General features: G+C 42.5%; 2 protein-coding genes across 11 annotated transcripts; one reads left to right on the top strand and one right to left on the bottom strand.

Moving 5' to 3' along the window:
- Positions 1–22,754: 22,754 nt before the first annotated feature.
- nfixb (nuclear factor I/Xb) lies at positions 22,755–187,141 on the top strand. Of its 10 annotated transcripts, XM_028600545.1 has the most exons (15): positions 22,755–23,195; positions 36,230–36,313; positions 46,667–46,702; positions 75,513–76,044; positions 158,284–158,349; positions 160,094–160,168; positions 161,481–161,601; positions 162,917–163,047; positions 167,974–168,048; positions 173,274–173,402; positions 178,102–178,277; positions 179,856–180,001; positions 180,228–180,232; positions 182,738–182,829; positions 186,739–187,141. In XM_028600545.1, exons 1-15 carry the CDS (start codon positions 23,190–23,192, stop codon positions 186,751–186,753), a joined length of 1,689 nt encoding a protein of 562 aa, XP_028456346.1. In that variant the 5' UTR covers positions 22,755–23,189; the 3' UTR covers positions 186,754–187,141. The 10 variants fall into 10 exon arrangements, with proteins under 10 accessions (XP_028456346.1, XP_028456337.1, XP_028456341.1 ...); XM_028600536.1 differs by lacking the exons at positions 179,856–180,001; positions 180,228–180,232 and having other exon boundaries at positions 22,761–23,195; XM_028600537.1 differs by lacking the exons at positions 22,755–23,195; positions 179,856–180,001; positions 180,228–180,232 and adding an exon at positions 25,622–26,760.
- A 12,300-nt stretch (positions 187,142–199,441) lies between these two features.
- Positions 199,442–208,455, bottom strand: rad23aa (RAD23 homolog A, nucleotide excision repair protein a). The gene is made up of 9 exons (XM_028599826.1): positions 208,165–208,455; positions 207,126–207,287; positions 206,472–206,674; positions 204,920–204,963; positions 203,811–203,938; positions 202,752–202,839; positions 201,457–201,587; positions 200,573–200,734; positions 199,442–199,732 (listed from the first exon to the last, which is right to left on the bottom strand). The coding sequence occupies exons 1-9, from the start codon at positions 208,228–208,230 to the stop codon at positions 199,619–199,621; spliced, it is 1,098 nt and encodes a 365-aa protein (XP_028455627.1). The 5' UTR covers positions 208,231–208,455; the 3' UTR covers positions 199,442–199,618.
- Between the last annotated feature and the right edge of the window lie 12,412 nt (positions 208,456–220,867).

The following is a 220,867-nucleotide window of genomic DNA, read 5'->3' on the forward strand; positions in this document are numbered from 1 at the left end:
AGGAAAGCAGAGAGGTATGAAAGGAGAGAGAGAGGGGGGTCCTGAAGCATGATAACCCAGGCTTAGAGCCACTTACTGGGGCTTGGAAGTAGGCTGAGGGCCCTGGAGGTCGACACCCAGGCCTGGAGGCACTTAGTTGGGGTTATGAAGGAGGCTGGGGGTCCTGGTACATGTTAACCCAGGCTAAGAGCCACCTACTAGGGCTTGGAGGTGAGGCGCTGCATATGTGCGCCCGCTCTACCAACTGAGCTAACCGTCCACAATCATCAAGTACATATTTATAGGGTTCTTGTTCTAGAAAGAGTTATGTTGAAACATTAAAAAGCCATCTGGAGACGGCATTTTTTAGCCTATCCATGGAGCTAGCGCTAGCTTTAGTAGGTAGCGTTAGGCAGCGTTAGCAGCTAACTGTTAACTGATAAAACCTGCCAGCAGTAGTTGTCATTTCAGCCTGCAAAATTGTACATTTTGTCTGAAATCAAGGATCCATTTTTTTTTCTTTAAATTACTAAGAATGTTTAGTAAATCTGCCTAAATGTGCTTTGTGAAAATGGAAATCTTCACTGATGAAGTGTCGCACCAGTAACTTAGTAAGGAGAGGGGACTTAGCGAATGGTCAATTTGACATAATAAACATTCTGTAAGAACATTGAGTTCCTGAACGCCTGAATGCTGCCTGATTGAACTTGGAACACCATGATCCAGACGCATGGGACACACAGTGAGTTGTAGCTGTGCTGTCCCTCAAGCCCTGACCCTAGGGTGCTGAGTCACTGCATGTGCACATTCACATTCAAATAGATATTCAGACACAGGAACAGACTCATGCTCACAGCTATACGCCTCTCATTTGTGAGATTTTGGGACAGGGGGACTCTGCAGTAGCTACAAGGAGAGAGGGGGGGGTTGCATGTGTCTGGCGCAGACATCGTTCCCATTGCTCCCTTAGCTACGCCGGCGCCATCTGTCATCTGCGTGAACATCTGCAAACCCAAGGTGCCCTTGTCACCCAATGTTAGAGCAGTATGTTTGGCTTTTCCATTAAGGAAACCTGGAGTGATTCACCAGAACAGAAACCGATTAGACTGGATGGTATAGTGGTGAATCAGCTGGGTTGCAGAGGCACATTAAATAGTTCCTCCAGTCCTCAGGCAACACCAGCCGTCTGGCTGGCATGTCTGGCTAGCACGACATCTCATCTACTAACTGACAATTTGGCTTGAGTCTGCCGTGTCTTTATTGGCCTCGGCTCCATGGACGCTGTAGTGGTGGTGAGGAGGCTGCAGCACCCCCCTAAAATAAAAAGCATAATAAAAACCATCAGTTGATTAAAAAGTTTGAACTTGTAATGTTTTTCACCCTTTTTTACCGGTAAAAATATGTGCAGTCCACTGGTATTTGTGCCAGAAAAAAGGTTTTACTTTGTTTTTCATCAGTTAGTTATCAATATGTGTTAGTCTGTTTATAGTACTGCAAAGTGATGTGACCCGCCGCAGGTCAGAGCGTGTTTATTCCCTGGGGAACACATTAAGGTCCAGATTTTTTCATTTTAATCACAAGTAACCAAATAGGTTAGGGCAGAGATCATCCATGTCAGGCAGACCCCTGGTGACAGATCAATCCAGTCAGCTTCAGCTGTGGGTTAACTCGAAGTACTGCCGCTGTACAGTCACACTTACAGGCCATTTGGACAATAAGATGTGCGATTTGGTTACAGTTCTTAATTATAAAGTAGATCTGGTAACTAATCTCCTTCTGTTTTCATGTTTGGCTTCAGTGTTGTTGCTGGTGTAGTAGATGTGGCTGCTTTGACACACAGTATGTTGCTGTTTATGTTTTCTGTGTGTTGTCCTGTAAAACGTTTCGTAAATTGGTGTGAAATGTTGTTAATAACTATCAGATATAAATGATCCTGTCCGTTGTAATAAACGCAAAGACCACGAGTGCCGCTTTAGCATTTAGCATGACGTGATTATATAGACTGACTTTCCCCCAGCACCCCCCTGGCTCTGACTGACTTCCAGCGTCCCTGCTTGGCTCGTCCAAATTTCCTCCTCTGTCTCTCTGACTCTACCGCAAAACAGATGGCTTCACCCCTTCCCCATTTTTAATCTATCTCCTCTCAGTGCACCCGAGGTTATGACCAAAATTGAAATCATATTCATATATTAAACTCCAGGAGACTTGAATGGCTGTACCAAGTTGCGGTCCATCATGAGCAACATTTGTATCTGCAATTTGGCATCATCCTGACTAAAAAATGAACAGAAACAGATTGAGAATAAACTGTAATATGCTGCCACAGAGTTGATTCTAGCGGAGATATTTTCAGACGCAGAGAGCCGGTGATAGATGGATCGCTGTGCTTAGACTGGACAGAGTGTTATTCACCATTGCAGCTCTCTAGAGAGCGCCGCTGTCCATTGCATATGGTGCTGAGCTGCATTACGGCAACAAGATCATAACAATATGTTCATTGTCCACCATGCAGGGATATAATCTCAAGGATTACTCTGTGATGAAACTGGGCCGTAGCCTCTCTGGATGATGCAGAGTGATATGGGGAGATTTGATACAGCCTTGGCTGGGACTGGGAGCATCCTTTTTATGAGATTCTCTGATCTTTCAGACTCCAGAGTTTCATTTCAATTGTCCTCCCTCTTTGCTGCCCGCACATGACGCTGGACGCCGCAGTGGGCAAAGCTTTGCCTCCCACAGCTGCCTATCCAAAAAGAAATGGGCAAACACATGCGCACGCGAAACAGCAAGCTCGCCACCATCTGCTGCGGTGAATGAGCGAGGATGTCGCTGTCAAGTTAGTTGTGAATTGGAAACAGCAGCTGAGAGGACACACTGTGCCCTGACCACACAGAGTGGCACCGCTGCTGCCCGGCTGCCTGGCACAACAGGCTCCATCTGACACACTGATGATTTCTCACACACACATGCACGCACACACACACACACACACACGCGGTGAAAGAGTGTGGGCCACAATCATCGACAGGAATTCAGATTCTATTTTTAATTGAGATCTTAACTCGCCAGGTTGCAGAGGAAACTATTATCCAGAGAATGAGATATGAAACAGTAATGTATAGATTTATAGCAGCACAGATTTATACATTCTGGGCGGCTACATGACTATATAAGGCTTGTGAACTCCTAACTAAGTCTCCTGTTGCTTCTTTTCTTTTTTCTTTTTTCGTGAATGGAAAAAGTGACCCACGCTCTTTTGTGAGCAGGTTATATGTTTTGGAAAGCCTTACAAGCGTTCCCTGAGAAAATGTGCACTTAAATAACAGAAGAAAAGAGGAATAGGTATCAAGCAGGCATAGACACTAAGCACACAAAAAAGAACCCAAACAAACACCCTGGGAGCCCCAACATTCAGCGGCGGCCAAGAAGTGCCTGGCGGAGAGGGCTGCCTTTGAAAAGAGCACCTGCATGCTATAAGAGTCCTAGAAACAACAACTCTAGCCTCAACAACTCTTTACAACGCTGACAGCCACTGGTTCTCTTGTGAGCGAGTTTGTGTTCGTGGACAGAATCTCCATCCTGGCCACTTGATGTTCGCCTATTTGCAATTTGTCACCTGGCTTGTTTACTTTCCTTTCCGCTCATTTCGAACTCACCTTTGTCCTAGCGGGCTCATTAGCAAGCGGCGGGCTCATTCCAGGAAGAAAACCACCAGGTTAAAGCCCCACATTTCTGAACCGAGCGCCACCGCTCAGGCGCCGCACTTTAAATGAGGCTTGGCCCCGTTTCTCATGGGGAAACTGCAGAGAGACGAGCCAACAATGTGTTTTCACTTTTATGTATTTTCATAAGTCATCTAGTTGGCCATTAAAGTTGATATTTTTCACAAGAAATTGCATCTTTTCCAAAAGAGAAACATGCTTGCGCTAAAATTACATTCCCTTGCTCTGGGAATAGGCTACTCTGTAGACTGTCACACAAAAGAGTTTTCCCGACTTGCTTACAGCACTTTTCATGCAGGAGCCGGTTTGTATGGAACATCACTTTAGCGTCGCAGAGGTTTCCACACCTGGCAACTGCCGTCTCTCCTCGGTCTAAGTTTGTTAATAGGCAGAAATAAAATACAGAGAAGGGACAGGGAACAGTACGTCTATGTAGTGTGTGCATGAATGGACTATGAGACAGTTGTCCCCTGCTCTCTCTCTCTCTCTCACTCTCTAACATTTTTGCACATTGCATGGTAAAAATATGTATTTTATGAAGTAAATTCTAGTCTCTGTCACAATGTTAGCTAATTTTCCAAGTCAAATCAAAGTTACACAACTTGTTTTGTTGTATTTTTGTGTTACAAATTCTATTTTATCTTCAGCTTTCCCATTTTACAAATTAAGAGAATAGAATAGAGTAACAGTGACAAAAACATGTACATAATTTTAAGGAAAAACTAAATAAAAATGTTGTGTCTCAGAGTCAAAGGGCACATAGCTGTAGCAATTTGAATGATTAAAAAGCATCTTGTTATGACATGAAAAATCGGATTATTACCAAGAGTATTTTTATTTTAACATTAATGCTTGTTGATGGTAATACGAGCAACTCTTTCTTATCTCCGAATAAACAAAGTTACCAAGAACAGATCCGGTTGGATCTGAATTCTTTGAACTAAATTCTTCAAAATAAACTGTAATTAGTCACTGAATGAGGGAAAGTCAGATTAAAAGTATTAATTTAAATATGTGTGTGTTATTGTCTTTTAAAAAAACTGATATCACACGCTCAGAGAATGAGAAAATATTTAGAAAAAAGAAAAAAACGCTCCCAAAAATGTTTGACTAACCTCCCTTCAACCAAAAGAAAAACAAGATAACCCTCCTCCTTTTCTAACCCCTCTTCCCTCCCTAATAATTTTCACGCAGTTCCTAATCCCATCCATCTGTGTTTACATACTTGTACATTTAATACCCAATATTTTCCAAAGATGTCATACCTGAAGTTAATGAATTTCCCTTTTGGTTTGATTTCTCCAGGCCAGCTAATGATGGAGAGGGTGTCAGACTGATGTGATTGGTGAGAGAGAGAGAGAGAGAGAGAGAGAGAGAGAGAGAGAGAGAGAGAGAGAGAGAGAGAGAGATGAATCGGGATTGTAGAGAGAGGAGGGGATCGTCTGAGAGCAGACAGAGAGGGAGGTAAAACTGAAAGCAGATGGCAGAGCTGGCACCTGTCTTACACTAAAATCTGTTTGGTGCCGTTTTCCACATGTCTTAAAAAAAGGAAAAAAAGAAGAAGCCAATTCTGCATATTACGCCAAAAAAAAAAAAAAAGACACTCAGGTTTTAACCCTTTGTGACCATGCCCTCCCTTAGCTTTTCACTCATAATAGGATGCCCCCCCCTCCCCCCCCCCTCCCACCCTCCCCTGAACAGGAGGAGATACAAAAACCCTCTCAAATCCTTCCACTCCGTCTCACCCGGGCCCTGTAAGCAAACAGAGGGGGCATTCAGAACAGGAGAGAGTCTCATTTAAAGCGTTAATCTTTGAGCCACATGCTGCACAACAGCAAAGGACCAAACCGAGTAGCACAGTAACAGACCTGAGACACACACACACACACACACACACACTCAGAGCAGCCAGGCTTAACATGGCATGTATTTGGCAAGTGGGGAAGTCTGTTCCAGGTGGCTGAATATATAAGTTGCGATCAGTTTGAACCCTCTTAGGTACCGTACTGGTACTTTTAACATGTTTGAGCCCCTTGACTGTCACTAATCTGAAGTACTTCACATTAGTGCCAAAAAGATGTGTGATCGTAACTGGGTTTCTGTCTAGGTTGCGTTGTATTACAATGCTGCTAAAGCAGAGCGTTAATCACATGAATGAATGAAAACCAGTGGTGGTCTGCAATACAGAAGAAAAACATTTCAACACCCAGAATTCACTAGCGTGTGAACACATTTGGTAAGTTGGTATAATAAGGGGTACAAGACAGGGTCGTTTACAAAAAGGAGCCTATGAATAAAAAAAGGAATAGCAGGTATTTTTTTCTTAAAGCAGGGCTTTTTCTGTCATCAAACATTGAATTTGCTTCATATTTTTACTGTAGGCTTGTATACACTCTGCAACTTCTTATAGAGGAGAAATTAAGGATTTTATTCATTTCGAGCAAACAACATACTCCAAAAGGAGAAACGATAAAACAGATATAATCACAAAGATAAAACACAACAGATGAATCAATCTGATTTCATCAAAGGAAAAAAAAGGAGTAGGCAGAAGCATAATGCTTCTATAGTCCTGCCTCTTAGGAAGAATATAATAAAAAATAAACCAGGATTTGCACATAGGCTACTTAATATTAAAGCATACATATCCTTTGCTCATTAGACCCATAGAATAAGGGACTGTACCAAAATGCTTTGGCTAGGGAGAGGGGCTGAATCTTGTATTCCTTTGCATTATTAATAATTTACTTTGGACCCTCTCCTTGACCTGGCAAAAAAAAAAAAAAAAAAAAAACTCACAATACCCTCCCCAAAACATGTTCTTAACTAATACATAACTAGCCTAATACATGAGTCAAGATGCATGAATTGATACAGGATAATATGAAACACACAACGGATAAATAGTGGCATGAACAACAGAACATAAAATCACTGTAACCATTGTATATATTCATATGGACTTTGCTAACTCTGAACGACAACAATAAGTGGGGTTTTGGGTGGGTTATGAGGACACAGTGGTGGGGTTTTGGGTGGGTTATGAAGACACAGTGGTGGGGTTTTGGGTGGGTTATGAGGACACAGTGGTGGGGTTTTGGGTGGGTTATGAAGACACAGTGGTGGGGTTTTGGGTGGGTTATGAAGACACAGTGGTGGGGTTTTGGGTGGGTTATGAGGACACAGTGGTGCTTGTGTTGGTAGGATGGTATGTTGTTGGCGGGAACTATGGGTTCAGGTCCAGGTTACTTTATTTGTACCCGTAGGCTGATTTGTTTTGCAGCAATAATATGGCATCCATTTTGACACACATCTATGAAAACATAAAAACTGATGAGAGAGAGAGAGAAATAAGTTAATTAACTTAGTAACTTAGTCTATGAGTGGTAGGGTGTGTGTGTGTATGTGTGTGGACTTCCTCTTTAACTGAAGCTAATTTGGTGGCATACATTTATTTGTATGCCACCAAATTAGCTTCAGTTAAAGAGGAAGTCCACGTAACTGTGAATCTGCACTGAGCGTTAACTAATCACATGCATTCATAGTGACGTGATAATTTGTTAATGGGCGGGCGAGCAACAGGAACTCGGGGTACATCCTGCATTCATTCCTGCATCGAATCGTCATGAGTCATTGGGTCATGCTTTGATTATACATTAGGTACGCATGTGTTTTAAAGGTGTTCCCACAAATGTTTCAGACCTTTTTCTCCAAAACGGCTGAGAGCTGCACGAGTTTGTAATTCTCCAAAGGCACCAGCAGAGTGTGCCAGAGGACCCCCGGCTCGCTTCACACTGCCTGCTCTTTATTCCATACTTATAGTCTGCAGCTCACAACGCGACACACACTGAGGCCTTAACTCCAACACAAAGGTTGCAATGAGCCAGAGAGCGTACACCTGTCAAAGATTGTTGTCACCCACGTCTTTCAACTCCCAACAAAACTTTTATAAACTGAAAATAGCTCCTTTGCTTCCCTCCTCTCACTTCTTCTTTTTTTCTTTTTTCTTTTTTTTTTTTTCCAAGGGAACCACAAATTGTGTCCAGATTTTCACACATAGTAACTTAGTGTTTGGGGCTATTTGGAACTGAAACAATTACAAACAAACCTTTATTATACCCTCTCTCAGTCTCCGCTAATGGACCTGACTAGAAAAGACAAGAAAATTAAACGTTTCTGTTTTCCCCCTCGGGTTATTTTAGATTGCAGGCTCATTTTCTAATTGTGGTGGCCATTCTTTAAGCATGCAGTGCATGTTTCTCAGTCATTTTCTAGCTTTAATGAAAATCTGCACTCATCGCTGCACAGGAAAAAAAAAAAAATACACTCCAGGTCTTTCCTGATTTGCTAACCTTTGACAACATGTTGCTTTTGTATTTGGGGATAATAAATCATGATGAGTAACAATTATGAAATCTCTCTTGCAGTTTTTCTGACAGACTTATAGCTTCGGTGGGAAAGTGTGTGTGTGTGTGTGTGTGTGTGTGTGTGTGTGTGTGTGTGTGTGTGTATATCAAAGTTCATGTTTATGTTGTATTTCAGGCTGGCACTGCCCCGTGCAAAATTTGAGCTTCTTGCTAGCGCTGGTTGTGCCCAGAGATTGTTGCCATGCAACTCAATGTGGCACACACACACACACACACACACACGCACACACATGCACACATGCGCACACACAAGCACCAACAATGGTCTGCTTTATGAGGTGCCCACTGATGCCATGGTAACCTCCTCGTTCTGGGCAAGACGGGCAGAGCGGTGTGCCAAAAAAATGCCATGGTTCCTTTTTTTCCCTTTCTCAAACCACGTTGCCCAGAAACCTTTTGAAACTTAATAAGTGAAACCAGTGGGCAGACAAATTACAACGGGAGAGTGTGTGTGTGTGTGTGTGTGTGTGTGTGTGTGTGTGTGTGTGTGTGTGTGTGTGTGTGTGTGTGTGTGTGTGTGTGTGTGTGTGTGTGTGTGTGTGTGTGTGTGTGGGTCAACTTTGGAGTTTTAGTGTATCCTATAACTCACAAACGTAAATGTAACCTTGAGTGGAAAAATGACGCTGGATGATCAGAAATGTAGAACATTACAACAAACACTTAATAATAACGTGCACCAGGTGGCCGGTTGGCTCATTTGGTAGTGCCGGCGCACGTATATAGAGGGTCGTTCCTTGATGCAAAGGAAGGTCCCGGGTTCGAGTCCGACCTGTGGCAGGTTTACCTGCGTGTCTTGCCCCCTTCTCTCTCACCTTTCATGTCTCAGCTGTCCTATCATTGTAATAATAACATGCACCAGCTCTGTTTCAGTGCAAATGTACGAGTGCATGTGCATGCGTGTTGGACCAGAGAAACTTTTCTGAGTTGTGCACTTCATTAGAAATGATCAGTGGCTGCTATTGAGCGACCCGCGGCGTGAGCATGGAGGGGATCTGCAGAGGTAGCCGGAGCAGAGGGGACAGAAGGCCTCCAAAGAGGGTTGAGTGTTGCTCAGTTGGCAGATATATTTCAGGTGAAGCAGCTCTGATGGAAAATGAAGTCGACTGTGTGCTAGAGTAAACACCTCAGTGTGTGTGTGTGTGTGTGTGTGTGAGTGGGTCCGTGAGGGATTGTGAGTGGGGGTTGCTCCATCCATTTCCATATTACCGGGGGTCATCTAGGCATTGCGCCCAGTCCCTGTGCTTTTAGGCCCCGCTGAGGCCTAAAAAAACAGGGTTGAATCATGACTGGAAGGTAGCGATGGATGGAGGAGGGGTAGGAGGCAGAGGGATGGGGTCACACAATAGAGCACCGTCTAGTGCTTTTAAAATCTCCTAAAATACGGATCCATGCCAAGCGCGGCCCGTCGAGCAGGCTATCTCACTATAACTGGCCCTGTAATTGCCACTCACCCCCCTCCCTTCACTACGGTCAACCACCACGCATGTAAAACACAGAGACGGAGCGCAGCACTCCCCGCAGGATCACCACTTGGGAATACATGCAATGTTAATGGCACTCTCCTTCACAAGCTGTCAATGGCTGTTAATGAACCCATACATAAACATACAGGTCTGGAAGCAGATACACAGAGAGACAGGCTATATGGCAGGTAGACAGACAGGCAGCGAGGACAGCTCACTGGACAGACAGACAGACAGAGAGGAGAAGAGACGGACAGAGAGGAGTAGGGCTGCACAATATATCGCAATATCAACTGGCGCAATAAGCTCAACGCGAAAGGCTGCGACATATCTCAAAAGACACTAATTTTTTGAGTTGGTTGAAAGGCATCAGTAAAAAAATAAAAAAAAATAAAAATCACTTTAAAATGTAACTGTCATTTTTTTGTTTGCTTGTTCTATTCAATTAGTTCAATAAAATAACATTGGGAATGGTTTTCTTTCATTTGATTTAAATTCAACAGGCAATTTGCTGTATTTTAGCAGAATACTGAAAGCAGCAGAAAGGCAGAACTGAGTACACTGTAATATCTGTTTATTTATCGCAAGTAATGTCGTTATCGCGATATTCGACAACGTTATCGCATAGTTTCCTCACATGGTGCAGCTCTAGCTCTGAGAGGCAAAGTGGACACGGAGAGAGAAATAAAAGCCGAGAGACAGATAAATAAAGACAGCATCATATGTTGGCGAGCCGACCGGCAAAGACAGGCGGACTGATCAAATAGATACAATGCATCAGATAAAATCTGCCGTTCCATTGGATTGAGCACAGAACTCAAACAAAAGGGCAAACCCAATTTTACTCTGACGTTTCTTTTTATTTTCTATAATAGGCATGACTAAATAAGATCCACAATAATGCTGTCCGCATGTGAAATGACTAACTGTTTATACCTCAGAAGAAAATGACTTTCGTTTGTTTTTATTATGTTCATCAGCAACAGATTTCCCTCTGGTTTGCATGCGCACCAGAGAGGAGAAGAGAAACGTTGTGTTTGGGGATGTGAACGGTCCTGAAAACTATTTGGTGGAGGGTTTTTTTCTTCTCGTTTTTTGTATAAACAGTCCATTTTTAGCACAGGTAGCCAGTAAAATATGACTTGTAGTCTACAACAACCCACAAAATTGGTTCAACACACATTCAATATATATACTATATAATATATATATAATATATCATATATAGAAGTGTGTATGGTAGCCCTGAGGGGTCATAACACATGTTTTTTTTAAAAAGTGTTTTCTGAAATGTTCTGTTTTGTCTCACAGGACCACCGTAAGTGTGAAACAGTAGTTTCTGCGAACTTAAAAAGGTGAAAAAGCAACATTACAAATCTTCCGTAATTCTTGTTCAGAAGTCAACTCATTATTTCTTTCCAAAGTAGGAAGAACACCATATATTTATTATTAGCAAAAACTGCTAATTCTAATTTAACATTTTGACCCACTTATGGAAGAGTGACACGCACCTAAGGGTTAATCAGACGTTATATTTCTGCAGTCTATAGAGTATAGTAACATTGAACTGATGTAACCCAGCGCTTTCAGTGAGAAAAATGAAAAATAAGACGGGTAGACATAACTAGCTTTGTTTTCACTTTGCCGTGTTGAGTGTGCGATGGAAGCCCTTCAGTAACCTGGCTCAGACATCTGAGCTTGGCCCGGGGCCTCCTGGAAAATGTATATCAGCACAGAGCACGGCCCACAGACGTTATTGCTTTTGACTGACAATGTGACTCAAAAAGTTGTTAGGAATACGCATACGGCGCCGATATGACCACACCACACACGTTCAAGTCGCTACATGTGTGCAAACACTCGTACCGGAGCGCGCGCCTCGGTGTTTGGTGGCTGGGTAAGTCTGCACATGGCAGCGGGAGCAGTTGGACTGGCGAGGCGAGAGGCACAGCTGCTTGGAGAGGGCTCCATGGCATTTCTGTGTCTGTGTCTGTGTCCCCTCTCCCTCCAAACACCCACACACAAACGCACACAAACACACACACACACACACACCAGAGCATACATACGGTATATACCAACACATACACACACCCTCTCCATCACTCACACCGCAGCAGCAGCATCCTGGTAACAGATAGCTCCTGATTGGTGACTCCATGCGTGATTTTCCCCCTTCATTGACTGTGTTTTATATATTTATATATTTATCAGCAGTCCCGGGAAGAGGATTCTGGCGTGGGAGAGGCAGCGTGGGCCGGCAGTGTGTGGAATGGCGTGGGAGAGGCAGAGTGACCCCGGGCTCAGGTGGCAGCTGTGTTATGACTTCTCTGCCAGGTCATGGTGGATGGTAGGATGGATGCTCCCTGTTTCGATCGATCCGTCTGTCTCTGTTCTGTTTGTTTTTTCCTCCTGCTCTCTTTTGCAACTCCGTTACAACCCATCTTGTGTTTGGATGAAATGTTCTCCTCTGCTGCAGAATGGGACAAAATGTTGACACGTTGTGTACGCTGCATGTTTCCACACTGTGCATCTGAAATGACGTGTTCAGTCACTTTGCTAAGTGTGTGTGTTGAAGGTGTTTGGTGCCCAAGGCCAAAGACGAGCCACTTTGGTGTCCGTCTACTTCTAGAAGTTGAGACATGTTAATTCTCCGTGTTGACATTATGATGCAATTCACTTTTTTTGAAATTTATGTAAACCTGAATGAAGTGATGATGGTGGTATAAATATTACAATATATTTGTGTTTGGCAAAAATGTTTAAGCTATACCAGGAATGGAGATACTTCCCCAAAAATGCACTTAGTTTTTCTTCCTTAATTCAAATCACAAGATAATTTGGGTGATTGACTCCATCAAAGATATCTAGGGCTTATCCCAAAGGATAGTTGTGTTTAATTAAAACCTGTTTTTGCCACTAGAGAAAATGATTTAGAATTTATTAAGGCCATGATACACTTTTGGGGCATGTGCTTTTTTTTAACCTTATGACAGCGCTATTTTAAACCTTACTTGATTTTTTCTTCTCCTATTAATCCTTACCTGTAGTGCATTGCTGCCTTCAGATTCAGACATTTTAATGAGCAATATATTACTTAAGGAGTTGAATTTACAGTACAACTGCAAATCAATGTATCTGAGTTCAACTGGCAGCCATGGCTTTGATTGCTGTAGCTGCTGTCTTCTGCATTTTTGACCTTTTTTTTTTTTTTTTTTTGCTTTTTTTGTGACACAAACATCCACAGTTTGGATCAGATCAGAGAGCTAATTTATTCCAGATTTCACATATTGACAACATCAATCATTCCAATCTCTTGGTAGCAGTTGCTTCACCACTTCCCCTCCTGTGGCGTTTGGTGTTGATCACAGAGGTGTCTCGAGGCCTGACACAGTTTGTAAACCCGAGGGTTCCTCTCACCGCCAGCCTGCTGCGCTCGCTGCTATGTAGGGCAGAGCTGGACCCTCTGCCTGGGTGGGAGTGGGGAGGGGAGGGGGAGCGAGAAAGTTATGGGTGAGGGAGAGGGGGAGTAGCATAGGGATGGCAGCCAGTGTTGGGGCCCCATGCAGGGATGCAGGAGATGGTGAGCGGGGGGGTTACAGGGTGCTACAGGGGGCAGAGAGAGGGGCACAGGCTGCCCATGGCTGGCAAAGGAGCATTCCCTCCGTCTGTGGACGTGCAGTGTCTCAGCTCCGTCATACTCAAAGTAGGTGTGTGTGTGTGTGTGTGTGTGTGTGTGTGGGGGGGGGTTAGTCGGGCTTTTTCTTTCTTTTTGTGATTTTGCTCCTGATAGAATTGCTGAATTTGTTCTGTGACATAGGTGAGCATGCAGTGGGAGGTTAAGCCATTTTATTCGTCTGTACAGTTAAGATCATTCACATTTTAAGGTTGCCATATAAAATAAACCTGATTTAAAGGGGTACTCCAGCAATTTAGCATTGCTATTGAGACATAAGAGACAGATTTTCTTTCTTTTTTTTTTAAAGAATGGTTAAAATCAAAGTCCCTAGTATGGGTCTATCTCCAAAAACACTGCATCCTCCAATTGCCATGATGCAACTGGACAGGGCTGTACTACTTGAGTCCGGACTCGAGACGCTTTTCCGTTGTCTTGGACTTGCGTGGACTCATAGGTATTTGGACTGGGACTTGCCATTGGACTCCCCAAATATTCTAGTTGGTCTCGACTGAGTTCGGCACTGTATTCTTTTATTCTAAAGTAACTTCCTCTTTCAAAACAACACCCTTGATGAAGTGTGCTTGTTCAGAAAACAGGTATTAGTTTAATGCAAAATCCATCTAGAACGGACATTGACATTGGTCCTTGCTATAGGCCTGGCTGCGTCATATACCTCAATCAACAGGCATCTATCAGTTTCATTTTGGCCACAGACAGTCAGCGAGCACTTTGTACTCTGGATTCTTCAGGACAAGTAATAAGTTCAAGACTGGGAACATGTCCGTTTTATATTTTAAGTAAATAATGTGGCCTAATTTGACCCTTTCTTTCTACGATCCTGACGGTCTCTCATTTGGACTCGGTCTTGACTTGGACTTGAACCTCTTTGGACTCGGTCTTGCCTTGGTCTCGACTAGTACTGGTCTTGGACTTGTCTTGGACTCGACAAAGGTGGACTTGACTACAGCCCTGCAACTGGATTGTGTCTTTTGTTGCAACCCTCACTGCCTCCTTAACGCTTCCTTCTTTTAAACCCCACACCTCTGGTTTGTAGTGTAGGCTTTCTGTTAAAAGAAAATCCAGCCCGAGCCGAGATAACCAGGATGACGTCACTATGACATCATCAGGGTCATTTTTCTTTAGAAAGTTCCCTCCATAGCCACCAAAGACATTGTACAACTGTTTTTACAGGCTAAGTAGTAGGGCTGAACCACTAATCGCATGAATCACATCATCGTCATGCGTAAAATTGGTAGAGTGCCCCTGACAGTTACAGGTCCTGATGAAAATGAATGTCAATCATTGCTTTTCTTAAAAATAGCTACTTTTTGTATTTGTTTTGGTGGGTGATTTCCAGTGGTGGAAGAAGTATTTAGATCCTTTACTTAAGTAAAAGTACTAATACCACAGTATAACATTCTGAAAATGTTACTTAGGTAAAAGTATGTAAGTATAATCAGGAAAATGTACTTAAAAGTATTGAAAGTAAATGTTCTCAGTGCAGAAATATCCTCACATTTTAGAGTTAAGTGTTTGGTGGTCTAATAATTTCAGCTGGACTTGTAGGCCTGCATATTGTTGGGTAGTTTAATTTATAATAAAACATCGTATTTTATGAACTACATGGGTTTTGTGTGCACAAATCTTAATTTGTAAAGTAGCTAGCTAAAGCTGTCAGATGAATGTAGTGGAGTAAAAAGTACAATATTTCTCTCTGAAATGTAGCAGAGTAGAAGTAGAAAGTGGCAGGAAAAGAAAAGACTCCAGTAAAGTACAGGTACCTCAAATTTGTAGTTAAGTACAGTACTCGAGTAAATGTACTTAGTTACATTGCGCCACTGGTGATCACCAGCAAACAGACAGTAACCCCGCCTTTGTTGATTTCCCTCCACATCACTGATCTTGCATCAGCTGCTGATACCTGCTTGTGATCGTAGGTCTTATAGAGAGGACACAGTGGGAGCAATTCCACCAAAGACTCCTTTCCATTCAATGAATAAATTCTCACGTTGTTTGGTTTGAAGCATTTTTTACTGGCCTGCAGAGATGCCAGTAGTCAGTATTTCACAAGAAAGAAGCAAACTAACTAAGATGTATTTTTTTCCCTGTAATCATCTTGTGACCAGGGCTGTCGCTACCACTGATGACAGCGTGCTCATGTCCTTGCTGGTGTTTCTGGGAATCTCGGCGGAGTTTGCCTGTTGTGATTACATACGCATTACACACTATTTTTTTTTTTTTTTTTTTTTGAAAGCTAATTTGTTAGGCAAAATATCTTAAAATGTAGCTGTTTTTAGGCAGAAACAAAAATACTTGTTAGTAGCTTGTCAAAAGTTTCTGGAATCCTGTTTGAGACTTTAGACTCATGATTTCTATTTCTAAATTCCTGGCTACGACGCTGCTTGTGACCCTTTTAGATGTATCTTTATCGGACCGAGAGAATCCCCTTTTTTTTTTTTTTTTACACAAGCATTAAAGTCAGGTGTGACATCCCTCCATCCTCTCGTCGCTCCTGCTGTCTCTTTACAGGTTTTTGTCTCTGATGTTCAGATGCCCCCTTCTGCCTCCCTCTCTCTCTCTCTACCTCCCTCCCTCCCTCTCTCTCTCTCTCTCTCCTGTCTTACTCTCAATCTTTTTTTCAATCTGTCTCCCTCTCCATCCCCAGACAGACCCTCCTATCAGTGCCCATTTCCCTCCGTCTGGCTCGTCCCCTTCCTTTTCACCCAGATGACCCTGCCACCGCCCCGTTCCTTCTGTCTGTCTGGCTCTCCTTTACCCATATGCAGCCCCCCCCAGCGCTGCCCATTCCATACCACCCTGACTCTAGCTCCACATATATCTGTCCCTCTCTTTCCCCTCTCTGTCTCTTTATCTCCAGCCTACTTTTATATTTTTCTAACAGTGTCTCTTGCTTGCTTTCTCCCTCGCTCTCTCTTTTCCTCGTATGCTCCCGCTGCACAGATGCCTGGCTTGGTTTGCAACAGCTGTCTCGCCATGTGCCACTACCAAGTGTTGCCTTCGACGGCAGGGCCGAGTTGGGTGGTGGCGGTGGCGGTTTGGGGGTGGAGGGCGCAGAGTGGATTAGTCATGAATATTCATGTTCCCTTGTATGTACTTCCAAACAGAAAATGGCACCACAGAGGAGACCCCACCCATCCAAAAAAATTTGGGGGGGAGGGTTTTGGGTAAGGACGGAGGGAGGGAGGAAAGGAAGGGAGAAGCAGGTAGGAGGAAGGATAGGAAGAGTCAGGGAAACGTGAATGGAAGAGTATGGGAAATGGAGGCAGACGGAGGGAGGGGAGGAGGACCAGACTGAATGGCAGGGATCCATAAATACCCCCCCCCCCTTCTCTCAGAGGTGTGAAACAGGGAATGCAATGAGAGGAAGTGGTAAAGGAAAAGGGGAGCAGGGATTGGAAATTTAGGGAACAAGATGGGAACATTTTGTACTTTGGGGGCTTTGCTTGAAATATCGTGCTGCAATCAAATATCTATGAAAACGTTGGAAAGAGGCTGGTGACCAACTTAGTCTTTCATTAGTTGTTTTGTTTTTTTGCTCAAAAATGTGGCGGCATATTACTGGTGGCAAAACATGCAACCAACGAAACAGATGAGGATGTTTCGAAGAAGAGTTAAAGAAGATGTTTTTAGGAGGACAGCAACAACAACAAGGCTGGTAAAAAGTCTGTGTGGCTAGTGGATTTTAAAATGCACCTGCCCCAGTGGCTGGTGACCTTGAGGCCCTGTTTAGGGATCACCAAAGTCAGTAGGATTCTTCCTCTGGGGACCATGAATGTCACAGATTTCATGGCAATCCATCCAGTAGTTGTTAAGCTGTATCAGTCTGGACCAAAGTAGTGGATGACCGAGCGACACACAGACAGACAGACAGACAGACAGACAGACAGACAGACAGACAGACGGACATTGTCATCATCCCCTGGAGCCACGGCGCTAGCGTGGCTAAAAATGACTGAAGACTGTGACACCAAAGAGAAGTGCCTCCACATACTGCAGATCTAAAAAGCAATAACTGGAGGTGTGAGAAATGTTACACACTGAGCAAAGTAAATGCATGAATGATGAAGTGTGACTACAGGGAGATCCTGGATGAGCAAGAGCAAAGCGGAGGATGAAGAGCAGGAACAAGAGAGGGACAGATAGGCAGAGAAAAAGAGGGGAATGGAGATAGAAGATTGACAGCAGGGGTGAGGGGCAGCAGATCTAAGCGGACCGAGGCTCTGGTGGCTCTTCCTCTCCCTTTCATGGAAAGCCAGGAAAAGAGATTATAGCAGCCCTGTTTTCTCCAATGGGGGAAGGGGGGTTGAGAGAAGGGGGGTGGTAGGGGGGCCTCCCACTCGTTTCCTGCCCCCCCCGCAGACGATGACACTCTCTTGTAGTAGCGGCTGGACCTAAACCAGAACAAATCATACCACTGAGCTCCACTCTGCTAGGGAGGAGGCTGCGCTTCAATCATCACGATGACAAACGGTGCCATTTGATATAGATTTTACAAAGAAGGGAGGTTGCTGGGTTTTTTCAAAGTTTGGAGCTTTGTAATGCATCACAACCAGTTTGCTTTTTAAAGGGCTCTGTGTGTGTGTGTGTGTGTGTGTGTTTTTATTTTTTTTACGCTAAACACTTGACCCCTTGCTCACGACGGGGCCTTTTCTTATGTTTCCTGGGTGCCTCTGAGCCTCTGAAGAGCTACAATTCTCTGAGGGAACACGAGGGTGTGTGTGTGTGTGTCATCCTGCGCCGTGTGCTTCACCGAGCGCTTACTGCACTTGAGCAAACATCTTTCTCACACTCGCATCCTCTCACCCAGCCACCACTGCATACTCAATAGCGCACACACACATTAGTCTACAGTGCACAATAATACACCCCAGCTCTCTCTTCTTTTCTCATATATACAACCCAAACAGTGAGTTAATCAGACCTATAAACCCTCCTTGCCAGTAGAAGATAAGCGCTGTGCTAGCTGCTAGCCCTGGCCTCCTGAGAGCAGCACTCCTCTAGCAGTGCCGTGGAGCTGCCTGATAAGGCAGGGGAGTGTGGGATACCCTAAGTGATCCAGGCACACGCACACACACACACACACACACACACACACACACACACACACACACATACTTAGCATCAGTTAGCCAGGTCTTCTGCTGAGCCAATCAGTGGTTTGCAGGGCCTGAGGCTCCACCAATCATCCTCCTCCATCAGGCGTTTTTAATCTCAGCACTCAGGCTGCAGGTGTGTGTGTGTGTGTGTGTGTGTGTGTGTGTGTGTGTGTGTGTGTGTGTGTGTGTGTGTGTGTGTGTGTGTGTGTGTGTGTGTGTGTGCGTGTGTGTTTAGCAACCACATTTTATGCTAAAGCGATCGAGTGTATGTGAGAAAACTTCATTTAGTTGCGCAGCAATAAAATAAAGTCTGGTTTCCCTGTGGATGGGATGAAATTGTTGTGCCACACCTATGAGATGTATTATCAAAAACCTCAATCAATAAAAAAAAAAAAACCTTTGTTCTCCAAAGAGTAAACACAGTGACTTTAAGTCTAATCCTGCTTAACAGCATTTTCCTACCTTGATGTACAAAGGGCCGGCCCACTTTCTTAAGTGGGGTTTTGGTCATGAAGTACCGCTTGTTTCAACCTGTATTTCAAAGACTCTTTGGGATTCAGTTACTTTCTCAGATGAATCGGTCGCTGTGAGATATGGAAATACTGCATTCCACAGCTATTTGAAAAGTTGTGTCAGTAAAGGTATTGGGTTGTAATTCATTTTTAATATCAAAGGCCCAACCAGTCTCCAGAGCTTTCTGAAACAGATTTAGAAAAAGTCAGATACATATATAATTAACTAAAGACTATACAATGATCCTGAAAACACAGAACCAGATAACTTGTACTGTATAATAAATTACACTCTAGTTAACGGAGCAGTCTTTAACTGTGATTACAAAACCATCATTTGCTCATATTGTTTTATAACATTTAGCTGTAAGCTTTCTTTATTCTTTCATCTTTTTCCTGTTCAAATGTGGTAGTCCTGTAGTTTCCAATCCCATTTTTTTTCTGTTTTTTTTTTTTTTTTTTTTTTTTTTTTAAGCTCTTTACACGTCCAGTGCAAGCATTTAAAGGTCCCATGACATGGTGCTCTTTGGATGCTTTTATATAGGCCTTAGTGGTCCCCTAATACTGTATCTGAAGTCTCTTTTATATAGGCCTTAGTGGTCCTCTAATACTGTATCTGAAGTCTCTTTTATATAGACCTTAGTGGTCCCTTAATACTGTATCTGAAGTCTCTTTTATATAGGCCTTAGTGGTCCTCTAATACTGTATCTGAAGTCTCTTTTATATAGACCTTAGTGGTCCCCTAATACTGTATCTGAAGTCTCTTTCCCGAAATTCAGCCTTGGTGCAGAAATACAGCCACTAGAGCCAGTCCCACAATGAGCTTTCCTTAGGATGTGCCATTTCTGTGTTTGTAGCTTTAAATGCTATTGAGGAGGAGAGAGGGGGGGGGCAAGGTGGAGGGTGGGGGTGTGGCCTTGACCAACTGCAACTTTGCTCGTTTGAAAGCCATGATGTCTCTCTCTCTCTCATGGGTGGGCCAAATTCTCTGGGCGGGTAAAGCAGAGAAAGGGGAGGTAACCTTTCCCCTTATGACATCATAAAGGGAAGATTCCAGATCGGCCCATCTGAGCTTTCATTTTCTCAAAGGCAGAGCAGGATACCCAGGGCTCGGGTTACACCTATCACCATTTCTAGCCACTGAGGGACCATAGGCAGGCTGGGGCAATGCATATTAATGTTAAAAAACCTCATAAAGTGAAATTTAAAAAAAATCTAACTTTTAAAGCATTTTCATCAGAGGAAATCTTGGTCTTTTGGTTGTGATGTTGTTTCCTCTGACGCCTCAGCATTTCATGGCGAGTGCAGTGATAGAGTGATGGAGCAACCCGTCAGCCCTGAAGCTAAAAATCCTGTAAGAGTGTAATGTACTTTGCTCTCCAAAAAGTGAGTCATTATCTTTTCTGTCTGAGTAGAGTTCTCCTGTAATATTGGCAACGTCATTTGACCACATGGATGCACAATATTGATTGATGAGTCACGATATTAGAGGGAATGATCATTTTTGTATCGTTATTCTCATTTTCATTAACAAATATTAAAAATAAAATGATTATAGTGTGATTTTCTGTGAGGACCAAACAAAGATGTTTTCTTTAGTCTGAAGGATATTATTCGAAGTTTGACACATATTTTGCCTTTAATAAATATTGGCCCCCCACCCCCTGCAATATGGATATTGCACTAGTCCATATTGCATTGCAATTCATTGCACACAGTCTACCATAGCACCTTTAACTCTTTAGATTTCTGAGTGATTTTTATAACTCTTTAATTTCTGTGAGTGATTTTTATGTATGTGAGATATATGTGTGTATGTGTGTTTGTTGTGTTATGGTTGTCTAAGCTACTGGATGCCTAAAATTTCCCTTGGGATGAATAAAGTATCTATCTGTCTATTTCTCTATCTATCTATCTATCTATCTATCTATCTATCTATCTATCTATCTATCTATCTATCTATCTATCAATCTATTGCTATTTCGCTCAAATTGCAATGAATTATGCAGCCCTAATATTCAGTGGTACTCTATTTACTTGTTTTTTTTCTTCATTTTAAGCTACTTTATACTTTTACTTCACATTTACTTTTTTATTTTTTTAAGAATATTTTTTGGGCTTTTTACTTTATTGGATAGTGAGAGTGGATAGACAGGAAGGTGGGGGGGGGGAGCAAAGGGCTGCAGGGCGGATTCAAACCCGGGGCGCTGCCGAGGACTCAGCCTACAATGGGGCACACGCTGTACTGAGTGAGAAGTCGCCCCTTACTTCACAACATTTTCAAGGGAAATATCGTACCTTTTGCTACATTAATCTGACTCTTGTACTTACTTTGAAGCTAAAGATGTGACATACAAAACCACCATAACCTAATGTATTGTTACAGATTAAACTCCCCATATAGTTGAAAACAGAACACTAAAAATAATTGAAATGCAATATTATTACGGATCCAATGATATTCATTCACTCGAGAGATCATCTTTGTCATTGAGTCAGATTACAAAGACAATAGAGAACAACACAGAACATACAGTCATTAAGAAATAAAGAGAGACAACAAAACATTATCAATTGGAATTTAATTTTAATTTAATAGGGATGCAAAAGAAAGTATAACTAAAGCTGTTACCAGTAGAAGTTTGCAGGTTTATAGGGGCCATTCTGCTGCCTATAATGAATACTTTTTTAAAAACCTTTATTTAACCAGGAAAAATCTCCTTTTCAAGAGTGTACTGGACATGTGGCTGCTAATGTTTTTGTATTTTTTACTGAAGTAAAATTATGAATAGGATTTTGACTTGTAATGGGGTATTTTTATTGTGTGGCCATATTTTAACATAAAGACCTCAACACTTCTTCCACCACTGCTTATTTGACCTTTTATCTCTATTTTCTAACCTGATTTTTATCCTCTTAATTATCACTATAATAGTCTTACAATACCAGGAGCATGCAGTGTCAGGTTTAGGGTTACCTTTTTAATGCACTAATGGTATATTTCTTGTTTGCTGTTGGTCATTATACTCTCCCAGAGAGATCGTGGTATTCTTTATATCGTGTTCCATAAAAAGTCTTCACTGCTCATTTTCTCTAACCTCCCGCACAGCAAATTCTATATATAAGAACTCTATAGGAGTCAAATTTAGAACACCCGTTTCGGTGAACATACACTGGACACCTGAGTTAAAAATAATAACACTAAATTAGTGTGAAATTCCCAAAACGAGTGTTAAAATACACTCTTTCACAGACACATAATTTGAGCCTGCTCTGAGATAACCCCAACACCTATCCTGTAGAAGCTGATGCAACTCTCAAAGAATACACATGACCACTGATACAGTGTCCTTTTGGCCCAGCACAGAGTTAAATGTACCACAATAAGGGACATATTTAACACCAAAATAGAGATAAATCAAATTTTAAGAGTCAAACGTTATCACTTGTTTAAATGAATATACTTGTACTCAGATATTATATAGGCTAGCCTATGTACTCCATATTGAGATACCGTGTAACACCAATGACTAAAATATGAACTCCCAATGTGAATTATTCCACACGCTTACATTCAAACCTGCTTTGTTTCAAACCTGCCAGGAGAACAGAGAGCACTGTTAGCGTCAAGAACAGCATTACAATGTATGGACAATGCTGTTGTGTGTTTTTCCCCCTGATGTATTAATGTTGCTGTAGCTGTCTACTCGTCCAAACGTCCCTGTGAGGACTGCACTCAGCCAACCAGCATCAGCCGCCTATAGCTCGGCCTACACGGCTCCAGCACGCCTCAACCACCGGCACCGTGGCACAGCCTCTTGGAAGTTGGCGCAGGTCAAATGCGTCTTAATTCAAAGCAAAAACAAATGAGAGAATGGCCGTGAGTTGGGCCGGTTCCACTGGCCGTGCCAAGGTCAGCATTCCTCGACAGGCCGTTGCCTAGTGGAACTTTTGTTTCCCAGTGTGTGTAAACCTCCAGGGAGAGACGGTATATGCATGTAGGAGCGGGAGAGGACACACCAAAGAAAGGATTTTGCAAATGAGCGCAGGCAGGCTGCTGTTTTGGGCGAATCCTACTTGCTGCATGTATGGAAAGGTATAGGCTAGACAGACACTGGCCACAATTCAGCCTGCAGGGGCCAATGTGCTTTTTTAGTTTAAGAGTGCAAAAATCTCGAGATATCCTAATGATATCAGTGACCAGTGACTGTTGTCCCCGTGAATCTGCGACCATAGCGAGGTTAAAGGTTTTGGAGATGCTATCAGACGCCATATGGCCCAGTTCCGGCTATGCAGGTAGTGTAAATGCGTCTGTGCAAACAGACAGTGTTGGTCTGTCAAGAACACATCAGCCACATGCACATGTAGTCTTTCCGCAAGAGTCATATGTTAAAATGAATTTATCCGTTAATTCACAATTCAAAATTATTATTATTTTTTTTTTAAGTAAACGGAAAGGAGGATTCCGATGATTTTAAACGTCTCTGACGCAATGATGTATTTAGGTCCTAACAGGCCGCATGTTCAAGGAAGTTCAAGTAGAGTAGAAGAAAGGCAGACGTGTTCAGGGTCAAACGGCAGGTCAAGTCACAAATGAAATGAGACGACTTTGTTTCAGAGTAATACGATGTGTGTGTGTGTCTCTTACACGCGATTTAATGTCGCCTACACGTGTTATAACGTTCGCGTTGCATTACACAACATTAAGCAGCCTCAGTGTTTCAACTGAAATAGCACGCAGGGCACTTAAATGATTGCGCAGGTTGACTAAATTAAGAAATAATAATTTGTGTTCATGGTGCACTGTAGGCTTCATGAGCTCCCTTCCAAAAAAAAATAAAAAATAATCCGACGCACTTTAACAAGTGATTGTGATCGTACAGGCCCAAAGACACTTGATGGAGAAGACAGTTAAAGACTGTGGCTGTGCTGCAGGCCGCTGACTGAAGAGGCCAACCGTTGACATGGAGGCCTGCTGCTGCTGCTGCTGCCATTATTTACCACACTTGTACAGCTATTAAAAAAAAATCGCTTTAGTTTGGACGTGGTTGAATGAAAATCTGACCAAATCTGGGCCTTAAATGTGTTCTAACTAAAAAAGTATTTAATAAATTAAACAGATTTGTCTTGATGCTTTTGTAGCCTTTAAAACAAAAATAACTAGCCTATTTCGGACATGTAGTCTCAAAAATGACATCATTTATCCCCTCTGTCACGCAGCCTAATTATGGTTCAGCCTATTTTTAAATACAAATAAAATACTTGAGGCCTAAGCTAATTATTTTTCATGTAATTGTTTTTTTTCTGTATTTTATTGTGCTCTGTAAACAGTTTAAAAACTATGGGAAGTTGCATATTTTTAAATGAACTTACAGAAACGAGATATCCTATTACATGTTATAAATATAAAGAGAGCCATGGTGTGCAAAATATAAAGACTGTGACAACTTTGATCAATGTGTTCAGGCATTCATTGACAACGGTTTCACTTAAAATAAGGGCCAAATGTAGCCTAGCTGCTTGTGGAAAATCACAGACGGAGATTGTAGTTTAGAAATGCAAAATGGAAAAAAATGGATATAGATCTGTATGTCGTTCTATTGACTAAATGAGTGGGCCATTAAACATTTACCTGTTTTCAATCAATTCGTCCAACATTTATTGTTATATTTCATTTCAATGTATAATTCATGTTTTGGATTTCAAAGTCCAAAAACAACATTTATATAGTTCAAAAATGCTTCAAGCTTATTTCTGTCATTGAAATATTTAGCTGCATGCCTCTTTAAGGAACAACTGTGAGTCCAGAAGCTTTTTATTTGTCTGTTTGTAAAGTGATAAAGTTGAACCAATACAGACTAAATTGTTGGCAGGTGGGATCCATTTTGACAGTGGTCATCATTTTATTGCATGACGTCTGCATTTGCGCACTTCCGTTGAAGTGCTCTGTTTCCCGTAAAAGGTCAAAACGCTACTTTGGTAATGTATTCATGGGCCATCTCTCTTGAAGGCGTGTCTGCATGTTGAAATTCCATCTGAATACCCGGGGCTATTTGGATATTTGTAGTGAATAAATATGATGTTTATATACGCCAGCCAGCATGTCATGCACCTGCTCTGTCCAAACCCACTGCTTTATTCATGACAGAATAAACAGAGGTGCATGTGAACTGGACGAAACAGAGACGTTTATTTTTATTTTTTTTATAGTTTATAGTAGAGGATGTGATTGTGAACTATAACACTGCAGTCCAGTAGTTTGGAGTGGCAATACAAAGGTGATACACATCTCTAAACAAGGCCAGACACGTGACAGTTAACGGCTGCGGAAACTTCTCATGTTATTCCCATCACAGGCATGACATAGGATAAAGGTCTGTCCCATCATTTGCTATGAGAATTAAATCAACATGGGTAGCAGTGCTTTAACCCACCTAGGCTCCGTTTTAAAATACAATAAAAAATGTAAAATAGGCCTACATAGGTAGGCTATGCTACAGATTTGCTTTGAATTTTTGTTGACCAGTTGAAGGTCATATTTTACAGAATGGCCACACTTGTCTACGCACGCCTCCCCTGCACTAAGGCTGAATATTAAGTTTGCAAAACGACGTTCACAGCCATCACAAAAGATTTGGGTTTATCATATAAGATAGCACCGCGGCTGCCTCCCCCACCGCCGCCGCAGCAGCCGCCGCTCCCTAACCTCCGCTCCCTCTCCCGTCCTCTCTCTCGGTACCGAGCTGCCCCTACACTTTTTTCCTGAGCGAGCTACTAATCCCCTGCGTCCATGGTTTACTCTGAGCCCGTATTTAATTCCTCTAAACCCCCAGCTGCCGCCCTGGTTACTCACTGAACACGACAGACTGTGAACCGCTCTGGTTATTAATAATTCACCAGCCGTCCGCTCCGCTCCGCTCCGTTTCTCCGGCCGCGGCCGCATGCTGGACCCCGCACGGCACGTCCTCACTGCGCCGGTGCCTCCGTGCAGCCACGCTGTGTTTTCAATTCGAGTTGTTTTTCTTACATTTTTTTTTTTGGGGGGGGATTTGCTCGATGTCTCACAGAGGCATACGCACATTTCACCTCCTTGTTAACGTGTTTAGCCTATAGGCAGTACCGGCTGGCAGTGCCCACCAAGCCCCGCTATAGTCTCATCAACTCTTTATTGTTGCGACATCCGCGCTGCCACATGGTGAGTTCGGTTGTAGACGCTGTTCTCTCCGCGACTTTGTCCGGACACTGAGGAACAGGTGGGGGGGAGGACCGAGCGAGGAGGAACGTTTTCATATCAGCAAAGCCGGGAGCATGCACAAGGGGGGAAAGCGCGCGGCGGCGTCCCATCTGCAGGAGCAACAGCTGATCTGGTGAGCGCGTAAACAGAGAGTGCAAAGCTACTTACTGTCGGTGCACGGCCACACTCCTGCTCTGTCACTCGGGCTCACACGGTGACTGTGTCGGTGTCGCAGAGCGCGGCGACTCGGTGGACATTACGGTACCGGGACAAACTGGACAGAGAAGAGGCAAGCACAGCCTTGGAGCCGACCATTTTCATGGAAATTTCACGAGTTGAAACCGAACATAAACACCTTGCATGAAGAAGTCGGGAAGCAGACGATTTGGATTACACAGCTCTGTCCTCCTTTGCCTTGATTGAGAGGAGTTGACTACAAATTACAAAAAAAAAATGTTTATCGGGCAACAGGCCGTGTATTAGGGCTCTTTTGCTTCCGGTATAAGGCCCAGCCGAACAAGAAACCGAGTTTTCTCTCTCCCACACACTTTTTTTTTTGGAAGCCGAACTTTTGAGAGTGGAAAATGGGTCTTTGAGAGTGTTGGCACATTTCCCTACACCACAATGGTACGTGCTATGTAAACCAATATCATTTGCTCATTTATGCAGTCAGCTTTCAGATTCATTTTAGTTGTTCATAGATTTAATGATACACAGAAATGATTTTAAAGTTTAGTGTGTGTGTGTGTGTGTGTGTGTGTGTGTGTGTGTGTGTGTGTGTGTGTGTGTGTGTGTGTGTGTGTGTGTTCGTGCGTGTGTATGTTACTGTTTATTTGTGTAGCTATTGGGTCGCCAAAGAGCGTGCCAAGTCCTTCCACCTACCTGTATATGTTTTCTGTCACAGTCAGACTTATTATGGTACTATAGTTTTTTTTTTTTTCAAATTAGGAGAGTTTGTCCTGCTAAAATGTTGCATGTATATTTAAAATGATGTTGCTGTTAGGAAAAAAACAAACATAATACGCCTTATTTTAATAGTTACACAACATGTTGCCAAAATGGGTTTCCATCCTTCTGGCCAAATCAGTGTCCAGCCCTCTCAGTTCAGCGCCCGATGCCCACTGCCTTCTGCCGTTTTCTCCACAAGGAGAACATGACTCCCCTCATTGCGGTGGTCTCTGATGTGGGCCTGCCTGTGGACTATTTATAGCCACAAATATGATACGCGCTATCGCATATCATACAAGCAGCTAATCAAGAGGCGTCATACACTTTATTATAAAGGTTACATGGTGACATGTGAACAGCGCCCAGAGCCTGAATCCCACCTAAAGGCAAAGTTAAACAGAGTTTGGAAACTTGGCTATAAGAGGATGGAACTTATTCTTTGCGCCAACATTCAATTATTTGCCTATTTCATTTGTGCGTAATTGCGCACAGCGGTTTAGACCAATTCCTTCATTACGCAGGTGATTTATTTGTGCAATTCAGAACAAATCCTGTGACATCACGAAGCAAATGATTGCTCTGGGAATCTGCTTGCGTTTAGCTTTCTCTTATTCAAAAACATTTGAGATTTTATATGTGGTTTTCTTATAACTTGAATTGGCCAAGTACTTTTTTTTATATATTTTTGTTTCCTATGTTATCCCCATTTGCCCCGGACACCATATTTGTTTAAATGTTGTTAAAATGCAAACATTTATTCCCTGTGAGGTTGTGAAAACAAGCATTTGAATGCAGCACTTGTAGGTTTCAAAATGAGTAATAAGTAGTCTGTTATATACAAAATTATGATATATAGCACATCCTTGACCCATAGATCTTTTTTTGGCATGAAATGAGTCAAGTCAGGCAATAGTTAGGGGAACCTCCCACATACAACCTTGAAGCAGCTTAGATACCAGAAAGGAATCTTATTTGCACATGAATATGGAAGATTATTAGTATGAATAATTATTTGTTTACAAGCATCCTAGCTGACATGGCAGATGCCCAAAAAGCTCATCAGTAAAAATGATACAGAATTCAGGACAGGCCTCACATGGGATTATCTCGACTTGTTATTCCCCTACTTATAGCAGCAACTCATCTTTTTATTTTTTATTTTTTTTTACAGGGAAGGCTATATTGTGAAATTGTGCAAAATATTTCAGTTGCATGTTAGTTTAGTCAGGACACACTGGAGGCATCTGTCAATCAGTGTCAGGATTGCGTTACCTCCCCCCACCCCCCACCCCACCTCAGAGGCGGATGCTCCATCTATGACACTCAAATAAACACTTAAACTCCACTTCTCTGTAGAGACGATCTTTATCTGCCGCATGACAGGTTATTGATTTTCCCAAATGTGTTGGAAAGCAAAAAGGAAATGTGACCCATCATCGTGAAACTGGAATCATGACACATGTTTGGTCCCAAATTATGGTTTAGATTTTCACGATAAGTAATAATAGTCATGTAAAGTCTACACTGCTCTCTCCTGCTCAGCATATGTGTGATGTACAGTATAGGAACATAAGAAACAAATACAGTAATCATGAAGTGCTGTGTAAATAGTTGGGGTAATTGTATCCGTGTGTGTGTGTGTGTGTGTGTGTGTGTGTGTGTGTGTGTGTGTGTGTGTGTGTGTGTGTGTGTGTGCGTGTCTTCCACACGATCAGAAAAGCGGTTTTCCAGTCTTGTGTGATCTCCCTCTTGGCTGTTTCTGCCAGTGATGTCATCCCTGACTGTATACAGAATATTATGCTATTATGTTTGTCCTGGCCTTGACATTTGGAAAAATAAATAAGGCTTCAAGCAGGCCATGATAGCTTATGTGGCGTGTAAGCATTTGCCGTAGTTTAAAGATGGAAACTCTGATCTACGTTACAACAGCGTAAATATTACAGTAGTGGGTTCAGATGGGTTTGTCAGGTTGATTGGTTGTTAAGTGGTTGTAGCTATTGTAGCATTGTTTAGCGGAGTGGCAATCAAGGACAAATCGTGATATGATTTTGATATGGCATCTATGCTGCATTAAATGAATCAAAAGAAAAAGTGTCACTTTTGACAATTAAAAGAGTCCCCTGAATTGTTTACATGTATCTTTTTTTAAAAGCCAAGCAACTGGTAAGGGCAGAAAAAGCTTCAAGGGGCACTCCAGTGATTTAGTTTTGCGCTAGTCTGAATCAACAACAGTTCATTTCCAGGATAATCGGCGCAACTTCCGGCCGCTCTCTGTGTTTCGCTGTTCTTAAATTTTGTTCACTTTGGGAAACAGCAACCAGAACCTTCGAGCTAGCAAGCTACACGCTGAAAATGGCAACTTTTGAAGAAAAATTGAATCGTGCAACTAGGCAGCCCTGCTTGGTTCTTTCTGGGAATGATTGTAAGGATTTACAAAGAATATTACGGCATTTACTCCATTGCTGTTATGGACAAAATACACACGGCGGAACACTGGTAAGAGCAAATGATGTTTAACCACGTATCTAGCTAATTTAAATAGCTCACGTTACTGTATTGTGTGAACAGTTAACTTAATCTAATATTGTATGTGGCGTTTTCTTTCGCGGGGTGCAAATGTTCCACCAAAACACGTTCCTTCCCGAGCTTAGCGCCGCCCATGACGGTTGTGATTGGAACAACCCAGAGCGTTCTTTTCTCCTATCCTGGAATGTATGTGTGGAGGAGCCAGACCTTACTGTGCAGCGCTGTGGAGATAGGTCTGGCTATACAAGACTAGTATTGTATTTGCGTAAAGTTGGGGGGGGGGACTTACGAGAGACAGACTGAAATAAGGATGGTCAAAATCGAAGCAGCAGAGATCGAGATACAATCCCTTTCTTTAACTCTGATGAGCCAAACTTCACCAAAGCTGGATCCTACAATTCCCACAATGCAACTCGAAAGCATCATTCTCAAAATCTTTCCTGCTTGTTGAATGTCCTCACCTTTCAGACTCCATGGCCCAAGTTTGTAACATGCAGCTTTCTGTCAAATATTCAAAGTCAAGCCTAATTTAAGATAACCCTGATGACATCAACATGACATCACCAGGGGGATTTTCTCAGGCTTTAGAAATACATTATACCACTGTGTTCACATGCAGAGTAGTACTCGCCATGATGAATAAACTGACCTTTTATGAGTGTAAGATAGTGTCTATAATTATTATTGTTTTAGTCATTATGAGCACAGCTGAAAACAAAGACAACCGCTTAATGATTTACAGGCCAACATAAACATAAATGGTTATCGGCAGCTTATTACTCGTATTGGTTTTATTTGCCAGCATTCCACGTCAGCCCTCTTCAGGGTCACGTTGTATTTTAGCAATTAAAACTCTCACATAGGCTCTCACACGAACAGAGAGCTGTTTTTCTGAGTGATGCCTCTTCTAATGGGTCTTCTACTCTTGAAAAGATGAATGGTAATATGAAAGCAACAGGCCAACATAAACATAAAAGGTTATCGGCAGCTTATTACTCGTATTGGTTTTATTTGCCAGCATTCCACGTCAGCCCTCTTCAGGGTCACGTTGTATTTTAGCAATTAAAACTCTCACATAGACTCTCACACAAACAAAGAGCTGTTTTTATGAGTGATGCCTCTTCTAATGGGTCTTCTACTCTTGAAAAGATGAATGGTAATATGAAAGCAATAGTACTGTGATGAACTTGCTGTTAGTGGAGAGTACTTTATGCCAGATGAAAGCAGCGGGGGACCTTGTGCAGTCTGTCTTTATGACTTGTTTGAGTAAAAAGAAAAACACTGGAGTGAGTAATCTCACCTGTTCCCAATGCAGTTTTAGAGTTTTCTTTGACTATATCTTGAAAGCAGACATATGAAGTATGAGGATAATTTGACTTCAGACCCCAAATCAGATTAGTTTGCCTTGGAAACAACACTGACAGATTTGTTGAACCCGTCTTAACGCAACTACAGCGCTCAGACTTTGGGGTGTATATTTTGTGCGGCGTCTTATCAAGCACAGGCTGATCACATTACACTCCTAACTCTTCCATCTCATTTCTAACCCTGCCTCAATTACTTTATCAAGACTTTAACCCTCACATTAATTGGTTTCACAAGACACCCCAGACTGCACACCAGCTGTGTAACCGAGTAATTTGAATCTCCTTAATTTGGGAAGGTGTTGGTATCTTCTGCCTTCGGAGAAGAAAAAAAAAAAACACAACAACAATACATGTATTTTCTCTCTTCGCTCTCGTCTTTAGGGCCTTAATGAGGATTTAGAGCCAATAGCATTATTCATTAAACAGAGCTTGCCAGCTATTTATCACTGTAACAATATTAGCATATTTGTTTAAATTTTCAACACTTTTATTTTTTAGCATTTGTAACCAGGTTCAGCATTTTTAATAATCTGGCATCGAATGCATCGTACCAAATTGAATGCTGAAAAAGAACCAGTGGCAAGCCCCAGAAACATACTAAAAATCCTTTATAAACACACACACGCACACACGCACGCACACACACACACACACGCGTGCACAACACACACACGCACACGCACTCTCCTCTAATTACCACCTCCCCTGCTCCCTGTCTCGTTCCTCACCTCCTGAGATGCAGGTGTAAAATATCACATTTTTCCAGCATTTCTCCCTGAGGTGGCTCTGGCTTGGACTCACAGAACGTAAATTTCCCCTTTCATATTCCCCCACACATTTTTTTCTACAAACAAGTTCCCCCTCCCACCTCTCCCTCTCTTTGATGTGCTTGCCACATCTGCACAGGTTTGTTAGCTTGTTACCAGGTGAAGAATGGGGATACAATTAAGACTGAATAAAGTGGGACTGGGTAGGATGTCAGTGTGTGTTTTGCAGTAGAAGATAAAAGTCTCTGATGCGCTAGAAAGTGTTTGAGCTCGCAGAGTCGACGCTGCGAGTGACTAGGAGGAGGCTGCCGTGGAATGATCAGAAGGTTGTTAATCAGTGGTTGGGAGGATACCTGCCTCTCCTGGATTGTTGTGTATCCAGAAACATGGAAACCCAGGTGGTTTCTGTGCTGCTGTGTGCCTGTGTAGGATCAAGAGAATTAGAGAGAAAGGGGAAGGTGGGCCATATGTATATGTGCTCTAATATATCCAATGCCTTGAGAACGCCCCCCCACCCCCCCTTTAGATCTGACTTATTGTATATACACCACATTACTGTAGTTACTGTAGACATTAAAATTCATGATGACACGCAATCAGTAGGCCTCTTCGCCTGCCTGTCAGAGTACATTGGGTCAGTGGACGGGTTTAACAACCTGCAACGCATTCTCATTAATGGGTTCATATGATATCCTACGAAAACGTATGCATAACAATGAGTATTATATATTACGTAATTATGGCGACCGCACGCGATCACGTGACGACCGGCCCCATGACAGTTAAGTTAAGTGGCCTTTACGGTTAAATTTAAATAAAGGTTACTGTGAGCAGGGTACATGTCACCGTAAGACCCTGGTCATTTCAGCGGCCGTTGCAGTTAAGTTTAGGCACCAAAACGACTAGTTAAGATTAGAAAAAAGTTTGTGGTTTGGGTTAAAACACCAGTCCCCTTAAGTTGTAGCCTACTCCAGGGAAACAAACACCCGTTTCTTGGTTGAAAGTCTTGTGTTTTCCCCTTAACTTCTTCCGGGTCATGAACTCCGCTCCGCTGCTTAAAAGCCCTGTGTTTTAAGACTTATCCATCCGACCTACTCCCTATGTAGATCTTTGCGGTTTTATACTGTCCGTGTGGTGCATACAGTAATAAATATGTGGACTACATATGAATTACAGTGCAGTACTTTTCATAGCTTTTTTTTTTAATTTATTTATTACAAATAGTGGAGAACAGCCTGCAGCCTGCAGTGCTTAGAACAGTTAACATATTGGACAATCCCCTCTTTTGCTTTTTTCCCCAGAGATTCAGCTTAACCTAGCATAGCATAAAGAATGGAGACGGAGGATCAAAACGCTCAATCCACAGAGAAATGCACACAGCCCGTATTTGGAAACTGTGCCTTTATGTACGGTTGTGATGTTACAACTATAATACAGTATATCTATGTCGAAAGTGACACTACAGTGCCGTTACAGTCATTCCCCAGCTGCAATGACGGTGCAGAGAGAGTACAGATGCAGAACACCCGGAAACACTGACCAATCAGAGCAGGCTGGGCTTTTTCAGGAGGGGGGCTTAAAGAGACAGGCGCTAAAACGGAGCGTTTCAGACAGAGAGTGAATATTCAGACAGACAGCATGAGAAAAATAATGTGTTTTTTGAACATGAAACCGTGTAAACATATTCAAGTAGAAAGGCAAAATACAAGTATGAACCTGAAAATGAGCATAATATATCCTCTTTAAATTACCTTTGAACCCGTGGCTGAACAACAGGTGAAAAAACATTGTTCTGATTCCCCCCCCCTCTCCCAAAGGTTTGTGTTGGGAACACTATGTGACCGGATCACAGAGTAACATACACAGTTCTGAGTTCGCTAATGGGGCCAGTTTGAACTCGCACACATGAGATTTATATCTTCTCAGCACACTCGCGGTAAGAAAGCACCATGGCGAATTTCCCAAATCACTGAACAATCTCTTTAATACATCACACACACATACATGACATAAAGACATGAACTGTGACATTGACCAAGAAAACAAATGTTCTTTGGCCTGGGCTCTGAAATTTCCTCATCCTCTTTTCCTCTTTTTTTGCAGTCATAAAGACATTGTCTGCGCTCTCCATTGATACAATCTGACAACCATTTCAGTGTTGTATTACACTCCGTCTCGGTCACCAAAACAGTCAACATCCCAGACATCAAATGACTCCTAGAGCTTTTTAAGTGTTAATTACAACGAGGCTCTATGCCATTTTTTTCTTGCTCTAGGCTGGCCATATGGATTGGGCATATGCTAAATATATATATATATATATATATATATATATATATATATATATATATATATAAACATATATATAATTGAGACCATGCTCTATAAAAACTCACAGAGAGGTGGTTGGGGGGGGGGGGGGGGGCCAGTGCTGTAGGGAGCTACATCAAACAATCAGTCTCAAACAAATGATAGAAAGATATGGACAGAGATATGCTTCATTCATTATAACAGACCCACATTTTTATCCTTTCATTATTATTGTAACAGCTTGATCTCTATTTTCTGTGCAGCGCAAAATCATTTTTCAACTTTAAATGACTCAAACCTGTCAGAAAAGAGGCAACTAGAACTACCAGCGTGCCTTGTTCTGTGCTACTCTGTGATTATCAACAGAGTAAAATATATCCTTCAGCTGGACTGGGCAGTTTAAGAGCTTAACAGAAAGCCCAGGAAGCTTGACAGGGGCACCATTTAGTGGGACAAATGGTTTTAAATGTTTTTCCTCCGGTGTTTCCCCACATATTAATGATGACAGGCCAGAGGTTGGATGCTGAGGCTGAACGCCATGACGAGTGTTTTCTTTGTCACTTGGATGACTTGAACACAAACTTTCTTTTTTTTTTTTTTTTTGCAGAGTGAACGCTTCAACGTGGCCTTCGCTGAACTTATTGCAAGGAAGAGAGGCAAAGCTAAACAAACTAATGTTAATCTTATGTTAATCAATCCATCTGCTTGACCTTTCGCGGCAGAGATGGAGTGAAATCACACACACAGATGCCTTTCCTGTGTTACAGTAAAAGGGAAAGGGAAAAGGCTCGGGCTGTAACCTCTCATTCTGAAGGATATGAATAGCCTGTGTCTCCAGCCGCAGCTTGGTTAGCCCAAGTCTGGGACTTATTATAGTGCTGTGATTTTATGCATGTGCCTGCGCATGTATTTCTCCAACCAAGTGCAATCCTGTGTCATCGTGTGTGTATTGGGGTGCATATGTAAATGCTTAAGTAGCCTAATGTCTGTTTGAATCCCCTGAAAGATTGTTTACCTCACATGCCAGTTTAAATAGTATAACTTTACATTTTGTAGCTGGCTACGAGCAATGTTTCTTCCTGTTTTGGGTCCGTGTTTGTTTCTGCTTAAGGTATGTTAAGAGACGAGAACTTAAAGTTCTGGAAAATAGGATTATTTCTTCTCCTCTCTCCAGCAACTTAAACTTAAAGCTCCTGGTCTTAAACTTTATTCCCCTAACTCAGAGTTATTTTCATTAACATACCAATTTTTAGCCCCCGTCTAACAGGTTTAGTTGATATCCAAAACAGACATTCAGATTTAGCCTGGCGAAAAAAAAACTATTTGTTTTGGACCAGTTTGGACTAAAAAGTATCCTCAGTCTGTGGTTCCCTCCCATCCATGTTGCCTGGCCTGGCTGCCTCAACTGACAGCCGAACTGCAATGGATGCTCATTCAGAGCCCAAGTCTCTGCTGGCGCGTCCCACGGCATACAAATGAACTGCGCTGAATAGAAACAAACACTTAGAATAAATAATTTAGCTGCATCTCTCAGGGAATGCAATGCGGGGCCAGTAGTGTGGCCAAGGGCTTGTGTTCGCATGTGTATATGTTGGCAGACGTATGGCCTCCGTATGTGCGAGTCTGTGCCGAACGTGTGTCGTATGTGACCGTGCGTATGACTGTGTGTATGTGTGTGTATGTATGTGTGAATGATTTGTGCTGAATCAGTGCGCGCAGACAGAAAAGTGACCATGCAGGTGAAATAGCAGGGACAGGAAATGCCATTGTGTTGGGAGTATTGTGTGCGTGCGGGTACGGCAGCTAAACACTTTGCTCCCCATTCAAGTGGTGGTGACTGGCAGGGCCGGGCCTCGGGCCTGCACAGCATATGGGTTCAGGCAGGCAGCACACACCGTGAACTCTGTGTGTGTGTGTGTGTGTGTGTGTGTGTGTGTGTGTGTGTGTGTGTGTGTGTGTGTGTGTGTGTGTGTGTATGTGTGTAATGTAAAGATGAAAGTTTCTCAAGCAGTTATCTGCTGGTGGGACTTGAGGATGATTAATAAATAGGTCATTATCAGAAGCAGCAGGTCAAACCTGCGTTTACAGCTTTGCACCCAGCTTTCCTGTGTTTTGAAATTCCCTGAACATAAAGACAGTGTCAACTAATGAATAAATGACTGTTGTGTTACATTTCAGGCAACCGAAACCTTTCTGTTGAACGAAGAACCCTCCAGAGGTCCTGGGATGCCTGAATGCTTTGTAGTATCAGATTCATACAGGGTATGCATCTCTTATTATTTTATTTTTAAATTTTTCATTTAAATTTTTTTTCATGTGTTGTGTTAAATGTGTTATTTGAGTCATTACTCATTACTATGACTGACAGTGTGTTTTCATGCTCTTGGTAATTGCACCACAATCATAATGTCATTCACAGCTCCCTCTACTCAGCTGCAAACCATTACAATCATTATTTCCACACGCACATTTAAGAAAAAAAAAAAAAGGGGGCCTTTGCAACTTCAACCGAAGCACCCTCGCCTCATGGGAGTGAAAATTATGACGATAATGTGCAGTCTGCCTCGTCGTATGAAAAGTGAAACAAAAGGAATACAAAGTTAAAGAAAGTGAGCAGCTTTTCTAAAAAAGAAAAGATGAATCCTCGCAGCGGGCGCAGTGGATTTACGCCAATTGATGTAGAGATATAGAATGGGATATGGGGGAGGGTTAGAGGACAGAGTGTGTGTGGGGGGATTGGATGACAAAAAAAAAAAATGATTGTTAATGAGGTGGGAGCCAGTTTTTCTAGGCTACAGTGTGTTTCCCAGAGTTAAGACTTACGCCAAGTCTCACACAGAATCTGGGTTGCTACAGTGTATCGTGTGTCTCGGGGTACAGAAATGAACCATTATGACTGTAATTGAGTAGCACGGCTGCTAGAAGAGAGAGTTTTGGAGAGGGGGAGGAGCGTCGCTGGGGCTGTATTGGATTCCAGGGGCAGCGAGTTCAAGAACATCCACAGGAGGGTGTCCACCTCCAACTTCTCAACAGGAGGTCTGCTGTTGGGGGCTTAGTTTTCTATATCACGGCTCTCCTTCTTTCTCTCTTTATTTCTGCGTGTGTGCTCTTGGCTTACACGTCAGGGTTCCTGAGGAAGAAAGTGCAATTGCTTTCAAAACAAAGGATATTAAAACTGAACGCAGATATGAATTTGACACCCTGTACTAGAAGTGGTAAAGAGTAAGATGTTGCAGTGCCTTTGTTTGGTTCTTTAAGCCCCGACCTGTTTGGATTGTGAAGCCTTACAATGAAGAGATGTCTGCTTGCATGTAGTTGTAGTGTGAATGTGAGTTATGAGCAGATTTCTTTGTCCGATTGTTTTAAAAAAATCTCCATTTTATCAAGCCATTTCTGTATTTAATTCGATTCTAAAAACCTCAACCGCAAAATCTGCAGGTACGATAGAAATCAACTCGTTTTAAAACTTAAGAGCTAGAAATGAGTGTCTGTGTCTCGAAACCAGGCGGGTTACTGCTTTTGAATGAAGAATAGCAATAGGTGATAGGGATTTTAGAAAAAGTCTTGAAATGGAAAGAAAACAAAGAATCCTGCACACTGTCCTGTATCACTTAACACTCCCTTTGTTGACGATGTTCTGGTCCTCACGCATTCATCAGAAAATGTTAATACAGTATAGACAAACAGCACATACATACTGTATATAGGCTATAGGAGCTCCAGGGAGAAAATCAGAGGACGCTAGCAACACTTTATTTTTATTTTATTTTTTTATTTATCCTTTATTTTACCAGGTGATGTCCCATTGAGATAATCAAATCTCTTTTACAAGGGAGCCCTGGATTTATGGTATGCATACAAATCAGGGCCAATGAGCTCTTCAGATATAAAAATGAATACTGAGCTCTTCCGTTTGCAAACAGACAGTAAAATCACAAACATTATAGAGAGTAGAACGATATCACACAAGGACCACAAGGGATTTTTTTATTTTTCTCAAATGAGTTCAATATCACACAATGTAGCCTATAGTGTTCCAAAGGTAGAAAAAAGACAAAAGTCAATTTAGAAATGGAAGCATTAGCCTAATAATTGCAAAATCATTCATTCGTAGGGATAATGCAAGAAATTGCGACCAGAAAATACTTGATTTTTACTTTAAAGAGTTAAGTTTCATGCAGAAATGACTTGGTAAAAAGGAGCCTTTTGTAGTGACCCAGTGACCCCTCTGATTTATCTTGTCTCACCCCACCCGTTTGGGAGCCACTTCTTTAAAGCTTTAGTGCGTAACTTTTTGATATTAATAAATGTCCGTTACATTCAAGCCATTGCCAAATGAGTTGCTACAAAGCTTATTAAGACTATCAGCTCCACACAACTCTCTCTGGATTTCTCAGTATGGCTATGTTCAGAAACTGGGGTCATCCAGCGGCTTTTGCGTGCAGAAACTTGAGTGAAGATAATGACCTCTTCTGAAGAGTCCATCACGTTATTTTAACCCTCCGTGTCCTCCTTGGCTGCTAGCAACTGTGGAGGAGGGGTTAAGCGCAATCACGGAAGGCTTGTATCATGTGGATGCACCGACATAATTGTTGTCATTACTTAGAATTCCTCATGGGGGAGACAGAAACTACACACTATAGCTTTAAAGGTCCCATATTGTAAAGGTGCTGTATTTATACTGTGAAAGTATCATAACCCTCAATTAAAGGTGTTGAAATTAATCAAATAATCGATGCATTGAATTGTGGACATGGACGATGCTGCATCGATAATCGGCCGGGCCATAATCGATGCCTTTAAACTAACCGTCAGGACTTCCGTACAGTTGCGATGTCACTATACTATATATAGGTAGAAAGGGCTGTTACAGTGCCATTACAGTCATTCCCCGGCTGCAATGACATTGCAGAGACTCCGATAGCGCAGATGCAGAAGACCTTGAAATGCTGACCAATCAGAGCAGACTGGGCTTTTTTTCAGGAGCGCAGCTTTTTAAAGAGGCATGCGCTAAAACGGAGCTATATTCAGACAGACGGTGTGATTAAAAAAATTTATGTTTTTTTTTTATATTAAAGCATGTTCAGTTAGAAACCCAAAATACAAGTATGAACCTGAAAATGAGCATGATATGGAACCTTTATGCAAAGCTTCCATATCTGCACGTGCACTGCATGTTAACTGTGGGCCACTAGAGCTGACATCTGCTCAGCCAAACAGCACAACCACACTTTTAGCTTATCTCCCATGTGCCGCGTCCGGTTTCCTTAGACAGACAGCCAGGTGTGGTATCATACGGAGTGTGATCATTTCAGGAAAATGGGTGCTCACTGTCATCCTTAAACAACCAGTTTTGGAGACCTAGAGCTTCCCTGAAGTAGTCAACAGTAAAAAATGACACATCAATTTCTCTGATCATTTATTAGCGAAAGCCTCAGTTTTTTCAACGCAACTGTACAACTGATGGGTGAAGTCATTACAGCGCTGGCCACTGTGCAGCAGTGGTAAATATGTATATTCCAAGTGTGTGAAAAAGCAGAGCCGCAGCAGACCCACCAACCGTAGCATATGGCTCTACCATGTGTTACTTAATGAGAGATTTACTCACACAGACCACTAAATGTGTGGCTCATTTAGGGAGCCACGGCAGAGGAGCGTTTGCGTGTGTTGCATGCAAGTCGACTCTATAAAGGAGGGGGGTTTGATCCCTGCCTAACCACTTGCTGTAACCTTTTGCACTCGCGGTACTTTTAATCACTTCGCTGCAAAATAGAGCTGAAAACAAAGAATATCCCTTAAATGTTGAAGGCAATGGTTATGAAGTCAATACAGCTGCCCAAAGAGAGACCAAAAGGGTGTGTGTGTGGGTGTGTGTGTGTGTGTGTGGGGGGGGGTAAAAATATGAAAGAGGTTAAAATATGAAAGACAACCCACTCCCCAAAAGAGGTAAAAAATAACCTTTCAGGGGGCTCAAAACTCGTATGGAAAAAAAGAACTGTGTCTTCTTTGCTTCTTTGGGTTAAAGAACACAACCGGAAGTGAAAAATAAAGAAAGATTTATGTGGATTTAAACTTTGGAGCTTCTGGCTTTAACAAGATCTCATCCTCTAATAGATTTGTTGTTGAGATGCACAGGATTCCTAAAAGAAATCATCCAGAAACACGTGGGATGTTTTAAATGTGCAGAAAGTTTTGAACAATACAGGAGAATAATAATTTCCTTTTACATAAATAAAGACATTTGCACCATAAATTGTTGCATTAAAAATGCACCAGAATGCAGGAAATGAAGTGTTTGACGCCCAAAATTCTATGGAGGACGACCCCCAGAACCCCCGTTTATAATGTGTCCCCCCAATGTTGATACAAAACCTACACCCTTATTATATATAAGACATTTATCATATTCACAGAGAGGAATGCTGGTATTCTAATCTTGTGTGATATAGGTTGTTTGTTAATACGACCTACGTGAGCGTTTCCTAAATAAGGCCCCCTAGCGGTGGCAGGAAATACAACCTTATTTCTAAACCGGAGAACGTAACGGTAGCCATTTGAAACACATCGTTAACGTTGTGAAATGCTTGCAGTTTGGATATGTTTAGGCACCCAAACTATTTAAAGTAGCTACGAGAAACATTTTGCAGTAATTTTCCAACTGATGGCAACTGAGACAGTGAACATATCGCTATTTTTATTTAGTTTTCATGAATGCCTTTCCCCTGGTCCGATTTGTTGGAGGCTAAGTTATCGTATGCGAAGCTCGAAATGCGATCGATGCATCAGTGACATATTAATTATTGTAAATGAATGATTGTCTGTCCGAGCAAAACATTCATCGCAACTACTGTATGTGACCTCCCGGTAACGCTAACTCTAAAAGATCTTTACGGCAGCAGGTGTGGTATTTTGTCCGGAGGGGGGCCGCTATAGAATCAACACAAACTGAAAGTTACAAATAGCCGCTTTAAGTTTAGGAAAAGATTGTGGTTTGGGTTCAAATCAGACGCTACTTCACTTCCGATTACGCCCGTGACATATTACCCATCCACCAACCCAACCTGCCTCTTTACGCAGAAGTTTGGCGCTTTTATACTTCTTTGCGTTACTTCCTGCTTTGCTCCCATCATAACTGCAACAACCACTTGAGTCATAATTGCTGCTCGAACAAACGACTTATGTGGGCGTTTTTCGTCTCTTGTGTGGCGGCGAGGCCAGGAGGTTACAGTTCTGTGGCGTACATACACTCCTGACCACACACTTTCTCCCTCCCCGCCTGCGTCTCTGGCTCGCCTATCTGACCGTGTGCAGTGATTGGCCACACAGCGGCCAGATCCCTTTGTTTCGCCTGCAGAGGCTTGCGCTAGACATACACAAGCAGTAGGCCTCATAAATCTGTGGGACTCCAATGTCAGGCCCAGAATTTCATTCTTCACAATGACTTCACTCCCACACAAATTGCCACAGTGCCACACATGTATCACTCACTGTTTGTTTGTGTAGGCCTGTGTGATGTGTGTGTGTGTGTGTGTGTGTGTGTGTGTGTGTGTGTGTGTGTGTGTGTGTGTGTGTGTGTGTGTGTGTGTGTTTCTGTTTCCTCACACACCCCAATTTAGACTAATTTAGTATTTTGATACTGCTCAGAGGCTGTGATGGCGAATGCCACAGTAACTGTTTGTAACTGTTTGGCTTGGACTCCCTTCACTGCTTTTGAAACGTACAGTTGCGGCTTCCAGACTGGGTCAAATACGGTTCAGTAAATAAATAGTCTTAACTTTACAGCCTGTGATGAGATAATGCGTTGATTTTCAAACGCCTGCAAATGAATTAAAGAGGCAATATACAGTAAGCCGGTGCAAACTTTAGCTTTTAATGCGCAACTTAAGAGCTGCAATCCTCCCATCAGGAGCTGTAATAGTTTGTCCATGCAACTGACTTGCACTTACATAACGCTGGCTTGTCCATTATATACATTATTAACAAAGTCAAATCAGAGACGTTCATGTGTCCGTGTGTCACATCATAACTACAAAAAAAGTGTCCACAGGTCTAACTATATAGGCCTGTATCCTATATTATATTATTTTTTTTCAGATCTATTCTGATAATGCGTTTATGTGTCCTTTAACCCTCATGTTGTCCCTCGGGTCAAATTTGACCCTTTTTCAAAGTTTTCTATCAAAAGTATGGTGTTTCTTTTAACCAAATTTCCCCCAAAATAACATGGATGGTTCCATACAATGGTAAAATAAAAATTAATGATCACTACTTTCATGGTCTACCCGGGTCAAAATCTGTTAATAATCCATAAACATGTATGTTCCTCTGATCTTAACTATTAGTCAAAATATAATTCACAATTTCTGCTTATTTTTTACTCCAAAAGTAGGCAAAATGTCATGTAGGATAAACGAATTACAAAAAGTGTAAAACTAGTGGTAAGAAGTGGTAAGAAGACGTAAGACAAAACGAGGGTTAAGTCCAAATGTAACAACAGTGTAACTACAGATACATGCAACACTACACCGAATGACTCGTCTGCCCTCTGATCCCTCTGTAAAAACTCAACCGAAGCATACCATTTACCATGGACAAGATGTAGGGGCGCAGCGCGTCAGACAGCCATCGAAGATTCACCAAAAGAAAGATTGGTCTCTTTTTATTTTTTTATTCAAAAGTTGTGCCAGGCAGCAACACCTTGACTAATCTTTGGTGTAAAAAAAAAAATAATAAGAAGAAAATATGCCGCCTTTCAGGAGAAATTCGTTCGAAATAGGAGAGCGATAAAAAAAAAAAAAAAAAAAAAAAAAAAAAAAAAAAAAAAGCAAGAGGAGAGAGGGGAGGGAGAGAAAGTTTTTTCCCTGAAAGTTTGTGCAAGCTTTCACTTTCTAGGCGGGGTTACTGTAAGCTGCAGCAGCATGGAGTGAGAGAAACAGGACGGCGAGCGATTGCAATGCAGCACTGTATACCGAGCTTCCATCCAACTTAAATAAGCTCTCCAATTCTCCTTTTTCTGAGAGAGAAAAAAAAACTAAAAAAAAAAAAAAACCTAACAACCATGTACTCCCCGTACTGCTTGACACAGGTAAATTGTCTTCTCTTCTTTCACTCTTTTGTAAGCTTGTAATAGCCGGGGACGCCGGGTGTTTTTGATCGCGCTGCCTCTGCCTGTTGTGTTACTGTGTGTTTAGTAGTTGTGTTTGAGCGTCTTTCTGAAACTTCACCTCAACTCTCCGACAGCCGTGCCGTCTCCGAGCGCGTTTTTTGCCCGCGGGGGAGGAGGGGAAGAAACTTCCTTGTGCGTTTCCATCGCACATGGGGTTTTTTGGAGAGAAAATGGCGCTTCTCCTGAAATGTATTTCATATAAAAAAAAAAAAAGAAGAAGAAGGAGGGGAGCCCACAGGAGGAGGGGAAAGCAGAGCGCAGGGACAGGCAGAATGTGGAACCGGAGGTTGATAGGAACTGTCGGACGGGTTTTCCCAAGTGTTTGTCCGTTGAGCAGGGCGCACACTGCCGCCTTTAGGGGCTGCTTTCATGTGGAGCTGAGACCGGGAGAGGAGAGACGATTGGTGTGTGTGTGTGTGTGTGTGTGTGTGTGTGTGTGTGTGTGTGTGTGTGTGTGTGTGTGTGTGTGTGTGTGTGTGTGTGTGTGTGTGTGTGTGTGTGTGTGTGTGTGTGTGTGTGTGCGTGCGTGCGTGCGTGCGTGCGTGCGCGATTATAAACTGTGAAGAACAGCTCAGGCACTGTGCATCTTTTGTGATAGTGTGTTTTATTTCTGGATTTCTTATTATTTTTTTGCTGTACTAGTTGACTATCTTACAAATTTTCCCACTTGACACGTGCTGACATGTTCCAGGCTAACAGGAACTACTTGATTTTATATTTATATTTATTTTTCAGCCTCTGTCTCTTCATGTTCCTGTTTCTCTCCCCCCCCCTCCCATCCCATCCTCATTAGTGTAGACAGCAGTTGTCTTTCCGATTACAGTCAATTTAAACAACCTTTACAAAATAAATGTCTGTGTTTTTCTTATTGCTTCCTCTAACATCTTGCTGTGGGTAATGCTGCACACTAGGCATGCCTTTTTTTTCTCCGAGCTGTTCATATTCAAAATATCTTTTTTAGAAATGATTGCTCCAACATCACATTTCACACATGCTATTTGTCACTTTGTTGCTGTTGTTGTGGGGTGGGGGGGGGGGGGGGGGGGAGGGGGAATAATCAGGAAATGATTATTGAGTAGCTGTTTTGAATTTGAAAATGTTTTTTTTTTTATAGTGGATACAATGTGGTGAAATGCGTCTCTTCAGATGTGAGGCATCTGTAATAAATGTCACCTCTTGACCGATTCGATTTGGCTTTTCAGTCACATTTTAACTCTTTATTTTCTCTGCTTTTATTAGTGATTCATCCTGTTAAAACCTGCATTTTCTTTTTATTTGAATTTTAAATCATTCACCCGAAGCAAAAAAAACACCACAGTGGGAGAGAGAGAGAGTGAACAGAGTAATACAGCGCTGCTCGTAGAACTTTTTCAGGGAGCTTTTTTGCAGCGTTGGTGCATGCAGCTGTATGCAATCCGCCACAGCCGTAAAAAGTCAGATGTTCAGAATGTCAAATCCAACAATCCCTCTCACGCTATTATTATCTTCATATACAGTAAACTGTCATTAGCCCTCTGAAATAAAAATCTCAAATTCTATTTTGTAAGTGTTTCCCTCCCGTACCTTGTTTTCCAGGCCTACTACACGCTTTTCAAGGTTTCATTTAAGCCAACCGGTGGCAGCGACACACACACACACACACACACACACACACACACACACACACACACACACACACACACACACACACAGCTGCTGGAATTCTTACTCTTATAAAGCGGACTTGTTTATCCCTCATTGGCTTGGTCTGACAGCGGACCGCCAGGGCCTGTTTCATGTGTAATTCAATCCTGATTTTACCGGTGGTTTTATTAAAAGAGTTTTCCAGCCAGCATCGTATGCTTCTCGCTGCTACCACAGGCTGAGAGGATGTTCCCGGCCCCTCTGGTGCCGCCACGAGTCTCTTCTGGTTTCCATTTCAAAACATTCGCATCTCGCATCGTAATGTCGTCGTCTCAATGACACCAGAGAGGGGAAGGAGATTTTTTTATTATTATTATTTCCCCTTAATAATTTATTTTATTGAGAAAATATCATAGGCTACTTAGTGTGTCGACTTAAGACTTTAGGGACTGAATCTAACTTAGAACTAGACAGAACGTAGAAACCGATTGGTAAGTTATGCTTACAGCATTACACATATTGCCTATAGATGAGGATATGTGTGTGTATAAGATACTCACTTGTACGTTTAAAAAAAGAAAGAAAAAAACAGCCCCTCAGCTGTGAGTTGTCCGGCATGCATTTCCAAACAGGCCTTTAGAGATGATGACTATATCTGTAATTGATAAAAAAAAAAAATAATAATAATAATTCTTTCACAGCCGATCATCTCCGAACAAAATGAGCAGATCATCTCTGAACAAAAGAAGCTTTTATTTAGCTATATAGATTTCCTGCAGTTAACTAATTGACACCATAAGCTCACAGAGTGTAATGCAGTACACATGTTGCACATGAGGCTAACTTACAGCGTGCCGTTGGCTGAGCCGAAAAAGCGTAATGTGTATCTTGTCACTTGGAAAATATTGTACCTTATGTGTGTTGTGCAGAGACCCAGCCCAACTTTCCTCTCCGTGCAAACGGCACCAGCTCTCTCTCACACACACACACACACACACACACACACACACACACACACACACACACAGCATTCTCTTACAGCTCCGTCTGCAGACAGGGAGGCACATTTTGTTTATTTAATTTCTGTTAATAATTAAGAATTTGAGCTTGGATCTCAGATATGGCACAAATTGTAAACAATCACTTGAATTATTAACTGTGATCAAATAAAAGCCTTGCTGGAGAGCAGCAGCGTGCTGGGATGTGGCGGACAGTGCGTAATGGAAGCAAATGACGCGGAGAGCCTTGAGAGTAAAGGAGTGTGTGTGTGTGTGTGTGTGTGACTACTGGTGTGTTTTTGATGTTGATCTAATTTAGGAATGAAATCCCATATATTAAGGCCGTTAATTCATGTTATATAGGTTTGTCAAGAGAAGTGGGAGCCAGTTCGTCTGCACTGCCTCCTATTTTTAATTTCCCATTCATTTTTTAAAATACATTTTGAAGCCTCTAACACACAATGTCCCGGCATCATTTTCTCTTGTAATTTTCAATTAATGAACCTATATTTATTTGATTCTCTTTTTTTCTTTTTTCCTTTTGTCCATTTTTGTTGCTTTCTCCAAACCTAAAGTGTCCGTTCCCTTGCAGGCCACAATGACGAAGCACACAAAAAATCTGCAGCCTTAAAACAAAACTTCATTGGTTTCATTGCATTTTTTTTCAAATGTGTTCTGTAGTTCTATGCAGCTCGTAATGTTTTTCATCTCAGACTGTTTTCACTTGGTGCGACATTTTAACTTATTCCTTCCCTCTGCCCCCCCCTCTGCCCGCCTGGACGCTGACCCCTGCTCTCCTCGCCTCTTAACACCCTCTCAACACTAAAGTATTACCCTACTCACCTTCTAAACAATGCCTTAGTGGTAAGTCCTATTTAGTCCCTATTTATTCCGCATTAGGTGTTTGTGTTTTTATATATTCCATCTTGAGAAAATGTTTCTTTTCTTGTGACGCTCACGCTGACCTGCAGCTGGAGTTATTACAGGCCCGTGCAGGAAAGAGCTAAATATTTGATTACTCCGATGAAAAGTTGCATCTTCTCTCTGTGTGTTTTTCTAGCCTGTTCCTGCCGATATGGTTTAACCAGACCACTTTTTTTGTTGTTGCAAATGCAGTCATGCTGCAGCGCAAATAGACCAAAAAAACTGGCTGCAGCTCCGGCCACGCTGTGTTTTAATGTGTGCAAAGGAAAATATCAGATCGTATATATATATATATATATATATATATACATGACATTACAGATATTGCTTCTAAGCTTCTTTTTTTTTCAATTTGAAATTTGTAATTTAAAAAAAAGTTACACACTCGTTTTAAAACACCAGCCTCCTTTTCCTTTTTTATTGCATCAGTGCAAACTCTTATTTGTGCTGCACTTTTTCCCCTTTGGGCTTTCCATCTTTCTCATGCAGCTGCAAGTTGCTTGTTTGCTTAGGTGTAGGCTAGCTATCGGACAGCTCATTTTCAATCGCTTGAAAGAACTCTCTACATGACAAATGTTTTTTTTTTTTTTTCTTTCTTCGTGCTCTGCTTTCTTTGTCCGTCAGAAGTCTCCTCTGCTTGGAGGTCAGCGTCTCGGCGCACATGACTTATTGCTTTGTCCTCCCAGTCTGAAGCGCCGCAGCTTTCTTTATCAGTGCTATGTGTCGCTCCGAGAGGATGTATTATATTTTTCTTACGTCACCACCAGTCGTTATCAGACAGCAGTGTTTTCAGTGAAAATAATCAGAGCATGAGCTGTGGCTTGTTTTATGTGAACAATCTGATGAAATGAATGTAATCAATATCTGGACTTTGAAGCATTAACTTTACATTTATGCGTATTTGATGAGGTGGCCCTTACACACCATATACACCCCCCTCCATCCCCCCTCTGCCCCCTCTCTGTCTCTTCCCAAGGCCTGCAAAATGAGTTGGAACAGCTGTTCGGAGGATTAAAATCTGATGGAACCGCAGTCTGAATAAACAGAAAATGTGGGATTTTTCAGAATTAAAGACACACACACGCACGCGCGCACACAGACACGCATTGCGTGTGCGCATGCGTGCACACGGACATGCAAGCATGCACCTAAAACCTTTGGCGTCTTCATGCCAATTAGGCCTGCGAGTGGTTATCGCGGGATTAGCCGGGATGCCAGCTCCCAAGCGACTGTTTCACCTTTATCCAAATCCTTTTTAAAAGCCAATCGCTGCAGTTTCATGTCCAAAGCAAGCGCCAAAGTCACACTGCAAAGGACTTAAGAATTGGTCTTATTGCCTGTATTACATTTCTCAGATAGGTATATTGAATTATGATATCACTGTGGGGTTTTGGTCTTAATTCTGTGTATACAGCCGCAGTGTAACTCACTGATGCCAGACAGCAAATAGAAGTTTGGTTTGTGTGGATGAAAGTGACCCCGGCAGCCAGTAGAGCACTCTGCTTTTGGACAGCAGACAGAAGAATGAACTCATAGTACGCTTGATTGACAGGTGGGGCTGATCTTTTGTGCTCTCTTGTAACTGAGTTGTGTGCGTGCACGTGTGAGGAAAGGAAGACAGGCGGTAATATCGGAGTCCCTGATTGGCTGTGCTGCAGTTTTGTGGCGTGCAGTACCAGGCAGCGGCGGATCCTTTCCCCTCGTCACGGGACACCAGGAGGTCAGGATGCCAGACGCTTGCCGGACCGGGGACACCGTGTTCCTTCTACTTATTCATTCATACCACGCAGCCAATTATAGGCCAATCCACCGCACAAACCGCCATCATTAAAAAACACTCAAGTATTTTACACATTGAACTCTGGCTTGGCTCATATAAGGTGGCATTTTTTTTGGTGTATTTTTGCCCTCCTTTCCATTGGCGCCAGCGGCCTAAAACAAAGAGGTAGACATCCCAGAGCTTCCAATGTGAGCTTTTTGTTATCTCTGCGGCTTCAAAATCGCTGGCATGTTGTGGATTATTTGCATTATGAGCATATAACGGAGAGAATTATGAAGGTTTCTGTGATTAATGTCTTTGTCAGTGTTATGAATGTTCTGTGTTTATTGTCAGCTGGTGACTGGGGGCCACCGTGCGTCAGCAGGAGTGAAAATTTACAGCGATTTCTTTTTTTTTTTTGCAAAGAAATTGGGCGCTCTCTTTGGTGGCGAAGACAAAGACGAGATGAGCTGGGCGCATTTTGGCAGCCGGCGACACAGATTCGAATTAAGTAGCATGTAGTTTTTATCTCGAGCTGCATGCAGAGAGAGGCATAACCAACTGTGTCTCATTCAATATCAGCACAGCTGTCCCAGTATCCGTGGAGAATGGATTCCTACTGCTATTGCCATGGGAGGCTCCAGCCAAGAAGAATGGGAGGATATCCAGTGTGTGCGCTTGTGTTTTAAAAGGAAGGAGTGAGAGGAGAGAGTAATACGCTGATGTGTGTATGTGTGTGTATGTGTGTGTGATGTGTGTGATGTGTGTGTCATGTTGTCTCCACCCGCCTCACTTTTCCTTCGCTCATGTCACCTCTGGCATGGATTAGTCTTTGGCACAACCCCGCCATTGCCGGCGGCCCCGGTGCGGTTCTGTGGTCGCCGATATGTTGCGCTGTTGTCATGGCTACTGAACACGAACACACACACACACACACACACAGACACACACACACACGAGTGCTAAATTACATAATTGAGCTAGAATATACAGAGGAACGCAAAATACTTAGTGTACAATATGGGAGCAGAGAGAACAAAAATGTATAACCACCGAGGAGAAAGTGTGCCTTTACCAGAACGGATCGTGAGCAGAAAACTGAAACGCGTTGAATATTTGAGAGCTTTGTCATAGCTGAGCTTTGGACATCAGTACACCATGTTCTTTCCTCTGATTTTGAGTCACAAACCTAAATAACAGCGCTGCCATTATGTGGGTATTTGGAATGTTGTGTAAACCAATCTGACAGGGCTATTAAGGGTAAGGTGTTTGCGGTGACACACAAGTTGTGTTTGTTTGTGTGAAAGAATGAGACAGAGAGACAGAGAGAGAGAGAGAGAGAGAGAGAGAAAGAGAGGGAGAGACAGAGATACAAAAATCGAGGGTGTGGCGACTTAGGTTTATAAAGATACTTCATGAGGCATACACATATTTCTTTCATCAGCCTCTTCCTCCTGGGCTTCAGTTTGTTTTGAATAGATCTTATATCTGTGAGAGTATCAGCGATATGTCACATTTCAGCCGCCATTTCTGTCTCAGTTGGCTTACACTGGAGCGGGCTTCAAATGCAAAACCTTTGAGCTGCAGAGTGGCGCATCATTTAGAATTGATGAGTGTGTTGTAGTAATTGAAAGACCCTCTCCACAATTGTTAGACATACAAAAAATGCTACTTGATAGTTTTTGTTTTTTTTTTCCAACAAAAAGTTCAACGACATTATTAAAAATTCTTAAAGTGACACCTACTCCCTCTCCGCCAAGTTGCATGTTAAACCCCGATTGGCTCCCAGACTAGCTGTGATGTCATACAAATCCTGCTCATGCCTTGAAATGAGATCTAAGGTGAGCACAGAGAAACTTACCAATAGGGCTGTGTCCTCGATTAAAGGAATTCTCAGTCGACACCTAACGCTCACACGATTTCATCGACTAATCGATTTGTTAAAACAACTGTAAAACTGAGTTTCTCCACAAAGATTTACGCAAAAGCGCCGTATTAAATCGTGGGTTTATCTGATATGTGCTCGTAAATTTCTTGGAAATAAGTCCTTCAGCATTAAAAATGACTAATTGACTAAAGAACTGCTAGTCGACTAAGACCAAAAACGGCTGGTTACACCGCACTCTAAAGCGCGGCGAATAGCCCTGAAGCATAGATTCGTGCCCGATCGCGCACCTGACGCGCAATTCTCCGCCGGTCACAAAGCAATCTTTCTCCTCTCCACTCTACAGAACATTTATCTATCTCTCTCTCTCTCTCTCTCTCTCTCAGTGTGTGTCACTCTGTCTGTTCGTCTCCCGCTCTCTCTCCGTGGGCCTATTCGCGTGTCTCGCTGTAGACACAGCTCACACTCAGAAATCACCATAAACCTGGGTGTTTTAGTTTGAAATTTGGTTTATTTTGTGAAGTATCCAGCTTCACCGTGGCCTTCCTAAACGTGATTACCTGCCTGGTTCGACACAATCGCTCCCGGACGGAAGAAATTGAGGTGACAGCGAAACGATCGCTGCAGCGCTCACTTGTTTCATGGTGTGTTTCTGGCCTTAGTCGACTAATCGTCTGAGAGGGGGCAGCCCTATACTTTCTACCTGCAGCAGATGAATGTGAAAACTCTATCTGCACATACTTCATTCGACACGGTGAAGCTCAAACATCCAGGAGAAGTGAATAAGCAGGCGCAAAAAAGAAACCCCGTGGAACTGTGTATAGTAGCGCAAAACTGCCATTGCTATAAAGGATTTCAGTCCATAAAGTCATGTTGCGGGTTGTAAAATGAATAATTGTCAGTTCGCAGTGTTTGGTCAGTTTTGTTCAGTCTCTAGTGCTGCAGAAGACAGACTGAGAAATGTATCTGAGTGTGCTTTGTTCTTGCATTGAATAGATTTGAACTAATGCCAGTATCAACACACGTCGCGAACGGTGACAGTAACTCATTCTCGGCTCATTCTTTTTCATCAACAAGTAACGTTTCCGTAAAGACAAGCTGTAAGATGTTGAATTTCCGATGGTTTTTTTGGTCTTCCACAAGGAGGAACGTGAAGGGCTCACACTTATGACTGAGCGAAACACGCAGCGTGAAAGCCATTGTATCAGTCTTTCACAGGTCACCTGAAAGAGATAGAGAGTTGTTGCTGTGGATCATTGACAGCCCACTCAAGGTTAATTTCAGCGTGGGCAATCTGGGCATGTTGTTTAGCCTGTCCTCCCTGCCTGTCTGACCTACATCTCACTGCACTGGCTAAATATATACAGTAGACCCGTCATTACAAAGCTCAGATTAATCTGGATGAAATCTGAGCACCGTTTCTCTCTCTCTCTCTCTCTCTCTCTCTCTCTCTCTCTCTCTCTCTCTCTTTGACTGCAGCCTTCTTTTCACAAACTTTCCCAGGCTGACTTTCCATCTCAGTCAACTCAACAATCCGAAAAAAAAGAAAAGAAAAGAGAGACAGATGCAGGCATTCACACAAACATGGCACACGCAAACACATTATCGTCTTGTGAATAAGACAGGAGCTGTAGCCACAATAGGGCTACCCCATTCAGAAACAAATCCTCTGTGCATTTGGAGAAGGTGTGTCTGTTTGAATTCAAGTCTAACTGTGTATATAAGCTATATTTTGTGGTGACTCATACATAACGCACCTGCACATATTTAATCACGAGGCACAGGTGTGCATTCTTTCAGATAAAAAAAACAACTGCATGACTGCGTTACAGCCAAGAGAGAGAGAGAGAGAGAGAGAGAGAGAGAGAGAGAGAGAGAGAGAGAGAGAGAGAGAGAGAGAGAGAGTGTGTGTGTGTGTGTGTGTGTGTGTGTGTGTGTGTGTGTGTAATATAGGACAGTGGTTCCCAAGCTTTTTTGTCTAATGTACCCCCAGGACCCTGTCAGATGAACTCAATGGAATATTATTAAAATTTTATTTTATTAATAATATTATTAAATGTTTAGGTATTTTGTACTTTAGGCGTACCACTTGGAGGGCAGAAGCTGAACATTTACTATTTACTTTTAGCTAACTATGCCTACCAATTGTAAGACCGTAAATGGAAAATAATATTGTTGCCTAAGTTGCTTGCAGTAGTTAAGAAATTAAAGAGTTTAAAAAAAAAAAACACTGACACTTTGTGTAAGTTGAAAGTGCTACATAAGGTTCCGTATAAGCTTAGCTTTGACTCCTCTTTAACAGAACCTGCAAGTAAAAAACGCAAAATGGTTTGGTATTACACAATTATCTAATACTTTTAGCAAACTGTTCTAATCATTTAGCCATTAGCCTACGTTTAGCTAACTATTTCAACCATTTATCTGTTATTTCTAGCTAACTATTTTGACTGTTTATACATTACATGAACCAAATTATTGAACAGTTTTTTTCCATTTCTTTAAGCTAACTGTTTTAGCCATTTATGTAGCTGTTAGTGCTAGTTTACTAGTCTTAGTGCTGTGTAGACTACTCTGCTCGCTTTCTAACTAGTTTTTACACACTTTAAATCACAACACTTGTGCAGTGCAATTTACAGCACGTTCTCTGAGAAACCTTTTTCTATCCAAGCTAAATTGGTATTGTAACTAAAATTTCCCTAAACTAACTGATTTTAAATCAAATCGGAAATTTAAGTGAAAAAAGTTGTTACAGCTGACACAGTAGGTAGATTTACATCCATCCATCCATCCATTCATCAGTCCATCCATCATCCATCCATCCATCCATCCATCCAGACATCTATCCTTTTATTACCTAGCAAAACAAACATCTCTGCACACCTGGGTAAGCCTGGAGAGACTATTGCAATCATTTGGACACAAAGACATCCGGCCGCAGTTAATTGGAAAAGGGCGGCGGTGTCGGAGATTGTTCAGTCGTCGAGGGATGACATCACGCAGTGACGCCACTCAATGATGCCATAGCATTCATTATCTTTTCACCGCTTCTTTGGCTTACCTTTAAGTAGAGGAGGGATAAAGAGGCATTGATTGGCTCCTTGATTGTACCTCAAATTCCCCGAGGCTTTCTCTCATCATCACGCAGCATTACCTCATGCTGTAGCAGAGGCAACATAGTTCCAAGTATAGAGTCCTGGATATGTTGATCCAGTACAGTGGATTAAAACAGTGACCATGCAGGAGTATAATCCACATAGGCTATTTAGGAGATAAGATTATGAGCCCAGCAGTGATTATATCCATGACTTAAACTTTGCATCAACATTTGAGATCTGCTTTTATTCTCTTTCTCTGGGAACAAGGCTGAAAGCCTTTGTGATTGGGCTTCATAGGCATTTATTGGGTTAATGTTGGAGGGAAAAAAATCTTTTCCTGTCTTCGGGGTGGGTGGAGGAACGTTGACGCTTGGAGGTTTATGAACCTGCAAGTCAAACAGTAATGAAAACAGTTGTGACCTGATTTCAAGAGCTGGGGGAAAAGACAGAGTAGATAGGGAAGGAGGAGTTTTAGTTACAGACAAAGAATCACATATCATATTAGGATGACATAGCTGCATGCTTTTCTTTCCTTCTTTTTTCTTTTTTCTCGTCTTTTCTTTTCTACCCGCTTGCTAGGTTGTGTTCTCTTTCATTTCTTCCTGTTACCTTCCCTCTCCATTTCTGTCTCTGTATCTAATTCGGCCACCCTGTCCGGCAAGGAATAGCTGTCACCCTAAGGAACAAAGGGCTAGAGCTCACTCTTCGGAGCAGGAAGTTGGCACAGGGCCAAGGGTGGAAAATCTATACTTGGTTGCATAATATAACATATCTTTACCTCAGATGAACTCTGAGGAGGCCTGGCAGCTGTGAGCAAACAGAGCTGGAGGGTGGGAGTTTGTGTGTTATTAACCGACTCGTTTGTGTGGAAGTGTCTGTGTATGTGTTGGGTATGAGTGTGCACTCTATGCTTCTTGTGACTTGTGTTTGCTGGCTGGCGCTGCGGGCCTGAGGCTGTTACGAGACCCCCTTGACAGTCGAGCAGAGTACAGTAGAGTCAAATAGAGCCTTGTTGAAAAAAGAAATGCCAGGATCAGAGTAGAGTAGAGTTGAGTGGAGGAGGCCGAGGCCAAGCAGGGCTCAGGGTTAGACTCAAACACAACTCTGTGGCTTCTCCTTTTGGCCCAGCCAGCCAGTAACTACTATCCCAACTACAGCTGCGCCGTACTCTGTGATATAAACTTTCTGCTCTGTTTAGGCTCAGAGAAATAGCTGCAGGATTAGTGTGCGTTACATGGAAAGTTGTATATTTGACTGGAAAATTCAGTGCAGGATAAAGATTTCGTGTCACTGCTAAAATATAAAACACAGATGGGCCAGACTTAATTCTGCGAGTTCACGGAGTGGGACTAGCTCTGCTCCTCAAGTCCTCAGTTGCTAGCTGGTCTAGCGGGTCTCTGAATTAAAATTGTTATAGGAGCCCTTGTTGTGATGTGATCGCCTGCAACCGTAATGGAGAAACAGTGTGCGCCGCTCCCCTTTTGTGGCTACGCTTTTTCTCTTGGGCTCTGCTGAAATGGTGGAGGGAAAACGGACCCGAAAGCGTCCGTCTGTCTGACGTGTCAGGCTGCTGTCAGTCTCTTCAGCGTGTCCGACGTCTTAAGAAAAGCCCTGAGAAATTCAAACTGGGCTCATTATGGTCATCATCTGGAATAAAGCGCAATCATCTCCGCCACCTGTAGCAGGCTGCGGTGGAGAAAAAGACTCTTGTCGGCCTAATGGACCTGTCTGTTAAGAGTCGCAAACTCAATTCGCACACATTTACTAGAGTCATTTTTATTTTATTTTATCCCTCTCTCTTGTTTTCCCTCTCCGTCTGCACACCTGAATAAAAACATTTCCAAGCTAGAGTTAGGACTCTTATGGGGACCACAAATTGACTGTATATTGCAGCCAGGCTGTGGAGATTTATGATGAAAGTGAATAGGGATGGTGTGGGCGGGTATGCTATGCAGAGGTACATATTATGGTGACTACTTTTTGTTTTTTTTAATACTTGGAGGAGCTGAAGGCCTTGAGAGCGGTGTAGAGGAGTCAAACAACAGTTCAGAAAGACAGAGGGATTATAGCAAGGAATACAGCGCACAGAGAAAAAGAAGGGACGGGAAAGAAGAGAGGGAAATGGGTGGGAATGAAAGAGGCCATAGTCTGTGTATTGTAAATACAGTAGACTGGGGAGCACTCCATGTCCTCTTTTATTTTTTCTAGCAGCATGATTTGTTTGATTTACTCTCCATCAATCAGCGGAGGATGTATTTAAACGAACTTGAAGTACATTTGAGAAAGCCTCTTCATAGATGTGGCTGTTTGTATTCTCCTTTTACTTTCCTTGGAAGCAGACCGTGATTAAAACAGACGATATAGGCATATTGTATTTCCTAGGGGATTGGAAGGAATGCAAATGCATCATAACCATATTATACTAGTTAGGAGCGGTGTGTGTTGCCAAGCCTCTGGATACAGGAGAGAGTAGACGCAGTTACACTAAAGGGATCCGAGTCCCACAAAGAGTCAGAATCCCACAACTGCAACAACACGAAGAGGACATCTCACACCGTTGGACTATATTTGACTTTTCATAGGATACACACAGTACCAACTGCATAAAAAAAAAGCCCGGTGAAAAACTTTACGGAGAAGCCCCCCCCCCCACCACAAAAAAAAGTTTCTCTGTCTGTGTGTGTGGATGTGTGTCCGAGCGCCGCAGAATCCGTTTGGCATTTTTGTTGTGAGGGAAGCATGTTGCTGGTGGGACTTTGGCCTGCACAATCCCTCCTCTGTTAAAACAATGTGGCGGTTGTCCTGCCTAACCTAATTACTCCCTCCCGGGGGAGAAAGGCAACAGCACCAAATCCCATAGTTAGGAGCTCTGATCTGGGCCCTGCTGTAAGAAAAGGCCTCATTCATTTTAGCCTCCCTCCTTCCACCACACACACACACACACTTTCTATTTGTCTCTGCGATTGGGTTTGGCCTGGATAGAAGCTAATTATGTTCTAATATATCCTGATATTTCTCTTGATATCTGTTTTTCTTAACATTTTATTGTTGTTGTTCATTTATTGATGCTGACGACATAATTGCAACTGTTAGAAACAGTCTGCTGATGCATGTATACACTGAAAATGGACCCAGTTTGGGTGAGAATACCTGTTGTACCGACGCAATAGGTTATCTTTACCCAGTACCAATGTAAATGTTAGGTTAGTTACTCCAACTTAAATATGCTTATTTTGACTCAGTGTCAAATTTGACCTTAAAATTGCCACAATTCAATTCAATTGTGTTGTTAGTTGTACAAAGCGATGTGCATATGTATGACATATAAAACTGCAAAGGAGCAAATCTTATTTACAGTCCGTAACAAATGATGGTATGGAAGTTACAGGGGCTCAGTCTTTACCGCAGCGGCCGCCGGTTCAATTCAGACATGCGGCAGTTTGCAGCACGTTGTTCCCCCTTCTCTGTTCCTTTTCTTGAGCTGCACTGTCAATAAAGTCCTAAAAATGCCCCCAAAAAAATAATCTGACAAACAAAAACTGTCACAGTAGATCATAACAGTTAACAATTATAAACATAACACTAAACAGCCCATTGTCTTTTGGTTTTCTACTGATGGTTACTTAAAGTAAAGTTAACCCAGTATTGCGTTGGTGCTAAATTCACCCAGTGTTAGTGATATTTTTATGTTACTGTAAAGATATTTACCCATACTAAAATATGGTTATAATATAATTTAATATAACACTAACACTGGGTCAAAACAACCGTTGGCGCTACACTGACCCACAGCGATTAACCCAGGGATTTGTTTGTGTGTGTACTTAGTTTATTTTCACTTATTTAGCTTTAAGCTTTTTTTTCACTTATTTAGCGTATTATTTTGTACTTATTTAAGCTTATTTTCACTCATTTAGCCTTTCGCTTTTAGCTTTTTTAGCTCCTATAGCTTTTTAGCTTCACGCCTATCATTTGTTGTGCATCTATCGCCCTCCCTAAGCTCTCTTCTTCCATTGCTGCCCTCCGTCACTAACTGGCACTGCGTAGGGTTTTGAAAACGTTATTGCTGTTACAAGGAAGTCCGCAGAGGAAGAGGAAAAAGGGATGTGTGTGTGGGTGTGTGGGTGGGTGTGGGTGGGTACGTGTGTGTGGGTGTGGGTGTGTGGGTGCGTGCATGTGTCTGTCTGTGTGTGCGTGTGTGTGGTGGCATGTTGTGTTAGTGTCTTAATATTCCCTTAACCAACCTGTTTGGTTTTGTGTATACTGTATGTCTCTCCTCTCTCAGGAAGATTAGAAAAGCCATTGTGCGGAGGTTTGGGAAATAAAGCTCGTAGTGTATATTTGGACATTGTTGAGGTGCTGCGTTGTTGCTCTTGCCTGTTAGGGTTTAGAAGTCTATGTTTGTTTATCTGGAAAGAGAAAATTCCAATTTGTTTCCACTGAGATCAAGATTGCCTTAGCGAGGGAGACCTGCTCGCGTGTATTACAGCATTAAAAAAAAAAATGAGATTACTAAACAGCATTTATTCGCATTTTCTATATGACATTTCACATGGTTAGGTTGACTTTGTGGCCATTTTCTTTTTCAGTCTGTTTCACACTGGTACACTCGGGGCATATAAGGGAGACAGTAGTGTTTGTGTGTGTGTGTGTGTGTGTGTGTGTGTGTCTGGTCATGCAGTGTTTGTCTTAGGCCAAACTCCTTTCCTGTGGTGTGTGTGTGTGTGTGTGTGTGTGTGTGTGTGTGTGTGTGTGTGTGGGCTTGAATGTGTCCAGCTTGTGTGGACCCTGCGCCCTGTTTGTGCGGCTCGACGCTCGCCCTACGGCAGAAGCGGAAGCTCTGCTTTAACAGCATTAGCGGGGCTCTTCCTTCAGCCTCCGGCCCACTTCGTTAACCCTATCACTGTCCTTTCATTCTCCTTATTTGTGTCCATTCACTGGCCTCCATAACTTTTGTTTACACTTTATAGATTTAAGTGTTCGGTCCCAAGTTCTCAAAATTCTCTGTCTTTGTTTGCTCGTCGGGTCCTTTCAGTCTTTTTCTGTTTACTTCTAATTTATGAACCTCTCCTGTTTATTCAGCCCCGGTGCCAACTTGTGAAACCCGCCTGTCAGTGGCAGCCATGATTGACTTTCGTTTCAGTCACATTAGTAACCCCTTCGTTGCCATTTAAGCCCGCAGAAAGTTCATTAACCCCTCATTATGCCTAAACTGAGCGCTTCCACTGGCCCTAAAACTCGATTAATCTGGTTTTGAACTTGCACGCATGCATGCAACTAGGACTACAGTTGAAAATTAGCCGACTGGCTAACACTGGCGCATTTACAGAAATGTTCATTAATGTGCATTGTCCTAAAACAAATAAATAAAACTCACTTTGTAATATTTTTCCCGTACAAATTCTGCTATTATGTGACCCTGGTAGGTGGAGCATCCATCACTAAATATGTCTCTAAACATGTTTTGAAGAATGTAAATGTAATGCAAAAAGCAGTGACTAATTGCAGGAAGTTCTCCCTTTATTCTTAATACTTTCCCTTCCCCTCTTCCCTGCCCTCCCTTGCTGTTCTTTGTCTTTATTCTATTATTTATGCCAGGAGATGTCCTTCTTTATCAGGGCTCGTACAGACACATACAACCACACCTCTGTCAAATATTCGCCCCTGGTTAGTGCTTTTTTTGCTCATGGAGGGCACCAAACAAAGTACAGGCCTACAGGCTGAACCCACACGGAGCTTTTTTAGCTTCATTCAAGAGCCATACAGGCAGGACCTCGGATCGTCAGGGTTCAATTCATAACCAATGGCGATGGCTTAAGCTCAGTTACTTGGCTAATTTAAATGGGAACGTATAAAGATAAATAAAAGGATATAGACAGGAGGCCGTAAGGGGGTTGTGCACAGACGTGGAGGGTGAGACAGTGGGGGTTGTGAGTTAGGGATTGCGGCAATGCATTTGCATAAAGGGCAGGGCAGCATGCCCAATGGTGGAAAAGGTTGGCATCACGCCTTTCAGACTGGCAGAGAGGGAAGACTGGAGAGAGAGACAGAAAGAGAGAGAGAGAGAAGGGGGTGGGAGGGTATAGTCAATAGTGCATCCCTTGTTCAGAAAGAGGAGGTCCCTAGCTGTTGGCAGGAGAGCAGGCTAAATCTCTAGTTTGATTGTGTGCTAGATTGCCCCTTTATTTGTCTGATTGCAAAGCGTTCAACACTGCATTAGTAGTGGGCTTTACTTTCCTGGAGCCTTTATGCAGGAGGGAGTTTTTCTGTCTTGGCCTGCTCTGCTCTGTGATTGTGTCTCCACATATGTCTCCGAGTTTAGATTGTGTAACTGTGCAATCAGCGCATCAGCCAGCTTGGAGGGAAGTTTCTGACCTGTCTGTTGTATCAAGTCCGCGTTGGTCTCCACCTTTTATCCCCAAGCATGCGGCGAAGGTTAACGGCGCTGTTGATTTTAGCTTGATGATCATGATTCAGATGTGTTCTTCAGCATTTTACAATCTGTACATGGTGCATTTACAAATACAGCAGCCAGTGGGCCTTTTCCCTCTCGCTCAGTGTGTGTGTGTGTGTGTGTGTGTGTGTTAGGGCTGCACAATTAATAGCAATTTTAATCGAAATCGCAATATGGACTAGTGCAATATCCAAATCAATGGAATATTTTGTTAATAACAAAATATGTGTCAAACAATTCTGAATTAAGTATTGTGGTGCTGCAGAGAAGTCCCAGTCTACAAATCCTATCCTACAGAAAACATCTTTGTTTGGGACAGATTCTCGCAAAAAATCACACTATAATCATTTACATTTTTAAAATTTTAACATTTTTTAATGAAAATGAGAATAAGGATACAAAAATCATCATTCCCTCCAATATCGTGAATCATATCGCAATCGCAATATCAGTCATAATAATCGCTATTAGATATTTCCCTCATATCGAGCAGCAGTAGTGTGTGTGTGTGTGTGTGTGTGTGTGTGTCTTAGAGCCACAACAGTGCTGTTCTCCCCTCATGCCGGCTGTGGTTGTGGTGATGTCATGGTAGTGGCGAGTGAAAGGGCTGATTATTTAGCGTGGGCCTGTTATTTCTGGCCCTGGGTCCATAAGCGCTGTATATAGAGTCTTGTCGCTCCGTACATCGCTGGCCACCCGTGGTCATAACGACACTAAGAGTGTGATGCATGGTACGGCATTGTGACCACAGACGAGGGCTGGACAATATGAAGAATATCAAATATCACAATATTGATATTTACCAAATACCTTAATTGATATTGTACCGATATTGTATAGGGTTGACAATTGTTGCTTTCACAAAATATTTACACAAGGAGATTTTAGATAAATAATCATCAGTGATGTGGATATAATGACTAAGTGGGTAAAGGCAAATAATAGAACGGCTAGAACAGTCTGGTAAGTTCAGAAAATGACATCACTTTACTGTAATGCAGCCTTTAAATCCACAAAAAGACAACACTTGTGTCATATTACGATATCCAAAATCTGAAACAATATCTAGTCTAATATCACAATATTGATATAATATTGATATAATGCCCAGCCCTACCACAGACCTAATGTAGGGACATTAGCACGAGTAGAGTGATTTTTAAAATCTCTCACTGAACTTTTAAATTATAACTTGGATGCTCATTTTGTCAGCATATTAGTATTCATTTAATAATGATACCAAATGGAGAAGGATGTTATTTACTTGATAAAAAACTAAAATTATGAATTTATTTTTTGCTAAATGACGCTCAAGCTCATGATCATCACAAGACAAATTTTGTTCTAGTAGCTATCACAAGATTTCCACACGACATTCATAATATTCCCAGATGCCTGCATTCACAGTCGGAATTAATTAAAAATAAACAAATGTTTCTCAGCCAACTTTACTCACATTATGAAAGAAAAAGCCCCCTGTGATTGATATATTATTATATATGACATTATTCGATCGTTAATAGTGATGGATCAACCAGTCCGTCAGCAGCATTTCATTGTTGGAGCTGGCCGAAAGTGGACAGGGACACCAGATACATGTGCCAGGTTGTGACATGATTAATGAGACATAAAAATGTCTCCAACCGCTGCTATTTTGTGAAATATTGGATCATTTTAAAGATTATTTTTGCGTGTGGCATTTTTAGGCCTTTTATTGTTGATAGGACAGCTTAGACTTGAAAGGGGAGAGAGAAGGGGAATGACATGCAGCAAAGGGCTGCAGGTCGGAACCGAACCCGCAGCCGCTGCGTCGAGGCCTGAGCCTCTGCATATGCGCGCGCGTGCGCTCTAACAGGTGACCAAATATTGGATAATTTGACCATGCGAGAATTTTCTGGAGGGGAAATCTGTTTGGTGAAACTGCTAATAACATCTGAAACATGACAAAAGGGCCCCAGCTAGACACTGCAAGTCACCTCTTAATCTTTATCAATGCACTGTGTTTTATAACAGAGATCTTCAACAGGGGGTATAGGGTCCTCCTCTTGTAATTTGTTAAGTTTTTCCAAAAATGAAAATGTCCTAACATGAATCCAACATATTCTTATCAAATATGAATCAGCCTATTTGTGGAAAAAAAAAACATTGACGATAGGCTTACTGGCCTATAGGTGAGGAAGGCCATCCACAGACACAGTTCATCCTAAGGATTCACTCTGCCACATGTATTAGTAACATACAAACGCAATTTATAAAATCACACCAACAATTATTATTTTAATAGCTTAGTATTCTATGTACTAAAAAGGTATGTGTAAAGGCTTTAGGCCGCCCTACACGTTATTGTAGGCCCAGTTTAATATGCAACTTAATATGTAGTAGTCCCTGATCTGTCTCTCTCTCTCTCTCTCAGTTAAGGAGTCCTTGGCTTAAAAAACGTTGAAGACGAAGGATTATGTTATGTTTTTTAATTGTTAAATATGTACCTGCAAAATAACCGGTAACTGTAGCTGTCAGACAAATGTAGTAGAGTAACAAGTACAGTATTTCCCTCTGTATAAGTATAAATTGCATGAAATAGAAATACACAAATGCCACATGACACAGAGTCCCTTAAAATTGTACCTGAAATAAATAAATTAATCAAATCAATCATAAATGTATTATAAAAGAGGTCAGAAAGTGCATCATTGAACTGCTTGAAGATAATGTATTGTAATGTATGACCACGCTGTAGACGGACATACAGTATAATCTGACAGCATCTAAAAGCCTTAGGGAGTGTTAAGAAAGTGCATTTGATCTCTTCATGTCATGAACCTGAGTGGAGGGTGGAGACAAAGCAGCATTACTCATAAACTACACAAAGCTCCAACCTTAGGAACAAGTGTGCATTTTCCAATCATTGCAACCAGTACAAATAAGTATTGAGCTGCAACGATTACGATCACTCAACTATTAAATTAATCGCAAACTATTGTGGTAAATGATTAATCGTTTGAGTCATTTCTTTTTGAAAAAAAAGTAAAGGAAATTAAAATGTGAATATTTTCTAGTTTCTTATCCCCTGACAGTAAACTGAATATATTTTGAGTTGTGGACAAAACAAGACATTTGAGGACGTCCTCTTGGACTTTGGGAAACACTGATCGACATTCTAAACCATTTTCTGACATTTTATAGGCCAAACAACTAATCGATTAATCGAGAAAATACAGCTCGATCGACGATGAAAACAACCGTTAGAGTATTGATTGGGGGTGTAGGTGTCAGACAATCCGGAGGATGTTTCAAACCTCTTTTTTGGTGCAACGACACTGGTTAACTTTCAAACGGGGCGACAAACAGCAGCGTTCTGCTCGAGTGCACTGCTTTTCTCAGGCCTGAAAACACAATTGTGTTGTTTCGCCTCACTTTCGTCTTCCAGCAGTGTGTGAAAGGCTGACTTTGGCATTTCACACTCCTCTCTTTGAGAAGAGCAGTAAAGCCCTACAGCTTTGTTAGGCGGCAAGTTAACACATGAACCTGATGATGCTTTTATTTCATGCTGTGTTGAAATTCTAATTCCAAATGCAAAAGGATCTTTTCATTAGAGGGGTTGAGATGGTGTAACATCCTTCTGCTTTGAGCCTATTGATGAATCAACGGGCTTGTAATTCTCTGTGATGTGTGTCAACCACGTATCAGACTGTCTACAACAAAGACGAAGTGGCACACAGAGAAGGCTATAGGCGCTGGCTGCTTGCATACTGCTATAATGATATGATATCCCTCTTCTAGTATGATAAAATGTTTCTGATGGGTTCATAAAAAATAAATCACTTTCCGTCAAAACCAAAATAGGAATGCAGGATCAAAGAGAATAAATTTGCTAAATGCATTTCTTTGTTGCACGCCAGGCGCATCGTGTTTACCGATTACAGAGCTGCTTTTTACCAGGGTAGAAAATTAACACCTGCCACCAGCCAAATGCTGCTAAAAGCTGGCTGTGGTTTGTAAGTTTGTCTCCTCTACCAGCCACTCTGGCAGGCTCATGATTTGGATCTTGGTAGATGAAATTGTTGAACTCACCTGGGGGATTTTTTTCACCGGGTGAGTTTAAATTGTAATATTTAAAGGTCCCGTATTGTCAAAAGGAATGTAAAGTGTATTTTTGCTATATATATACAGTTTACTGTGAAAGTATCAAAATGCTCAATCCACAGAGAAATGCACACAGTCCATATTCAGAAAACATAGGTAGAAAGTGCTGTTACAGTCCTTCCCCGGCTGCAATGACAGTGGAGAGACTCCGAGAGTGCTGATCATGGATATATTATATTAACTCGATACTGGATCTCAAAATGGTGCCTATTCAGTTCAATGGAGTTGCTGGCACATACACCCAAAAAAGTTTCCAAGCTTCTGGGTTTATTTCTGTGAAATGCAACCCACAATGCACAGTAGTGTTTCTCCGGCTGGCCCCGCCCACGAGTTCCCGCTCGGCCCAGAGACTTTACATTGTGGGCCGAGCAAAAGGTTTTTAAATTGCTCTTCTCGGCTCGAGGGAAGTTTTTCAAATATAAGTAATCCATGGATTACAAATTCAGAATAGAAAGAGTGACAACCGACTTGGTTTGCAGTTGGAGGTGTCCTGGCAACAGTTTTACAGACCAGCTCTTTTACAATGGTGGCCAATGGGGAAAATCCTTTCTGGGAAGCAAGGGGGATTTTTCGTTGCAATACTGCCAGTGGCCACTGGACAAAATTGGCGGAAAGGCTGAGTGCTCCCAGACAGAGAGTCCCAGAAACCCTGACCAATCAGAGCAGACATGGGCTTTTTTTCAGGAAGCCCGCTTAAAGTGATAGGCGTTAAAACGGAGCGTTTTAGACAGAGGGTGAATACGGGTATATTCAGAAAGACAGTATGAGAAAAATAATGTGTTTTCTGAGCAGTAAAGCATGTAAACATGTTCTACTAGAAACCCAAAATACAAGTATGAACCTGTAACTGAGCATGATATGGGACCTTTAAAGAAATAAGGCAAAGGCAACAAAAAGAATACAACATCTTGGTCCAGTCAGTAGTATCCCCGTTACTCAGTCTCAGTCTGCACTGGCAGCAGTGTGAGCAGCGCTAGTCTGTTGGCTGGCACAGTGAGAAAACACTCAGTCATGGCGGCTGTGTGGTGCTGAGTCGGCCTGCCCGGGCATGGCCAGTGACTCAAGTGCGCACACACACACACACACACACACACACACAAACGCATGCACGCGTCAGTGAGACGTAAGGCGGTTCCTTCATCCAATAGAACATTCTTTCTAGACAGTGGCAGGCGGGCCGGGGGTTGAGAGTGTGTGTTTGTGTGTGCATGAATGTGTGCAAAAGCAGGTAATGTGTGTCGTGATGCATGCAGTTACACACAGGTGAGCCTTGATTTCGCAGGGAATGCACGAGCGTGGCATCAGCAGTATTGAGATCCACGTCAGTAGGCAGCCTGAATTACCACACGCTGCGTTAAGTTTGCGTGGATTATATGTTAGTGCGTTCCTCCACTCCTCTGTCCCTCCCCGCTCATCAATACTGTCATCTGCATGCAAGAAGATCTGCGCGCCCCAACATGTCTTATACATCCTCAAGCAGGAACAGATAGTTTATTAAAATCTCTATCACAAAAACAAAATAGCCTCAAGGGATTTGGTTTCTCATTGCTGTTGGAGCAGTTCTAGATGACGCGTTTCTTTTTTTCTTTTCAGCACACAAAACCCTCAGTGTTCCTCATGTGAGTTCATGTCTGCGTTGCGTAGCTCAATTTGCATTACGTTACATTACATTTCATTTAGCTGACGCTTTTATCCAAGGCGACTTCCAATAAGTGCATTCAACCATCAAGGTGCAAACTCCAAACCAAGAATCAAGTACAAGTACATTAGCTTCAAATGAGCAAAACTACAGACAGACACATAGGTGCAACATGTAAGTGAAAAATGTGCAACATATACTCTAAGTGCAATTTCTTTTCCGTTTTTAGCCATCATTTTCTTAGCTAAAGTGATTTGAAGTGCGAAAGTAATCTGTATTGATGAAACCAGGCCTCCATGTTAAAAAAAGAAAATTCAATATGTTGGTAGTTGCAAGGGGATAACCAGGAGCTCCAGAGCCAGAGGTCGGAAGGGCCCTGTTGGTTTTGCTGTGCAGCCAGGCAGTGGAGCCCCTTTTGTGGGACTGGAATGTGCCGTGCGTGCCTCTTCCTCAGCTGGTCCCCCCCCCCGCCCCCACCCCCACCCCACGGCACACGGCACACGGCCCACCCTGGGCACGTTAGCGCGCAGCCACCGCAAATTGCTTGCAGATTTTTCACACATAGTAACGTGCTGGTTTGTAAACTCAGAGAAGTGCAACCAACGGAAGGGCGCCGAGCTCCGTGGATGTTTACGCATCACTTACTCCCCACAGCGACAAAGAGTGTAGGGCCTTCTGAGGTACTTTTTTCCCACCCGGTCTTTAAAATGTAATCCTGTGTCTCTTCCTTTTAAACCATGTCTAATTATTACCAGGAATGATTACTGTGTGTGATAACAATGGAGGGTCATGCATCAGGTTCTGATTACTGTATCAAACCGCCGCGAGCTAGAGAAGACATGCTCTCTATGGCATCAGGAAACCCTTTGGTTAGTTTTGGATGAAACCAGAGAACACACCTGCCACTCGTGATATATAAACCCCCTAATGGCTATTTCTTAAGGTAGAAACTTGACTTTTGAGACCAGTTTGGAATAAAATGTTCACACCTGGAAGAATCCAAATACATTGTTTTAAAGATTTCACTCATTGGGGCCACCTTTTGCTCGCCCTGTAGAGTGTGTGCCCCATGTAGGGGCAGCGGCCCGTGTTCGAGTCCGGCCCACGGCTCTTTTGCTGCGTGTTGTCCCCCCCGTCTCTCTCTCTCCTCTTTCCTGTCTTCAAGCTGTCCTGTCAACAGTGGTGGAATGTAACTAAGTACATTTACTCAAGTACTGTACTTAAGTACAAATTTGAGGTATTTGTACTTTACTGGAGTCTTTTCTTTTCATGCCACTTTCTATTTCTACTCCGCTACATTTCAGAGAGAACTATTGTACTTTTTACCCCACTACATTGACCTGGCAGCTTTAGTTACCTTACAAATTAAGATTTTTGCACACTAAATATGATGTTTTATGATAAACTACCCAACAATATACAGGCCTACCAGTCCAGCTGAAATGATTAGTCCATTAAACACTTAGTTGATTAACTGAATTGTTTTCATCGTTTCCAGTTTCTAAAATGTATATACTTTTAATATTTTGAGTACCTATTCCTGATGATACTTACATACTTTTACTTAAGTCATATTTTTAACTTTTACTTGTTACAGAGTATTTTTTTACATTGTGGTATTAGTACTTTTACTTAAGTAAAGGATCTAAATACTTCTTCCACCACTGCCTGTCAATTAAAGGCCATAAAATAACCTTAAAAAAAGGAAAAAGATTTCACTCATGAAATGTCATGTACAAACGACTCCTACGCAAGCCTCTAGCATCTTTTCACTCTTAAGCGTATGATTGAATCTCTCCGCATCTTCTCTTTGTCTCTCCTAACCCCGTCTCCTCCTCCGCCACCTCCCCTCGCCTGCTCTGGCTCTCTGTCAGCGGTCCAAGCCGGGGTCAGAGGGAGCCGGGGTCAGAGGGAGCCGGGGTCAGGCTCTGTCCCCTCCAGGGTCAGGGACACTCGGCCGGGCAGGAGAGGACAGAGCCCAGCCCTGCAACAGCACAGAGCTGCGCTAATGAAGGGCCAGGCGGCTGCGAGCCCCCCCCCCCCCGGGTCATGCAGACCACGGTTTAATTGGTCTAGTGAGATGCAGCGTAGCCTCGGCGAGGTCAGCTACCACAGGGCAGAGCAAACAGACAAAGCAGGGCCGAGAGGCCTACTGCTGGGCATTATGGGTCAGAAAGAGGAAGAGACTTTTATCACTGGCTGAGTTTGTTGAACTTTTCTTAGGTTAAAGATATTGTTACTGTGTAGGTGATCATATTAGAAAAACCCTATTCTCTGCATTCAAAAAGGGTTGAAATTATTTACATGAAACCTTTCAATGTTGGTTGGAAAACAAAACATTCAAGCCAAGGATTTATCATAACAAAAAAAAGAAATGTTACTGTGCCAGAGTTATGATTTTTTTTTGGCTAGGATTTGGACTTTAGAGCAAAGCTCACTCTTACCTCCATTGTTTCTTTGACTGTCAGATGAGGTTTCCTGAATAAAAACCAAACAGATACTTCAGACTGCTCTGTCATTTTAATCTCATGCATTTTTACTTGCCCTAATTTTACATTTGCATTTCTGTAGAGATATTTACTTTGTAAGCAGGCAGGACGGCCTCCTGCGGGTTTATTAAGGCTTCATATTTATTCATCTATTTGCACCATTGCAGTATTTTCAAACAACATATATACAAACGTGTAAAAAAAATAGAATGAGTATATATATATATATATATATACACACATATATTGACAGTGGCTGAGAAAAATAGATCCATCAAATTCTGATTAACATTATTAGTCCTATAAATTCAATGAAAATATTGTTTCTAGATCTGATTTTGATTTATAAACCGATGGAAATTATTGAGCATTTAATAATAGCAAACAATAAAATGGGATAATTTTAAGGGTATTCATGCGAAGTGAAAAAAACAAAAAACAAAAACAAAATAGTAAATATTGTTAACGATAGACCCTCGTCTGTCGACATGCAGAGGCTCTTACAGGCACACTAATGAATCAAACTGTGGGGTTGTTCAGAGTAAAGAGTCTTTTCTCTCCTCACTGAAAGAGTTAATCTGAAGTTGGCAGCCAACTCCACAGTCTCGGTCAGACGTGCGGAGAATAAAAAAATAAAGGACTGTAAAATCATTTCTTTTATCTTGTCATAGACTGTTGAAATTCAGCTGCAGCAACATTTGAAATTGAAATCGACGCTTTGCAATGGAAATGGGGCTTAAATATCAATAGTAATCAAAATATCCTAACAGCACACATTTAGGGCCCATTTACGCATATTTAGGTTTATTCATTTTAAATAGGCATTTTTAATGAAAACAAATCTGATTTAGAGAATAAAACAAGGTCCAGGCTTTATTTCATATTTTCATTAGCAGCTGGCCTAATCCGGGTCATTCAGGGCCTCATAGGAAAACCATTTACTCGACACAGACAAAATGTTCACATACATATTTCCATGTGTTCCATACGTTTGATTGACGTCGGGTTTTAGTAACGATGTAACACAAATGTGTCGCATGCGGGAATGCCAGCCCGTCTTTTTCCCAGCTTTTTTTCATTTCCATGTTATTCCTGATGTTTTATCGATGTTCCTATGATAAGATAAATACAGGGGGGAAAACAAGAAGTGATGGTGCATTATTAATTGTTTTGGCTGAGGTTTTCGACGTATTAACGGAGACTGGATATTTGAGGGAACTAGCCAGAGAAACATGTTGGTGGAAAATAAAAAAAAATAAAAAAAACCAGGACTTTAATTGGCTGAATGTCGGGTCTATTAAGAGAAACTCACACAGGACTAGTTTGTCATTTTATTTTATTTTATTTTTAGGCCTGAAATGTGACCCATGATGCATCACGTGCCGACTTTTGTTTTTGGGGACTTTTAAGGCGAAGAGATAAAACAACCGGAAATGGGAACTTAATATTCACGCCGCTTTCATTGCTGTAAAAATATATCAAGAAGAAAAGCACCGACTGCTAATTAATAATAAGCCCGAATTTAGGCTGAAGGCCACGCGCGTTTGGCCTTAATTTAATTTCCAGGTAAGGAGATTAAGCGAGAGACACCTTCCATAATGGGTTTATGTCGTTTCGATAACCTAAATAAAATAGGCGTACATTTCAGTACTGAGCATTATACAGGCCTAGTGTGGCGCAGCTGATAGCGGAGACAAGCGAAGCTAACAGTAGCGCTCACCCACCGAGGACGCTTTGAATGATGGGTTTTCTCCCTCCACATTTGGCAGTTGGAAAGAATCTGCATAACAGTTATTCCTGGATGTGTAATTCCTTCTTTTTTTCAGCCCCATGGAAGGCAAATAGTATAGCTAAGGAAAGTGACTTAAACCCCCTTGTAGTCAAATTCCAGTGACATTTGAATGGTGGTTTATTTGCATTTTGGCAGGGTCACCCAGAAAGACTTAATTTTTTTTTTACTGAAAAGCAGATCTCACATGAAGCACATTCAAGTGCCTGTTAACTTTCATGATTTTTTGTTTTTTTCGAATTGCAGGTGGTGATGGGAACATAAAATGTATTTAACTCGGATGCCATATTTCTCTCTGTCTCTCACACACACACACACACACACAGACACAGACAGACACAGAGACACACAAAGACACACACACACACAATGAAACGTGTGAATCCCTTGGCTTCCTTTGTTGCTTTATCTAACCGCGGTCAATGGCACACAAAGCGAGCGGGATGAATGCGGAGGTGTGTTGTCCTCCATCGTGTTAACAGATGATGGCTGAGAGGCTGTCTGTTTCATTAGTCTGATGGCTGGAAGATGAAGCTGAAAGGCATTGCTGTGTGCCATGCGAGCCGAGGTCCTGATGTTTATTGGTGAGAGAGTGGTGGTGGTGGTGGTGGTGATATTGTGTTTGAGGGCCTCTACCTTTTTGTTTGCATAATGCAGTGTTTCTCTGGTTAAATGAGAACGCCAATAACCTCTGTCATTATTTAAAGATTAACACTTGTGTTTGGAGTTGGCAGAGTCTGTGCCCTTTTTTTTGGGCAATGTGACTGCACCGAGTAAGGGAGAGACCTTTTATTAATTCCAATTTGTGAACACAGCTCAAATATTGGATTTAGAAGCTGGAGATTCCATTGTCGGTTAATCTGTCGATTACTGTCTTGATTAATCATTTTGTCTTGAAATTGCCAGACAGCTGAGAGCCCAAGGTGACGTATTTGAATGGTTTGGTCTGACCCCCCCCCTCCAAAACTCCAAATACTCACTTTGGTATTTTCAAGCTTTATTCATAACCTTCATGTAAACCCATTTTTGTAGCATGTCTATTCATTCTGTTGAAATCCAGTGTTTCTGCACAGTTGCAGATGAAGTTAAGGCTACAGTAATATTATCAGTAATTTGCTATTTGTGGAATTATTTGTCGGCGGTGGCTGCTAGGGGTGTGCAAAAAAATATCGCGAATCAAGCTCTACCGATTCACAATCGATTTCATAGAATTCCAAAAATGGATTCATATTTTTAATTTAATTTTTGTGAATCGTTTTTTTTTATCAAATCGATTTTGAAATCAAATCTTGAGCCTGTAAATTGATATCAAATCGTGACATTTTCTGAGAGTGCACCCCTAGTGGTTGTGTATTGTTTCCGACTTGTGTGAGCCAAACATTTCCGATAACCCCAGAGCGTTGTTCCTGTTGTGCGTTCTGTTCCGTAACGCGTGGTTTTGCTATAAGCCTTAGGGAGTGTTTCATTATTGTATGCCCTTATTGGATTAGCCTGCTGCCTACATGTATTTATGTTGACAAAAGCGACGAGTTATATTCATTGCGCAAAGTTGATTTAATAAAAAAAACTCATGTATTTTCTTTTTTTTTGAGGATTTCTTTTTTTTTTTTTTTAGGTTGATGACGTCAAAAAATGACAGATATAAGAAGCTTCTTTCGAAAAACCTCGAAGCTTTGGATGTAAAAAAAATTAAAAGATTTGCTTAAAAAGGATTAGTCGATAATCCAAATAGTTGCAGGTTAATTTGTCTGTAGATTGACTAATGGATTAAGTGACTATTATTTAGGGCTGGGCAACATATCAATATTATATCGACATCGATATATGAGGCTAGATATCTTATCACTTTTTGGATATCGTAATATCGTGATATGACACGTACGTGTTGTCTTTTCCTGGCATTTAAAGGCTGAAGTGATGTCAGTGGAGTGATGTCATTTCTTACCGGACATACTTACTGTTTTATAATTTGCCGTGGTATCCACATTATTGGTGATTATTTACCAAAACTCTGGTTGTGTAAATATTTAGTGAAAGCACCAATAGTCAACCCTTCAATATCGCTACAATATCGACGTCGATGTATTTGGTCAAAAATATCGTGATTATTTGATTTTCTCCATATCGCCCAGCTCTGCTATTATTTTATTTCTGTTTAATGTTTGTTTGCGTATGTATGCACCATTCACCGAGGCAAATTCCACGCAGGTGTAACTTACTGTGGCAATAATGTAATAAATGAGCCATTTTCTGATTCTGACTAATGGTTTCCGCTCTGCACACGGTCCTAGCTGTCCTAGGTGATGTTGCTTGGGATTGTTGCCTTGGTTTCTAGCATTGACCGAGCACATGAACTAGGGCTGATGAAATAGCGATTGTTTTGACTGATCTTGCGATATATGTGATATGATTCCTGATATTGGAGGGAATGATCATTTTTGTATTGTTGTTCTCATTTTCATTGAAAAATGGAAACGATTATAGTGTGATTTTAATGCGAGAGGATCTGTACCAAACAGTAAAAATGGAAACGATTATAGTGTGATTTTAATGCGAGAGGATCTGTACCAAACAGTAGTCTGTAGGATAGGATTTGTAGGCCGGGACGTCTCTGCAGCACCACAATACTTCATTTCAGAATGGTTTGACACACATTTTGCGCCCTGCGATTTGGATAACGCACTAGTCGCTATTGCAATTTCGATAACATTTGCAATTAATCGTGCAGCTCTAACGTGAACTCGCATATGATTTCTGTATTGGGGCGAATTGTCCTCCTTTTTTTTTTTTTTTTTTTTTTTTTTTTTTTTTTTTTTTTTGTTCGGAGTCCCAATCCTCAGTTCCCAGAGCCGGTGTTTCCGCAGCACTCCTGCCGTCAGACTCGCTGTCCGCGGAGCAGGTGCACCCCTGAATGATGTGCTGTCACGATGAGGCGACATGGCAGCCGTCGCCACTCACCGACCCAGCGCCAAATTCAGCAAAGCAAATTTGGGGAATTTTCGTGGGAGACGTTACACTTAACACTCCAGCTGACCATTTATCTGCTGCTTTCAGTGCTGCGCCATACAACTGAGGCACATTCAGTTTCCCCTGCCTGCCTGCCAGCCACCTTCCCCTTGAAATTCTGTAACCATTTCAGTATTCTGCCTCTAAATCATCCCGTCATTGATTTGTGTGTGTGTGTGTGTGTGTGTGTGTGTGTGTGTGTGTGTGTGTGTGTGTGCAGTCAGAGGAGTGTGGCTGCCTGGGTTTGTTTCTCCCTCTTTGTTTGCTGTGGTAAACCCATGAGCAGCTGCCGGTGGTGGGGTCTGGTGGGATTCTGAAGCTGTGTGTCCTCTCTTTGCCATCCTCTGCCAAGGTGGCATTATGCAAGCAGAGCGAGGGGTAGAGAGAGAGAGAGAGAGAGAGAGAGACAGAGGAGGGCGGGGGTTCGTGTGTGGGGGTGGACGGGGGTGAGGGAGACGAGGCGATGGCGGCCATAGCAAAGATGGAGGCAGGCTGAGGGCTGCGGCGATTGGTGCGGGAGAAGACTTGCTCCCTTGAACTTTGCCTCGGTGTCAGGGTGGAACTTGTCGATTTGGCAAATTGTGCAGCGTCGGACAAGGCTGCGCGCTCTCTTACACTCCCACCTGCTCGCTCTCTCTCTCTCTCTCTCTCTCTCTCTCCTGCGCGCTCTCTCTCTCTCTCTCTCCTGCGCGCTCTCCCTCTCATTGCCACTACAACCCCCTCTCCTCTTTCTCTCTTCCCTCCCTTTCAGCTCTTGAAGCTAACGCATTGGCTGGGCTACAGGCGTCTTGTTGCCAAATAGGTGGGCCCTACTCGCGCTGGCAAAGGCTCAAGCAATGGTTAGGGAAAGAACGCGGAGAGGACGAGAGACGGCGAGCGAGAAACGGAGAGAGAAAGAGAGAGAGTTGGAGAGAAAAGGGGAAAAAAGAAGCAGCACTCGGCTTTGCCAGCGGTCGTATGCGCCCGTCCAACATTGATTCGGCTCTCTATTTTTTTTTTTTTTCTATTCTGTGCTCTACTCTCCCTGGCCCCCCATCTGTGTGAGTGAGTGTGTGAGTGTGTGTGTGTGTGTGTGTGTGTGTGTGTGAGTCTTGCGCCGGGCCCAGGGATCAGAACAGACACCACCACCACTTACACTTCTTTGCCAAGGATTTTTTTTTTTTTTTGGAAAGCACAAAGGACTGTTTATTTTAAGTGCATCTATCCCCGTTGTTGAAGTTTTTCTAACAGTGCAATACTGTTAACATTTCTATTTTTATTTGACAATTTTTTTGCTACAAGTTTTTAATCTCTTTTTTTTTTTTTTTTTGGGTCATTTTTTGGCTTTTGTGTAATGATTTGCCGGCCGTGGTCCGGCTCTAGTGAATTTTGTCCTTCCTAAAATCTTGGGGTTTTGATTTTTTTAAACTTTGGCCCACTGTTTTTAGTGAGCAGCATATTCTGCTAATTCTTTTTTTTTTTTTTTTTTTTTTTTTTTTTTTTTAACCCCCCCCCCCTACCACCACCACCTCCCCACCATCAAGTTTTTTTTTCATCTACTAATTCTCCACACCCTGCCAAACCAGTGCTTGCTTTACATTTTGGAGCGCGGGAGGAAAAAAAAAACAAAAAAACAAAACTGGTGCAAGGAGATTTTTTTTTTTTTTTTTTTTTTTTCACTTTAAACGCTGTGCCAAATTTATGATGAGAGTGCAAAATGGTAACTACCAGGCCGTCTGTCTTCCTCTAGCAGTGTGGTTTTCTGTGGTGATTTCTGTCTGCTTTCAGTTTGTTGTGGAAATGTGAGTCTGGTTGGAGCTCCCCTTGCATGGTAGCAGAGATAGGAAATGGTATGGCTGATCTTTTAGCTGCACATTTCAACAGTGGTCTTGTGGCGGCAAAGCTTGGCGGTGGTGAGCGACCGGTGTGTGGCAACCCTGGCACAGGAACGCTGTGGCGAGATCTGGGCTTTGTCGCCCAGAGATATGTAGTGAAGGTATTATGGTGCAGCAGAATAACTTTTTCTTTTCGCAGCAGAAAAACTGGGAGCGCGACTTGGCTCAGCTTTTCAGTTGCTGTTGGATTACTATTCATGTGTTTTTATATGTGTTGTATTGAATGTTTTTGCTGTTTTATTTATGAAAAGGAGGCTTTGCATTATACCTTTTGCATTCTACAGTTAAGATCAATTTTCGTGTTTTATTGCTGCATATTTATTTATATTTGATGTGATTGGTAAATAATAACATTTATTTGAATAGATATTTTAGTAAACTGTAATTAGATTTTAAATTACCTGTAGTTACAACAATTGTAATTTTAACAATATAATCACTATTATCATATATTTTGTAACTTTTTTACTCTATTGCCTCTTTTTCATTTAAAATTGTCTAATTTGTTTACCAGCTTCTTTTTTTTTTTTTTTTTCTTCAAGATTTGCATGCTCTCTTTCAAACTGAAAAGCCCTTTCTGTCCATTCTCCTAACGCCTCGTCTCTCTCTGTCGTCAGGATGAATTTCATCCCTTCATTGAGGCCCTCCTCCCCCATGTCCGTGCCTTCTCCTACACCTGGTTCAACCTGCAGGCCCGCAAGCGCAAGTACTTCAAGAAGCACGAGAAGAGGATGACCAAGGACGAAGAGCGCGCGGTGAAGGACGAGCTGCTGGGCGAGAAGCCGGAGATCAAGCAGAAATGGGCCTCGCGCCTGCTGGCCAAGCTCCGCAAGGACATCCGCCCCGAGTTCCGCGAGGACTTTGTGCTCACCATCACGGGGAAGAAGGCGCCCTGCTGCGTGCTGTCCAACCCCGACCAGAAGGGCAAGATCCGCCGCATCGACTGCCTCCGCCAGGCCGACAAGGTGTGGCGGCTGGACCTGGTCATGGTCATCTTGTTCAAGGGCAGCCCCCTGGAGAGCACGGACGGCGAGCGGCTGGTCAAGTCGCCCCAGTGCTCCAACCACGGCCTGTGTGTCCAGCCGCACCACATCGGAGTGACAGTCAAGGAGCTGGACCTCTACCTGGCCTACTTCGTCCACACACCAGGTATGTGTGGTTACTCTGTAGTCGCCTACGTCACACACACACACACACACACACACACACACACACACACACACACACACTAGTGTGACTTTTGTTAATTTATACACAAAAACCGAGGTCAGTATGTGAAGCTATTAGGGTGTATACATACACAGAGGAATGTGATGTTACTTTAGTCGCCTACGTCTCTCTCTCTCACACACACACACACACACACACCCCAACTAGTATGAATTTTATTAATTCATACACACACAGAGGTCAGTATGTGATGCTATTAGGGGTGGATTGATACATCGGTGTGGATCGAATCGATATATATCGACAACGATCCAATGTTATCGATGCAAAGTGAAAATAGCCATACATAGCGTCATCTTTAACATGCGCCTTGATTTTGAAATTCCCACTTTTATACTTATTCTGTTTATTAAAAAGTGTAGTTTGTTTTTAATTTAAATGTCTAGGGAAGCTTAGTAAAGAAATTGACTGATCATATTTTAGTTGCTTTTTGTAAATGTATATAAATGGACCTGATATTGTCTCGTATCTGTCACAGGCCCCTGAATTGAATGGAATCCAAGTCGTATCATGGCAGACTTTGTTATACCAGGAAACATTGTATCGTCGTCGATATAATATCGTTTCGGGGTAAAACGGGTGACTTACACCCCTGTTTGCCATGTGAGTCACAGATTAGACCCTGCCCCTCACTATGTACACAGCTGAGCCAATGCCAGGCTTTGATAAACCCCATCAGAACTAAGACAACTTGACATTTAAAGGGACAGTCTGTGCAACATAATCTTAAAAAAAAAGAAATGTGTGTGAGATAGATGTTTCTATCTGGTTTAAAGAGATTCTGAGAATTTGACAGTCGGGCTTAAAACCTGTGTTTACCTAGAGATATGTTTGCGTTGGTACATTTGTTCAAGTATTTGTGGGCAAATTTGTCTAAATCCAAATGTGCATGTTTCCCGGTGCCATGTGTAAACAAAAGCATCTGCGAATGTGTGTGTCTGTGTGTGTCTGTGTGTGTCTGTGTGTGTGTGTGTGTGTGTCCGTTTGTCATGTGTCCGTAATCCCTGTGTATGTTATTGTGAGATTGGTGGGTGGGTGTGGTGTTCTGGAGAGGACCGTGACAGCTGGCCCAGTCCCAGGTAGTTTAGGAGGCAGCGAGAGTCAGCCTGTCTGCAGCGTCAGCCGCCTCAGCCTGCACACACGCAAAAGTGGACACACTCGCATGCTGACACACACAGGGGTTGAGACTTTTTTTTTTTTTTTTTTTTTTTTTTTTTTTTGTTTATGGCAGCGTGGCTCTGTCTCTTGTTTGTTTAGGAGATGTTTTATTCCATTTCTCCATATTTGGCACATGCGTTTCCTGCTGTGACCATGAAGTTGTAATAGTAATAGTGTTAAAAAACATTTTAGTGTACTGTGCACAGACCTGGATGTATTCTCTAAAGGCAGTTTGTGAAATCTAATAGTGGGAATGTTTTAGTTTTTTGCTTAATTTTAGCCAGGATTATTCTTTTGTCTTCCTAAATAGCAATAGTAAAATGTTATAATATATTTAAATTATAAACTACTATAATTAAAAACTTGAATGCTTTTGCAATAACAAGGAAAGGCACACTTCTTCGTAAGTGTAAAACAATACGACTATGCTTTGTTTTGAAGTCATTTTAAGCGATTCAAATTCTCAATGAATGACCTGCCTGGTATCATTGCCGTGGTCATGGGAGCACAGAGCTAATCCACTTTCTCTGCAGCAAATTGAAATCATGAACAGCTTCACGTTTTTGGTGGTGGGCAGATGTCATGGGATGTCTGGATATGAGGCTAGATATCGTCTTACACGACACGTGTTGTCTTTTTCCTGCTTTTAAACGCTGCGTTACAGTAAAGCGATGTCATTTTCTGAACTGTCCAGACTGTTCTAGCTGCATCCACATTATTGATTATTTATCAAAAATCTCATTGTGTAGATATTTTTTGTCAAAGCACCAATTGTCAACCCTACCATATCTATACTGAGGTATTGGTTCAACAATATCGTAATATTTCCGTGTCGCTCAGCTCTACCTCTATGGGACTTATTAGTGTCATTTTAACGTATTTATAATCGAAGCCCAGCTGTACCGCAAATACTTCAAATGTTGTGTGACTACACTATGAGCAGTATTGGTTTACGATTTGATTCAATGTGCATATGTGTTTTGTATGGCGTTTCATCGTGATGCTACGGCCCGGTCGTCTTGTTTCCAGGATTCAGGTGTTTGCAGGTGGAGTCGGTCAGGTGTTTCCTTTTCTCCTCCATTAACTAGTCTCCCGGGGTCTCCAGTAAAGGGCTCTCTTACCACAGGCATACAGTTACAGGACCTTCATTCTTCTCGTTGGCAAGGCGAGGGCCAGCGTTCCTCTGTGACAGAGTACCCCATGCCAGGCTCCTTTCAGCCCAGTGTGTAACTCTGCTTGAGTTTGCGGGGCCTCCGTGAGCGCCTCTTCCTGTTCCACAATGCGCCGTGGCGAACCGCGGCTCAGATTAGCTCCCAGCGCAGCCTGGTGCCCCTTTTGGAGTAAAGCCTTTCTTTTTTTTTTTTTTTTTTTTTTTTTAACTCTGTGCCAGAATCCAGCAGCCACTCACCCCTCATATGAACACTCAGTCGCCTTCATCTTGCTGATTTGTGCGCGGTAGCACGTCACATTTGTATGTTTTTGTACACGTACGAGCATCCTTATAGAAATCGCTTTCAAATATGTCGTCCAGTCCAGAGCACAAGGTTCCGTTTATTGGCTATAAGCATGTGTTGAAACTGGAAAAAGGCTTGTGTGCCATCATGAATGAAGTAGTGGCATTTATTTATTTATTTGTTTTTGTCTTTCCTGCTCGCTTAAAAAGCCGACCTGCTGTGTGCTGACGAAGTCCGCTGCTGTGGGAGGGAGAAGGTTTGTGATCGTGCTCAGCTTTTCTTTTCTTTTTTTTTTTTTTTTTCCACAGCACCCTCTCATGCAGTCTGTGCAGCACCTGGCACATACGACTAGAATGGAACCGAGGAAACATTAGGAAACGGCTAAAAAAAAACAAAAAAAAATACCCTCCACTTGTATAAACTGGAATTGCTCTGTTTTCCAGGAGGCTGTCTGGGGTTAACCAGAGTTTAGAGAAGGACAGGCAGACAGTGGCTCCATTCTAACCTTTGGGGTGGCAGCGTTACAGTTGTATTCTTAGCTCCCCGTCCCAGGGTGTCTGTGTCTTGCGGAAGCTATCAGTTGCCAGGGCCTGATGATTGGACCGCGGCCGTGTCACCGGCCTGTTTTCCGCCGCGGCGGTTTTTTTTTCAACTGTCTTGTCCCTCTGATGTCACTGTCGCCAGCTGCGGGGGGGGTCTGCTTTCAAGCGGCGTGATTGACAGAACAGGAGATCCACCACGTCTAACCCCCTCCTCTGTTTCGGCTTCTCTCCAGTACAGTATGTGTCTCTGCTTTTGTCCAATTATAGACTTGGGCCCTTCCGGGGGGGCAGTGAGAGCTGAGACAGATCACAGCCGCCGCACTGGGATCTGCGCTGCTGCTCCTGCAGCTGCAAAGCAAGGTTCCACTAGCAGAATGTGCTTTTTGACAAATACCTGGCTGCTGACACACACACACACACACACACACACACACACACACACACACACACAGAGAGAGATCACAATATAATAATTGTCACGGACTGATGGGAGTCGACCCCAAAAGTGTTTCCTTTTCATTGCACTTACTGCGCTGCATCTGATGATGATAACAATAATGGTTCAGGGATGTGGAGGAAGCGAAGGGGGTGGGGGGGGGTTTGATCTCATCTTTGATCGCAAGTCGGTAAAAACCAAAGTCTGGGTGCTGTGGGCCTTCCTCCACCTAGAGACCCCGGATCAGGTCATGTTTTTAGTTTTTTTTTTTTTTAGCGTCGTGTTCCATATTTGTCGATCTGACGAAGGCGCACGGTTCCAGCATTAGTCATAACGTAGCCGCCTCCATACAGCTTTCATTACTTGAGCTGTTATAATAGATGTTTTCGGAGAGTGCAGCCTCCATATCTGTTCTCTGCGCTGGAGACAGACTGACCAGAGAGGGGCCTGGGCCAGGTCCGAAAGCTAACTGTGTGTGTGTGTGTGTGCCAGACTGCAGCGTATCTCTATGGTGCCACTGCAAACCTAAGATGTTTGTTTACCCATCAGTGTGTGTCTCGACATTACAAATGGCCAAGAGAATATCTTTTAATGGAGGCAAACAAAGAGGAGAATGGACAGGGAGACCGACTGAGACACTTCACGTCGCTCTAATCCATCAATCACAATCTTATCTGCTTTGCACAATATCCTGAGCTTCAAAGGGAGGTAACGGTATCAGACGCAGTTACATAATGAAGAGGAGACTAAACAGGACAGAGTGGGATTTGTTTGTTTTTCACACACTAAGTTATACGTCTGTGGTGGTTTATTGAGGCTATACATTATGGCTCGAGCAGCTTTGAGCAGAATATGTGATAAGATTACACCAATCCTCCCGCACACACACAGGTTATGTTGTCCCGTCAGCTGTTGAGTGTTTTGCCGAACGAGAGTTGACGGAATCGTAATTATTAAAAGGAAAAAGAAGGGGGGGGAAAAAAATCACTCTGACTCCCTTCTTTTCCTTGGCTGAGCGTGTTGTGCAGAGCAGAGATTTCTGGACGGAGAACAGAATTGTGCTCCAGCGCTCTGGCACCGGTCCGTAACCCGGGCCGACAGAGAAACAGAGAGCGTCGGCGCCGAGGGAGCCACATTCATCTGGTGTGAAAAACCCTGCCGGTCGGACGCTTTCAACGGAAACTTTCTTACGCTTTGTTGTCACTAGAAATAATATGGCCAATAAAGTTTGAGCTCCGGCGAGCCCCTCTCATGACGGGACAGCGTCAGTGACACTGTGTGTGTGTGTGTGTGTGTGTGTGTGTGTGTGTGTGTGTGTGTGTGTGTGTGTGTGTGTGTGTGTGTGTGTGTGTGTGTGTGTGTGTGTGTGTGTGTGTGTGTGTGTGGATTATTCCAAATAATTGGTGAAAAGATGCACTGATCTGCTGACCTCCTGATTGATTGATTGATTGATTTATTGAAACCAATCTCTCCCAACTTTCCCCCACTCTATAGGGCCGACTTCTGAGCAGCTCTACGGGCTTGGTAGCAGGCCAACCTGCTTCATATTCACTGTAATTATCCAGTTTAGTGAATAATACTGGGAAAGATACACAAAAGACTGAGTATATGATTGAATTAAGTCTAATTTGAAACAAAGGTCAGGTCTTAGCTTTGCAAATAGAAACATTCCTCGTACCAGAGAGTGCCTATTGTGGGCAACGTGGATTAGCTTTATTTCCCAATTTCACTGTACAGTGATTTTTAATTATTTGTGTAATTAAGGTTAATAAATAAATTGTTATGGTGCCTCTTTTAGCAATTCAGCAGCTCAGTTCACTTTTTATACTTATTCCTTAAGAAATGGTAGCTGAGATGACAACAAACAGAAATGTATTTATTTCTCAATAAATTTAAATAACCTAATTATATGCATTAATGAATTAGCGTTAATGAATGTAGTAAACACATGCAATTAAATGAATAGGCTTTTTATCTATTGAGCTATTACTGCGTTTTATTTGATGGTATCCTTCAATGGATCCTTTTTTTATTTTTTTTTATAAAGAACAGCGGAAAAATGGGCGCACATTTCCCTCTAGTTTCTTTGTGTTTTTATTTTTGGTCTCTAACACGGTCTCGTTTCCGTGTGTGAATTTGCATGACCAGTCCTCTGTTTCTCTGTATACGTGCCAGGCCTGAAATCTGTCTGTCCCCTAAAAACATGCGTATCTCGGTGCAGGAGGGGCGGCTTGGCTTCTCAGCCGCCTGAGCCCAGGGGCAAAGAGCAGGAGGAGAAGGAGAGGAGAGGTGAAGGCAGCAGAGGAGGAGAGGAGAGAAAAAAGCAAAGCGTCCTTTTTTTTTTTTTTTTTTTTTTTTTTTTCTGGGCCGGTTCCCAGCAACCAGATTCTGATCCGTCCGCGTCGCGCCTTGTTCCCTCGGTCCAGTGGAGCAGAGCAGGGGGACACTGCCCTGTAATTGGGACGACTCTTTTTCCATACGGAAAACGGGAGCGGAACACCGCGCCGCCGCCGAGCACAGATCCCGCCATCTCTCTCTGTGTGTGTGTGTGTGTGTGTGTGTGTGTGTGTGTGTGTGTGTGTGTGTGTGTGTGTGTGTGTGTGTGTGTGTGTGTGTGTGTGTGTGTGTGTGTGTGTGTGTGTTTTTTTTTTTTTTTTTTTTTTTTTCATTTTTCTTTCAAACCATCTCAAATTCCAAAATTTAGCAATGATACGCAAACAAAATCCTCTTACATAAAAAAAAATAGATAAAATCCTTGAAATGAACACTAATAATGAATATATGAATAAATATCTCCCTCTTAATTTTTCCCCCTTGCCTTATTTATTCTCTCATTTAATGGTAATAAATGTCAGTCACTGCTGTGAGGATGATATCGAGCACTGATATAAAGTAAAAAGAGAAGCATACAGTAGAATAAAGATGATGCAAAATGCCATGCTGAAAACAAAGAGAGAGGGAGGGCACATATTCAGGCTAGTGGGGTTGGTTGGCAGCATTTGGCACCCAAAGCTGCAGCTCTGTTTAGAAGGTGCCAGCTTTTCAAACCGACAGTCTCTGCCAACTTCTCTCCTTCTGATCCTTTTCTTTCTCTCATTTTAACATCCCCCCACATCCTTTTTTTCGCTTAACACTTCTTTTCTCTCCCCCCCCCCCCCCCCTGTTTGTCAAGTTTCGCCCCTAAAACCCCTCCTATGGATGCTTTTATTTATTTTATTTTTTATTTTTTTACAGCGGGGTTGCCAGAAAAAAGCGATCATACCATTCAAACTTAAAGTCTTATTTTATGGAGATGTCGGCTAAATGTATTCTTTTATTTATTTATTTTTTTCTTCAAAATATTTTCCACCGGCGTTTAGCAGAGCGAATATTGTTCCTCGGTGTGATGGTACTGCTGTGGATTCAGGTCCAAAACAAAATGGAGGATAGAGCGCTGCTCCTCACCAATCAGAGGAGAGAATGATTCCACATATGGGGGGGGGGGGGGGGGAAGCTGAATGATTTCTCTCTTCTTTTTTTTAATGCAAATCTAAATTTCTGCCTTTGCATAATTTTTTTTTTTTTTTTTACTAAATTGTCTTCAGGTGTCCTCATAGATGTCTTTTTTTTTTTTTGTTAAAGGGCCGAGCAGGAAAAGGGTAGTCAGGAGGATTAAGGACTGATGGGCTCAGAGGAAATGAAGAACATGTATTGTACAATCATTTGGGACCCTTCGGAGACACGAACGAAGGTGGCGTGAGTGATTGGAGCAAGCGTTAAACGCTGGGTGTGGGGGTGGATGGAATTACTCAATAATGATCAGAAAATTAGAGCCATTATTGAGGGAGAGTAAACAGGCCTCTCAAAGTGTGAAAGGCCCCTATTCAGACAGGACCAGGAGCAGGACTCCTTTCTTCCTTTCACGGATCCACCCATGGCCTCGAGAGCCCCGCTTTTGTTCCCTGAAATAACAGAGTGAATATATGGGGTCGAAGGGGTGGGGGTCCTCCTTCCCGGTGCGAAGCATAATACGCAATAAAGCTACTGACTGTAAGTTACACTCCATATCTATCCATCCTTTTTTTTATTTTTGCATTATTTTGACGTTTTAGCTTTTCTGGCTCTCTGATGCTTGCCGTTTTTTTTTTTTTTTTTTTTTTTTTTTTTTATCCGACTTAACTTGTCTAGTCTTGTACTTCAATGCGTCCGTGTCACTGAGCTCAGCTATTTTGGCAGCCTGCGTTTTAGTATTTCTGTGCGTCTACATGTGCACCTGGGTGTCTCTTCTCCGTTATCGTCACTCATCAACCAACACGCCGACTTCTGCTGCGTCCTCGCGAGTCAGTAGTCAGGGGAAGGCGGGTGTGAACTAGGCGCTAATGCGGCTAGTTCGGCGTTTGTCAGCGCACATGTTCAAATGAATGGGGGAATGTATAAATAAATAAACTCCTCGCCATGTCTCTGAGCAGCTGAACTGCAAATGCGCCGCGCAGACGGGGACAAAGAAACGAAGAGAGGGATTTACACTTTGAACAAGCCGTCGGAGAGAATAAAGGAGACTTTGTTTCAGGTTCTTTTTTTTTCCGCTCTCTCCCATCACTTTTAAGCACTAAATTTGCAGCTCTGCACTCAGATTAGGAAGATTTGAAGATCCTAATACCGTAACACTGTTTTCTGTAGCAGTTTTAATGACTGGTTAAGTCTTTTATGCGAGTCCAGAATTTTAGATTCCTCAGCAACATACCTTCACTCGTCTCAATCTCATATTTCTATGTAATAGTTCGCCCTTCTTCACTCAGGTCTCCCTCTCTCATCCGTCCTCCGAGGACCCTCTCCACGGCAGGGCTCTGTCCAGCTCTGGGCTCCTGCTCAAAAACAAAATCACCTGACACGTTCACTCACTTTCTCCGTCTGTTTGCTTTTCATATGGACGACCAGGTCCATTTCACAAGCATCATGTTTGGATGGTAACATTCTCATTATACCCGTCAACTGTCTGCGCCCAACTCTCTCTCGTCTATAATTTCAGGCTCATTTGAATTCTTATTGGCAGCTTCGATGCATACATTTCATAAAAAGATAGGAAAACAACCGTCTTTTTTTTTCCCTCTCTCCCTGATGAGCAATAGAAATATGGACGAGATCGCGGGGAGAGAAGTTTATGAAATTGCATTGTTTGTCTGGGAATAACCCATACGTCCAAATACTATAGTTTCATACATTTTTATATGTTTGTGTCCTTTTGTGTCGACTTTAAAACCTCACATCAAAAACCCAAAGCTCTCATGCTGTGTCTGTGCCGGTGGATAGCTGTCAGGGTTTTCCCCGCCATTATAAGACTTCTGCCAACACCCCCAATTAATGTAAAATCAATAAGCATCAAAACTAACTATGTGACGTTTCTCAGATCTAATCAAATTTTTTTTTTTACTTTTGTCTTAGTTTTTTTTTTAATCTGCTCTAGCTTTTCAACATTTTAGAAACCGACATGGTCCAAAATTATGTGAAATTGCATTTTTTTTTTTTTTTTTTTTTTAAATGCAGGGAAAACACCGGCTGTCCAGAAAGGCAGATGAATAGAGTTGCCGTGGCCACGTAGTTTTTTTTTTTTTTTTATTATTTTTATTTTATTTTTGCTCAGTGTACCTTTCCTGGGTGATATGCAAGGAGTGTCAGCGACTGGCCTGGTTGGCGACGGTGAGTGGCCATGCAGTGCTGGGCCGTTTCTGTGCCACCCCTGCCCTCTGTGGGGCCAACCAGAGAACGGAGCTCTGCCAGAGCAATCCACCCAGATCACTTTCCATCTATAGAGGGCATCCCCGCACTTATGCTTATGGTTAAAGCAGATACCTATACAGTGCGGTTGAGTGTGACGGTGCATAAACCAAGTGCCATCAAGGGTAGCGACTAAGTACTAACTTTAAATCAACATCCAGGTCTTCACAGTCAGAGTGTGGTTGGAATTTCAAAGGAGCCATTTGCACTCCTTAGAGGAACAAGAAGGCTATTCGATTTTCTTGGCGTTATTATGACATACTGTTTCTGGATACATAAAACACTGAGAGAGAGAGATGTCAAACTGTAATTTTAGAGCAGATTCTCCCGTTAATGTTATTCACACATTTTGTCAGGATTATTTCAGTCCAGTGGGCTTACACATGATTTTTATCCTCTAAGAAGCTCTAAGTAGCCTTTGAGATTGAAGCGCAGATATAATGCATCATTTAAAAAGCAGAAGCCTGTGATCTAAAAGAATCTTCTAAACCAATACAGCATTAACCCTTTTTGTTGTTGACATTGGCTTTACCCCCTCATTATACTCCCTACTGATGTATGTATGAAAATAATAACCTATTTGCAAAATGAACATCAATTTTCTTTCTCTTCTGACCTTTTTTTTTTTAAACCCCAAATGTAGAAAAGTATTACAGTGGTAACCAGCTTATTTGCCACAAACTGAGCTCACATTTGATGAACGTGACAAAATACAGAAAGGACCATAATGCATTGTTAGGATGGAAATATTTCATGTTTAAATGTTACAATGGCTGTGCATTAATGGTCAGGTTTTTTTAATACCCTAACCCCTCCCGTTCCCAACCCGTTGTGAGAGCCAATCCACATTGCCCGGCCTGCAAAATATTCGCTAATAAACCACACCAACCCGCAAACCGCCAACTTTATTCATTATAGTAGCCCGATTGTCAGGACTGAGCACTGAGACATGGTCTGAGTCATTTCCAGACAGAGAAGTGTTAGATGTGTTATCCAACACAGTGATAATGATCAGTTAGACTCCAGAGATGTCACACTTTCTGTAAAAGAAATAGTTTTAAAACTCAGAAATCCAAACCCTAATTTTGGATTTTGGAAGGGTAGAGCTGCGTAAAGTCTTGTCAACTTCAATCACAGATATGGAGCATATGAAAGTCCATCATATTTAACAGCTGGGCTCTCTGAGGCCCCGAACGGAAGTAGTTTTCTGTAACAGACTTATGAAACATGGCATCAGTTCAAAATCATGTTTTATAAGCAGGTCTCATATTGTAATTTATTTATTTGAACAGGGACAGTTCTGTAGGGACAGTTCTTTGTGCCAGGTTGTAGCAAATTGCTAGTTTCTGCCCGTAGTCCCTGGGCAGGTAGATGGCGCAATCAAATACAAAGTATTTACAGTATACTGTACAATACAGATACATAGTCATAAAAATCTACAGACATTATTGTTGCCCTATCCCACCCCATCTAGAGCTAAAACTAGACCCCACTTCATGTGGAAAGTCATGAAGTATCAAGCTGATGAAAGAATGGTAGTACTTTTTTGAGCCGTTAAAGATTGCATGTGGCCCCCAGGACCCCAAACACAACAATGGGGTTAAGTGAAACCCTAGCATAAGGGAGTTAGGGCTGTTGTCATGTTTTTGGCTTCCTAATCTGATGCTGCTCCACCCCTGCATCGGCCTGCGTGCTTTTAATAGTTTCCTATGAAGGAGGGTGGGGTTTGTCATCGTCACTCCCCAATCCCTCTGTGGCTACATTTCCACTACTACGTTTTGGTTTGAAAACAAATATATCTTTTGCTACGTTTAGCTTCGCATTCACGCTATTTCAGCGTTCCTGAGCCCCTAAGCGGGAACATTTGGGAACACTGCTGCCCCCGTCTTTGGTTTAAAAACTCAGGGGTTGGTTTGTAGTCTGGACAGGCAGAACCGGAGAGCTCTGGAATCAACAATGCACGTCAGTCATTTGTATCGGTTAGGTCGGCTTACATACCTTTCAGTAACCGGTCCTCGTCGGTCCAAGCTAATAAATCCGTGCCTATTACTTTTCACAGTTGTTCGTTCTCCATAGTATTTTCTGTATTTTCATACTTCTGCATCCATGATTTTGAGTAACGTTGGACAATCTACTTTCTGTTTACACTGGCACGCAAATACCCGGGATATATGTGAATGGTCATGTGATATGCATTGTCCGACGTGTTAATATGGATGGAGATTAGTTCTGCTACTGGAGCGGATTTTGTTTTTGTCTGAACACAGTGCTTAAAAATGAAAACCTAGTAGTGTAATTGTAGCCCCGGTGCAGTCTCAAAGGTATGCCATGAGTGACGAGGGCAAAGCCTAGACGCCTTAAGTGCATGCCGTACAAGTCAAAGGTTTGACTGGTACTGTATACGTACTCTGTATTTGCATATTAATACAACCGTTGCATGTGAGTTGGCCAACTGAATTGTTATCGTTCGTAAACATGAGCCTGCATCTCTTCCCCTTTCACTTTTCAAATGCAATCTACTTTTCCTCTAAAAAGATTAGGCCTACGTCCCCAGTGTGCCGTCTCTTTAAGTCCATAAGAGTCAAATGTGTGTGAAGTATGTTTTTAGTTGTTGTTTGTGTATGTACTCTTAAGAGATTGTATCTGTGCCTCCATCCATATGTTAACGTGCGCCACAGAAGCAGGCCGAGCAACAACAAATGGGGTCTGCAGCGGAGCATACGAGCGTCCCCCTCTGGACTCCCCCAGCACCTGAACCCCCTTCACACCTGATGCCTGCGGGCCTTGTATGTACACATGAAGAGATACGACCACATTTTGAAGCAAGCGTGCACAAAAATGTACATGCACTGATAGACCCCAGCTGTCCTGCAGCATGCATGGGACCTGGGATTAGACTGCGGGGTGCGCAGGCCTCACAGTAGGTAAACCAGGCCCCGACTCACTGGTCCTTGACTGGATGCGATCTGTCACCGCAAAAATAGAAAGTAAAAAAATAAAATAAAAATAAAACCACGTGTTATTTATTCTTGAAATTTGATCAAGATTCCGCTCCGAAATCATCTGCGAATGATTTGAAATTGGGAAGTCGTATGGGCTGAAGAATAGAATTTGACTTATTAGTATGTATTTTCATTCTCTCTGGTGTCCCCCTCAGCAGCAGCAATGGAGCTGATCTACTCTGTTATTTGCCCTTTGTGCGGTAACATTTGATTGGTGTATTATTAGACGCGGGACCACCCGGCTTCTGAGCCCTACTTGAGTTTCCATTCTTCTGCTGCTCAGCTTTAATGCAAGGCTCTCCTCCAGCAACCCAAACATTCAGGGGAGAACACACACACACACACACACACACTCACACAGAATTAACGTAAAGAAATAAGAGCGGAGCGAGCCACAGTCCCTGCACGTGTCTTCTGCTTCAGTGGAATGGTGATAGAGAAGGTAATCCAAGCCTCTGTGTTTATTTTAAGAGCTGATGATCTAGAGATGGCCATTAAAAGCAGAGGGCAAACAATTTAAGAACAGTAAATCTGAATACAGTAGAGGAGTGGCTTGCTGCCCTCTGTCTCGCTCTCTCCCTCTACTCAGATTTATTTATTTATTTATTTTTTTGGAGATGACTGTGAATAAGAGCAATCTGGCCTTCATTCTGCGGTTAGATTTTTATCTGTGGTTTTGGCCCTGAGAGCATCTCCGATCCCTGCTTTCTCTTTTCCTTCTTTTATTGAAGTTTCTGTTCTTTTCATCTGAGTTTATTTTCCCCTCTGGCCTGGCTGTAAAACGGACCCTAAAGAGATACCATTCACACCAAAAGGCATTAGGAATGGTCCAATTATCACCACTACTCCGATCCAGGGTGGTTTTCCTCCACCAGGTCCTAAACACACAGGCTAATGTGATTACTCCACGGCCAAGGTTTCTGTTTCTGATACATGGTTAGAAAAGTTTTCTCCACTCTGAACTGAAAGATTTTGTCTTTGGGCATGGATTCGAACTACACAATCCTGGCAGCTACATGGGGAAATCCTTAAGGTGAGAGCCACGATTACCCCTGTAAAGAGGACTTCCACAGAGAGCAGCTGTTTCACGGTCTTTCAACAAACTCCTCGGCCAGTGTGCATCAAATCTGCAATCAACAATATACGGTTTACCCCGCATTACCAATATCACATTCAATATATCAGAAGGATATAACTCAGAATTAGTTAAAAGTAATGGATAAATGGTTAAATAGTTAGTAGTGGACAAACATTAACGAATAAACTGTTAAAATGGTCAGCTAAAAATAGTTGAAATGGATTTATAAAATTAACAGATAAACAGTTAAAATAGTTAGCTCAAAGTTCTGGATAAACAGTTGAAATTGTTAGCTATGTAACGGATAAACGGTTAAATGGTTTGCTAAAAGTAATCCAGTTGAAATAGTTAGCTAAGAGTAAAGGATAAACCGTGAAAATGGTTAGCCAAAAGTAACAGATAAACAGTTAAAATAGCTCGATAAACGGTTGAAATAATAAGCTAAAAGTTTGTCACGCATAGCCAGACCCATCTCCACAGTGCTGTGTCAGCGCTAGAGAATGGTATGGCTTCACCTGTTGTTCTGTTATAGGGGAAAAAAAACGCCAATCGTCTTGGGCAGTGCTAAGCCCAGGATGCAACAGTGGCGCCCTTGCAAAATGGTATCGGGAGGGCACTTATTTTGGCGAAACATTTGTACTTGCACTTACTAGAGGTCCCCAGCTAGCAAATACTAGTTCTGTGCAAATGGGGCTTAATTATAAGCCTGCCATTGGCCGCGGGAAATACATGGCCAATGGCAGACTTATACCCACAGTCTACATCCGGTGAGTCAGAAGTTATAGGTAAACGGCTAAAAGTAATAGATAAATGGTGATATGGGATTTGAGTTCATTTGACAAGGCTGTGGGGGTACTTTATACTCTATAGTTTGCTGTCTCCGTTGATTGATTTTGACTGAGACTGTCTTTTTGGGAATGTAGCATTTTTGGGGCTTACATTCTTTCACTATGCTTTGCTGAAGCCTCTGTCCCAGTGAGACACAATTAATGTTACCCAAAACCCAACTTATAAAAAACTGTGGTTCCCACTTTTAGACCCTCGCCCATCTCCTTTCCATTGGGCTTTAGATGTGCGATGAAGTAATCTCGACATATTTTATATCCTAATGCAAAACAAACCGAGCCAAAATACACACATTCTTCCCCCACACTGATTCGTTGAAGTTGTTAACCAAATAAAGCTCCCTTTTCTCTTTCTCTCTTTCCGTCTCTCTTGTGCTCTCAGTGGATCTATCCTGGCTAGAACTCTTAACTGAAATGGCCTGAAGCACAGAGCCTCTTTTGTGGTCAGGCCTTTTATTTTTTTTTTCTCTACAAGGTGTTTGTGAAAAAGAACAGGACTTTCTCTCCTGGGCGAAGGTCCCTCCATCGCTCCACTGCTGCCTGTCTGGCTTTCTTTGTCCAGGTCTGCTCTGGTAAACAGCTGTGTCCTATGCACACAGTTTATCACACTCAAGGGTGAAACTTTGTTGATTTTATTTTGGAAACGCTCAGGTTTTCCTTGGAATATATCTGTGGCTTCTTTCGTTATTAAGCTCCTGTTTCTTTTTCTCTTTATGAACCACTGAACATACATGCTGGCTGCACTGGACGCGGCTAAGACCTGGCTAGAATGTTTGAGCCCTGGCTAATGCAAAATGTATTCGCTTAAACCTAATGCTATAAAACGTGAAGCCCACACCAAACAGAACAAAGTAGGAAACCGCTGCACTCTATAGGCAGAAACTTTCAAGCATGTTACATGTTTGCCACACCCAAATCAGTGATGTCACAGCTGATGTTTGCTTTTAAGAGCTTATGGAAAAGACCTGCCAAAGACTTTTGAACTAAAATGAGATTTTTGCCTAATTTCCCTTACATGGCTTGGCTCAACTCAACTGACTTTTGGTACCAGGTGCTTTTCTCGGTTTCATGTCCCACTGTGGATAGTACCTTCTCAATGAAGGCGGGATTCTCAGCGGATTGCCACAGCGAGGTGCGTGAAACTGCTGTGACATCATCTTTAACTCAACACTCGTTGGATCCTTGCTTCGACAACGATGTCTGCACTTCTGCGTAGTGCATGGTGTAGTTTGTTGCGGGCTGTCAATAGCGATCGCTACCCGTTCACTGGCCAGAAAAAGATCCACTACAGTACCCAACGCTCTGCCGATGTGCTGTCATGGGTCGGACCTTGGAGCCTGGACTGAAACACAGTCTTGGACTCGTCAGGCACATGAGCTTAAATTAAAGTGATTGAGAGATGGAACAAATATTTGCAGAGACTGGTGCGTGTCTGACCAAGCCTTCAGTCGAGACTGATGAATAAGCAACCATTAACCTATAGATAGATGGCAGAACAGTTTGGGTGTATTATGATTTCACGATGCGCAATCGAATGCACCATGGAGTCCTGTCGGAGCCCGCACGCTTTAACCGTTGGTTGTCTGTTGACATGACGCAAGGCAAGCCAAAATGTTACCACACTGGTGACTTCGGGGAAGTGGGGGGGATTTTCCAGTTGTGTTGTCCTCCGTTATCTCCGGCTGCTTTTTCATTCGTGGCTTGAAAAGTCAAGTACACATGCACCTACATTTCCTGAGCGAGTGGCGTATAGTCTAAATTAAAGGCTGCATGTGTACACTCTGTGCCTGTCCAGTGTTGCTTTGTGGTACGTACGATGTACTGTGCATGTTTCCATGCTGAGAAAAATATTACCCAGTTAACTAAGTCATTTTATAGCGCTTACAAAAGGGCGCACGCGTCACGCACACACACACACACACTCCTCCACTCAGTCCGACATGTGTTCTGCACAGCCTGTCATTACAGAAGCCTTGATGTGGTCACTGGGTGGCACTGAGGCCTCTTATTATTGTCGTTTTATGACAACTTTCACTCTCTTGCTCTTCCCTCCTTCCCTCCCTCATGTGTACCCTGATCCTGCCCTCCTTTCCATTCCATCCCTCCCTCCCTCCCTCTCCCACTTCGTCCAAACCCACATCCATTTTTCTTGCTGTTGCAATGGGACGCCTGTTTGTTTTTAGTGTGTAAACCATCTTGACACACATCCCCAGGGCAAAGGGCGGATATAGGATTGTTTTTTTTTTTTTTGAGGAGGGAGGGACGGGGGGGGGGGGGGAGTAGACAGTTTGGCCTCCATTTGCAGAGGTACTAACTAGGGAGATGGAGTCCGTCCAGACGTTGTTCTCAGCTTTGTTGATTGTGGCTGACAGTTATCGTTTTTGGTTTTGTTCAATAATGGGGTTGGTAACTGCAGGGTGACATCTCGCCATGACCTGCTGATGAGTGCACTCTGCGTATGTTCATGTTTCGAGGCCTGTGTTGTAACTTGTGAATTCAAAAAGACTAGTTTACCCAGGGGCGGGCCTGACGTTTGCTAGAACATTCACTCTTTTTGCCTTCGCTCCTCTACCTCGCCACCTGTCACCTTACCGTTTAGCTTTGAGGATTTATGGCGTTATCGTTTGTTTATTATTATACCACTGACTGAAGTTGAATAAAACCCCTCCCCGCCGAGGCATCAAGTGTGGCGTGATTGGGCTCACGTATACGAGAATGTTTAACAAATGAACTTTGTGTTCATGGGAGTTCATGAGACACTGATTAAAGGTGAGAGTTTCAGATAATTCAATAAAAGAACCCAAGTGGAGAGAGAGTCCTGTGCAAACACACACACACACACACACACACACACACACACACGTGCCTGAATGTTTTGCATGTCTGCACTTTAATTAACGAGGTCTTTGGGAGTTTGGGCCCTGCGGCAGTGTTGGGTAAATGAGTGAAGCGAGTCACCTGGGGACAGCAACAGGTAAATCCTGTTTAGATCAGGCCCAAGGCACTACTTGATCCTTAATTTGGCTACGAACACCCTCCTGCCTCCCTCCTCTCACCCTAATCACCTCGGCGCCTCCTCCTAATCTTGTGCATGCACCATCTCTTAATTTCTTAACTTGCCACATTCTCTCTTTATCTTTTGTGTTCTTGCTGCTCACGTAAAAACTCTGCTCATTGCGCACACAGTTCGATGCACCGTGCACACTTTGCTAATCGCCATCAAGTTGCTAAACCGCCTGCTAGGTGATGAGTGGAGCGGTAGGGCAAGGTGACACTGACACTGTTGTGTCAACATACAATTTTTTTTTGCAGAAATCTTCAAATGTCTCCAAAAAGGTTTTTGTTACCAAATCCAAGCATGGATTTTATTTTATGGTGTTCCTCAAGGTCTTGGGGTCTTAACGTGGTATTTTGGAGGGATTTCTGACCATCTTCATAAATTCTTGAGTGGTCAATAATTATTAAATTGTTACTGTGCACAAATCTGTGTAACAAATAGGGTTAAATAGTATCAACCCAAAAACTGCTGCAACAACTTACATAACTTAAATAAGTGAGCAGGAGAATTATACGGCCATGGCATTATATGGCCATTATACACTGATAGCATAATGTTCTTAGTCCTTTTACACTTTCAGAATGTATTTTAATTAATTGATGAATTGATTAATCCATAAATTAATCAATTAATTAATATTTATTTCTGATTTATGACATTATTACAAAACATTGCTCCGCTGCATGTCAAATTAAGCCTCAAGTTCCCGGCTTTCAAATGCTGTATACCACTTCTATGAAGCATCTACTGTTGACCTGCTATCACCCCCTAAACATCCCCTGTCCCCCACCCCTACCCCTCTAAAAATAAAATAAAAAGAATGGCGGAATGCTAAGGGGTTTAGGAAATGAGAGATGCTAATGATCACAATTTTAGAGAATTTGCAGGAATCATTGACTCATATTTCACAGTTAAAGTTGATTTGCGGCAGCAGCTGCAGCAGCGTGGCCTGTATTTTTCATTACATGTGCCTTTTTAGAAAGTAGCCAAGCACCAATAGGCTTTCAGCGTTCCTTCCTGATCCATCTGTGCTCCTGGTGTGAGTATAACTTTCAGTAGTGTGGAGGGTCTCATGAGGTCAGGGAGCTGAAAATCACAAAGACATGTGGAATGCTGAAAGTTGGCCAATACAAACAGGCAGGCCTGGCTCTCCATCCGTGCAGAGCTCAACAACCACCCGCTAGCCTAGCACCTTCCTCTAGCTCGGCCCAGGAGCAACCAAAATCTGCACGAAGTGGATTTTGGCTACTGGGGGGTAGAACGTATCCAAAACAAAACGCAGTTATGAAATAGCCTACTGTCATCTTAGCAACCAAATGTTTTTAATACATGACGTGTGTATAGTAAAAAGTGTCATTTTGTAGTGATAAAGCCACAGAGAATTATTACCTGACTCTAGTTTCCTTCAGCTCTACACAGATGTTTAGCATCTTTCAGCTCATGGTTTTGGTTTTACAGCCCACAACTAGAGTTTTGGTTCGCTCTTACCGCTCTTCTACTGCCTTTTTCAACCACAGGGCAAGCAGGCAGTTGTTTCAGCAAAAAAAAGTTCTAAAAAACCCACCGTACCTAACTGCTCAGCACCAAACTGCGGACAGACAAATTTAGCGACAAGCTGGTGAACATAGTGGAGCATTTAGCAATTAAAGAACCGTTTACATTGGATTTAAATTCACCACTTGTTGCCAATGTTGCTCCGTAATGGATTGAATGAATTGCTAACACGTTCGCTGTATCGACTTAGAAGGGGACGGCATATCCAAGTTGTTTTGACAACTTGTTTCTGCTGCCAAAAAAGATGCCACTGCTGGCTAACTTAACCACACCAACTCCTGTGAAAAGAAAAAAGAAAGACGGCAGTTATTATAACCCGCTAAGCTCTGCTTGATACCTTGATACCTACCCAGCAGTTCTTTTCCTCCATATTTAGCTACTAGTTTTATTTAGTTAAGTGGACTAACAAACTGAATTAACAACATGTCCACTTTTAGCTCAGGCTAGCTGTGGCTATCTCACCAGCTAGCTTACACAGAGTGCAGTAAGTCCTTCCTCCACTGTGATGTGCTGGCTGAGGACAAGCTGCAGCTGATAAACAGATGACTCATTTAGGCCAGGAACAATTATTACGTAACTGTCTAATTGTCATTTGTTTTACATAATCGTTAGATATGCCAAATTGTAATTATGTAAGTGATTATTGTTCAGGCTATATATTTTTATTTTAATTGTTAGTTGTTTGCACTTGAGCCTATACACGTTCATAGCAACAAAAATGACAATGGGGATACAGTTAGAAACATTTTTTTTATGATAATAAAGAGAAGTTGTTTACTTCACAGGCTGGGTATTTGTGTTATTACATTATCTGGGTCACATAATGGAAAGATGCATCCTGGGATTCATTCAAAACTTTAATTGGTAATAAAAAATGAATACATCTTTTTAAATTTGATGGAGAGAGACAATTATATTGTTAATTGCAATTATTTCTGAGACAATTAATTGTACAGCAACATTTTGAATTGTTACAGCTCTAGACTAAATTGGGTGTAACTCTGTCTTCCTTGTGGCTATAGGCTAGTTGCTTGATTTGTGCATTGTCTGCATACATGGCAAAAAAGAAAAGAAAACAAATAACATTTTTTAGGGTTTACAAGTTGGTTTTGTGAAAAGTTGCAGGCTACACCTTCGCCTTCGCCCACAAAGTCCAACGGTTTGCATTTTGAAACAAAACCAGACTTCACAAGGAGCTGACTGGGTTTTCTTCCCCCATCTTCTAATCAAAACCACAATAAGCTTCACCCACAGAGGGACGATCCACGAGGCTCAGTTTCTCTTCCCCGGCACACATCCATAACAATAGAGGGCATTTTGGTCCAGCAGAACTCAGTTGGCTGCATCAAAATGAAGGGTGCAGTTAGGGTTTCACTTACAGAGTAAAAGTAAGAGAGGGAGAGAGAGAAAGAAAGAGAGAGCGAGAGAGGCAAAAAGGGAAAACAAACACACAGGGATTGTTGAATTATGGGTAAAGACAGCTGAGGCTAACCAGGTTTGGTTTCCACGGTGCAGTGGGGGGCTTATTGAAAAACAAAAAGTCTGTGACTCAGTCCTGCGCTCAACGAGACTCTCAGACTGTAGACTTTCTCTTCCCCTGAAATGTAACAACAACAGTTGAATATAAAGGGGAACACTTTCAAAAACATAAAACCTTAGGGTTTAATATGGTCACGAAAATGTTCCACGTATCCTCACTGTTGATGCCAAAAAGGGAGGAGGTGGGGTGCGGTGGAGGAATGGAGGGAGGGAAGAGTGAACGAGAGGAGGGATCTGTCCTCACATTTGCTATCAATTTAGGGTACTGAAAATAAGCACCAGGTTTCACTGGAGCCGAGTAGAACACCAGGAATGTTTTTCCATATAAAACCGAGGGAGGGAGAAATCGAGAGAAATGGGGCTGGGAAGAGAGTGAGAAAAGAGAGAGAGATATAAAGTTAAGTAAAGGGGTAAAGCGGCAAGCGAAAAAAAAAAAGCTATGAGAGGAAGATTGCAATTTGATACTAGCACCTTGGGTCCAGATGTGAAGCTGTCCACTGTAGTTTGACATATCATATGGCAAAAATGAGGACGTTTGTGAGTCATGGTGACCCGAATGAACCTGTTGTGAAGGACAAATAGATAGATCTGTGATTATGGGGATGATGGGTTGAAGGTAGCGCACACACACAAATGGAGATTTCTACAAACAAGGCGATTTATGCACATCTGTGGACAAACTACAATCACCCACATACAGATGTCAAAGCCTTTTTTAAAACTTGCACTGCACACTTGCAGTTCCATTGGTGTGTGTGACTGTGTCAGTGGGCTAGGTGGAGACCAGAGACTCCCAGAGGGCTCGGACTAGGCACAGCAGGATGAAGGAGGTTTTCTTCTGAGAAGATAATCAATACTTCTAAATTTGAGCAACAATGTGTTCCCATTTCTGCTCGTGACATAGTTTAAACAGATGTAGCCAGTGTTGAAGTTCCACTTTTCACATGCTTGATGTTAGTTTGCTTAACCGACAAAGGGGCTTAGAAAATCCTGTAGTTTAGTGATTCTCCAAGGGGTACTTCAGCAGATGCCAGGAGCTACTTCAAATGATTTTAGAGAAGCTCAACTAAGAAATGAGTTGATTAAGAAATTGTATCCACATCGTGAGTCAGCAGTAACAACTGAACATTATGTTTTGCGTGTGTGTCAAAACTAGGGCTGCACGATGTGAGAAAAGTATGCCATAACATTGTTGCCTTGCACAGTACCTGTGCTTTTGCGACATCGCCTCTCCTGTATCCAAAATATTGCAAGATGGCTGACGTGCTATTATGGATGAAATAGTTAGCTAAAAGAATGGGATAAACAATTGAAATAGCTGGCTAAATGCAATGTATGAACAGTTGAAATAGTTAGCTAAAAGTAACAAACAGTTGAAATAGTTAGCTAAAAGTAATGGATAAAAAGTTGAAATAGCTAAAAATAACAAACAGTTGAAATAGTTAGCTAAAAGTAAGGAATAAACAGTTGAAATAGTTAGCCAAAAGTAACACACTAACAGTTGAAATAGTTAGCTAAAAGTAACACCAACAGTTGAAATAGTTAGCTAAAAGTAATGGATAAAAAGTTGAAATAGCTAAAAATAACAAACAGTTGAAATAGTTAGCTAAAAGTAAGGAATAAACAGTTGAAATAGTTAGCAAAAAGTAACACACTAACAGTTGAAATAGTTAGCTAAAAGTAACACTAACAGTTGAAATAGTTAGCTAAAAGTAACAAACAGTTGAAATAGTTAGCTAAAAGTAAGGAATAAACAGTTGAAATAGTTAGCCAAAAGTAACACACTAACAGTTGAAATAGTTAGCTAAAAGTAACACTAACAGTTGAAATAGTTAGCTAAAAGTAACAAACAGTTGAAATAGTTAGCTAAAAGTAAGGAATAAACAGTTGAAATAGTTAGCTAAAAGTAACACCAACAGTTGAAATAGTTAGCTAAAAGTAATGGATAAAAAGTTGAAATAGCTAAAAATAACAAACAGTTGAAATAGTTAGCTAAAAGTAAGGAATAAACAGTTGAAATAGTTAGCCAAAAGTAATTGACCAATTTTTAAAACGTCAAGCTCCTGCCACTCCAAGGAAGTAGTACGAGCACAAACTTGACCACACTGGCTTTGACACATTGACAGTAAAATATAATTTTTTTACTTTTATTTTATCCACTTTTTATAAAATAAAACCCAGAGTAAAATCAATTCAAATTAACACATCTGGAACTGGACAAGTAGTGTGTTGATGAATGTGTACCTCATCTGACAGGCTGTGGAGTTACATCAGACAAAAGTGGTGTAGTGTACAAATGCTGGATACATAAACAGGTTTGAGAACTCTACACAGGCAGTCGGTTAGGCGTTTGTATACACGAGGTAGTGGGATACAGTGGTCGTCTTTCACAGTGAGTCGGACTCCAGCGACAGTCTTAAGTCGAGTGGTTGACCCTCTAACTAAGCTCCTTCACCCGGCTCTTCCCACCAACAAAGTGCTGCTCTTAGGCTGATAGAAACAGTTGAAAAAGACTCGGAGAAGAAACAAGGAGGGAGTTAAAGAGAAAGAAAGCGAGAGGGGAAAAAAGGGGGGTAAGAGACAGACCAGATGTGTCTTTTGTTTAGATTTGAACGGAGCGGAAAGGAAGGGTGTAGGAGTTAGGAGGCGAGCTTGTGAGGAAGAGAAAGAGAGAGGGAAAGCAAGTGGGAGTGAGTGGATTTTCTTTTTTTTTTTTTTTTTTTTTTTGGGAGGGGAGGACTGTAATGAAACCAAAGCATTCATAGCCGAGAGCCTGTATGTGGGGAGAGGGAGCTGCGCCATACAGTATGTGATTACCTACCAGCAAAACCACATTCATTATACTAATTGCTACAATGGTCCCGGCGGTTGGGGTCTGAAAAGGGGCGAGGGCGAGAGGGGCTACATTGTTAACATTTGTTAGGCTCATTGACTCCAGAGTTCATGGTGTCTGCCATTGTAGGTCGCTGGGATGTTCTCCAGGGCCTGTATTTCTAGAGAAACTGATAATCTGGAGGTCCCAGCTCGAAGGCCTGTTTCCTCTAAATCTCACCGAGCCTACATAGGCGTCCCAGGCCCTACGAGCTTAATGCATGCATGCATAACAACACGCTGCGCCTCTGTTAAGCTTGCCTTGCATTTTCACGAGCGCACGCGTTTTGCATGTGTTATGCATTCAGGCCCTCAAAAGCAGCGAGACGTTAACCAAAACAGAGCCAGAGGGGCCAAGATTTGAATGATTGAAAGACGAGGCCTTTCCGGCATTTTGCTGCACAAAGTAGCCAGGCTTCCAGCATTTTGTGTGTGTGTGTGTGTGTGTGTGTGTGTGTGTGTGTGTGTGTGTGTGTGTGTGTGTGTGTGTGTGTGTGTGTGTGTGTGTGTGTGTGTGTGTGTGTGTGTGTGTGTGTGTGTGTGTGTGTCTCCGCAGGGATCTCTGAACAGATGACTGGTATGACAGTTAGAACATGTGCGATGGTGAGCACAGCACACAGAGACTCACACAGCTCAATCTGTTGAGTGTCGAGCCCAAATAAACCCAGTTGGGGAATGATGCCAGTTGTGATCACCAATATGGCCAGCAGTTGTTTGTGGAAATGCTCAGGGCATTGCTGATTTCTTTTGCGTGCCTTCACAGGAAATGAAGGACTAAGTAGATTTCTTTTTTTTTTTTCTCCCGCCCCCTCTGACACCACACTATCGCCACTTGTGTGGGGTGTCTGCTTCGAAACTCTCAGCCTGTTTACTGTGCTCCCTCCTCAGCTGGAGCTGTCTGAGTCCCTCAGTGCAATAACATCATTACAACCATATATTATCAAGATCAACTCTCACCCCCTTCACCTCTTTTCCTTTTGTAGCTCAGCTCTTGTATCAGGCAGCCTAAAGTAATGATCTGCATCATGTGTTTTAACTCTTTGGCTGGAGAACTGGTGCTTTTTAAATTAACTATGAACAGGGACACAGGCTAGTGGGTGGTTGGCAGAGCCTCTCTCTCTCTCTTCTCCGGTCTCTCCTTCTCTTCATCGTTAACCTTCAGTGGCTAAAGAAATTATCAAAACCATTACATAAGTTTAAAAAAATGGGTGTCGTTATTGATACCTATAGTGGTACCGATACCCTGACTTCGATACCGGTATATTTTTTCGATACTCGATAATAAGGAAGCCATTTGGTCGTGCCTAAAAAGTATCAGAGTTCGGTAGCCCTGCTTGTGGCTGATATTATTACATATGACATCATTAGATTGTTAATACTGAAGAAAGTATTGGAAAAACTGAGTTATGCCACACATATTTGCATGTGTTTTTTGGACTTAACGTAACTGCAGCTTATAAGTAAATGTAATGGACTTGATAACTTTTTAGCGCTGCCACAATGTAAATAAACTACATTACATTAAATTGCATTTAGAAGCACGTGAAGCACCCATTATGCAGTATGCAGTAACCCTGTCAGTGGTATATACCATATTATTGGATTAGTACAAGTGATGCATTAACTTGTGCGCAGCATTTTAATGTTGTGGAGGTGGAGCAGTGATCGCATATAAGCTCATATTTTATATATGATCTCTCTTGTCACTGTTGGGCAGAAACCTTGTATATCCATATCTCGTCATTTTAATTCTTTCATAAATCAATGCCATTGGTCACTCTTTCCGTCGGTCTGTGGGTTTCACAACTATTTGAACAGCGACAAAGCGGTTTCATCTGGTTTTAACAAAGGTAAATGGGTCAATAACAGTTTTTTTTCATTTCCTGAATAGTAACAGTTTTGGACATACCAAGTTTTCCCCAACAGTGACGATATAATGGATAAAGGTTTTTTAGTAACTAAAGCTGTCAAATAAATGTAGTGGAGGGAAAATTACAATATTTCCCTTTTCTCCTCCGGGTTTCTCTCTCTCTCTCTCTCTCTCTCTCTCTGTCTGTCTCTCTCTCTCTGTCTCTGTTAGTTGTTGTTGTTGCTCTGTGGGCCAGGAGAGACGCAGGAAGAGTGGGTCTGGCCAAGGTGGCTGCTGCCTGCTCTGACACAGCCAAAGTAAATGAGCAGTCCGCCCCCAGTCTCTTGGAAGTGTGTGCTACTGTTGTAGGAGGCTAATGCTGGAAGGGAATTCCCTCGTGTGTAGTGGATCGATATCGTGCACGCCAGGGCTGTGCAATGAATCGAATTTTGATCGCGATTTGGGCTCCCGTCGATCACAAAAACATTGTATTCGAGAAAAACAATTACTTTGCACGTTACATTATGCAAGTAAGCTCTTATTCTGTCTTGCGTTCTGAAGGGGAAATCAAAGTTCAACAGGCAAAGTATTAAGGGAAATTTCACAGTTCAAGGTGTTTTCACTGTCTATTTGTTTAACTTTTTTTTTTTTTTTTTAAGTTCAGTAAATGAAACTTATTTCCAAAAGTCAGTAACCAATCGTGTTAAATAATCATGATTTCAGTATTGACCAAAAAATAAAGTGTGTGTGAGTGTAAGGGGTGGGGGTGGGTGTGAAGAAGATTGATGATAGATTCCCATCAGGTGGTTTTGAAAAAGGTCACAAATAGCTGCGGGGCTATGAGAAGAATTGAGGGGGGTTGGCATTTTAAGGGTGCTCTGGGTCTACTTTCTCCCTGGAGGTGGACTGCTCACGGATATCGCGTTTCCTCTTCGCCGACAATTCACCCTCATCACACTGCCTCGCTGCTCACTCACCCAGCGCAGCGCCGACTCCCTGGGCCAGAGCTAAAGCCCAGGGAGGGGCCTGACTAATCAGACCACACGCACTAACGCCAACGGAGTAACACAGAGACTGGACCTTGTTGGTTGACGTCTAATGCTCTGCAGGGCAGCGAAGGGCTGAGGTTTTTGTACAGTATGCAGTGTGCATGTGTGTGGACATCAGTGAGGATCCAAGAGCACAGAGTTAAAAGTCTGGAGGGAGAGGGAGTGACAAAAAAGCAAACCCTGATTTAGATTACATCGGTCTAGATCGATATGTCGCTTGGATCCTCAACGATCCAACGTTATTGATACAAAGTGAAAATATCCATACATATCGTCATCTTTAAGATGCGCCTTGATTTTGAAATTCCCATTTTATATTTTATTCTTTTTACTAAAAAGAGTACTTTGTTTTCAATTTAAATGTCTGGAGTTTAGTAATGAAATTGTCAAATCAAATGTGTTGCTTTCTGTAAATATATATATATAAATGTAATTGTGTTTAAACGGGTTTATGTATAGTCTCGTATCAGTCGCAGGCCCCTGAATTGAATTGAATCCAATCAAAATCGTAACGTGGCAGACCTGTGATATCAGTAATTGTATCATTGTCCAAAGAATCGATATCTCATCGTGTTGTGATCAAAGGTGTGATTGACACCCCTAGCTAAAGGGGGAGAGGGCTAGTGCTTCAGGTGAGAGTAACCTCTTAAACCCCTCACCTGCCAATGGGTTAGTCATACAAACTCTCGCCATGCAGCCAAACTTGGTCTCCAAAGTCCCAGACCTTTATTTAAATGCCTTGTTGAGGTCCCAAATTTCCCAAAGATACCAAATGTGTCATGCTGAACTGTGGAGAAAAGAAATGTGCATTAAAGAGAGTCCGCACACTGTTCTCTGCCCCACAAAGTTTTTTTTTTTTTATCTTCCAATTTATTTATTTTCAATTATTTCTTTTTTTTTTTTTTTTTAATGTGTCTTTTGGTTATTATTTTTTTTTTTTTGAAAATGATTAATTTCACATTCATCATTTTACTGTACATACCGTCAGTATTACTGCAAGTAGATTCACATAGCTTTGTGCACACTTTAAACTAAACCAATTAGCAGTTTTTGATAACTATTTTTCAGCAATTTACAATTGAACATTGGAAGCTTTAACCTTTACATTTTACAAAGAAAGAAGATATTTGATAAAGCTACTTAAGGAGAAATTAAAGGTGAAAACTGGGAGGTGTGTGTGTGGTTCTGGACTCGAACAGAAACGGAAGCAGAAAGTGTTTTGTGAGTAGGTCTTAGTAGGTACATGCGTCTCTGTGACTGCGATGACAGCTGAGACTCTCTCTCTCTCTCTCTCTCTCTCTCTCTCTCTCTCTCTCTCTCTCTCTCTGTGGCACGGGGGGCTCCCATGCAGGGTGCATTTGAAGTGGCTTCTGGGAGGCCCTGGAGCGTGCCGAAAGGTCAGAGGTTACAACAACTGGGCCTCCCTGGACCTCCCCACACCCCCTTAAACACCACCCCACGCACCCACACACACACACACTTCGCCCCCTCCTGTTTCCATGTCAGGGCCACAGATCACTTCCAGATCCCCCTGACATTTTAGGCATAAAAAAAACCTCTTGCTCCCGTTAACCTGCGCTTACAGCTGACAGCTTCACATTTGAATGTTGTGTGTATCCCACACACACACACACACACACACACACACACACACACACCATCCTCACTGTATCTTCATTAAGTTACAAATGCCTCTTGAAACTTCCCCCCAAGGAGGATGTTTTGTTCTCTTCGCTAACACAGAAATATCTGCCATTCGCTCAGCGAGGTGTGAAATTGCACTGTCATCCGCTTCACCTGTCAGGGGAGGGGGTGCGGCGAAGTGACTCCGATCCTTTCTGGAACATTCTTTTTTTTCTCTCATTATTCTGTCACCCTCTGCTCTCTTTTCCCCTCCTCTTCTGGAGATCTGTATCTGGGTTTGGCTCAGCAGTGTTCGCCGTATCACCCACCACCACCACTCCTCTCCCCTCCCTCTCAGCTTAACATCTGTTTCTAGTGAGGGCCAGAAAGGCGCGCGGGGGGGGGATGTCGAACTCTTAAAATTAATTAGCGCATTACCAAACGCTTGAGTTAGAAGAGGCCTCGCTGGACCCCCATTACTCACCCCACTCCACAACTCCTCGCTCCTCCCTGCCCCACCAAGTCCCCACCACCCCCCCCCCCAGTCCCAGGGGGCCGCTTTATCGCCTAGGGCCAATTAGAGTAGGAAGTGGGGTCGCTGACCTTCGGTCAGGCCTCATCAGCTCCCGTGTCACCTGACAGGGGCCATGCCACCACAAGGAGGAATATACAGAGAGAGTGGGAGGGGATGGGGGGAGTCATTGACAATCATGAAGGAGCGTGCTACTAGCCTCGTGAGACCGTCCTGATCTCGCGAGCTCCAGTTTTCCACTCGCAGATCAGTCTGGCATCTTGAGGCAGAGAAAATTTGGAGCCGTTAGCCAAACGACCGGGCCAATCAGCGTTGGTTTTGAGGTGGGTTAGGTGGTGATAGACAGATGGTTTATCCAATCCGCTAACCAGTATTTTCAGACAGCGGTAGCCCTAATTCTGTTAGCCGCTCGCTAATGCTTTTTTTCTCTTGGATCCTTCTTTTGGAATATGGTCCGGGAACCTGAAATGGTGCCTTTTATTCCTAAATTCTCGTTACACAAACGGCAAATCTCCTTTACCGACATGTTGCTTGCATGCTGAGCTAACGAGCTATGCTTTGCCTGCAGCAGCAGGGGCGGGCTTGTGGTTGTATTTTCATACGCTTCGTGGATCTGATTGGTTGATTTGGCCCGTCTATCACCAATATAGGTGATAAACAGATGGTTCATCCAATCAGCTAACCAGTATTTCCGCCCCTTCCCAAAAGTTCTCCAACGGAAAGTTCCCAGATGGATATGCCGAGCAAATGCGAAGCAATCCATCTGGCGGAGTCAGGTTAGCGTACTGGGCTGTGACTGCACTCAGGCATTCTTTGTACCTGTGGAAAACTGGGGTTGTTCAACTCTTCTTTTCCCCTCCTTAATCTTTTCCCTTGTTGAGCCTTTCCCTCGCTAACACACGATGGATATCGAAGGACGCGTCCTGTTTCCAGTCTTATTACAAACCCAGATAATGTCGACACACTCAACCTTAATCAGTAACCTGCCAGCGTGTTTCCCTCTAGAAAGAGAACTTACTCTAAGAGTCTACAGCCATGCAAGCAGCTCTGCGAGGCAGGGCTTTGAGCTAAATGCTAATGTCAGCATGCTGACCTGCTCACAATGAAGTTTAGTTCAATCAATCAAAAATCCCAAAAATGCTATTGTTTAGTAGAAATACTGGTTACCATGTTCACCATCTTAATTAATTGTACGTGTAAGCATGCTAACATTTGCTAATTAGCATTTAGGACCACAACTAACGCTTATTTTCATTGTCGATTTATTTTCTCGATTAATGGAGAAGTTGTTCGGCCCATAAAATGTCAGAAAATGCTGACAAATGACAATCAGCGTTTCCCAAATCCCCAAAAGGACGTCCTCAAATGTCTTGTTTTGTCACCAACTCAAAGATACTCCGTTTACTGTCACAGAGGAGCAAAGAAACCAGAAGCTATTCACATTTCAGAAGCTGGAATCAAGAGAATTTAAACTTTTTCTTGTTGAAATGACTCAAACCAATTTGATCAATTTTCAAAATAGTTGGCGATTTAATTTAATAGTTGGCAATTAATCGATTCATCTTTGCAGCTCTATTAGCATTTCACACAAAGTACAGCTGAATCTGGTGGGAATGTCATCGTAGTTTCACAGATATTTGGTCTTAAACCGAAATATTGGAAACCTGATGAACACATTTCACTTAAAACCACAGATGTCAACCTCGTTGTGGTTGTAAAGGAAAAGTCAGTAGATCTCCATATTCTTTAGGATTGCCCATGACTGTCTGGACAACATTTCGTGGCCAACCAGTCAGAGGTGTTTAGATATTGAGTAGATGTTTCAGTCCGAACCAAAGTACTAACTGTGAGTTTGGGCGTTAGGTTGGCGGTCTGGTCGTTGGCGAGTCCCGCTGCTAGCTTGGCTAGCGTCCAGCACTCCATACTGCCTCCTCCACCTCTTGAGAAGCATCTTCATGCCGCTGCTTCCCATCACCTTTAGCCTGTATCCTAGAAGCATTACCGTAACAAGAAAGCCCTTATCATATGGTGCTTCATATCACACTTCCTTATGTCACATGAGCTAATGCAGTCATCTTCGCAGGTCTGCTGCTGCTGCGTGTGAATGATAGCCTTTTTTTGTGATAAACTATGTATTTATTTTTTAACACACAAAACGTACAACTTGCAACTTCTAGTATAGAGCTCCAATCTGGCAAACTGTTTGTATGACATCTTTTTGACATCTCACAGGCCCAGTCCTGGATTGACGGCACCCCTTCATTCCTCCATCCTCTTAGAAGAATCTGTCTGGCTATCATTAAACTAGTCTGGACCCAGCTTCTTATGTGCTTATCCATCCCGTTTTTAGGATAGACCCATCTCCCAGAACGAATAATCTTGGTCTGACTGGAACCTGGCTCCCTGCAATCTGACATAGGTTATCATGTTGAACGATAGCATTTTTTAAATATTTACTTAATCCAGTACTTGTTTCAACTTTTTTTTATTAACAGTATGAATGTGAAACCAAATCGTCGTGTTTTGCGTTATAGGTTCCACACAGGGAAGAAAGTGTGTATCAAAGCTACAGCAATGGTGCATTTTAGCTTTGAGCTTTGATCGACCATGTGACCAGCCCCAACTGACCTGGATTAGACTAGTGGACGCAAGTGTTTACTAAAACCATCATGCTAATTAAAGTCTTTTTTTCTTTCTTCCTCCCATGTTTCTGCTGCTGCCCTACTGCCGTCTCAACTAAAGGTAAGATACCACGGAACTGATTTGCTTCCAAAACTCATTTCACGTCCATCTTCACCTGAATCATATTTCCTCTCCCATATAGTCTTCAATTTGCTCATTCTCAAATAAAAAAAACCAACAACTTTCAGCCTTTTTTCTTAGCACTCCGTTCTACAATTTCCTCGCCACTTTGCAAGATCACTGTACAGAGACAGACACATGGTGTGTGGGCACTGCTCACAAATCTGAACAGTATCGCTAGGAATCCTGTTTATAGTGGACAATTTTGCAGCGCACTTTAACGTGCAATTCCGCCGATTTGTTAAATGTTTCAAATCCTACATTGTTTGCTAGCATCTGTGTTTGCCACGGTAGCAGTCCTCTTTTTGACTGCGTTTGTAGGCACCTTTACCAACGCTGAGTGGAACAGTGGGAAACGGTTGGCAGCGTGCTTGGAACTGTTTCCTTGTGGGCGTGCATGATACAAACAAAACCGGGGGGGGTGCAATTAGTAGAAACAATGCTATGCAGCAAGGTTATTCTAGTTTTACATTTTTAATTAGTTTTTATTGTGTTTTTAGTTTTGACTTTTCAATTTCATTTGAGTTTAGCTTTAGTTAGTTTTCAGAGTGCTTTAGCTAGTTTTAGTCCAGTTTGAGTTTTTTGTTTTATAAAGGTTTAGTCTTTATGTATTGTTAGCTAGTTTTAGTTCAGTTTGAGTTTTTTGTTTTATAAAGGTTTAGTCTTTATGTATTGTTAGCTAGTTTTAGTTCAGTTTGAGTTTTTTGTTTTATAAAGGTTTAGTCTTTATGTATTGTTAGCTAGTTTTAGTTCAGTTTGAGTTTTTTAGAACTGTTTAGTTTTTATGTATTGTTAGCTAGTTTTAGTCCAGTTTGAGTTTTTTGGAAAGCCTTAATTTTTATGTATTGACTTTTAGTTTTACAGTAGTTTTTGTCAGGGTTGTTATGGAAATCAACTTCAACCTGAACCCAGTTGGTTAACATTAGACCTGAGAGTTGACGGAAATTCATGCTGTCTCCTTTTTTTTCTTCCTTTGGTTATTTATTATAGCTACAAAACTGAAATTAATTTACCGGTACGTTAATTTTTAATTTTTTTAATTTATTTGTAATTTTCTTTTTTTTTTAACCAGGCAATATCGTTTCAGTTTGGTTTTCCTAAAGGATATCGTTTTGAGTTAGTTTCAGTTTACAACAATGTTTTCTTACTGCTTATCTTGGTTTTCGGTTCAGTTACGGCTGTAGCCAAAGCCTCCACACAGTAGCTTTACCCGTAGCTTATTTGCCATAACAACAATGTTTCCCTAACCCTAACCAGTCTTTGCCATGTGCACATAGTATTCAGAGTTTAGCAGAATAGTCAGTGAAATAACGGTTCAAAGCCAAATGCTTGAAATGTAAATGTTATTAAAATCAACGTGCGCCACATGTCTCAATGTAATTTTAATCAGACATATTTAATAAATGAAACGGTGTTACAATTAGTGTGAGCTAACTTTTAAAATTTCCGATTGGTTTCATAGCACTTTGGAATGGAGCCCTCCTATTGTCCCATATTCTGTAATAATGGATGCAACACGAAAGAGTGTTTGAAGCTCCCACTCCTCCTCTCCTTCTGTCAAAGCTCGACTACAACACCTTCATTTGTTCCCAGACTACATTGTTGTCACCCTCTCCACCCCCTCCTCTCCTCCCCATCATCCGTTTCTCCTCCGCCTCCTCTTCATCCTCCACCTCTTCCCTTCCCTCGCATCCAAATCCTCTTTTCCACTTCTATTTTTTATGTCTCCCCACCGTTCCAGCTCCGTCTCTTATTACTCCAACTCCTCCTCCGTAACATTGGGCTTATCTCACCCCATCTCCCCTCTCTCAGGATCTCTGCTTCTCTTCTCCTCCCTCAGCTGCCTCCCTCTTCCCCCCCTTCCTCCCAGTCCGGTTCTGTTTACGCCTGTTTACCTCCATCGTTCCACCAGATGGTTTGTGTTAAAACTCTACGTTTGACAGCTCGGATGATTTTTTTCTTCTTCTTCTTCTTCTTCTTTTTTTTTTATATTATTTTAACATCGGGGGGATTGCTCAGACCTGGAGGAACACAGAAGAAGGACAGGCAGGGGGTAAAAGGAAATTAAAAAATGAAAAACCCTGACGTATTGAAAGCAATTATTCCGTCAAGCGAAGGGCAGCAGTCATCACAGGGCCCTTCATTGGTTTGGTTCCCTGTGTTACTTTTATTATTTTTTTTATTTTAAATAAATAAATAAAGGCACATATAATGCAATATTGATTTAAATCACATCTGTTAGGGTGATTTCATCCACCCCCTCTCCCTCTGCTCCATGTCTTTTGGAAGAGAGAAGGGCCCAGGCTGCCAGAAATAATTGCTTGTTTGCTGGTATTTACTTGAAATCTGTCAAAGATGGAGAGAGAAAACGAGTAAGTGCAAGAGTGAGTAAGAGAGACGGAGAGAAACCACTCGGCCCCTACACAGATCATTATCTGCTGCTTGTCTTCCTGCTGCTGGCGAGGAGTGTGTGTGTGTGCGCGTGCATTTGTCGCTTTTCAGGACCATCGTAACGAACCAGGACATTTCAGAACTACGGGAAAAGTGTCTCAAATACAAACCCACTGTGTGCACTCTATTTAAACAGTTTTTAAGGTGGACGAAAAATGTCAACCCAAAAATAAAAAACCAAGCCAGTTCCATTTGCTGATGAAGACTTTGAGATAAGGTTGATAGCTCCTAGAAGCTAGTAAGGGGACCTTGAGCTAAGATAGTTTTGTCATAAATCAAACACCCTTTCCAACAAAGAGAGGCGTCTTCCGGTAAAGTCGATGCAAACCCAAGCTGTGTTCCAAATACCTATCAAAGGAAGCATTGCTTTGTGGTTATTTGTTATGGACATCAGTTCCCAGAAAATTCCAACAACTTCGTTAACATGATAGTAAATACCTTGCACTAGGTAGTGAATACTGAGCCATTTTCAGACATGTCGCAGGATTACTCCCATGCTCAGCGACCACAGTGGGCTCGGTGTGCTGCCATTGGTGGCCAGTAGCTATAGTGATTTTAAAGGGGCGCTATGCAAAATCGCTTTTTGCTCGCAGGTTTCTCTATAGAGCGCCCCCTACAGCTTCGGAATAGATATTTGGCAGCTCCGATGTTTACTCGTGTCTGACTCCTCGCTCGGTCAGTCTGCCGTTTCCTTTTTGTCTGTTCCTCCAAGAGTGCTTTCCTAGCTTTCGGCTTCTTTTTTGCCATGACTCCATCGCTACCTTGTTAGCCGGTTCCTGAATGGGCGTATGTGTGCAGTGCCGTGAAGCAATTCGTTACATCGCAAGAGCTGATATCACGAGATACGGCCCAAAGTTGCAAGAAGTCCTATAACCATTCCAATGACTCCGAAGCTGTTCAGTTAAATTAAACGGCACTCTCCTTTTATACATATATTTCACTTTTCCAGTCAGTGAGCTAAGAAGAGATGCTTGATTTTACATGGTTTGTATTGACCTTAATAGAATATACATTTCCCACTCATAATAAATCATGTTTTTGTTTTTACCCAGTCTGTTTTATTTCCACTTTAAACTCCAATTGCCCACTGGCTCCTTGAGAGTTGGATGGGAACATTGCCACCACTCTCATGTCTGTGGGTTAAGTATGTAGCTACAGCCAGCAGTCGATGAGCCTACATGTACCCTAGCATGACGATTGGAAACAGGGAGAAACAGCTAGCCTGGCTCTGTACATCAGAATGTCTAAAACTCAAAGTAACGCACTGTATCTCAGTTCTTTCATTTCATTTATCTATTCTTTAGCGTAACTCGACGATTTTTACATTTCTGTGTGTGTGTGTGTGTGTGTGTGTGTGTGTGTGTGTGTGTGTGTAAAAACATGTTAATTAGTGAGCTTAAAATGTGTTGGTGGACAGACTTTTGAACTTTGGACAGAACCGGGCTAACTATTTTCCCCCTGTTTCCAGTCTTCATGCTAAGTTAGGCTAATCGCCTCCTGGCTCTTGCTCCACACACACAGACGTAAGAGTGGTTTTAATCTCCTCTAACTCTCTGCAAGTAAACAAATAGGTCTTCAAAATGTAGAACTATTCATTTCATGCTCAACACTCTTCCCGCCCGTGCGACTGAAATGTCCCGAGTTCCGTGAGATGACTATCCAGGACAAAATGTTGAGCGCATTGCCTGGCACACTTGCTGATGTGGGCTTTGTGTGTAGTCTGTGGGCGACCCGAGCATGAAAAGCCTCCTTATTGCAGTGTGTTTAATCCTGTGCCATAGCAGTTTGCAGTTTTCCAGTGTGCTGGCCGTCTCCTGAGCAGCATTAGTCTGATTATGGCGCTGCTTATTTGGTAGGGAGGCCTCCGTCTGCAGGTCTGCCTGACGTTGTGGCCTGTGCCAACGCGCTGTTCCCACTCTCTCCCTCCTCCTCCTCCTCCTCCTCCTCGTCTCCTCCCCTCAGCCTGCTCCCTTCCCCTCCTTCGCTCGCTTCGTTCCCTCCCCAAAAGAACCACACACAATAAACCCTCTGTTACATTTAACCTCCTCACGTGTTTCCCTTTCTCCCTCAATCCCTCCCTCTCTCTCCCTCCCCAGTGCAGTCTCTTACGCACTTGTTGCTCGCTCTCTCTCTCTCTCTCTCTCTCTCTCTCTCTCTCTCTCTCTCTCTCTCTCTCTCTCTCTCTCCCTCTCCCCCTCCCTCTCATAACATTATAGCCTTTTCGGGTTCTGTCTTCGGTCTGTTACTCATCTCTCCTGGGTGTTTTGGGACTTGTTGGTGGGCTTGGAGCATACAGTTGAACAAAGACAACACACCCACACACACACACACACACACACACACACACACACACACACACACAAACTCTCTAACTTGGTCAGGCCACTGCTAACTCTCCCACTCCAAACCAGTGACAGCGGTGATTAATATCTCATAACAGCTTAGATTGTGTGGAAAGTGGGTGTGTTTGTGTGCATGTCAGCTGGTACAATAGCTACCAGTAGCATTACCACTCATCATAGCTGCAGCAGCGACGACAGCGGAGGGACAGCAAACAGATTTGGCGTAATCTTGCCCTAATGAGATTGGTCCCCCATTCCTGCGTCTTTATGGGAGCAGCAAGCTGGCAGACACGCAGGCTGACACTCTGTAGCGCTTTATGGGAGAAGCGTCACTAAGACGGAGTGGGGCTGATGTCTGGGAGTCAGTAAGTGAGACACGTGGAGCGTCGGGCAGGTTGTAATGTAGGGAAGAGGCTGTTCATTTAGCAGACAGGAGCTTTGGTAGACAAACGGTCTGTAAGGAGGGCTGTAGTCTATATCCACAACGTTCCGCTTCCGGGAATGTTCCGGTGCCGCTGGAAATTCTGTTGGATGTCTCTCTTTTTCGGCCGGATGTCCGTTACCTTCTGCTTTCTTTGTGTTGTAATTCTGAACTCCGGTGGATTTCTGAGGACTATGGTGAACTGCTCCTCAGATCTCTGCAGGGTAAATCCAGACAGCTAGCTAGACTATCTGTCCAATCTGAGTTTTCTGTTGCACCACTAAAACAATTTTTTTGGGCATTTTAGGCCTCTATTTTCATAGGACAGATGAAGACATGAAAGGGGAGAGAGGTGGGGGATGACATGCAGCAAAGGGCCGCAGGTTGGAGTCGAACCCGCGGCCGCTGCGTCGAGGAGTAAACCTCTATATTAAAAATATATATTAAAGAAATTCCAATAACCACTAGCCAGACCCTCCTTTGCAGCGCTGTGGAGGAATGTCTGGCAAAAGCGAGACTAGGTAGGCAGTAAGTTAGTCCAATGGGTAGTGTAGCTGAAATATTTTGGAAAATAATCTCAATTGCAATTTTCAGTCAGAGCTGATACAAGTTAGTAGTGTTTTTAACGCCAAAGTAGTCCCACACAACTGATGACTTGTGTGCACCGATAGACCGGCCGGTGAGCGGAATTGACCGGTTTTCACGTGCTCGGCCATGACCGGCGACGGGCAGGTCAGTCTGACATATGCCGATTTCATGTCGGTCAACGCTACAATAAACTGACAACATAAGTTCTACGAGTTACAGTTCTCAAGGACGCACGCACACACGGATGCGACGGCACATTCTCTTTTTCCTTTCTCACAACATTTCCGTGTGTGGCGCGTACCTCGCGGTGTATTCTCGCACATGTAGGGAACCTCGTGATTTAACCTGCAACATGTCAGCTGTTTGGAAATTCTTCATCGTGTGTGCAGAACATAACAAGTTTGCAATATACAACACCTGCAGGGAAAAAGTAGGGCGTGGAGGGACCACACCAAAAACCAAAATCAATTTTTTTAGTTTAGTTATTTTTTAGTTAATATCGGGTGTGAAAAGAAGGAAATGGTTCTAACATTGCACTTTAGATGTGTGTGAATTTTCCACACCAGGAGTAATTTATATAGTTCTATTTTATAGTGATCCATTATCTGTTCCAAAAATGTGCTGTAAAGTGGTTAGAAAAAATGAAATCGGAATCGGGTGGCCTAACTCAAAGAAAATTGGAAATCAGAATCGGCCTAGAAAGTTGTAATCTGTGCATCTCTACTGATGACTGTCCCTTCTTTTGACACTAAAGTTTCCGCGTTGTCAGGTTCTGTCGAGGTCAAGGTACAGCATAGCGTGGCAAGTTGAGGCTTCCTCTGTAGACTGCTTTACTCTCGTGCGTCACGGGACCGTAGTGTAATTGCATTTATTTCCAATTAAATAAATAAACTCTTAAAGGTGCAATATGTAATATTGTATGTAATACTGGCAGCTAGCGGTTAAAATAGTTACTGCACTACCAATTCAAAATACTGGAGAGTCGTCTCCCCCGCCCCCTCCTGCCCAGACTCAAAGTTCACGGGGGTTGCCAGGCTGATACCGCAGCATTCACAACAATGTTGCTAGACGCTTTTCTCACATAGCCAGACATTACTCCACAGCACAGCGGAGTAGCTAACGTTAGATGCTAGTCTCACATAGCCAGACATTACTCCACAGCACAGCGGAGTAGGTAACGGTAGATGCTAGTCTCACATAGCCAGACATTACTCCACAGCACAGCCGAGTAGCTAACGGTAGATGCTAGTCTCACATAGCCAGACATTACTCCACAGCACAGCGGAGTAGCTAACGGTAGATGCTAGTCTCACATAGCCAGACATTACTCCACAGCACAGCCGAGTAGCTAACGGTAGATGCTAGTCTCACATAGCCAGACATTACTCCACAGCACAGCCGAGTAGCTAACGGTAGATGCTAGTCTCACATAGCCAGACATTACTCCAGAGCACAGCCGAGTAGCTAACGGTAGATGCTAGTCTCACATAGCCAGACATTACTCCACAGCACAGCCGAGTAGCTAACGGTAGATGCTAGTCTCACATAGCCAGACATTACTCCACAGCACAGCCGAGTAGCTAACGGTAGATGCTGGCTATATTGACATAAAAGCCCGCGCTCACGCGGAGCTCTGTAACCAACTGACAGACACACTTTTTCGGCTTAAAATTACAGTATGAACCGCTAAAAACACAACAACCTCACCGTCCTCTCCACACGCCAGTCAGGCACACTTCCTCGGCTTAGAATTACAATACGAAACGCAAAAAATACCACTACCTTGCCGACGGAACACACTTCATTGGCTTAGAATTACAGCAACAATCGCACTGCAAACTCACAGTCCTCTCTTTCCGATTTACAGCCCCCCTCTCGTGGCTTAAAATAACTCACCGTTGTCGGCTCCAGCTGCTGAACTACACGTTGTAAACAGCCATGGGCTGCATGCCTGGTCCTCCCGGTAACGTTAGCAGGGTTAGCATGCCGGCGTTAGCCAGGACCAGTTGGGATCACTTTACTGGCTATGTCTCAGTTGTTTTTGCGAGTAACCAACTCGGGTACTCTAGCTATATAATTCAATGTGAGTACACAAATGTTGAAATGACAAAAAATGCCCATCCCTAGTAGCTGTGATAAATTAGCCTGAAGCTAATGCTTACCTGTTCAGGAGAAAATAAGCCAACTCTGCGTCCTTTTGGGCTCTAAGCTGTCTCCATCTTTCAAATACATCTCCAATATTTACCAGGGGGTTGTTACGTCTCTGGTCAACTGTTAGAAACATGCTGTTTTCTTTTTTTTATGTCATGTAGAATCTATCTCCGTTGATCCTGTTCGTTTGTTTGCTGCTTTCATGGCTGTACTAATGTTACAGCTGTAGCGCGCTGGGTTTATGTTTTTACAGGTATATCTGGCAACCCGGCCTGCCTGTCAAACTGGGCCGTTGATAACAACACACAGATCAAAACATAAACATAAATTCCGTCACGGAATGTAAATTTCAAAAAGAAAAAATACTGACATTAGCATTGTTGTCAGAAAATCTAGTATTTCAGTTTAACATGTTTCCTTAATATCTGATGAGGCGTTGGTGTCATTTTTGGATTTATTACAGTACAAATATTACATATTGGACCTTTAACATATCGCAATATTATTTTATAAAATATAAAAAATGTATTGAATCGTTCAGCCCCAAAGAATAGATGGAGAGGCCGGCAGATAGGTAGGATGGTGGGCAGACGGTCACCAGCTCTCAGGATGTGGAAGGCCTTTATCTGATGGCCTTCGCTGGTCCATTAGATCAGAGCACAGCACAGCAAAGAACAGTTAATTCTCCAGATTAACATCCTCGCTGGTTTCTCAGAGCACTGAACCAATTCGCTGTATTTTTTATTTTTTTTCCCATTTGGTGAATTTCATTATACAGTATATCAAGATCCAAGGCTGTTTTTAATGAAAACAAATTAGGTTGTTTGGGCGTATGGATAAGAATAGGTCACTTTTCTTTTTAAGTTTCTTTTATCCGTGAAGGTCACATTCTTTATTTGATTAATCTTGTCTGGATTGACCGGTCTTGTCTGGGGGCAGACAGACTTCACCCACGATGCACTCTGAGCAGGTTTTTTTTTTTTTTTTTTTGGGAGGACTGACGCGAGCAGGGGTTAGCTCTGTAGCTCACGTCACGTGTGGTCGCCGCGCCACCATGGGATAACCCTGCTGATGTAGGGCGCCACCTGCCGGTGCTTGGCTGCGGGGATTTTTTTGATTTCCTTTGTTGTGGAAGAACATTTGAACATTTTTTTGTTGTTCTGGCCTGCACACCCGATCACGCTACCCTCCCTGGACTCTGGTTTGACTGTATTTTTGGCTGGACCGCTGCAAATTTGGGGGACCAGCCCTGTAAACACGAACGTCTGTCATTGAGTGAGTGATGACGTGCTGCTGTCAGTCGGTCGACTTGGAGTTTCCCCATTTGCCGTTGTTCTTTCAAAATTAATTAATTAATTATTTATTTCAGGTTCCTTTATCAGGGACAATGCACACTAATAATACATAAAAATAATAATAAGAATAAGCCTGGAGGCTATTTTACATCTGCTGTCCCAGGATGTTTTAATAGCACCGGCAGTGTTTCCACAGGTGACGTCTTTGCCTCTGTTATCAATCATCCGATCCACTTCCCTAATGCTTACACGGTTGTTACTCCACACGCAAAGCAGACAAGACAAGTTATAAGAGTAGCGTAGTGTGTGTGGTCGAACGCGAGAGAGAGCGACGTGGACGAGCTCGGAGCAGACAGCTGTTCAGGTGTTGGCCATCAAAACAGAAGAAATTTGCCGTAAAGTTGTCGAGCGGTAGAAAAATGGACAGTGTAGGTTTCAGTTTGACCATGAATAAACGCCGCGGGTCATCCAAGACCCAATTCAAGTTTCTGTGTCTCCCTTCCTGAATAGCTGACATGTTCATAATGGGTCTGTGTAACAGTTTTAAGAACAAATAATACTGGGACCAATCCGGAAAATAGCAGATGAACGTTTAATATCCAGCTATATTTAGTACACCCCTACGCTACTGTAGGATTCCACCTAGTCTTAGTACTTTAGTTGCCATCTCTCGCTCTGTTTTTCTTTTCTTTCCCTTCCTTTGCTCTTTCTGTAACAGGAACACACACACACACACACACACACAGCAGTTGTAATAGCAGGGTTAGAGTGCAGGGCCGACCACTGGACAGTGTTTGTACAGAATGCTAGCATATGTCAAACCTGGCTTATTGAATTTAGACCGCAGCCTGAAACAGCCCACTGCTCAGCTTAGCACAGAACTGCTGTGGGCCCACAGGACACACACACACACACACACACACACACACACACACTTTATGCATGCACAGACATAAACAGTGTCTATATATGCATACATACATATGCAAAGACACACATACACACACACACTGACAGGGGTTATTCGGTACGTTTTCAACAAAAAGAATTACCTCACTAGAGCCATTAGGAGGCTACAGGCAAAATGAAAAGCAGACAGACAGAGAGGGGGGTGGTGGAGAGAGACAAAATGTCACATGAGAGCATTTGAGTGACGCATATTCATTTTCATGTAAGCTGATAGGCGTGCTGATGATCAGCTTTCATCTTGTGTGCGCTAATGACTTTAGCAAACGTACTTAACACACGTTGTTACACGTGATTACACAGGTGCCTTTTTGTGCGTGTGTGTGTGTGTGTTGGACACAGATGGTGTGTGTGTGTGTTGCTGGCGGAGACCTGTCCCTGTGTTTTAAAGTTAGTGTTGGACAGTAACGCAATACAAACTGCACCTCCGCTACCGCTTTGGAGCGCGGTAGAGCGGTGAACATCCGGGCACTTTGGCCCCTGTCGGTGGTCTGTTCTACTAGGGAATGAAATGAATGAAAGCGCTCCACTCTGCTGTTGTTGAAGCAGCCTGTGGAAACCCAGCGTAAAGCAAAATCGATGTCGTCGTCGTTGTTAGGGATGTCCCGATCGCATGGGGAAGTATCAGGTCCGAGCCAACGTGGGCATTTTTTTGAACTAATCCGGGATCACTCCGATCATTTACTTCAGTAAATTCGACACCATTCGAAGTAGAAGTTGATTTTATATGTAAGTTTTACAAAAAAGTAAAATGTATTAAGCTGAAGACATCTATTACTTACTTTGTTCACTTAGTTATTAAGCAAAAACTTTTATCTAGGAAAATACAAGTATCGGAGCGGGACTCGGTATCGGCAGATATTCAATATTTAAAAAATCGGTGGTCAAAAAAGCTGATCGGGACATCCCTAGCGTGTGGCGGCCTATGATGACTGTGTCCCGCCAATCCATCAAATATTTTTTTGAAATATAAAAAAAATGTGATTCAGTGATCACATTCAAGTTACTAATCCCAGTAAGGTTCTGCTATTCCTGCATGTTGTTGTTCTTGTTGGCTGTCTGAGGGGAGTTGGATGGAGGGTCTTTGGCCTGGTGCGGGGGCTGAAGATATCATATTTTTTATTTCATGCATCCTTCCTGGTGTCTACATTACTCACAATACAACTCGTTTTTCATTTTTATAATTGGTAGGTATATATATATATAAAATTTCCAATGAGAAATATGTTAGTTTTGGTTACATATTTGAAGTATATTGCCCATTACTGGTTATAAGCAGCTGTCTCAGTGCCCTAATGCCATAAAGGCCTCGCTCCAGGCTGTATTAGAAATAGTATTAAGGCTCCACACAGCATAGGTACCCAGATATCTGAATGCAGTATAAATATATATTGTCATTTCCATGTTTACGGCCTTTGAATGATGTCTGTGGTGTTTTTGTCTCATAACTATAAGACCTCATCCGTCTTGTTCCTATTATTTAAGCCAACCTTCTGAACAGACAAGACTGCACGTTACCCACCGAGGGAGGATGATGCCCAGAGGATCATCTTGTTAAAGCTCATCCAGTACGACAGTGTCTATAAGGTCCTTATATGATCCTTAAGGGATACTCAGAGACCCACTGTGGGTGAAATTAGTCCCAGATAATCATCTCCTTGTGGGCTACAGCCACTCTCAGCACCAGGCCTGTTTTACACCCCATTTACCAAGAAGAGAGGGAAGGATTTGCCTCAGTGAGCCCTTTGCTGTGAATCTATATAGTAACTGGTGGAATGGATGGCGAGAGGAGCTTCTCCTCCGCCGTCAAATGAACACTTAAAATTAAGCAGACGTAAATAAGCCTGGGATTGTAGATGGGTGAGGACACAGCTGGAGTTGACCGCTAACGTCTTTTCCGAATAACAGCAGGCCTACAGTACCCGTAAGACGACAAAAAAAAAGCAGAGACTGGCAGAGCCGTCCTTTCTTGGGAAGTGTCTCTGTAGGATGACAGATTACAAGGACCTTTGCATCCCTTCCCCCTGCTCACTTTTCTCTATTCTGGTCCCCCCCCCCAACTTCAATCTCCCACACTCCCCTGCTCCTACCAGTCGTCATTGTGTCTTAAATCTCTCTTTCCGCCTGATTTTGTCTGAAAGGTGATAGAGGAGGTTCTGGCTATAGATTAAAAAGAGGCTCTCTATAGATGAAAGGAGCTGTGTAGAATAAACACATTCGACAACCTTGCTGCTACACATCCCCCTTTAAAGTAACAGTATGATGCAACACACGCTCTCTCACACACACACACACACACACACACGTACCGTAAAGAGAGAGCAAGAGCACTACGCATTAAGATATCTTGCCCGTGGGAGGAGAGGTACGCCAACAAGTAAGGAGATGAATGGTGTTAATGCCTGTTAAACCACATATGTTAGAATCAGATGGGAATACGCCGAGTTCTTTCCTCCCTCGAAGCCCAATATGAAATATATCTTCCTTTACATTCAGCCAAGATGTGTGTTTTTAGGAGTGATTTGTGTGTGCGCGGACATACTGTAGTCGAAGTTGGGATGATAACAGAGAGATGTTAACCACAAGCTCAAGAGCAGTGAGCATGCAGACACACACACACACATATATACACCCCCACATGCACACACACGCACAACTCGCTGTGGTGTCCTGAGCCTGTGTGGCCCGGCGCTGGGATGTGGACTGAAGCAGGAAATGTGTGAGCCATGAAGGCATGTGTTTATGCTGGCTGTAGTCGCCCATCACCAGCCAGAGGGAAAACAGACACCAGCACCGCTTCATTTGCTCTCCATCTCTCTCCTTCTCCTCCGAAAACCCTCAACGTGCTCTTTTCTCACCTCCTGCCTCTGCCAAGATGTCTTCTCTCTCACTTCTCACTTTTTTTTTACCTTTTCGACTCTGAAAAGTAAGCTGCAACTCACAGAAAATAACACAGAGGCTAACTGTCTGTATACTGTATGAGGAAAGATAATCCCCATAGTAACACACACATGTATTTACACTTTAAAGATCAACGTGAGCCCACAGGAAAAAAAATCTGTTCTAGAAACAAATATTTCAAAAACCAACCAAAACACTCCCCAGCAACAGAAGTATCCCCAGTGGGGATTCTCTATTGCCTAATAAAGATAAGTTGTTTAGATAATGACACTTAAATAAAAGAATGGATACACATTTTAAGACAAATAGTGAAGCAGTGAGACAGCGTTAATAAAATGAAAATGTAATAACCCTAAATAAATGAAGGCAGTCTTGCAGAACTTGGCTGTTGGGCTCCCTGCGGCTGGCCCGAGCCCTGAATCAACAGTTAGCTTTCATCAAGGCCATTTTTCCTCAAGGTTTTGGACAATAAAAAGTCCCGTCACACAGTTGTATGGCTCTCAGTATTTCTCTGTTTGTTAGACGGCTACATTAGCGTAATCATTGCCTGATGTGGCCTGTACTGTGTGTGTGTGTGTGTGTGTGGTGCAGTGACCTGCAGCAGTGTTAGATTGGGATCTGCTCTCTGCTAATGAAAGGCGTTGGAGCACGGTGGAGGGGACACTAGGGCGGTGCAATCAGTCAAAATTTGAATCGCGATTTTGGCTTCTAACAATCACAAAAACAATGCAATCGAGAAAAACAACTATTTTGCCCATTACATTTTGCAAGTAAACTCATATTTTGTCTCGTGTTCTGAAGGGGAATTAAGAAACGTTCATCGGGAAGAGGTATTAAAGGGTAACTACCAGTTTTTTTTTGTGTCTAAGTGACTGATGGGAACAATCTTTGAAACTGCTCCAGTATTAAGCAAGCGGCGAAACAAGCTACAATATAAGTTAATAGGGCAATGTTAAAACTTGTATTTAACTTCACAAAAGTGCTCGTTTTGTCGCTGTCAGGCTCCGATTAATATTCGAAGTGTCTGACAACATTATGGAAAGGATTTCTAAGGAGGTCGACCTTTCTGTTAAAAGGGTAAGATCCTTTTTATTTTTTTTAAAACATCCGCGAAATTGCGTTTGCTAAACCCACCAGACTCCATGTAAATTTAAAGAGTCATTTTTAGCATCATAAAATGCGCTTCGTTCAAAGTCGACGGAAACAAAATAAAACGAGGAAACGCCGTTTTTGGTCGTCTTTCCACTTTTCCGTCACAACTCTAAGTTTCGGTTCTTGCCGCTCTGCAGGGAGGTTTGAGAGGTGAATTCATTGGTATGTTTTTGGTAGTTGTTTCGACAGCTGCCTCCAGGTCTTTATGGCTGGTTGCTGTCCAGGATCGTCCATGTGATGTCTCTGTCTCTTCTATCTCTCCCTCTCAGCCACGCACCGTTCTTCTCGCTGCTCTGTCCATTTATTTGGGTGCCTGTGAGAGAACACGCAAGGATAACCTGGGAATAAAGGAAAGCACAAAAAAAGAGCTAGAGGTTATTATATTTTTATTCCGTCTTTTTTTAATAAAACGAGCACTCTGAATATGTTGGGGGACAGGAAAGGGGGGGTATAAAAGCCTTGTTAGAAGTGCAAGACGTGAAGCGAGAAGTTTGATGGTCTCCTTAGTAGAAAAGGAGGACTGTCGACATGCTGCACAATTACTCTTTGATGAATACCACAAGTCTCTTTCAGGCACAATCTGCCAATTTTGGATCAAACATCCCCTCTGTGTTTTGTCTCTTTTGGGCATTACAGTGAGAAAACCTGCAAACAGCAGTGGTGGAAGAAGTATTCAGATCATACAAATTCTGCACCGAAAATGTTAACAGAGTCAAGTATGTAAGTATCCTCGGGAAAATGTACTTAAAGTATTAAAAGCAAAAGTACTCCATCAACTACGTGTTTAGTTGGCTAATCATTTCAGCCATGCCTAATTTCTAAAAACACATTTTTATAAACTACATGTGTTTTGTGCGCAAAGCAATCTTAATTTGTAAAGTAACTAAAGCTGCCAGATGAATGTAGTGGAGTAAAAAGTACAATGTTTCCCTCTGCGGAGTAGAAGTAGAAAGTGGCACGAGAAGAAAAAGACCCGAGTAAAGAACAAGTACAGAACTTGAGTAAATGTACTTAGTTACATTCCACCGCAGCCGTACAGTACAGAAAAACAAAGACAGCCTCTAATCCTGCACCTACCTGCTCTACCTCCTCCCCCCCCCCCCTCTCTGTTTGATATCATTATTCATGGCAAGCTGCTGGTCGACCCAGCAATGCAGATAGAGATACGGGATCATCAGCGGGTCGGCTCAAGAGTCCAACCGTGGTCAATGTCAGCGGGATCTGTGAGGCTAAGTCCCAGGGAGCGTGTGGATCCCGGTGATTGAGTGATTGAGCGCTTAGTGTTTGAGCCTGCGGACAGCCCAAACAAGTTAATCCCAACCCCCACTACATCCCCCCACCCCACCCCCACTAACCACAGATCTACTGCAGAGGGAGAGGAACGGAGGCAAATTTAGTGGACAGGGCTTTAGTGGGGCTAGTAAAAAAAAAAAGCTCCTTAATGATTTAATCAGCGGAGATATTCATGTGCTGTAATACCAGGGTGCCCCGCTCAGCTCTGTACACTCTGTACACAGCTCCGAGGCCGATGCGATCGGGAGCATTTGTGATTATGGAGCCGGATTAACCGACGACGTTGTGCTTTTTTGATTGGGGACAGAATCTGAGCCGGAGGTCAGCCCAGCTTGCTTGTTGGGAATAGGATGATCCTTTTTTTGGAAAAGAGGAGATCCACTTAGAGTTGCAGGCATGCAACCTAAAATATTACCGTTGCTTTTATTTTATTTTTTTCACACAATCCAGATTGTGCCCTCAGTAGAGCCGGATGTCAGATCTCAATTTAAAAAAAAAAAAAAATAATTTAGTGGGTGTGTTGCCTTCATTTTAATGCAAGCAGTTGACAGAAAAGGATCCCGGCTGGACTCAGAACTTGTTAGCATCTTTAACCCCCCTAGGCGACCAAGACGCCCGATCTCGATATTTTTTAAGTTCCGACTGAAATGTGTACATAGTAGTACAAGTATCATAAACTGTCCAGAATCATGATGTATTGAAAGCATGGTCACATTCTTCGTCTTTAAAAAAAATTTAATATAAAAAAAAATAATAATTTAAATAAGAATTGATCTTATTTTAGACCGTATTTCAAATAGGCAAAGTTGTACAGCTGTAGTAAGGTATAAAAAAAAAAAAGTTTAGGTATTGGTACCTAAACTCTGTATGGGCACCGGTATTCCAAACCCTCAAACAGTACCCTGACCGATCAGCCAGCTCCCACAGTGCAGGAAAGCAAGCGTGGCTCATTGTCGATTGGCTTATCACACACATGCATGGTCATGAATGGATCATATAGCTGGTGAATAATCCATGTAAGTCGGTGTGTCCTCTCCTCAGAGTGATGTGTAGCTAGTCTTTATGCACCGCTAAGCAAGCTTATCTGTTGTGTTTCAGCTGTAAAGCCACGGGTCTTAAAGGTGCTCAAGCCTGGGAGGCCCTCTTAGTCTGACCCCAGAGGAACACTGGGAGGGTTGTTGCATCGGTACAATCCGTATAAACTGGGATATATGGAATAGGAAAACCGTTAAATACATTTTTAAAAATGCAGTGTTCAACGTTTATTCTACTTGCCCAAAGTCTGTTTTTACTGTCACCTATACTCATTGTTTTAGGACATGTCCTGGCTTTTATCGCTCAATCAGAACGTTTTAAAAGAACTCTGTCTACACTAACCTGCAGCGCTGGATTTTCAAAATAAAACCGTGACTACAGGGCCCTGTAGCTATGTATTTCACATTTTTGTGTGTCTTCTGTGAGTTTGACTAATTTAATTACAAATAGTACATTAGACTTGATTGGCCAACAGCATATTCAAAGCATTCTCCGGTGTGGGCAAGGGGAGGGGAAGCAAGAGATCATTGATGATTGGGAAAAAATGATAGAAAAGTTTTTGTTTAACCAAAGGTTGTTCTACGTACTTGCCCGACGTGGCGTTTTACTTGCCCCCGGGGCCATCGGGCCCTTATTGTTGAACCCTGAAATGTCATCTAAAATCCACAGTCCATGAAGACCAACACTAGACTGGAATGGCAGATTGTTCCTACCAAATTGCAAATCGCACGGAGACAGAAATGAAGTGGACTCAAGAGCAGAGACCAAAGTCCAAATGAAAACACCCCTGAATCTGAGACAAGTAGGATAGACCGGACTGGGTAACTACAGTCCTGGATGTGCCCGTGAGGACGTCTACTGCAGCTGGGTGACCAGTACTGACTGTGGGCTGTGTAAGCAGCACATTAAGGAAGTTTAAAAGTAGAGCCCATGTGGAAAATCTCTTAGGCGGTGATCATGAAATCGCCACCTGTGTTTCTTCACTGACGTTGATCTTGGCTCATTTAGAACTGTGCTGACTTCACATTTTGATTGGAATAATCAGGGCCTTCCTTCGAGGGCAGAGTTGTTTTGCACTCTTGTTCAATGTTACTTTTTTTTTTTTTTACCATTCTGTGGTTGCTCTTTGACTTGGGTTTGCTAAATGAAGGAGACAGAGAACTTAAGAAAACCTTGCCAACATGCTTCCTGTAGGTTAAAGGATGGGGAAGAGGTGAAAGAGGAGAAGGAAAGGAGAAGAAGAGAAAAAAAGAGGAGGTGGAGGAGAAGAAAGAAATGAAATGGAAAGATCCAACTTCTTAGATCGCACCAATTACAGGAACATTCAGGAGCCAGTTTCTGCAGAAAGCATTAGCAGCAGTTCTGCACTCTCTTCCCCTCTCTTTCCCCCCGCTCGCTGTGTCCTCGCTTCATCTCTCCTCCCTCTTTTTTTTTTTTTTTTTTTTTTTTCCATTTAATCTTACTATCCCAGTGGGGTTACTATTGGTGAGGTACTTCCTGCTGTAAGTTTTCCTTCAGTGTGAGAGTGCTCTCTCCCACAACACCCGGAGAGCAGTGAACCAGCACTGGAGCATTCAAGGACTCAGTGCAGCCTACTGGAGGAACAGCAAGCTGCAATGCAATTCTTTTTTGTTTGCGACAAAACTCAACAATTGAGCTTTCGCTAAGCCAACGGCATATTCAAAGCATTCTCCGGCGTGGGCAAGGGGAGGTGGCGCAAGAGATCAATGACAATCGGGGGAAAAAATGATTTAACCAAAAGTTATTTTTACTTGCCCCGGGGCCATCGGGCAACCCTTATTGTTGGACCCTGAAATGTCATCTAACTCCGCAGTCTATAAAGATCAACACTGGAAAGGAAGATTGTTCCTACCAAATTACAAATTCACAAAGACAGAGACGAATTGGACTCAAGGGCAGAGACCAAAGTCCAAGTGAAAACACCCCCCGAGTCTTGAGACAAGTAGGAGATAAGAGAGAGACCGGACTGGGTAACTACAGTCCTGGATGTGCCCATGAGGACGTCTACTGCAGCTGGGTGACCAGTACAGACTGTGGGCTGTGTAAGCAGCACAACTTAATTACTGATAATGTGCCGTTTACAATAAAGGTGACGGTTTACCATCAAAATTCTGAGTGATGTGAGAAACAATGGGTCCTTTTGTTTAAGATGTAGACACAATCAGGCTTCTCGTTTCTAGTCAGTAACCATCTATTTGTCGGCTCAAAAGAGTCGGCCGGCAGATTAGCTAGCTAACGTTAGCTCCACGAGTTTGTTGAAAACAAAGTCTCTGGGTGACTTTTTATTGTTCTAGCATGACTTGTTTTGAAAAGAGTCTTGTAAAAGCGCTCCTAAATATGCACATAATGGGTGCGTACATGATAGAATACGAAAAGCTTCAAGTCCCAGGCAAAAAAAATAGTCCGGATCCTAACTGTTGACAACCCATGCAGCAGACATGTAATGCTAAATAAAGAAACAGCATAATTGTTCTTATTTTCAAACTGTATGTTTTCACCGTTTTTAGCGCTATAAAAAAATGCTTTTTGGATGAGGTCTTTTGGCAAAAATCACGCTATCTTGGGTAGCAATGGCTTCCCCAAATCTGATAAAGATCATAACCGAGCTGCTAATATTAGATTAGCCTAAACTACTTATTAGCATCCACGACTGACGGTTTAATGTAATCTGTAGCTCCACAAAATATAGTTAGTTATTGATATGCTTCTTGTATGTATAACGCTGTAAGTATCACGCTAGTTAGCCAGAAATGCTAAAAATTGCCAGTTATATTAGAGCAGATGAACACACTGTTTAATGCTTTCCTTAAACTTTTGCTCTTGTAATTTTGGTTTTAAAAAATGACTCTTACAAGAGCCTTGTGCACACCACACATAGTTTTTGGGTTACACCTTTTTATGTCTATAACAGCAATTTATTAAAAACACTTTAAATTCTTTACATTTGGCAATGAGGAAACTGTCCTGGCTCCAGTGAACGGATCTTTGGCTCGGTCTTGTTTGTCTGTCTGTTCGCGCTCTCATGGGATGGGTTGTTTCAGCCAAAATCATTCCCCCCCCCCCCCCCCGCTGAGATTTCTCTTGACTTGAATGCATTTGAAAAAAAATTTAAAAATAAAACATTTTGCCCAAACGCCAGAGTTTGCTTGTAATTCCATCTCGAGAAAAGATTGTATTACATTCAGTTTCTGAATCCCACATCACAGCCGTTCCTTTGGCAGATCGTTTCTAAACGTTGTCGAGATCTTTTGACCCCTGACTCGAGGGATGATTGCTGCCGCAGATGTAGGACTGTATCTCCATGGCTCATAAACGCCCCAAAGGGATGAGAGGAGATGCACGGAGGCTTCTCTGATCACCGTGACTGTGCCTTGAAGACCGCACCAGACCCTCTCTGGGACCAATAGAATGCAGAAAAAGGATGTTGTTAAGACAGAGATGACATGTTAAGCCCAGTTCAGGCCAAAGATGACTTGCAACGCCGCCGCTCTGCGACGTTCTGAAACCTGCCGGTTTACACCAATGCGACAAGACCAGATGGTGTATCGTTTCTACAGCAACCACTCTTCGGTTCTAACTTCCGACTTTCAGGCCTTTTGTTGCGTCTAAATATGAATGTGGATATAACGTTGGTGATAGTGACATACTGTACTTGCAACATTTGCATTTCTAGTGATGAATTAGCAGGAACGTTTTATGTCTCTGATTCACTGCTTTGTTCTAGGCGCTCCCTCTGTTCAGTCCCTCTCTAGCTCACTCGACCACATTACGGTGCTCGCGGCCGCTCGCTAGCCTCTGTCCAGTTCATATCGACGACGATTAATTTACCGGATTGCTACGGTGCCGCCAGGAAATTCCGCCAGATGTCCCTTATTTTCGGCCATATGTCCGTCACCTTCCCCTTTCTTTGTGTCGGCGTTCTAAACTCCGGTGGATTTCTGAGAACTATGGTTAACTGCTCCTCAGATCTCTGCAGGGTAAATCCAGACAGCTAGCTAGACTACCTGTCCAATCTGAGTTTTCTGTTGCACGACTAAAACAACTTTGGAACGAGCACGTTTCTACCAAAACTAGTTCCTTCCCCGGGCTATTTTGCAGAAGCGACGTTAGTGCGCCCGGCTCTTAGAGCCACCCAAGACGATTGTGATTGTGATTGGTTTAAAGAAATGCCAATAAACCAGAGCACGTTTTTCTCCCATCCCGGATTGCTGTGTGGACTAGCCAGACCCTCCTCGGCAGCGCTGTGGAGGAAGGTCTGCCAATGCGAGACTAGCCGCACTCTAAAACTCTGCCATTTCGACCAGTTTACAGTTTGTAACATATACTGTACATCAAATTGATTATAAATCACTTTATTTCTATAGTTTGTAGCTAACTTGACAAGCTGGCACTCGCTATTGGCTGGTAGCAGCAGCAGCCGCTGGCGACGTGACCAGCTGAGTTGCAGGCGGGCGCCATCAGCCGGCTCGAGTCGAGCTGAGAGGGGCCGGTTGGTACTGCTGCGACCTTTCCCTCCAACGTTCTGAAGCGGTTTTGAATCTCTGGTCTGAACTGGGCTTTAGTCTTATCTCTTGACTCGTGACTTGACAGTGCTGGCTCAGCATGTTTGCACATCTGGGAATACCAAATCTGTACAGGCCACAGAGGTGGTGATTACCTCTAATGACTCCCTTTCACTTGGGAGGTGTGGTAGAACAAGACAGGAGGTATTACGGCTGTGGCTCAGTGGTAGAGCGGTTGCCTGCCAATCGGAACGTTGGTGGTTCGATCCATGGCCCTGCAGTCCCATGTCGAAGTGTCTTTGGGCAAGACACTGAACCCCGAGTTTATAAGAACAGTCCATTTACATCCATTAATTACAGGAGGCATTCGATCTCAACAGGGTCACGTAAGCAAACCTTAAGAGTCAATGGGGGGGATAAGAATAACTGACCCTCTGCTGAAGGTGTCTTCTGTCAGCCAGCCAAAGGACCCCTTTAGCAGGCGGTCTTTCCTGCAGAAGAGACGAAAAAACATCATGCAATAGACAGGACGCTCGCTCTTCTTGTGTTTACAAGAAGAAGAGCTCTTTTTGCTCCTCTCTTTGTCCGCACGGCATATTTTTTTTTTCTTCTTTTTTTCAATCCAGCATTTTTGTGTAGGTGTGGCAAGCAGCCCACGTGCACTTTTTTTCGGGCAGCGGAATTTGAAACTAAAGCAAAATATACAGATCCTTTCATCAAGCCCTGCCACGGTGAGGAGAGAGAGGAGGGAAAGGGACGGGCAGATGACCATTAGTCTGTTCTTCTCCACTCTAATTTCACTGGACGATAAGTGAAATCACATGTTGGCAGGAGCTCCAGTGGAAAAGACGGCGCAGAAGGAGAAGAAAAGAGGGGGCGAGTTTCAGGATAATGAGGAGAAACGGAGCAGGGCAGATAGATCTGATAAGAAATGAATTTGGTAATAATAATCGCACAGAGAGAGACGTACTGTAAGACTTGGTAGCATTTGTTCCCGTTTCAAGTCAAATCTGGAACTTGAAACCTGGCTGGGATTCATATGCAGCTGTGTTTCTCCTAATAGTAATTTAGATGGCACTGTTGCTTTGCACCTACTTCACATTTAGGAAGGAACAGAGGAACGAGACATGACATACAGTACAGTTTGTAATCCGGTGGATGCTTGAGTGCTGAGACTCGTTTTGTAGCACTGATATGAACTTGTTAGCAGCTTATTTACATCCAGCAGATACAGATCAACATTAGCATTCATTTGAAAGTTGTGTTTGTGTCCGCCTAATGAACGTAAGTGCAATATTCACTCTTAAGATAACTTACGAACACTGTTTTTGGGGAATATCGGTCTCTCTAGCTGCTAAATCGCTCCACTATGTTCATCAGCCGGTCGCTAACTTTGTCTGTCTGTCGTCTGCTGCTGGGAATGATAGCGCCCAGTGGCTTCATTAGAGCTTTTGCGCTGAAAATGACGCAATGAGACTGGACCAAAACAGTAAAGTGGCTGGCCTGGGCAACTGGCAAGAGTTCTAGTCTCGGTACGCTCCAAACAAAGTGCTTGTTGGATTGTTGAGCAGCGTCTAAAACCTCATTTCCGAAGACCTGATACAGGGCAACTTTTTCTGATAAATTGGGACACTTTTTGAAACAGACAATCAAGCCCACTTTACACAGCGATTGGCCAGGTGTGTGGACATGATGGAACTTCTCTCTCAAGCGCTCCCTTTTTTGTTTTATTTACGTTCTGTTATCCCAATTTGTAGATGTTTAAAAGACACAGAATTCTAAAAGAGAGATCAGGGAGGGAGTTGGTTGGAAGCTATGACGGTAGGCTTTTTGCACCATCTTTGTGTGTGGTAGTTCGGAACAGGTATTAACACTTTTTGCCTTTTAAACGTGGATGAAGGACACACAGTGCGTTTTAGTGTATTCATACCGGCTGCGTAAATTTGCTTTGCATCGCATGACTTGCATGACTCAAGTTTGATCGCCGGATTATATTGGAATCATTTGTGTTTACTTGAGGTGCTCGCGCCGGTGCAGAGCTGTAGGCACACACAACATTTTGTTCGGTCATTAACCATGGTGGAAATAACCACTATTGCTGCTTTGTACCTTTTTGTGGAAGTTCCAGATAGGTCGGAAAAAACCAAACGGCATCGTGTCTGGATTCATAACATCATCCGATATGCCAAAAATAACTACCTCATGGTGATTTGTAACAATTGCTTTGTCAGGTCTGTCCGCAAGACGACAAGCAAACAACAACAACAACATTTCAACAAGCGTCCTTCGCGTTGTGCCATTTGCATCGCCCACCGAAAATTCCTGTCTATTTGCGTCTTTGCATTGCCTTCGTATGGTATCCCGGAACGAAATTCACGTGAAAAGCAGCCGGTGTGAACACAGCATAAGGCCGTTTCTTGTTGATATGAAGATATGAGATTATCATATGAGATTTCAAACCAGTGACAAGCTTCAGATTATCAACTTTTCAAAGCTGATCCCTCAGCGGGGCCACTGCACCCTGTCTGTCGGTCAGTTTGTCCTGTGCCATCTGACCCAAACCTCCATTTGATCTCCTGACTTCTACTGTACACCGCAGCAGCGCCACCCAGCCTCTCGTTCTACCGGACATCCCCAGCCATTACACAGCAAGTGCACATTTCAGTCCCTCCTCCTTTCACAGTCCCTTTTGTTGACTGGCCTCCTCTTGGACGGCAGCCAACGACACAGACAGTGTGAGTGATCTACGTGAGTGGCATTTAGCCACCCCCTCCTTCAACCCTCTTCTTCGCTCGCTCTCTCCATCTTTCCTTGAGCCTGAACTGTCGACGGGCCCTCTAATCCACAGCGAGGTATAATCCAGTCCCTGGTGCCAGTGGTAATGCAGGCTTGATTTCATTATGATGTTTAATGGGCATAGCAGCATACTGGGTTACACGGCTGTAAGGCTGTGTGGGTCCCGCTTTAGGGGATGATTCCCAGAGGCATTCTTTAAAGTCTATTCTGTTGGTTCTCTGTGGACTTGAACTTAAACCCCCACATCACATTTTTAGCCGTAGTATCGACATTTCGTGTTGACGTTTGTGGTTTTGAGTGAAATAGCTCAACAACTATTGGATGGATCGCCATGAGACTTGGTACAGAAACTCCTGTTTCTTTCAGGATGAATTGTAATCATTTTGGTGATCCCCTTCACCTTTCATTTAGAGCCACCATCAGGTCAGAATTTAAATTTGTCAAATACTTTGATTTAGGACCAAATTACTAGCTAAACTGCCATTCCCATCAGCCTCAGCTGTACTTTGTGTTTAGTGCTAATTAGGAAATGTTAGCATGCTAGCACACTAAGCTTTTTTTTTTTTTTTTACTGTAAAGTAACATGCTCCTATGTACGAAAGTAAAAGACTGAGATTTAGCAGCACTTTTTTTGCAATTTGAGACGTTGAAAGCCTTCATTTTGCGTTGGCAGATTTTAAGGAGATGTTTAACATTCGCCATCACAGTCAAGTACCTCCAGATGCTATTTGCCTCCCAGGTGTCGCACGCTGCAGAAAGCTCTTTTCTTACAGAAAACTCGTCATGTGAGCGACTCCTCAGCCTGTTTACATCTTCAGACGACGCGTTGCATCATGCACCGTGATCATACGTTAACTGCCTGATCCGCCTCCGCTCACATTTCAGATTATACATGCAAAGGAAATGCACGCAAACTATGAACAGCCATGAAAAAAATGGTTGAAAGTGACATGGTGGGTTTATTTTAGATATTTTTTTTTTTCCCTTTTTTGGGGGGAGCATTTTCAGCTTTTATTTTTGACAGGACAGCTAAAGACATGGGGAGAGAGAGATGGGGAGGGGGGGGGCATGACATGCAGCAAAGGGCCGCAGGTCTGAGCCGAACCCGGGCCCCTCTGCGTCGAGGTAGTAAACCTCTATATATGGGCGCCCGCTCCACCAACTGAGCTATCGGGGCGCCCGTGGTGGGTTTCTTTTAATGGGGCTTTTTTTTAATGTCTTCTCAGGCTTGCATTCATGTTTACATGTGTAGGCCTGTTTCTATCTGGCCCCGGAGGTTTGAGTTGGAAGATGACAGACGATGCAAGGTGGACAGATGATAAATGCAGACTACGTTTTTTTATTGGATTTCCTTTTTAGTCCACGGTTTTGGCCAGTGCTCTGACTATCCCTCCGAGCGCGCTCTGTCTGCTGTAAGGGGAAGGGTGTCCCACAAACAGCGCGAGGAGAGCCTGAGAGTATGCATCAGGGACCCCGGTGTGTTAAAGAAGTACTCTTCTCATTCTTTCCCCTAATCTTTCCACAACTCCATCCATCCTCTCACACCTCCCTCATTTCCTTTCCTTTCCTCTTCTTTCCTGCCTCCACTAGCACTAGAAAATGTCCCCTTTCTCTGCCATTTCTTCACCCCCACCCCACACTGTATTTTTTTTTTTTTTTTTTTTTTTTTTTTTCATTTGCAATTACAGTAATATGTAACATCAGGCGCGGTGAGATTTAGGGCTTTACCTTACATAACCCCGGGATTTAGCTGCAGGGTTTTAAGGCTTCTCTGAGCCGCTGAGCTGGGGGCAATCGGGCCTCTTTAAAATATTTTCAAATGACTGAAATCCCCAAAGGGCCTATGAGCGTGTAGGGATAGGAAGGCTTTGAGGGCCTTGATACATCACAACCATCATTATTTTGTATTACCATTGGAGCCTGATCCATGAAAAATACAGCCTGCTCTGTTCTATTCGGTGGCAGCGTTGGCTCTGTAGCAGCGGGTTAATAGATGTGGGTCAATACACACGCATACAATGCACACGCACACAGCCGACGACATAATCATGGTGCATCTCCACGTGCACATACAGCTACATGATGTCCCTGTCTACTTTAGGTTTATAGCAAGAGTGCTCCTACAAGTTTTTACTTGGCCAAAATTTCTCACGAGATGAATGATCCTGTTTCTTTTTACACACACACAAGCTTTTACATGCGCGCGCGCGCGCACACACACACACACACACACACACACACAGTCCAGCACACTTGCCACATCAAGTACATCAAGGGCAGTTTAGTCTTAAGTGTGTGTGTGTGTGTGTGTGTGTGTGTGTGTGTGTGTTTTGCGTTAGCGCGCGCAAAGTAGTGCTCTTGGCGCGCAGGAGAGTTATTTTTTTATATTTGTTAAATTTAATTTGATATGACTACTATTTATATAAAATTTTAAAAGGGTAGGAGGAGGGGTCTTGGGTTTGGCCCCAGATCACCACGCCAACCAAGGCCAGATTTTTTTATTCCTCCTTGAAGCAGGCCAAACGGACAGGCCGTAAATCAGAAATAATGAACTGCCTGGCCTAACGTGGTGATTTGAGCAGGGAGGGAAGTGAGTTGTGGAGAAGAACTGGGTACGACCTGATGGAGGAGGACAGAGCGAAAGTGAAGAAAATAAGGGCTAGCAGAGTGAAAAAAAAAAGAAGAAGAGAGAACTCGACGAAGGTAGAGAGTGTGCATCAGAGAGTGATTTAAGGCCAAGGCTTTGCGTTGGAAGAAGCAGAAGAGCATGTGCAGGGAAAGCTGGCGGTGGCTTTGAAGCTCAGTGTTATCGGGACGCGTAATGTCAGCGGCGTTAATGTTAAGTTTCCACAGAAAAGCCTGCTTCTTCAGCTTCTTAGGGCAACTTTTTTTTTTAATTTGTCCCTGGCATAGGTCCTGAGCCGGAGGGGGTAAAGTTTTAAGATGTAAAGCCGCTGGGATTAGGCCTGTATGATGGGAAGACACGGGAGAAGAAATCGGAATAAGCCCCCCCCCCCACAGGGTCACAGGGAGCGCGGCTGACCGCGATGCTCGTCACTTTTCAGGCAGTCATAAAGGGGCTTTGCAGCAGCCCTGAATGTCGCATGTGTCTTACTGCACACGCAATGTAGGGATGAAGAAGGGATGAGGAGAAGATGAAGGAAAGATGAGTTTGAGATTAAAGTGAAGGATGGACTGATGGTGTTCTGGCAAAGCCCAAAACTGAAATTTAGGGAGTCGGCAGAAGAAGTTCCACTTCAAAGTCTTCGGGTTGAAGTTTAAAAACTTGAAACAAGAATTGAATTTGCTAAGTAACCTGTGAAGTTTGGTTAGATTGAATTAGCCTTTTGGGTTTATACGCTACAGTTAAAGTTGAATGAAATGAAACGTTCAATTCACATGCAGCACACACACGTGTAAAGTTTACAACAGTAAAGTTTATACCACTTCTCTCTTTTAGGCATTTTTTTTTTTTTTTTTTTTTTTTTTTTTTCCTTTCTCTATCATGTTTTCACTCTTCATAGTTGCTCCATTCCCTGACTCAGCCCCGAGACCGCCCTCCTGCTATTTTTCAATCCATTTTACTGGTCTTCCTGTGTTTTAACAGGCTTTTATAACCCGGCTGCAGCTGCAAAAGAGAGCAAGGGAGTATGGTAGGCAAAGGGGTAGTTAGAGAGGGAGGGAAAAAGGGAGGGAGTGGGAATTGAATCATGAAATGAGGACCATATTTCCATACTGCACTAAAATGAGGACTTTCCATTTTTCAAACTAGGGTGCTCTCTCTTTCTCTCTCTCCCTCCCCTTCTTCCTTCTCTTTCTCCCTCTCCGTCATTGTAGCGCTCTGTGCAGCTGTTCGTCAGTAGTTGTTGTCTGTTTGTTTGTCTCCTTGCCGTCGCCCCCCCCCTCCGCCTTTAGCTCATGTGAACTTTGCTTTTCGTCATGCTTTTTTTCCACTGCCGAGTGTGTCTGCTTTTGATTAAAGTAAAAAAGTAAAAAAAAAAGCAGCAAATCCCACTCTCTCCCAACTGTAACTAACAGAGACGCCATTTCATTTTTCTTTCCCGTCTCACCCCTTTCTCCCACCCCCACCGCCCCTCTCTGTTCTTTCCACAGCAGTTTGTTTTAGGCCACGCGGCTCTGTGAAAACTTCACCGCCAGTGTTTGTTGAGCTTTCCGGCACGAGCATCTTGAACCAATATGGCTTCCCTCTGTGTTATGACCGTTAGAAAACAACCTTTCTTTTGGCCACAGAGAGGACCAACGCACCGGGGGCCTGCCTCAATCCCATGGTCCCGGCTACTGGCACCGTCACCTGTGCCGGCTGTAGAAATAACAGTCGCTCCCTCGTAAAACCCTCAAAAATTAGCTCCGTCTTCATTCCCGGATTCGATCTCAACCTCAGCCCCAGCGCGGCTAACTCAAGCCGCACTCTGTCCCTGCTCTCATGCCTCCGACCTCAGCATCCTCAGATCCTCTTTCACCCCCCCACCCCTGCTGCAGCCACAGCTCAGACGCACTATTGCATCTGAGTGGGCCGCAAGCATCTGTTTACAGCGCTCCATCTGCAGTGCGAGAAAATGATGGCCAGATACAGCCCACAGTAAAATAAATACGCTGCCACCTCCCTCCGGCAGGCCTGAGTCTGTGCACATTCTCACTGACGAGGGTCTCGCTCTGGATTCAAACCTAAGAGGAAGAGGCCCTTATAAAGTCCTCATAAATACGTTGCCTTGATTCTTTTATTGCACGAACGGGCCTCGGTAAAAAAAAAAAAAAAAAAAAAAAAGGAACTAAAGGGACACGTGCACAGGACTTTTCCTGACTCAGAATGGGCCTTTGGGGGGTGATAACGCACGACAGTAAGCATGATTGGTCCGCTTACAGTAAAGGCAAAGTGTCTGCGTTACCTTATTTGACAGAAATCTATGCATTTTCCTGTTATTTCTGACAATTGTATAAACAAAATCCCTATTATGCTTGAGTAAATGAAACCCAAATTAACAAAACTACTAAAAAAATTATACATTTATATTTAAATACTACTTATTAAAATCATCAGGAGAGGCCGGTACAGCCAGACTCCGGGTGTTAAAACTGAGATTAGCACGCCTATTCAAGTTTATGTTCTGCTTGTTCAACAGTCCAGAGAAATATTGAATTTTGATTTATTTTATTTTTTTCTCCCTATTATTTTGGTGCTGGTGATTTTCCTTTTTGGTCCTGGCTAAAACCTCTTTGGGGGGGCGCCAAAAATTCCTCTATGCAGGAAAAACCCTGATGCAGAAAGATGGCAACCTCTGGGGTCTAGGTCCTCATGGCCATATCACCTAAAGTAGTAGGGTTTTTTTTTTTCTCTAAATCAGAGCTGTGTGGAGAATGACGTACAGCATATAAGAAGACTGGAACGGAGTAATATATAAAAATGTGCTTTAACCTGCCTCAGATACCAGATGGGTGGGGATTATTACATTCAGTTTGGGTCAAGAAGGTTGACCGTCACAGAACAGTAAAGCAAATTACATTTTTGATTCTTTCCAGGGATTGTCTAAACTTTCTGGCGTTGTGGTTTATTACACATTTCCATCTATATTTTTAGACCAGGTCTCTTTCTTGTATACAAATTAAAAATGCTCTTTGGAAGTTCAAACTGAGCCTAGTTGTAACCTAGTGTTAACGGTGTGTTTGAAAGTGTTTCCTGAGTGGAGATTTGTAGCCATTTACGTAGCTAATGGAACTTGCTAACTGCCAGTCGCAACGTTAGCTTGCTAATATAGGAGAGGAACAGATCTACTATGAAATACGATCAACACAGCTGACCTGACGTGTAAACCGGCAAGATTTTAAATAACATTTTGCATACATAACACAATACAATGAAATTACAATGCATGTTATGCCAATAGCATTGGGCTACAGGACTAGACGGCGTCAGTTACGTTGGCATGTTTTCCGTTCATTCTAAACTATATGAATACTACTAGCTAAAAAACACATCTGTATGTAATGCAGGGTCATACCAACATTGCAGTTAAGTTAAATATATATCACTAAGGGCCTCTACAACTGTCATTTTTTTGCGATTATGCTACAGCTAGGATGCTACAGTAACTTTTGACTGGACAGTATAGATGTGTCCTAGCTAGGGTTGGGTACCGAAACCTACCGGACCGAATAGCAACGCGGATTTTGGTGCCTCATTTCGGTGACACTGAAATTCCTGTGCTTCTCTCTGATGCTCCGAAAACAGACGTTACAGGCAACGTGACGCTAGTTACCACTACACTTGACAGCAGATAACGTTAGCCTACCGTTAGCTAGTAGCTGGATGAAACACGGTTACAATTCAGTAACACAGTAACAGACAGCTAATGTTAAACGGTGTAAAGTGGGACTGTATTTCACTGTAGAGGCTTCCAACACCGGGACTTTTTAAAGTATCGTTTCAGGCACCGGTTAGGCAACGGCACTTTTTTAAGTATCGAAAAAAAAAAATCAAAAATGATACCCAAACCCTAGTCCTAGGCACTGATTTACACATTACTTAACCAGCTAAGACATTTCTATAGTTTGTCTTTGTGCAACCCTAGTTTGTAACTAGCTAATAGCTATTAAGAACTTGCTTAACTCATCCATAGTAATAGTAATATCTATGGTCAGTACTGTATGTACTCTGCCAGGAAGTCGCAAAAAAAAGTAAATAATTCAAAGTACTTCAACCTAACTCAACTAACTGTATGGGTGTGTAAACCATCTTTACCTCCTCTTTATGTCCTATTTCTTTTTCACTGCAACCACTCTTTGAATGCACAATAAAGTAGCGCGTTCATCTGGTCTGCCCGTTGCTGCATGCATGGATGTATGTGTGTGTGTGTGTGTGTGGATACGGCACGTACTGGTTATAAATCGCAGAGTATTTTCTCAGTGAAGCTGACAGGAGGCAGACAGAGCAAGCGTGGCGGCGGCTGAGACGGAGACCGAAGCAGAGACGGGGCTCTGGGGAGCCGGTTTGTTGTGGAGGACTGGGCTTGACTAAAGGCAGGGCTGCCTGTCACATGTTAATCCAAGGAATACACAGACGTTTGTGTGTGTGCTGCTGACAGTACACAATATATAAACACACACACACACACACACAATGTCATGCATCCTTGCGCACAGTGTTTGGAAGTTACTTTGGAATTGTAATAGGTTGCTGATTACAAGTTACCCTATTTAAAATGTAGTAGCAGTGTGACTATTCCAATTGCTTTATCAAAGTGATGTAACTTGTTACATTTAATAACTTTTTGATTACTTTTCAAAACGTTTTTAACTGTTGACCATTTTCAAATGTTTAAACCTGGCAATGTTGACGGCAGTACTCAACACCGACTACTGTAAATATGGTGCTAAATTACGTCTTCGATACACATTAGAAGCCTTGAGTGTCACACGGATGGTAGGCGTGCCTTTCCTTTCTTTTTCCTACCCTTTTGCCAGCAATCCAAATGCTAGATCGACGTCAAAACTTTCAATACCCAACCTCAGGAAACATCTGAAGTTACTGTAAGCTAACTTAACTCCCATACCTGCAGATGTTTCCTGATGTTTCAACATCGATAGCATTTAGACCGCCGGCAGACATTCTTTGCATTGCACAGTTATGTTTGAACTCTTTCTGTATGATATGTGTTTTTATATTTCCAGCACTGGAACGTGTTTTGATCCGTAGCCATAGTGGCAACTCTCGGACAGCTTGAGAGGCGATTTCACTGTCGGGACAGGAAATCCAAACCGGAGAACCAATCGAATCAGAATAGCATCAAACTTGACTAAACAGCTGTGGCTGGAAATGGCAAAAGAAGGGTTACATCAAAAAACATGCAAAGCAACAAAATGAACACTGTTCAACATGAAGCCTAGCTTTTTACAGAAACTATTCCGATCTAACCCCCAATTGAATCATGAACATTTTCATAGGTAACTAATTTAACTACACTTTTTCCCCCCAGTACCTGTAACGGATTACAGTTAGCTTTTTTATTTTGTAATTAAATGACGTAACACGTTACATGTAACTAGTTACTTCCCCAACACTACTCGCGCACGTGGTTTGAACCTGAGATTATGCGTAAATCACATACACACTCATGTGTGTGGACACCTGCCATTGTCCTTTGTCCAGGGTGTGTGATTACCACAGTCACAGGCAATGCGTTTTGATGTGTGGCCACACCTGTTCCTCACCTGAATCCACTCAGAACCCACCGGGGGCCCCTCGGGCTCCTCAGGGGCCTCAGGAGAACCCCTGCGCGTTTTCGCAAACACACACACACACACACACACACACACACACACACAAAGACACGCACACATACAGTGCAAGCAGAATGGAAAACATCAGATCATCATCATCTAAACCGGTTCCCTTTCTCATTCCAGCTGTCCACCCTCCTCCTCTTCGCTATCTCTCTTCCTGTCTTCTCATGTCATCTAGCTAATTCTTCGTTTCTCCTTCGCGCTCCATCACTTCACCCCCACCCCCCTCCCGCTATTCTCTCCTTCCTGGTTCTCTCTTTCTCTCTGTTTTTCATAAACTTCTGGCTGAGTTTCGCCAGCGATCCCAGAGGCGTAGTGTGAAAGGCTAGACATTTCTGAGCGACTGCCAAACAGATGCAGGCTCCTCTGGTCTGCCCCTCGACTTCAACATCCTCTCCGTTTAATACCACAGAGCCGCTGGCAGCGGGGGCAGCCATTGCTGGGCTGACATTTCATCTCTTTCGTACAGAGGCGGAACAGACTGACAGGGGTTCCCATCCAAATGAGTATACTTAATGGTCATTTTGCACCGGCGTGTTTTGGGGAAAAAAACAGAGATGCGATGCGTGGAACTGATGGGTTACCATGGAAACCCGCCTTTTTCATCTAAACATTTCAGCCGTGATTATCAGGCCCTATGTGATGGTCAAAGATGTCTGTATTTATTGTTGAAGAATACAGAGTGTTACACTCCTTATTTTATTGTAAAAAAATATATATACTTTTCTCCTCCGATATTCACTTTCAGTGCGTGTCAGTTTTTCAAACAAGGTCAGAATTTTCAAGTGCATCACTTGAGAACGCTGTCGCTGCGTTTGGAGATAATAAGGCTGAGGGCAGTGATGCTTATTGATGATGAATATGTTTTTTTTTTTTAACTCGCTAAGTGGATTGGCACTAGTTTAATCTCTTTACGCCATGTTGATTCTGATGAGGGGGGAGGAAGGAGGGTTTTAAAGCTTTCATCTGGGTTAATAAATTAATAGATGGATTGATAGATGGTCGGAAAAAAAATCTCCAATTATCAGCTTGACCGAGGGAGAGCCTGAGTGGAGCCATAAGCTGTCCAAACTAGGCTAATCCCCTATGTGTGACATGTATGGACGTGCATTTTGATTCACTTATATATTTGTCACAATCTGATTTGTGTCAGCCCATGAAAACTATATGTTCATACGGTATATACGCAGACTAATAAGAATTGTGTGCACTTTCACTCTCAGGCCTGTGCCTGCAGCTGGAGCCTGGGACTCGCCTGAATTGTATGTCCCAGTGCCCTGGGCCTGATACTGTGGGGGGGGGGTGTATGTGGCGTAAGCAGGAGCGTTTGTTAGCTACAGTAGCATGTCAGAGACCGGGCATTTGTTTACTCACCTTATCTGCCCGAGAGATAAAGCCAGCTGTGACACAGATAGCTCGAGCCGTGCGCATGGGTGCGCATACAAACACTTGGAAGACACCACAGCAGTGTGCACACACGGAAACAAACACGCGGCTGTGCTGGGAGCCATTGACCCTTGGGTCGGGTTCATCTGGGGACACAGACTGACAAATGCGGCTGGGCGGTGACTTCCAGACAGCTGGTGGTCAAAGGTTGCCTTTCTATCTGTGCCCTCATTTAGCTGATTGTTTTTCTTTTTTTTTTTTTTTTTTTCCAGGCCCTCATCTGCTACTCTCGATCTCTTTCTCTATTTGTGTCTGTCTCCTCCTCTTCCTCCTCTTCTTCTCCCTGTCAGCTGAAAGAATAAACTTTAAAATGCTGTGCTGTAGGTATGCATATTTGGCTGTTTCGTTACTTTGGACCTCTTTCTGATTTACTTGGGAAAGCACCCACCATCTCAGGAGGAAGTATGCAGATCAGCTCCCAAGTTTAGCGGAGCAAAAGTCGGATATTTAGCCAATGTTTGTGCTCCCGTTTGCGGCGCATTATGTGTGGGTTGTTCCAGATCGGATCTGTTAGAGCTGTTCACCCGGTGTTCTTTATTTGACACCGACCTGAAAGGTCTAAAGATAAGCGCCGTGAGTCAGACACACCGAAATGCGCACACACACACACACACACACAGAGCAACACACTTACCCCCCCTTTCTCCCCCAGCATACGCAAGAACAACTGACATGCAGACTTGCTTACAAATCATGCCCATCATACATTATGCCTCTATTGGCATCACCCAGGGAGGATGTGGAGTTTTTACGCAGCCATTCATCGCTCCCCTAATTCATTAGTCCAAATGAGCATTTATGCAGAGCACACATTATTTTTACAGGCCTGCTTTATGTGTTTGTGTGGCGCTTTACAACCCTCATAAAACACGTCCTCCAAGCCCCAGATAGATTTGGGAGCATTTATTTGCATAGTTCACAAACCCAAAATAAAATGGTTAGTGTTCTCTGGCCCAGCCTGGATCACACTGAAGGCCTGTTGGTGTAAACAGAGTATGATGCAAACAATGTTGTCTCGTAATCTGGACAATATTTTGTTGACATTATGTTATAAGAAGACTTAACGCTCTCTCACGACAACATCCATTTCTAAAGTGAATGTTGCTTGTACTCTAGTCCAACGACATTTGCCGCAAAGCCTGAAAGTAAAGTCTGGCTTGGAGCGTCACGCAGTCAAAATGCAAACGTGCACACATCATTAAACCTTTACCTTTATACCTCCTCTCATAAGAGTGTAATCATATACCGTGATGGTATGATATTAGCTTTTGTCCAAAGTGTCATTTCAAGCAAGCGGTCATGAAAACATAACATTAGTTTTTCATTAGTTTTTGATTTACAACCATGACGAGTTTGGTGTCATTTGATGCCTAATAGTGGAGTACAATTCAATGCTTTGGCATACATGTGCCATATTGTTATATACATTCATATCGGAATATATCCTATTTAATATAATGACCATGATTTCAGGCATATTGTCCAGCTCTAGTAACATCTACTGAAAGTAAATGTATGTGTACACCCCCAAGATTAAGATGGCTCAACAAAAACAAATGGGAAGAGAAAATAGATTTTGATTTAACTTTTTGACATATATTGGCATAAGAGCTGAACACAGAGACAGAATTAGACCACTGTCTTCAAACCGCAATTAAGGTTTTTCTTTTTTTAACTATTTGGGGTTTTAGCTTGCTAATTTACACATTTAGCAGACAATAGCATTTATTTGGAGTCGTGTTGCTGACCTGACAATTGTAAGTCCTATATTTACTGTACTTTGAGCTAGTCTTCGGGGCAGAGGGTAAATTGCTATTTCTATACCACTAACAAGGCTCAAAATAGCACCACACTTCAACGGTAGCATAATGAGGGTCCCTACATGTAAACCAAAGCATTGAGAACTTTGTAAGTGTACAGGCGGTTTATTAAAAATAGAACAGTCATGACCAGTCGAACCACGAACGCTGTGTTTGAGCTACGTTAGTGGTTGCACGGCGTTCGTGGTTCGACTGGTCGTGACTGTTTTCCTAAGATGGCGTGATTTTTGTAAATCCAAAAGTGATTACTGGTGGCACAGACGCAGCCGTTGTGGTGGTCTGGTCCGGTCCAGTCCGACTAACGAGGCTTCATCAGGGGTCTTTGATGTCACTTGTTGCCATAGCGAGGAGTTTGACTGCCAGCCAGTCATCCAATCATGACACATCCCATACCGGGGAGCTGCCGCTGTATAGCACACTTGATAGTTGGAGACAGGAATGTGACAACATAAAATTACACAACATATTTATTTCTTTTTTAATTATTTTACATTTAACAGCTCACATTTAAACTTATGAATACACCCAAGTCATCTGAGTCATCGTGTCATCATGAGTCATTACCTTACCAGTCCAAGTCAGGTCATTTCTTTTTTGTGAAGTCAGACACTCCTTTACCTTACCTGGTTAGGCCATGTGTGTGTGTGAGATGTTTTAATTATGGTCAACTGGGAGAGTAGTTCCGAATATTTGGCTGGTTACAAAGCCATGGCGCTGCCCCTCGGTGGCTGTGGTGTTGTGTGTGTGTGTGTCTCCCCCGTAGTGCTGGGTTTGATCGGGCCTGCTCCCTAGCTGGTGCCCACTGTAGGCTGCTTTCGCCCCCCCCCCTCACCCTCCTCCGCTCTGCCAACAAGTCTCTCTTTCTTTCTCATTCGCCATTTCTTGGCGAGGCAAAACGTTCCCACAGCTCTCACAATCTCCCCTAAAGCCCCGACCCCCATTCTCTCTCTCTCTCTCTCTCTCTCTCTCTCTCCCCTCTCTCTCAATCTATCACTCTTTCCCTCCCACTCCCCCCTTCTCCCTTTCTTCCTTTCTCTCATTCACTTCTTTTTTTCTGTCTTTTCCTGTCTCTCCACCTCTTTCCTCTGTCTGCCTCTCTTCCCCCATTTTTTTTGTTGCCTTTTCTCCCTATATCCCTCCCCCCTCCTCCTCCTCTGTCTCTCTCCCCCATTCCCTGGCAAAGGCTGGCATCACATGATCCCCATTCCCACTTGTGCCCAGACCCTGATACACACACACACACACACACACACACACACACACACACACACACACACACACACACGGATATCACAACATGGGAAACGTGCGGGTACTACAGGGTGGCTCATGTCTTCCATTCAGTGCTATATATTTTATACTCAGTTCTGTTTGTATGAAACTTGATATACACAAATCAGCAGTACACTTTGAACAAGCCTGCCAGTATCTAAAGTCTGGGCTGGACTTTTGAGAGTTCCAGGCCAGCTGTGAGACTATATGATCTAGCATGTTCTGTGGATGTGATCAGTAACACCCCCCAAAAAAATCTCCTATTGAAGTTTTTCAGAATGTAGACGTTGAAACCTGCAGTCCAATATGAAAAATATGAAATCTCTCCCGCTGCTCTCCCTTCTCCTCTCTTCTCTTCCCTCTGCGAGAGGCAGATTTCTTTAACATGTGTTGCTGCGTTGTGCCCCTACTGCCAACAAGTGACATCTGCTGGCCAAATGGAGCAATAACACCTCTCCATATGCATAGTTTAATGTGAGCGTTTGGATAGAACGGTAAAGACACACAGAGGGCAGTCACAATCAGAGAAGTTACCGTTATTGGCCTCCAGCTTCATATTCATACAACCAATAAATATAATTACATGCACACAAATATTCAACTATTATTCAGAATATGACAATATTCCGATTTTTGGTACGGGTCATGTAAACTATATATTGCCGCAGTTTGCGGCAATATATCGATATTGTATCGACATCCATACGTGAGACTAGATATCGTCTTAAATTTTGGATATCGTGATATGCCACAGGTGTTGTTTTTTTATTTTAAAGGCTGCATTACAGTAAAGGCATTTCATTTTCTGATCTGTTCCAGCTGTTCTGTTATTTGCCTTTACCCACTTAGTCATTATATCCACATTACTGAGGATTACTTATCACAAATCTCATTGTGTAAATATTTTGTGAAAGCACCAATAGTCAACCCTACAATATCGACATTGATGTATTTGGTCAAAAATATGGTGATATTTGAGTTTGTCCATATCGCCCAGCTGTAGTTTACAGCCTCCTTCCAGTTTATGACTCACGGTGCACTCCGTGCGTTGCTGTCTGTTGTTCTACACAAACCAACCAGCCAACAGTTTGCAAGGCTGGGGTAGAGCTGCATGCCCGAAAGAAAAGAAGGAGAAACACACCTACTTCTACACATTATAAAAAGACTTGGGCGTCAACAGGTTTTGGAAAGAAGGAATGAAAGGGATGCTGCGTTTCGGGCAAGTCCGCCACCGCTGGAAAACTTTTGGAAAGAAATCCTATTTCTGCACGGCTACATGTAAACCGGAATATTAGTGTAATATTCACTTTCATTAGCCATGTAAACAGCTTAGTCGCAATATTGTCTTTTTTTGGAATAAGGCCAAAAAACAGAATATTATGTGCATGTAAACGTAGTCAATGCAGCACAGAAAGCACTTTGCTACCCTGAGAACATGCAGGGTGGTAAAGAGACTTTGCTCAGTCTGTGTGTCCCTCTTCCTCCCTCCCTCTCTCCCTCCCTGTCTATCTCTCCCTGTACATCACAGCTCATCAGCATAGGCACAGATAGAAGATAAAAGGAACAGGGCAGAGGGGGGAGAGAGGAGGAGTGTGGGAGGGGGTGGGGGTATACATGGGCAGCCAGCCAGCCTGCCCCTCCACAACCCCTTCCATCCTTCTACCCCCTGTCCTCCTCTCTCTCCCATGGTTGATTCCCTTTAGGCCCCACTCACCCCTCCTCACCCTCCAATCTCACCCCCTGGCTCCCCGGCTCTGTGTGGCGTTGGCACGGAGAGGGCGCAGGCGGCACACAGACGGCCACGCAGATGGGCAACGGGCAATACAGGGCTGCCTCCCCACACCTGCTCCTTGCTGGCACAGGGCTCGGGCCAGGCGGCCACGCGGTGCACACACACAAACACACACACACACACAGAAAAACAGATGTGCATCTAACGCAGAATTATCTCACACATTCTTTTTTTTTTTTTTTTTTTTTTTTTTTTACTTACCCAAATATAGACACCGACTCGGGAGCATGCACGTGCAAATACTCCCACGAGCAGCTCTGCATGTTGATGCACACGCATGCTTACATGTTTTAATAAAAGGAACGCTGTCTCCCTCCTACACTCTGCCGCTCAGTCACAGATGTTTACACGCTTATCTCCAACTGTGCCTCAACATGTGCTCTCCAGATATATATGTTTTTTTTTTTTTACACTATAATATACACTATCATACACATATATAAGACACAATCGCACATCCATAACCACCAAGCGATGTATTTATGGTCTCACGCCCACACGTTCACACTTCAGCACTACCAGCGCAGAAAACACATTTCACAATTAATCACATCGCCCCCATGCTGTGCTGTCACATGGAGTTACATACCAGGTATTCAGTGAACTACATAGAGATGCACTATTGTCTCTTTTTTTACACTGAATGTGGGAACAAAGATCGATTATGTAGACTCTCGAAAAAGACAGGGATTTGCAAGCCTAACTGCTACTTTGTTGACACCACCGTAGTTGCTCGAGGAATCGCTGGTTTAATAGGGAGGGTGTGGATATATGGAAGCCAAATAAACTTCCCAGGGAAGTGCCAAAAATAGCGGAGGGAAAAAATCCATCCTGAAAACAGAAAACACCCGAGTGTTATTCCTACAATCTTTTTTGAAAGCTCAGCTCTGATTTGTAAGCGAAATGAGCTGCTCCATTGACAGTTAATGGGCCATCTTTCCAGTCCCTTTTAGAACAAGGCAGGCAGTTATTCATAATAAGCCTGAACGTCGACAACATGTGCCGACATAAGTCACTCAACAAATTCAGGGACTTTTTAAAAAAAATGTATTTAGTTATTTTTGGTCAATGGATGAAGAGCGTAATTTCCACTGGGGAGACATGTCCAACTCACTTCATTAAATCCTATTCTGGTCCCCCTCCCTTTTATTGTTTCAGCTTGATTTACTCACTAAAATATCTGCTAATGCTGCCAAAATCCGAAGAGTTGATAAAACTCTTGGTACACTCATTTAAGTCGCCTTCAATGATTCAATTATTACCAGGCGCTCAAATTTTTAACGAGCAACAGATTTGGGCAATGAGCGTGCAGAGGATGTTAACAATCATGTAATCTGTATTTTGTTTAATATTCGCCTTAAAAGTCAGAAATAAGGCCGTAAAAGCACAGAGCTCCTTGTTGTAAAGATGCTAATACAAGATTATCATCTCTATCAAAGAAACTAGACATGACTGTAACTAGAGAGAGTGCATCAATGGAACAATACAGCATTTTTATTTACTCTTTTAGTTTGTTATGTGCGACAACCAATTTCAACGTAACACATTTGCTAGAGCAGAGATTTTCAACGGGGGGTCCTCAGTGTTACTGCAGGGAGGGGTGCAAAAATGATTTTGATCTTTTTTTAGTTTTAATAAAAAAAAAAAAAAAAAAAAGAAAATTCAAATATGTCTGAAACTATACATTAACATCCAACATATTATTAGCAAAGATAAATTAGCCTATTCATGAAAAAAACTTTCCATTTACACAACATTGAGGATAGGCTTACTGGCCCACAGGTATGTTAGCCACTAAATCCACAGATACAGTTACCTGTCTGTCTGTCTGTCTGTCAGTTTTGCTGTGCCACATGTATGTTTAACAATAAAACATGACGTATAAATATATGAATATGTCAATGATTATTTTAATAGCTTAGTAGTCTATGTGCTAAAAAGAGGTATGTGTAAAGGCTTTAGACCGCCCTGCACGTTATTGTAGGCCCAGTTTAAAATGCAACTCCATTTTATCCAAAATATGTAGTATCTCTTTCAGCTGAGGGGTCCCCCTGGCCTAAATAAACCTCGGAAACCCCTTTGGCTAGAGTGATTTAGATGTAGTCTTGTATTGAGTCAAAACCAACTCACGTCAGACCTACGCCCACTTTAGCTTCGTCTCCAGTGGGAAAATCCTTCTAAATGTGACAAAAACAAAGATAATGGAGCACGTTAGAAGATAAGTAAGTGAAAGGGCTAATGAAGGGGTAAAGTCAGGGTGGATGCCTCAGTTGTGCAGCGCCGGTTCTGGATGGCCTAATGGCTCAGCAGGAACGCTGTAGAACCACAACGCTGATTTGACCCAATCCCCAGTTATTACCTTGTTACACTCAACTGTTCATTATCGAATGAAACAAATTCCCATGAAATAATCAGGGGGCACCTTTTTGGAGAAGGTGGTGTCCTCTCACAACCGTGTTCGTTGCTCGACCAACGTGAGCCGGGGTCATTCCTGGGACAGATGTACTGTACCATCAACTTACCCCCCCCCGCTGCAGGACTGTCCAATACGGACCACCGGCTTAGAAACCCAGGGGCCAGGATGAGGTTTGCTCAGGGAAGATTGAAGCACAAGGGGGGGTGGGGGGCGGCTGATCAGAAGGCGACGATGAGTGGTTTTCCAAAACCGGAAACAAATCTGCGAACGAAAACGGAGGTGGGGAGAAGAGGGATGTTGGGAGGATGAAGGAGGTGGTGAAGGAGGAGGAGAAGAGGAACGGAAGAAAAAAAAAAAAAAAAAAAAGAGGTTAAAATAAAGTCCAATAAAAGAGCCGAGTGAACATCTGTGTGGGATAGCCGTGGGGATTAGGAGGGTTTGGAACATTTTAAGCGCATTAAAGTTAAAAAAAAAAAAAGGTCAGAATGTTAAGCAACATACCGATAAACCTCTTAAGCGAAACCCAATTGGGGAGGCTGTTTGTTTTCTTTATCCAGAGGCTGGTGAGTGGGTGGGGGTGGGGAGAGGGGGTGAGACTGTGCAGCCACACACACACACACACACACACAAGTATATGTGTTGGAGTTTAAGTGTGTGTGTGTGTGTGTGTGTGTGTGTGTGTGTGTGTATATGTCAGTAAGTGCCTGTACACTGCCTGCTTCACATCCATCTTCATCAGCATGAAGCCGTGCAAACATGCTACATTATATTTAGTATTTCTGTATATATGTGCACTGCAATCAGGGCTGCCCCCCGGTCACATCTCGAAGACGTACGAACGCAACACCGCAGCTGCGTTTCCATATTAACCCAGAACCTTGAGACCGAGCTGCTGCTGGTACCCACACACTCCACCAGAAATGACGGGGTTTGAGCCTGCACGCCTAAAACGCCACAGCTCGTATAGACAGAAGTCTATACGGGGGTTACAGCAGGAGAGAGTGAAAGGGAGAGGCGGGGGCGAGAGAGAGAGTACAGTGGTAGGTTTGTCCGCAGAGCTCTTGTGCAGTTGCAGGAAGAGGCCCCTATCATTTGACTGTGAAGTGAACCACGTCTGGGGAGCTATCCTTAAATGACATGGACACAGAGGGTGGAGACGGAGAGATGGAGTCAGACGGGTCGTGGGCTTTAGGCTGCGGCTGTGCTGGCCTCTCTTACATGGATTTATAATTAGTACAGTATGGCTGGGACCATATGCTTTTGTACCAATTCTTTCAAGATACATGAATGCCGATTAAATTTGTATTGCGATTTTCATTTAGTGCGATTCTATAGTATTGAGTATTGCAATTTTCTTTTTTCTTTTCTTTTAACAAAAGCTGAATAATACATTTCTAGAGACAATATATCATGAGACATTTCTAAGAAGAATGCACATCACATGTCAGTCAGTCAGTCTGACATTTACTTCATCTGTACACAACATGGATGTTCTGCTTTCGCTCTGTTTAGCTGGAAAACGGATGTGATGTAGTCGCCGTCGGCGGTACCGTATCAACGAAATATTTAGGTGAATCATTGGGAAAATAAATAATATTGATTCTGGGGAAAAAGAATCCATTTTAAAAATCGTTGGCAAAAAATAACTATGCATACGATTTTGGATTTCTTTTTCCCCCCACCCCCTACTACGTAGCCTGTTTCTAGGGGTGTCATGATTCTCCAAATCCTCGATTTTTATTTATTTATTTATTTTTTTTAAGCACAGGTTGCTATGCCATTTTTAGACTAGACTTTTATGCAATATAATATCTGAGCTTTGTTCGCAATGTACCACACTGCATTGTCAAATTTAAAACCTTTATTAACAACCTGCCATCTAGTTTCCCTTTTGTAACTGCAGTCTTCTTCACAGAAGATGACATTCAGGTTCACAACCAAACAAACAAAAACCAATAAAACAGCCACGTCCACAGTCTTCTCTGAACAATTAAGTGTCCTAACAAACTATTTCTGAACAGTTGAACATCTACTACTCCCTGTGTCCTTCTCCATGTCTACACCAGAAGGGGCACCGAGGCAAGCGTGGCGGAATTGGACACCGACTGCGACTTGTAACGATCGGCGTTTTTTGGTCCTTAACTTCCTGCGTCACAGACCCCCAGTCCGCCTCGATAATTACGGCGGCAATTGCAAACTAAAATGGCGCTAACGCTCACCCGTGGAAGAGGCCGATTCCATCCAATGGCGACTAGTAAAAGGTCCTTTTTTATTTTTTTTATTTATTTTTTTTAAGCCTCGTTCTAAGCGGATTACTCGTCTTCCTTTCTTCCTCTGTGATTCTACTGGAAAACCCCAACCCAACGCTCACAGTTGTACAGTCTCCGGAGCGACGTCCGAGTATTGGCCGGTATTGGTATTGTTGGTAACTCTAAGCTAAGGAGACAATCAAAGATTATCACCTAAAAGCAAGAGGCTTCACTATGTTGGTTTTTGGTGTCCTGCAGGGAACCTGACTGTTGTTTTTTGTTTGTGGATTTTCCTAGGGATGAAGAGAACGGTTGCAGCACTTCAACACGTGTGTTTTTTTGTTTTGTTTTTTCCAGTTTGGCAAGCCGACCAGACGTGACATGTTCCCATTTGTTAGCAGCCTTCTCTTATTGCTACAGTCGTACTGTTGGTCCTCAGAGGCTTCGTTTACCTGCCAGACTGAGCACACGTGTTTTGCTCAAGGGCACTTTAACTGTGGCTTTAAGTAAGGAAGTACAAGTGAAGTCACTGTTTTCCTTGTAGATGCTAGGATTTAAACCTGTGACGTGCCACTAAAGCTGCAACGATGAATTGATTAGTTGTCAGATGTTGAATGAATTGCCAACTATTTTGTCAATCAATTAATCAGTTTGAGTCTTCTTTTTTTCTTTTTACCAAAAAAATGCAAAAATTATTCAATCCCAGCCTCTTAAATGTGAATATTTCTTCACTCCTCTGTGACAGTAAACGTTGAAGACGTCATCTTGGGCTTTGGAAAAGACTGATCGACATTTTTCACCATCGTTTTACAGACCAAACGATCGGTTAATCGAGAAAATAATCGACGGATGAATCGACTGTGAAAGTAATCGTTAGTTGCAGCCCTACGTGCCGCCGTTAGTTATAAAACCATATAAGCATTCACACCATAGCAATTGGAGCTCCAGCAATTAAGCATTGCACTCCTATAAAGTTTGGAGGACTTGTTAGAAAAGTAGTAGTAGTAGTAGTAGTAGTAGTAGTGGAGTAGTAGTAGGTAAATATAATGCTGCAGAAGCCTAGACATCCTGACTTCTAGTCCCTAGTATTTGTCAAGTTCCAAAAATGCTGGGTGTCCGGATAGCTCAGTTGGTAGAGCGGGCGCCCATATATAGAGGTTTACTCCTCAACACAGCGGCCCCAGGTTCGACTCCGACCTGTGGCCCTTTGCTGCATGTCATTCCCCCCCTCTGTCTCCCCTTTCATGTCTTCAGCTGTCCTGTCAAATAAAGGCCTAAAAATGTCCAAAACTAATCTTTCAAAAAAATGCCAAATCCTACACTTCCCATAATGCAACTCAATATGTTTTCTTTATTAGGCACTCCCTGACTGGTAAATGCGCATGTCTTTGAAACTCCACGCTCACACTTGTAGTATGTAATGAAGGCTTTGTGTACAAAAGGTGTAGTATCCTCACTCACGACAACCCTGATGATGTCACCATTTCATAAAAAAATGTCAAATCTCCTCCAGAGCCACAGATGCCTACAGAGTAGTAACATCTGGGTGTTTCAAACCACGTTGTTTTGGCACTTCAGTTTTTGGGTGGATGAAATGAACACGATAGAACATTGGCAATCTGTAAGCTTCTGAGCTGCTGGTAGGTGGATTTAGTTCCCTTCGGACAGAGCCAGGCTAGCAGTGTCTAAGCTAAGTGGCTGCTGTTGACAAAGGATGTGATGTGCTACTTATTTTTTTTTTATTATAATAATTTGAATGACATCTCCATTTTTGAGGATAAAATATTAACACTGAATATGAGAAAACGTATTTATGAAAATGTACACGCTCGAGTGACTTCATTCCTTTCAGCCATCATCCAGTTTAACATCCACAGCTATTTATATTTTCTTTCCAGTGTTGGACTGGTGTTGGGTTTTACCGTGTGTCATCAGTCGGAAACATCCCCATCACTTAGCGCACATTAGATTACAGAGGGCCTGTTTGCTCATGTGTGCTTGTGATGCACAAACAAACACTCTAAGCTGTTCGGTAAATTAGCACACACACAAAATAGTGCCTGTGTGAGCATTGTGCACTCGTATATATGAATATGCGCACGGTAAATGAGGCCATTAGCGTTGACAATGGCTGCCTGCGGACTGAGCGAGTGTATGTAATTTTACATTCAAGTGTCTTTGAATGTAAAATTACGTGTGTGTGTGTGTGTGTGTGTGTGTGTGTATGATGAATGGCGTGATTAACTAAGTGTGATTTTGAGTGTGTGTACATTAGCCTGGGTGTGAGTTATTAGCCTCTGTCTGCATCTGCAGTGCGATAAATGTATAGCCAGTGTTAACTTTTTGTGTACACACACAGCAGGGCTTTATCAGCAGCAGTGACTGTATACTGCCCAAGAAGCAAAATGAAGTGTGTGTGTGAGAGAGTGTGTGTGAGAGAGTGTGTGATTAGAGCGATAGCATGGTATATTTGATGGCCTGTGTGTGTCTTTGCTGCATTATCTCTGGTGAGACGTATGCAGGGGGCCTTGGGGCGACTGTGCGCCAGAGATAAGAGTGATTCATCCGTGTATAAACGTGTGTGTGTGTGTGTGTGTGTGTAAGAGCATGTTTGGGCTTTGGAGGCATGTGTATCCATGTTTGGTGCGTGCACGTGTACAAAGCATTTGAACCACTGTGATAATAAAGGCTCATGTGGTTACATACTGTGTTATAGGTGTGGGCGTGGGGACCTTTAGCATCTATATCAACACTTATTTTTGGCTCTCCGAAGCACATCCTGTATTATTCTGTGTAGGCAACGCCGCTTCTTTCTCTTCTCAGATTCAGTTAGAACCTTACTTGTGAGTAAGAGTCACAGGCATAATAAATAAAGGTAAAAGAAAGAAAGGCATTTCTTTTGGCGCGCGAATAACGCACACACCTTCTGTGGTTTGGGCCTCGGGCCGCTTCATAATTTGGGAAATCGGGAAAGCGTTGGAGCAGTAACTTTGTGGATGGATAACGAAAACGTTTTTTTTGTTTTAGTTTAAGTAGGTTTTCATTTATTTTTTTTTCATTTAAAGCAAATGAAAGCAAATCATTTCCAACATTCTTTTATTAAACAAATTGAACATTGTATAAAAAAGGCAGCACTAAAAAAAACAAAGTGACGTACATTATTCAGTTCTCTATTAATATTTTCTTTCAACTAACAAAAAGTGTCTTTCGTTGATTTAAAAAATATATATATATATTGTGCTGATTTTTGTTAACGCACATTTGTTCTTTCTTTTGTTCATTAATGCACGCGTGGCTCTAGTGTAGATGGCGTGCTTCAAACAAACTATTATGACTAAAAAAAAAAAAACGTCCAAAATCTGAAACTTAAAGTTGGATGTGTCAATCAGTTTATTTGAAATAATACCAAAACTAATCAAACAAAATACCAGTTCTCCTTTCCATCTTATCACGTTGCCACCGTACCTTGTAACCACGGTCAAAATACTGTGACCTCGCTGTGCACAACACAGCTGTAGCAATTAGTCCACATACACTTTTGCTACCCCCAGTGTCACATACTGGGTTCCAATGTAATAAAATACAAACTGTCCTTAAAGGTCCCATGGCATGAACATTTCACTTTGAGGTTTTTAACATTAATATGAGTTCCCCTAGCCTGCCTATGGTCCCCCAGTGGCTAGAAATGGTGATAGGTGTAAACCGAGCCCTGGGTATCCTGCTCTGCCTTTGAGAAAATGAAATCTCAGATGGGCCGATCTGGAATCTTCCCTTTATGTCGTCATAAGGGGAAAGGTTACCTCCCCTTTCTCTGCTTTGCCCGCTCAGAGAATTTGGCCCACCCACGAGAAAGAGAGACATCATGGCTTGCAAACGAGCAAAGCATGGCAGTTGCCCCAAACCCTCCTCCTCCTCCTCCTCCTCCTCCTCCTCCTCAATAGCTTATAGACACAGAAATGGCACATTCTAAGGAAAGCTCATTGTGGGACTGGCTCTAGTGGCTGTAATTCTGCACCAATGCTGAATTTCGGGAAAGAGACTTCAGATACAGTATTAGGGGACCACTAAGGCCTATATAAAAGACTTCAGATACAGTATTAGGGGACCACTAAGGCCTATATAAAAGACTTCAGATACAGTATTAGGGGACCACTAAGGCCTATATAAAAGATACAGTATTAGGGGACCACTAAGGTCTATATAAAAGACTTCAGATACAGTATTAGGGGACCACTAAGGCCTATATAAAAAAGAGACTTCAGATACAGTATTAGGGGACCACTAAGGTCTATATAAAAGCATCCAAAGAGCACCATTAAATGCTTGCACTGGATGTGTAAAGAGCTTCAAAAAACAAAACGCAGGAAAAAAATAGGATTGGAAACTACACAACAGGAACAGGAAAGAGATGAAAGAATAAAGAAAGCTTACAGTAAAATGCTATAAAACAATATGAGCGAATGATTGTTTTGCAATCACAGTTAAAGACTGCTCCGTTAACTAGAGTGTAATTTATTATACAGTACAAGCTATCTGGTTCTGTGTTTTCAGGATCATTGTATAGTCTATAGTTAATTATATATGTATCTAGGGCTGGTCGATAAGTCGATTTTATCGATTAACTCGAATGTGTAGTTAACGTTGATTTGTTTAAATGAAAATCGATTTTCTCCTTTACATCCGCTGACCTTCTGGGCTCCCGTAGCTCCGAACGTGCTCAGCCCTCCCTATGCGCGTTTGCCATAGAGATACACAAACGACATGGCAGCGACAGGGACTAACATTAATTATAATATATACAGTATATATAATAACTAGTCGTTTCATTGCTTAGCTTCTTATCCGTAACTACTGCCGAAATGACCGGCTCTGTCCCCGGCTGAGAGTCACCTATTCTCGGATAACTGAGCCACCAGCTACCGCTGACCTGAAGGAGCACCATGCGGGGCGCCAGAGGCGGTGTTGAGGAACTCTGTTGCGGCTCAACACGTCTACTAAATGCCGCTGATACGACCGAGCTGTGACGGAGGTCTGTAGCGGCTTAAACAACTAGCAATCGGCGCTCTGTAGCACGGAGCTCCTCTTCGACGTTTGTTTTTTACTGCTAGTTACCACGAAGGAGCTTGCTACAGGTATGCTACATTCAAGAGACCATGGGGTGTTAATGTACATTACTCAGCAACAGGTGAAAATGGGGGCAAGGTTGCGCAATAACGTTAAATTGATTTGAACTTTTAGCGAGGAACGAGCATAGACGGTATATAAACAATGAATTACCTGTATGTGTGAAAACAGCTTGTTGAATATATAGCCCCGTGTGTGTGTGTGTGTGTATGAGTCAAAACTAAATCAAGTTAAAACTTGTTTTGAACAATTTCTTTGTCATCTGCGGATTGATTTTCAGTAGGGGGAGAAAAAATTGATTTAAATCTTAAATCAGATTTTTAATTTTTTTTATATCATAGCATCTCATAGGACCTTCATCACACAACTTCTCAAGTACTGTCTGTCCATCTTTTACAATTTTTGTACAGAGAAGTCTTTACTCCTAACAACTTGTAGAGATCGGTTTACATTCTGCTAAGAAAAGTATAAAGTTCTGAAAGCAGAGTTTGAAAATCTGATAATGTAACTGGAGTGGATTTAACACCTTAGACTGCAGAAAGACTGATATAGTGAAAAGTCGCCCTCGCTGTAGCACAGCGGTTTGGTGCCAAGACATACTTCAATAAAACAACACATTGAGCCCCTGCCAGTAGGCTATATTATTATCTTCATTCCAACTAATTGCCAGGCCAAACAGCGACACATATGCACACACAGGCTTCAACAACCACTCATCATTAGGGACTGTGGTGTGCCATCCCTGTTGTCATGACAACTAGGCGCCGAATTTTGGCTTTTTCAGAGGCATACAGGTTTAAGAGGTTTTAACGGTTTGTGCTTGTAGTGAAATGCATGATCAGGATTGTCGGGGCGAGTGCTGCCGCAATAAGCAAGGCCTCAGGCTTTATTTATTCTTGCTTCATCTTACATGATCACCTTATTTGCTTTGGATGATTCCTGTCCTTCCCTATGCTTTGTGTGTGTGTGTGTGTGTGTGTGTGTGTGTGTGTGTGTGTGTGTGTGTGTGTGTGTGTGTGTGTGTGTGTGTGTGCGTGATCATGTCTCGTTATTATTTAACTCATACTCTTTCTGTTACACGCTATCAGGGCGGGCAACACCACACTTGCAGGATTGCAGACAAACATCCCAGCAGTTTTTATCCTCGCTGCATTCGCATTGCATATCCTCTGTAGGTCATCTTTATCTTTAAGACCATTGGGTCTGTGTGCAAGAGTGTGTGTGTGTGTGTCTGTCTGTGTGTGTGTGTGTCTGTCTGTGTGCGCGTGCGTGGGTGTGCCGTCAGCTAGCAGGAATGCATGGGTACCGCCAAAGCTAAGATGGCTGCCAAGCGCTAAGATGGCTGCCAGGATTCCACAGAGCGACAGCACGAGAGAGAAAGAGAAGCAGAGACAGAACGAGTGTGAGAGGAATTGAGGGAGAAAGACGTGAAGATGGAGGGAATGAGAATGAGGGAAGGGAGTTGCGAGGAAGAAAAAGAAAAAAGAAACTCTCCCCTCTTCTTTTCGGACCCAGAGGGATGAGGTGATTTGGTTTGTCTCTTTATGTTGCCTTGGTTTTGGCAACGCACAGACAGGGTGAATAGTGCAGCAGTTTGCTGGCACGTCGGCCACTAATGCCACCCAAGATTAGAACGCTGATTTGGTGCCTTAGAGGATGTTGAGATTGGGGGGCCTAGTACTGGCTGCAAGGGGGCCCACGTTCTGGCTACGGAGACTTGGCCCAGGACAGCCTTAAAGCTTCAGCGCTGTGGGGTAATTGGCCTGAATGGTGTATATGATACGACCATAAAACTCCTCAAGGCCGCATTACACATCTGAAGAAGAATGGCAGCCAGCGGGCCAAACTAAACTAGCTGAAGCAGGTGGCTCTCTGCCCGCCTGCCCCCTATAGACGCTTAGGTAAACACACACAGGAGATGCAATCCAAACAATGCAGGGGACCCACAGGTGTACCATTTACAAGTACCCCTCAACTTATGAGTCAGCACTGGAGAGGCTGAGTTTCTTGGGACCTTTAACACTTTACCCGACTTACATGGTCAAAGAAAAAAAACAACTAGTGTGCACCTTAAAGCCACTCAGAGAAAACAAAAAGACCTATAATAAAAAGAGAAACGTGGTTTTGTCAAGGTAAACCCAAACAGGAGAGGCAATCCACACAACGCATAGAACCCGTAAATGGTATCCCTCAACTTACGAGTCAGTAGTGGCGAGCTGAGATTTCTCAGGGCTTCTACCACTTTACCCAGCCTGCACTGCTTCAACTAAACTAATAACTACAAGCCCCTGAGAGAGAAGTATAGGGAGAGAAAAGTGTTCTCTAAAGTGAATTCTTTGACGCTTTCTCTAGTAAGGGATTTTCCCCTCCCGGAAGTGACGATATTAACCTTTTTTTTTTTTTTTTTTTGATTAGCCGATTCATGACTTTCAACGGATGTTCAACCTTTAATCTCGGGCCTGTGTCTGTTTCTGTTCAGTGGAATTGGAAAGAATGAAAGAAGTCGCCATTTCCCGTCAGTTCTCTCTGATGCTTACCTGCCCCCCTCACCTTTGGGTAGTGTCCAGACATCTGTCCACCTGACTAAACATCTCTCTCTCTCTCTCTATCTCTCTCTGTCTCTCTCTCTCTCTCTCTCTCTCTCTCTCTCTCTCTCTCTCTCTCTCTCCTTTGCCCCACAGAACAATCAGGACAATCAGACAACTCAAACCAGCAAGGAGACACAGACGTCAAGCCCCCACCAAATGGTGAGTTCACAAGCAACGAGCACATCCCGCTTGCACACATGCATGTGTTATGTTTGACATAACACATGCATGTGCCTGCAGTATGTGCAATCGCCACTATACAGAACAGCCTCTTAACACACATGCACCTACTGTAAACGCACGCCAGCAGACCCCTGCATACAGGCCTCTCTGTGTGCAAATGTGTCCCGGCAGAGTTGGGTCTAAGTTTATTATGGTAAGGAGAGCCGATGGTACTGTAGCGTGGGGGTTGTGCTGGGATTGTGGCGGGCCCGCTCATAAATCACACTGACGTTATTGGAAGATGGGAACCACATGGCCGCTGCCGAGCTGAGCGCTGACCTCATGCGTCGTCCCTGCTGTGGTTAACCCTGGACAGGGATGGAGCGAGAGAGAGAGAGAGAGAGAGAGAGAGAGAGTGAGTTGGAGAACTGGAGAAAAGTGAAGGGAAGAATGGGGGTTGAAAGTGATGAATTGATGGAGAGAGGGATGAAATGACGGAGGAAGGGTGTGGATTTAAAGTTCACTCAACCCTGCAGCTTAGGATGTCCTTTACACACAGACACACACACACACACACACACACACCACATAGACCTAGGTATTATGGATGTGGACATTATAGAGCATGGATGAACAAACTTTACTCAGGGAGGCTAACAAAACATTAGCGTACGTAAAGTCCTGTAGGAGCACAAACAGGCTGAAAGGACCCTACAGTACACTGCACCTCTGTTATTTTGAAAGTCAACATTGAGACTGAGGTGTGCTTTTGTACCGCTGCCCTTGTGAGATCGTAATTTGTGGATATTTCTGACAATTCTTTGTTTTGGGAAACTTTAGATGGCTAGCTCATTTTTTTCACTGACAAATGTAGGTCTTCAGAATAGGTTTAACCCTTTGTCTTGTCGTACCGTCGACCATGAACTTGTTGTCCTTCTGGGTCAAAATTGAATTTTGTTTTTTTTCAGGGTTTTTTCTATGCTTTTGACGCTTTTTAAAAGTTTTTGTCACTTTTTTCAACATTTCTTTTAATTCATGGTCAATAAACCTAATTTATATGACATTATACTTCATTTTTGAGTTAAAAAAGCAGAAATTATGAATTATTTCGACTAATAGTTAAGATCAGAGGATGTTGAGTGGCTCACAGACTGGTACATGTCAAAGTTTAGTCAGGATAGTGTTTTAAAACCATTTAAACTATTATTTTTGGGCAATTTGGTTAAATGAAACCCATATTTTTGATATAAAAAAACAAACATTGAAAATGGGTCAAATTTGACCTGAGGACAACACAAGGGTTAAGATTAGACTTGGAATCAAGTTAAGGATAGGCTAAGGTGAGTTTGAGGAGTCTGATAGTCGATGGCCAAAGATGTGAAATTAACACCCAAGTTGTGTAAAAAAAAAAAAAAAAAAAAAAAAAAAAAAATGTTCCTTTTTTATGGTTTATGATACAGTTTTAAAAATAATGAACATGTCTAATCCGACAGCCTGTTGTATCTTAAAGAAAACACACTGCATGACATTGGTAGTGTGTCAAGCTTTTCCATACATGTGTTTTTCAGCTCCCCGTGCATGTTGTGTGTGTGTGTTTGTGTGTGTGGATACTGACCTGTGTGTCTTATGATGACATATGTGTGTTATCTCTGTGCACATGTAATTTCCTGCAGGTTAGGTACATGCATCTACCCTGCAGTGCTCTTTCACACACTCCTCTTCCTCTCTCTCTTTTACCCAGGCCACTTGAGTTTCCAGGACTGCTTTGTGACTTCAGGGGTGTGGAACGTAGCCGAGCTGGTCCGCGTTTCGCAGAGTGAGTCACAGCTATAATTTCCCCTGTCAATCTCTGCGTCGACACACTCTTCCTGTCACTCCTTGTACACTTCATATAGTCACTTTCTTATAATATATACCGTAGTATGTAATCATAAGGCTGGTGTTTATTCTATAATGTTCTAATTGACCCTAATAACATAATAAGTATTGTCTGTGTCCAAAGCCTGATATATCTTATTCCTCTGTGCTGTGGAGTTCTATTGTTGTCCAAAACCATTTAAAAATCTATCAATGTGCCACACTGGTTGTCACAGTAGTTCATTTTGTCTCAATCCCACATCCTGCTGCTGGAAATATTCACTAGAACACCAAATGTGTTGTAATCCGCAGCTGAAAATAGTTCCCAACAAATGTACTGTTTATTCCTGTTTGAGAAACGTTTGCTAAAAACTGCAGTGGCCAGGACACTAATGACTAATGATTTTTTTTTTTTAAATAGAACATATATACATTTTTGACCAGTTTTTAATGATAGACATCTTGGGGCCTGGGGGTGAGTGCCACAGGCAGGCTGGGGAAGTCAGAACGTGTTGAGAAATGTCAGGCGATCCACTAGGGGTGTGCGATATGAACGCACACGTGCTACCAAAACAAAGAGAGAAAAGCTCAGATTATATTTGATATTAAATATTAGTTTGCTGCTACATTCATGTTTTCAATGTTGAATACAGAACATTTTAAAGCAGTGGTTCTCAAACCTTTTGCTTAATGTAGCCCCATTAAAAAATTAAAAAAATAAAAACAGCACAAAACATTTTGGGTAGGAAAAAAAAGCCTATGTAAAGAGGTACATTACAGCGCTGCACCATCCGTCGACCAAAATGGCGACGGGCAGAACGTCACTGCGATGGTGCCAGCTTGGCTAAAATGAATCAATAATAGAAAGAATACCAGCCTCATCCTTTTGAGAAAATAAATTCATACTTATGTAGAGCTTGTTCTTCCATTCATTTTACTAATCTGTGCAGTAAGTTTGTTATCATCACTGCCTACCTGCCCTTGTTTTCTGATGTTGAATGAATGTTGTTGTTTTGATGTGTGCAATATAGTTTCTTGTAAGCAGCACTGGGAGGAGCATTCGCAATGTTATTTTCATTGTAATATAATGACAATAAAGGCTCCTTATCTTATTATGCAGTTGCACATTTTCTGATATTCGTGTGTGTGTGTGTGTGTGTGTGTGTGTGTGTGTGTGTGTGTGTGTGTGTGTGTGTGTGTGTGTGTGTGTGTGTGTGTGTGTGTGTGTGTGTGTGTGTGTGCGTGTGTGTGTGCGCGTGTGCGTTCCTTAGCCCCGGTTGCTACAGCGACCGGCCCCAACTTCTCCCTGGCTGACCTGGACAGCCCCGGCTACTATAACATCAACCAGGTGACCCTGGGACGGCGCTCCATCACCTCCACCCCCTCCACCAGGTACGTACATGCACACAGTGGTGGAATGTTACGAAGTACAAATTTGAGGTACTTTACTTGAGTCTTTTCTTATCATGCCACTTTCTACTTCTACTACATTTCAGAGAGAAATATTGTACTTGTTACTCCACTACATTCATCTGGCAGCTTTAGTTAGTAGATACTTTCCAAATGAAGATGTTTGCAAACAAAACACATGTAGTTTATAAAATATGATACCCACCAATATACAGGCCTACAAGTATATCTGAAATGATTAGCCGATTAAAGAGTTCTTCCACCACTGCATGCTCACATACAAACGTACATCCAAAACAAATAAAATGTACTTTCTTTTTTCTGTACTAATATTCTCCATTTAATCCTATGACCTCTTAACGCTGCTGAGTTCTTTATACTCAGCTTGCTCTGCTTTTTGATTGTGGTCGTTCTCTCCCCTTATTTCCTCCTCCACTGCTAATCCTTCTCATTCCCTCTCCTTTTCCCCACCGATCCGTCCGTCACTCTGTCTGTCTTCTGTGTCCTTTGTCTCCGTTATTTCCCCGGCTCCCCTCTGTTGTCGTCCCTCTCTCGCTCGTCTTACGCTGCAGGACTGAAATGGAGCTTTATGCAAGTCTCCCACGGAGGTAGTTACACTCATTACAGAATATCTCCCTTGATACTAATGTAACACAGACCCCTGCATCACACTCGCACAAAAGCCACACACACGCACGCTGTCACACAGATATGCCCATGAGCGCACACATATTTAAAACCTCTTGGATCAGCAGGGAAACGCTGTACGTTCACAACCTTCCTTAATTTTTCTTTATTGGTCACAGATGTATGAGTCTATAAGAATCTGCAAACGCACACACAAATGAGTTCCCAACATCATCATGCACATTTTCTGAGCTCCAGCTTCTAGTGTGAGGCCGCTTCGGGCCAGTATGGATTCAGCATGTTGCATAAATTCTGGCTTTATGTTTGTCTCGCTGTCTCCAGTTGTGTTGCTCTGTCCCCTTTGGCTAAAGCATAATATGAAAACAAAACATTGAAGGGACATCTAACTCGTGAATTCATGCAGACACATGCCCGACTACAGGGAAAATAGGCACCCATTTATTGTCCTCAAATGTCCCACAAATGATATGCGTGCAATCATTAGAGCCCCATTAGTAGTGCCTGTTGGTTTCAGTTAGAAACCAGGCTGACATGCAAGTTTTAAGAAAAATGGAAATAAACAATGCGATTAATCTCAACATAAAAGTCCTTCCTGTCCACCGTCTGCAAGAATGAAACGAACCCCCGCCCTCTCTTCTTTTTCTCCCAGCTCCAACAAGCGCAAGTCCATTGACGACAGTGAGATGGAGAGCCCGGTGGACGATGTCTTCTACTCGGGCCGTTCCCCGGCGGCGGGCAGCAGCTCCCAGTCCAGCGGTTGGCCTAACGATGTGGATGCAGGTAGTCCCGCCACAACCTCGCCATCACATTCTGCACGCATTCCACACACCTTTCCTGGAGCCGGGCTCAGGTCCACATCAACTCGCAATCAAAACATTTTTGCAGAACAGGCTTACTCTACCTTTACACTGAGTTTTGAATCTCCTAAAGACGTATAGATTTCTCTCTGACATTAAAGGAATAGTTTGAAATTTCAACATGACATTTTACTTCGCGTAAACATACACGCCCACTTTCTTAAGCCAAGTGGCGTGTTATTTGTACACATTTTGAGCTATCCGCGCGTATGTCTACGTTGTATACAGCCGACGTAAACATACACGCCACTTGCCGTGTTATCGCGTGAGCGTACACGCCACTTTCTAAAGCCAACTGGCGTGTTATCTGTACGCATTTGGAGGGCCGTATGCAGCGGGCGGGTTGGGTTTAGGAAAAGAAGAAGCGGTTGGCTTTAGGAAAAGAAGAAGCGGTTGGGTTTAGGAAAAGAAGAAAGCAACGGTTGACTTTAGGAAACATGACACGAGGGACACGAAAGTCCTGAGTTTGACCCATCCACCACCCTCGACCAACCTCCCTACGCGGATTTTCGCCCTTTCATACTATTCGCTACGGCGTAAATTCACACGCAATCACAAGGTAATGTAAGTCAATGGCGCCGTTGATAAACACGCTAAAAAGCGAGTATGCGTCTTAATAACACGCCAAAAATGGCATACAAATTGACGTGTCATACATACGCCACTTCATGAGATCAGTCTGGGAATTTTGGGAAATATCCTTATTCGCGTTCTTGTCGGGTGTTTGATGAGAAGATTGAAACCATTCTCATGTCTGTGCAGTGAATATGAAGCTACAGCCAGCAGCCGGTTAGCTTAGCTTAGCATAAAGACAGGAAATGGGGGCAAACGGCTAGCCTGGCTCTGTCAAAAAGTAACAAAATCTGCACCTGTAAAGCTCAATAATTAACATTTTATATCTTGTTTGTTTAATCCGTACAAAGGGGTAAAGCGGTATGTTGGGGTTTCGGCCGCCAGGTGCAGTAACTTCCTGGAGTCTTTGTCTTTTGTACCGATTGAACAAACAAGATATAACATGTCAATTATTATATATACATTTTGTTACTTTTGCACAGAGTCAAGCTAGCATGTTTCCCCCTGTTTCCAGCCTTGATGCCTGATGTTAGCTCCATATTTACTGTACAGACATGAGAGTGGTACCAATCTTCTCATCTAACTCTGCAATAAAGCAAATAGGTGTATTTTCCAAAATCTTGAACTATTCCTGTTAAAGTTCAGAAAAAACATCCTTAGCTATTAATTATTATCATCGCTTGTAGTAACAAGCTCATTAAGAAAATCTGTTTTCAGGGTTTTAAATACAACTATTTTCACTCTAACTGATGTGGACCAGAAGCCACAGCTTCTCCTTCTACCTCCTCCACGTCCCTTTGCCTCTGTACTCTGTGCTGACTGTGCTTCTCTCCACCACTTGACCCCCTCATCATCCCACACTCTCTTTCTCACTCCCCCCTCCTCCATTCACAACTTCTACTCACAACATTGTACCCCCACCCCCAGCGAGCAGAGTTTGTAGGTAGAAGGACCGTCATTAAGCCACGGCTAGGTTATAGCATCCTTTCTCACATGCAGCAGGAACTTAAAGGGCCAGTTTACCCAAAACTATATTTTCATCCTAGTGAACATGAAGATAGGTTTGGTTTTTATTTGCAGAGAAGAAACCACTTAAACTTCTACCACCACCCCAGTACAATTGAAGTGAATGACATATCATTTGTAGTAAAACATGATATTTGAAAAACTCTATCGAGAAACAATGTCCCACTTGTTTCTAGACAGAGTCTCAATGTCCCAGTTTCTGATAGTAATTTTCAGTGGGGACTATTTTCAAACTAAAAAACAAAACAAAAAATAAACTGTAAAGTCTGTGCTAGTGAGGTCTGCGGGTTATCCCGAGTGGCCTGGACATTGCTTCTCAAATGACAGGTTGCTGTCTATTTTTTTCCTATATAAGGTTTTTACACAAGCACCACAACTCTGTTGTGATGGGGTGGAGGCATTTGTCTCATGGACGGATATTTCAGAAAATCTCTGTAAATAAATGAAACTGCAAAATATGTTTAGTTTTGTTTTGGCTGAACTGGCCCTTTAATCAGACCCAAAACTGAGTGCACTTATCTTTTTTTCATCCTAGTGTTTGTTGTCTGAGTTGTCAATGAGAAGAATGGCAGAGATGGGTGTATATTGCTCAGTTAGTTCTTATGGTGTCTGCGCTAACATTCATTGAGATTAACTCCCTGTGTGTGTGTGTGTGTGTGTGTGTGCGTGTGTGTGTGATGTCTGAGACTGTCAAAGCCACATACTGTAGATATAACACAGATAACTCTCACAAGCTAAATAGACTTTTGTTTGAACAATTGTCTATCCCTTTGTGGTTTTAATTTAGTTCATTAGACTTAAGCTATATGATGGTATTTAAAAAAAAAAAAACTACAACAGTTTACTATAGTGAGATCTTTTGATGTTCATCACGTATCATATGTAACAGACATTTTCTTGCCAGGAGTTAGTGGGAAGGTTAATATCACTCTGTATGGTAACTATAAAAGCTACAGCAGCTCTTAGCTTAGGTTAGCAAAGACTGGAAACAGTGGGATACAACTAACCTACGTGTTGTTTTTACGCTCCAGTTTTTGTACAGATAAAACAAAGAGGATGTAACATGCTAGCCATGCTTGCTGTTTTCCCATTTCCAGTCTTTGTGCTAAGTTAAGCCGAGTTGTTGTTTTTACACTGTGGTTTTTGTACGGATAAAACAGGATGCAACATGTTTAATAGTTAGCTTTAGAGGTACTGATAGGCAGAGTTTGTTACCTTCAGACAAAGCCAGGCTAGCTGTTTCCACGGTTTTCAGTCTTTGCGCTAAGCTAACGTTAAGCTAACCAACTGTAGCTTCATATTTACCATGTGTTCAATCTTTGCGCTAAGCTAACGTAATGTTTTATCTACTTCTCGGCAAGAAAGCGAGTAACTTATCTCCCAAAAATGTCAAATAGTTCCTTTCGCATTATTCCCCAGACACACTGAGTATAGTGAGTATTCCGGACTATTTCAGCAGAGCAGCACCTGTGTAACCACCCATTTACTTCTTAAATCACTCACCACTCACTCACCCTTTGGCTTACAGCATTGTTAACCATCATGATGGCTACCATGTCAAATGTATTTATAATAGACTTCATGTATATCTAGGGTGACCAGATTTCCTGGAGCTAAAACCGGGACACTTTGCGCGTGACCGTAGTGTTTGTGCACGCACACGCTTTTTAACGTAAACATGTGCCAGCCCTGTTCAGACACAGACAGTAACTTCATTATTTTGATCCTAGGCTCCTCGTCTAATAATAAGTGTTTTTTCCTGTGAAATTACCAAAATTGCAGTAACAGCCTTTTTCAGTTTAGTGTAAGATTTATGTTGAGATTTTTTTAAGTGTTATTTATTCCAATAACAGCAAAGTAATTAAAATGATTTATTGAAAATTTTTAGCATTAAACACTTAATTTCCTGCATTCTGGTGATTTTTTATGCACCTATTTCTGCCTTTTTCTGAATCAATGTATGCTGCAAATATCTTTATTTAAAGAGAAACAGATTACAATCCAAATATAAAAACATAATGGAATATATTGCAGTAAGGCTGTCAGGCATTCTGTATTGCTTTCAACTATTTATTCTCCTTTGGATGGACTTTTCTAATTATATCTGAGTCAGCACACATGTAGCCTATAGGCATCATTTACTCTTACCTCCTGTTTTGCGTCTTTTGTTGGTTAAGTAACCTCCTTAATGTGCATATGACAATGATTCACCTCAATGATACATTCATTCATTTTAATTTATTAATAAACCCCTGGACTGTAATATTTCAGATGTTTGAGCAAGATTTACTGCTCTTGTCCAAAACTTTGTGCACATTCAAAGTATATAAACACAGTAGTGTTCTCTGTGATTTGGAGGAGTCGTGATATTTTGAGAAAAATAAAGTGATAATAGGCTATTACAAGAATAAAATCACAAGCTATATTTCAGAAAATAATCTATACCTGCGCCATAGTCTGCTGTGCATTACGTGATTGCTCTGCTGATACGGTAGATCTCAGACCTTCTGACAGACACAGAGCCCCGTTTGGGTCTCTGGTCTCTGAATGAAACAAATTGTTTAGCCATGGAAGTGGCTGTACGCTGCTCTACGTCGGAGGTGGAAACCCGAAACTAAAGAATACACAGAGCACAAACGCAACACATCTGCCGCAGCATGATCACAGCTGAGCGCGTCCATGAACCTGAAGCTGCCCTGGATTTTACAGAGAGAGTGGACACTAAGAGACCCACAGGTCTGCTTCAGAGCTCCGTGTGTTTGAGTCTGAACCGTAGACTGGAAACGTCACGTCACGGGAACTTCAAACTAAATCATTAGTGTGGGACATTTTAGCTTCCCGACAGGCTTTTGTCGGGACTCGGGACAAGCAATTAAAAATCGGGACTGTCCCGGTCAAACCGGGACGTCTGGTCACCCTATGTATATCTCTTGGATTTAGTATTTGATTCTGTTAAATCGCTATGTTTTCATGTATTCTCCAATTTGTAACGTCACTCCCACTCACATGCTGCCATTTTAATACCCCAGGCAGTAATGATGTAACTATTTTATGGACACTTGCTGCACTCTGTAACATGAAAAAATCCCCTGTTGCCCATTATTTAACCACCCTTCTCTCTCTCTCTCTCTCTCTCTCTCTCTCTCGCTCTCTCTTTCTCTCTCTCTCTCTCATTCTTTCCATCTCTGTCTCTTTCTTTTTCTCTCCTTCCATTGTTAACTCTTCCCTTCTCCCCTGTTTGGCCTTTCAGTGCAACACCATTTGGCCAGTGTGCAGGAGAGGAAGATTAAGCATGAGAGCGATGGAGTGCAGTTTCCTTACCATGGTTAGAACCAACATTAAACATTATACTGTGTACATTTATACATGCTCTACTCCAGCTCACACCGCCATTCAATTGTATACATCTCTTTTTGTCTGTTATTTTCCAAGTCTGTTTGCACTTCCTGTGAGCTGGTCTGCATCTTCCATTTGTCCTTTCTCTCTCCTTCTCTTCTCTTGTGTCTTGTTCTCTGGGTATGGTGCCGCTGGGTGGGATTGTTTCTGCCAGATGTCTGCTGTTTACCATTGCGGGTTTTACCAAAGCCTTTTGGTAGCCCAGTAGCTCCATAACATCCACTGCCTGTCTGCCTCAAAGATGTTGTTGTAAATCTGTGAAAAAAAAAATCTGATATCTAGGAGGATGAAGACATCCCTGGTGCATTAAACAAAACAAAAAACACATCTCTGAATCACTTTTATCATGACATACACTGACAAATAATCCACTGTATTTTCCAATCTGTAATTATGGGCATTATCATATCCAAAAACCACATTGTTGTGACACACCACGTGCATACAAACAGTTTTCAAAGGCGGTGTGAATTTGTCAGAAACACGCAGCTAAGTGCTATGGGTGTGTTGTAATTTAGTTGTCGAGCCCTGAGAGAGAAAGCGATAAAAGAAAGAGGAGGAGGGCGGTGTGTGTGTGTGTGTGTCTGTGTGAATGAGGGTTTGTTAGCCGCTTCATGCAGCCCGTTGTTTAGACAGAGCTCTTGAGTGGTGTCCCACCTGCCGTAGTCCTGACTCAACCGTCTCTGAAAGACGCCACAGGAAAACCAACATACGACCCAAACAAACACGGCTAAAGGCACTCGGGTCTGTCATCAATGCACACGGCACCTTCTGCCTCTGAGAGATGCTTACTCACTAACACGCACATTTACAAATGGGATGCAGACACACACACACACACACACACACACACACACACACAAACTGAATTTTAGCTCTTTCTCTGATTTACATTCACACACAAATAAACACACACACACACACTCCCCAATCTGGAGAGAAGCAGCGTTCCGGTCCAGATGGCGCCTCCATGTGTCTACAGCGAAGGGAGCTACTGGGTTACAGCAGACATCTGTTCTGGTGATGGTGGTGGTGGTGTTGGGAGTGAGAGATGAAGAGAGGAGGGGCGGAGGACAGGAGGAGGGAGGAAGAGGAGGGAAGGGCAGGGCCTCCGCCTCTGCCTACTCTGGAGGTGATCCTCTACCTGAATGAAAAGCTCCAAGGCATAGCAGGTGATCATGTAATTCATCATTAAGTCTGCTGTCTCCCGCTCCGCTCTGCTCCGTTCTCTCCTTCTGCCTGCTTGCTCCTGCTGCTCAGGGGTGGGAAACCCCACTATCAACTCCTCAGTATAAAGGGGTGGTCTGATGTTGACAGAGAATTCCAGCTTAATATTTGGTGTTATGGGCTTAAAACTGTGATGTGTGTGGTTGTGGTGTTGCTAAGGTGTCCTTGCTCTGCTTGAACCACATTACCCCAGTGTTTATGGGTGCTAATGATGTGTGAGGTAGTCGGCGTATTGCTTTTGCTTACCTGAATGACGAGTGTGTGTGAGCCATTTTTTCTCTCTCTCTTTGGTGTGGGTGTGGGTGTGTTGGTGCACATGCTAGTGGACCAGTTCTGTGACAGTTAGGGGGGCTTGTGGGGTCGCCAGCTTGTTAGCGCAGCAAGACTAGAGGGTCATGGGAGCAATTGGCTGCCAGTCTGCTTGTGCAGTGTGCCAGGAGCAGGATATAGAAATAATGTAGAACAAACAAGTGTGTGTGTGTGTGTGTGTGTGTGTGTGTGTGTGTGTGTGTGTGTGTGTGTGTGTGTGTGTGTGTGTGTGTGTGTGTGTGTGTGTGTGTGTGTGTGTGTGTGTGTGTGTGTGTGTGTGTGTGTGTGTGTGTGTGTGTGTGTGTGTGTGTGTGTGTGTGTGTGTGTGTGTGTGCGCGCGCGCGCTCATACACCGATTAAGGGAGAGATCAGAGTAACTTCTGTTAGCTTTATCAGACAGAGCTTTCATTGGGCGTCTGGGCCTCATTTGCTGCTCCTCGCTGAGAAGCCACATAGTACCAGATATTTCAGCGAGATACAGACTAATTAGGGAAAATCACAGAGACTAAAAACAATATGTATAATTTAAGTCTGTTTATGCATAATAAGCTGGTTATAATTGAACTTGTGCCGGGGTGGCACGCAGTCATCCCTATACATACCACAGAGGAACTGGAGCCAAACAGAGGCTTCATCGCAGCAATGCTTTGAATCCACAACATGTTGGGCTTCAGTTTGTCTGCTTTTTACAGTGTGAGCAAGCAATCCAAATGCAAGCTGAAATGATTTTACCCTGACTCTCAGCACCTCATGTAAAATTGTACAGCGGCCATAAATATTTAAACAGCAACTGGAAGTTCATTAGATCGCTAACTTGCTGACTGTTACGGTGTGCTTTTCTTGACTATTTCTATGTAATGCTGCTTTATACTCCTACTCCACTACGCTTCATATATCTATATCTGACTTATTTACTTTACAGAAGTCAAAAATGATACGGATTTATAAGAGCCACAACATCAAAATGCTACTCACATGTTAATGCATCAACAATTATAACGCAATAATATGACATGCATAATGTAATACTGGGAAAGTGGCCATTTTTTTAACCTTCCCTGAATAAAGGTTAAATAAAAAAAATCCTGTGTGGGATTGTCACTACCAGGGAGCCTGTTCATGTACAAGTAGTCATGTGATCCATTATTATTCTAAAAATATTGATCACAGCCGCTTTAAGGATCTGAGTATGTCTTTCACTAGTAGCTCGTCAAAGGTTTGCATTGCAGCAGGTGTGCTCTCTGTGCCCTTAATTAGATTGGTTGTAATAAATTACCATGCAACATTCCAAACACAACATCGGAAGTAAAATACCAGTGCCAGATGGATGATAAGCCTACGCTTCTAATGTTCTGATGACTGTAGCAAATGGTTTATACTTTTATCTTCTGTAAAGTTTTTAGGCACCGTTTATTGTTTTGGAGTGTTCTTCTACTCCATGTTTTGCTCTTTTGACTCTGCCTTATATTTTGTTATCTTCCTCATTAAATACACATGGGATTAGAGCCAAACGTATAATGTTTGCAACAAGACAAGTATTATAAAATTGGTTGAAAAGCATCTTGTGCCCTTCTGTCTTCACACTGGCTTTTTTTGTTTTTCCTCATGAATCTCACCCTGCTTATTGTATCCGCTTCTCCCACATGATGGCGCATAGCTTGAACATAAGTGCCGGCGCCCACTTTCTTTCTTTTATACATATCGGTGCCCACACAAGCACAGCTGCGCCCATGCTGCCTATGAGCATTGTGGGTAAATAGTGATAAAAGATTTCCCAGTGTAGCATTAAAGAAAAAGCTTTTCAGAAATCTGCTCTGTTAGAGTTTATATGCCTAGCTCATAAAATCTATTTCCACGTCTCTTTGGGCCATGTTGAAATTACCCACGTCTTTATTTGAGTGCGTTTGTTTTATATGTGTGAATATTGTGTCGTTTAGTCGTTTATGGGGCTTTTGCTCGCCTAGGTTGTTTATCACTGTATTCTTTCAACCTAATCTGATCTGGAGCAAACAAAACATGAGTCCAGTAGAGAAAGTAATGAGGTCTGTGTGTCCACACTGATGCACTTTTCTATACTTTTACTTCCTCATTATTCGCTGTTTTATGGCTTTATTTTTTTTTTTCTCCCCCAGAGTTTTATTTCAGCGTATATTCAGCATTGCGGTTCCCGGCAGAGGTCAAATACACCATTTGGCGCTGGTCCTCTAACCTTGCAAGTCTAAATTGTGCCTTTGGATTACCATACATCAAAATAAATTCCCTCAGTGCCCACCACACAAGGCCTTGATCACAGAAGAGAGCTTCTTTTATCTGTAGCTCTCACACTTTTGGCCATGTTTCTGGTCCGCTGGTGAGTCAGGCCTATACTTAGTGTGCCCGTTTTTACCAAACTGAGGGATATTTCATGCAGCCCTTTAGCCTCAGCCGACATTTATAGACAGAGGGGGACACTTTAATATGTTTGTCTATGTGTGTCGTCCGTTGCCGTCACCGCTCCTCTCCTGCCCAACTCCTTCCATCTTTCTAATGCTCTCCCATCCAGCGTTCACTGGCAGTCTGCCCGGTGCTCGCCACCCAGCCTGAACATCTTGTGTGTGTGTGTGTGTGTGTGTGTGTGTGTGTGTGTGTGTGTGTGTGTGTGTGTGTGTGTGTGTGTGTGTGTGTGTGTGTGTGTGTGTGTGTGTGTGTGTGTGTGTGTGTGTGTGAGTGAGAGAGAGAGAGAGAGAGTGTGAGAGAGTTCAAGCACTTATTTATGAAATACTGTACGTCTTAAGGCAGTAACATAAAATACCTGACCGTCAGATATTGCAGAAGGGCACTACATCAGAGGAGCCATTGATGTATGTTTTTTGGCATGCTCTTCTGCAGCTATATGTAGCTGCGTAGCTCACGCTGGCTTTGGCTTGGAAATCACAGTCTGCCCCAGATATGAGGCCATCCAGGATCCCGTTCATTCTATGAGGCATCCTGACAAGTGCAGTGAGTAGGTTGGTCGGAGTGTTTGTCGACTGTGGTCCTCTGGGATCATTGGGGTTTGGGTTTAGTCCGATAGTTTGCATCTCCAAGAGGAGACATCTTTGAATGGATTTCAAGGATATAGACTTTGCTGTGTTTGTACATACACACTCCAGTGGTGACCATAAGTGGGCCGCCATTGCATTTCCCAGCTCTCCTCTCTCTTGACACTGTGCCTCTAGCCTCCCGACCTCCCCACCCCTCCCTCCTCTTTTCTCCCGTCACCTCCCTCCCTTCGCTCTGAATCCCTGCTGCTTCAAAAACATGGCCTCTCCCCGGACCCTGCCCTCAACCCCACCCCACCCCCCCCCCACACTCCTTCAATCTGCCGGACATGGTACAGCCCGCTGACTGTACACAAACAGAGTATTGGACAGACAGATTGTGAGAACCCATCTGTATGTTAAGCCAATCAACAAATCAATGAATGAATCAGCCGATCAATCCATTGATTTCAATCATAATCATTAGATTCTTGCAATCAAATAAGAAAGTGATAAGCTTTATTTATTTATTTTGAGTAGAGTCGAAGTAAGAAAAGCAGCCATGTTTGATTAAAACCTCGTCTCTGTTCTGCCATTTTGTTGATCCCCTTTTTGCCAGGACTCTCATCGCCTGGTTCTCTTAAGAAGCCGGGGAAATTCGATTTCAGCGCCCTCTCCTCCCAGACGAGGTCCCCCCGCATGGCGTTCACCCACCACCCACTGCCAATGCTGGCGGGAGTGAGACCAGGTGAGACCAACCCAGCTCCAGATCCTCCCCAATCGCCCCCACCCCCAACCCTTCCTCTCTCTCCCCCCCCCCCACCATCTCTTCTTCAGGGCCCCAACCCCTTCCCCCTGGCACAGAGGTGGGAACATTGTCTCTGGGAGATGAGAGGGGCTGGGAATGAAATGCTGGCAGGTAGCTCTGTAGGCCTGTGCTCCCCTCTGCCTCCCCCACCCTCCCCCTGCCTATTCTGACTTAGTAGGGTGAGGGTCAAGCTGGTGACGGAGCTTCTGGGGAGTCTGGGTGTGGTGTGTGACTTTTCTGGGTCTGTCTGTCTGGTGGGTGGATGGTTGGTGGTTGTAGTTCTTCAGTTATCTATAAAGATCACTGTCTTCTTCTTAGAGTGGAAGAACAACCCAGGGTTGCTGCTGTGCATTCTGTCACATCTCTGATTGCATGAAGGTTTGGCTGATTATAAGGCTTTTGTGCTCTTATTTTGGAATTTGTTTCTTAATGACTTATATAACACTTGAATCAAGTTTCATTTACTCATTGACTCCTGGCTTGTTTTTTCATGTTTTCTGACATTTGACATTTGTTTTTACAAAATTTCTGAAACTTCTAAAAGTTTGCAGAAAATTAAGTTTTAAAAAGTGAATATCTAAAAGACTAAATAAATAAATAGACTTGTATAATAGACCTTTAAGTGTCTCAAATGCAACAAAACACAAAAATTTTTACAATTACAGATAAAATATCAGTAAGTAACAACTGAACAGTGTCGTTAAATTTTGAATTGTAATTTCTTGGTGGAAAACTTTAATGATTTACACCTACAATTAAAGGGAACCAATTTTACACATGTAGTTTGTTCAGACTGTGAAAACCGCTTTGTAATGTCTTTTGTGGCTCTGAAGAGAGTTTTCCAAAGTAAATGGTATAACCCTGATGATGTCGTACTGATGTCATCAGTGTTATATCTGCTTTAAAAAAAATTAGTTTGAGGTTTGAGAATGGTGGGCATTTAAGAGGCAGGTGGGGGGAATAAGAGCTTGATTCATAAGAGTAGGGCTGCACGATGTGAGGAAAATATCTAAATGCGATTATTTTGACTGATACTGCAATTGCGATATGATGCACGATATTGGAATGATCATTTTGGTGATGACAATACAATACTTAATTAAGAATGGGTTGACACATATTTTGCCTTTAACAAATATTGTGCCCCTGTGCAATTTGGATATTGCACTAATCCATATTGCGATTTCGATGAAATTGCGATTAATTGTGTACCCTTACTTGAGACTAAAAGTCAACATACTTCTCCTGCTTTGGTTTTGACTAGTTCTTTAGTTGTGAATCTCCCATCTTTATGGAATTGCAATACCACATCACTGGGGTCATAAATCTTGGCATGGGTTTTTTTATGATGCTGGATTACCAACCAGGCAAAGTGGGAATCTACCTTGGACCCCAGATCTCCTGGTGCACTCTCTGTGTGGCAATTGGTTTGTGGTTTTTTCATTGATTGCAGTTTTGCTCGGGAGTATGTACCACTAAAGCACAATATCGACTGATGTGATCTGAGCCTTAAAGTGGGTCTTGAGACCCCATCTTTAACAGGTTCCCTCTGTCATCATCAATCTTGTTTTAAGGTGATACTGATACCATGCTTACATTGTGGATATTCCTAAATTCATGTGTCGATTCTACTGTACACGTTGCACAGAGAGTTGGAGAAGCGAGGCTCTCTGCAAATTATTTTTACCCGAGGGCCCCCAGGCTGATCTGGCCGCGGGTCTTTCCATTTCACTGTTCCCTATCTTCTTTCCCATCTTTTTTTACTTCTTCTTTCGGACATGCTTTTCTTGACACTTTTGGAACAAATTGATCTCAGTGTGGGCGAGCACATGTTTGTATTCATAGTGGCAAGGGCAGAAAATAAGGCTCTGAGTGTAAACCAGCTGATCTCCACCAGGCTGAAACAAGCAGCTCTTTATAACATCAGATATCAAACAGAGCCAGGGGCTTCGATAATAAATCATCACTCTCTCGTCATGGCAAAGATCGTAAAAAGAGAGTTCCTCTTCTCTTTTGAAAGGGCCCGTCTGTGAATTCACCCAGCGAAGGAGCTCACTGGAGATAATTACCCATGTGCTTTAGTACTGTAGCTAGGCTACATCAAAGGCTTTTTAAGCCAGCAAGCAGATGTGAAGCAATGAGGTTGACCGCCGTGTCATCAAACTTTCCTCCGTGGTTGTTGACAGAACCTATGCCTCTTGAGATACAAGACAGCAAATGTAATCACCACACACACTCATATACATGTTCACGCTGACATACACAAAGTACACAATATCCCATCCTTGTTGTGGCCAGCAGTTGTGATTTATACAATTGTGATTTGTTTCTTTTTACACAAACTCTTACAGTGCACAAGCTGGAACTGTTCCTGCACTGGCGTAAAAGTGCCTACCACATCATCAGCGTTGTTGTTTTTCTGTGTGGAAGATGTGATCCAAGAGGATTTAGGGGTTGGTGAAGTCTGGTTGAGGAGTGTGTTAGGGCTAGCCACTCGCAGTGGTGGTTGTGCGAAAAGTTGGTTTTGTTAGTATTTGTCCCTCTAGCTACATTCAGCTGTCCTCCCTCTAGAGCAGTGATTTCCAACCAGGGCTACTCATCCCTCATGGGGTACTTCTGCAGTTGAGTAGCTTCACTTAGCTTGGGAAGAAAAGGATGAGAAGCGGGGTACACAAGTCGATCACAGGGTGGACACAGAGATGGACAACCACTCATGTTCACATCAGCACCTACGGGCAATTGGAGTGGAAAAAAGCACACGCAGGCACAGGGAGAACATGCAAACTGCAGAAAGGCTGACAGTGAGGTGACAGTGCTCTCTACTGTGCCACCCAGAAATCACAATTTGATTTTATATATATATATATTTAGGTAAATCTAATGGATAAATTGTTGAAATGGTTAACTAAAGTAATAAAGAAAATTGGAAATAGATGGCTACAAGTAATGGATAAATAGTTGAAATAGTTAGCTAAAAGTGATGACTAAATGGTTGAAATAGTTAGCTGAAAGGCATGGCTAAATGGTAAAGAAGCTAAAAGTAATGAATACATGGTTGAAATAGTTAGCTAAAAGTAATGGCTAAATGGTTGAAATAGTTAGCTAAAAGGCATGGCTGAATGGTAAAGAAGCTAAAAGTAATGAATACATGGTTGAAATAGTTAGCTAAAAGTCGTTAATAAATGGTTGAAAAAGTTAGCTAAAAGTCAGGGCTAAATGGTGAAGAAAGCTAAAAGTAATGAGCTCCTGCCACTAATTAGTAGTATGAATGCAGACTTGACCAAATAGACCTAAACATTGAGAGTTCAATTGTAAAAATAATTATTTTTTAAATAAAAAACATTAACGCCCTATATGTAATCAGTTGTGTTGAATAACATCCAGTTTAAAATCAATTCAAATGAACAGATTTGGAATATGGTGATATGGTGGGTGGTGTCAATGAAGGGGTACTGGAATTCATCCGACGGGGCAGTAGGGTTGGGAACCAGTGTTCTAAAGGGAGAGGAGACTAGGTAGGGGGTGCAGGGATTCCCTCTGATCCTGTTTCCCCCCCCCCCCCCCCAACCATCATCCCATCCCCAACCCGCCCCCATACCCCCAGAGTGTTTGGCCTTCACCCAGTCTCTAATGGGATTAGTAGGGGACTAATAGATGCAGGGAGACAGCTTCACTGGGGAACAGGCAGCCTGGCATGGGAGCAAGGTGTTGCTGGGCTCCGAGGCTTAGGCTCCTGTCTAGGGGGTAATGCAGCAGGGTTGGAACTCTCATGAAGTACACTCACACACACAATGTATAAGATGCAAGAACCACAATGAGTGTTGGCAGCCCAACATGGGCAGCTGGGGGGCCTAGATTGGATTGGGGTGGGTGTCAAGACTGGCACAGCGACGAGGAGAACAAACTTCTAATACAAATCAAGGAGATTTAGTAATGGATATAGGTCTGATAGAGAGGGCTTTGTGTTTGGTCATAGGGTAGATATGAAGCTCCAAAGCATATTAACAGAAAAGCATCAATTTAGACATACAGTGTGAACGTACAGATTAGTTCTGTCATAGAAACAAAATGTGTCCGATGAAAAACGGCTTTGCCGTCTGGATGCCAAATTGCATCAACGCCAGCGAATCACACCCTCAAAACAGCACACAGGCATGCAAGCATTAAGACCGGCTAATTTAAGACAGTGCTCAATGATCTCTTTGTGCTTTTTGTAAATGCAAGCTCTTTGGATCTGATTTCAAAATACAGCGCTTGCATCAATTGAATTTGTGCACGTTCAGGTGTGTGCAGTGTCTGCCTGTGTACAAGTCTGAATGGTGTTGACTTGTTATGTAGTCTGCGAGTGTGCACATATGAATGCAGTGTGTGTGTAAATCTCCTCCATAAAGCTGTTTAGATTTATTGGAGTGATTATAAAACATTACGACAATGCCCATAATAGCTATTAACTTGAAATCAGCTTTTATACTTTACTGTTTCCAGTTGTGATGTGATTTTGTTGCTATCCTTCATCAGTCACTCAACACATCTCTCCCATCTGTAAGAATGTGTAGGAATTCAATGGCTAATGTCTTCGTCTTGCTCTCTGCATCTTCCTCTACTTGTGTTCCTCTAATAGAAATGTATCTGTTGGCAGGGAGTCCCCGTGCTTCAGCCTCGGCCTTGCACTTCCCGTCTCCCTCCATCATTCAGCAGTCTAGCCCATACTTCACCCACCCAACCATCCGCTACCACCACCACCCTGGACAGGACCCCCTGAAGGAATTTGTGCAGTTTGTCTGTGCTGATGGCTCGGGGCAGGCCGGCGGACAGGTAAGGCATGCTGCCAGAGAAGAGAAACCCTATTATTTTAAAAATATGCCATTTATACAGAAACTGTAGGTGGTGTCACACCTACAGTTTCTGTACAAATGGCACCTAGCTTGCTTTAGTATTGCAGACGACTGAAAGTACAAAAATTAGTGTAAAATAAGTAAATTAGTGGAAATAATTAGTGTATGGAAGCAAAAAATGGTCACAATAATAATTATAATTTCCATAAGAAACTGTTTACCTGATTGTGAAATTTTACTAGGTGTCAACATTTAAATACCACTAAATTGATAGCATTGCAATAGTTTACTTTGAAAACCATCGGTCTGACTTAATGTGGTTTGATTCTCCCTTGTTAAAACTTTTAGTAGGTCACATTTCAAATACTTTTTTTCTGGTTTACAAATTTAGAGAATTCCAGTGTCAAACACTCAAGTTTTTTTTTCTTGAATCATGAGACTGATCTGACTGGACTTAACCTGATAGGACAGCTAGGTCTGATCGATTCTTTCAAGCTGGATGGATAGAATTTTGGTGTGTGAATGTAACAAACCTCATATAAAGCAACCTGCTTTTTTGACATTGCTTGAATTTTTAGATCCAAATTTGACTGAACTGAATTTAAGCAACTTCAATAGTTTTTTTTTTTAAATATTGGATGCTTACAAAATTAAAATTATTATAGTCTGTTTTTGCTTCCGTATGTGTGCCTATTTTAGAAAAGTCAGCAGCAACGTGTTTGCATTGCTTTACAATGCAATATTGCTATAATTACATTATTGTCATTCCTTTAAGTGCTCACAGTGCATGCCAAAAGCTTATTACATGGTGTCATGTATACATACAATATAGAGAAATGCACAGAAATACACTCCACAAGTGCACACATAGACATTTGTTTATTTAATTGGTCTACAAATTTTTGTATTGTCTTGTCGTTGTCATTTTGCCGTTTGCTGTTTCAGACCCCAACGTTTCCCCTCCTCCTTTTTTTTTATTAACTTTTTTGCTCCACCCAACCCCTTAGAAGTTACAACCATCAGCACAAGAGTGAATCAGTCACGGCACACTTCAGTCAAACATACCCGTCCTGTGTTGTGTCATTGTGTTTCTGTTTTCATCTCTAGCCTTTTAAGATTTTAGTTGGAGTTTGGTTGTTTGGTGCTGGTATCGTTGGTGGTGTTGTGCTTGTCTAGACGAGTATTCTCCCATGGTTTTGATTTCTTGCCATCTTCTGGACAAACCCAATATACGTCAATAATGTGCTCACTTCCCTCCTCCACCCACCACGGACCACCCCTGTGGAACCTCTCACCTCAAGCTCCAGCTCCCACTCCTATCAAACCCAGTGGTGTTATTATTTTTCACACCTCCATAAAAGATGCCGTCCACATACATCATTCCTTTGGTTGTTGTTTTCCACCACATCCTCTCCCTCCTTCCACCATCGCCTTCTCCCCCTCCCCCTCCGTCATGGATATTTTTTCGGACCTGGCCTCCCAAGCTGCGTCCTTTTTTCATTCCGTGTCTGCGGATTGTCGCATGTCGCCCTCTTGACCCTATTTGTGTTGTCTGCAGCCAAACGGGAGCGGCCAGAGCAAAATGCCAGGCTCCTTCTTGCTGCCTCCACCTCCCCCAGTGGCCCGCCCAGTGCCCCTCCCTATGCCCGACTCTAAACCCAACAGCACGCCCCCTGACGGCGGACTCTCCTCGTCCGCATCTCCGTGTAAGTGACCCCGCAGAGACCGCTCTCAAAACCAAACCAACAACAACAAAAATCTGAAAATCCCAACCCTCTCCAGTGAAAAGACCCCTGCCATTGTTCTTCCTCCAACTTCGTGCCATCATTGTTCCTGTGTATACAACATCTCACCTCCCTTAACCCTTGGAAGACTGTGGAAGCCAGCACAGGAGCTCTGTGGAGCTCAGAGTAGATCAAGGTCACCAGAGGTCTGGTTAGACATACATTTCATAATGGACTCCCGTGGTAATCATCAGGGTTCTGTATTAGGCCCCATCAGTTTGAGCGGCTCTTCATATTGAGCCCATTCGGCATTGTCTGGTGTGGAAGTTGCATCACCAACCCAGTTCTTCTACTTCTAAATCCTCCTTTCTTCCCCTGATGGACTCATTAGCAAACCTTGTATTTAATAAAAAAAAAAAAAAAAAAAAAAAAAAAAAAAAACTTGAAAAGATTTTTATTATTAATTTATTCTTACTTGTACTTGTGAAGAGCACAAATTTAGGGCAGTGAATTTATATGGACTCCAAAACATTCCATTAGAAATTGGGACATTGGTGGTTTAAAAAAGTAGTCATACTTGTTTTTGGTTGAGCTGATTTTAACTTTGTGATTGTTAAGCAGTGTGTTTTTAAGGTGAAGGTGTGTCAGTCCAACAGAGGGGATTTGTCTTCCTCACATGTGATAGGAGGGGCACTGGATGGAGCACTTTTATTTTTTTTTGTTTTTAGCTTTCCTTCAAATTTAGTGTTTGCGTTTTTTTCCCCCCCAGTCAGCGTCTCTAAGTCTTTTGTCTTATGTATGTTATTCCAATTCTTAGAAACACATGGCTGTATACTGTATATGTCCAAGCACATAAATCTCCAAGTTATCTTTCTCTCTGTCTTTTTCCTTCTTGTCCTTCCTCCGTTTCCTCCACACAAACACAAGTCTGCACACTGCATCCTGAATCCCTTAGTGAGATTCAAATGCTGGAGTCCGTAGGGTAGCTCAAACTGCCCTAAATTTGTCAGAGGCTTTGATGCCAGTGGGTTTTAAGTGTCCCCGACTGATCCTCATGTCAGAATTCTGGTGTGCTCAATCACTTCCAAAGAGTTCATCAACAGGATTTAATCACTCAGGGAGATCTAAGTTTGCAGACTAGGTTTTGGCAAACTTCTCTGTGGAGTTTTGATGACCTCAAAGAAATATAGCACTACTTTCTGTGGTACTTAATTGATTTATCTGATTTTTTTTTTTTGTTATTTAACTGAAGTGATCCAGTAGGTTTACTTTATGCTATCACATGTCTGACATTTTTCTTCAAGAAAAACTATGATAAATATGAAGCTACAGCCAGTAGCTGGTTAGCTTAGCTTAGCATAAAGACTTGAAGTAGGGTGGAAACAGCTAGCCTGGCTCTGTTCAAGGTAACAAAACCCCCCTACCAGCACCTCAGAAGCTCACTAATTAACACATTTTATGTTGTTTGTTTAATTTGTACAAAAAACCTAAATGTGTGAAAATGACACATTGTGGTTTAATGGGGTTTATGTGTCACTCACTTCCTTGAGTCTTGTCTTGTTTTCACACTTTTTGTACAGATTAAACAAACATGATATAAGGTATTAATTAGTGAGCTTTAGAGGTGCTGGGAGGCAGATTTTGTTACCCTCTCACTAGGGATGTCAATGATTAATCGATTATCGGTAATACCGTTAATTTATCCAATTAAAAATATACTGACCGATGCAGAAGACAAGGGATGTGTGGCAAACCATCGTGTAATTTTGTGTAGATTTGCCGTAGTTGCCACTAGGTGGAGACTCTCTCTTTTTAATGAGATTGAGTTACAGGTGTGTTTGGTGACTGCCCGAAAAGGACGCGCAAACTGTAAAACCAACGCACCTCCCTGCCCTCCGAGGAAGCCAAAAGTCGCAGCGTACCTCACGCTGCTCACCAGACAGTCTTGTTAAGGAACGCAAAAATCCCACGGAGTTGTTGTTTGGAGTTGGCTTTGCTGTTTAGCTGTCTGAGGCTAATGCTAACGCTATACTAGCATCTTGAACCGAAGCAGCTGCTCGGTTAATGCAGGCTGAGAAATCAGACAGCAGGATTCTAATTACACATGCTTCCAACTAAATAAACACAAAAGTGTTTAACTGTATTAGCAGCACTTACCTGCTCTTTATATACATTTTAGCGGTGGCAGTAAATGAACAGATAAAGTCAGAGCGACAGTATTGTTTGTCCTCGGGACATCCGTCCAGCTAAGCTGCTGTTTTCCGTAGCTTGGCTAACGTTAGCTACAGTCAACGACACATCACTCCATCATGTAGATCGGGTCTGCAGGTCATTTTAAATAAAAGTCTGCTACATTAATTCGATAACGTTACAGATTATATACGGTTGAAGGTTGTAGGCTTCAACTGTAAATGACCTGTAACTTTTCTTAAAAATGAACCGGTTAGTTGCCAGTTGATGGTTGTCGGGCTACCGAAAGCAAAATTAACCGAAACTGACATCCCTACTTCTGACAGAGCCAGGCTCCTGTTTCCCCCTGTTTTGGTCTTTGTGCTAAGCTAACAGGCTGCTACCATACAGACATCAATCTTCACATTTACCTTTAGGTACAAAAGTGAATACGCCTATTTCCCAGAATGTAATTGATTGCTTTAAGCTGCCAGCTCCCTTTGTGTATGCACTGATATGTTGGTTTGTTTCTCTTCTGTTTCTCTAGCATACTCCACGCCAGGCGCCACAGCTTCCAACAGGTTTGTCGGCATCGGATCACGGGACAACAACTTTCTGAACATCCCGCAGCAGACGCAGGTATGAGTCTGGGATACACTGGCTAGTTTTTGTCTCCATGTGTAGAAATGAGGAGGTAACTCGTCGGTTTTGACTGCGATTACTGGTCTAACTCAGGAAACGTATTAACTGTGTGGATGTTCGCCAGAATACTTCTTATTACCTCCCTCCCTGAAACCTGCTGCTGGGTTTCCTCCACCTCTCCTCTCACACCATCCCACAGCGCACCATCAATGTGTGCATTTGTACATCTGTATTTTACTGTACGTGTGTGGTTTACCATATGTGCTCAACTGTTTATTTGGCACATATGGAGCCTACCCTTCAGGCAAGCAGGCCTTCTCCCTTGCTGCCTTTTTCACTCCCTCTCCTTTCACTCCTCTTCTCTACTTCTCTTTCTCTTTTCAGCTGTGTCCTACTCTGCTCTTCTCCCTCCCTCCCTCTTATTTATTTTCTCTCTCTGCCTTCTACTTTCTCCCTCTTCCACCTTCTTTGTTCCTTCCCTTTTGCCGCTCTGTGCCTCGCTCATATGTCTCGCTCATATGCCTCCTCCATTACCAACCAGTACTTTTCTCATTAGTGTCCAACCACACCCACCTGGAGCCAGCTCCGCTCTGAACACATGGAAACCATCTGAAACTCTTGTTTCTCTGCTCTCCGTTCTCTTACTTTTCCTCCCTTTCCATTTCCCCCAGTCCTGATCCTTTCTGCCCCTCCGCCCGTTATTCCCCTTCAGCTCTTTCTCACGCCGATCTTTATCTTCTTCTGCTCTACCACTTTTCACTGTCAGTTTTTCTCCCCATTCTTCATTGCGCTACCGTCTTTGTTAGTCATGTGCTTCCAGTCCGTAATGGACTTAACAACTTAGTTGTAGTAGATTGACACCCGACATCCATATGTGATTGCTCAACATCTCGTTCCACATTCATGGGCATGGCCGTGGGCAACATGCTGCCATGCTCCACTCTTCTGCTTTCAGGCTTTCGAACAGAATTCTGAACCTGGCTGCAGGGATTGGCTCCCATTTAGCCACAAGAGCACATAGTGAGGTCGTGGAATTGATTTTAGATAATAAGGTGGCATTGTCATGGTAAAACAGGACAAGGTCTTTCCCAAACTGTTGCCACAAAGTTTGAAGCACACTATATAAACCGTGGTTCCAAAAGTGGGGTCCTTGAGGGAGTTCCAGGGGGTCCCCTGGAAAAAGGGGAATCATTATTTTAACTATAATTCCATAACTCAGTGACCGAATGTATGACTATTTTGGTCATCGGTTTCATGCACTTCCTGTAATAAAACATCTAAATGCAAAAACCCCATCGAATGGGGGCCCCTGGGACAAAATCTTGTCAAATGTGGGTCCGTGGTGTAATTTGTGTCAGTTTAGGGGTCCTTGACATAAAGAAGTTTGGAAACCACTGGTCTAAAATATCATTGAATGCGGCAGCATTAGGCATTGGAGCTAAGAGGCCGAGACCAAACGATGAAAAATAGCCCTACACCGAACGTCATGAAAAGTATCTACATAGTTTTTGGCCACGTAGTCTGTCTTCATATGCTCATTGTTCAGTACGGAGCGTCTGAAGTATGGTTTTACTTTTCAAGACCGAACCAAAACACACAGCATTAATAGTTTGCATGTGGCCTCTCAAAAAATGACACAACAAGATTGATGATCCACTAAAAGAAATGATAGATCACGAGACAAAGAGCATGTCAGAAAGTGTGTATGTGGTGACTGCAGGACAAGCCGGAGAAGCTCTCACACTGACAACAGTGGGCTCCGTGTGCCCTCTGGTGGCCGATGTGGAACACTGCGAACAGGAGGAGAAGGGGAAACGAGATACCAACGGGGCAGGACAAAAGGGGAGACGCAGGGAACGGAGGGACCAAGTTTCGGCCCTTACAGAAGTCACGTCCTGGCCGTCTCGTTACCCCCGGCAACCAGACATGATGTCATAGCCAGTGATCTTGAATTTGAGAAGGGATTGCTTGAGAGGGGGTGAGGGGGCAAGGGGGGCAGGAAAGAAAAGAGGGTGGTCACTGTCTGCTGCCAAGGATTTAGTAGGAGTGTTCACGGGAGATAGATGGATTGTGTGTGAGAGAGAGAGAGAGAGAGCGCACACACACACACACACAGAAGGAGAGAGAGGGAGAGTAACTGAGAAGTTACAATGCCCAAGGCCTGCTGGGACAGTGCCCAGGGGAGTAGGGTAGCTGAGAAGGGCAGGAGGCAGAAGGGGGGCATTCATGCGACCTGTTTGAGTCAAACGAAACAAAAGGCTGCTTCCCTGGAGCCTCAGAGTAGTTTCCAAGGCTTGACTTCTAGAATGTTGGCGGCACTAGCACCCAGTGCCAGATCCTGCAGGCCAAGCGGGGCAGCCAACAGCAGCGACGGTGACCCATTTCTGCTCCCTGCTTCCCGCATAGCGGGAGAAACCCAACGTGAAGATGGTGCAAGTAACAGAGAGCGCCAGACTGCTGTCCCCCTGCTGCTGCGTGGCCATTAGTAGCCATTCACTGCCCGGCCAAATTGGAGACACACCGTACTTCAGTCCAAAAATGGACAGAATTGATGGTAGTAGCTGGGCTGGTGGCCCAGATGACTGTTCTGTCACTGTAGGAACCTCTAGTGGAGTCATTTTCAGGGACAAAATAACAAAGACACCTTACTGTACAACACTTTCCGTAGGTTACATCTGTCATAGTGGTTTCTGATATGTTTCCTTGTCAGCACATCTTTCTTTTTATCAGTAATCCCAGTGGTCGTCCACCACCGTGACTGAAATATCAGCAATTATTCAATACATTACCATGACATTTTGTACAGACATTCGTGTTCCCCAGAGGATGAATCCTGCTCACGTTTGTCAAGTTATTTCTTTTAGCAAAGTGCCAGACACAGTCATTTGCCACTTTCAATTAGGCACACCCGCACAAATATTCCTACTTCTTCTTTTTCTTCTTATTGAAGAAGTCTCTCAGATGAGACACGGAAAGTCTTCAAGCACCTTTAACCAAGTCCAGATGCCCTTGATCTTAACCGCCCTTGGATGACTTGAATGACTGAGAACTTTTACAGACATCTTGCTAAGCATTTTGGTACCGTGTATGAACACCCTCAGAAAGGTACGGGAGTATGAAAGGATAGCTAGGAAAATTGCCGAAGAATTCTCTCGGATGTGAGACAAAACGTCCCATTTAACCAAGTCCAGTTGCCCTTGATTTTAAACTTCCTTGAAAAACGATGACCTGGATGACTTGAGAACCTCCACAGACCTATTCCTACCCCATCATGTATATAAATGGCAGTGGACAAAATATTAGAAACACCTTTTTAAAGGTAAAACCAGTCTAGTACAATACCGCCACGCACTACAACAATAATTATAAAAGTAGAAAAGTGTCAACATAAACTTAAAAATAAATTCATGGCAGGGCTGTTGTATTGGATCGCATTAGATTGTACAGATGTATCTAATAAAGTGCAGTGTTGTAATGTAACGAAGTACAAATACTTTGCCACAATAAAGTTCATAATCAAGGTTTTTCTTTACTTCTCAGAAAATTACTTTTGATACTTAAGTATAGTAAATATCAGATACTTAAAGAGACCTTTCCTCAAGCACTATTCTAAAAGGTGACTTTAACTTACTTTAACTACCAAAGTCATTTTCTGGTAAAATACTTTATGTTTCATATACGTTTCATGTCCATCCGAGCCACGGGAGTGCTCAAACTCAGTCGAAATCACCAAATTGCAGCCGATTCGAAATGTATTCTAAGGTGTTTCTGTTATTCCTTCTTGTGTATGCACGTTGACACACATTTTACTGGTTTTGATACTAACGTGATCTCATTCCCCCACACCCCACACTCCCCTCCCCTCCCCCCCCACTCCCCTGCTCTTCCCCTTCTTTTCTTTTCCAGTCTTGGTTCCTCTGACAAGATCTGTGTACAAACCAGCAACTAGAATTCTTTCTTTACAATCGGAAATAGAAAAACAGAGAAACAACCCGCAGGATGATAATCGTCCTCCAACCACCCGACCCGCCGACCGGCCCTGACAGTACGTCTCAACCTGATAACAAAATATAACCGAGCAACGCAGGAAATTCCAGCAGCATGACGCTTTTTAGAGGAACTCTGGACTCATTTATCCAGTCAGAGGGAGGACCCGTCTCGAGCAACGAGATGGATCGAGGGTAAAGATGAATGGATGGACAAGAGGATGCCCAGGATAAAGAAGGGGTAAGGGGACAAACAGCAGCAAGCAGGTCTCTCCTAAAACAACCACCACCACCGAACCAGCAGCAACGCAGGAGGAACCCGAGGAAGGAAGGGAAAAGCGGTCAACTGTCTCCAACTTTCGTGAGGACGCATTGTGTAATGAATGGCTAAGAAACTCAACTGTCCAACAAATACAAAATCAGGTTCCCACGACACAGATGTTACATTTAAGCTACACAAATCCATTTGGTTTCCAATGAAAGCTGCAGTCCACGCTCCTGTGATGTCTGTCATCACCCGAAAACAGAAAAAAAAAATCCAATCGACCAATGTTTCTCTCCCTCTGAGTGATCATTGACTCTACAAAGTCCCCTTTTTATTTACCCCTGCTACTAACTAGAGCGAGATCATGCCAAAACATATCTTGATTAAGGGTTGCACTAGAAGCTGAATCAATTAACACTAATCGTAACGATGTGCACTATTTACCTACAAGGCATGGGAGGTAAACCAGACTTGCCTATTGAGAGTTTTAAAGAGGAAAAAACAAAAACAACAACCTAGGTACAAGAAGCCTTTCGTGTGTCCTCGACCCATTGTTCAGTTTGACAAATCATTGGCCTCCGCTCATTCTGACATTTCCCCGCACAACGCACACTCACCCAATCTGTGCCATGACCACAGCATGTGTGTGTACGATAGAAAACACACACAGTTGCCCAGTCAAGACCTTTTTAGATTGTAGTCTCCACAGGTGGCGGTGTTGTAATCATATTTTCCAATGTATCTGCACACAGTAAGCCCAGTGAACTCTCTACCTATTTGATTAGATATCCAAACGTCACACACGCTGAAAATCCCTGTGTGTGTGTGTATGTGCGCATCATTACTGGCAGTTTTCACGACTACAGACAGCAGTTATTGGTTCCCCCCCTTTGCCCTCTTTGTAATGTAGATGAATGATTTTGTTATCGCTTGTGTGTTCTCTTATTTGAATTTATTCCTTTTGGATTTGTACTATTTTATAATTGTTTTGTATTTGAATTACAGCACCTTATAGAGAAACACAGTAAGAAGTGGGATGTTGAAGCGGTGTAGACAGGGTGGTTTGCTGACCTGGATCAAATAGTACATACAAAAAAAGCGTTGATATTTTCGGGAAATACACTTTTTACACGTTTTTTTTTTTTTTTTTTTTTTTCGAGAGGTAGGCGAGAAGATGGATACCACACTCAAGTGTGTACATGAAATGTGAAGCTACCACGGGCAGCTGGTTAGCTTAGCTTAGCATAAAGGCTGGTTCCCCTTATTTCCAGTCTTTATGCTAAGCTAAGCTAACCAGCTGCTAGCGATAGCTTCATCTTTTACGGACAGACATGAGTGGTATCGATCTTCTTGTCTAACTCTTGGCAAAAAAAGAAAAAGCAAATACAGGTCTTTTCCACACTGTCAACATTTTTTTTTTCCTCCGTGCCAGATAAACCTATTTGCCACGTACAGTAAAGTACTGCAAGACCACACAATGCAGGATTTTGACAATCACAGGAAGCTTATTTTCTGGGGAACTTACGTGCTGAACCATACAGGTCAACAACAACAACAACAACAAAACCAGCCCCATCTACTATTTGACCCAGGAACAGCTGGTGGTGGAGTGATAGAAAAACAGAACCAAGGAGGAAAAAAAAAGGTTGCTGAAGATGGGACCCAGAGTAAAAGAGAGAGTAGCTCTTCTTTTCTGTCTCCCTAAAGTTTACCCTGTTGTTTACACTCCCAGACGGGCCGCTGCTCCAAGAGCAGAGGGAGCCACACTGTGGAGCAAAATGAATATGTGACATATCTGGCTGTTTGTGGAGAGGGAACGAGGGCCTCTAAGGCTAGCAGTAGGACGATCACCCGTGTGCCCATTTTTGTTTTTTGGTGCACGGGATCAGGTAAAGGATATCGGTTGCTATGGAAACCCCCCCCCCCCCACACACACATACACCAGCACTCCCAACCTAACTATTGTGAATCGATGAGCCCTTAATGATCAAAACTGCACTAAAACAAATCATACCAGCCAACCTTGTGAGAAAAGTATTCCAGTAGATAGACCGTTGCAGTGGATGTATCGCTGGGATGGAAACACACTTGTAGAGCACAGATGGCCACTTCTTAAACACAGACTTATAAAGACCACTTACTATAAATGCAAACCCTCCCCCCCTCACCCCCATGCTCGACTATTTCAATTCAAAGGGAAGTCTTAAAAATAGACAATCTGAGGAGGCCTTTATGCTTTCAATCGTTTTTTATATCCTTAGCCCATACATATATTCTGAGTGATTCAGTTATCTCCTGGTAAAAAAAAAAAAAAAAAAAAAGTTCTAATGACTCATCCAACCTCACAAAATAACTGGACTGCCTGGCCATGTTCTTCACTGCAGGGAAACGCAACATAGTTGGCCAAAAGCGAACGGCGCCCCATCTCATCCGCTTCGTAGAGAGAACTAGCTCGGCTGAGTACGATGTTAACGACGGCTAAACATGATTTACTAATCTATGGAAGTGCCTCTGTATTCCCATTATGCAATTTGTCAAACATGAATTCAGGTTCTTTTTTCTCACATATAAGCTATAGTGAATGGTGGAAAATTTTATGTCAGGAGAAGGGGGGGGGGGGGGGGACAAAACGGTGACAGCTTACTAGATAATCGCAAGCATCTTTATATATAATACACATATATATTTATAGATATATACTTTTTTTTTTTTATTTGCAAGATAAGCTCTGTGGCAGTCTAGTTATTTTTTGAAGCATGGCGTACATCGCACAGTCATAGGATGCATCTGAAAAAGCGCTGATTAGAGCTAAAGTACCAGTCTCTAAAACCCCACACTAAATGATGAAAATTACACAAAATCTGCAGCAAACACAACAATAGACACATAGACAGTGATGGTAATGTAGTTGAGGATTTAAAAAAAAAAAAAAAAAGATTTGGTTTTGTTGTTTTCTTTCTTGTTTTGATGGGAAGTATTGTTCTTGAAACTAAATGATGTATGTCGATTGAGCCATGTGCAATGCCTTGGTAGAGGAATTGTGTTTGTGTGTTAGCGATTGTTTGAGGGTGTCACAAGAAAAGAGGGGGAAAAAAGAAAAAAAAAACCTCTACGTTTCTTTTTTTTTTTTTTTTTTTCAAGTCCACATGCTCCGGGACTCTAAATACGAGGGCAGCAAGAAAAATATCACAGTCTGTGTAAGTAAGTTTGGGGAAATAGTTTTTAATTTCCTTTTTCTTTTCTTTTTTGTTGTTGTTGGGGTTTTTTGTTCTCCTTTTATCGCTTTTTTTAAGAAAAGAAAAAAAAACCCATTTCTAATGATTTGTTTTTAAAATGTGGGAGGGCTGAAGGAACGATTTTGCAACTCATAAAATATATATCACTATGAAACCTGGTGCTTTCGTAAAGAATAAAAGTACATTCAATCTCTATTATACATAAATAATAAACAAAATTAAGTGTTATGATAAAAAAGCAAATCTTTAGGAAAACATGCATTATTCTATTTCTCTTTTTTTTTTGTTTTTGTTGTATTTACCGAGGGGGAGGGGTTCATTGTATGAAAAGGTTGTTGTGACAAAAGGCATTCTCCTTCTTCCCCCCCCCCCACCCCAATATCACATAGCAGAGGAGCAGTCGGAGGGAGATAAACCTGGATCTTGTATCCAACACGATCAATCCTAGTGTGGGACAAAGACAAGATCTTCCCCAAGTTGGGAGATGCACAATTCTGGATTTAAAAAAAGAGGGGAAAAAAAGAGTGGTGATATCTGGTTTGATTTGGTATAAACGTGTAGTTGGTTCAGGGAGAGGGAATCAGCGGACTCTGTCTGGCCAGAGGGGTGCTGCTGTAATCAATTCAAGTGAACCCTCCCCACCCCCCCCCCCCCCCACCCCTTCCCCATCTCCCACTGTAAATGATTATAAATATTTGTTTGGTGATGTAGTGTTATAGACTCAGAGCATCTTAAAGGTTGTCCCTAAAAAGTGCCTTTTGTTCACAGATTCCATCTTGTAATCCTGAGTGCCCATCTCGAATGAGAAAAAAAAAAAAAAAAAAAAAAAAAAAAAAAACGTCCCCTCCTTCATACTTCTATATCTTTCTCTTCCTCTTCTTGGAGCTTTTTAAAAGCAGTATACATAGTACTAAAGGAAAAAAAAAAAATTGGTGTGATTTAGTTCCTCTTTTTATTGTTGAATAATTAAGAAAAGCAACAAAAAAAAATGACAAAAAGAAATTCTGTCTTGCTTCTCTTCCTCTGTATCTTGTCTTCTGTCTATCTTGGACACTGGAGTAGTCTATAGCCGCGTAACCCTCTCTCTTCCCCTCCCCCCTTTCCTCTTCTCCCTTTCTCTGAACGGCGGGGTTTTAAAAAAAGAAAAGGAAAAAAAAATAAGTTTTTTTTTTTTTTTTTTTCTTTCTGTCTGAGCAGAATGCAGTTAGCTCACATGTTATTCTTGTCTGTACGCTTCACATTGTATTACCATACCCATCTTCTTCAGCTTCTCCATTCAACAGCTAATGTAAGTGAACAAGTTAAACCAGGGGGCTCTGGGCTGTGCTGAGACTGGGGGGCCGGGTCAGGGCAAAGAAATAGTCCCCCCGCCCCCCCACCCCCCGGGAGTCGTGGATGACACATCAGCCCATGGCGGAGGGAGCACTCGCGGGAACTTTTGGTTTGGGGCGTAAGCGAGGGAGATGACCAGTAGGATTGCTAGTATAGGCAGGTTGGTTTGTAATCCTTGTTTCCATCTATTTTTTTTTATATATATATATATATATATATAAAAATTGAATTTGGATTTGCTTTTTGATTCTTTTTTTTTTGTCATTGTTACTGCGTATCTTAGGCAGCAGGAAGACGCTGCGTCGAGACCTTCAGTTATGCACCTTTCTAGTGGTTGAATGAGACCAGCTGTTTTTAATTTTTTTAAAGGAAAAGAATGACTTGAAGCACCTTATAAGCGGGCTGGTTCCACAGCATGGAGACTGAACGGCTCAGATTTAGCACAATCATAAAGAGATGTTACACATTGATTCACAGCCATTCTAAAAATCGCAGTGTTTGATCCACGCATTGACCAAAGTGATGATGGTTCCAAAAGCTGTACGAAACTAGTTGGTGACTTCTAGAGGAAAAAAACAAACAAAGCACCGTGAAATTCCACCAGCAAAATCAAGTGATTACTCATTTTTTTGTCCTGCAAAAAAAAGAAAGGGGAAAAAATAAAATAAAAATCTATATATGCAACTTTTTAAAATGTTTTCTTCCATCAAGCAAATGAAGCCAGCAGCAGTATTATCAATCAAACCTTTGACAAGTGAAAGCGCCACAGTTGAGAAGCCATATCTGAGACAAACAGGTTGCACGGGGGCTGTGTGTGTGTGTGTGTGTGTGTGTGTGTGTGTGTGTGTGTGTGTGTGTGTGTGTGTGTGTGTGTGTGTGTGTGTGTGTGTGTGTGTTCAAAGAGCCCAGTCGGACCCTGTGGCCGGACCGTCCGCCATTTTTTTGTTTTCCTCCTTTGTTTGTTTTTGAAGACGTTTTTGTAGGACGCTGGGCCGTGTTTAGTTTACACTGAGCCTCTTGCCTCGGTCCCTGTAACCCCTCCCGCCGAGAGTGCTCCTCCCCCTCCTGCCTCAGACCAGCCTCCCATCCTCAGACACACACCCCCAGAGCCCATGGTAAATGCATGTGTTAATTACAGTTTCTTTTCCATAATAATAATTAAAAAAAAACAGTTTGAAAGGAGCAACACCTTTACTTGATTGAATAAAAGGATGTTCTTGACTGTATCCTGCTTATCTCGGCTGTGATTATTACTGTGTCATTTCACTGGTGGACAAGCAGCTGTCTCAAACATGGCCGTGCTCCAGTGCAGGGGCAGTGGCGGAGGAAATACACACATCCTTAGGTAAAAAAGTACCAATACCACAATGTAAAAATACTCAATACTCTGTTTTCCTTCCTATTAATAGCAGGCCTGATAGAATCTGCAGATTGTTTTTTTACGGTTTTCAGCAGTGATCCAAAATTAAAATCTGCAGTATTTAGCAGACTGTTTTCTGCTTGTGGTGGTGACGTGTTAACATTCTGATACATTTTTTATTTTTTTAAAGGTCCCTTGACATGCTGCTCTTTAGATGCTTTTATATAGGCCTTAGTGGTCCCCTAATACTGTATCTGAAGTCTCTTTTATATAGGCCTTAGTGGTCCTCTAATACTGTATCTGAAGTCTCTTTTATATATACCTTAGTGGTCCCCTAATACTGTATCTGAAGTCTCTTTTATATAGACCTTAGTGGTCCTCTAATACTTTATCTGAAGTCTCTTTTATATAGGCCTTAGTGGTCCCCTAATACTGTATCTGAAGTCTCTTTTATATAGGCCTTAGTGGTCCCCTAATACTGTATCTGAAGTCTCTTTTATATAGACCTTAGTGGTCCCCTAATACTGTATCTGAAGTCTCTTTTATATAGACCTCAGTGGTCCCCTAATACTGTATCTGAAGTCTCTTTTATATAGACCTTAGTGGTCCCCTAATACTGTATCTGAAGTCTCTTTTATATAGACCTTAGTGGTCCCCTAATACTGTATCTGAAGTCTCTTTTATATAGACCTTAGTGGTCCCCTAATACTGTATCTGAAGTCTCTTTTATATAGACCTTAGTGGTCCCCTAATACTGTATCTGAAGTCTCTTTCCCGAAATTCAGCCTTGGTGCAGAATTACAGCCACTAGAGCCAGTCCCACACGATGTGCCATTTCTGTCTGTATCTTTAAATGCTATTGAGGAGGAGAGGGGGGGCAAGGTGGAGGGTGGGGTTGTGGCCTTGACCAACTGCCATGCTTCGCTCGTTTGCCAGCCATGATGTCTCTCTCTTTCTCATGGCCAAATTCTCTGGGCGGGCAAAGCAGAGAAAGGGGAGGTAACCTTTCCCCTTATGACATCATGAGGAGAAGATTCCAGATCGGCCCATCTGAGATTTCCTTTTCTCAAAGGAAGAGCAGGATACCCAGGGCTCGGTTTACACCTATCGCCATTTCTAGCCACTGGGGGACCATAGGCAGGCAGGGGGAAGACATTAATGTTAAAAAACCTCAAAGTGACATGTTCATGCCATGGGACCTTTAAATCTAAATTCTGTGTTCGCAGATTCCCTCTGGCCCTGTAATATGACTTTTTTTTTTTTTATTCACTTTAAATTAGATGGCTGACAATCCCCAGCAAATTGTTGCTATTTCTAGAACCAATTTATTTACAACAGTAACATCCAGGTAGCCTTGCATTGCCAGACCCTCCTCCACAGCGCTGCGGAGGAGGGTCTGGCGAGTCCACACAGCATTCCGAGATGGGAGAAAAACATGCTCTGGTTTATTGGCATTTCTTTAAACCAATCACAATCGCCATGGGCGGTGCTAAGCGCTGGACGAAACAACGGTGACTCTGCAAAATAGCCTCGGGAAGGAACTTGTTTTGGTGGAACACATGCATGTTGGATTAACGACACGTAGGAATTAAAATGTCTGTCAATGATGAGAATTTTACTCCAAAAAAAAAAGATAAATATAATTTGATTGTCTGTTCTAGCTCTGGGGAACGGAACAATCCCGTAAATTATACGTTGTCGATAACCTCAAACTACAAATACCTGATTCATTGCAATAACGTCATGATGATGTCACAGTTCAGATATTATTTTAGGCCCCTCCCCCACACCTGAGGCTACATTTACATTGTTATGTTTTGGTTTAAAAATGGAAATCTTTTTTTGCTACCTTTACACCTCGCATTCACACTGCTCTGGCGTTTTTTTTTTTGCTTCAGTCTCCCAGCTCTCATCAGCGTTGTTGTAAGCTGCAGCAGGCAGCTGTATTCAGCGAAAAGACAGACAGACAGACAGACAGACAACTGGAAACGTAGTGGAGCATTCAGCAGCTAAAGAGACAGACATTTCTATTAGGAGCTGATGAACCCAGAGCAGAGTTAAAAGGAGCCAGAATCTTGGACTACGTTCTTCAGGTGGACAGAAACACGACTCCAAATAAATGCTAATCTTGCTACGTATCTGCTGCATGTGTATATGAGCAAGTTGTTAATAATAATAAGCAATAGTTGTAACACCTGGAGAAAAAAATCTACAGAGCTTAAAAGTGGTTATCTAACTGTCTTACTATGGGGAAGAAGTAGTTGGCCCAGGAGAAAAATAAAACCAACACAATATCCTACTCTAAACAGAGATTTGCATTTGCATATTGCTTTAGTTCTTGATAATCAATTTATTAATATAGCTGACAACTTTTTTTTCATTGATGTGGCACAATTCATTTCTGACAACTTTTAAAGGGGAAATTAGGTTGACAGAAACCCAAATTTCTAATACAGAAACTTTAAAAAACGGTTCAAATTTGACCTGAGGACAACAGGAAGGTTTAAAGCCTCTAAACACCCACACAGGTGATTTCAGTTATTGTGGCTGATTAGACTCTGCTCAGGTCTGCTTCAGGGTCAGAGCTTAGATGGGAGTTTATAAGTCACAAATCTTTTCTACCAATAAGAATGATAAAGGTATCATTTGTCCCGCCCTAACAGGGGCAACAAAACTAACAAGAGGTTTAGGAAGCTGTCAATCAATCAGTCTGTACACGCCCACACAGTCCTGGGAAGAGGTCAGATCAGCTAGGTTAAATGAAAAGATCTGTGTGGTTGGTCAAGGCCTCTAGGTTTCAAAGGTGAGTACAGTAGGTACACACTGGCTGCATTCGATAGCCAATAGGAACCACCGGTTTGTCTCAACTTCTCAGTTAACAAATTGTTCTATTACTACTAGGGCTGGGCAATTTATCGATATATCGCTATCATGATATGAGACTAGTTATTGTCTTTAATTTGGGATGTCGTAATATGGTAAGTGTTGTCTTTTCCTGGTTTTAGAGGCTACGTTACCGTAAAGTGAAGTCATTTTCTCAACTGTTCTAGCTGTCCTATTATTTGCCTTTACCAACTTAGTCACTGTGTCCTCATTGCTGATGATTATTTATCAAAAATCTTATTGTAAAGATATTTTGTGAAAGCACTAATAATCAACCTTACAAAATCGCTGCAATATTGACATTGAGGTATTTGGTCAAGAATATCGTGATATTTGATTTTTCTCCACATCGCCCAGCCCTAATTACTAGTAAGTATGTTTACTTTAATATTTTCTTCCGATTTAATTGTATAAATTCATTCTTTTGATCGGTTTGTTGATGTGCGCAGGGTAAGTGGAGTTTTCGTGTTCTCAGCGGCTGGTAGTTTGGGTTTACCTCCAACAGCCGAGACGTGAGGATGAGGACAATGGACCTTCTTTTCACAGCAGACATCTTGACTTTAAAAAAAATCACAGCTGAAGCTGATAACCTTAACGAGGGCTCAGTTCCATCCAGTGTCCCAGTAAGCTGTTTCAGTGAGTCAGCATGCACAATACCAGGGCCTCTCCTAAGTGGAATGCAGCCATCAGTAATGGTTTAGAATACACCTGTGCTTTTCCTACTAGGACATGTCAACATGTCTGCCCTGAAAAAGGTCTATTACTAGTGTACTACAGTGAGCGTTTGTTCCTCATTAGCATCATCATCATGCATCTTACTTACAGTCTGAATGTACAACACAAGGAGTCAAAGGCCTGAAAGACCGCTGATATTTAATGTAGCGCAGCATAGTCTACGATCATGTTGATGCTGTAGGACAGTAAAAACTGCCTGCACACATACAGAATAAGACTGGAGACTTTTTTTTTTTTTTTTTTTTTTTTTTTTTTTTTTACAATTTTTGTCTGTTCATGGACCCACATTAGATGAGAACCTTTTGCAATTATAATAAGCTTCATAATACAGTAAGCTACGGTGGAGAATCAGCCCATCTGCACATCAGTGAGCTGGCGAGGGTAGATTAGCTCTGCTCCTCACTGAACCTCGTCTTCTCATTGGCCGTTTTGTGTGTAGTTGAGCCCCAATGCATGCATAATGTAGCCTTTATGTATGTACACTGTGTGTTCCCGTGTATTTGTTGTTTTATGTTTAAATTCAAGATAAACACAGGTCTTTAAGTCAGGGGCTGGTTTAGAAAGAATAGATGAATTTGAATGCGCATTTGTAAAATGAGTACAGATTTAAGACATGCGTTAAAAGCTTGGTAACGCAATACTTAACCCTTGTAAAGAAAAAAAAAAGAAACCATATCAATATATCAGTCGGCCCCTGGACACGGGGAGACACCCAGACTGAAAGAGACCCAAAATGACTGATGCAGCTGCATAGTTTTGCATCTTTGTGATCATTTTGCATATTGTCAGTCGTCTCGAGTCTCTTTAACTCATTTTGGCGTCTCTTTGAAGTCCTTCTGCGTGTGGTTGAAGTCGTTTTGTCTCTGTAGTCTCTTTCTCAAGTCGTTCTGCATCTGCAAGCCATTTTTGCATCTCTTTTCAGTCTTTTGATTGGTTTTCTTGTCACTTCATGCAGAGGGCCCCGGGTCTGTAGCCGATGCTACTAATAAACCAACTACCCTTCACCTTCTGACCACCAGGAGTGGCCAATCAGATCCCAGGGGAGGCCTGTGCCACCGCTCTAGCCCCGCCCCTGCTTGTAGTATGTACAAGTGCCAGTCGATTTAGACAACGGGGAACTAGTTACTTTTAGTGTCATTTTCTTTTAATTCAAAATTTATTCTAAGCTTTATTACAACTGATTTAATCAAATTGAATTATATTTCTGACAATTTGCCCAGGTTGGGAAGATACGGTACATTATGTTTACTCAAAGTAATTGTAGATAATCTGGTTCCCAGTTCATTCCCTGAACGGTTTAATGTCTGAAAGCCGTTACAAGGCAAAAAAAAAAAAAAAAAAAAAAAAAACTGAAGTAGTTTCTTCTCGACGCATCTTTTGTGACCCGTTAGGAGTTGGAGAGAGAATAAGTTGTTGCGTGGTCCTGATGATTCAATCACACGTGACACTGTTAAAGCCCCATGCAGCTGGTTTGGCGCTCACCAAGCAGTACACACAGATTTATCTGCAAATAAGAACTAATGAGTGGGGATATTTAATCATTTTGGTTAACTTGTGAAATGTCTCCCCACATACTGTGGGTCAAATCCTGGCAAACTAAATAACATAGTGTGGGGCCATCGTTATAAAATGTCCCTCTGTTGGTAACCCGGGGAAAACATTTTCTATAGTATAGGTTACTAAACGTAAAACTAACTTCACCTTAGTGGCCGCTGTCTGCTCGGGTTTCTCCCTCTATTGTCTACATTTTTTTAAATCATAATGGCTAAAAACCTTAAAATACATTATCAGAATCTTGGAGAATCTAATGTGAAGTTCCACAGAAGCTTTATATGGGTAGTGTTAATAGGTACCAAAAAGCTATTAGCATAGACAAATTAGTTCCACCTTTGAGTAACCCAGACAGGCAGGCACAGCAGTTGCAGGGACTCTTGACTGGCTGCGATCTGTGCAGCCACCACAGGAGGACAGATGAGAGTGGTACAAAGTGAACAGAATACCAAACCAGATACTTATTTGTCAGTTTAGTTCCCATTCATTCCCCCCCACCCCCTCCTCCCCCAAACAGACGGATAGACCCCCCCCAGCAACAACATGTCAGACACATACAAAGGGCAGCACGGTCCAGTCTATCTCTGCCAGTATCATTCTTGGACGTACGTACATGAGGCTTACAGAGGTACATACAAGCAGTTACACACACACACACACACACACACACACACACACACACACACACACACACACACACACACACACACACACACACACACACACACACACACACACACACACACACACACACACACACACACACACACACACACACACACACACACACACACACACACACACACACACGGATAATGTTGTCGAAGTGCAGTGAGGAGAAATGTGCTTCCGTACAATCCAGCTACAGCATTAACAAACTTAAGAGAATGCAAATTGATTACTTTTTTTTCAGCTTAACTGCATCGCACCCATCTGCACAGACACGTACACACACGCGCACACACTCTCGTCGCAACCCCCCCCCATCCTCCTAATGTCACAAAGCGCGTCTAAAATCAAATTATAGATCTCCCCTAGACAAACCCAACACATTCCATTGGAATTCACGTGGATTTCATCATTCCTCCACACCTTTTCGCCTCCCACCTCCAATAATCTTGAGTCTGACCTTCCTGCACACAACCTCCACTTTGTGTACTTTTAAGCGTGTAACCCCCGCCATTACCTAACACACCACATCATCCCTTCCCACCCCCAACCCGCAACCCCCCCCCTCCCCACTCCCAACCCGCACCCCCCCTCCCTGCTGGCTCTGCCCCCTCCTCTCCGGTTGGGTTGAGCCGAGGTTGGTAGCTGTACAGTAAAATTGGGGGTGCAGTCTTTTTATGCTGAGCTGAAGAGGGGAAAGGTGGGTGGTTGGGTGGGTGGGAGGGAAGGAGGGAGGGAGGGAGGAGCAGGAGCAGGAAGGCAGCGCTGCTCAGTCATCTTCCAGTCCCTGGTTGAGGAGAAAGTTGGCCGCCAGGTTCTCGTTCTTCTCGCAGGCAAAGTAGGCCTGGATCACCAGAGCCTCGGGGAAGCCCAGCGCTTTCAACTGTTGCGACGAGACACAGAGAAGGGAGAGAAGGACAGAGCAGGGAGAGGAGGACAGAGAAGGGAGAGAGGAACAAAAGGCTTTAAGAACAACAGGACCTGCAACTTCCTAGGTTTCTAATCTCACAATGTACAAACTAAATCGACTAAACTACGACTGCCTTGGATTACCGGTCGTATGCCTCCGCCAACCAGCGCAGTTGTTGCAGTTTACGTCCATGTCTGTCCAGACTCATAGTATATGTAGTGAAGACTTTGAAGGAATTTAACAAAAAAGGTATTAACCCTTGTGTTGTCTTCCCCGTCCACCTTGAAAAAAAAGTTTGTTTTTGCTTTTTTCCAACGTTATAAATTGTTACATTTTTCTTCTACACATTTTCAGCGCTTATTTTCTACCCCCCCATATTTTCTGATCTACAACAAAAACGTAAAACGGGTCAATGTGACCCGAAGTCAACACAAGGGTTAAGTGTATTATTATTTTTTTTTTTTTTTTTTTTGTCGAAACATGGATGCTTCACACACACGTTCAACTCGGCAGGACAGAAGATGTGTGCGATCGCCACAGTGCTGGAGACCAAATGTCTCCCCTTCTGTTCCTGAGCTACGCTGTTGAATTATGGCCAGAAAAGTGCGTTTGCAGAACATTATGATGTCAGAGTGAAGTCGACCGTTTGGATAGAACATGTCATCGGTTTATCCTATCGGACATTTGTTTTTGAAATGTCCTACATTAGTGTAGGAATTCTTGAGTTCTGGCCAAAAATGCGTTTTGTGACGCCACAGTGAACCGGAACTTTTGTCACTTCCAAGTGGATCGAAACACATTTTCAATATTCACCCTTTCGATGGCTTCCTTCTCCTGAGGTGTAACCTGGATATAGTTGACAGGTGCGCCCTCCTCCCCTGCTGCCCCCAGCTCTCCAACTTCTGGCGCCTCTCCCCCCTCTCCCACTGGCTCATTCAACATCTGGATGAACAGCTCCTGATGCTGACTGATTTGCTGGGAGAAGAGAGAACAGAGGAGACGTTAGGAGCCAACAGTTGTCGTCTGACACGTATACGTAGGCTGGGATCCGTCAAATGAAGAGGTAGAGTGAACTGGGGCACTCAAGAGGGGTCAAGTTCAAAAAGCCTTCGATATATTCCCAGCTAAATCATTAAAACATGACGATGTGTTTAGGCCATTTAGGCCTTCATCAGGGCAAGTGTAAAATGTTTGGCCAGTGATCACATGGTAAAAAAAGGGTCACATGATTAGTGTGAACAGGTAGAGTCGCATGACAGACAAAGCAGTGATCACATCAATAATCAAACACAATGTAAGGACCAAAAATAGCTTTGATTTTGGAATGGTTTGATTGATAGGATTCACTGCTTTGTCGGTCATGTGACTCTACCTGTAACTCCAAACGCGTTTTACTGATTCAGCCAAGAATATATGAAAGGCTTTTTAGACTTTACCCTCTTGAGTGCCTCACGCCTACACACCCGAGCAGCACAAGATATGAATTTGCAAACAAAACGAAATTGAAATGCAGGCCGGCTTGCTTGTGTGCCTGCCTGTGAATAGCTGTGTGTGTGTGTGTGTGTGTGTGTGTGTGTGTGTGTGTGTGTGTGTGTGTGTGTGTGTGTGTGTGTGTGTGTGTGTGTGTGTGTGTGTGTGTGTGTGTGTGTGTGTGTGTGTGTGTGTGTGTATGTGTGTGTGGCCATCGACTGCGTTACCTGTAGAAGTTGAGGATTCTCTCTGCCTAGTTGTTGGAGAAGAGCTGGTAGCAGAGAAGGGTTCTGCTGGATGGCCTGTCTCATGTGCAAAAACTGGGGCTGGGTCCGCAGGAATGCAAGTGGGTTCTCTCCTAATGGATATAGTAAAAAATAAATAAAAATAACCATTAGCAAGAGAGCAAACTAAATCAATTACATGCAGGACAATAGAGATGCATCAGTGCCTTCAATTGCCTGCGTGTCTTCATTTTGCGAAAACTAATTTTCTACTAGTTCACGTTGAAGTAGCTGTATGCATGTTTCTGGTTCATCCTAGCCCGCCTTGTGGTTTCAGTAGTGCTCTGTACACAAGCATATACATGCAGCAAATGCTCTGCTAACACCGATGGCTTAGGCCTAGATGTGCAATTTTAAATACTTGTGGCAACTGTCTTTATTCAAAATATAAACAGATTTCCCCACTATTGTAATAAGCTTGTGCGCTACGTAGCAAATATTTGCATACACAGGTTATCCATGATCACAAATCACACCATGGGTCCTAATAAGGGCTGAAACTAATTATTTTCATTATCCATTAATCTACTAATGGTTTTCATGTTTAATGACTTGGTCTATAAAACATCAGAAAACAGCAACAAAAAAAAAAAAAAAGTCATAAAGTGTTTTCTCTGACCAACAATCCAAAACCCCCAAATATTCAATTTACAATAATGAAGACCAAGAGAAGTTGCAAATTCTTTCATTTTAGAACAATCAAATGGTGTTTTAAGCCAAACACCATCAAGCTCAAATGTTTGGCATCTCTTCTCGAAAAATTACTTAAACAATGAATTGATATCAAAATATTGATACTGTCTTGATCAGCTCAATCGACTAATCGTTGTAGCGCTAGTCCCATCAAACAAAAAGCCTTTATCCACTCAGAGACAAGTCTCCACATGAAGGAACAGAAAGTTGCCACCAAACCTGCACCTAACAGTTTACACATAGTCACAGTGGAGGAAACAGTCTGTCACTAATGAGTCATATGATGAGTCATTTCCTGCCAGTGGGGCTATAACCTGTATTAATTATAGTCCTGTGTACAGTAAATGTGTCCAGGACTAGCCTAGTCTCCTAAAGAATTGGATGCGTGGATACTAGTTGGGGCCATCAGTCCTATACTTTTGGGGTCTTTCCTATTCACATATTTATATTTTTTATATTATATATTTTTTTTCCACAGTAGGGAGAGACCGAGACAAATGTCGACTGGATGTATTTTTGGACTTTGAGTTGAGCGTGTGCCTCACCCTCTGATAGAGATGGGGCTTCTGTGGGTCCAGACGCGGGGGCCTGCGCTGGGGGATTACTCTCCTGGACTGGGCTGCTGGGGATACCCTGGAAACACAACAATACAACTGTCCATCACACACACTGCAAAGAACATGGAGGGATCAAAATAGTGCGAGGGCTGTGGAAGTTAGTTGGCACCTGATAATTTGGTTTATATTAGTCGGAAATTACAACTCAATACACTTTTAATTTAACCCTGCTCTGTTTATCATAATGGACAACTGCAGTATCCTTAATAACATACACTCAGTTGCCAGTTTATTACTGTAGATGCAACTAGCCAAAACTAAGGTAAGCTAATACAACAACCCTTTGTGTTCAGTTTTGTTATAACTGTTTTGAGGAGGTGTTGATTCATTTTTATGGGGAGAATAGTTAAGAGGCCAATTGTTTTGTGGTGCAATACAATTCCAAAAACAGTCTTGCGTTATGAAGAGGGCATATCATATTTTGTCCACCCCATTGATATCAATGAGGTTAGACCAAAACAAATCTCAGTATAACATTAATTGACCTCACAGAGCAAAGCGTTATTAAGAGGGAGGAACAGAGTGTGCTCATGTCAGATCTTATGGAGCGTGTGACACCATTGATAGATTACACTAAAACAAAATCAAGAAGCTGAGTGGCTCACGCTGATTAACATCATGTTCAGCCTAGTTAGCCATCCTCTTCCCAAAATGTGACTTCTCCGCTGTGTGTAAAAGCAGCGACCAAACAAAGCCGAGTAGGGGCAGCTGCTGGTCGGGGAGAGCTCTGAGAGATGAAATGTGAGAGGATGCTGGAGAGAGCACAGCTTAGCCTATGTCTAGTACATTTTAGGTTAGTTCTATGTAGGAAATTTACATGTGGATTACCAGAATGGACTGACATGGTGGTCAGTAGGCACAAGTGCTGCATAAAGAAGTTAGAAGTAAAATAACTAGGAAAAAGACAATAAGAATTGAATTTAACGTTAAACCAGTGGTGCTTTTTAGACGTAAAAATGTTATCATTTGTCTGTGTGTGAGACTCACAGTGAGAAGGTACTCCACAGCTCTGTGGGGGTTGTTGAAACTGGCCCGTAGCGCAGCCACCACTCTCTCCCTTTCGTAGCCCATAGACATGATCTCTGTGAGCATGGCCTCGTACTCTGCGCCAGTCACTAAAAATGCAACACACACGCACACACAGCATATTTAGTATATTTGCACAGATACACCTCCGTGCATGACAATCAACACAGACAAACAGAAAATTGCTTTTTTTAATCATACATCCCAACAGAAATGAAAAATTCCCCAAAATATAGCACTAAGTTAACACATTTGAAACATTACAAACCTTAAAAGAAATACTCCACCAAAAATAAGTCATTTTTTTCTAAAAGGTTTGTCCTATATATTTACATTTTTACATTTATTCATTTGGCACTTTTGTCCACAGCCACAAGCCACTGTAGCTTGCTCCTTTGTGGAGGACGGCAGCTGTAGTCAGCGGAGAGAGAAGTGGTATATGTTGTATCAGCAGTTGTGATTTAACATTTTGATGCATCTTTTTGCTGTGACGGCGGGTAGAGCCTGTAAGTCACTGTAACTGTTGTGGACCTGACTACACCTGAGCTTCTTTATGAAGAAGCAATCTGCTACCAGGGGATACATACATATCCCATGCTAGACATTTCCAGGGTTTACATAACTATAGAAATAGACCTAAGCCTTAAGTCACCACTGAGCAATGAGTATTCTATGCAAAAGGTCAGACAATAACAAATATGAAAAAAATAAAGAACTGAATCTTTAAAATTATACATACAGTTTATAACAAACAAAATGGGCTTCAATAGCATCATGACTTCTACTCTTTTAGACCAAACGGGAATCTCCATTGCCCCCTGTAGCACCACAATAAGGGATGTAGTACTTTTGTCACAGCCTAAATATAGAAAAAGTATGTATTGCACTGCTGACTGTAACACCCTGACTCACAGCAGTAACTATTTCAGGCACAGCAAAACATAACCCAAGTTTTACACAAGAAATTTACTGCTGTGATATTAACCCATTTATAACACTATCTGAAATTGTGCACATATAGCAACTACTGCACAGCGTGCACGTCTGGCAGAGATGAATTTGTTACCTACCCAGCGCTGAGGAGGCATCCAAGCCCTGACCCCCGCTGCTGGAGCTGAAACAAAGGTGGAGAGGAAAAATCAGACAACACTTCTGTGATTCCCAGGTGATGAGTAAAGCAACAGGCACTGTTGACAACTGAATTTAGATATAAGCATCCATTCCATTAAATAAATATGCTGCTACTTTATAGAGGACTTACTTTGGTAACATGAAAATATGTGTCCATGTGTGTGCATTAGAGCTGTCAATCTTCCTCTATAATACCATTCGAATTTCATGTGATTTATTTAAATATTCAAATAAGATTTGAATATTTAATGCTCAAATGCAGCCTGTTATTAATATGTACTATACTACGCATTGTCAATGCCACCATAAGCATGTGGTTGTTGTTCCACATTCTGTCCACTAGAGGGACTTCTAACTTTAGCCTGGCCTTGAAGAGGAACTACGTCATGGCGTATTGCACACAACTTTATTTACATTCATTTTCCACCACGAGCACACAGCTACAAACAAATAAATCGAGAACTCTGTAATCAAACTTTATCTAAGTGTAGTGAAGTGGCTCTGTTGTAAATGCTAATGGTGCTCAGTTAGCACAATGACAGCACAGCCAAAACGATGTCATAAACTAAATAACAATAGTGTCAACTAAGATGCTAACAGCATTGATAACTAAGCCAAACGGTGCTGTACCCACTATTTTAGGGATTTATAAGCAACCTGTTTGTTGTGCAGATTGCCACATTACTGAGAATACAGCCATTAGAAGGTAATATATGAAATTGAAGCTAACTGACTGCTGTAGAGCAGCTAACATAAACTTTAGCTGTCTCCATGAAGCTCCCAGCTAAGCTAACTTTACTATAACTCGCAACGCAGTTAGGAAACAAGAATGAGCTAACTAAGGTTAACATAAGCACTTTGGTTCGGTGGATGTCGATTTTAAAGTCACGTTAAAACTATTTCCCGTCACTCTCCCCTGGCTCTGTGATGTTGTACTAATGTTACTCTGTACATAACATTAGCTTAGACCCCACAATGCCTTGCGTTTCTCACTCCCGCTAACTTACTGTTCATAAGACGTGACATGAGCGACACGAGGGTAGGCTAAGGCGAGAAGAGGGATATTAGCTAACGTTGGCCAATATTTATAAAAAGTCACATTCGAATAGTTTTTTTTTTTTTTTTTTTTTACAATTCAAATTATATTCAACTTTCGGTATACGTTCCAACAGCCTGCCTCTGTGTGTGTGTGTGTGTGTGTGTGTGTGTGTGTGTGTGTGTGTCTCTCTCTCTCTCTCTCTCTCTCTCTCTCTGTGTTGTATTTAAGAAATGGGTGTCAGGATTGTCTTGAATCCTAACCACTGAATAACCCATGTTCCATATATTTAGCATATAGGTTGACTGACAAATCATTTTTAGGAGAGTTGGTAAGTAGTGCATATCATTGTGACAGTGACAAGACATTTTATGTCACTATCACAATGCCATGCTCTGATCAAACAAAAAAATGGTTTCAATAACACTGTAAGTTGTGTAATAGACTAGTTCTACCTGGCTGGCTGTTGTGGTTCTGTGGCTGCGGCACTTGGCTCCTCTTTGGCCTCCTCGGAGGGAATGGGGACAGCTGCTGGGGTTGGGACTGGGGCTGATGCTGGGGTTGTGGCTTGGACAGCTGTTGACGTGGAGCCAGAGTCCTGTACAGGGGGCTTGGGGGCGTCTGAGGCCGGGGGTGAGGCGGCAGCTGCGGATTTAGCCTTTAGCCAGTTCAGAAGAAGGTGCTGTTAGAAGGCTGTGGCTAGAAGGGATACAGCTACGGCCGAAAGTTACGCAAAATTACGCAAACATTCGCAAAATCTACTAAAATATAACAATATAATTGTAATACTTTCACCCAGGAAACTCGTTTTGTTCGTTCCTCGGGAGTGTTTCAGTCCAAACCAAGATCTTTTTCCTAAACTTAACTAGTCGTTTTGGTGCGTTGCCATAGCTGTGTCCCTTCAAGCCTGAACCCTGTTAAGACTAGCAACTTAATAGTAAAAATGTCTGACATTAAACTCCAACAGAAAGCGTGTGTGTGTGTGTATGTAAGTATGTGTGTGTTATATAAAATAAATGACCTAACTGCAGACAGTAGATTAGCTCAGAAAAGTTGAAACACCCCCACACCCAATGTCATCTGAGTATTACAATCAATTCAGACCTTACCTTGGAAACCATCACTACAACAAAATTCTTTTCATCAATGTTGTAGTCCTTAATAGGTGTGTCATCTTGCAGGATTTTTCCGGCGTATATCAGCTTCTGCCCAGATACAGGAAAGTTGTCTTTTCCTCTTTCTGCTTCTATCTTCTCTTTCAAGGCTTTCACCTGGTAAAGAAGAGATTCATCAAAAATCAATAACCATCGATGTACAAGCACTTTCTAATGGTTTCCTAATGTTTTTATTTCGACTGCTGGACAGGTGGCCTGAGCGGTTGGGGTGGGGTCAGTGATTACTCTAGAGTACCTTCGCAGTGCCCAGGAGGTGAACTAGCATCTCTCCAGCTACCAGTCCACATTCCGTACTTTGGTCCATACGGGGACTTGAACTAGCGACCCTCTGGTTCCCAACCCAACTCCCTACGAACTGAGCTACTGCCACCCATAAAATGAGATTAAAGTTAAATATCTGAATGATATAGCTACACTTTGAGTGGCCTAATGCCAATAACGCAACATAATATTAACTCAAAGTTTGCCTTGCTAGCTATATGTCAAAGATGTGAACAACTTAGCTAGCCAGCTTCACAGTCCGCTACCAATGAGGCTAATCGTAATTAGCAGTGTCATAAGCGTTAGCATTAGCAACGGCACTCGTATCGTAGTGTGAAGCTTTGGTTCATTACAGAAGTTAAAGCATTACATACTAGATGACATCAGATATTGCTGGAGAGCAGCAGCAGCAAAGGAACCGCGACACAAACTTGAAACTATTATAAATTCGTTTGCAATCGCTTCGCGATGGCTTTGTTAACGGGCTGTTCGGCTAGCTAACTGGCTAACGCTTGCTAGTTAGGTTTCGGGTTGTTTAGCAGCAGTTTCATGTGTGCTGCCAAACTCGCAACACGTGCTATTAATGGGCACCCTTTTGCCGAGACTACACAAAGGGTTATCTCATTGTAAATATCAAATACAGCTGTTTGGTCTTTACGTAAAGTTAAAACATAGGTCCGACAGTTGGGACTGTTAGCTAATAGCCACTCACCGTTTGTACGGGGTCTATCTCAATCTGAATGGTCTGCTGTTGCAGTGTTTTAAGCGTGATCTGCATGGTGGCGGTGGCTGACGTTGTGTCAGATGTGCTTCAAACGGAGAAATAGTTGCTCGCTAAGTAGTTAATTTGTTTCTAAAGTTGGCGTTTCTGGTAAGATAACGACAAGCTGAAAAATGTGTGTATCCATGAGCACTCAGCAAATCGCCATCTTTGGTGACAAGTTGGTGGTGCGGCGAGAAAAGCTCCGCTAGAAGGTACGAGATCTCGTGCTGTACGACGCGACTATGGTAAGTCGTTTTAACGTTTGAAAGATTTCACTTTATTTTGTATTTTGAATAGTCATACTTGCAGCGTATCCAAAGGATAACAATTCAATATATCTGCAATTACACTCCGTAATAACAATAATTCAGCATATCTCCAAATAAATGCAAGATTTTCATGATATTTATAATTTATTAGATTGTTTTTGACAAATATTTATATTAAATAGCCTATTTTTCTATTTAGGTAACCTGCAATTCGTTTAATAATTTCTATATAATCAATAATAATCAAGTTTTAAGTGCAGAATTTTAATATCTCTAAAACTTAATTTATGAATTATTTTGTATTATATAGCCTAATACAATGAATCACATTATGAGGGTAAAATTAAAATTCAATTCTGCCAAAAGAATAACACGATGAACTGGAAGAATTGAACAACCTTGCTTTGCATAAGATGGTTGTATGGTTATCTGAATCAATTCAAGGCTATACTCATGTTACTTAATATCTTAACCCTTATGTTGTCCTTGGGTCAAATTTGACCCATTTTCAAAGTTTTTTATTTCAGAAATATGGGTTTCTTTCATCCGAATTAGCCAAAAATAACATGGATGCATGGATGTACATTGTTAGGAAGCCATAAAACATTCTTTGCAGGTAAAATTAATGATTAATTTCATTGAATATTGGGTGTTTTATTCAATTTTATAGCATTTAAAAAAAAAGAAGGTATAAAGTCACTTAAATTAGGTTCATTTACCATGAATTTTAAAAAAGTGTTGGAAAAAAAGTCACAAAAACATTTTTAAAAGTGTCAAAAGCGCCATGAAAAGTTCATTTTGACCCAGAAGGACAAGAAGTTCATGGTCTAAGGGAAGACAACCCAAGGGTTAAATGATCTATGTTAGGCCATGGGGGGAGGAAGTGCTGCAGTATGATGACCACAACCTCCTGATGTCTGTATTCAAGATGCATGCTTATACTTTAAAGGAATAGTGCCACATTTTCGAAAAAACACTATTTGCTAAGATTTAGATGAGAAAATTGATAACACTCTCGCTGTCTAACTGGGTGCTTGCTGTAACCTTATATTTACCATGGGGACACTAAATGGTTTTCTCATGGTATTCTCTTCAAGAAAGCAAATAAGAGTGTTTCCCAAAAAGTAGAGCTGTAGCTTTAAAATAAATCCTGATGTATTTCAAATAAATCTTCATTTATAACTTAAAATGAAATCAGCATCTCTTTTTTATTATTATGGTGTTTTGTTGCTCTTTCTTATTACTTTTGTATTTGGATGATTAGGTGAATTAGGCATACACAGAGATAGATTGTTCCATTGTCCCAAATCCTTGTTGTTGTTTTTATAATTTTTCTCTTACTACCAACCTGTGTGTGTGTGTGTGTGTGTGTGTGTGTGTGTGTGTGTGTGTGTGTGTGTGTGTCATAGGCTACCAAAACGAGTAGTCTGCACCTATAGCCTAGCTCTGAGATGGTGTTTAGGAGTGATATGTGTATTTTTGCACATAGACATCTGTGCAGTTTTGTGATGCAGTCAGCAGAGGGCAGACCACTCACAGACAGACAGTACTGCAGATAGCAGAGCATATCTGACAGAGAGCAGAAAGCCAGGAGGCATAATTCAGAACATTTCTAAATGCTGAAAACGACTTTGTCACTGGCTGTGTGTGTTTTGGATGATGCTTTATTTGTTTAACTTGGATCTGTCAGGAGAATGGAGAGCACTGGCAATGGAAAAATTCTGATAATAATATATCATAGACGGTTGGATGGATAGGTGAATGAGTTCATTCACTCAAATGTATGCAGCTACTCCTGTTGAGAGACATAGAAGGGAATAACAGCTCTGGCTCTTCACATGTGAGTGCCGCAATAATCTCAACAAATCATCAGAATAATATTATATCTTTGTCTCATTTCGAGCCACCAAATTGCACATGCATATACCTTATACACACAAGCAATAACATACACGTGCACCGGCTGTGACCACCAGTCAAACCTCCCAGCAAGCATTGCAACATGAATATTTTATCAAACTACCCCCTCACCCATTGCTCAATGCCAAGTTTGGCGGGGTCTCTCTGTCGTTTCTCTACTTACTGTTGCTCCTCAACCCCTTTTCTCTTCCTGTCTCCTTCCCCTCTTTACTCTCCTCCAGATTTTTGTTTTGCACACAACCGCTTCCACACTTCCATTTGGTCATCTTTGTTTCTTCTGCATTTTCTTTGATTAAGTGAATGATCCCATTTTGTTAACATGGTGTGAAATCTGGTTTAAAGGGGAGAGGGAGGGTACATTGAACAAGAGGGAGGGAAAAGCCAAAATAGGGAAAAGTGAGGAAAGTAAGAGAGAATGGAATGTAGATAGAAGACTGTCAGAAAGTGAAAGTGGAATGAAGGGAGGGAAATAGGAAGAGATTGAGGTGTGTGTGTGTGTGTGTGTGTGTGTGTGTGTGTGTGTGTGTGTGTGTGTGTGTGTGTGTGTGTGTGTGTGTGTGTGTGTGTGTGTGTGTGTTTTAGGGGGTGTCCTAAATGTGTGTTCATCTGGGTTAATTCTCAAAGACAGAACTATTAAAGATTAACAACGGACCACCATGTTTTATTAAGACAAGCAGCATTTGAGGGCATATGGCTCCAAACACAGACCTACTTAAAATGTCTGTGTTTGTGTGCGTGCGTGTTTCCGTGTGTTTTTCTGCAGGCTTTTATTTTGTCCAGACAAAAAGACCATCTTTTGTGAAAAGCCATGTTATGACTGTAGGCAAGGCTTTTTGCCGCAGTGCTGCAATGCTGCAGTCATACCTCAATTAGATTGGCCTCACTCAATGTATGTCCACATTTGACTTTGTGTCCATTGTTTTGGAAAATACCAGGATCTGCAGATCCTCAATATTAGAGGACACACTGGGAGTGTGGGCAAAAATCACTAAATAAAAACTTGCTGGGACATTGTAGCTTACCTGTTGCCTAGTTTTATGATCCTGTCACCTTGCCATAGAAAGGGGATTAGCTAGCAGGTGTTTAAACTGAACAGACTATACTGAATCACCACTGATATTTGATATTTGTTCATGTACATTACTGACTTTTTACCTTAAGTACATTTTTACACAAGCAATAGGAAAGTAAAATACTATTTCTATTGTGTACAAACCTATAGAAAAAAAGCCTCTCAATGCTACTACATTTTCTGCCATTTCCATTTTCTGAGCACCTTCCAATTGCTTTCTGTTTAAAAATAAACAAACTCCACTTGTCCACTGGATATTCACGATGGAGCCAGACGTGTTATAACTTTTAAGGCCTTGGTATATCTGAACACAATGCACAGTTGAATAAATCACTTTATGGACAAACACAGACACACACAAACACACAAACACACACTCAAAAACACCATCCGTGTGTTTAAAATCATTTTTAATTGGGGTGTAGGTGGCAGAGGAACTATCGACTGTGTCACTCCTCCTCCTCTCTGTTGTCTCTGTCCCATGAGAGAAATCCTTCTATTCTTCTACAGGAACACCCCCACAGCACTGTGTCATCTGCATAGCCATGATATGTTACACTTGTGTGTGTGTGTGTGTGTGTGTGTGTGTGTGTGTGTGTGTGTGTGTGTGTGTGTGTGTGTGTGCTGTCACCAGTGCAATGAGTAAGTCATGTATGCAACCCACAAGGATTCATGTTAATACGAGACTTCTGAGACCTATTAGGCCTACACTCTTCACACAAGCAGGCACACACTCACGGCCTGTAACATCATTCTGTTTTTCTTTTTCTTGTTAATTCCTGATACATTTTGTATTTTCTGCATTTAATACTGTACTTGTATGTACAAAGTCCAGCTAATAATAGCATTGTGTCATTAGAATATTCTCCTCTTTGGTCGTGCAGTGCAGGGACACAGTAAAACCTCAGGCTGTTGGCATGACCTATTTGTACATAAAGCAAAGAAAATTAAAGCACCGTAATTCATATGTATTCCATGTACTTATTGCTGTATGCACCACATTGACTGCTTCTGTATAAGAACGATAAGTAACCCAGGGCTTTTATGTAGGGAAGTGGAGTTTGCGTCCTGGGGGAAAAAGACGCAAGACTTTCACCCAGGAAACACGTGTCGAGTCCCAGGAGTGTTTTTCTAATCGTAATTAGTTGTTTTGGTGCCTAAACTTAACTGTCGCCGACGCATGACGGTCACCTTTTGTCAGATAAAGTCAATTGCCATGGCCTTTGAAACGACATGCACCTCACAGTGACCACTACCCACTAAAAGCAGTTAGCTAGATAAAGACATATGGAAAATCTCCAACAACAGCATTTACTGTGTATCTGCAGCTTTTCTGCCCCTTTTGTGTGAAAATTAGTGAGGTTAAACAATGATCTTGGACTGGATTGAATCAGTTTATTTAAAGGGTAGTTTGGATTTTATGAAGTGGGGTTGTATGAGGTACTTATCCATAATCACTGTATGACTAGTCTATATCCACAACGATCCACTTCTGGGATTGCTCTGTTGCCGTCGGAAATTATGTCCCCTACTTTACGCATGTTCCACCGAAACAAGTTCCTTCCCGAGGCTATTTTTGAGCACCAATAAACCACAGCACATTTTTCTCCCATCTCGGAATGCTGTGTGGACTAGCCAGACCCCTCCTCTGCTGCGCTGTGGAGGAAGGTCTGGCAAAGCGAGACTAGTGTATGACCTACAGTAGATGGCGGTCAGTGCACCCCAAGTTTGGAGATGCAGACAGGAGTACGGACATGGATGGACAGTGACTTTGGTGAATCCGAACTAACCTTTTGAAAAACCAAAGTCGTACAATAACACAAACAAACTAACCGAGGATATGGCACCTTTATCATTCGCATTGTGAGCATGTTAGCATGCTGATGACAGCAATTAGCTCAAAGCTCCGCTGTGCCTAAGTACAGCTTCACAGAGCTGTTGGCATATAGACTCTTTTTTTTTTTTACATACATACATAGTACATACATACACAAAACCTTCAGAATTAGTATTCGTGCAGTCCAGAGTGGGTAGCAAATCAACCCAACAGACATTAATTTGTCATATAGTCTAACATCATTTTGTGTAATTTGAGACAAATTGTGTTATTTTTGTAAAATATAGTTTAAAATCTTCCTGATTTGTCTCTTTTACTCTTCATTCTAAAAAGGTTATATATTTGCAAGCTTATTTGTATAAGTTGGTTTAGTTAGCTACACAATAGTTACACTCATTTCAACTCATTTCAGTACAAGTCATTATTACAAAAGGACTAGTCTTGCAAATCAATTAATATTTCAGTTCCAAGTTTCTAATCAAGCTCTTCATTGCCAATATACTGTATAGCCTAGAAAAATGAGACTTTGTGAAAACAACCAAGAAGTGAAAGCCATCCCGAACACTGCAGCATTCACAATGTCTTAAATATATCAGCTCTTATAATGCATTTGCCCTTAAAGCCTCTAAACACCCACACAGGTGATTTCAGTTATTGTGGCTGATTAGACTCTGCTCAGCTTGAAGGTGGGTCGGAGCTTAGATGGGAGTTTATAAGTCACAAATATTTTCTACTAATAAGGATGATAAAGGTATCATTTGTCCCGCCCTAACAGGGGCAACAAAGCTAACAAGAGGTTTAGGAAGCTGTCAATCAATCAGTCTGTACATGCCCACACAGTCCTGGGAAGAGGTCTAATCAGCTAGGTTAAATGAAAACACCTGTGTGGTTGTTCAGGGCCTTTAAAACTCTACCAATATAAACATATAACATATTACAAACAAATATTTATTTTCCTTGAGCCCTTTGGAGCAAACTGCTTCACACTGGCAAACGATTTAGTTGGACTCAGATTTTAGGATTCAACATTTCAGTTCAGCTTTTCCATTCAGCTCTCAGCTGACTAACATCTAATGTGCTGAACAGGCTGCGTTTGAAGGTGACATCGAGGCAGGCTCACTGCGTCTGTTGGTTGCCATGGTGATAATGGATGCTCCTACAGTGACAGCTCAGAAACCATGCTGGGTAAACATGGACTCCCCTGAGAGCGGCACAACCGGTAATGACACCACAAAGGAAAAAACACAGACTTGGGCGCAACACACACACACACACACACACACACACACACACACACACACGAACGATCACACAGACGAAACTCACTGGGGACTGGGGTGCTTTAGTTGTTAACAACTCCATCATCTCTCCCTCCCTCTCCTTTTCTCACTTCTATCTATATCTGTCCTTTCTAACCCCAGTCTCTTTATCAGGCCTACAGTATTCTCCCTTATTCAGCCAAAACTGGGCCACAGAGCACAACCTTATATCAGCTATGCACACAATCACTGCACATATACGCACACATACGCTCGCTCACATGGACACGTCCTCGCACACAGAGATTTAATGCTAATTAGCTCGACAAACAGGTCCCAGCTTGCTCTGCGTGTGTGTGCGTGTCGGGGTGAGAGAGGGGCAGTGTGCCGTTAACCAACTAGTGTGTCGGGATTTCTTTTTCTGTCCTCATTTACGGAAATGGAGTTTGCCCCCTGAGTGACCCATATCTCCCGACACAGGGAGGCAAGAGAGGAAGAGAGGGAGGAAGGGATAGAAAGACATTAAAGAGCCATTTCTTTGAATTTATGTATGGAAGACATCAAATAGGCAGATAAAGTCGAGGGACTGCAACAAAGTGAGATAAGGGAGGGAGACGGAGACATGTGATGGACAGGACATGCAAGAAAAGAGTGGCGAGATAGATGAGTGATGACTGAACTTTACCAGTTAGAGTTGGACTTTTCCTTTTAAGGCAAAGAGATGAGGCTAAATTCAGTGCTCTGGAGTCAGATGGTACATGGCTCAGTGAATACGTCTTAATGAACCAGATCCTTGATCCCCTCTCCATATACAGCCATGCACATTATACAACAGGCTTTCCTTGACAGCTTTGTGGTACCGCAGTAGCCATATTATGGCTCATCAATCACATCACATGGCATGGAAGATGGCTGCCAGGAGTTTTCTCTGAGAACCTGGCCTCTTAGAATCTAACAAAAATCTACTGAATCCTTTATGGTATTCTCAAATTTAGTGGTTAATTGCCTCAAGTTGCATTTTATTTAAATTGCGGCTTAATATTGGGGACAATATTTCCACTATTTGCTGAGCTTGCGCTGCAGCCCAAGTTGATGGGCTTTTGGGCCTACTAGGACCTGGACAAACAGACCTGTCACCATCAACATTTGCTACTTTCATCAATTCCCGGTACATCCTGGTAAGACACATTATGCCTCCTAAAAATACTAAAACATCTCCTTGTGAGGATGACGCTGTTGTTACAATGAGTGTACTCTCTCAATTAATGGAGCAGCAGAGAGGGATCTATAAAGATATGTTATTGCAGCAGCAAGATAACTTCAAATGTTTCATTCAGCTGATTATGGATGGAACTAACAAAAGATTGGATGGTGTTATCAGAGATGTACAGGAGCTGAAGACCAGCTTGGAATTTACCCAGTCAAAGTTTGAAGAGGAGAAGATGGGATGCAAGGAGATTGAGTCAAAGATAAGGACATTTCAGACAAACATTACTACCTCCAAGCAGGAATTGGATGCAATGCTCAACAAGCTTGATTACATTGAAAATCAGAACAGAACAAATATTTTAATCGATGGCATTGCTGACGAGAAAGGAGAGAATATGTGTGAATCAGAGAAAAAGGTGCGAGAAATGTTCTCCAAAAACTTGGGCTTAGATGGAATAAATATGGACATTGAGCATGCCCAGAGACTTGGTCAGTTTCAGGAGAGGGGAAGGCCAAGGAAAATTGTTGTTAAACTTCTTCGCATTAAGGACAGAGAGCTGATTCTTTCTTCTGCCAAGAAATTAAAGGGCACCAAGATCTACATTAACGAAGATTTCTCTGAAGCTGTGCAACTGAGGAGGAAAGAGTTGTGGCTGAAGGTTAAAGCTGCCAGAGAGAGAGGGGATAAGGCGAGTTTGAAGTATGATAAACTGATCATCATCCCAAGGGATGGACAAAGTCAGTTATTGGTCTAATGAGCTTTAAAGATCAGTTTTATATATGTTTGTGTACATGTATGTGAGTCTGTGTTCAGGACTTATATGTATGTAGCCTACTTGATGAAGATAAAATAACTTAGGGTACAAGATATTCAATTAGATTATAATATAAGACTTATTTACTTTTAACTAAGATGACCAGTATAAATAAACTACCTAAAGGTTTAATACTTGCACATATTAATATATGTAGTCTAAGGAACAAAATTCAAGACCTGTCTATATTTTTGCAACTAAACAAAATAGACATACTCATGATTTCTGAAACTCATTTGGATCACTTCATAGATAATTCAGATGTTGATATAGGGGGGTTTTCAATTTATAGAAATGATCGAAACAGGTTTGGAGGTGGTGTGGCCATTTATATATGGGATCATTTCCCTGTTAAACTGAGACATGACTTAATGGTTGATGAAGTTGAAGTGTTATGGTTACAGGTAAATATTCCAAATTTAAAACCGATTATTCTTGGTTGTTGTTGTTATAAGCCACCTAGTGCCAGGATAGAGTATGTAAATGGTTTATGTAATATGCTAGACAAGGTGACTGAGGAAAACAAAGAGCTATACTGGCTGGGTGATCTAAATATTGATTGGCTATCTGAGATTTGTCCTCTGAAGAATAAGCTTAAAACCATGACCGACACCTGTGGTTTATCTCAATTAATGGATCAACCAACAAGAGTTTCTAGTAACAATACAGGATCTTTAATATCAAAATGTATTGATCATATTTACACTAATAATCCTGATATGTGCTCAACACCTATTTCTGTGACAGTTTGCTTTAGTGATCACAACTGTATTGCTGTCTCCAGGAGAACTAAGCTACCTAGAGCCTGTCCTAAAATTATTATGAAAAGATCTTATAGGGTATTTAATGAGTGTTTTTTAAATGAATTGGATAATATTAAATGGAAAGTGATATTGATGATGTGGATATATCCCTTAATGTATTTATGGATTGTTTTATGAGAGTTGTTAACAATCATGCCCCATTAAAGAAATTTACAGTTCAAGCCAAAAGTGCTCCTTGGGTTGATACTGAGTTAAAGAGCATAATGGCTCAAAGGGAAGAGGCTAAAAAGGTTGCGGTTCTTTCTAACTCTCTGGAAGACAGAACATTTTATTGTATTTTAAGGAATCAGGTGACCAAGGAGAACAGAGTGAAAAAGAAAAAATATTTTCAGAAGAGAATTGAAGACAGTGGTACAGATAGTAAGAGAATGTGGAATGTACTTAATGAAATCATGGGGAAAAAAATCTACTTGTAATTCTTTTGTTGAATTGAATGGAGTTACATACACGTTTTGTATGTATTGTTTGGACCCCAGGAAGACTAGCTGTTGTCTCGGCGGCAGCTAATGGGGATCCTTTTTAAATAAACAAATATTATAAATCCTGTCCCGTTTTAGCATCTACATTGTGTACCATTTACATAGACACCTCCATTGTTATGTTCTTGTTCAAAAACACCTTAGAAACACATAAATGAGCCGCACAGCTGCACTGGGTGACGAATTCCTTCATTAACATGGACACTAGTTTACTTTGAGTCAATCGCTCATACTCAGCTCTGATGCCCTAAATATGAGTACACTAAATGTGTATTAATCTGCGGCTAAAAATAGCCCTCAACACATACACCGTTTACTTTTTTTTAGGTAAGATTTGCTAAAAACCACAGTGCCCAGATATTTTATGAAAATATCTAGCCTTTTTTTGAAAATGTCATCAACCTTGTTTCCAGGCACAGCTGTTTTCTGTGGAAAACAACTCTCATAAACCCACTGTACACCTGTTCCGCACAGACAGTTAGCGGCTAGCTGGTGAACGTTTAGCAGCTAATGAGAGCGATATATATTTCCCTCAGGAGTTGGTGGAGACCAAAACAGAGCTCACCGAGAATACTTACATTCACCTGGTGGTCAGAAACACGACTCCTAATGAATGCTAATATAGCTCCATATCTACTGGATGTGAAAATAAGCAACTTTTTGCTAACACATATCAGGTTTCTGGTGAAAATATGTCACTGTAACTTGTTCGGATTCCTTTTAAAAGCTATAGTGCGTAGTTTCTGTCACCCCAATAAGGTATTCTAAGTAATGACAACAAAACTGTTTGCGCATCCACATGACACAAGTCTTCGGTGATATAGCAATAATTCCGACCCTTAATACGTTACAAAACCCATTACTAACCTGTTCAACAGCAGTAAGGCAATATCCGTGTCTGACCTCAGTCTCTTTTTTCAGCACTCTTGAACTAGGAAAAGCCACACGCTATGGTGTTTGTTTTCGCTGTCGGTCACTTTCTTTTTGGGATTTTAGTCCTGCTGAACCTGTATGTCTTTTCTTAGCCGTACAACCACTGACTGAAACATTACGTGGATACTTCTTCGGGTTTTCAGCCATGAACGAGGAGCTGAACTATGCTGTTGCGGTTTTCCTTTCTCAGTGATGACGTAAAATGCATCACTCGAGCTGCTGCGTGCAAATGTCGCTGTACTACACCATTTTATGAACATAGCTATACTGAAAAATACAGATTGAGTTTTGTGGAGCTGATAGACCTAATTATCTTTTTATCAACTCATTTGACAATGGCTTGAATGTAACGGACGTTCATTATTATGAAATAGTCGCGCACTATAGCTTTAAGTGGCCAAAAGAAAAAAAGAAAATCCTGCTTTGATAAACTAAATATACAATATAATATAACAGATGAAGGAAAAAATGTACATAGAGGTGTCAACTTCTGTCTACACTTTGTAGTCAATAGAAGGCCGCACAGTCGAAAACATTTTGTTCTCTTGTCTTCTGATAAAAGTGACTGAATAAAGTGGCATTCATCGTTGAGAGTGAAATGCTGCACCATCAGCTAGTCCTGTAGTCAATAAGGATAACACACCACACCATTCACCATTCAACACACTGGGACATAAAGTACATAATGTCTAAAAAAAGGGAAAAGACAAAAAGAAGCTGTTGTGAAACCCCCACAGACTGCCTGCACATTAGCTGTATGTGGAATTGTTACACCATGTTAGCAGGTTGTCTGATTTGACACCTTCAGTCAAAAGATGTCATACCAGAGAAAATGAGGCTCACCAGTAAAGACAAAAGGAGGAGAAAAGCCTCAACTGACCTGGTATTTTTTCTGGGTAAAAGAGCCTGAAAAATGCCTGTCCAAATGCCATTGTAGACATCTGGTGTAACCTAGTTTTATCAGTATTGTATTTGCAAACTACGCAATCCTTCTTGTTACACAAGATGCAGCGACTCCTCTGGAGTACAAAGATGATCAAACTTGGGCAAAGGCAGATAAGGAATGCCTGTGGAAACATTTCAGGATTATCCTGGTTTAGCAACAACATTTTTACCTGGGTCAGATGCATAAAAAGAGCTTATATGATGGATGGTCCTCATACATTTTACATGATGGAATATAGCATCTACTCACCATCATTTTCTGGTTTTAGAAAAGGCCATGATCTTGTGCACTAGACTGCAAATGTGTTACATGAAAGTTTCCAATACTGGTGCCGGAGTTTTATGTGTAGTTTGTGTCTGATCCTGCAGTAGATGGTGGTCCGCATGCCCCCAGTTTGAAGGAGCAGACAAAAGTCCCAACACAGAAGCTAACCAATGTACTGCTGGACGGGACCACACAGCAAAACGTATTTTAGCCACCTAAAAAAAAGGACCATCTAAAACAATCAATATCAGTTTAGGTATAAGCAATATTTTTGCTGCTTTACCTTGCCGTCAGACAGTCCTTTCCAACAGGAAACTGAAGCCACCATGTCCATCCGTGGTCTCGTCAAAGCCGCCAGACTCCTTGGGGAAAAAAACCTTTTACCTCACAGAACACAGGAGTTGCTGGTCTACCGCTGCCTCGATCAGTTAGTTTGTTTGTGTTTAATGCGATTTTGGTGTTTTAAAAGGAACTAACAAAACCAACAATCAAACAAATCAATCAAGGCAGCGGTAGACAAGGTAAAATGAATTTTGGTCAAAGGAGTCTGGTTGTTTTGAATAGAGCGATATAATGGCTTCAGTTCCCTGTATTAAAGGCGATGTTTGACGGCAAATTAAGGCGTCAGTGTCACGGACTATGGATAAGTACCTCATCTACTCTCTTTTCAAAAGATCAGAACTGTCTCCTTAAGTCATTTCATTGTTTGTGTGACTGTGCGTAAGACAGTGGTGGAAAGTTACCTAACGGGTCAATGACAGTTAAGACCGTTTTACAGTAGCCGCAGCCAAGCTGTGGCGCGCAAATGTGACGTCATGGAATCGC

This window comes from Perca flavescens, chromosome 15 (genome assembly GCF_004354835.1).
Source record: "Perca flavescens isolate YP-PL-M2 chromosome 15, PFLA_1.0, whole genome shotgun sequence".
Lineage (NCBI taxonomy): Eukaryota > Metazoa > Chordata > Actinopteri > Perciformes > Percidae > Perca > Perca flavescens.

Coding starts and splice junctions, on each gene's coding strand:
- rad23aa (XM_028599826.1), bottom strand. CDS start 208,230: ATGCAGATCACGCTTAAAACACTGCAACAGCAGACCATTCAGATTGAG. Junction 200,735..201,456: donor AGAATCCTCAACTTCTACAG/GTAACGCAGTCG, acceptor CTCTTCTCCCAG/CAAATCAGTCAGCATCAGGA. Junction 199,733..200,572: donor AGAAGGAAGCCATCGAAAGG/GTGAATATTGAA, acceptor TCGTCGCAACAG/TTGAAAGCGCTGGGCTTCCC.
- nfixb (XM_028600545.1), top strand. Junction 76,045..158,283: donor CTACTTCGTCCACACACCAG/GTATGTGTGGTT, acceptor TTTGCCCCACAG/AACAATCAGGACAATCAGAC. Junction 178,278..179,855: donor CGGGGCAGGCCGGCGGACAG/GTAAGGCATGCT, acceptor TGTTGTCTGCAG/CCAAACGGGAGCGGCCAGAG.